Source organism: Sminthopsis crassicaudata, chromosome 4, assembly GCF_048593235.1.
Source record: "Sminthopsis crassicaudata isolate SCR6 chromosome 4, ASM4859323v1, whole genome shotgun sequence".
Classification (NCBI taxonomy): Eukaryota; Metazoa; Chordata; class Mammalia; order Dasyuromorphia; family Dasyuridae; genus Sminthopsis; species Sminthopsis crassicaudata.
In genome coordinates, this window is record NC_133620.1 from 373,311,445 (window position 1) to 373,587,015 (window position 275,571).

General features: G+C 47.2%; 20 protein-coding genes and 2 long non-coding RNA genes across 54 annotated transcripts in view; 12 read left to right on the plus strand and 10 right to left on the minus strand.

Moving 5' to 3' along the window:
* PMVK (phosphomevalonate kinase) overlaps positions 1-7,692 on the minus strand; it is a 21,421-nt gene extending 13,729 nt beyond the window's left edge. Inside the window, exons 1-2 of one of the 7 annotated variants that reach the window (XM_074262179.1) lie at positions 7,236-7,692; positions 6,046-6,366 (exon numbers count right to left, since the gene is read on the minus strand). Coding sequence is in view for 6 of the 7 variants with exons in the window: in XM_074262173.1 (XP_074118274.1) it covers positions 745-808; positions 5,486-5,601 (180 nt within the window). In the remaining variant the exon portion in view is untranslated. Of the gene's footprint in view, positions 1-744; positions 809-4,984; positions 5,315-5,337; positions 5,720-6,045; positions 6,367-7,235 lie in introns of those variants that run through there. The other 6 variants (XM_074262173.1, XM_074262174.1, XM_074262176.1 and 3 more) reach the window with 6 other exon arrangements.
* Positions 7,693-22,653: 14,961 nt separating this feature from the next.
* Positions 22,654-36,979, minus strand: PBXIP1 (PBX homeobox interacting protein 1). Of its 4 annotated transcripts, none has more exons than XM_074265269.1 (11): positions 36,644-36,979; positions 30,182-30,261; positions 27,686-27,776; positions 27,347-27,417; positions 27,005-27,161; positions 26,397-26,624; positions 26,199-26,222; positions 25,784-25,851; positions 25,555-25,671; positions 23,849-25,176; positions 22,654-23,397 (listed from the first exon to the last, which is right to left on the minus strand). In XM_074265269.1, exons 2-11 carry the CDS (start codon positions 30,233-30,235, stop codon positions 23,343-23,345), a joined length of 2,193 nt encoding a protein of 730 aa, XP_074121370.1. In that variant the 5' UTR covers positions 30,236-30,261; positions 36,644-36,979; the 3' UTR covers positions 22,654-23,342. The 4 variants fall into 4 exon arrangements, with proteins under 4 accessions (XP_074121370.1, XP_074121371.1, XP_074121372.1 ...); XM_074265270.1 differs by having other exon boundaries at positions 30,182-30,264; XM_074265271.1 differs by lacking the exon at positions 26,199-26,222.
* A 446-nt stretch (positions 36,980-37,425) lies between these two features.
* PYGO2 (pygopus family PHD finger 2) lies at positions 37,426-43,019 on the minus strand. Its single transcript, XM_074265286.1, has 3 exons — positions 42,699-43,019; positions 40,731-40,780; positions 37,426-40,239 (listed from the first exon to the last, which is right to left on the minus strand). The coding sequence occupies exons 1-3, from the start codon at positions 42,799-42,801 to the stop codon at positions 39,169-39,171; spliced, it is 1,224 nt and encodes a 407-aa protein (XP_074121387.1). The 5' UTR covers positions 42,802-43,019; the 3' UTR covers positions 37,426-39,168.
* Positions 43,020-44,072: 1,053 nt separating this feature from the next.
* Positions 44,073-55,879, minus strand: SHC1 (SHC adaptor protein 1). Of its 3 annotated transcripts, XM_074265278.1 has the most exons (14): positions 55,723-55,879; positions 54,335-54,408; positions 51,333-51,494; positions 50,696-50,766; positions 50,100-50,163; positions 49,801-49,920; positions 49,478-49,531; positions 49,259-49,310; positions 48,908-49,034; positions 47,675-47,849; positions 47,512-47,575; positions 47,296-47,421; positions 46,781-47,019; positions 44,073-45,585 (listed from the first exon to the last, which is right to left on the minus strand). In XM_074265278.1, the coding sequence occupies exons 2-14, from the start codon at positions 54,344-54,346 to the stop codon at positions 45,457-45,459; spliced, it is 1,395 nt and encodes a 464-aa protein (XP_074121379.1). In that variant the 5' UTR covers positions 54,347-54,408; positions 55,723-55,879; the 3' UTR covers positions 44,073-45,456. The 3 variants fall into 3 exon arrangements, with proteins under 3 accessions (XP_074121379.1, XP_074121380.1, XP_074121378.1); XM_074265279.1 differs by lacking the exon at positions 54,335-54,408 and having other exon boundaries at positions 55,723-55,876; XM_074265277.1 differs by lacking the exons at positions 54,335-54,408; positions 55,723-55,879 and having other exon boundaries at positions 51,333-51,992.
* On the plus strand, positions 47,203-53,104 carry LOC141541135 (uncharacterized). Its single transcript, XR_012481662.1, has 2 exons — positions 47,203-48,046; positions 52,778-53,104. It is a non-coding gene; the product is annotated as an uncharacterized LOC141541135 (long non-coding RNA).
* A 270-nt stretch (positions 55,880-56,149) lies between the features above and the next one.
* CKS1B (CDC28 protein kinase regulatory subunit 1B) lies at positions 56,150-60,225 on the plus strand. The gene is made up of 3 exons (XM_074265290.1): positions 56,150-56,306; positions 58,178-58,305; positions 59,691-60,225. Exons 1-3 carry the CDS (start codon positions 56,248-56,250, stop codon positions 59,741-59,743), a joined length of 240 nt encoding a protein of 79 aa, XP_074121391.1. The 5' UTR covers positions 56,150-56,247; the 3' UTR covers positions 59,744-60,225.
* A 2,355-nt stretch (positions 60,226-62,580) lies between these two features.
* FLAD1 (flavin adenine dinucleotide synthetase 1) lies at positions 62,581-67,604 on the plus strand. Of its 2 annotated transcripts, none has more exons than XM_074265284.1 (7): positions 62,581-62,714; positions 64,657-65,401; positions 65,806-65,953; positions 66,481-66,579; positions 66,689-66,878; positions 67,224-67,297; positions 67,387-67,604. In XM_074265284.1, exons 1-7 carry the CDS (start codon positions 62,652-62,654, stop codon positions 67,520-67,522), a joined length of 1,455 nt encoding a protein of 484 aa, XP_074121385.1. In that variant the 5' UTR covers positions 62,581-62,651; the 3' UTR covers positions 67,523-67,604. The 2 variants fall into 2 exon arrangements, with proteins under 2 accessions (XP_074121385.1, XP_074121386.1); XM_074265285.1 differs by lacking the exon at positions 62,581-62,714 and adding an exon at positions 62,878-63,102.
* A 391-nt stretch (positions 67,605-67,995) lies between these two features.
* On the plus strand, positions 67,996-68,545 carry LENEP (lens epithelial protein). The gene is made up of 2 exons (XM_074265292.1): positions 67,996-68,337; positions 68,445-68,545. Exon 1 carries the CDS (start codon positions 68,147-68,149, stop codon positions 68,330-68,332), a length of 186 nt encoding a protein of 61 aa, XP_074121393.1. The 5' UTR covers positions 67,996-68,146; the 3' UTR covers positions 68,333-68,337; positions 68,445-68,545.
* A 1,163-nt stretch (positions 68,546-69,708) lies between these two features.
* On the minus strand, positions 69,709-72,512 carry LOC141541134 (uncharacterized). 2 transcript variants are annotated; one of them, XR_012481661.1, is made up of 2 exons: positions 71,091-72,512; positions 69,709-70,423 (listed from the first exon to the last, which is right to left on the minus strand). It is a non-coding gene; the product is annotated as an uncharacterized LOC141541134 (long non-coding RNA). The 2 variants fall into 2 exon arrangements; XR_012481660.1 differs by having other exon boundaries at positions 70,868-72,512.
* Positions 72,513-74,722: 2,210 nt separating this feature from the next.
* On the plus strand, positions 74,723-90,550 carry ZBTB7B (zinc finger and BTB domain containing 7B). Of its 3 annotated transcripts, none has more exons than XM_074265281.1 (3): positions 74,723-74,739; positions 86,317-87,443; positions 88,173-90,550. In XM_074265281.1, the coding sequence occupies exons 2-3, from the start codon at positions 86,323-86,325 to the stop codon at positions 88,636-88,638; spliced, it is 1,587 nt and encodes a 528-aa protein (XP_074121382.1). In that variant the 5' UTR covers positions 74,723-74,739; positions 86,317-86,322; the 3' UTR covers positions 88,639-90,550. The 3 variants fall into 3 exon arrangements, with proteins under 3 accessions (XP_074121382.1, XP_074121381.1, XP_074121383.1); XM_074265280.1 differs by having other exon boundaries at positions 74,733-74,756; XM_074265282.1 differs by lacking the exon at positions 74,723-74,739 and adding an exon at positions 74,835-75,054.
* Positions 90,551-90,554: 4 nt separating this feature from the next.
* On the minus strand, positions 90,555-102,060 carry DCST2 (DC-STAMP domain containing 2). The gene is made up of 15 exons (XM_074265268.1): positions 101,699-102,060; positions 100,532-100,702; positions 99,469-99,570; positions 98,420-98,617; positions 98,064-98,129; positions 97,405-97,618; positions 96,093-96,250; positions 95,323-95,487; positions 94,132-94,299; positions 92,776-92,876; positions 92,260-92,390; positions 91,803-91,930; positions 91,131-91,224; positions 90,873-91,031; positions 90,555-90,798 (listed from the first exon to the last, which is right to left on the minus strand). Exons 1-15 carry the CDS (start codon positions 101,952-101,954, stop codon positions 90,636-90,638), a joined length of 2,274 nt encoding a protein of 757 aa, XP_074121369.1. The 5' UTR covers positions 101,955-102,060; the 3' UTR covers positions 90,555-90,635.
* DCST1 (DC-STAMP domain containing 1) lies at positions 101,960-115,350 on the plus strand. Of its 3 annotated transcripts, XM_074265274.1 has the most exons (16): positions 101,960-102,427; positions 102,685-102,810; positions 103,356-103,430; positions 104,592-104,720; positions 105,326-105,465; positions 106,569-106,776; positions 107,004-107,147; positions 107,544-107,665; positions 108,301-108,458; positions 109,860-109,959; positions 110,124-110,219; positions 110,459-110,585; positions 110,986-111,102; positions 112,257-112,399; positions 112,616-112,729; positions 114,976-115,350. In XM_074265274.1, exons 1-16 carry the CDS (start codon positions 102,358-102,360, stop codon positions 115,225-115,227), a joined length of 2,121 nt encoding a protein of 706 aa, XP_074121375.1. In that variant the 5' UTR covers positions 101,960-102,357; the 3' UTR covers positions 115,228-115,350. The 3 variants fall into 3 exon arrangements, with proteins under 3 accessions (XP_074121375.1, XP_074121376.1, XP_074121377.1); XM_074265275.1 differs by lacking the exon at positions 103,356-103,430; XM_074265276.1 differs by lacking the exon at positions 103,356-103,430 and having other exon boundaries at positions 108,301-108,443.
* A 516-nt stretch (positions 115,351-115,866) lies between these two features.
* Positions 115,867-126,218, plus strand: ADAM15 (ADAM metallopeptidase domain 15). Of its 7 annotated transcripts, none has more exons than XM_074265260.1 (23): positions 115,867-116,086; positions 117,249-117,355; positions 118,216-118,292; positions 118,469-118,547; positions 118,694-118,770; positions 118,855-119,038; positions 119,146-119,280; positions 119,375-119,544; positions 119,649-119,733; positions 120,928-121,076; positions 121,187-121,361; positions 121,577-121,669; positions 121,811-122,115; positions 122,256-122,451; positions 122,561-122,638; positions 123,093-123,207; positions 123,468-123,606; positions 123,758-123,817; positions 123,928-124,087; positions 124,759-124,830; positions 125,324-125,395; positions 125,631-125,752; positions 125,859-126,218. In XM_074265260.1, exons 1-23 carry the CDS (start codon positions 116,008-116,010, stop codon positions 125,905-125,907), a joined length of 2,778 nt encoding a protein of 925 aa, XP_074121361.1. In that variant the 5' UTR covers positions 115,867-116,007; the 3' UTR covers positions 125,908-126,218. The 7 variants fall into 7 exon arrangements, with proteins under 7 accessions (XP_074121361.1, XP_074121362.1, XP_074121363.1 ...); XM_074265264.1 differs by having other exon boundaries at positions 115,869-116,086; positions 124,003-124,087; XM_074265261.1 differs by lacking the exon at positions 125,324-125,395.
* Positions 126,219-126,357: 139 nt separating this feature from the next.
* On the plus strand, positions 126,358-131,311 carry EFNA4 (ephrin A4). Its single transcript, XM_074265289.1, has 5 exons — positions 126,358-127,583; positions 128,901-129,196; positions 129,735-129,803; positions 129,984-130,043; positions 130,500-131,311. The coding sequence occupies exons 1-5, from the start codon at positions 127,471-127,473 to the stop codon at positions 130,616-130,618; spliced, it is 657 nt and encodes a 218-aa protein (XP_074121390.1). The 5' UTR covers positions 126,358-127,470; the 3' UTR covers positions 130,619-131,311.
* A 9,433-nt stretch (positions 131,312-140,744) lies between these two features.
* On the plus strand, positions 140,745-150,928 carry EFNA3 (ephrin A3). 2 transcript variants are annotated; one of them, XM_074265287.1, is made up of 5 exons: positions 140,745-140,966; positions 148,418-148,731; positions 149,211-149,276; positions 149,473-149,550; positions 149,786-150,928. In XM_074265287.1, exons 1-5 carry the CDS (start codon positions 140,839-140,841, stop codon positions 149,914-149,916), a joined length of 717 nt encoding a protein of 238 aa, XP_074121388.1. In that variant the 5' UTR covers positions 140,745-140,838; the 3' UTR covers positions 149,917-150,928. The 2 variants fall into 2 exon arrangements, with proteins under 2 accessions (XP_074121388.1, XP_074121389.1); XM_074265288.1 differs by lacking the exon at positions 149,473-149,550.
* A 7,023-nt stretch (positions 150,929-157,951) lies between these two features.
* LOC141540830 (uncharacterized) lies at positions 157,952-204,385 on the minus strand. Its single transcript, XM_074264773.1, has 7 exons — positions 204,326-204,385; positions 201,604-204,090; positions 198,168-198,352; positions 195,828-195,975; positions 190,008-190,160; positions 189,849-189,907; positions 157,952-159,309 (listed from the first exon to the last, which is right to left on the minus strand). Exons 1-3 carry the CDS (start codon positions 204,383-204,385, stop codon positions 198,329-198,331), a joined length of 2,571 nt encoding a protein of 856 aa, XP_074120874.1. The 3' UTR covers positions 157,952-159,309; positions 189,849-189,907; positions 190,008-190,160; positions 195,828-195,975; positions 198,168-198,328.
* A 120-nt stretch (positions 204,386-204,505) lies between these two features.
* Positions 204,506-211,301, plus strand: EFNA1 (ephrin A1). The gene is made up of 5 exons (XM_074262185.1): positions 204,506-204,759; positions 208,602-208,897; positions 209,701-209,766; positions 210,120-210,173; positions 210,504-211,301. Exons 1-5 carry the CDS (start codon positions 204,668-204,670, stop codon positions 210,614-210,616), a joined length of 621 nt encoding a protein of 206 aa, XP_074118286.1. The 5' UTR covers positions 204,506-204,667; the 3' UTR covers positions 210,617-211,301.
* A 2,918-nt stretch (positions 211,302-214,219) lies between these two features.
* SLC50A1 (solute carrier family 50 member 1) lies at positions 214,220-217,335 on the plus strand. 4 transcript variants are annotated; one of them, XM_074262183.1, is made up of 6 exons: positions 214,220-214,351; positions 214,980-215,057; positions 215,194-215,317; positions 216,035-216,196; positions 216,758-216,877; positions 216,961-217,335. In XM_074262183.1, exons 2-6 carry the CDS (start codon positions 214,996-214,998, stop codon positions 217,060-217,062), a joined length of 570 nt encoding a protein of 189 aa, XP_074118284.1. In that variant the 5' UTR covers positions 214,220-214,351; positions 214,980-214,995; the 3' UTR covers positions 217,063-217,335. The 4 variants fall into 4 exon arrangements, with proteins under 4 accessions (XP_074118284.1, XP_074118282.1, XP_074118283.1 ...); XM_074262181.1 differs by lacking the exon at positions 214,220-214,351 and adding an exon at positions 214,482-214,639; XM_074262182.1 differs by lacking the exon at positions 214,220-214,351 and adding an exon at positions 214,583-214,716.
* Positions 217,336-218,264: 929 nt separating this feature from the next.
* Positions 218,265-218,859, minus strand: DPM3 (dolichyl-phosphate mannosyltransferase subunit 3, regulatory). The gene is made up of 2 exons (XM_074262186.1): positions 218,750-218,859; positions 218,265-218,607 (listed from the first exon to the last, which is right to left on the minus strand). The coding sequence occupies exon 2, from the start codon at positions 218,600-218,602 to the stop codon at positions 218,324-218,326; it is 279 nt and encodes a 92-aa protein (XP_074118287.1). The 5' UTR covers positions 218,603-218,607; positions 218,750-218,859; the 3' UTR covers positions 218,265-218,323.
* Positions 218,860-243,379: 24,520 nt separating this feature from the next.
* On the minus strand, positions 243,380-248,190 carry KRTCAP2 (keratinocyte associated protein 2). 3 transcript variants are annotated; one of them, XM_074262192.1, is made up of 6 exons: positions 247,928-248,040; positions 247,649-247,724; positions 246,993-247,147; positions 246,465-246,528; positions 244,005-244,071; positions 243,380-243,535 (listed from the first exon to the last, which is right to left on the minus strand). In XM_074262192.1, exons 3-6 carry the CDS (start codon positions 247,083-247,085, stop codon positions 243,415-243,417), a joined length of 345 nt encoding a protein of 114 aa, XP_074118293.1. In that variant the 5' UTR covers positions 247,086-247,147; positions 247,649-247,724; positions 247,928-248,040; the 3' UTR covers positions 243,380-243,414. The 3 variants fall into 3 exon arrangements, with proteins under 3 accessions (XP_074118293.1, XP_074118294.1, XP_074118292.1); XM_074262193.1 differs by lacking the exons at positions 247,649-247,724; positions 247,928-248,040 and adding an exon at positions 248,050-248,190; XM_074262191.1 differs by lacking the exon at positions 247,649-247,724 and having other exon boundaries at positions 247,928-248,078.
* Positions 248,191-248,292: 102 nt separating this feature from the next.
* Positions 248,293-258,830, plus strand: TRIM46 (tripartite motif containing 46). 3 transcript variants are annotated; one of them, XM_074262188.1, is made up of 10 exons: positions 248,293-248,967; positions 250,607-250,868; positions 251,210-251,553; positions 252,093-252,236; positions 252,386-252,481; positions 253,088-253,341; positions 253,734-253,855; positions 254,995-255,297; positions 256,781-257,078; positions 257,477-258,830. In XM_074262188.1, the coding sequence occupies exons 1-10, from the start codon at positions 248,905-248,907 to the stop codon at positions 257,868-257,870; spliced, it is 2,280 nt and encodes a 759-aa protein (XP_074118289.1). In that variant the 5' UTR covers positions 248,293-248,904; the 3' UTR covers positions 257,871-258,830. The 3 variants fall into 3 exon arrangements, with proteins under 3 accessions (XP_074118289.1, XP_074118291.1, XP_074118288.1); XM_074262190.1 differs by lacking the exon at positions 248,293-248,967 and adding an exon at positions 249,222-249,731; XM_074262187.1 differs by lacking the exon at positions 248,293-248,967 and adding an exon at positions 249,869-249,989.
* Positions 258,831-260,692: 1,862 nt separating this feature from the next.
* Positions 260,693-266,278, minus strand: MUC1 (mucin 1, cell surface associated). 2 transcript variants are annotated; one of them, XM_074262202.1, is made up of 7 exons: positions 266,102-266,278; positions 263,524-265,532; positions 263,352-263,407; positions 263,063-263,202; positions 262,481-262,599; positions 262,202-262,381; positions 260,693-261,054 (listed from the first exon to the last, which is right to left on the minus strand). In XM_074262202.1, the coding sequence occupies exons 1-7, from the start codon at positions 266,154-266,156 to the stop codon at positions 260,986-260,988; spliced, it is 2,628 nt and encodes an 875-aa protein (XP_074118303.1). In that variant the 5' UTR covers positions 266,157-266,278; the 3' UTR covers positions 260,693-260,985. The 2 variants fall into 2 exon arrangements, with proteins under 2 accessions (XP_074118303.1, XP_074118304.1); XM_074262203.1 differs by having other exon boundaries at positions 262,232-262,381; positions 266,102-266,276.
* Between the last annotated feature and the right edge of the window lie 9,293 nt (positions 266,279-275,571).

Below are 275,571 nucleotides of genomic sequence, written 5' to 3' on the forward strand. Positions count from 1 at the left end.
TGTGACCTCATTTAGGATATTCCTGGCAAAGATTCTGGGATGATTTGACATTTCCTTCAGAGGCTGGATTTGAATTCAGGTGTTCCTGACTCCAGGCCCAGTACACCAGCCTCAGTTTGCCCATTTGTAAAATAAGAGTCCTGGAGGAGGGCAATGGAACAAGCAAAGTTATGGGAGCAGGAAAATAACAGGTACATTTAGGGAACTCTGAATAATCTAGCAGAGCAGAGAGAGAGTTCAGTTCACAGAGTATTTATTAGGTGCCTATTATATGTCAGGTACTATGCAAGATACAAAGACAACAGTGAAATAGTCTCTGCTCCCAAGAAGTTTACATCCATTTGGGGAGTGGGGAAGGGAAGCCACTGGAGTTTTGTGAGTAGGAGTGTGAGGTTTCATTCCTCTCTCTGCACTTTGAATTTTCCAGGCTTTCTCCGTCCTGTGCCCCTTTCCAGCTACCTTATAAACATTGTCTTCTCACCATTAGAATGGAAGTTCTTCAAGAACAGGGACCTTCTTTCTGCTGGTATCAGTATTCCCAGTTCTTAGCATAGTGCCTGGCACACAGAAAGTGCTTACTAAATGCTTGCTGAGTTGACTTAAAAGCCTGTTTTACCAAAAGTAGCACCCACAAGTGGGCTAGGGCAGGCAGAAGCCAGTCTGAGACGTAAGACAAGTTTGAGCTTACCTGTAAATAAGCATTAATTACCAAGGGGGCACAGATCCAGCTGCTTCATGACATACCTGGGCATATTGCTCCTTGAGGGGTCCAGAGAGCCGAAGCACAGCACACACATCCACCCCCAGCCTGTGGGATGGGAAGATACCCCCCAGGCCAGAACTCAGTTAGCTCAGAGACCTGCATCTCCCCACCCAGTGTTCTGCTCCACCTTCAAGCCAACACTTGTACAATGAGGACAGCCCAGCACCTACCACTCCCCTCTGGCAGCCTAGTTACTCTGGCAAGAGCCACTCAATAGACTTCCCACAAGCTGGAGAGCCCATGACTCCCCCAGCCACCTCGTCAGCATGATGGAATCGGGCTGGAGAAAAATAAAATTGTCCTGTTCGAGAGAGTCGTTCGAAATGGTGACAAGTCACTGTGGGAAGCCATGAATGCATGGGTTTCCTGCTTCAAAAACACAACCTTTCTGAACCTAATGCACTAGACAGGAAAGGAGGAAACCAGACTCTGATTTAAGTCGATACCACCATCCTGGGGGCAGGACCCCACTGCCTCATGTCTGGATTACCACAATAGCCCGCCTGCTGGTGGGCCTGCCTGCCTCAACTCTTTCCCCATCCTATCCTCCAAACAATCAACAAAGTAATTTTCCTAAAGTGAGGTCAGATCATGTTACATCCTCTTACTCAATAAACTTCAGTGGCTCCCTAGTCCCACCTCCAAGATCAAATCTACAATCCTCTTTTTGGTGTTCAAACTCTTCTTAACTTATTCCTCCCTCACTCCCACCTTTCTAGTCTTCTGGCATCATTGGCCGCCTCTTCCAAGTACTCTATGATTCAGTGACATAGGCCTCCTGGCTGCTCCAGGAACAATCTCTCTCTCTCTGCTCTGGGTGGCTTCTTTGGTGGTCCTCCTACTTAGAAAGTGCTCCTTCCTCATCTCAGCCCCCTGAGTTCCTTCAAAATGCCAACTAAAATCCTACCGTCTATTGTACTCCTGTCCCAAATCTCCTTAATTCTCTGTTAACTAATTCCAGTTTATCCCATAATTTGTCTTCTCCCTCATTAAACTGTGAGCTTCTCCAGGGCACTATCCTTTGCCTTTCTTTGACTCTTCAGCATTTAGCACAGTGCCTGGCACACAGAAGGCACTTAATAAATACTGATTTATTGAGAAACCTACTTCCCCTTTCATTTCATCCTCTAAAATAGGAATTAAACTTTTTCTACTTGGGATTCCTTATACTGAGAAATTGTTTATGTGACTCCAGTTATATTTATAAAAACTTAAAAGAGTTGGAAGAGATGGCAGAATCCACTTAGTCCAATTTCTATTGAACTGTTTCAGTGTATCCATCCAACTCTTCATGACCCCTTTGGGGTTTTCTTGGCAAAGATAGTGAAATAGTTTGGTCATTTCCTTCACCAGCTCATTTGACAGATGAGGAAACTAAGGCAAACCGGGTAAATGACTTGCCCAGGGTCACACAGTTAGAATGTGTCTGAGGCCAGCTTTGAACCCAGGTCCTTCTGATTGCTGGGCCCTAATACCTCCAACCACTAACCCTAAATCTGACACCTCTTCTACCCTCCCCTGCTGACTACCTGCTCTACACTTTAGTCAGAAGTCCTTCCCGGGCTACTAAACGGGAGCATCAGACTTGGAGCCATGAACTGCCCCCAGTTTCCAACCTGGCCCAGGTAAACCCCACTATCCCACTTAACTGCTCTAGTCCACTTCTACACAAAGTATGAACACCTGCTTCAAGATCTTCAACAGGAATCAAGAAATATATATATATTTTTTTAATATCTAAGACATGAAGAATGAGTGATCCATGGCATCCTTCAACATCACCAGGAGTCAAAAAACATTTTTAAAAATAACTAAGAGGGGCAGCTAGGTGACGCTGTGGATAGAGGATTAGTCCTAAAGTCAGAAGACCTGAGTTCAAAAGTGACCTCAGACACTTAACTCGTCCTAGCTGTGTGACCCTGGGCAAGTCACTTAACCTCAATTGCCTCAGCAAAGCAAACTAATTAATTAAAATAAGGAAGACATGAAGAATGAAAGCCCATAGCACTGTGGATCTAAAGGACTTCTAAAGGAGTCAGGCAGTGAATTCTACCAAACATTTAAAGAACAACTAATTCCAATGCTATGTAAACTATTTGAAAAAATAGGGATTGAAGGAGTCCTACCAAATTCCTTCTTTGACACAGACATGGTACTGATACCTAAACCAGGTAGATCGAAAACTGAGAAAGAAAACTATAGACCAATTTCCTTAATGAATATTGATGCTAAAATCTTAAATAAGATATTAGCAAATAGACTTCAGAAAATCATCCCCAGGATAATACACTATGACCAAGTGGGATTTATACCAGGAATGCAGGGCTGGTTTAATATTAGGAAAACTATTAGTATAATTGACCATATTAATAATCAAATTAATAAAAACCATATGATCATCTCAATAGATGCAGAAAAGGCATTTGATAAAATCCAACATCCATTCCTACTAAAAACGCTTGAGAGTATAGGAATAAATGGACTATTCCTTAAAATAATAAGGAGCATATATTTAAAACCTTCAGTAAACATCATATGTAATGGTGATAAACTAGAACCTTTCCCTGTAAGATCAGGAGTGAAACAAGGTTGCCCACTATCACCATTACTATTCAATATAGTACTAGAAACTCTAACCTTGGCAATAAGAGCCGAGAAAGAGATTTAAGGAATTAGAGTAGGAAATGAGGAAATCAAACTATCACTCTTTGCAGATGACATGATGGTATACTTAGAGAACCCCAAAGACTCTGCTAAAAAGCTATTAGAAATAATTCAGAATTTTAAAGGAGTCAGGCAGATCTAGTCCAAGTCCCATCAGTGAAACATACTCCCTATGTGACCAAGGGTAAATCCCTCAATGTCTCAGTGCCCCAGGCAATTCACTAATAAGATTTTAAGTTATAAGGAGTTATAAATGTCTGAGTGAAAGAAGTTTCTATTTTAGCCCAGAAGTTTCCACAGGAAGATGATAGTCACAGATTCAGTTCATTCTCTACACTGATGGAGATTATAGTTATATTTATATAATTGTATTTTAAATGTATGCAAATATGTATATCTAAATATTTATACATAAGTATGCACATATAGAGATGTGAGATATATATATATATATATATATATATATATATATATATATATATATATATATATATATATATATATATATATATATATCGTTTCAAATTATGGAGCATTTATTATTATAGTTCTATAGACACAAGACTACTAGGTCTCTCTCCAACAAGGAGAACCCTTGTGAAGCTCCGTCATTTTTTGGCTGAGATTGCTCTGGCTGGAGAAGTTGAGAGTACTCTGGAATATGGAAAGGACAGAACATTGAACTGTAGAGCCCTACCCATGACTCTCCCCAAAACCCATCTTCTTTCAAGATTAAGCAACCAGCCTAAGGCATTTCCATCAATCCTGCCAATCAAAAAAATCACCTGTCTCTCCCTTCTCTGTTGTCCCCACCTACTCCACAGGTTCCTATTCCCCACCCCCAACAGGCAAGCCCTTCTTAAAAGCGAATCAAAATGTTTAAAATTATAAAGTATTCATTTTCCATTTCTAATTTTGCAAGGTAATTACCTATGTTAAGGAATTTGATGCTCACAACAACTTAAGTTTTTACAGATGAGGAAACTGAGGTAGAAATGGAATGACTTGCCCGGGATCATCATAGAGCCAATAAGTGTGGGCAGGATTTGAACACAGATCTTCTAGATATAGCACTCTATTCACTTGCACCACTCAGCAGCATCAAGCAAAAGGAAGTGGGGAAATACATTAATATTCTGTAGATGATGAGATGCCAAACTTGATGGCTGCCCCAACCAAATTAAATAGGCCACAAAATAAATAAAAATACAACATGGATAATATGGCATTTTAAACCTAAGCCAATACGCGATTCACAGGGATCCCTGTGGACAGATCGGTGTTGCCCGACACAGCTGGTGTGGAGCACCAGCTCTGCCCCTCAACTCCTGTGTGATACTAGCCAAGTCACCCCCGAGTTCCTTCACTGGTTACAATAAGGAAGACAGATGAGGCACTGATCCATCCCTCCCTCCCGGCTCTAAATTCTACGATCCTAAAGAGCCTAACCCCCTTGTTCGGTTAGGTAGCACCATTCCTTTGGTTTCATTCAATTTCATAAGCATAGATTAACAAAGATTCCAAAGACTAGTTCCGGGTGCCAATAATGTACCCTACCTTCCGATCTGCCGAAAGGTGGTGGACGACATGTGCAGAACGCCACATGTACTGTCAGATACTATGGCAGTAGTATTTGTTTCACTTCACTGTCTACTTTGGGGGAGGTTTCTCGGGTACGCAAGTAGAGGGGCGATGGGCATTAGGAACTGATGGTGGCAGTAATATACCTTCTCTCGGAGTACTTAAATTCCGGGGGAGAAGGTCCGAGCCAAACAATGCATCACTTAAGCCAAGACCCCTCGGCCCTCTCCACCCACCCAGCAGGAGACGTGGAACACCGGGCTCCTCCCCAGATGGACCCTACACCAGTCCTAAATCTGACCTCTCCTCCACCCTCTCCTGCTGACTACCTGCTCCGCAATTCATCCGTCACGAAGTCCTTTCCGGACTTCCTCTTGCCGCTAAACAGGAGCACCAGCCGCGGAGACCCAGCCCTCGGCGCCATCTGACGCCCCCAATCCTCAACCTGGACCAGGTAAACTGTCCAGACCGGCCTACCTCACGTTAGGGACACGTGGGGAGAGACTCAACCAAGCGGGGGGGGGAGAAAGAATAAAGGCGCGATTTCCGCCCCTTCTTGTCCGAAACCTAGGACCCAAGGCTCCCAAATCCATATAGTTATCAAACAGAAGGACGAGAATGAGTTCACGAGTAAGCAAAAGATATCATCCTAGCGGAAAGCCTCTTCAAAAAATTCCCCCATCCTTTCTCCCTTGAGCCAACCCAAGCCCGCCCTGGAACACTCCACTTCTCTGACTCCGCCTCCCTTGTCGGAAGAGAGAGAGCATGAACATTCTCATTTCGTCCGAAGGAGAAGTATGTAAAAACTTCCCGGATTAACTTTTTAATTACTCCTCTTTAGCGTTCTATATACATTTAAAATATTGAATTAAAATTTATATGTTTATAATTGTTTTTTAGAAACTTTGTAATTATTGATGTTTTGTCCCAATATACTGAAACAAAATTCAATTCCTCCTATATCATACAAATGGTTCATTCCACAGATGATCTTCATTTACCGAACTGGCGGGTAGAAGGAGGAGCGTAATACTCACGACTTCAGGCTTGGGGAGGGATTTTGTCTCTCCAATGCTATTGGATGATAAACAGACTTTCCAAAATTATAGGTCCTTAGGAAAGAGCTGGGGTTTGGTTTGAAAAGTGCTTTTCTGCACTCAGTGCATCCAGGTCCATCTCCAGTCACCTTGATCTCTGTCAGGCCACGGACCCAGATGACGCTGGAGGGGAAAGAGGCCGATGACCTTGCACAGCCCTCCCTCACTTAAACCCAATTCACTTGGGTATGTCAGGGCATCACCTCCCTGATAGCATGGTCCTCTTCCAGAACGAAGGACAAACAGTGCAAATATTATTGTCTGTTGGACAAAGGAGGAAATTGAGGTTCAGTGACTTGTCCGTGCTCACACTGCTGGCCACTGGATTAGCCAAAGAGCCTTTTTTGAACCTCATAGACCTGACCCATTTCCTGGACATAAAAAATCAATCAAAATCAAGTCAACCTTTCTGTGAAGAAGGAAAAAAAATTATCATAGGGATCTCAATTAAACTGGAGCAATTATTCTCAAAGCATTTGAAATGGAATAAAAGGAAGATCTACCAGGGGTTCTCAAACTAGGGCTGGTGGGCCAGATATGGCCGCTGAGGACGTTTATGGGGCCCGCCGGGTTATGGCAAATGGGCTGAAGGGAGGAGACAAAGTGTGAGCTTTTGTTTTTACTATAGTCAGGCCCTCCCACAGTCTGAGGGACAGTGAACTGGCCCCCTATTTTAAAAGTTTGAGGACCTCTGGTAAAGGCATGAGGAGACTTTATTCTGGTGTCTCAAATTGCTCAATCCAAACTTAAAAAAAAAACCGATGCCCCTATTCAGGAGCTGTTTTAGCTTCCATCCATGCGGAGCATCTCCAGGAGTCCGACAAGATCTAACTCCCAGGAAACTAGTCTTCCCGAATAAGTTTGAGAGCCCTTTTCTTGGGTTCTAGCGAGGCCATTGTCTCCTATCTTAAAATAAATTGGAGTATAAGGACTCTCTTTAACTCTCCAGCAGCCTGTGGTTTAGAAGATGATGACAATCAAAGGACTAGGTTTAACCAGTTTCCCATCCCCCTGCCCCAACCTCTATCTTTCTGGCTCCCCTGCTATATTTGAAAGAAGGCACTGGAAGGGTTTGTTAAGGGCATAGAACATGCCCTCTCCCCCCTCTCCCCATACAGCTTTTCACTCACCTGTACTGATATCCACATGTATCCTCTCCCATGTCCCAGTTCCATCCTAGAGAACTGTCCTGATACTGGTCTGTGGCTGCTGTCTGCCTTTTCTTCCCAAAACACCACTACCCATCCTCCTGCCTTTCCAAGGACTCCTCCTTCAGCAGATTCTGGCCATTTCTGAACTTTGTGCCTCCCATTAGAAACCCAGGGAAAACCTGTGCTAAGGGAATGAATATGATCAGAAAAAAAAAAAATCAACAAGTATTAAGTACTAATAAAAAAAAAAAAATCCCCAAGCCTCAAAGAGTGTACATTCTATGCAAAATTTTTTCCTACTGTCTTCCTATTCATAGGAAGAAAATGGGGAACAGATAGGATAGTTGTATAGATCCTCTTCATTTTTACTCCAAATGTCACTCCTACTTCTTCCTTTGGGAGTCATGTCAGATCCCTCTTAAGAGGATGGTGCAATGGAAGGAAATCCCTAGGTTCAATTTCTGTTTTCACTCTTTGCCAGTTGTGAGATCATGAATCAGTCACTTATCTAAACCTCAGTTTCCTTATCAGTAAAATGGGTATGATACTGGCTTTAGGCTGAAGATGCACTTGGTAGTTATCTCAGATAACAAGAGATGCTGCTCCAGCAGCCCACACAAACTCACAAGAAAATGATATTATTTTATTATTCATTTGCCCACAAAGGGGTATATAATAAGACAGCTCAGTGATGAAATACAATGCTGGGTCTGCATTCAGGAAAACCTGAATTCAAATCCAACCTGATACTCCTTGGTTGCATGATGTTGGGCAAGTCACAAATTCTGTTTATATTTTTTCAATGGCAGCTAACTACCTCACAGGCTTTGTGAAGATCCAATGAGATAGTATTTGTAAAGTGCTTCACACAATGCCTAGCATATAGTAGATACTATACAAATGCTTATTCTCTTCCTCTAATTAATAGAAATTATGTATATGTATGTATATGAATATGTATATGTGTGTGTGCATATAAGTCCCTTCTTAGCACTATATACAAACAGACCAGTAATTCTGTCTCACTGAGTTTCCAGCTCTGTCAGGGAAAAAAAAAAAAAATGTACTTTTTTTTTTTTTTTTTTTTAATAATTCCAGCCTATTGCTCAGGATGATAAAAATAGCAATATCTATAGATCCATCACCCCCATTCTGGGAAATGTCTTAGCTCAGCCTTGACCTTGATATTGATAACATATAGGCAATCAACAGGCTACAGATACACAGTATATTTAACAGGAAAATTACAAAGATATATTGTGTTTCTCCTCACTAACACTTCATCAACTATGTTTCCAAACTTCCCAGAATTCCCTCTCAGTGTCAAGGGCATGATCCTGAAGCATTTGCTAATCTTTACCCCCACCCCAAAGGTCACTAATACTTCATCAACTATGTTTCCAAATCTCCCAGAATTCCCTCTCAGTGTCAAGGGCATGATCCTGAAGCATTTGCTAATCTTTACCCCCACCCCAAAGATCAAGGAAAGGGACTGTGTGTCTACTGATACACAAGGGGAAGAAAAAGGAAAGGTATCCTAGGATCAGCTCCCATCACAGGGGGTCACATTCCTTGAAGCTTCTTCCTTCCAATAATTGTATCGACTGTATCTTTTTAGTTATGTCAATGTATCTCTGCTCCTTGCTTGGATGCAATGTCTCCTATTGCTCTGAGACTGACTATGGGGTGGAGGTAGGGAAAAGGAAGGGACACAAAGTCCCCTTCTCCTGCTTCACCTTTGTAGAAGCCAAGGAATCCATCATACCAAGAGCTTCCAAGCCTGAAATGTTGAATTCCCATACTGCTTACTGAATTGCTTTTTGTGGGTTTTGTTATAAAATCTAAACCCAGGGGATTTGACCGATTCTCTCAATTACACTGCTTCCTTCTTGACACAATTGGAAGGGAATTTTTACCTGATAGAGTGGTGAGACATAGATTAACTTTTACACATTAAAACACAATTTAGACATAAAAAGGACATATACAATTAGTATGTCCTTGTTGGAAACTTCGAGAGTTTATTTGGGACAATATTCTGGGCTTCCTGTGATTACATTAATTAAAGTGGGAATGGAATCTCCTTCTTTATACATGCAGTCAGTGCAGGCCCCAATGAGAGAAACAACTGGAATAGAATGTGTGAAATGGCCACCACCAAAACCAAAACTTCCCTTGATATTCTACAGAACACAAAAGAGAGGACAAGGAAGCTGGGTGATCACTGGCAATAAGCCTCAAGAGAAGACAGGGAAGTGGAAAGGTATGTATTCATGCAATAGGTGAGCTGTTTGCCCCCAGAGATTTGGGATATCCCAGCAGAGCTGAGACATTGAGATTGGAAATGGGAAGTTTTGTCAGTCTGAGAGTCCCTCTGACATTTTTAAAGACTGGAGGAGAAATGAGTCAAGATTTAGTCATAAATCAAAAGAATGTAGAGCCCCATCTGGAAGCAGAAACAAGGTGTGGGGCAGCATTTATTGAAAATTCCATATAGTAAAATGGAGGGTCTGACTGCTCTTTCCCATATGGCTTCTCTTCCTTATGGTCCCCAATCCAGAGATAGAGTCCCAGACACGAAACCCCTTTCTTCAATCTTTCCCATGACCTGTGGATTTAACACTTTCTTCCTAAACCCCCAAAATCTTAGCATTGTTAGCAGAAGAAATGGATGGTGGCAAATAACTCCATGTAGGAAACTGTTTAAACTTTGGGTTTGGCTTTTTTTGTTTTTTTGTTTTTTCTCATTTCCAATATGTTCAGGAAACTCTGTGGCCACAGTATGTTAAGTAACTGGGTCCAGTGATTATGGGTTTCGATGACACAGGAAATTCCAGAAGCAGGGTAGGGGTTCTAGAATCATGTATAAACTGTAGATTTCACATTGTTCTTATTTTAAGTAAAATCCCATAGTTTCCTCTTCCAAACCTTTTTATTTGAAGACAGGTGAAGTTAGTTGGAGTTGGGAGGATGAGGAAGAAGGTCTAAGTATGTGTAAGCACAGTACCTATTAATTCACCAGTGGATATATGGAAATCTTTTAAAAGGGCTATACTTAAAGTACTGGGGGAGACAGAGAAAAATTGAGATAGCTAATGGACTGATGGTTCCTAGAGAGTATTACCTTGTAGATAATTTAGGCTTACACTCTCTTGCTAGATAATTAATTCAGGGATATAATACCTTTCTACAGAGAGCACACAAGTAAATTTGTATTATTGCCACTCTTTTAGTGGGGCACACTTGTCTTACCTGCCTTGTTGAGTTATTATGAGGAAAGTATTTTGTAAAACTTAAAATGTTATGTAAATGAGAGCCATTATTCTAAAATTAGTGGAAAAGTGTGGAGGCAATTTTTTATGTTGATAACTGAGAGCTGGGCCTGGGTTAGGCAACTTTGTCCTCAAATCAGCTACCTGAGGCAAAGAGAAGGGAAATATACAAAAGGTCAGGGATGAAGGACCTAGGATTAGGGGCAAGGTAAAATTCAAAGGGGATTTTGAAAAGCTGTGAGAGTTCTCCATTATACTGATCATCTTCCTTACAGTTATCCCGGTTTTTACCCTCACCCAACCACCATCCTAGCTCAGGCCCTTATCACCTTTCACCTGGTCATTGGAATAATCTCTTAGGTGGTCTCCCTGCTTCAATGTCTCTACTCAATCTAACAAGCATTTATTAAGATTAAAAATCACTAGTGCTAGGGCCTAAGGGTACAAAGACCAAACAAACAAAAAAGTCCCTGACCTAACAGAAATGATGTTCATTTACAACAACCATTCTTGACACAGCTGACCCAAAATAATTTTTCTAAAATCTAATCATATCACTCAAAAGCCTGTTCAAAAACAAAAACAAACAAACAAACAAACAAAAAAACCTCCACTGCTACTAGTCTGGCATTCAATACCTTCCACAGTCTAGATCCAATCTGCCTTTTCAGCCTTATTTCACATTATTCCTATTGGAATTTATTTATTGCTGGGACTTCAAAAAAATAAGAATTAGATAATTCTTTTATTAGGGTACTTCTATTAGACACGTTTAAAGGAAGGCAGAGGTGGCTTAAGTAGAGACAATCAAGAAAAGGTTAGAGCAGGTAAGAGAACAAAGGAAGTTCATTATTCCCTCTACTGGGATTAAGTTTAGAATTTACTAGGTACCAGTCTCCTGTATATGGTCAAAGTTGACACCTCTAAAGCTGTCCTCCCTCAGGAAAAATAATCAGAAATGTTATTAGGGAGCCTAGAGCCCGATGGTCTCTGGGCTGTGGCAGAAGGAAGGAGTCTTGGTATGGTATTGGAGTGGCTGCCTCCAGGATTTCTTATACCCTTCAAAGGACTCCTGCTTTCATTTTCACTCCATTTATCAGGGCAACTGGAAGTCCTATTTGGATAGGTCTGATTGGTTTTTCAATTCTGGGACAACAGCAGGAGGATTGCCAATCAACCAGGATATTGTCAGTTTCTATCCTAGAAGCTCCCAGACCTAGATAATACAAATACAGAAGGAGGAAGATGCATTCCAGAAAAGGGGCCAAGGGATGCTAACTAGGAAGAAATAGTTAAACTGTTAGCTCCTATTTAGTTGTTGTTATTAGTTTTTGCCTTTTTTTATATATTTACAATGCATATAGTAGCCACTTAAAAATGCTTGCTGAGATAACTGTATAAATATGTATACATATATTAACTATATTAATATATACTTTAACATATTTAACATGTATTGGTCTACCCGCCTTCTAGGGGAGGGATTGGAGGGAAGGAGGGGAAAAGTTGGAAAAGAAGGCTTTGCAAGGGTCAGTGCTGAAAAATTACCCATGCATATGTTTTGTCAATGAAAAACTTAGGGCAGCTGGGAGGTGAAGTGGATAGAACACCAGCCCTGAAGTCAGGAGGATCTGAGTTCAAATCTAGTCTCAGACACTTAACACTTCCTAGCTGTGTGACCCTGGGCAAGTCACTTAACCTAATTGCCTCAGCAGAAAGAAAAGAAAGAAAATTTAAAAAAAAAAAAGAAAGAAAATAAAAAGTTTTAATTAAAAAAAAAAAGCTTCCCTGTTAAAAGGGAAAAGATTAAGTCTGAAAAAAAGCAAGGTTTTTCATATTATGCTTTAATTTATATAGTGTTCATTCTAGTCAAACTAAACCTCTAGGCAGCTTGAAGGCACAGTGGATAGAATACGGGGCTTGAAGTCAGGAAGCCATGGGTTCAAATGTAGCCTCAGACAATTGCTATGTGACACTAGACAAGTCACTTAAAAAAATAAAAAAAACTCAGTTTGCCTCATTTTCCTCAACTGTACAATAGGGATAATAATGGCACCTATCTCCCAGAATTGTTACCTTCAAATGAGATAAAATTGTATTTACTTAGCACAGTGGCCTAGAACAGAGTATGTACTATATGAATGTTAGCTATTATTATTATTATTATCTTTACTATTTGGATTTGCTGTCTCACTCCCCTGGGCAATCAAATAGGGCATTCCCAATTCCTGTGATATGATGGCTGGCCATCCCACAGAGCATGCTCAGAGTTGCCATTCCTAGTTCCCAAAAACCATATGAAAACTAGATGCCTTTTTCCAGCTATGTGTGACTCATCACTGAACAACTTGAATGGCTGCAGAGCCAAAGAACCTAATGATTCAGTAGTTCTGAAAAAAGAAAAAAAAAGAAAAAAGCTCTTAATCCGCCCCCCCACACTCCCACCCCAACTTCTCTCTTCTTTTCCAGAAGTAAATGTTTCTCAGAACTGTCTTAAGCTGTTTCCTGAGATTCTGGTTGGGGAGAGAGGTAATTAGAACCCCATTTCTCACCCCAAGCCCCATGGGGCCACAACTAAAGGCTATATCCTGCTTGGGCAAGTCTAAACCTAAGTTTGATGTGTCTCTGAGTTTACTATGTCTTTATCTTGGGTAAACCCAAGATCCTGACTCTCATTTGGTCATGATTGCGGGGAAGATTCTCCAGAAACGACTTCAACGTTCTTGAAGGGAGTTGCTACAAGAGAATCAGGGCAAACCTGGCTACTTTAGCAGCAGAAATTAACTCAGAAATGAATTGTGTGGATGTTGCAGAGCTATAGTGAAATGCAAAATGCCTAATTAGAAGTCCTGCAAATTGGTTTATAGTCAATGAGGTATAAGTCTCTCTGTAGATTGTAATAATAGTTACAAGATAGATTACCACTGGTTTGGGTTTTTTTTGTTTGTTTGTTTGTTTGTTTTTTTAGCTTGTTTTTGTTAAATGTCCCCTAGCATTCCTTTTGTGTATAGGAATAAATTATCTGTCCCATGCCAGAATGATATTGCACATTGAATACTTTTTTTTTTACTCTCTCCTTTTAGGGAAGTTCTTGATATAAGCCATAAATAAAACCATCTTCCATTTCCTGATAGAAGCAGCTAAATGGTACAGTGGATAGAATAGATCATGTATATAGTGTAATAGTGTAGAATAGATCATGTATATATGTAATAGTGGATAGAATGAGATATTTGTAAAGTGCTCAGCACAGTTCCCAGCACATAGTAGGCTTATTCCTCCTTTCCTCTCCTTTTCCATCTCTACTAGATAATTTCCTTCCCTTCTTTCAAAGCCCAGCTCAGATGCCGTGTTCCCTAATGAAACCTTAATAGGGCCAAACATGAGTGATAGTTTGCTTTATGGGCCATAACAAAGAATAAGCTCCTTTGATGACAATAATTAGTCATCCTGGGAACAGTCCCAGTCACTAAAAACTAACCAGGAATTATTGGGGACTCTTCAACAGAGTGTCCATGGGTATATTTATTATCTTTTTAGGATAGTGCCTATCAGATATCCCCAAAGCTAATTAAATTGATCAGGAAATTTTCTTGCTCAATGTTATCACCTCTGCGAGAATTAATAATACTTGAAAGGATTTTATGTGAAAAGAAGTACCCTGAAAACATTCAAACTATAGAAATGGGAGTTCTTATCTTGTGGAAGAGTCTAGAATGGCTGTCTTTTTGGAAACTGGGACAAGGAGGTAAATTCTTCTTGGATAGGGACTAAAAAGAATAGAATCTCCCCCCAAAAAAAAATCTTCAAAGATACTATTGCCAACAGCCAGATATACAAGGCTTTGGCATAATCTGGAATTGTGAGAATGCCCAGTCCAGCTCAGAGGGTGTCTGGTGTCTCTGTGCTTACAGCTGTCTGAGTCTGTGTCCCTCGGGGGACAATCACCAACCCAGGGCAGAGGACCAGAGTTCTTTATCCAGCAGATATATCAAAAACATGGTGACTGACTTTTGAATAGGAAAATGATTTTCCTCTTCCTAGCAGCCTCCAATGTGGGGTTCGGGAAAGGATTTCAGGTTTCCAGGAGGTGTAGTCTACTCCGTGCTGAGGCTGTCTGAACCCACGGAAGGTTTGGATTTTTTTTTTTTTCATTCTGAAGCCCTCAGTTTCTTCTCTTGGTAGTATTTGTTGTCCATTCTGGAAGAGGACCAAATTGACATACAACTGTGAATCAGACCAATCTGAGCTTAGAATACTCTACCACAGTCCGTATGAACATTTGGAATGGAGAAGTCTCTACATCTGTCTATCTCATGTTTCCTGTGAGCTACTCCAGTTCTGTTTTGCTCAAAGTATAGAGCCTTCTTTGATATAGGCATGGCAAACTGGACGATCTTGTGCCAGGGTCTCCCATGTCTCACAATTGAATCCAGTGTTCTTCAGAGAGATCTTAAGACTGTCCCTGTACCTCTTCTTCTGGCCTCCATGTGAGCCTTTGCCTTCTGTGAGCTCTCCATGAAATTATCTTTTAGGCAAACATACATTTGGCATTCAAACAATCAGAGTTGTGCTCTCTGCATTAGTGTTTGAATGCTTGGCAGTTCATCTAGAGAAAAGACGTCAGTGTCCCATCCCTTATCTTGCCAGGTGATCTTTAGAATCTTCCCAAGACAATCCAAATGGGTAGGGATTCAGTTTCCTGGCACGGGTTGGTGGACTGTCCAAGCTTCACAGACATATAACAATGAGCTCAGCACAATGGCTCTGTATATGGCTCTTTAGTTTGGAAGACAATCTAATATCTCTCCTTTCCCCCACTTACCTTCAGAGCCACCCAAATCCTGAACTAGCACTTCTGCTAGGGATACTTCCTCACTCCCATTCACAGTGTCAGACTGGCTCTACCATCTTCTCTCAAGGTTCTAGAGGTAATCCAAAGGCTAGGGGGCAGTTTTCTGGGGCTCATAAGCCACATATAGTAGGCAGTTATCATAGACAGTTGTAGTAGGAACAATTAGTACAAATACATTTCTCCCCACAAAATAAGTCTGAGATATTTTCTCCCAAAAAGAATCTGGAGGAAAGTGAACTTGATCTTAGAGAACATCAGTTGGGGAGTGGCTGAATAAATTATGGTGTATAGGGCAGGATGGTGGGGGAAAGAAAGGACAAAGAGAATCCAACTAGAATGGAACACAGGGAATTAAGGATAGATGGACAAACTATAAGTATTGCTTTCAAGTTCAAAGTCAGTTCTTCGATGAGGAGCTCTTCATCTAGCAATGTAAGAACCTTGAGGAGCAGTGAGAGGAAGGAGCAGACTGGAGCTTTGAGGAGAACCCAAACTGCTGTATAATAACCAGCAGAATGAGAACTCCAGGTCAAAGGCTGGATTCAGGATAATTGATATCTGCATTTTTTTTTTTAGTGCCCCCACCAGGCCCCTGAATATGGCAACAGAGTGAAGATGGAAACATGAGGTTCTGAAAGTCCTCCCAAATCTGAATGGAGGTTGTGTCATCAAGGATATCAGATCAGTCCCAGAGAGATTTGACAGGTTCCCATGGCAATAGCTGGATCTGATATAGCTTCTGTGCTTAGGGGCCACAGCAGGTAGCAGGGTGAAAAGAGGAGCTAACCAAAAATAACAACTTTATGTCCATAAGTGTTGATGAAGGAGGGTCATGTTACCACAAGGAAGATAGAAACTGTGGAGTCCCAAGTGGAGAATGAATGCCAGTCCCTGGGCCTGAGAAGAAAAGGAGCGGAGAATTCCTTCTTCTCACCCTGTCCTAGAAGTGGCGCTAGCCTCTGCTTTGGACATAAACACCAACTTCACAAAACACCGTCTAAGCACAAAAAAAGCTAAAACTTGGTCCCTATCGTCAAGGAGCTTACCAGTTATAGAAGGATAAGATGTGCAATGGATGCCAAATGAATAAGTAAAATAGAGGGAGAGTGTATGAGTGCTTAGGAGAGAGAGGTCATTCAGAAAGGAGTTTCCAGGAGAGGGTTTAATGGAGGTGGCCCTTGAAGGAGAAGGAAGAGTTCACTAGGCACTAGGCTCACCCATGCGTTCTTACAGGAGTACCACACAACCTTACACACAGTAACGTGTTACTCTGAAGTTGCTGAGATACCTTCTCCACAACAAACCTTTGAAGCATATAAGGTAAGTATCATCATCTTTATATTATGGATGAGTTAAGGCTGAGACAAGCTGGCCACACAGATAATGAGGGTCAGAACCTAAATTCAAACCCAAACCTTTTTACCCCAAATGAATCATCATTTGCACCTTACTATGGAGTGAAAGCTTTGAAGGTATATTCTCCTGGCAAGAGCCTAGTGCTGTGAGGTCTTGTCCTTGGGGCCAGACCCTGTCCAGTCCCATTAGGAGCCTGTTGGAGAGGGAATGAGGCTATTAGAGTCCTTCATATTCTCTTTTCCTTCTAACTTAGCTCCTCCATTCCCCAGGCTCTGTGAGACTTTTGTCCAATAATGGGTTGGGACACCAAAGTTGGTCAGAATCATAAGCAGGCAGTTGGCTCTGGGAGCAAATTGACCATTTCATGTTTTACCCAGTTTCTCTCATTGATTGGCTACCAATAAGTCCCAGGCCAAGCACAGTGTGGTCATTGTTTGGGTCCTGATTGACTCAGATTGAATGTAAACAGCAATCTTTTCTGCTTTGGCCAGAAATCCTAAGAGTCTTCCCCTCCCAGATTTATTTATTTAGATTTTTTTTTTTTCTTTTGGACTAGGTGAAAGTGGAGATTCTTTGCCTCAATTGCTACCTCATCTTTAATGACTGAATGACCACTCCCTTAGTCAGACTGAGACCTGTTGAAAACCTTGGCTTAAAAAGACTCCGAGATCTCCCACTGCATCCAGGGCCATCTCCAGTTCTCCTGAGCTGTATCTGGCCACTGGACCCAGATAGTTCTGGAGGGGAAAATGAGGCAGGGGACCTTGCCCAGCCTTCCCTCACTTCAATCCAACTTACTTGCATGTCATGGCATTCCCTCCCTGATGTCATGGTCTTATTTGAGAATAAGGAAAACAACCTCTATTCTCTTACACCTCTTACCTCCAGAGTCTACTACAAGCAATAACTCACATATTCCAGTGCCCCACCCAACCCAGTGTTTCCTAGAAGGAAGGGTGGGGAGGGAGGAAAGCAAGCCTACTCATCCATGGCAGCATGAAAGAAACAATCCTGGGATCTCAAAGCATCTTTCTATCTCCTGAAGTAGCAGGAGAAAAGATGGAATACTTAATCTACTCAAGTGAGGTAAGTAATCAAGAAGCCTAGTTGAAGCCCTTTTCAGAATCATGTTTTTAAAGGCATGAAAAAATACAAAGGATTGCAAAAGAAACCAATTCTACTGAAATAATGTTTTCTATGATATTAAAAGATAACACCCAACTCAACCCTTTGCAGAGATGGGACGTCCATAAATGTTGCACATTACATATCATTTACAGTTGTTTTTTTTTATATATATATTGATTTGTTTTGCTGATTTTTCCCTTTCTTTTTCTTTTTCCTTCTTTCTTTCTTTCTTTCTTTTTTTTTTTTTAGAGGCAATTGGGGTTAAGTGACTTACCCACGGTCACACAGCTAGGAGTAAGTGTCCAAGACCAGGTTTGAACTCAGTCCTCCTAACTCCAGAGCTGGTATTCTATCCACTGCACATCTAGCTGCCCCCATCTTTTATTTTTCTTTAAAAAATACTGTTAGGAGGACCTGAGTTCAAATGTGGCCTCAGACACTTAACATGCCCTACCTATGTGACCTGGGCAAATTACTTAACCCCAATTGCCTCTGCAGAAAACAAATAAATAAATAAATGAATACTGTTAGAGAACCTGCCCAGGAGTCAGGAAGACCAGAGTATAATCCCAGTCTCATTCACTTAACCCTTACTACTACTCCTGGATAAATCACTTAATCCCAATTACACACACACACACACACACACACTGTTTTGTTATATTAGCTTTTCTAGGAGAGGTATGGAAAAACATATTGGGGAAAACTATGGTGATATAAAAAAGAAGAGACATCCATAAAACTCATTAAAAATAATTATCAAAATACTAATACTATTAATAATAATAATTAACAGACTCTAGACAAAGAATGCCTGGATAGAGTAAAGAACACTGGATTCATCCTGGTGATACATTCCTGTAATCCTGGTGGGTAGTCCAAATGGATAGAATATATCAGGAAGCCTTGAGTTCAAATCCAGCCTCAGAAATACACTAGCTGTGTAATGCCAGACAAATCACTTAACCCTCAGTTTTCCTAACTATAAAATGGGGATAATAATAGCACCTTAAAAGATTGTTTTGAGGATCACATGAGTTGATATTTGTAATGCTTATAATGTAGTACCTGGCACATAGTAAAGTCTTTTAAAAAAATAATAATAGCATTTTATTTTTCAAAATATGTACAAAGATAATTTTCAACAGTCATCCTTGCAAAACCTTGTGTTCCAAATTTTTCAACCTTTCTCCCCTAGATAGCAAGTAATCCAATATAGATTAAACTTTTTTTTAGCTTTTTGTTTGTTTTTAAATAATAACTTTTTATTTTAAAAATACATTCAAAGATAGTTTTCAACATTCACCCTTGCAAATTTTTCTCCCTCCCTTCCTCCACCCCCTTCCCTAGACAGCAAGTCTGCACAAGAAAAATCAGATCAAAAAAAAAAAAGAGAGAGAGAAAGAGAGAAAAAAAAAAAAAAAAAAAAAAAAAACAAGCAAAGAACAACAACCAAAAAAATGGAAAAACTACATTGTGATCCACATTTAATTCCCACAGTCCTCTCTGGACGCAGATGGCTCTCTCCATCACAACTCTATTGGAACTGGTCTGAATCACCTCATTGTTGAAGAGAGCCATGTCCATCAGAATTGATCATCATATAGCCTTGTTGTTGAAGTATATAATGATCTCCCGGTGCTGCTCATTTCACTCAGCATCAGTTCTTGTCAGGCTCTCCAGGCCTCTCGGGAATCATCCTGCTGGTCGTTTCCTACACAACAATCATGTTCCGTCCCATTCATAGACCACGGTTTATTCAGCCATTCCCCACCTGATGAACATCCCCTCAGTTTCCAGTGTCTTGTCATCATCTTAAACTCCTAATGAAATGCTTGTCCTTTTCCCTGGGAGGCTAAGGCTGTCGAGCTCAGGAGTTGGAGATTTCACAGTAGGGATAGGCTGACTAGGAGCCTGCACTAAGTCTGGCACCAAGATGGTGCTAGTGGGGGTACCACGTGGCTGCCTAAAAAAGCCCAATTGGAAACAGTGCAGGTCAAAGCTCAGCCACGGTGGAACTAGCCTGTGAGTGGCCATTGCACTTCCATCCTGGAAGAGTTAGGGAGACCCAGTCTCTCCCCGCCAAAAATTGGGGAAAGAGCAGCATTGGGGAGGACCCAAGTTCAAAGTCAGCCTCAGATATGACTAGGTATCTGACCCTGGGCAAGCCATTTAACCCCCATTGCCAATAAAAAAAATGTTTAAGTTAAATTTTTAGAAAAATTAATGTACTTTAGGTTAAGAGCTCCTGGATGAGACAGATGCTAAGATATAATTCTCCATCTTTACATCCTATGATTCCCCAGAACAGAGAAGGGAAACTGAAGCCTACAGAGACACATGGATTGGGGGTCAGGGTACCCAAGTTTGTCTCATTTTTTTCTGACTCAGCTGCTTGAAAAATCTCTAGCTCCTCATGTCTGTTTCCTGAGGGGGTAGAGGAACTGGGGGAACCTCCTAGCCACCCCCAGAGCTCATTATGCAAATGAAAGAAGCCTGAGAATGGAAACGGTTTGAAAGGCAGGTCCAAGCCTATAATCAGCATCTCCAGAGCCCAGGAGGGAGGGCAGCCTTCTTTCCCTCTGTCCCCAGGCCTATCCTGGGCTCCTGAGCACTATGTAGCTCAGAGGCCCCTCCAGGACAACCTGGACTTCTCTCCTCGGCAGGGTCCTGAATTCTGGGATTCATTCTGCTGCTATCATTTTTTTTTTTTTTTTGGTAGTAGTTCTTCCCCTTTCTAGGCCTGTTTCCTTTATTCAGCAAACAATTCTTAACCACAAGCTTTGTGCAAGGGGCTGCTCTTGATGTTAGAAACACAGACAAGAAATAAAATCATTCCTACCCTCAGGGAGTGTAATGATGTTTACCAGTAAAATGACGTTGATTCAGGAGATGGCAGATTCTTGTCAGCTGTCAAAATCCTAGAGTCTTACATGCTATAAAGTTCAAATATAGTCAGTTAACTACTCTTCCCCTGGAGATGGTCCAGAAGTTGCATAAGTTACAGCCTCTGCCTGGATAAGGCAAGACTAAAGGCCATTCTGTTGGGCCTCCCTTCATGTTCTCATCTCTTCCATAGCAGTAGCTGGCCCAGTGGACAGAGCGTTTTATCTAGAGTCTGGATAGACGTAAGCTCAAAATCAGCTTCAGCCATCAACTGTAAGACTCTGGCAAAGTTACTTGCCCTCTTGTCCTAGTTCTTCAACTATAAAATGGGGATAACAGCTACTTTGCAAGATTTTGAGTACCCAGCACATAGCAGGCACCTCTATACTTCCTCTGTGGACTCAGTCATTTTTACTTCCCTTTAAATTCCTCCTCCATTCCTGGATATGCTGATCTACACTTAGTAAATACACAAACTCTGCACTTAGTAAATCCTCAGTTTCCTCAGCTGTAAAAATGAGGGGATAAATCTAGTTAACCTCAAAGGTCCCTTTCAATTCTAAATCCTTTGATTTATGAAGCCAAAAAAAGTTCCCAGCATTTCCTTCCTGTTCCTGACATGATTCTGGAAAGAACATTAAATAGGGAACCCGAAGAACCAGCTAGCTTCCAGACCTGCATCTGCTACTAAGAGATTCAGTAATATTAGGCAAGCCCCCTTTCTGAGCCTCAGGGGTCAAATCTGTAAAATGGAGAGGAGTTGGACTAGAGGAACTCTAAGATTCTAACTCTTCTGTCCTGATTCATCCCAGTAGCCAAACTAGAAAATTGAAATCCCAGGAATAGGGCACAGTTAGGAAGCTCCTGCCTCTAGTGCACTGAAATCTTCAAGACTGTTCAAAGGAATCTAGGGTACAAAGAAATTCAAAAAAGTGAGGGGAGACAAAGGGCTAAGGAAAAAAGGGGCGCTGTGTGCAGCTCCTGCTTCAGGGGGCCCTGCCACCTTCAACTCCTCCTTAAAGTCCTTTCTCTCTCTAAAGTTTCTCCCTCACCTGCCCTCCTTCAGTTCCATTTTTTAACATCCTTCATGGCTGAGTTCTCCTGAGTTCGAATCCTGATGCCCCTTTATGCTAACCTGCATGACCCACAGCCTTCTCCACTCCCAGCAGCATAGTTGACTCAATTTCTTCGGCTCCCCCACCTCTCGCGTCTCCCTGGGCTGAGTTTAACCCCAAATCTCCCCTCCTCTGATCCTCCACCTTGTGCCCAGGTAATAGCATCAATCTCCTTTGGACCTTTAGGCTCTTCTCTCCCCACCCCCATTCCAAGGAGCCAGGTCCGGCTACCCAGAAATACCGTTCTGCCTGTACATCTCATTTGCAAGGTTTCCTAAGGGGGAAGAGTTAGATGCCCCAAAAGTAGCAAAGCTCTGATTGGGATCAGAGCTCAGGAAGGACTCTGTGAGGTCACCAACGAAAACTCTCCTTCCCTAAAGAGATTCAGAAACAGGACAGCCAGCTAGTTTTGGTGGAGAGACAGAGGATCATGGGACTTTTGGGTTCTTTGTCCATTACAAAAATGACAAAATTGACAAAAATGTGAAGCCAGTGCGCCGCCTAGTGCCCCCCTTTGCCCCCACCCCAATATCCAGAGATGGCGGGGAGCCTGAGGAACAAGTTCTGGGGCTGGGCCAAGGAAGCTGCGGCGTTGGGTGGAAGGGAACTGTCAGGGAGTAAGTGCTGGGCTTCAAGCCTGAATGCTGGAGATGAAGTATTTGGGATCGGGGCTGGGACAGCCAATTTCCACAGCTTCTCCAAGGGTCCCAGGGGATGGCGGACCCAGTGAGAGAGCTCCCCCATCCCGTCCCCATTCCCCTGCCATTTAAACAGCCACAGCCACATTACCAACAAAGGCACTTTATTGAATTCAGTGTTGACCGAGTGTCCAAGTCAAAAGCCTGGAAGCAAGGGAGTGGACCTCCCAACTCTACACCTACAGACAAATCTAAGTGGGTCCCAGGCCCCACAAGCTGCATCCCACACTGAGCAAACCAAGCGTGGCTGGAGCATGGAGAGTGTTCCCAAGAAGCCCCGGCACCTCTCATACATATACAGAAGGCAGCGAGGGGAGGGCTGATGTATCAAACTTCACCACAGGATTGGCTCCCCCTTTGGGGCCCACACCCTGCCCCCGCGCCCCGAGGAGCAGCCCCCTTTGGCACACATTGCTTGGGCCCGGAGCCAACCATGTGTCCATCCAGGAACCTGAGGGGAAGAGGGCCCAACTGTATCCACACACATAAATAAGCAAAAGCAGCATCAGAGCACTTTCAAGCTAAAGTGGCGACTCCTGAGCAAGCTGGGGTTTGAGCTTTCAACCTACTTCCTCCTGGCAGTGAAGCCATGCCAGTGCCAGGGGGAGGCGCTACATTAATGCCCCCCCCAACTGGGGTCACAGACCTCCCCAAAAATACACCACACCCATGCAGTGATCGATGAAAATTGAAGGAGGCCAGGCCCCCCCAATTTCTCTGATGGCTGGCAGAGCAATGGGCAAATGCCGGGCACTGAGCCCCCGCAGCTGTCTTCCTCAGCCTTCCCGGTAGTTTCTGGGCCCCTTCTGATACTTGTCCTTCTTCCCAGACCTGCAGGAAGACATGGTGGGACACAGACAGGTTAACATGAGTGCTGACCCAAGGATGCAGACCAGAGAAACAAGTCCAAGGTTAAGTGACAGAAAAGGGGCTCCTGAAGGTGCCTCACACATGCATACAAAAAGGCCCAGGCCTGCTGAAGGACTGCTGCCCATCCCCAATTTTGGTCTCCGGTTGGAAAGGCGGCAGTAACAGGGATGGGGAAGATGAAGACGGGCCCTCCCACAGGCCAGGGAGGAGAGCTAGAGGCCCACTTCCCAACTTCCACTCCAATTTTCAGCGGAAGTTTGCTGTTGCTGGAGCCAAACCTCACCCTAAGCCTTGAACCTCTAACTCCTTAGTTCTTTAGTGGATCAAGAATTTCCTGGGCCAGCTCCAGTGTACCCCACCCAACCCCGCCCCTCCCCGGGCCCCGAATTTCTTCCCCCCAGGGCTCCCAGACCTCTTCCTCAGCGCCTTGTCCCCCAAGAAATGGCCAAAGATGAAGTCCTCAAAGTCATCAACTTCATCGTCATCGCCCGTCTCTCTGACTGCAGCCTCCTCCAGGCTGTCCTCCATGGCCTCCACAAAGTCTGAGAAATGAAGGCGGTCATGGCGAAAGAGGCCATCCTCACCAAAGTAGGTGGACAGGGCAGAGAGAGGCTCAGGAAGCCGCTGGCCCCAGGGCAGCCGGGCCAGGTACTTCTGCAGCAGCGACACAAGCTCCTGTTTCCGAACTGGGGGCAGCTCCACCCCAAAGGTGGTGAGCCCTTCCTGGCGGGCACACTCAGTGACGTCGGAGCAGCCCTGCGGCAGGCGGTACTTGTGGCTCAGCACCTTCCTCCAGGTCAGCTGGGGATCCTGGGGGCTGGGGCCGCTGCCCTTGGCCCCTTCCCTCTGTGCCGGGTGCTTCTGCCCCTCACTGCCTCTGGAGCCTCCCCAGCTCTTGTTGGGAGCCTCCTTCACCCCTTTCCACTCCCTAGCATCCTTGCCCCTGAACTCTGCAGGCCCTTGCTTCTCTTCCTTCCACTTCTTCTCATCCTTCCACTTCTCGTCCTTCCACTTCTTCTCATCCTTCCACTTCTCGTCCTTCCACTTCTTCTCATTCTTCCACTTCTCGTCCTTCCATTTCTCATCCTTCCACTTCTCTGACTGCCCACCTTCTTTGCCCTTGAAGCTCTTCTTCCTTTCTCCAACATATTCCTCCTTGTGCTTCCACTTCTCTGCCTTGTGGTCCCCCTGGCCATCCTTCCACTTCTTCTGACCAGGCTCCCGGGGGCTCCTGAAGTGGGCTCCTCCTTGCCCCCAGGCCTCAGATGTATTGGCCAGACCCCTGGAGGCCCGGCCCTCCCTGGGGCTCCAGCTCTCTGCCCTCTGCAGCTCTACAGCCAGCCTCCGCCCCAACTCTGCCAGATCTGCTCGGTCCCCATCCCCCAGCCCCGACTCATGCAGGCTCCTCTCCAGCTCCCTCTGCACTGAGCTCAGTAGCAGCCTTTGCTTCTCTAGTTCCTTGCACAGCATCTGGGCCTCGGCCTCCAATTGCTCCTTCTGCTCCAGGAAACCCTGGGGCTCCACCACCTCGGGGGTCTTCCCTGCACTCTGGCAGGTCCCATCCATTGTCTGTGAATAGGTCTCTTCCAGCTCCCCCAGGCGGCTCCGGAGCTCCTGCATCTCCGATTCCAGCACCTGCTGGGAGGCTTCTCGCTGCTGCAGGGCTCCCCGGAGTCTCTCGTTCTCTTCCTCCAGGCCCGGGCGTCTGTGCAGCAAGTTCTGGAGCTCTTCCTTCTGAGCCTGGCAGGGAGGAAGAAGATGGGGAGAGAGCTGAATGGTCTAAGAACCCACAAGGAGACAGGAACGTGGGGCAGTAACCATGCCCAAAAAATAGTTGTTCTTTCACCTCCAATTCCATCTAGAGAGAGAACTCTGCCATCACCAAAGCCCCAAAGTCCACCCAGGGAAGCTCTCCTCTCAACTCGGAATCAGAGAGGATCAGAACTGGAAGGGATCTCAGAGATAAATTAACCACCCAGCCCACCAGATGAAATACTGAGGGCCACAGCAGGGGATGGGGGACTTACCCAAACTTTCAAGGACACCCCAAGGCCAATGTTTTTTCCCACATCATTAACAGGAGTATCCTGCCAGCTTACAAGCAGTCTGCTCCCCTACCTGCAACTGGGCCTGAAGGAGCCGGATGTCCTGATTCTCTTTGGCCAGCTTGTCCAGCAGGAGGCTCATGGACTGGAGGTTTGGGAGACTTTCAGCCTGTTGCTGCCTCAGACCGCCCTTGGGGACAGGAAGGTTGGGGGTCACACACACATAACTAGAACCAGCCCCCTCTGCACAGATACATACACGTGGGAGTGAGCACCCAGACACATGGAAACACAAACACCACCTGGATATCCTCAATGCCTTGAGACTCAGATTCTGGAGTCGCTTCTGGTTCCAAGTTCTCGGCTGGCCCTGGCAAAGAAAGAGAGGCAGTCTGGGAAGCTGGGCACTCACCAGCTACCCAAATCCTACAAGACAATGAAGAATCCAAAACTGTCTCAGTGCAATGTTATAGTATAGTGAGAGGCGCGCGCACACACATATACACATACTTCTTCCTCCCCTCCCTCCTTCCTCTCAGATCTCTGAGATCCTGTAGCCTAGGAACTCTGATTAGGGTTACCCTTAAACTTATTTTACATGTTGGAAAAGACAGACTTAATCATTCATCCTCCCTTCAACCCCCAGCTCCCAGACATTCAGTCTGAGAACTAAAATATCAGACACATAGGCCTGAGCCAGGCCCCCTTCTCACTCACCAGCCTCAAGGTCAGAGAAACCACCTGGAGACAGATGGAGGAGTCTGGGTGAGTCCCCTCCGGCATCAGAGTGGGGGAGAGGGGCAGGGAGAGGAAAAGCAGAATCAGGACACTGGTCAGAAAAAGGAGCAAGGTTTGGACAGAAGGGGAGCAGGGGCCAGAGAGAAGGACAGGGCAGTAAGGGCCACAGGCGCTCACCAGAGAAGAAGAGGAAGCCGAACCCCACGAGGACCAGAGCGCCGAGGAGACAAGTGTTCAGGGTGAGCCCGAGCTCTCCACTTCCTCCCTCGCTGCTGGCCTGGTCATGCACCCCCAAGGAGGCTTGAGGATGGAGCGGGTTGGATGCCCGGCCCCGACGCCTCCTCAGGCCCTCCACATCGACATCGTCCTCACTGCTCGAACAGCTGAATTCCTCGCCAACCACACCTGGAGTGGGGGAAAGGCAGAAGTGGAGACTTAGCTAAAATCGCAAAAACACCACGGAGGCGGACACAGAGGGGGAGAGGGAGTGGTGGTTGCAGTCCCTTGCGGTCCCCCACTGGCCGGTGTCGGCCCGATGCTCACTAGCCATGCAATTCTAAGCTGCAGCATGAACCTAAGAACACTGCCCATCAAACAGGATTGGAGTGAGGATCAAATATGAGAACTGGAAGATTCCCATGGGGAGCCTGGGGCCCATGTGCAGGGCTCAAAAGCTATCCAGCAAGGAGGAATGGTGACCCAGTACTCTGGGAGGGGCCGGTGGGAGAGATTGAAGCATCAGGCAGGACAGGGTAGACAAAGGAGAGAGGGAGGTGGCTCCTCACCTGCTTTAGAGGGCTGCAGGACAGTCTTTGGGCCCTTCTGATCCAGGATGTCTGACTCCAGCTCTGCCCCTTCTGTGGCCTCTGGCAGCTTCCCCTTTGTCTCTTCTTCGTCTGGACTTGGAAGGTCCAAGCTCTTCCCGCTGCTTTCCAGGGAAACCTGACACACAGTAAGAGCCCTGAGCATGGCTTCTGCTCCTCCGCCCCCAGCTTGCCACCCCCATTTTACAGGAGAGGAGACAGTCTAATGGTCACAATGAATCAATTCAAAATTGGAGACTTAAAAGCAGGCCTGCCAATCCCCAATGCTTTTAGCCGCCATCTCTTCCCTGGGGAGGGACCCACCTTGACATCTGTGACATCCTCTGGGAGGCCGGCATCAGGCTGGACAGGAGGCTTCTGGGGAACAGCAGGGGCTGGGGGGGAGGGAGAGTCGAGAAGAAGGCTCAGAGAAACTGCTACTCAGCCTCCTTCGGAAGAACTGGCCCCTGTATGCCAACAAGTCTCTCTGGCCCCAGGTTAGAGTGAGGAAAAGGCAAGAACCAGGTGAGCATGGGAATCAACTGATATGGAGGGTGGGGAGAGTAGAAGGCTGAGGTGACGGGCAGTAAAAGGAGGCGAGGGAACTCTCTTCCAAGGGAATGCAGAAGCATGTCTGCTCCCCTCCCTCCCAGGGCTGTTTACCCTCTCCATCCACGGCTCCTGCATGTCCACTTGTTGAGATCTGTGGAGCTGTATCAGATTCTGGGCCCAGAGTCTCTACTGGCAAACAGCCCTGGAGGAAGAAGGGTACCATTTACTGCTGGTGGAAGCTGCTGCACCCGCTCTCCAGTGCCCCATCTGGGTACTTTGGGCTGAGCTTTAGCAGATCCATGACACGGTCTGTGACCCTCATCTCTCTCTGCATCCTTTCCTTCGGCAAGCCCTATCCCTTCCCTCTCTGTAAGACCACTGCGACTCCCTCTTCTTCCCCAGTGTGGTGGTGGTGTGACAAGGACACCTGTGGCTCTCACATCGGCTCTGTCACACTCGCTTGTACGACATGAGGGGAGTTACTTCACAAGCTCTTTGGGATTTAGTTTCTTTAGCTGTAAAATGAGATGTCTAGACCAGATGACTTCTAAGGCCATCTCTGCACCTGACACATTCAAATTCACACTCATTATTTCTGTAGAGAACTGGTCCCAGAGCCAAGGAGGCCTTGGTTCATGGCCCACCACTGACAAGGACTGCAGCTGTCACCTGAAGCAAGTCACTGCCTCTCACTCAGACCAATACCTCTCTTAATCTGGAAGTTAAGAGAACAGGCCTCCTTCAGAGGCCAAGGGAATTTCCTTATGGGGAGTTCCCTATGCTAATTAAACCATAAATAAATAATTAAAGCATTAGTCCCTCTCCCTCTCTCTGTATTTGTGCACATCCTCAGTTAGGTTTGAGATTCTTAAAGGTCAGAACTAAGTTTTTGTTCACTTCAGGAGCTCCACTGCCTTGTGAATAATCAATGTTAATTGAATTAAATGAAAACTTAGGTCCTCCACAGTCTGTTTCCAAATTACCATTGCAGTCTGATCTCTTACTCCTCCCAGGTGAACCCTCCACTCCAAACCCGGACCAATTCATCCCTCTGAGATCCTTTAAGACCCAGCTCAAGCCCCACCTCCTACCAGAACAGTCACCAACCAGCCAGCTCAGCCCACTGTGTTCTCCAGAGCCAAGGGGCAGTGTCTTAGAGCAAAGATCTTGCTGGATTTGGAATTCCAAAGAGTGGTTAAAAATACCACTTTGCCGTGTGACCTCTCTGAGCCTTCATTTCTACAAACAGGATAATAATAATAACACTCTGGGGTCTGTCCCACAGCTGTTATCTGGCTCAAGTGAGCTCATGGATAAAGTGCTTTAAAAACTTTTAAGATATCACATGAATGTCAATCACCGGTCTTTCCCTAAAATCTCGCAGCCACTAACTGTTTATACCCGTCATTTAGCCTTTATCACATAAGTGGCAGGCAGGATAGACTGCTTGTGACATGTCACCAAAAGGCACGTTACCCAGTTAGTTACACCATCCATATAGTGCGGAGCTGATCCTCACCCATCCTACCCCTGCTGTTGGGTGACCAAGTCTCACAGAAGACACATTAAAGAATCACAGATTCTCCAAACTGATGCAGGGGTCCTCTACTGGGAAATGACAGGAATCCTTCTGCAACATCCCTAAAGAGCTCCAGCAATTGTCACTGAAACCAGGGCCTATACCGTTTCTGAGGTGCCCTTTAGCCTCTGGCTCACTGCTTTAGCTGGAGCACAGGTATTTAGGAGATGCTACAACCACTGATGTTTCCTCCATACATCTGCCCCTTTTACTTTTGCATTTCTGATGCAGTGCCTTGCAGACTACTAAGTGTTTATAGTGCTGGTACGATTCCCCTCTCCTCAATGAGTCTGCTCCTTCTTCTAACTCCCCTTATTTGATAATTCAGAAGTATAGAGTCATTCCAGCCCTTTCTCTTTGCTACCTCTATCTGTGGACCTCCTGCTTCCCACTCATTCTCCCAGCCATTCAAATCTACACCAAGGTATCAGGGGAAAGAAGGGGTTCAGCACTCTGGACATCAGCTGCCTCCTTAACACTGAGAGCTCTTTCCTGCTTCCCCCCAAGGACTTCAGATTTCTTAAGGCTCCTCTCCCTTTTCCCTTCCACCATTCTTATTTTATTATTCTATCTGGGCAAACCTGTCCCATTATTTCCACCTAGGCCTCCCTCGTTCTCCACAGAAGGGGTCATTCCAACCCTCCAGGATCACCTTGTAACCTGTTCTCCTGACCCTATTTTGTACTAGACTTCTCAAGGAGCCTTCCTAGACTAATGCCTCTGGCTCCACTCACCCTATTCTCTTCCCAGTCTCGAGTACTAGTAACTAAACCTTCTGCCTGGATACCTTTATCTCTGTCTGGGGCCTGGGTCTGCATCCTTGGGGGGGCTGGGGACCTCTCCCCCTATATTGTCTCCATCAAACTGAAGCCTTGGTGGATAAGGACTCTTCCGGCTTCCCCTACCCCTCCACTGTAGCAGCCAGTGAGGATACTGAGAACCCAAGAGGGAATGGACTGGGAATCCCCACCCCCCACCCAGACACATTCTGGCTCTCCCCTGACATTCCCAGTCTCTCCCTGCCTTACCTCTGAGCCAGCAATCACCCAGCTATTATCCGACTCTGGGCTGGAAGACTCCATTCCTGGAGGACCTCAATAGACACCGCCTGCTGAGAAGAGGGATTAGAAAGGGAAGCACCCTTAGAGATCACCTTGGGATGTAGGGAAGACCTAGGGTGGGGGGAGGGAGGGCCACAGAGGGCACTGTCCAGCATCAGGACCCTGCCCTACTTTGGGTCCTTCTAAGGCCAAAGCTACCAACTTGTGGGCAATATTTGACTTGCAAATGAGTATTTGCAAATGTCCACAAAAGAATATGCCTCTCCTGGGGATTGGCTGGCTGGCAAGAATGAGGAATGACCTTGAAAGGACACAGAACTTCAGGGCTGGAAGAGATCTCAGGGACCATTTAGTTCAATTCTCCTTCATTTTTACAGCTGAAACTGTATCCCAGGGAGCCTGGGGGAGTGAGTCACTGAAGGTCCAGATCAGGGATAAGAAGCCAGGTTTCCTTGGGCAGTACTTTTCTCAATAAACCATTTTTCTCTCCTTATCTGTGCTCCCAGCCTCTCCCTCACCAGAGTAACACAATTAGAAGGCAACACGGTGCAGCTGAGGGCCCTGAGTGTGAATCCTAATTCAGCTACTTAGTATCCTGTGGCCTTGACCTACCCATTTGTAAAAGGGTGTGTGTGTGTGACCTAAGGGACCTTCAAGGTCCCTCCCTGCTCGATATCTTCTCTGCAGCTGGTCCCCCCTGCTTTCAGGCAGACTCCCCCAGCAGGGAAAGCTCTCTGGCCCTTACAACGCTGCTCCCTCCTCCCATGCCCCCACTTTCCATCCTCCCCCCCCAAAATCAGTAAGAACCACAGCCACTCCATCTTGTGACTCAGTTCTGGAGTTAGCCCAGTTCTCTTCCTATTCAATTATGGACTAGTTCAACTTCTGTCTTGTGAAAAAACTTTATTTAATTGTGGAGATAGTGAGAAAATCTCACTGCATTGTTTAAACCAACCCTGCCTAGCTCTCTCTGCCTGCTCCTTGGAGATCTTTAACTAAGGACCAGAAGCCAGATCAGATCCAAAGACTGATGGGAGGAATTTTCTCACAATTATACATCTCAAGAAACCCATGTGCCTTATCTGAAAACCAACCCCTTGCTGGTTGATCAGTTACTGGTTCTCAATGGAATACAGACACCTGGGGGGAGGGGACATCTCTTTTTTTCTGATACCAGGGGGTTGCCCCTTTTGGCCTTCCTCTTCCCAATTCAGAAAGCCCCCAACTCTTCCTCCAGTTAGAATCAGATGATCTAATTAAATATCCTACTTTGTATCCTGCATTGTTATCTTTGTTATCTTTGAATGCATAAAACCATCTTCCTCGGTATAGGAGGTCCCAGCTGAGGAGGTCTGCTGCTGGTTAGGCAAATGGCAAGCACTACTAAAAAATAGATCTGGGAAGTTCCAACCTATTCCTCAGTTATTTCATCTTTAACCTTCCTCAGCCATCACAGACCTAAACTTCATCCAGATTCCTCTGGCTAGTCACTTCCTCAGTCCTCAATCTTGAGGCCTGGGGGGGGGGGGGGATGTCTTTCCTGGATCTCTCACTCTTCCAAGATCCAGCTTTCTAATTTCATAGCATTCCCCTCCCCCCAAAGGGCTGGATTTGTAGGCAAGAGGGGAGAATTCAAGTCCCAGCTTGGCACAAACTGAGTGGACTTGGGGCAAATGACTTTATCTCTATGAACTTCAGCTCCCTTAACTGGTAAAGTGGGCATCATGAGAAAAGTGCTCTAAAAACCATAAGATTCTAAATAAGTGGGGGCTAATATTCAGTGGCTCCTTATTACTCATTACTTTTTTTGGCAGAGATAATGAAGTAGCTGGCCATTTCCTTCTCTAGTTCATTTTACAAATGAGGAACTGAGGCAATGACAGGCTAAGGGACCTCCCCACTGTGACTGAGGCTGCCTTAGAGCTCAGCTCTTCCTAAGACACTTAGCTGCCCACTGAGCTAACACTGGGGAGAAGGCAAATTATGGACAAAGTAGTTTTGTGTCTTAAGCAAGATTTGAAAACTGTACTCCTTTTAGGCTATTATTTACCAGAAAATTTGAACTTTTACTATAAAACATGCAGCTTGGAGTCACTTGTCACCCAAATGGAAAAGATCTTAAACATCACCTAAGCCAGGCCCCTCTTTTTTACAAATAAGGAAACTGAGGACCTGGGGCAATCTGCCTAAGATCTTAGAGAAAGAAAAGACCAGACAAGGATCCTACAACTTCTTATCTCAAAATAAGTACCTGCAGGGAAAGGCAGGGACACAGGGCAGTGGCTGTTCTATTAAAGATTCCACAAACTATAATAGGAGAGGCTAAAACTAGCCACCACCATCCACCCACTCACCCCCAAGAATGACTTCACTAAGAAGAAACTTCAGACTAAATGGAACAAAGGAACAGCAATTTCACCTTTAAAAGCAATAAATGATTTCAACCCCACTGCCCCATGTCTAAGCAAGTTTAGGGCCTTCATGGAGACAGAATTGCTAGAATTACTCAAAATTCAATCCAGATTTTCTAAACCCCCTCAGATTTGTCTTCAGCTTGGGTGCTCAGCTTTCTCTTCCCTTCTCACTCCTTCTCAGTCCTTGCTTAGCCAATTATACCCTTTTTCATGCATTTTCAATCTCTCCCCTACCACTGGCTCTTTCCCATGTGCCTACTAGATCCCCCCAATCCTACAAAAGGCTTTGTTCAGTCTTTCAAATCCATCTAGCTACTATCATTTCTTTCTGGCATACCACCCTTTCTCTGCCAGAATTCTTGAAAAACCTCATGTTTCTACTGCCTCACCATATGCCCTCCACTTAAAACTCCTCTCTCAGGTTACCAGGTACCTTATCACCAAGTCCAATGAACTTTTCAGGCTGCATCTTTCTTGACCTCTCTGCAAACTGACTCCTGCCTTGCTTCTGCTTCAGACATTGCTTCCCAACTTCCTCACTCCTCCAATTCCACAGAATTCCAGTCTTCATACCTACTCTTCATGGGGGGGTGATCACTAACCTTCAGTCCCCAGCCCTCTATCCTTTTTTCTCTATGGAGACTTCTAATCTCACTTGTAACCATGATTTTGGCTATTATCCATGTACACACTCCCATATCTCTCCTCTGCTATCCCCAAGTTCCTTTCTAAGCTCCAGACTACTGCCTATTGGACCTAGCTGATCAACACACCCATCAATCAACTAGTATTTAAGTGCTCCTCTGTTCAAGGCACAGTCTTCCTCTGGTCCTGTACTCTCATCATCCTGGTCACCCTGTCTTGGACATCCACACTCTAATGTGTCATGGTCCTTCTTCAATGCAGCACCAGAAAGAAATACTGTGGTTCCATGAGGCAGAGCACCCCACGACTATCACTTCCCTTATCTGAACACCACTGTTTCCATTAATTCAGTCTAAATTCAAGATGGGAAGCCATGTGGCACAGTGGATAGAGCACTGCGCCCAGAGTCAGGAAGACCATTTAACCTTGCTTGCCTCAGTTTCCTCCTCTGTAAAATGAGCTGAAGAAAGAAATGACAAACAGCTCCAGTATCTTTGCCAAGAAAATCCCAAACGGGGTCACAAAGAGTAGGACACAATTGAATAAGAACCACAAATTCAGGTCAGATTTTTTTTTCCTGACATATTATACTGTTGACTCATGTTGAGTTAATAATAGTCTTGTACAATAATATTTGTAAAGTGCTTAGGATAGAGCCTGGCACTGGGATGGGGGCTATACGGATGCTTATTCCTTTTCTTTCCTCTTAATTTTCCCCTAAAATTCCCAGTTCATTTTCATACTAATTGTTGGTTAGGCCAAATTCTGTCATGATATACCTGTGTAGCTGATTTTTTCTTTTTAATGCAGGTGAGACTTAATATTTATTTACAAATTCTACTATCATAGATTTTGCCTACCTAGTCTGTCCCAAATCATTTGGATACCGATTCCATCGTCTGTATACTATTGACATCTTTAGGGTTCAGCACAAAGGTTGAGACTGATGTTCAGGCACCAAATATTGGGGTTCGTTCATGTGAAGAATTCACAATGGCCATTCTTTTTGGCAAAAGGTAGGCTTATTTAGGAGGAAACATGACAGACCAAATGAAGGGATACAACAGTCAGAAGGAGTGGTAAATACAAAATGGAATCGGGAGAGCAATGGGGTTACCAGAGAAAGAAGTTCCTTCCTTCCTTCCTGGCAATTGGGGTTAAATGACTTGCCCAGGGTCACACAACTAGGCAGGGTTAAGTGTTAGTCCATTCCTTTTCATGTCATGGCATCACCTCCCCGGTGTCATGGTCCTCTTTGGGAGAAGGACAAACCAACTACAACGACTGACTGGCGGGCTAGCCCATAAGGCGTTAGCACCCTAAAAGAGCTAGTTAGTTATAAGGAGAAAGACATCATGAGACATGGGGGAGGGCGGGCTAACCCCAAAAGGCATTCAGCAAAGATGGTCTGGACCACAGGGGAAATTTAACCCCAGGGCTTTGATATAACTTGGATTTCTGACAGGACAGAGCAAAATGGGGCTACTCACCACAAAGAGTGGGACTATAAAACTGAACTAATCTACATCAATGCCCTTTCCTGCCCATTTCAAGGAGCAATTTTATCAGTACTTCAGTTTTTCTCTGCCAGCCCCCGCCCCCAGATCTCATCACTATCACTTCTCAACTCTTCATCTGGAAGCTTGATGGAACATTCATTTATGCTATTGTTCAAGTCACTGTTAAAAATGTTAAAAAGCATCTGGACAAGGACGGATTGCTGGGGTACTGCGCTGGGGGTGTAACTTTGCCTCTTCTCTTCCCTCCCATAAATCCTGCTGACCCTTCCCCCCCCAAACCTGGGCAGTAAGTAGTACAAGTTCTAACTTGAACTCTTTAGTCCTTTTCTTTCCTTCTACCATGAAGATGCTAATGGATGCTCTGTGTGCGCCCTCACCCTTTTCCATCTCTGCCCACCTCCTGAAATCCTACTCATCCTTTAAGCCCAGCTCCCATCCCTTGCACCGTGGTCTCTAATTCCTCCTTCCTCTCTCCCTCCTCCCCGGATTTCACACCGCACTTTACACAAGTACCACAATATGAAATAATACAAGTCATATGTCCTATTGAAAGCTGGGCCTTCATCTGAACTTTCTCTCTCTCCAAAGCCAGTGTTTTGCTCACATGGGGGAGTGCCGTGGTAAACATCTTGCAAACCCCTAATCTCTTCCTTCCACCACCCAGCTCTCTCTTTTATATCTGCTCACCAGCTGCCGAAGGCCTCTTAGTTACTAGGTAAGATTGTTGACAGGCAGTAACAGGAAGTGAAAGCCACTGGTAAAGTCTCTGTTTACCCCTCATTCTGGTACAGCATGCTCAAGTCCCCCAGCGATGACTACCATGGCAACCAAGGTGCTGTCAGGCCCACTGTCACCATGGGGATGAGGACTAGTATTTAGGTCATCAAAACATTCTTTCCCACCCTGGGGAAACCCAGCCAAGGAAAGGGCTCCTACCCAAGCATCCTGGGTTCCCAGGCCCCGGCATCTCTTGCATCAGCCTTCTGGGATCCCTAGGGTGTGCCAGCATCCTCAGAAAAATCCCACCCCCATTTTGGGTCTATTTCTTCATCTGTAAAATTCCTAAGATCTCCAAGAATTCAACAATCTAAGTTCCTTCCACAGTCTAAGTTCTGAGGCAGCACGATAACACGCCAAGAGCCCCCAGTGTGACGTTGGAAAGTTTGTATCCAAATGCCACACTTAATAGCTATGGAAAAATCACTTCCAAGACTCAGTTTTTCCATCTGTAAAATGGGGATAAATACTTTGTTGTGCCTTTCCGCTGGGTTAGGGGGAGGAAGGGCGAGCGCAGCGACCGTTAAAGTGCTGAGTGTCCACAGTAAGCATAACTAAGGCTCCTTCCTCCCTAACTGACAGGAGCACCTATTTTCTTCCTCCCCTCGGACTCCGACAACCGCGGAGCGCGCGCTCTCCCCACCCCCACCCCTTTAAAGATCTGCAGTGTTCTACAATACTGTCTGTGAGGGACGGGCTGACAGCCGCTTTACAAGCGAGGGCACTGAGGCAGAGAGCCCAGGCGGCGTCACGCGCCCCTCCGGCCCCCGGCCCAGAGCGCCTCTGTGGGATGGGGGGTGGGGAAGCCACGGGCCCTGCCTGCATCTATAACCGCCCCCTCTGTGCAAACAGACCGCTTCCGGACGAAGGGAGAGACGGGGGCGGACGGCTTCTCCAGCAGCCTCGGTCAGTCTCTCCGTCCCAGGCCGGCCGCACTCTCCGCTCCGCCCGCGGGGAAGACCACCGCTGCCAGGGTGGTGGACACTGAGGAGAGCCCGCCCTCCCGACCTGCCAGCGGATGCCCCGAGCTCCCCGTCCTTTCCCACCCCTCGCCCCCAGTCTGGGGACATTACCTGAGCCAGCTGGGGGGGGGGCTCGATCTTCAACTAAACCTGCTCCCGGGTCCCCGAGTTTCCGACCTCTCGTGGAGGAAGGGACACGTGACACCCCAAAGACCAATAGGGAAACGGCTCCTTCGCCAGGGGAAAAAACTTTGCACCAATGGGAAAGGGGGTGAGGCGGCTGGGCCATAGAGACTCAGGCTGCGGCGGGAAGGAAGGTGGCGAGCGGACCTCGCGCACCTCTCCCAGGCCCGCCCCACCCCCACCCGCGCCGGCTAGCTAGGACTGGGACCTCGGGGCTTGCAGATGACAGCCGCTTCCGGGCCCAAGCCCGAGTCAGATGAGTCCGGGATGGACGGGGACAGCTGTGGCCCGATAGGTGGAGGAGCGTGCGCTCCGCCCCTCCCTCCCCCCTCCCTTCGCCTCCGGGCCCTCGACGTTCCAGCCTTGGCTCGAGACCCAGCCCCGGAGCTAGCCCAGAAAGGAAACTCAGTCCATTTCTCACGACCTGGCCGGGCGGAGGGGGGGGGGGGGGCCAGGCTTCTGGCGGCTCCCCTGCCCCGTGGGAGCCCCCTCCAACCAGGCTTTCCTCGCTCAGCCGGGCCGGTGCAGGCCGTTCCCAGCTCTCCGGACAGACCTCCCCAGGCGGTGTGAAAAATCTGCCCATTCCCGGCACGTTACCCCATAAGAGGTGGAGCGAGCGCGTGGAGCCCGCAGCAAGCTTCGAGGCCGCCTCCGAGAAGTTCGCATTACCAGAGGCTGCCGCCCCCCAAACACAAGTCGGGGACCCAACGTGGCTTTTCAAGTCACTTTATAAATCCAACCGTACAAAAAGACCAAAGGCCCCCACCAATGCCAATCCACCCCGGCCCCTTTGCCCCGATCTTAGTGGATAGAGGGGGTGGCTCTTTACAAAACGGGGAAAGAAGAAAACAGGGCAGAGGAGGAATGCACAAAAATAGCAACAGATAATGGGAAGGGACGTCAGAGGCAAACCAAAACAACACAAAATTTAAGTGTGGTTTTCCATCCGTGGTCAGTTCCTTTTCATGTTTTGTTCTTTCCCCCCCACCCAGGGAAAAAGGGACAGGAACACTGGTCCACTCTGTTCTGGAATTAAGGAAGAGCTTTGAGCATTAGCAAAAAACAGACAAGAAACCGAGATGCCCAGTCCCCTTGCCTTGGAGTTATCTCATCCAAGTGCTCTGGAACAGGGAAAGCTGCCTGGGGTGCAGAGGAAAAAATATACCTTGGCCCTTTTCCATTACTCCCTCCTCAGCTAAAGGAGTACTGACAGCTAGAGGCTGCTGATTCCTTCCAGATGACTAAGCCTCACCCCCAATCACCAAGGGGGAGCTGAGCTGCAAGCTGAGGGTTTCATCAGGGTGGGAAAGGGGGCAAGTAGAGTACCCACATAACTCAGAACCAGCAGGGGCTAAGCAGAGAGGCCCCATGCTGAGCAGCCAACCATCTCCTTCAGCCAAGTGGTTTTATCAGAAGAGAAAATACACTGTAAAGGGATGATAAAAATCAGATTTTCAACTGCTGGATCACTTAAGCCTTGGGAAATTCTGGGGAAAAGTATGAAAATATCCAATTCTTTCCTAACCTCCCATAAGGATCCCAGGGAATAACCCTGCCCCATCCAAAGGGGGAAGATGTAACCTTCACTTTTATCCTTTATTTATAAGAACATCTGAAATAAATGATTGAGAAAATTATTGGGATTTCTACTCTTTTCTTCGGTTCTCAGTATAGCAGACACAGGTGCTATAGATAAAAGGGCAGATTTGGAAAAACAGTTATTGTCTATGAGATGTACAAAATGTCAGGGGTGAGGGAAGCAGATGAAGAGACTGGAACTGGGGAGGGAGGGACCTGTGACTTTGGTATGAGGGAACAAGCTCAAGAACACCATCTCTCACCCATTCTGATCTTGCTGTCACCAAAATCTCCAGAAATCTGCTGTGGTTCAGACCTTCATCTAGTTTCCTCAAAGCCTTTTGGTTCCAGAGGAGGGAAGCCAGTGGAAAGAGAATTGCTAGAAAAAAATGGATGACCCCTACCAACTGGTTCCACTCATTGATTAATACTGTCTTCTGCACTGGGCTGCATGGGAGACCACTGAAGGAATGGGGGAAAAAACATTCAGGAGTTTATCCCTCAGAGTGAGACTGGGTAGGAGTATTAGGCAGATACTATAAGGCATCTGGCACCAGTAAGGAAATGCAGCCCCAAACCAATAATGTCCACTCAATATCCTACCCCTCTATCCTTTCCTCTTTAAGACACCCTGGACAATCAGAGAATGGCACTGCTCAACAAGGCTCCCAGGGGACTCTTTCTTAGCCCTTCAGGTGCAGGTTCCAAAGAGAGAAAGATCCAGGCATTCCCTTGCCCAGTAAATCCCTTCTCTCAGCCCCAGGAATCACTATGCTTCCTCCCAGCCTGAGTGGAGAGCTGGGACCAAGAGCCACGAGAGGAAAGGTCCATGGTCCTCCAGGAGATCGCCTGGTCCCACGCTGCCTCTGTCCACATCACCCATCATTGGCAGCCACTAGTTGTCCCATGCCTTCTCGGATGTAGACGGACTGGATCTCCTTGGTCTTGAGGCAGAAATCACAGGCCCAGACGGCCGAAGCTTCGGTGGTCAGCAGCCCATAGGCATTCTCTGTCATGCCAGTACATTCTCGATGGAACCACTTCTGACAAGACGCCTCACACAAAATGGCGTCCTGGTCGTCATTCACTTCGCTCCGGCATGCCCCACATGGGTACACCAAGCCTGGAGGGGGCTGGTGCCCTGATGCCCCGCCTGTCTTACTGGGAGGTGCCGCCAGGCTGTTGGCATCTGGGGTGCCCCCACCCCGACCACCACTGTTCTGGGGAAAACTGGGCTGGTTGCCATTGACAGCAGCAGCAGGTGAGCCCGAATGAGGCTCCTGGGGGAAGGCAGTTGCTGCAGGAGGATTTAGGGGCTTCCCTCCATCCTCTCCTCCAGGACCAGGGAAACCAGGATCAGGACCAGGGAAGGGGCTCGTGTTAGGGGGCAGACTCGGGAGTCCTTGGCCAGGCCGCTGAAGAGGTGAGGGCCCAAAGGGAGCACCTGGCTGGGCAAATCGTTGGGGAAGGGAGGGAGGGCCCAGCTCCCCTCTGGGTGGCTGCCCCATAGTAGGTGAAATCATGGGTCCAAACCCCCCCACAGGGCCTGGCATCATTTGTCCCCCAGGAGGACTAAAGTTCTGGCCCAAGGGCTGGTTAAAGGGCTGGCTGGAGAAGTTCATGTTACCTGGGGGTGGGTACCCAGGGCCCTGAGGGGGCATATTGAAGGCAGGACCCATTGGATTGGGGGGAAAAGGAGGAGGCTGTCGTCGCAGTGGTTGAGGCCCTCCTCCACCTCCACCACCATAGCCTGGGGGCACCTGGCCTGCCATGCCCCCCTGCACACGAAATCCACCAAAGGGCACGGGGCTGCCAAGGAAAGGAGGTGCTGCCCCCCCAACTTTGGGGGCCCCAAAGTCATCCTCAAATGGGTTGGATGCCACCAGATGATCCACCATGGGGGTTGGGGGTGGTGCAAACTCCGTCAGGTGTGAGTATGCAGGGCCCTGGGAAGGGGAAGGACAAAGAGGGGAAAGGGAGGCGTTACAGGTGAAAGAACACAGGAAAGCAAAGACCCGGAGAACAGGGAGGGAGATCCAAAATATAGTTCCCTTACAAGAGATTGTGGGAACAATAAAGGAAATTGGGTAGCTAGGGAATGATTGTGGATGTTGATAGCGCCTGACCAAAAAGAAACTTCTGTCAAACCCAGTCTCTTGGCTTACTCATACCACGGGATTTAGAGCAGGAAGGGGGTCTCTGATAAAATCAAACTCAACCTGTCTCAGAGCAGGCCTGAAGGGGTATGAATAGATCAAGAAGAGATCTACAAAACGGCACCAACAGGAACTCCTCCACTTCCTCTCTTCCTATACCCACTCCAAGGAATAGATGGGAAGACTAAGGCTTTCAAGTAGGATAGGCAAGAAGCAGGATCGTGGTGTCCCTAAGGCTAATGAAAAAAGACCCCACCCCACCTAATATAGACCCCACTCACCTGAGTATTTGACTTGCGCCGTTTCTTTTCTGGGCTCTTCATTTGCAGACCTGGAAAGAAAGAATGGTTGAGGAGGATGTCTCCAAGAAATGGGCAGCCTAGGCTCTCCAAGCCCCATTCCCCACAGCCATGCCCCAGACAAATCTCCAAGCCTCTTCCCTCAGTGCTGTCAGGTCTCTACATTGTTTCCAACCCAAGGCTTGCTCTGCTCCCAACTCCCATTAACCTGGAATCCCAGGCTGAAGAATGCAAGGGGGAAGGAGAATGAGGAGCCACATTCCAGGCTAAGTCTGGGATTTAGAGGAGTGTTTCATAGCGTCAGTCTAGGACTCCCTCAACTGCTCATTCCTTCCCCCCAGATGCCCAGCAAATAGTCCGGGCCTAAGTCTCTATAATGTAAGGTAGAACTAGCGCTCTCTAGGAGTCTGGTGAGCACTTCAAATTGGCCCCAATCACGGCCCCCTTCAATTTTAGGTTGTCTCCAATGACCTCAGAAGCCCTGCTGAATCCTCTCAACCCCCCCATGCAGAGTAGAATCTCCTATAAATCCAGATGTCTTTGTCCCCACTGACTGTCTCGTCCCCCTGAAATATTCTGCACCCTCACCGCTCCCTTCTATTTTCGTGGTCAAAGAATACGAACAGGCAATTTTCAGAAGAAATCCAAGCTACCCATGGTCATATAAAAAAGGCTTTAAACAACTATTGATTAGAGAAATACAAGCTGAAAACTCCAGAGGGACCTCCTCACACCTGGCTAACACAAGGGAAAAGGAGCTCGGCAAATGCTGGAGGCGGTGTGGAAAACGGGCCACTGGGAACCACTGGGGAGAACAATCCAGACATGCCCAGGGCTCGGGAGCCCAGCCCACCACACTGGGTCTGTCCCAAGGAGACGGAAGGAGGAGGCTCTATCTGCCCCAAAATGCGGATGGCTGCTCTCTTCGCCATGGGCCGTGGCCTGTGATGTGCCACAGTGAGGCTGAGAGCCAAAAGGGCCGTTTCAGAAAACCCTGGGAAGACTTGCACAAACTGATACAAAGAGAAGGGAACAGAACCAGGGGATACCGTAAGGATGACCAGGCGGGAAAGGTTTGGCTTCTAGAACCGAGGCGGTGAAAACCACAGCCCCCCGGAGCCGATTAACTCTGAGGGGGATGGAAATACCCGGTTTTCACCTTATTTTCCTCACTTTTTTTTCTCCCCTCAACATAGCTGATGTGGAAATATGTTTTGCATGACTTCATATGGGTATCGAATTTCCTGCCTTCTCTGGTGGGGGAGGGACTGGAGGGAGAAGCAGAAGCGAACATTTAGAAAAAGTTCAAGGACGAGCTCGAGCCTCCGGCGCTGGGGAGGCCTCTGCGCTCCTCACCCCTAAATGCCCCCCCCCCCGTGTGTACAGTGTTGTTCTCCCACAGAACGCGGGTCCTGGTTTCCCCTTTTGTACCCGGGCAGACAGCAAGCTCCCTGCCGGCCGCCCCCCTTCCAGGGACCGCTGCTCCCGGACTTCAGAGGCTCCCAGAGTGAGAGCCCCAAGAGGCAGGAACCACTGCAACTCCTCTCCGTCCGGGAGCCCCCCTAACGTGAAAGCCTCCTCCCTCCCTAAGGCCCCAGCCCAGGCGCCGATACCCCCCATCCTTAGACCCAAATCCCAACTCTCCCAGCGCTGCCCAGAGAAACTTCCCGGCCGGAGACCTCCGGGGCCGTCCTCCGGCACTCCAACCCTCAGCTCGGGAGCACAACCCAGGAGTCCGGGAACTCGGGCCGGAGCCCCCGCCCCCCGGCTCCGAGCCTCGCCACCCCCGCGCCCAGCTCCCTCCCCGGGACCCCTAGGAGCCCTTCAAACGCTCTGCCTAAGACCCCAACCACCCCCTACCTCAGACTGCTCTCCCTGAAATCCTAACTCCCCTAAGCCTCTGCTAACACCCCGGACTCGTCCGCTGAGCCCCCCCGCCCCCGCTCTCACCGGCTTTGCCCTGCTTTCTCCCGGTGCTGGGCGGCGCTGGCGGCGCGGCGGGGCCGCCTCCTCCCTCCAGCTTGTCAGGGGGGGGCGGCGCCGCGGTGGCCATGGGGCGGGGGCGCGGGTCAGCGGCGGCGGCGGCGGCGGCCGCCCGGACGGCGGCGGGGGGGCGCAGAGCCCCCGGCCTGCACCATCTCCCAGAGGGGGGGATCAGGGCCAGCGCAGGCCCCTGGGCGGTACCATCCTGGGCAGCACGGAGGAGGGAGCGAGCGCCAGAGCGGATGGGGAGCTCCCTCCCGACTCACCCGCCCGCCCGCCGCCAGAACCGGAACCGGAACTCGACTGGGGCTCCACCACTTCAACTCCGTGGGGAGGGGAGAGAGAGACTTACAAGCGGAAACAAGGACTCTACCATCAGCGCGGAGGCCCGGGAGACGGGGACTCCAGGGGGAAGGTCCAGCCAAGCCTGAGCGTATCACAGCGCACCCGTTCTCCAGCAGACTCCTGTCCGGGAGGGGGCAGGGCCAGCTACCTTGGTGCCCAGGGCGTGCGCCCTCGAACACCCATCTGCCCCTCCTAGTGATGCCACCGCCAGACACACAGGCCTCACTCACACTCAGCCCCATCCCGCCCCTAGCTGTCATTCACAACCCCCCCTCCTACCCTAGTCTGCACAGCTCCAGGCCTCCCCACAGTGATGCCCCAGCACGCGTACAGCCCCGTTACTCATACACCCTCCCTGCAGTGATACTGTGCCCAAACACACATCCGACCCAGTCAGTCATGCTGGCCCACCACTGTCGGATACACATGCTCAGATACATGTCACTCATCCCCATCTACCCTTCTATAGTGACATTACAGTCAAGCCAGTGTCAACGATGGTTCCCCACTTAGTAATCCTTCCTACACACAAATTATACGGAGACTTCCACATTGGTCCTTTCCTTGGATTTAGCCATATCACAATCTAGATATAGTTAATTCCACACCCATACTACTTTAATGGTATATCCCACCTTGACATCACTCTCACAGTAATAAACCTAAACACAATCAAATCTAAACCACAAACCACCCAGACACCCCTCCTATATATCCCTACCACCAAAGACATGTTCACAGCTTATCAATCACACCCCAACAATCATCCCTCCAAGTAACAAGATACAAAGTAACACCTATATATCCCTCCCACAGTGCTATCACACTACCACAACCATCTAGCACAAGTCTATCAGCCAGCTACACACAAGCCCAAACACAACACGCACATTCGCTTCATTCATAGGTGGGACCAGAGCTTGCTTGCTCTTTCCCAAATCCCAAGCAGGTCCCAAAAGAATAAAAGAGGTTCTGAATTGAAAGGGAGACATATGATAAAAGAAATAATGATCTTTAATGACATTTCCCTTTGGTATAAGTGAGACCCGTGAATTGATTCAAACAAAACAAGGGTAGGAGAAAGAAATAGGAGATTAAGATACAGTCAACTCTCCATTAACCACAACTCCTTAGAAGGATTATCTTCTATCTCTTCTGTATTCCTCCCACTGTCCAGCAACAGGTACTCAATAAATACATTGATTTAAATGCTCCTCTCTGAGGCTTATCTGCAGCAAAGTTAAATTCCAGCCTTTTCCTAGGCTAAGATGAGGTCTGGTTTTCAGTCTTGGCCATTTACTGTCTATGTGGCTTTCAACAATCACCTAACCTCTATGCATTGGTTTTCTCAATTGTAAAATGGAGATAATAATGCCTATGCTACTTATCTCACAGGCTTGTCATGATGGTAAAATGATATAATAGATGAAGTCTTTGAAAAAATAAAAAAGGTGCTATATGTATAAAGATAACTTTTGTGCTCAAGCAAGACAAAATTAGGAAATAATTCAGTTGCAAAAACTATAACTTCCCAAACTAAATTAAAAAAATATATATGGGAATTATCCACAGTTAGATTAACCATTACCCCTCAAATTAACGCAGAAAATTGAGAGTTGACTGTATAGAAGAACCAAACACTGGATTCACTGTCCAACTCAAAGGAGTTGAGAGGCTACAAGGGGCTACACTTTGGCTGTAAAAGAGGACAATGTGCATGCAATGATGGGGGGAGGGGAGATGGATATTTACGAAATGTATATACAGACCCCTGGAGTAAGGGGGCCTGGCCAGGAGGCACTCTGTGTATGTGGCAAAGGGGAGAATTGGGGACTGGACATTCACCTCCCCTGGCCAGGAAGTTCTGGGCTAGACTCTGAGGACTAAACATCTTCTTTGATGAAGGATGAGCAACCAAATCTGCCCCTTGTCTTCCAAATCCAGTCTGGTGGAAACAGGCTAAAGGAGGGCTGGGGGAACATGATTCTAGAGGCAGAGTATCAAACATTTCTAGCCCACAGATAAACTTTGCATAAAACTTATTTGGACCTGGCGCATGGTCAAAGGCACAAGGTTTAAACACTGGAGAAGGGATAGAATTTTGTCCCTTTGAAGAAAAATCCCATTCCACTGCAATTGTCCCTAAGATTCCTCTTTCTCGTTAGGGGGTCTTGCCAAAGTCCATGAGGCTGGTATGGGCACTAATACTCTTGTAGAAGAGAAGGATTAATCCCTCCTCCAGGACCTGAACCCAAGGATTCAGGCCAGTTACAGATATCACAGAGTGCTGCAACCATAACATTTCCCCCCAGATGGGATAAGAAAAGTGAAAGGGAGCGTCCTGGAGACTGAAAGAAGGTTGAAAACAGGATCAGGTCAGTTATAGCTTCCGTTCTACTGGTTGCTGAAGACACAGCTCGCTCCCTGCAGAGATGATTGGTAGGTGATTGTCCATGTGGTAGCTGATGAGGTGACTGACACTTTCGAATCGGTGATCCTTTGTCCGAACCTAGTGGCAGGTGGCAGAGGAAATTTAGACATTGAACATTTCTAGGGGTTTTTTTGTTAGGAGGAGGGGAAGAGGAAGGTGATTAGATGGATGGTTGAATTAAGATGAAGCATTCAGCTCTCAAAGACTGAAGAATCTAAGTCATTTAGGAAAAGAGGGAGAATTGTTAGGAAGAGAAGAGTGAAGAAATTGGGATGTTAAGTAGGAAAGGACAAAAAGAATGAAGAAAATACTTAAGACTAAGGAAGTCCTGGGTATCAAGCCATTATTATTGAGGAATCCTGGTTCTTCTTAAAAGAAAGATTACTTTAGAACAGAAGTAAAGAGGAGGGACATATCTATAGGGCAAACAAAGGCCTGAAATCATTATCTATGAAATAAATTGATAAGCGAGGGTAAAGATAAAGATAATTATTGGCAGAATGGAGGGATTTACTTTACTCTCCAAAGAGAGTAGAGAAGGAAAAGAAGAGGGAATAGGTAAATATGGGAGTAAAATGATTAACAGTTCTAGAGGAGAATAGCTTAAAGGCATATTTGTACTTCTGCCTGGTCTAAGGATTGTGTAGAATTGTGCCAGGTGAATTTCTGGCAAAGAGAGTTTACATGGGAAGAGATGCATGGGATGCAAGAAGAACCATGAAGAAAAAAACATTGGATTTGAAAGTTAAGAGACTTTGCCTCTGTCGCTAACTAGCTACATGACCTTTATTTTATTTAGCCTCTTGCCCTTTCCAGTACCAGTTCCTTTATCTGTAGTAATAAGAATAACAATTGCTAATTTAATAACATGTGACATGCATTTTTTTTTTCTTGTTTTTCGAATTGGGGAAAAGGGGAATATGGAAGAGGAGTGAATGAAAAACTAAAACCAAAATAAAATTGAATGTAAAAAATAAAAGTTTCTCTCAATTTCAACATTCTAATATTCTTTGGCTTTTAAGTGGATATAAACTAGAGGAACAGATTTGTGTGTTAGGCCTAGGAGTCTTGTTGGGTTTGGACCAAAAAACACCTCCTAGTTGATAGAGCTGATAGAGCTGGTCTTAGAAATAAATAGTGGGAAGAAGTAGGAATTAGGCCACCTGCAAGGGGAAAGGTGATAGAAGAAACAATTGCAAAGAGAAAAAAGGTTTCAGGATGGTGACAGAAGGCCAGACCTCATCCACACCCATACACACATCCAGGAGCTTACCACGCCTTCAGGATCAACAAGCAGCAAATGTTTAGGCTGGCCACTCTGTAGGCCAGTAAGGACATACTGGCCTGGGGTGGTCGTACTCTCTCGAACCAGAAAATCCCCATTGAGCCTCAGCTGCCCTTCAGCCTCCCGCCTACTCAACTTCCCATGGAACCAAGGCTCCCCTCGGAGCTGCTCCGCCATTGCTGTTGTAGGGGCAGGTGGGGGGACCCGAAGCGCATCTTCAAATGGCTCTGAGGGAGTAAAGGCAAGTCAGGGTAAAGACAAGAGGCAATATGTGCTTTTTTTCACCAGTGGGACTCAGAGTAGACACAAAACAGACCTACCCCAAAGCCCACTACTATGAGGTGACAAAAGAAGGTAACTGTGAAGCAAAGCAGCAGCCAAGATGGAAAAGATGGGAAAAGAGAAACTGAGGGGAGGGGTAGGGTGGGTTGGGTAAGAGAGAGGAAGACAAGCAGGAAAAACATAAAAAATAAAGCAAGGGGGAAAAAAAGAGTACTACTTACTCATGTCAAAGAGGTCACGTGGAGCACTACCATTGGTAGTAGGGTTGGAAGAAATACCAGCCCCTTGCCGGACTTTTTCCAGGTTCTGAACATTGACATAGGAGGGATCATCAAATAGTTCTCTACCTGCCAAAGGAAGAGGAGTTTGCCAGAATCCCAGAGTCTGTAACCTTGTAAACTCCCCCCCCCCCCCCCGGACCTTCCCTTTCTGCAGACCTGGCCCAGGAGTAGGGAGCTGTTTCCGGCCCTCATAGTCACCGCCAGCGATCTGTCCAACGGGCTAGGTGGGGGCAAACACAGCATGAGAATTGCAGACACTTTTGGGCTAGTCCAGCCTACAGGCCCAAGCTGACCTTCCTGCTCAGTCTTAGCAACATACCAAAGTGGCTCCAAGGTGGCTGGCAGCCTGAGAGCTAGGGGGGGCTGGAAGAGGAAGTCTCATGTCTACCACTCCCCCGAGAGGGGGCTCCTTCCCTGGGAAGTCATTGTAGTACTGATGGTCAGGGGGCTCTTCTTCCTCCTCATCCCAAGCCGAGCCATCGAAGCCAGCCATCCTGGGAGAAAAGAAAGAAAAAGAAGGCTCCTTCACTTCCCAGTCCTGGCCCAGACTGGTCTGCAGACAGTACATATCAGCCAGAAGAGATTCTGCTTTTTAGCTGGTCAAAGTGGGGCAGCAGCCAGAAGTGTCGCAGCTTTAGCTCTCTCAGGGATCCAGGAGACCACCAGAAGAGGAGACTAAAGCACAGAGAAGGTATTTGTTCTCACTCTAGTCAGTCTCAGAGGCAGATTTTGGACTAGAGCCTTTCTGACTCCAAGTCCAGCACTCTACCCATTTTCTCCTGCTAATCTGGTCTAAAGGAAGTGAGGTGACCCTATAGACAGAACACTGGTCCTAGAATCAAGACCACTTTATTACTAGCCAAGTGACACTGGACAAGTCACAACTTCTGTCTGCAAAGCACTTAACTCAAAGGGCTGTTGTGTAAGGATTCAATGAGACATTCATGTAAAAGGTTTTGCAAACCTTAAAAAGAGTTTTATACTAGCAAAATAGCTAGCTACTGACTGACCAGAAGTTAGGGGCACAGGATCTGGGAAAAAAGGGGGACAGCCTAGACTAAAGTGACCCATCTTTCCAAAGAAGGAACACTGTAGTATCAGGGCTAGAGATTAGACTCCAGGAAAGAATTCTCAGGAGGGCAGTAGAAAACAAGGCAGTGAGGACACGGGGCTACAGAAGGGACACCTCTACTGCACGGAAACACTGACTTTCTTACAATGTACCACTTCTCACCATTTGATTCACTAGCTCCTCTTCATCCCCTACCCAACTGTTAATGATTTCTCCTCCAATTTAATTAATAGTCATTGAATTGTTGAAATATTGTATTCTCCCAAATAGAATGGAAGCTATCACAATCAGGATGAGGAACTATTGATTTTGGGGGTCTTTTTATCCCCATTCATTAGCATCGTATTTTGCAGAGTAGGAGCTTCAAAAAGGCTTGCAGCACTGGATGAGATAATTTGGGTTTTGAAGAAATTTCTGAAGTTTTCTTTCCTCTAGGGAATATTTCCACCCCAATGCCCACATCCCTAGCCTTCATCCTACCTGTCGTGGGGAGTGACAAGCTTCGGTGGGTTCCTGAGGTATTGTTTGAAGCGCAGCTCAAAAGCCTGGCCAATGGTGCTGATGACATCCTGTGCTAGTCCTTCTGGACACTCCAGGATGTGGCAGGCTATGGGCACAGCAGGCATTGTCCTTATAAGCAACAAGTATGGGGCTGGGGATGTTCAGGCACTAGCCCGGCCATCCCAGGCCCCTTGGAAAAAGCCACCCACTGGGCAAGAGAAGCTCAAAATTCCCTCAAGGGCCACAGAAAACTAATAACCAGGGATCCATTCTTCATTCTTATCAATGGATAGGTGTTTCCCTGACCCATCCCATGATATTCCTTCTTACCTCTCTGGTTGACAGGATCTTTGGCAACATAGGCAACATACTCTGCAGTGTCCTAGGGGATCAGTCGGGCAAAATCAGCCAGCTTAGCTTTGTCATCTCCCCCACCAACCCCTGAAAATCTCTTAATCCGCCTACATACTTCCATCCAAACATTATAGGCCATCCCAATTCAGTCACTCTACTTTTCCCTACCCACCATCCCTTTTTACCACAACTTACTGGATCTCCACCGGATGCAAATGAGATTGACTGCATGTGGTGATTGGCAATGATCTGAGGGTTCAGGGTGGTGGGACACAGTGTTAGCAAGTCCACTTTGACCCATGTTCTTCACCCCTTAGGATTCTCTTCCTTCCTACCTCCCTTATTCCCTCCCATTCCAATTCTTGGTCCCTTCCACCAGGACCCCTTAACTACCTCCATCCAGATACTCAGTTTTCCCCTCATTTCTTCCCCCTGTGTTTCAATCATTTTCCTTCATTGGCCAAACTGTTTCCCTTTCCGTAAGGATCACCCCTCCCCACTTCCCAGTCCCAACCAACCTGTTTACAATCTGCAGCCATGAGGTTGAGACTGCTGGTAGAAACAGTTAGGGTAATGGGCATGCCAGCAAACTTTAGATTACTCCTCCCCAGTATGGAGCCGAGTGGGCGGCTACAGGGCTAAGAGAGGATCCACAGAAAATTGGGGGGTTAAGGGTCACAGGCCTAGGACTGAAGACCCAGTTTCTATAACCAGAAAACCATTTCCCTCCTTCCCCCTCTGCCCTTTCAATCCTTCCAACATCCCTTACCTCTCTCCTCCCATCTACTACTCTCCCATGATAATGCTCCCCAGGTACCTTTCTCCTCCGTGCAGCCCCCTTGGCCCCGGGCACAGCCTCACACACCAGACTGATGGCTTCCCTAAGAAGACAAAGACTTACTCAGAAGCAAAGATTTCCCGGGGCCCCAACATAAGTCTAAGGGAGGGAAAGCCAGGGACAGACTCCAGGGGCACTCTGAGCTCTTTGTAGTGGCTGATTGAATTAAGGGCCTTTAATATTTGATGATACTAAGGAGCTGCTTGCTGGCTGATTGGATTAGGGCCTCTGGGCCCAGTGATGGACCCAGTCACTTCCCCTTAACCTCAATCCTTCTAGTCACCAAATACTAATTTTCCCTGAAACCATGCCCCCACCCTTCGGTATCTTTGTATTTCTAAGGCTTGGCACACGGGAAGCCATGACCAACACTAATTGATTCAGGAACTGCTCCTGCTCCATTCCAAGGCTAGATAGGTGAAGAGGAACCCAGATCTTTGAATGGGCTGCCCTGAGTACTCCATTCCTCAGTAATTATGCTCCTTCTGTGCTATCATGACCACATGTCCCCACATGTCCCCATCTGGTCCCAATGCTGAATTCCATCACCCATAACCCAGACAAACCCAACTCACCTGGTGACCTGGGTACGAGTACTGAAATCCAAAGCCCGCATTGACTGGAGGACCTCCACACAACCCATGTACTGAGGGAGGAGAAAAGTGGAGTATTTGACCACTGCCAACTACTACCAGCAATACAGTCAACACCCATACACACAAAAGATATGCTGCCTCCCCCCACCCAAACCTTTCAGGATTTTCTCTTATATTAATTACAGAATATAAATGCCTACCCAATGACCCTGCTTGGTACCTGAGTATGGAACACCCCTATGTCCCAGTGTAGAAGAGAACAGGTTAGGAAAACAATCTATGTAAAGTAATAGGGAAAGACAATCTTTAGGTACTGGGAAGAGAAGACTAGAATGATATGAAGAGGAAGAAAATAGGAAATAGGAATGTTTGCAGAAGAATTAGGAGAAAAAAAAAAAAAAAAAAAAGGGAACCAGAAAGGAATGGTGAAAGCATCTGGGGCAGGAGATAGGATGAAAAATAAACTATGGAGGGCTAATGTACCTGGAGAGACAATCTGATAGAGGAAGAAAACACAAAATCTAGTTCAATAAAGAACTTGAAAGGATCTCAGGTAAAAGAGGGCTGGGTAGGGGTAAGGGAAGGAGTATTTAGAAGTACAGATATACTCACTCACCCGAACAAGGTAGGAAACCCCAGGTCCCATGACCTTTTCGTTGGGATGCAACCAACCCCGAGTTGGCTTGTTGACAAAGCTTCCGTGACGAGTCCACTCCTCACCCCCCAGCTGGCCCCCTTCCACCCGAGTCCTCCGCCCGCCGCTCAGTTTGTTCATGTCCTGGAGAAGAGGTGAAGGACCTGAGTCTGGCCCAGCCCCCCCTGCATTTCTTTCCCTCTCCTCAAGTCCCTGACCTGACTCTTCAGAGGGCCCCAGTCGCCCCCCAGTTGGATTGGCTAGCTTCAAATTGCTCATCCGAGGGAAAAAAGAGCAAAGGGTTGTAGGACTATCATCTCCTAGCACAGGGGACAAAATGGGTCCCAGGGAAGAGGCAGATGGAGAGGACAGCTCCCCAGGGGATAAGGGTCCCAGAGTCCCCTCTTCCAGTGATGATAGAGATTCATTCCGAAGAGGGTTGTACTTGGGTTTGGGGGGCAGGAGATCCATGGCTGAAGAGGGAAGGAAGTTGCTGTCCAGCCCGGCCCTCCCCCCAGTCAGGGTAAGGGGGCCGGGCCGGGGGCATTCCCAGGCCCTTAGTTTGCTCCGAAAGATACAGACAGGTAGTCACAGAGTCCTTGCAGGGAAGACCTCCATTCCCCCCAGCTCAGACCCAGACAAGCCCTGGCTCCAACCCCGCCTAGCATGAAGCCTCTTCTCTGACTGTAGAAGACAGAGCTAGACCAGGAGCAGTTGGGCTCCTCCCCAGAGGAGGAGAGCTGCTAAGTGAAGGCCAATCAGGAAGTCAGTGCTGACTCACAGGCACAGAAGAGGCAGAGCCCCCCACTTCTACCCCACCCAAGGCCTCAAATCCGAAGGGAGGGAATCTCTATGGCCCTCCCACTTCCACATACCCAACCCCTCCTCCCAACTGGGCACAATCGGGAATGGGGAAAAGGGAAGAGATGATGAGAAGGGAGAATAGATCTCAAAGTCTAATGCCTGACACTGGGAAGGGAGGAGGGGAAGGCAGGAAGTCAGGGCACAGTGGGGAGGGAAACAGAGAGATAGGAAAAGGGGACAATCCTGACCGACTTCCCTTTCCCACCCCAGTTTAACGTCCTGGCCACCTTGTCTTCAAGCCCCTTGCCTCCGCTTGGCCTGGGGAGAAGATCCCCAGGGAACCTCAAGGCCATTAGCTAAAATGGCCACAACAGCTGGTGACAGAGTAGAAAGGAAATCTCTCTTCTCTGCCTGGAAGGAAAGATAGATATTGCACAGCGTTGCTAAGCGAAAGGGCAGGATGAGCAGAGCCCAGAGGGCTACAAGAATGAGGGAGCCAGGCCAAAACGGGGCCTCGGGACAGCCAGCCCCACAAGGCTCCAGAAGGGGAGCGTGGGAATGTAGGAGAGGAAGGCGGCTGAGACGTGTCTCATTCCTCTTTTTAACCTTTCAACCTGACACAGGGGAACTGAGCCAGCCCGAGTTCTAACCCACCTGTACTACACCGTGCATGATGGGGAAACACAAGTGATGGTGAAACCAAGGGGACAACACTTGGAAAGTGGGAAGATTCTGCTACTCCCTCTTCCAGGTTATTAACCTAATAACTCAAAGCCCCAAGTCAGAAGACTAGATACTGAACTACCCAACAATTCTCCTGAGTAAATTTCAACTAACCTACAGGACTGCTTTACCTCTACATTGGGGCACTTACCCATTCCATGAGGATCACAGGGAAGAAAAATTACTGGTCATCAGATCCTAATCATGCTAATAGAGCTCTAAGCTATGACCCCATCGTTAAAGAGTCTTTTATACTCCTCCCCATAGCCACTAGGTACTGGGAGTAAGAGCAGATTTAAAAGCAAAAGGGATTCGTGGCACACAGAGGGGGTGTGTGCATACCTATGTGTGAGTGCGAAGTTGCTGGTTCCCTCCCAGTGATCCTTAAGTCTAGCCCCGTTCTGAAAAAAGACTCTTCTCCAACCCCCACAATCATGTTCTAACCATACAGAAAAGGGGAGTTTGGGGGGGAGTCAGGTTTGAATCTGGACACAGGAAACGGTCCAAGACCCATTTCCTCCACCCACAAGTTCCTGACTTCCTGCCAAATCAAATGGAGGAGAGGGCAGAAATTCCTATAAAAGTAGACAACAAAAAAGATTAGAGGGACTAAATTCAAAATTGAGCCTCAGGTACATTCCTTGCCTAGGGAGAGAAAAGCTTTCTTTCATCTCTTAGCCAAAATTTGTATGGTTGAGTACCAGGGCTTAAATTCCTCTTCTACTTGGCATCTGTGACTTTAGGCAACCTCACTAGGTCTCAGACCTGACATCTATAAAATAAGTAGAGGGGAGAAGGGTTGGCCTAGCTGACCTCCCCCAGCTAATCTATCAAATCTATGATCTGATTAAATGGGGGAAGGGAGAGTAGATGGAAGTGTCTGTTTCAACCCATCGTTCCTAAAACACTGGGAAAAATGTATCATCCCCATCTCTTCCCTTTTGCCAAGCTCAGTTCACAGAAAAAGGAAGACCCAAAAGATCATTAGCCATGTATCTTACAGACCATGCCACGATTGCTGTACTACCTACAAGATACTCATTTTCTCATAGCTTTCTCAATAAGAAAATAGTGAGCTACTTGAAAGGGTTTATTTGGAAAAGAATGTGGAAGAAATTCAGTTCCAGAGAGCTAAAAATTAGATGACTTTCAGTGGTTTGGGGTGGGGGTGGGAAACGTTTGCTTTCTCTGCCCAGGGGGAGGAGGGAAAGGAGGAGAGTACTGTGGCAGGAAGCAGCCGGAAACAGCAAAAGCCTCAGGAATGTTTCCTGGACTGAAGGTTAGGCAGGCAGTGAAAAGATGGGGAATACCCAGACAAGAAAGCGGGAGTGGGGGTTGGGGTAAAGTCTCTAAAGCCAGAGGGACAAAACAACCCCCCACCTCCCAACTCCAAAATGCACTACATCTATGGGGAAGGTGGGGGGCAGTTACCCATTTCACAACCCCATTCTACACACCAGGGAGTCCATGGCCCAGCCCAGCTCCTGAGGTACAGGTACGACATGCAGCTGTTTCTGGGGTGGAGCCGGTCCTGGGAAGGGAAACTCAGGGAGTAGATCCGGGAACTTAGGAGGGATTTCCCAGCCCATTTCAGGTCACCCCACACCCAAGAATAAAATTAAGGCCCCAGGGGGAGGCAGAGGGCAGCCAGCCTTCCGTCCCCCAGATCGAAGTCAGGGATAGACAACTAGAGCGGGCCTTTGGTTTAGGTTGGGAAACTTAAGATAACTCCTGTAATACTCAATGCTAATGCAATCCTGTCACTGAACTCTGACTGCTTCCTCAGGTGCAGAATGAACTGAGAAAACTTGCACTGCTTTTCTCACGGGAGTTTTCGGGGACCTCAGTCTATTTAAATGACGACCTACACATGGGCTGGAGGTGGAGGGACCGGGACGGTTAGAAAGCCTGGGCCCACGGAGGGACTGTGTGTGACTGGGGAGGGAGGCTGGCCTGTCGGTCACCGTGGACATTCTCGGAACTCTCTATCTCTTGGAAGGCGCTGCTGCAGGGCAGGGACCGGCCGTGCGAAATACTTCCCGGTCCGCACTTCCAAGCTCAGTGTTTCTCCGCTTCTCGTCCGTTCTTATCTTACAGCCAAATGAACCAGCTGGGTCTTCTGGCCCCAACACCCCCTCTCCCGCTCTGCATCCATAAAATGCCTGCTGCCCTTTAAATCTCGCCCAAGAGCCCCGACCTCGGGGAAGTCTGTCCCGACCCCGCTGCCCGCGGAAACTCCCCTCGCGAGAGTCACTTGATACACAATTTTAACTTCTGTCTGCGAGTTGTCTCCTCCGCGAGAAGCAAGCTCCCGGGAGGCTCACAAGCGCTGTGGCGGGCACACAGGAGATGCTTCACATACATTTATTGACTTAAATGGAAAAGGGGCCAGGGGAAAGATAGAGATGAGGTGTAAAGAGGGGTTATGGCCAAATGAAGGGCAGAGCTCCCCAGAATTCTAAGGAGAGGCAGCTGAGGAAATGGGCTGGGGGCCCCCTAGGCCAGAGCCGTTACAAGGCCCAGTCCTAAAGAACTCCTGGAGGGCCTGCTTGGGGGGCGGGCGGCCCAGGGAAGATTCAGATTAAAGAGGGCGTGGTTTCTGGGTTGGGGGATGCGGGAGGCAGAGCTCTCCAGAAATGCGGGCGGGAAGAAAATCCAGGGAGGGGGGAAGATTTAGGAAAGTGATCACTTTTGAGGGGTTCGGGGAGCCCCTGAATCAGGGGCTGGACTTCCGGGGATGGGGTCCCAGAAGGCGGGACTTATGCATGGTTGGCCGGAAGTGGGATTCCAGGGGATTGGGGGTGAGGGGAAAGAATATTAAAGATTACTAAAATTCCATACTCACCAGGGCCGCATGGGGTCTCCGCTCCGCGCCGCGGGCCGGTCTCACTCCGGTTCTAGCGGACGCAGCTTCTTCAAGTAGACGCTCCAACTTTCTTCCCCCCAAGCCCAGGCTCCCCAGAGAAACTTTATTGCACTCACTTCCGGTCTGGCTAACCTTTGACCTTTACGCATTACGTGTCTCTTACCCCCATTTCATTGCCCCTCCCTTCCCTCCTGTGAAACTGAGGGGGTAGGGCCTTAAAGCAATGATAGCCAATAAGAATTTGTGTATAGCCTCATGGGCGTATATAAAGACATGCCGTCTGGCGCTATGGACCAATAAAACCTCTAAATAGTATTGAGTGAAAAATATAGAAGCCAATAAGAGTCTCGAAGATGGGCTTTTTCCCCGCCTCCGCTCGAATGAGCCAATCGGTTGAAGGAGCGGCAGGTTTGAAAGCGAGGCCCCGTAGAATTGTGGTGCGCGCGCTTAGCTGTTGTTAGGCGGTTGGTGGCGCGGGGTTGGGGTCCCCGGGGAGGAGCGGACATGTCGCATAAACAAATTTACTATTCGGACAAATACGACGATGAGGAGTTCGAGTACCGGTCAGTGCGGGCGCGAAGGGGGTGGCCATGCTAGGTGCAGTAGGCATCGGCGGGTGAGGGCCCGAGGACCAACTTAGCCGTAGCTATTGAGGGGAGAAAGAGATTGAGGCGCATGCGCGAGGACTGAGGGAGTGGGCTTTAGGTAAAAGGAAAGTTAGACGCATGCGCAGGAGAGGTTTATGGGGGAATTTGTAGATAGAACGCATGCGTGGAATTCCTGGTTAAACTGGATAAGGACGAAGTGAAGGTTTGTTACCTTTATCTCAATCACCTCAATGGGTCTCCTCGCCATCATTCACTTTTCAGACAGATTAGTGTCTTTCATGTCAACAGTAATGCTGAAGGAACTCCAGGTGGCTATAGAACTGAGAGGGGGACAGATCCTCCAGTTGGTATTCGTTCATCCCCAAAGAAAAAGGGGGTAATCGAGGGCCCCTTGTCTGGTAGAACTGAGTGGAAAGGATGTCGAAAGTGCTAGATGTGCTAGTAAATAATCGATTGAGGGGAGGAGGGACATGACAGATGTTCGAATACATTTGAAGGATTGGACTTATTCTGAATGGCTCCAGAAAACAGAACCAGAATCTATGTAGGTGGCTCTGATTGAGGAAGCTGACTTTAACTATTAGTAATATCTGAAGTAGTGCCCGAATGACCATGTTAACTAGGTGTTGAAGAGGGATTCTTCTTGTGGGATCTAATGGCAGTGTCGGCTGGAGAAATGTTTAAGATATTTTCGAATTCTAAGATTGTGTTTTGGAAAACACAGATAATTTACTGATCACCTGTCAGTACATTTTAATTTGTTATTGTTATAATATAAACGTTCTTTCCAACTAGATTTTAAGTTCTTTAAGCACAAGGAAAAGACATGGATTTTACTTGCATATCCCACAAGATCTAGTTATCATGTTCTCCACACTCTAAGTGCCTGACACCAGTCAGCATTTATCGGGTGCTTACCTTTATGCAAGATGTACAGATCATCTCTTTTTAGATCTGGAAAGACTTGCTCTATCCTTAGCTGTTCATTTAAATAAACCAATATTGAAACTCACTTATCAGTCTTCCTATTATTGAAACAAAATAGGGAAAGGCCACTTGTTTGGTCTAGTGGAAGATGCCAGTTTGGTAATTCAGCTGAAATGCTTTATAGTGAATATTGGCTTAAAATAGGCTGTGCTGCTGTATTAAGCCAAAATTATTTGGTTTGGTTGATGGCTTTTAACTCTTGATCTGTGAGAATATCAGCTCCTAATCCAGGATTTAGGCAAGAAAGATTTATTTGCCTTCAGAGGCACCTTTGTAAACAAGGGACATTCCGCAAATAATTATTGACATTAATGAAGCTAAAATTGGGTCAGGAGGACTCAGATTCCAAATAATCAAATCGCTCATCTGCCTCCCTTGGTGACTTAAGCCTAGGTCAGAACCTTTGCTAAAAAGTAATTCAAGTTTTCCCAAAAAGGATGAGAAAAGTAAAACATTTAATTTTCTGTGCTTTGGCTTTTCAGAACCACTGTCTATACTTCCCCAAAGTCATCCTCTTTCCCAGATACTGGTTAAGGTCTATATCAACAAGTCATAAATGTCCTAATCATACCATTATTCTCACTATGAATAAACAAATAGTTTTAAGGCACTTAATAATATATTGCTGATCTGTGAAAGTGTTTCTATGATAAGCTTGGCTGAAGATTCCCCCATTAGATTGTAAGCTCCTTGAGAGCAGGAATTGTTATTGTTCCTTTGTGTGTCCCTTTTGATCCATGATAATATTTTTTTGTACAGTGTGAGAGGCATAATACATAATGTTGATTGCCTAACTGCACCATCCTTGGATGCAAATCATCCTCACATTTCTGTTACAGACACGTCATGTTGCCCAAGGACATAGCCAAACTGGTCCCTAAGACCCATTTGATGTCTGAGTCTGAGTGGAGGAACCTTGGTGTCCAGCAGAGTCAGGGATGGGTCCATTACATGATCCATGAACCAGGTTAGTGGAAAATCTGAATGCAGCCCTGTAGGATAGCACAGGAAGAGGAATAAGATCATAGATCAAGCCAAGAAGATGGAATGGGAAGGGGGAGGAGGGGTGTAAGGGTTAATAATTGTCTTAATTCTTAAGTCCCTGTTCTCAACCACGTCACAGTCTAATGGGGGACATAAGCAAGCAAACCGTACAAACAGGCTTTGTATGGGTTAAATAGGAAACAACAGAAAGGATGCTAGAATTAAGAAGGATTGGAAAAATTTTCTTGTAGAATATGGGATTTTACTAGAACTTAAGCAAAGTATAGTCTTTCCAAGAATGGGATATAGCCCGAGAAAATAATTGGAGCCAAAAGATGCGTGTCTTATAGAATAGCACAGAGGCCAGTATCACTGGATTAAAGTATGTGGAGGTGGTATAAGACCCAAGAAATCATAAAAGGTGGGAGGACAGCTTCTAATACTATAGGATTTAGTATTTAATCAGAGAGGCAGTAGGAAGACACTGAAATTGATTAAATAGAGAAATCACATAGTCTAACCTGTTCTGTAAAAAAAGAACTTTGGCAGCTGAATGGAAGATGGATTGGAGTAGGGAACAGTTAGTGGCAAAGTGACCTTTAGGTACCAAGCACCTATTATAATCCAACCCTGAGGTGATGAGAGACTGTACTAGAAGGGGATGTATTCAAGAAATATTGAAAAGGTGAAGTTGTCAGGTTTAGGAAACAGATTGGCATGGGGTGATAAGAGGTGGGGAGGCATTGAGGATGACGCCTAGATTTTATACTTGAGGGTGTGAGAAGATGGGATGCTGCCCACTATGGTAATAAGGAAGAGGGGGAAAGGTGAGTTTAGTTTTGGACATAATAAATTTGTCTACAGAACATCCTATTCAAAATAACCTGAAAAGCAATTGGAGCTTGTTGATAGGTATATTCCATTTAAATCGTGTACTTTCTGTTTACAGGCTAGTTATAAACTGAGGTCAAATATATCCTATTACCACTTCCTCCCTACTTTCCTGCCTCTTAGAGACCCAATTTCTGTGCTTGAACATAATTGAAGTCTAGCCAAGAAGATGATTTTTTTTTTTTTAATAAATCACCAAATAAAGCACCAGAAATTCAGCTTCAGAGCAACTATAATAAAAAGAATACTCCTACATCTAAGCAAACCTAGTAGAGAGGGAATTGATGTTAGCATTACTGTATTTGCTGGCAGACCAGGCTGATGGATCTTTTTCTAATGCTAAATGGCAAAATAAAACTTAATTAAAGTCTAATTATTGGAGTGCACATATTAGCACATAGATGATGACTTAAGGGGAAAGCTAGCTCATGAGAATGGGGCAAGCTTGTCTCATCCAAATATCTCCCTCTCTTCCAGAGCCTCACATCTTGCTGTTCCGGCGGCCACTGCCCAAGAAGCCTAAGAAGTGAAAGAACATACCACTTCTTTTCCAAGCTGTACATAGCTGTCCTTATCTGCTAACATCTTTCTGCTAATAGTGTTGCCTTCTTGTTTCTCACTTGGGATATTTAAGGGATGTTTAATACACTGTTTAAAAGTGCTGGTGACTCTCTTGTTTCTTGAGCAAAGCTGACATCACCACCACCACCAACCCCCCCATCGGGTGCTCTGATGAATGTAACTTCAGCTGATCTTTGCCTCCAAAAGGCAAGCTCTGTATCAAGCTGAACACATTGGGTATATGGACAAAGTATCAAGAGTGACTGAAGACTCATCACTGCTTAGTTGTGGGCCTTGTATAATTGTTGCTATTTGTGTTTGTTTTTTCTCTGCCAAGTTGTGTGCAAAGTGACTTAATGGATTTATATTTTCATTTGTTGGAAACTTTCCATTTTATTCAAGAAATGTCTGTTCTGTTTAAATCCCTTGAATAAAGAGGAAGTTTTTGTAATTCATTCTTAAATTCCTTCTACCTGTGATCAGGATAAGTATCACTCATGGGATACCAGAGACCTAATTATCTGATTTCAGTACTTTACTACTAATGAGGCTCAGAGAGTTGATTTTTAAAATAGATTAAACTGATTGTTCTCTGCTGAAAATTTTTATTTTAAACTTTCACCGACCTAGGGCAGCTCTCCACAAAATGCATTAGTTTGTCATTTTTTATATTTGTATGTTTCCAGCCGATTGCTTTACTAATTTAGGGATAAAGGGGAAAATTCCATTCATAACAGTTCCCTGTATAATGTATGACAAGAACTTTTTTCATCAAACTGAAGTCTTCTGAGTTAGAGACCCCTCAGAGAAACTGCTTTTCTATTTCTTCGGACATTAATGGAGCTCCCTACCAATTATTTGACCTGAATGGAACATTGCACAGATCAGAAGCAGCCAGTTTGAGATATTGTTCAGGCTTCCACTGATAAGAATTGCAGGCATGACACAATGAGCAGTGATGGGAAGCAACTAAGGATGGTAGAAATTCTCCAAAGAAAAAAGTCCAGGGGGTAGCTAAGTGGCGCAGTGGATGAAGCACCCGCCCTGAATTCGGGAGCACCCGAGTTCAAATCTGGTCTCAGAAACTTAACACTTCCTAGCTGTGTGACCCTGGGCAAGTCACTTAACCCCAGCCTCAGAAAAAGAAAAAATGAAACTACTTCATGATTGTCCTATCAGAGTTGGGATTTTTAGTAGCAGGTGAAATAGCTCACATTTCTATGGTAGTTTCAGCTATGGAAAATGTAGTTTCTTAGTGATTTGCCCAAAACCATGAAGTAATGTGTAAGTCCAGCCAGTTGGCCTGCTTCCAAGTTTAATATTCTACTGTGTCCACACAACTAACTTCTTAACTTGGGGTCCAACTTCAACAATTTTCCTCAAGTTGTTCCCTTAAGGATGTAAGCTCCACTTACTGGTGTTGCTTAAGCATAAGGCCTCTCTCAGCAAGCCCTCAAACACTGGAGGGGAAGGCTTGGGAGGAGGCCCACGTTCTCACCTCGAAGTGGCCCAAAAAATAAAAGGCCAGAGAAGTGAACTACGGACTTGACACAGCAGGGAAAGTTCCTGGCCTCCTAAGTTGGGTGGGGCTAGGGAGTTTTCTGATAATTCCAACTCCTAATGACCTGGCGCCCAGGGCAGAATCTCCTCCCCCTGCAAGATAAAAATTGGCCTTTTTTAGGTCCCTCATCCCGTTAAAACACCCGCACAAAAGCGCTAGCCCCTCACCGTGGGGACTTGGTGTCTAACCCCAAACCCGTCTCTCCCACTGACCCGCGATTTGTCCACTGCGCCTTCTTCCTGGCTCTACAGTGGCCCTACGGGGGTCCACAGACTTGTAGACCCGCTGGGGCAGAGGTTCGAGAAAGGAGACAGTGCCCCACCCCTCACCGGAGCACTTCCGGCCCTGATGGCCTCGTGCTCTACCGACAACAAGCCTCCCTCTCGAGAGCCTACCAGAGGGACGGCGGACTCTACCAATGAAGCCTTGGGGGAAGGGAGGGGGCGGTGAAAGTCCAGGCCAATGGGCGTAGAGCGGTTGTGTAGCTGGGGAGAAACGCTGCGTACGGAAGCCGAAACGGGACAGCTCCGAGGGACTCAGAGGAAACCTTGACTGGTGAGGGGGCAAAAGGGCAGGTGAGAGCGGAAAAATCCAGGCTGGAGAGCTGCAGCGCGGCTCCGGCGGGGTTGGGGGCCCAGCCTGGGAAAGCGCGCTATCGGGCCGGGAGGAGGGGCATCGCGTGTGCACGCAGGGTCCCGGGACCGGCGAGGAAGGACGCCGGGACTGAACGCCGAAGCGGGGTTTAAAGGGGCGGCGGCTGGCGCGCCTGGGGCTTGGGAAAGGGGCAGGTGGTGTGGAGAAAGGAGCAAAGGACCGCCATCCCACGGACGGCCCGAGCTCGCCGGAAGAGAGGGTAGGCCTGAGAGTTCGTCCCGTCCACACCCGCTTTATTTTGCAGATGGGGAAGCGGAGGCCGGGAGAGTTCAATGATCTGCCCAGGGTCACCCAGTAAGTAAGTAGCGGACCCGAGGCCCGCCCCCCGGCCGTCAGACTTCCCTCCCGTGGGTTTTGTCTCCTCCGCGCTCCCTCCGCTTCCAGAAGTGCAGCGGCGCCCGGCGCGGTGGGCACGGAGCAGCGGTCCCGGGTCAGCCCTGGGTCAGCCCTTGGGCCGGCCCGTGCAGTCACCCGGGAGCTCCCGGCCCCTCGCCTCCTCCGGGCGCCCTCCATTCTGGTCTTGTCTCCCACCAGGCTGGCCGTCTCTCTGGGGCCCTAGCTGCTGATTTTCAGTAGAACTGGCGGGACCCTCATGTTTCCGAGCGCTGTCCCGGGGCCTGGGTGGCTACCGCAGGGCCCTGCGAGATCGGAAAGCCTGGACCATGGCCACCCCCAGGAAAACCGTGACGGCCGGCATCATCATGATCGGAGATGAGATCCTCAAGGTGTGTGTGAGCCCGCGGCCTCCGCGGGTCCTGGGCGCGCCCGACGGGCAGGGGCGTGGCCCCGCTCCCGGCCGCTCCCCTTGGGAATCCGGGGGAGAGGTTCAGGTTGGTCCGGCTGGGAAAGAGGAGGCGAACTTCCCCTAGTGCCACCCAGTCCCAACTTGCAGGTTCCGTGACACAGACCTCCCGCTGCCGCACTCCTGCACAACGTGACCGAGCCTTGTGCCAAACGGGTTACCTAACTGGCTCCTGCGCTCCGCTGCGGTTCTGGCTTCTGTGAAACTCCCAGGGCTGGGGGGAGGGGGGCGTTATTCAGCAGACACTGATCCAGCACCGACTCTATGTCCAGGACTGTAGAAGTGCCTTGGAGAATGCAAAGCCGCTCACGGTACATGTGGAGGACACTTAAGAAGGAGGGGAAGAAAGGAGGATTTAAGCGTTGGCTATGTGGCGGGCGTTTTGCTGAATGCTAGGGGTACAGGCAAAAGCGAAAACAAAGGTAGTGCCGCCTTCAGAGAGCTCACATTCCAGTGGCAGCGAGTGCCCAGTGAAAGGCCCAAGGTCAAACTGGCCTCAGACACTAACGGTGTCACCCTGGGCAAGTCTCTGGGTGCTTTTGCCCCAGCATCTTCAACTGTAAAACAGAAATAGTAATAGCAAACTACCTCCCAAAATATGTGTAAAACTGCTTAGCACGGGGCCAGGCCCGTAGAAAGGGATAATGTAAATGCTAGTTATTGTTCCCCGGGGGAAACAGCCCACAAAAGGTCGCTAAAGGGACTGAAGATAAAAAGTGAAAGGGGAGTGAGACTCCTCAAAATAACTGAAGGACAAGACCCTCAGAAGCATCGGGTGAATGAGTGATGCCGTGTAGATGGAGCTACAAGGGGTCCGGCTATTAAGTAAAGCCGCGCAGAGAAGGCCTTTGAGCTGAGCATTAAATGTCAGAAGCAGAAATGGTGCAGAGGACATTACGGGGGCGGGGACAGCCTGACCGAGGTTGAATTTGACTTGTGCCTTCTTATTTTCATCAAGCAGTAAGTGGGCTGATTTGGCTGGAATACAGGGTATGTGTAGGCAGCTGGTGTGTAGCAAGGTAGTCAGGGCACCAAAGGCCACGGTGAGTTTGGATTGCAGGCAGCAGGAAGCCGGGATGGTGATGATCAAAGGGGAGTCCTAGGAGGGCTGGTGTGAGTGTCTGATGTGAGACAGGCAGAGGAGAACAGAAGGAAAAAGGCGAGATAAATCCCAGTATATGATAGTACAGGCCAGAGCAAAGGAAATGGCCTGACCCACAATGTTGGCAGCAGGGACGGAAGAGCATTGTATTAATTGGATTCAGATGTCAGATTTGCCACTAAAAGCTGAGCAACTCAGAATGGACAGGACGTGGCAGCTGTTTAGAGGTGAAGTATAAGAGAAAGGAAAGTTAGATTTATTCTGAAATAGAAAAATCAGGAGGATAGTCAGGTTCTGGAAGAAATAGAACTTTATTTTGGACCTAATGTGTTTGTAGCAGTAATTTCAAGTGGAAATGTCTGGAGGGGAATTGAACATATGAAACAAGTTCAAAGGAGTAGTTAGTGGTGGAGATTTAAAAAAAAAAAAAAAAAGTGAGTCATCTGCTTGGGGGGGGGATAGTTGAAACTATGGGACTAGACAGTCTCACCAAAACAGAGGAGTAAGGGCTAAGTATAGCAGCCCAGAGCTGGCCGGGTGAGTGACTGACTCTTCCAAATCTTAACCCTAAATGAGTTTCCATTCATTGCCCAGTGTTTGGTCCTTATCTCTCCCTCCAGTCCTCCTTCCGTCACTCCTCCCTTCTGCCCACCTACCTCTATGGTACTTCCAGAAAGAGGCTCTCTCTCCACAGACGGAGATAGGAAGCCTTCCACATAACTAAAGATCAGATCTCTTCAACTTCCCTCCCTTGCTTTCCCAGGGCTACACTCAGGACACCAACACCTATTTTCTGTGCCGGACCCTTCGCTCCTTGGGTGTCCGGGTGTCCCGGATCTCTGTGGTGCCAGACGAAGTGATGACCATTGCAGAAGAGGTGGCTTCCTTCTCCACCCGCTTCAATCTTGTCCTCACTTCTGGCGGCATTGGACCCACTCATGACGATATCACCTTTGAAGCTGTAGCTCAGGCTTTTGGAGATAAACTCCAGCCCCACCCTGAGTTGGAAGAAGCTGTGAGAGCCCTGGGGGGCACTGGGCAAGAGAAGCTGGTTCAGGTGCCCTCCACTGCCCGGCTCCACTATGGTACTGACCCTGAGACCGGGGTCCCCTTTCGATTCCCCCTGGTTTCTGTCCGGAATGTCTACCTCTTCCCGGGCATTCCAGAACTGCAGCAGCGAGTGCTCGGGGGGCTGTCGGATCTGTTCCGGAATGAAGGGATGCAATTCCACCTTCGTGAATTATATCTGACGGCAGAGGAATCATCGATTGCTCCCATCCTCACAGAAGCACAAGCCCATTTTGGACGCCGACTTGGCATTGGCTCTTATCCAGACTGGAGTAGCAACTACTATCGTGTTAAAGTGACGCTGGACTCTGACGAGGAGGCGGCAGTTGAGGAAGCCCAGGCTTACCTGAATGCCCACCTACCCCCCGGATCCCTAGTGCCATTTGTGCCCAATGCAGTGGAGCACGCTAGGGAGGCTGTGTACAGACTAGCCCAGTCAGGTAGGAAGAAGGCTGCTGGAAGAAAGGAAGTGGCCATCCTTTTCCTTTGGCCATCTCCTGTCTCAGGGGGCAGGGGGAGTGAGAAAAGGAGCCAGTAGATCTTGTGAGAAGAAGGATGGTTTGTTCCATCCAAATGATGCTAGTGTGCAGGTGGTGAGGCTGCTACACTGCTCCTGGATACTGCCTCTGGGTTCTAGAAGGCAGCCTCTTGTCAGGGAACTAGAGAAGAAATGCATGCTTCAAGGTCTGGATTTTGGTTTTCTCTCAGCTCTCAGATTCTGTGTATTCTGCCTAGCCCCTGGGTGGGACCCACTGGAAGAGGTGTTAAGCTATAGAGAGGCTGGGAAAGTTCTGAGCCCTCCCATTCCCTTCTGATTGTCCTGTGCTCCCGACCCTCCTGGCAGGGACTCCTCTGGGCAACAAGGTGGAGGGGGCCTTGAAGATTATGGAGGAGGCCCTCTCGAGGTACAAACTGAACCAGCTTTGTGTGGGATTCAACGGAGGCAAGGATTGCACTGCCCTCCTACACCTTTTCTATGCTGCTGTACAGAGGTACCCCAACCCTGGGCTGGGCAGTGGCTGGGATGCTCCCCCAGACTCCTGCTTGTGCTCCCTCCTCCCAAGCTCCACTCATGCTGTTTCTCCGTCTTGGGTGGGTGTCAGTGTGGCCTAGGGGGACCGTTCCTATCAATTCACCCAGGGTTAGGTGCATCCCATGTATGTTCAAGGCCCTACACTAGACACTAGGGAGGCTACCTAAGCTTCATCTGCCCTAACCCTACCCTCCAGGAGCTTATAATCTTGTTGGGGTGATATCCATGACAATCAGAGAGGGCAAAATACACTCCTTAATCAAGTGTTAGATCACATTCTGTAGATTAAGATAAATGTTTTACAAGTTGGGAGAAATCCAACTAGGGCCAGCTTCCTTGAGGAAGTGAACCTTAAGCTGGTCTGTGAGATGTGGGTGTGCAGGATTTGGATAAGAAGACAAAGGAGGGCATTCCAGAATGGGGTGGGGGACTGCCTCCACAAATGGAGAAACCTGTGGGCTCTGATCCCTCTCAATCTACTTAAAGGAAGTTCCCAGAGACCAGGGTCCCCCTGCAGATTCTCTACATCCGTAGCATCTCCCCCTTCCCAGAGCTGGAGCAGTTCCTGAAGGAGACAGTTAAGAGGTACTGGGAATCAGGAATTTGGGGCTTGGAGAGCTGTGGGTTATGGGAGTTAAGAGGACGGTAAAGTCTGTTAATTATGGGCTCAAGCAATTTATGGGGCTCTCTCCAGGTATAAGTTGCAGGTTCTACAGGCTGAGGGCGATATGAAGCAGGCATTGAGTGACATTCGAGCACAGAACCCTCAGCTGGAGGCTGTGCTGATGGGCACAAGGAGGACGGATCCTTCATCCCGAAGCCTCAGTCCCCTCAGTCCCACTGACCCAGACTGGCCTCAGTATATGCGCATCAACCCACTACTGGTGAGAGAGGATTCGGACTCACCGCCACCTTCTAACTCTTCAGATTCCCATCCTTTTTCCATATAGAGTGAGACAAGTGGAGTTTCGGGAAAACTCTGGAAGGGTTAAGATAGAAACTAGAGCTAGTATCCTGTCCTTTTTTTTAAAACTAGGGGGAGGGAGCACTCCTGAAGTCTAGGATAATCAGAGGCAGAACACCCCCTCCCTCTAGGGATCGAGATATGGTATAGAGTGAGTAGAAGTGCTTGGGTCTGCCCATCCTCCCAGAGGCAGAAAGAGGAGTGGGGCAGGGTCTGTGATCCAAACCCAGTGGTCCCTGCTCGTGAACTGACTCTTGTTTCTCAGGACTGGACGTATAAAGACATCTGGGATTTCCTCCGTCAACTGTTTGTTCCTTACTGCATCCTATATGACTGGGGGTAAGAGCTAGCATGGGAAAGAATAAGAAGGGAGCGCTGAAATGGGGATCCAGGCATTCACAGGTACGGTGCCTCCCTTCTGTCCCCAGCTACACGTCCCTTGGCGGCAGGGAGAATACAAAGAAAAACGAGGCCTTGATGTACCCAGGCCCTGGGGGATGCCCTGCCTATCGACCGGCCTACCAGTTGGAGAACGAAGATGAAGAACGGAATTCACGAGTCTGACTGGGGATTTTTGTCCCCACCTGTTGCTCTCTGCCCCCCTCAATCCCAGCAGCCCTGACAATAAATGGTGCCTGCTACTGTGTCCATTGCTTCTGCTCCTTCATCTGAGATCTCTTGTAGTCAAAGCTACCATGGGTTTGACGGGACCCCCTCTTCTCCCCTAAAGCTGTGACAGGGCCCCACCACAAGACCCAGGGCTGGGCCAGAACCCACAAGTAGAGGGTTGGGCCGTTTTCTCCTGGGCACTCGAGTTAGGGACATAGAGGAGGGGGGGGGAGGGAAAGGGCCTTGATAGGCTTGAACTGACCGATGCTTCTCGATGCCAGCATCAGCAGGGCTCCACGTGAGGATATATGACCTGGGGAGAAGGGAGGAGGGAGCTGGGCCAATGGGCAGCTTGGCAGGATGCCCAGGTTTCTCCTACACAGCAAGGGGTCAGACACTCCCTTCCCAACTCCCACCCAGCCCAGGCTGACACAGCCTATTGCCCATTCCAGAATCTCCTCTCGCCTCACCCAGGCGCTTTGTCTCTGTTAGTCATGCGGGCACTCGGTCCCAGGGCAGGAGAATGCTTATAAAGGCCAAGGGAGCCAGCCCCCCTTTCTCTCACCGAGAACTATCCTCATGCAACCGAGGGCCATCCCCATAGCCCAAGCCTTGCCCTTTTCCCTCAGCCAGGCCCTTCATGATGCTGGGCTCCGATTGCCTCTCACCAAGATGGGCACAAGCTGGGGAGTACTCCAGCGATTCCTGAAGGAGGCGGCTTATATCCTTCTCTGCTGCTGGTGTATTAAGGAGCTGCTAGACTAGCCCAGGTATCCACAGCACCATACTCAGCACCCTCAAGTGGGCACCTTGGGGGCAGGACTTGTGCTTTCTTGGCAATGTTCCTTCTTCTGAGCCTACTCTTTTCTCCTTCTAGTGCCTCCTTCATCTCCAAGATTCCTTGTGTCCTTTGTGCTTACCTGAGGGTACCAATAAATGAATGAAGTTCTGTGCCTGCTATGAGCTGTGGGCTTCCAGTCTCTCACCTCTGGAGCCATTTCCTTTCTAGCGCCTCTGGAAATCAGAGCCATTTCCCTGCAGAAGCAGGATCTCAGTGAGCTGCTATGGGGGAGGGCAAGGTAGGAGTTCAGGGGAACAAGGAGGTAGGAAATATACTGTCCGTGCCTTTTGTTTGTTTGGGGTTTTGGGGGGTTTCTGTTGAGGAAACATGATAAAATGGGAGGGCACCAGTGGTGTATTAGGGGCTCCTCTTCTATCATTGCTACTGTATTCAAAAATTTCTCTATCTCACATATAGCACATACCACCTTCCTGTACAAAAACTGCCAGGGATAGATTTCTCCCTCAGGACTTTGGATTCCATTATCCTCTCTTTCAAGATGTAGAGAAAGGGATAGAAGCCCGATCCTGATCCTGGGTGTGGTGTAGGAAATGAGAACAGGAGGGTAGGAGAAGAGAGAAGCAGCTTCCACAATCCAATCTACCCCTTCCATTCCTGTCACAAGGACCTGGCCCCCGTTTTGCTCTAACCTACCCTGTGACTCAGGCCCTGGCCTCCTGCCTCTACCAGGCCCTTTCCTGTCTCCCGACCCATGACCAACCCTACTCCACCCAGCTGGAGCTGGTACCTTGCCCAAAGGACGAGGGGGAGAGGGTGCAGCTTTAGTACAGGGGCTAGGAACCCATGCCAGGGGTATGGAGTGGGCAATGGGACGCTTGGCAAAAGGGACTTTAGGGAAGTGGTGGGTGGAGATGGGCAAAACTGTGGTCTGTGAGAGAGAGGAAAAAAGAAAGAGAAACAGTGACAGACAAATTCAATGTGCAACTTGAGCTAGGGAGAGGGTAGACATTCCTGGCAGTTTGAGGGGATACTGTTAACAATCAGAAGCGTCTTTCTTCCCCCCACTTGCCTTCACACCACGTGTTCTCTTTTCTTTTTCCTTGATGAACCTGGTATTGAGGACAAGAGAACCTACCTGACTCCCCGCTGAGTAGGGAAGTGAGTTGATTTTCTCTCCACTCACAACTCCCCCTTTCTGCCACTTACTGGTGGAAAGAAGGCAAGCCTGCACCCCTTCTTCCTGTACCCTCCAAGATTCTAGCATAATGGTATCAAACTTGAAAAAAAATGGGGCTGCTAATTCTTCCCTAAACACACCGAGGGTCGCAAACTGACTTAGTTTTACAATATTATGTCATCAGCTATGTTTATTAAATGTATTTTTTCGTTAACTATTTCTCCTTTTTATCTGGTTCTCCCACTTTGGGGGGTGGAGGCAGGGAAGTGTTTTACATAAGCACCTTTCATCCACTCCCAACCAATAGTGCTTCCTTTCTCCTTGGGGAGAGGTTTCGGCCCCAGCTGTCCGAGGTAGCTCCTCAGGGTGGAGAAAGGCAGTTTGGGGGGCAGGGTTAGGGCCACCAGGGTACCGGTAGACAAGGTTTCCGCCCGCCTAGGAAGCGCTGAAGGATTCTTTTAATATAACGTCAGGGTGCGAAGTCTCCGCGGGTGACGGCCGGCTGTTTTATGAAGCCGGGTCTCGTCACCAGGAAGGTTCAAAGCCTCCAGTGACAGCAGGAATAAACCGCCCGTCCGCGGTAGGGCAGTGACCTGGGTGCTTTGGAGGCGGGGTGATCGGTACCCTCGTGGGCAGTGCTAAATTTCCTACTCTGTGTGACTGAAGGGGAAGGGGATGCTTTTTGAGCAGGGGTCCTGGGGACCCGAAGGGGCTTCCCGGGAGACAGAGGGGGCTTTCCCACTCAGCATTTGGAGCAGCGCGGACATCTAGTGGTTTCTAGGGGAACTGAAGCAAACCCGGAAATTGAAGCTAGACGTGGAGTGAACAGGGACCACGGGTGCAGAACTCCGACCCAAACGGAACCTCTAGGAATCCCCTGGGAAGAGGAAAAACGGCGGCACTAAGCGTTTTTTGGACCGCTGGATTGGGAGGAAAGGTATTGTTTTACCGCGTGAATAAACTGAAAATCAGAGTTTTTTTAAAAAAGGAACAAAAAACAAAAAACAGATCCTTGGTATGCAGAATCTTCCCGAATGCAAAGACCCGCAGAGGTCACTAGTAGCTGTAGAGCGGTGGACCCTCAGCACGTTTTTTTTTTTGGTTCTTTTTTTTGCATATATTTGCATCTTAGTTGCATCTGAGTCATTTCCTTTCTGTGCGAACCCTCCACATATACCCTTCCCCACAGGGTCCTTCTTGTTTGTGGTTGTCCCCCAACTCAAGCCCCATTGTCCTCAAAATGTCCCAGATTTCTTCCCTTTCCTTCCCTGGCCAGCCCCTCAGACCCTTGCCTTTCCCCCTAGGCTCTCGACCTCGGTACCTTCGTCTCTCCAACCTCAGTTCCCATCTCCGAGTCCGGTACTCCCGGAGTAACTACCCCAAACTCCTCCTTCCAAAGCAGCGACCTCTGCAGGCCAGCGGAGAGGGATAGGGCTGAGGGTGAGGAGGGGGCGGGACCTGTTTTCATCCCCCGCCTCCCCCATCCCCCAAGCAGTTTTGGAAACTTGCTCCCCTGAGCTTCCTGGGGCTAAATTTAAATTTACCTGCCTAGGCCCTGGGGGGCGCAAAGATCCCCGCGGAGATAGCGCGCCGAGCCGACGACTCGGAGTTCGGAGCTCGGAATAGGCACCGGAGTTATAAAAAGAGCCGCCCGCAGAAGCTGGTGGGGGGAGACTGAGGAAAGGGGAGGGTGCCCCCCCCGGCAGCCGCGGCCCCTTCAGGTGGGTTGGGCGGTCGCAGTGGGAGCGTCGGGTGGCGGCGGCTGGGGGGGCTGCGGTCTGGGCGCCCCCAGCGGTTTCCTGGGCGGCTGTACTTCGAGGGAAGCGGTGCAGGCAGCGGGGGGCCTAAAGTCAAGAGGTGGGCGCACAGCAGCTATACTAACTTGGGATTCCAGTTTTCCTACTAGGAAGTGACTGCCCCCCCATCCCAAAACGCAGGCCCTCCAGAATCTCTTCCCTCCACATCCTAAAATATGTTTCCCCAGTTCTCGTGGCGTTTATCCCCCAACCATGAGCTCCTTCCTGGCTGTTCCTTCTCCCGATCTCCCATCCCAAAGGACGGGTGCCAGCCCCCAGTGCCAGCGCCATTCTCTAAGACAAACTTCCTTACTTTTCGGGTTACTTACCCCGTGCCTCAACAGCCCCGCCCCCTCCATCTCCCGAACGTTACCTCTCTGGTTGGGTATTTATTTTATGGGAGAGGGGAGAATCTAGCTCAGGCCCGAGGAGTGTGGAACTTTTCCACTTGCCCCTGGAGGCACCTGCAGGCCTCACCCGGTTCCGACCCAGTCCGCCCGGACTGGACCCAGATGGGAAGGGGAATGAAGGGACAGGGGTTTGAGAGAGAGGGATAGCAAGAAGTCCACGTTTTTCTGTTCAGTTCTCCACCTTTTGGTTCTGGATGGCCAGAAGCTGGGACGGTTATGTCCGGATTGCCTGCCTCACCTTCCGAGTGGGGATCCGAGGGGAACCGGAGGACAGGGACTGGACACTGAAAGGAGACTTCCTGGGAAGGTGGAAGGGGTTTGGATGGATTGGGGGTGGGGAGGGGCTGCGGGGAATGGGAAGGTGAAGAATAAGTGAAGATAAGCGAAGCTAAGTGAAAGGAGAGAACCGGAATGATTCGGATTCTTAAGGAAATGAAGAATTGAAATTCCTCCACCTAGAAGCTACCCACCCCCATACGTCAGATTGGAGGTGGGGGGAGGTCACTGGACTCTCTCAGGCGCCGCTTCCCACACCAACTAGGAGGTCACTGCAACCTTTTCTGTCCCTTAGTAGTGTGACCTTAGACAAGGCAAGTAACTCGAGTCTTTTCTCATCTGTAAAATGGGGATACTGATATACGTAATGCCTACCTCACAGGGTTGTTGTGAGGCCCAGTGAGATAATGTTGGTAAGGCGCTTTTCAAAGTGCTACATAAATACCAGCTATTACTTATATCGATATTTCTTGTGCCAATTTGTCCTTGGCGCTCCCTCAGTCCCCCCGCCCACTTTATGCGTGCCCTCTCTCTGCTCTGTTCAACTCTATCCCTGGCATAGTCCCTTCTTGATTTCGAATGTGCCCCTGGCACTGCCCCCTCTCGCCTGGCACCGGCCCTTCCCCAGGCCAGCCGGTCCCAGGAGGTAGGGAAGAAAGGAAGAAACTCCGGCCTGGACTCTACTCCTTCCAAACCCTTACAAACCGGACTCTGTCCGCCGAGGCCAGCAAGAAAACCCGGAGAAACTGTGACCATCTACAGAGGGACTGGGGGGGGGGTGGCAAAGGGGGAGGGAGAACGGGTGGGAACGGATGGAAAACCCGGAGCGGATCTCCCGAATCAAAGTTCCCACCTCTTCATATACACACCCCCTTAAATGCCCCAGAACCTCACCCCCCTAATTCTCCAGTGAGATAATGTCTGGGGGTGGGGGGCTGTTTGCCTTGGCCTGGGCCCTCTGGGGCGCCTCACACTTTCCGCCCCTGGCTGGGGCGCAGGGCAGCGGCCCCGAGGCTGAGTCACGGCCGGCTAGGGAGGGAGTGAGTGTGGATGAGGGAGGGGCCCGGACCCGAGCTCCTCCCCTCCCCCTAGCCAGGGGATCCCGGGTCAGCCCGGGTGAGGGACTGGGCCCCCGCGACGCCGCCCATTGTGGTCCAACAGGTTCAGCTAGTGTCCCACGAAGCCACCTGCTTTGGGGGGGGAGCCCCCGGGCCGAGGAAGGAAAGAAAAGGGAAGGAAGGGAGCGAATCTGACCCGGTTCGGCCTGGCCAGAATGGGAAGAGAAGCTGGCCAGCTTAGCTGAGGTGGGAGGGGTCCGTCAGGGACCGGGAGGCGCCAGACTCCTAACGGAGCCTCCCAGTCCGCTCCTGTACCTTTGGTTGGGGACAGGGTGAAGTACAAAGTGCCCTCTCCACCTCAGGTGGCTGTCCTGCCACAAACTCACTAGCTCCTATCGTGACTCTCCTCCCGCCTCCCAAGGCTTTAATCTCTGAATGGCACTCCGACCAGGACACAGGCCCTCGATTAACGGCCTCAGTTTCCCCAGTTATCAAAAAGTGAAAGGAATTCCAGGCTCTCGAACCGGAGAGGAGGGGCGGAGAGAAGAAGCAACGTGCCATCCCTATTCCCCCGCCCCCTTCCATGAACTCAGCCCCTCCCCGCTGGCAGTGCCAAGGCCGCAGCCGGGCACAGGGCTGGGACTCAGAGAGCGAATTCTGCCTTTGGGCTTAGCCGAGGCGTGTGTCCCCATTCCGTGGGATGCTGTCACGCGTGTGGGAGGGACTCGTAACGAAACCTCTAAAACCAGACCCCTTCCCTCCAGTCTAAGGGGGTTGGGAGTTGGAGGGGGGTGAGGGACATGGCTCTCAAGCCTTGGCCATTGGTGACTCCACCCTCCTCTTCCCTCCCTCCTTCTGCTGTGACCTGATTATTTCCCCTGCTCTGGTTTACCACCCTTCCTTCGCCCAACACTGAGTCCCTGATTCCGCCCCCAATCAATCTCCCCCCTTTTATTAACTCCTTCACAAGCCACTTCCCTTCCTTCTGCTGTCCCACCCTTTGGGGAGCCCTTTGGGACTAAATGGGAGTAATAGGGGGAGGGGGAGGGGCTGTGCCCAGACTGCTGCAGACAAGGTCTCCACCCCCCCCTTCTCCCAGTACCATTCCAGTCCAGAAGCCCCGCCTCTCTCCCCAAGGGCCAAGTTGGGACGGGCCTAAGATTTCGATTGACGGGTATTCCAATCAATAGAAGAGCTGGGCGGTGGAGCTAAGGGGCGGGGGCGGGGCATCCCCCTCGGGTTGGATGGGGGTAGAAGGCGGGGTTTGGGTTAAGGTGGACTGGGGGTGATAGCTGCAGGAGGAGGGAGAGGGGAAGAGGTATCGCGGCAGGTGAAGGGGAAAAAGAGGGAGAGAAGAAAAGAAGAGAAAGGAGGAGAGAAAGGGACGGAAGAAGGCAAAAGAGGAGGGGAAGAGAGACAAGAGGGGAAAAAGAGAAGGGAAGGACAGGCCGGGTAGTTCTGAAGGGACTGGCTGGACTAAAGGGCTGAAGTTTATGTCCTTATTGGGCGGAGGGGGGGCCTGAGGGGGGGTGGTGGTGGAAAACCAGGAAGTGACAGAGGGTGTTGCTAGGGCTGGGGAGGGGAGTGGGGGGGGCTTCAGGAGGGGGCGGGGGGAGGGAGGGAGGGATGGGGGGAAAGGAGGCTGGAGGACAGGTGAGACAGCAGGACAGGTGAGGCGGGCCCGGGGGGGTGGGGGCGGGGGGTGGGGTGGGTGGGAGCCAGGTGGATGAGCGGCTCCCAGCAGCCAAGGGGGGGCGGGAGGCAGGAGGAGGCAAAGGGAGGCGGAGGAGGAGCCCCCCAGGAGCAAGCAGCCAGCGGACTGCCCGCGGCCTTCTGACCAATATTGGAGCAGAGCCCCGAGGCTCCGGCCCCCTACGTCCCCCCGAGCCCACAGGGCCTGGAGGGGGACAGCGCGTTCCCTACAGCCTCATCTCACAGCCCTCTGCGGACAGACCCGACGGCGGAGAGGTAAGTGCGCCCCTGCTCCTCCCTCCCGGCTCGGGCACCCCTCTCAGTCCGACACTGCTGCAGTGTCCTTCGGCCGCCCTGGGAGGGGGACCCCCGCGCAACCGTGCAGCTGAGACGAGGACTCCCGCCCTCCGCTCTCTCCGGCGCCTCGGAACTGGTTTGGGCCGGGGAGGAGGGTGCGGAGCGATCGCGAGGTTCCCGGGAACTTTCTCGGCACTTCTCCGGGGCCCAGGTGGCTTTTTTTTTTTTTTTTTCCTGAGATGAGTTGGAGTCACTGGGCGCCGAGCGCTCCCCCGGCCGCTTCTCGGGACGTTGGGGGACCCTCCGCGGGGGCAGGGTTGAGGGAATGGAAACGCTGACTCTAACTAGGACATCGCCCCCCCCCCGCTCCGGCGCGGTGAACTGGACCCCCGCCAGAAGTCCGGGGGGGCGCAGGAGGAGACAGGCGGGGAAAGTTACCGGCTGCACTATTCGGTTTCTAGACCTTCCAGGACCGCGCTCGCTCGTGCCGCTCTCCCTGTTTCTGCTGCTGGGGCTCCAGCCGCCCGCTCCCCTCTGCCCGGTCCCTTCCTCCTCCCCTCTCATAGCGGCTGCCCCGCGCCTCGGACCCGAGCTGGGGGCGCGCTGCCTGGAAGCGCTTCCCTACGCCCCCTAATTCCCTGGCGCTGGAGCACCTGCCCCCACCCATGGGTGTGTGCGCGCGCGTGTGAGGAGGGGTCGCGCCGGGGCTGCCGAGTCGGACCGCCCGCATGCTAGGGCAGATTTTGAAGGGGGGTTTTGGGGGGTTGTTTCGTGGAGTCTCCAGCCCTTTTCCTCTTCCCACCCCCTACCCCACCCCGAATCGGAGAGCGACGTGTCCCGGCCGGGGCGGGGGGGGGGGGGGGGGGACTCTGGGAGTCCGGGGGCCGGCGTGGGCAGCGGGCTGTGCCCGGACACGTGCCAGCTCCTGCGCCCCTGCCCGGCCGGTGTTTGGAGAGAGGGCGGGGTCCCTTGCTCCCCCAGCCCCCCCACTACGTATCAAAGGGCGGCTGAGACGTGGTGAGACCTCGGGGCGCCCTGGGGGGCGGGGAGCTTAGGTCCGGAGTAGGGGAGGGGCAGAGGCGCCGGGGCTAGCTGACCCACAGGAAACGAGCGCCGCTGACCTAGTTTGGGACACCGGAAGTGGGTGCTCGGAGGAGAGGGGGAGACAGGGAGCAGGCAGGCGGTCCTGGCTTCCGGGCCAGGTGGAGGGCTTTCCGGAATTAGCGCTGTCCCCTCATGCCTCGGACCCTTCTGCTCTGCTGCTGGGAATGGGGATGAGTCAGCGTTGCCCCTCCCCCCGGCGCTTCCCTTAGGGGAGTCAGAGGGATTGTGGGGGGAGAGACCCTGTAGGGCAGGGAGGGGTTAAACTAGGACAGGAACTCTTTGTTGGGGGGAGGAGAGGAGGGGAGTGAAGCCTGGAGGATTATGGGGCTGGCTCCTTCTCCCCCCCCCCAACTGGTTTGGTCACCCCTCTACCTGCCTGGCACTGCCAAAGGGGGAACGTGCATGGGTGTAATGAGGCAGGGGGCACGGGGACAGGGGCTTATTTGTGACTTGGCCTAGGTGGTGGCAGCAGGAGAGAGTGGAATGGGGGAAGCTCCCCCTGGAGCAGCTGATGAAACCTCGGAGAAATCTCCGCTCCCGCCTCCCATTCTGGCCCCGGGGACCCCAGACTCCCCCAGTGACACCTGTGTGTTAGATGGTTACCGTGGGCACCGTGCAGCCCTTGGGCACCCCTGGGCACTGCCCCCTCCCTTGGGCACCTCCTAGGCACCGCCCTGCCACTCTTGCCCTGGGGTTTCAGGAAGGGGTTAATGCCATTAGGGAAGGGGGCTCTGGGAAAGGAAGAAGGCAGACTCCACTGGATTGATGTGCCAGGAAGAGAGGCCGCACCGAAATCTAGCAGAGTCACATCTAGGCCCTGGTGAACTGGACCCTGGTTTCCAGGAGATAGGATTTGCCCCCTCCCCCTTGCCATGGTGCCCCCTGGTACTCAAGGGCCCCCAGCTTCTCCTTGGCTTGGCGCCTGCCCTGGGAGGGCGCGGCGGGCAGCGGGGGCTGGGCTAACAATGCACCATCGGGCCCTTTGTGTGCTTATACTTGGCACCCTGGGGAAGGGTGGGGGAGGGGTGCCCCCCCTGGTAGGCATGGGGGGGCGGGGCGCTTCTGGGGTGGGGACAGTGGAGATTTGGGGAAAGCTGAAAAGAATAAAGGCAGGTGGGAAGAAAAGGGAAGTAGGTCAGATAAGGGGGCTAGCCCCCACCCTCATTCCAAGCCAGGCTAATGCACCAGCAGCACCCCTTGGCTCCCAGATGGTATAAGACTGGCAAACAGGGAGCTGTATGTGGTTGGGAGTTGGAGGTCATAGGTCACTGTCACAGAGAACTGCCCAGATGGAGGGAGGAGGGCCTAGTGCTCCCCCTCCCCTCTGGTGGGCATAAAGCCCAGTTCCCCTGGCCCTCTGCCCCCGAGAGGCCTAAGAAGTAGGGAGCAAGAGTCAGAGGCCCCACCCAGGTGGGTAAGTAGGTGGGCATTCTGCCAGGTTACTGGCCTCAGGACTAAGGCCTCTACTTCTGCCAGGCTCAGCCTCCCCACAGGCTTCTAAGTCAGGGCCCACCTGGCGAGGAGCCTTTCCCTACATTGAAGACTTCCTGGCCTCTGCTAGGCTGTAATAATGAGGGAGTGAGCGAACCTGTGCCTGCCTTGTACTTAGGCTGGGCAGAGGGGCGGGGAAGGAAGGTAGGGATGGGCAGATGGATAAGACCCTGGCATGGGTGTGTCTGGCCTGGCCTCTTCCCCCTCCTGCTGAGTAAACTTGTGAGTAAACTTGACGTTGTGCCCGGACAGTTTGAAACTATCTTCGCCACCCCAGCTCCCTAACCCCCATCCCCACCCTACGCCACCTCCTCTCAGCACCCGATGAAACCAGGAACCAAGACAGGCCCCGGCGGGATGGAGAAGGCACTTGCCGCCCGCCGCCCACCCGCCCTCGGAGGCCTTGGAGGAACAAGAAAAGTCCCTCTCGCCCGTGCCGGGCAACGTGCTTTAGTGGGAATCCCAGCTGAGCAGAGGAGGCTTCTGGAGGTCAGAGATTTCTCTGAAAACAGGCTGGGATCTTGCAGTCAGTCCATCACCCCAGGCCTGGCCCCCCAGACTCGTCCGCCCTTCACACTAAGAGGGCTCCATTGGATGTTCCCCCAGCTTGTCCTGGAGAAAGACGCTCGTCATCCCCTCCCCCACTCCACCAACCAACCCTCTTTCTGCAAAATAGGTCAAGGGGGCACTGAGGAGGCAGCCGAGTTAGCAGGGCCTCTGCATGGGGTGGGGGCGGGGAGGGCTATGGAGAGCATGGCCACCGTGTGCCAGCATCCTTGTCTTCTCTCCTCCTGGCCTCCACCCCAAGGACTAACTCGGCAAAGCCACGCGCTCCTGGGCCTCCCCGGCAGCCTCCTCAGAACTGTGGGCCCCTAAAGGTCAGAGGCTGGCCCAGCGGGCAGGGCAGGTGGCAGAGATCAGCCAGGCAGGCTCCTCCCGTGCTGCTGCAGTGGACATGGCCCACGCGGGGCACCCTCGTCCCCGCAGCCTCCGAGTGGGGGCTCCCCGGGCCTTTGTTCCAGGGGCCTCATGTCTCTGGCTTTAGTTTCCTTCCTGTTTCCCCTCCTATACCCCCACCCCACCCATATGCCCCTTTCAACAGACATCCTCTCCTCCTTCCTTCCTCCTCGCCTCCCCTCTGCTTGGGCTCTGGAGTGGGGGGCAGCTTGCCCCCCCATGACTCCTTCTCCATCCATGTTTTCCTAAACCAAGGCTCCTTGCCATCTTCCACTTCTCCTCCATTCTGTACACCACTCTGGGCCCTAGCTCAAGGCAGGAGGGGGGACCTAGATTGGCAAGAGTAGGTCAAGTGAACTACAACTCCCATGGTGCACTAGGGTGCTTCATGAAGTACCCTGGGAACTGTAGTCAGTCATACTGGAAATGTTGGGAGTGGGTAAGAAGGGAGGCAGAGCGAGGTGTGGTGCATCTCCTCCATGTTTGTCCTGCCTTGGCCACCTCAAGCTCCTGTGGCCTTCTCCATGATTCCGTGACACCCACAGTTGCCCTGAACCTGATGCCAGTGTCACATGCCCTCTGGGGAGAGAGTCCACCCACCCTTCTCTTGTGGCCCCACCCCAGAGTGCCCACGCCCTGCCCAACTACCCCCGGGGGAAATGAAATTGGGGGGCGCCTTGTGAACCCCTCACCTGCCCCAGGCTCTGCTCACTCCCTTTATGGGGATCAAAGGGCAGAGTGCTGCCCCACCCACCCCCTCCCAGGCACAGGGGCTCCAGGGAACCCAGCAAGAATTGCAGGGACTTTGGTGTCCAAGCAGATGCTGGGGGGGGGGGGTCCTGCAGCCTGGCATCTGGTGCCTGGGAACTCGTGCCCCCTCCCCCACCCTGGCGGCGCGGGGCCTCCACTGTTGTGCTACAGATAACACCCATCACTGACTACAGGTTCTCCGTGAGGGTGCTTAGGGAGACCTGGAAATAACTGCTGCCTTCAGAAGGAGGGATCTGGGAACCAGGGCCTCCAGGCTTGTCTGTCTATGGGACCCGGGGGTCCAGGGCTGCACCAGGCTGGCAGCAAGGGTAACATAACCCTCCCCCATCCCTACCCCAGAGTTGGCATGAGAATCCTGAGAGCAGGAGGATTGGTTGGGGGGAGGGCAGTACTGCCAGCATCCTGGTGGGTAGGTGCCAACCGGGCAGGGAGCTGGTGAGGGGCAGCTGGCCAGGGGCACAGTGCCAACTGCCAGCAGGAGAGAAGGGGAGGGGGCATTTCAGGGGACATTACTGAGAGTCTCCCCACCCTGTTCCCTTCCCGGGCTCCAGCAGAAACTAATTCAACCAGTGCCTAGTCAGCCGTGCCTGGATTCAGGGGACGCCCCCCAATATCAGCACCTCCTGCCTCGAGGTCCCTGGTCCCTGGCAGCCAAGGAAAGGAGCCTCTTTGTTCCTGCCCGAACTTTAAGCAGGGACCAGAGTCCTGGGTGCCCCTCCTCAGGCCCAGGCAGGTCCCACCCAACCCAACTGGCCAGGATGGCAGCAGGCTTGCGCAAGAGGTGGGGCCAGGCCCTTCCCAGCAGATGCCCCCTCCTGGCTCCTTCCTCTTTCAGTGCTCGTTGCTCCCCTCTCTCACCCCCAAAGGAGACACCGTACCCATGTCCCCCCAGCCTTGGGGTTGGCGCGATTGCTGCCCCCTGGCCTGGTTGGCAGGGGCAGGCGCCCAGGCCAGGAGCTGTGGTATGTGAGTGGGTTTGGGGTGAGGCTATGGGGAGGGCGGGGTGCTGCCCCGCCTGGCCCCTGAGGGCCCGAGCCTGTCACCAGGGTGGGAGGGTCTGGCCAGCTCCCATGGGGTGGGGGGCCTGCTCCTTAACGAGGCTCCTAAGGGTCTGAACCCTGGGCCTCAGAGACACCCAGGTTGCAGGCTTCCCACTCCTCCCTGCTTCTCCCCTTCCTTTCTAAGACTTCTGCCCCTCAGCCCCGGAGCTCTCTGGCTCTCCCAGCCCATTAAACACGTTTTCATGTCCTTTGTCCGTCCTAGCCCTCCGCTATCCCCAGCTCCTCGTCCTCCTTGCCCCCTCACCTGCTTCCAGAGTGGGGGGAAGGAGGGAGGGGACCAGGAGTTCTAGTAATGGTGCCAGGGGCAGAGTTCTGCCAGATTCTTGGGTCCTTCTCCCACAGTGCTGGCTCTCCCAGTGGCCCCTCCCTCCAAGCCTGAAGTGGGGGGGGAGGGAGGGCCAGCACCCAGAGGGTTAAGGCTGCTGGGGGAGGGGTTGGGCCAGGCCGTGGGCGGCCCCTTTGAAGAAGGGAGCTGGATTGGGGAACGGGCTCCCCCCATCCCGCCCCCAACCCGCCCATCAACACCCCCCCAAGCCCTGCCTCCCCCCTGCCTGCTCCCCCCAGGGGCCCAGGAGGAGTTGCAGCCACCGCCCCTCAGCGTGCAGGTGAGTGGGGCCCGCTCCCCAGGGACTAGGAGACCGAGGCCCTAGGGAGTCTTGGAAGAAATGGGGGCGATAGAGCCTTGAAAGCAGTCTAGGGGAGACGAAGAGAAGCCACTCCAGGGGAGATGGGTAAATGAAGGGACTGCGGGCACCGGGATGTCCGGGAAACGTTTGAAAGATTGAGGGGACCAGAGAAGCGGAAGAGAACAGAAACCTTGACCCTCGGGGAGTTGGACTAGGAGATTGCCAGGGTGGGAAGATAGGGTTGGCAGGCCGACCGGGCCAAGGAGCTGGGCTCAGGGGACCAGGCTGGGGTGTCTTCTGGGGCTGGGGGGCTCAGGTTTCTGCCGGCAGCATGGCGGGTGTGGGGTTACCAGGCGGCTCGGTTACCCGCCCCACAGACGCCGAGCCTCAAGGGGTGGGGGTGGGCAGCAGGGCAGACCCTGGTACCTTTGGGCACACCTGCCAAACCTCCGTGGAGAGAGCTGGGAGCTGGCTGGCGTACCCCCTATAGCTAGACATGACCTCTTGAATCCTGGGGTCTTCCTGAGGGGATAACAGGCAGAGTGGGGCGCCCCCCGGGGAAGTCCGGTGGTTCCAGGGTTGGAAAATCTGACGGTCTAAGCCTGTCCCCAACCCCCACACACATCCGCTCTCACTGTTCCCCACCCTACCCCACCCCCTCGATCCTTCTTTCTTTTCCCCTCCTCTATCCCTTCCTCAATCCTAGAGGCCGTCGTGAGGACTTTGGACAAGGGCATCGGCTCCTATGGCACTGCCGGGGTTTGAACAAAGTGGGCTTCTGGCTCTGATTTGATTCTGTGCTCCGTTCTTCTCTTGCCTTCTACCCTCTAGTAGAGAGATTGAATGGGTCTGGGAGAGATACCGCGGAGGATTCAGTGGGAAAGATGGGGACGGGTCGCAGGAAGGGCCTGAGGGGGATGAGAGTGGACAGAAGGAGGGAGAGGAAGAGCTGAGAACAGGGATCTTCCAGAGAACCAAAGGGAGAAAATGGAATGGGGAGGAGTGTGGTGAGGAGAGACAGAAGGAAGGGGAAGAGAGGGTAGGGGGACACTCCATGAGGGCCATTGCAGAGAAGTGAGGGCTTTCTTAACCTAGGCACCCCCTGCCCTCCCACCACCATCCTCTTCCCTCCTATCTCCCCTGCTGGGAACCTGGGCTGCCGGGGGCTCGCGGCATGATGAGACTAAGGTGGGTGCACCAAGGTCTTTCCCTTTTGGATGCCTGGGATGAGAGGCTTAGGGGGAGGTGGACTCCCCCCCCCCCCAGCACCGGGAAGCAGCCAGCTCCTCTCACCTCCTTCCCCCTTCGTGGCTTGCGGTCTCTCCCCTCCCTGTCTTGGCCCCCAGGAAGTGTGAGTTCTGGGGGTGGTGAGGTTAGGAGGGGGAAGGGATGGGGGGAAGCAGCAGAAGCTGGAGGGGCTAGGGCTGGAGGGCACCACTCCTTTGTGCACCTTGGGATAAAAGGCCTTCTCTGAAGCGGCCATGGCAAGCAGAGCAGCAGATGAGATTTCTATCCCCTCTTCTCCTCAGGCTTCTCCATCTTACCGAGCGGCCTTGAGATGCAAGGTTTGAGAATGGGTCAGAAAGTCTCGTGGAGGCAGCGGCCCGAGGTCTTTGGGGAAACCAGTCTGGCTCTTTGGTCATCCCTCCCCCACCCCCACCCCTATCCCCTGGTCCAGCCGCAGGCCAAAGCCTGGGCTTCGTGCAAGTAACTCCACAAAAACAGGAAGAAAACCTGAAGCTGGAGATGGGTGGGGGTGGGGGAAGCATGGGGGAAGAGGTGCTCAGGGAGGCAGTGCTCAGTCTGCCCCATCTCTAATCTTTCTAGCTCGCTTTGAGGGTCTGTTTTTATTCCAAATCTGTGGAATCTTAAACACTTCTCTCGGAAAAACCGGGCAACTCTAGCAGCTTCTCTAGAACTAAACCTGGCGGCCCTGCCTCCACGCCATCCTCCGTGCCCAGCCTTCCCAACACCAGAATCTGACAATATTGGGGGGTGGGGAAAAACGAGGGAGGGAATGGACTCTTGTGTCTTAGTCCAGTATCTATTTTCTCCCTCACCCCGTAATCCTGGCTCCACCCCGCTAAGCTGTTTCCCCTAATCCCAGAGGTGGGGGAGGTGGTGGTCAGCTTGCTTTATTCAACTGTCCACCCAGAGCTTCCTAAACCTGCCCGTCAGCTGGCACCGACCAGCATCATTGGCCCTGCCGTTTATTATAACCCGCAAGTCCCTTGCTGCCTGGTATTGGCACCTGGGGCAGGGCACGAAACTTTGCTTTATCCAAATCCTGGGGCCGACGGCCTCTGCCCTTTTGGCTCCAGAGAAGTCGGCATGCCCTGGTTAGTGCCCACTGGCACCAAGGAGGCTAGCTGGCGATATTGGTCTCCCCCTCTTCATCTCTTTATTGCACCCCCCCCAAACCAAGATGGGGCAGATTTGACTCAGGGCCCAGTTTCAAGAGAGCTGCCCACCTGCCCGGCCGGTCGAGCAGGCCTGACAGTGAGGGGAGCCTGGGGGGGTGGGGGTGGGGGGTGGCTGGCAAGGGGGGAAGATTGGGGCGGGGCCCCCAGCTTCCCGTCCCCCCCCAAGGCAAACAGACCAAACAGACCTCGCCTGGTTCCCTGGCACCCCCAGCACAGCTGCCCTCCCCACCCCCCAACTACCACCACACCCGTCCATGCCCACGAGGTCTTAGCAAGAGGGGGCATGCCAGGCAGGGTGGGGATGGGGCCGCCCTCATGGGGCGTTGGGGGCTGGGCGCTCTGGGATGGAGAGGTGGGCAGGTTGCCCGAGGGGGAGTGGGCACACCGGCACCAACACCCTGCCCCAGGAGAAAGAAAGGTCTCCAGTGGCCATATACACTCCCAGAAGCTGGGACTGTGCCCCCTTCCCTGGTTGGCACCAGCCTAGCACCAGGTATTATTCAGATTGGTGTAGGTGCCAGGATTCTGGGGGAATCTCCCTAGGGAGGGAAGGTGGGCTGGCCTTATTCCTCATCGGGCTCTCACCCGCTCTTGCTTTGCCCCTCACTCCCATGACCAGTATCCCCTTGGAATGGGCAGTGGTGTGGCTCTAAGGAGTTAAACACCCACTCCTGCCTGAGCCTGTGAGAGCTGCGTGGTGAACCAAGCTGCGCCCGTGACCTGAGAGTGGGGTCAGCCAATCAGCACCCCCGCCACACCAGGTTGCCAAGGAGATCGCCCCTGGGGTGGGAGAAGGAGGGAGGGCTCAGCAGAGAAAACTAGGGGGGGGTGGCAGGAGTAAGGGAATGGAAAGAGCCGAGTGCCCTCCGGTGCCCGGCTCACAGCCAGTGCACCTCCAGGACAGCCCCATCCCCCCTCGAGGGTAAGCCTGGGGTCCCCTGGCTGCCCACCTCAGGCTCTGTGTATGTTCTGCTTCTGCTAAGCCTCAGGGAGAGCCCTGAGAGCCTTTTACAAAGGGCCACAGCCAGGCAGGAGAGGCTCCCCTCCTGGGGAAGGGGATACCTGCAGATGGTAGGGCACGCCGGCTCCCTTACCCCCCAGAAACCCATGTGGGCAGCTGCTTGCTTAAGGCTTGGGGGCGGGAGAGCCTCCTCTGGGCTCTGCAATCAGGGAGGTGCACAGGAGAGCAGCGCACAGACACAATGCTGCTCTTGTATCTTAAGGAGGAAACTCGGGGCCCCGCCTCATCCCCCCTCCCCCAAATAGCGAGTCCCCACTGCTGGCCAGGGCTGGGCAGCTGCTGTGGGCGTGGCGGAGGTAACAGACACATAAAACGTGGAGCTGGAAGGGACCTTGGCCATGGCCGCCTTCAAGGCCTTCACTGGCAGAGAGGAGTCGACAGGCCCAAGGTCACACTGCCAGCAGCTCTCAGGGCTGGAACTTGGATCCAAGGCCTGGCTTGGTGGAGAGAACTGGGGGCGGTGTCCATAGCCCACACTAGGAGATGGGGAAATCTGGCCTCCACAAAGGCAGGGGCCTCTCCATTAGAGAGGGGAAAGTTTGGAGTCAAAGGGGCTTGGATCCGGGCTCTGCTGAGTGACTTTGAGCAAGCCAGGTTGCCTCTCTGAGGCCCAGTTTCAAAATGAGGAGAGTAACCCTTATGCAACCTGCCTCGCAGGGTCACTGTGGGGAAAGCACCTTGGAAACTGTAAATATCTTGTAATAGGAGACCCGGCCTGCCTTCCTACCTGCTCTCCTGGGCACGACCTGCGGGACGCTGTGCCCACCCCACACCCCCGTGGGTGCCCTCCTCAGTGCAGTGTGGGAAGGCGTCTTGGGTCCCCAGTTAATCCTCACCCTACCTAGGCTAACCAGAGCAGTGGCTTCAGAGGTGAAGAGGATATATTGGTGCTTGTGTGGCCACTTCCAGGGCCTGCCTGGGAATGGGGGAGGGGAAGATGGAATCTGTGAGGAGGGGGTAGGAGCAGGGAGCCTAGTGCATTGTCAGTGGGGGAGGGGTCGGGCAAGATGCTTATCTTCTGGGCAGGAAGCACCAGAGACACCCCAGCGCCCTTGGTGGCTGTTCCCCGGGCCCCATTGTTGGAGGGGGGAGAGGATGTAGGGGGGCCCCTGGGAGCTGCACATTTCCCGTCCACTAGATAGGGAGGGGCGCTCCAGATGGAGAGAACCTGATGGAGGGAAAAATTTAGGGTAAAACTGCATTCGATTTGTGATTCCTTTTGTGGTCTTTCTTCTGTGTCCATCACCTCATTTGAGCTGCCCCAACCTATGGGAGAAGTGAGGTAGTCTGAAAGGAGGCTGGGAGAGCAGAGATCACACTATGATAGCACATTTGAAACAGCTTAGAGATCACTTAGAAGCGCAGCAAGAGGTAAAAGTCCTGAGCTCTGGAGTCGGGGCGCACACCCAGAGCTGGGCTGCTTGTTATCTGTGTGACGTTGAACGGGTCACCTTTGTACCTCAGTTTCTACATTTGTAAAGGGTTGGACTATTAACCTCCTCTAAAGCTGTAATCCCATGATGGCTCACAGACGAGCAAACTTGAGTTTTGGTGACCTGGGCAAAAATCACACGGTAAATTTAGTGGCAGAGCTGGGGTTAGATTCCAACTCTTCTTTTTGGCCAGTATTTTTTCCCTAGGGATTCCCAAGAGATGGCTTCTTAGAGGGAGAGGGAATGAATGGAGCTGCTGAAGCTGGGGCTTTGGTTAAACAAACTCCCCTACACTCCTTCCCTAAAAAACCCCAAGCTTCCCCTCTTAACCCTGTCTTTTCCCCCTCCCTGCAGGTGAGGATGGGGAGCCCTGAAGATGATCTCATTGGGATTCCCTTCCCAGATCACAGCAGTGAGCTCCTCAGCTGTCTGAATGAGCAGCGCCAGCTGGGCCAGCTGTGCGATCTCACCATCCGAACCCAAGGCCTAGAGTACCGAACCCATCGGGCAGTGCTGGCTGCCTGCAGCCACTATTTTAAGAAACTCTTCACTGAGGGAGGCGGGGGCACAGGTACCAGTGGTGGAATGGCCGCCTCCGCGGGTGCTGGCGTCTGTGAACTGGACTTTGTGGGGCCTGAAGCACTGGGGGCCTTGCTTGAGTTTGCCTACACAGCCACCCTCACCACCAGCAGCGCCAACATGCCTGCTGTCCTCCAGGCGGCGAGACTGCTGGAGATCCCCTGTGTCATTGCTGCCTGTGTGGAAATCCTGCAGGGGAGTGGGCTGGAAGCCCCTGGTCCTGATGAAGATGACTGTGAGAGAGCCCGCCAGTACCTGGAGGCCTTTGCAACTGTGGGCACTCGGGTGCCCAATGGGGATGACAGTCCCCTCCCAGCCCCTCTTCCACCACCACCGCCCCCGACACGGCCTGTTCCTCGACGAAGCCGAAAGCCCCGAAAAGCCTTTTTGCAGACAAAGAGGCCTCAAACCAACCATCTGGCAACTGATGTGGCTGCCATTCACCCCCACCCCTTTACCTACCCAGATGAGGAAGAGGCAACAAGTGGCATTGGGCTAGGTGATGGCTATAGCCCCCCTGGTGGGGCCAGGTCACCCCCTGAGGGGCACCCGGGCTATGAAGGATATGAGGGGGAGGAAGAAGAGGAAGACCTGGTGTATCCGCCAACATATGGTCTGGCTCAGAGCGGAGCGCCCCCCCTATCCCCTGAAGAGCTGGGCTCAGATGAAGATGCCATTGACCCCGACCTGATGGCCTATCTGAGTTCCCTGAACCACGAAGCCCTCACACCGGGGATAGATGGCCAGGACAAACTGGTACGCAAGCGTCGTTCCCAGATGCCCCAAGAATGTCCTGTTTGCCACAAGATCATTCACGGGGCGGGCAAGTTACCCCGACACATGCGGACCCACACTGGTGAGAAGCCTTTTGCCTGCGAAGTCTGTGGAGTCAGATTCACCAGGTGAATTTCCGCGGGGGTAAAGAGGGGCAAGAGGGTACAGGAGAGTGCCATACTCACTGAGGACCCAGGAAGGGGAGGAGCCCCGGGTGGAATCCCCAGCCTAGGGAGGACTATACAGGGATGTAGAGGAAGTGGAGAGAGGGACAGAGGAAGGGGGCAAAAAGGCCAAAATGAACAGTTTGGATACTGCAATAGGGCAGATGGGGACCAGGCAGATGAAGAACAGAATGAAGCTAAAATGGATTGTTGTTTATCCTTTCTCATAGTGGGGCAGGACACCAGGGAGGCAATCCCATGAAATGCTAGGGAGGTGGCTTAAGTCACCGGCCTCACTTCCCCCTCCAGAGCCATTCGGGTCCAGGAGGCCAGATGAAGATCAGGACAATGCACGTGGCTCTGGATGCAGTGGGAGACCTTGGCCTTTTAAACTGAGGTCCCCCCAGATCTCACTTTGAGGCAATGCCTTTCAGTGATTAAGGCTAGGTACAAATGAGGCCAAAATGGGAGGGAAATCAGGAAGCCCAGTGCCTGAGGACAGAGCTACAGGGAGGAGGAGGAGGAGGATGGTGGTGATGATGGAGCAGAAGTGAGAGCAGGGCTGAGGGGAAAGGTAAACATGTACAGAAATCAGGTTAGTGGGGCGTCTGCGAGGCCACAAGGACTTTTCCAGGCCTTATTCTCACCTGCAGATGCTTACCCTATCTCTTCTACCCCCCCACCCCTCTCTAGGAACGACAAGCTGAAGATCCACATGAGGAAGCATACTGGTGAACGGCCATACTCGTGCCCACACTGCCCGGCGCGCTTCCTCCACAGCTATGACCTCAAGAACCACATGCACCTGCACACAGGCGACCGGCCCTTCGAATGCCACCTGTGCCACAAGGCCTTCGCCAAGGAGGACCACCTGCAGCGCCACTTGAAGGGCCAAAACTGCTTGGAGGTCCGGACCCGCCGACGAAGAAAAGATGATGCACCTCCCCACTACCCCCCACCCCAGGCACCCACCCCAGCCGGCCCTGGCCTTGACCTTTCCAACGGGCATCTGGATGACTTCCGCCTCTCTCTGGCACGTTTCTGGGAGCAGCCAGCCAGGGCCGTGCCTCCTCCTCCTCCCCCAGGGCCTCCCGAAGAAGATGAGGAGGAGGGGGCACCAACCACCCCCCAGGCCGAGGGTGCCATGGAATCCTCTTAAATGGGAAAAGGAGCTGGACTAGGGCGGAGTCCCAGGGTGGGCACCGATGCCAAGGAATGGGAGGGCTCTGGAGCAGACTGTCCTGGGTGGGTCAGGGGAACTTTGCCAGACTCGGCTCCTCTGTAACTTGGCAGCTCCCAGTTTGTTCCCCCCACCAAGGGGCGATAAATATATATATATATATATATGTATATATACATATAGAATATTTTGTATATATAATATATATATATACACACACACAGCTCTATTGTAAAAGGCGGGGTCTCCCTCCCCAGCCCTGGGCCTTCCCAGGGATTAGAAGCAATAATATATTTCTGATTTGTGGGGGTTCCCTCTTCGGCTATGCGGGTTTTTAGGGGGGTGCGGGCTGTGGGACCAAATCCCTGCCCCACCCGCCCGAGGGGCGGGGCTGTGTGCTTGGGCGGACGCTGCCCCTCCTCTCCCGACCCTCTTCCTGCTTTCTGTTCCCCTTTTCCTGGCAGTGGATTATGCAAAAGTCGGGGTGGGGGTCGCGGGGAGGACCGGCCTGGGAGCGGAGGGGGGACTGCAGGGAGGGAAGGCCGGGGGCTGGGGGCGCCGGAGGGAGAGTGGGGCAGGCGGCTCCCGGCGCTGAGTCACGGGGTCCGAGCCGAGAGCGGAGGGGGCGGGGTGCCCAGATGCTCTCGCCCGCCCCCGGGGGCAGCAGGAGGAGCCCCACCCGCTCCCCTCCCTCCCGCTTCCCCAGGCAGGGAATGTCTTGTTCCCGCCGCTCCCCGCCCGCGGCCAGAGGGCTGGGCGGGCCGGGCTCCGTCCCATCCTAGCCCTGCCCTCCCTCCCCGGGCCCTCTCCCTTCCCCGCCCAGGTGCGGGCCGCCGCCGCCGCCGCTGCCCCTGGTGCGGCCGCCGCCGCGCCCCTGACTCACGCCGCCCCCGGGCTGGCGCTGCAGCTGCTACTGCCGCCGCCGCCGCTGCCGGCCGGGGGGGGGGGGAGGGGGGGGCGAGGGACGGGGGCCGGGAAGGGGAGGGGGAGGCCGGGCTGGTGGGCGAGCGCCCCCTCGCGGCCGCTTTGGGCGAGTAGATTCCACCCCCCCAACCCCCGCTGCCTGTGGGCGGGCGCCCCCTCGCGGCGGCGCCGTAATGGCTTGAATGTGCTGCAGGTCCCTGGAGGGGCTGCACAAATACTTGTCCCTGTTCTGCCCCATTTCTCGGGGGCTTCTCCTGTGTTAGGTAGGGGGTCTCTTCCCGCCCTCTCCCCACCCCCTTCTCCTTTAGGATCCAATCCACCCATCCTTCTGTACATAGTATCTTCTGTTGGTCTTGTTGAAATCTAGTTTGAAAATTTTAATTCCCTCTTGATTTCTGGGGTGACGGGAGGGCGCTGGGGACTCTCTCCAGCCCTCTTCCTCGCTGGGTGCTGGACCCCCACTGTGGCCTGGGCTCTGCTGATTGGGCTGGTGAGGGGGGTCCCTCCCTCCCCCACCCCAACTCTGCCTTGCACTATTCCCCTCCCTGGCCTGGTGGCCCCTCCCCCTCCCGGGGGGCAGGTTCAGGGGCCGGTGCTGTCTTCCCTTCCTCCCCCTCCCACTGTGCCCCATGCCCATTTGCACAGCTGCTCAGGCCTCTCCCCCCGGGCTAGGGGGGTCGGGGAGAGGGTAGCGGGACCAGTCCCTGTATCTATTTAAGGCGTGATGATGTAATATATTGGGGGGTTGGGTGCCCCGGGCCTCATCTTAGCATTTCAGGTGGTGGGGGGCCCAGGGCTGGGGGGGAGGGAGACTGGGGACACCTTGGCCTCCCCTCCCCCTTCCCTTGGCTTTTCCAGTCAGTGCCTTAGGGTTGGGGGGGGCAGTTCCCCCTCTCCTGCCCCGTTCCCTTTCCCTCCCCTCGGGTGTAAGCAACAGAAAGAAAATAATAATAATTTAAGATTCGCAGTTGTCTTGGTGGTCTCTTCCTTCTTTAATGGGGGTGGGAGACTGAGAGCAGGCTGGGTGGGAGGGGAAGCCGAGGAGAGCGCGGCTATTTCTGGGGAAGGGGCGGAGGAGGGGGGATGGGAATGTGGACCGAAGGAGATCGAGGAGGGGCAGACGGAGGGGACGGGTTAAGGTGGTCTGCGGCTTCGTCCCCTCCGACCTCGCCCTCAGTCTCCCGTTGGTCACCGCCAGAATCGGTTTCCTCATCCCTGGGAAGTCGAGGAAATGTAGTGAGGGGGGGGAGCCGGCTCCGCCCCCCTCAGGTGCCCCGGTCCTCACTCACCGGGAGCTGCCGGCCGCATCCGGCTTAGAGAAGAGCTTCCTGAACCTGGCCTTGCCCAGGAGACTCTTGAGCTGCTTCTCAACCCCGCTCCGCTTCTCCTGGCTCAGCTTCCGGGCAGAAGCCAGCCACAGGCGGGGGCGCTCGTCGTCGCTGGAGTCCCTGGGAGATCTCAGAATGTCGGGATCTTCCCAGAGAAGGGATTCCCGGCCGGCCCCCTCTGTGTCCTCCCCCTGGAGCCCCCTGCCCTCTAGCACTCACAGCTCCAGATCCAGGTCCCCCTCGGGAGTCAGGGGCGCTGCGCACACGGAGCAGGTGTTGGCCAGGAGCCGGAAGCAGGACCTGCAGAAGAGGCCTGGGGGGGAAGCCCAGGGAGTCAGGTCTGGGGAGCGTTGGCCTGACCTCCCATCCCTTTTTCTCTCCTCCCACAAATTTCCTGGAGCGCTTCCTGGCCCCCCCCCCCAACCTCACTGGGCCACAAATGTTGAAATATCATGCAATAATAGAACTATATGTAAATTGCAGAAAAGGCGCCATGCAAATTAGGCCAAAAATCACAAATTTGTGTCTGCTTTATGCAAATCACAAAATTCATATGCAAGTCTCCATGCCCATATGCAAACGAATCCATGCATAGCAATAACATGGGATCCAAATGTAAAACCAATGTAAAGCTTATGTAAATTATGGATCACAATTGATTGTGTCTATGCAAATGATATCAAATTATAGATTTAAAATTGGAAAGGACCTTAGATGCCAGTCTGTCCACTTCCATTTTACAGAGAAAGGAAACTGAGGTATAGGGAAGCAAAATGATTCCCTGGGTTTCTGAGTGACAGAAATGGGACTGGAACCTAACCTTTCAGCTGCCAAATCCAGAGCTCTTCCCATGGTACCATGCAAGACTCCAGTGATTCCTGGCAGACCCACCTTTGCAACCTGGGGTGCTGCAGGACACAAAGTCTTCCATGTCCCGTTCATTGTGAGGCCTCCCACAGCCCAGACAGTAGGTTTCGTGTATTCCCAGCCGACGGATCAGCGATGCTAGGCAGGGGCACCTGCAGGAGGGTTTGGGGTGTTACAGCTGCTCGATGGAGCAACCCTCCTCCAACCCATAAGGGGAATCCATCCTTTTTTCTCAGTATTTTTCTCCCTTTGATGACCCTTAGGAAGGCCTGCCTACAGTTTTACCCCCACTGAGCCAGCTGTTCTTTCTCTGGTCCCATTCCCCCTTTCTATCCTGCTACAGAATCCTTCATCAGAGTATCCTAGAAATCCTGAGGTTCCCCTCACTTTGCATCTTCAATTTAGAAACAAATTTTCACTCTGACCCTGGATCATCTACAGGTGAACTTTCCCTGCAGGGAATGGGGGGGGGGGAACCTACTTGGCAGCCAGTATGAGGAGGATGCTGGTGTGCCCCTGGTCAGCTGCCCGGCGCCTCACTGCCCCCAGCAGAGAAGTGGACAAGTTGGATCGGCGGGTCAACAGTTTGTTGTACAAGAAAGAGATCCGTTCCTGGATGGGGTTTAGTGGGAGTGCTTAATCTTTTGGGGTCCAACAGTAGACAGATTTTTACCCAAATTAAAAGGGAAAGGTTTCCCTGGCCTCCAGTTAGGCAAAGGCACTTGGGAGGGAGGGGACAGAAAGAGAATAACCAACCCCTAATAAGCTGTAAACCTGATTATGTGGAAGGCCCCACCAAGGCATTCCCAATCAGGAACACTATGCACTCCCTGAGACACTTCTGTCCTTGTTTGTCCTGGAGGGGCTCTACCAAAACCTGGGCTCTCAGAAATGAAGTTTCCCAAACTTCCCATCACTTCCACCACTAACCAACTGTTGTTTGGGATAAGATGGCTCCCCTCCCTTCACCCACCCACTGGAACCCCAGCCCCTTCACCTGCTCCCGGAAGGGGTAGTAATAAGCACAGATGATCCGACTCGTCCGTCCAACATAAGTGCCAAAGAGGGTAACAAAGAAACACAGCCCGTACATGAGGCCTGTGGACAGGGCGGGTGTCACTGAGGAGGAATGCAGGCCCGTACCGGGCAGGCCGCCCTGCACCCTCCACTGTGCGGTCCTGATGAGGCAGGCTGGAACCCCCTAGTCTGATGTTGTAACTCCCCAAACAGGTTCCATTTTCTGGAACTTCCCTTCCTTCCATCCACTTCATATTCTTGATAGTCATTATTAGAAGAACTAACATTTATTTTCTTTTTTTAGATCAGACTTGAGATTTCATAGGTATTAGGAATTCTGAATGAGGGAATTTCCTCCATCAAAGCAGATAAAACCCCACTCAGAAACTTATAATCTCAGAGTTAAGAGGTTTAATGACTTGAGCATGCATCTGAGTCAGAACTTGAACTCAGGCCTTCCTGACTCTGGGCCTGATACTTTATCCTCTGTGCCACCTAGCTGCCCTGGTACCCCATATAATGCTCTCTCATTATAAAGCATTTCATCTTCATTATCTCATTTCATCCTTACAACAGTTGTGAAGTAGGGAGGACAGGTGGTGTCATTACTAAGATTAAGTGATTTGCCCATGATCACACATTATATGTCAGAACCAGGATTTAAATCCAAGTCTTTCTAACTTTTAAGGCCAGGCCAGTGCCCCCTGATTAGAACATATGGCCTCTCAAATCACTATCAACGTTGCCTAAAATTGGCGTGTTTTTTCTCACTTCAATATCCCTAACATCATTGACTTGTACTTGAACTTGCATTCCACTAAAACCTTTCTTTTACATGAAATTAAATCTATTCATGTCTCCACTAACCTGTCCTTGTGCAATTGACTTTTTGAACACAAGTGAAGTACTTTACATTTGCCCTTACTATCTTGCATCTTCATAGGTTTGGTCTACCACACCATCTGTAGAGATCTTTTCATATGGTTGCATCTGGGGTGCTACAATTATCCTCTTCCATTTTGTATTATCTATAATTTTTATCATTATGCTACTAATGTAGCAGCCAAATCAATAATTTTAAAAATAAGAAAAAAAAAACCATTAAATAGCAGACCAGGGACAAATCATTAAGTACTTCACCAGAGACCTCCCTCCTGTTTGATACACACTATCAGCCACTTCTGTTATTTGGGTCTTCATATTCAACTAATTCGCATTCACTTTGTGTTTTTGTCCTTTAATCCACTTTTTAAAAATCTCAACTTTCCAAGACTGATTACACCTTCTAGCATCATCTAGATCTGTAAGTCCCTCTCAATGCCCCATGAATAGTTACCAATGAGTAAATAGTTTCTTTTGTCTGGTTTTGATGGACGAAGAAGGCAGCGCCGGGATAGAATGGTGATATTTCCTCGCTGAAGGATGTCAAACACAGACACTAGATCACGGTAGATCTGTCCAACATAGCCTGTCCCTTGTACAGTGACGGACACCAAGACAGGGTCTGGAAACACAAGCGATAGTACAGGTAGTGAAATTCTCCTGTCTCAGTTCTCCCTTTTTGAGAGGGTCACTATTAGAGTCCGGAAATATATCCATTAAAGATAGGAAGAGGTGCAGATCCTCACTTTACACACACCTATACACACACATACATATACTCATACACATGCATACACACATACACATACACATTTGCCCAGAGCCATTCAAAATGACATAGAACCATCCTAGCTCAAGGTAGGCAGACAGTAGAATCTATATTCAACTCTTGTCGGTCAAAATAATCAAATCAAAAGGCAACTGGGTGATGTGGTAGTTAGAGCACTGGACTGGACCTGGACTTGTAGTGGATCTAGAGCACCAGCCCTGGAATCAGGAGGTCTTTGGTCTCAGATACTTACTTTGTAACCCTAGGGATTAACCCCATTGCCTCACCAAACAAACAATCAAACAAAAAAGAAGACCCAAGTCCAAATCCTGCCTCATTCACTTAACTATTTGTATGATTCTGGGCAAGCCATTCAATATCCATCTCTCAGTTTTCTCATCTATAAAATGGGGATTATAATAGTACTACCTCCCAGAGTGATTGTGAGGATCAAATGAGATATTCTCAAGGGCTTTTGCAAAGCTTAAAGAATGATATAAATGCTATTATTATTATTATTATTAAAGTGGGAATTGAATTTGGAGTTGGACAATCTGGATTCGAAATCCTACTTTGATGAATCTGTTTCTTCAAATGCATATAAAAACCTTACTGGCCCAAAAGATTGAAGGGATGATCACTATTCCATAGGAGATAGTGGGGATGGACTCAAAGATAAATTACATCCTTTCCAGTTCTAAATTTCACTCTCTTTTGATTCAGGACAAGAGGTAAAATTTGGTTGGAAGTTGAAAGAAAGGGAATGGAGATTAAAAATTAGAGAAAGATTAAGGGAGTGGGTCTCAGGAGTTCAAAGGAGGGCAAATGGAGAAGGGGTAGGGTGAAGAGGTAGGGTGACAGGAAGGGTGCTCCTACTTCGAGCCACGATCTCCCCCTGCAGCCAATAGCGAGCCAGATCTAGCAGCCAGAAGATGGCATAATCCAGTAGCACTAGTATCAACACCACTAGCAGATGTCGGATTAGGGTGAAGGCTGCCAAAGTGTAATGTATCCGCTCCATCCTAGATAGGTATAAGGAACCTGAAAAGAAGAAGAGTCTGGGGAGAGGAAGGCTGGTACCTGAGACTCAGCACATACAGCTGGAACTATGTGGAAGTGTTGCCCATAAAATGACAGGGTGGTAAGGAAAGGAGTTCTTTCCATTATGGGATTTCCCTACCTCTACTCTATACCATGACCCTGTCCACCAAGAAATATAGTGTCCCAGCTGGTCAAGAACAGCTAGGTAGCACAGTGGATAGGGCTCTGAATCTGGAATTAGGAGGATCTGAGTTCAAAATTGGCCACAGATACTAGCTGTGTGACCCTGGGCAAGTCACTTAGCCCTGTTTTCCTTAGTTTCCTCATCTGTAAAATGAGCTGCAGAAGGAAATGGCAAAACCACTTCAGTATTTTTGCCAAGAAAACTCCAAATGGGTTCTGAAAAGTCAGATACAACTCAATAATAATAACAACATTTGTTGAAACAATCCAACCAATGGTATGACTGGTATTGATAGTAACTAGACCTCTGTGACATGGGATCCTAACATTCCTATCCTTTGTCAGCCACCTTTTGACCCTTCCTCAGGCATCTCTTAATACTGTCCTTGGGAAACTTGTGTCCTTTGGAACAACAAAATCACCTGGCTGGATATATCGGGTGCGCTCCCTGGAGCTCAGGGGCAGGACTGAAGGCAGACCAGCCTTGATCCGGATGGCATCCATACGCATGAAGCGGTTAGTTATATAGATGTTGTCAAAGTTGTCCCTAGTCAGGTAATAATAGCGGTAGAAGAGGGCTCTGGAGGAGGAAGAGATGAGGGAGATCTCAAAACCCTAAGACACATTCGAAGCTGAGCCCACCCACCCTAGGAATTTGCACACTAGGCAAGTTTGAAAGCTGGGCCCTCTGCAACCCCCACAACTGTCCTTTTGAAAGTATGAACCTTCATTCTCCCAAAGGCAACTTAATTTAAAAATCTGAGTCATGGAGAAAGGGATTTTCTAGTCTTAACACAAACACACACACACATATATATATATATATAATAAACAAACAAATGTACTTATAAAAAGGAAGATAAACCATGATGTAAATAATCAATTTTAATCCAAGAGAACAGATGATGAAACATACTTCCCTCCATTCCATAAAGAGGTGGAGTACTACTGACACAGAATAGGATATATATTGTCAGAAGTCCTGCAGGAGGCGGCTTATTAGTGTTAAGGGGAGAGGCTTAGTGTCAGGAAAAGCTGAGTTCAAATACAGCCTGAAACATATCTTAGCTGGGCGATCTTGGCCAAGTTATTTAGCCCTCTTCACCTCAGTTTCCCCATCTGTAAAATGAAGGAATGGCAAACCATGCCAGTATCTTTGCCAAGAAAACCCCAAATGGATTCATGAAGAGTTGGATACAACTCACTTGTTGAAATAACAAATGGTGCGGTTGGTACTAGACCTTGTAACCACAATTCTCTTGTTTCCTTAACTGTAAAATTGGGATAATAATAGTACCTACTTCCCAGATATATTGTGAGGATCGAATGAATTAATATTTATAAGGCATTTAGGACAATGTCTGGCAAGTAGTTGTTGCTACATAATTGCTAGTTATTAGTATTATTGTTGTTACTATCGCACATAGTTCTTGGGTTAATTAGTTTCCATAAACATTTTTTGTTGTTGTTATAGGAGAGTTTCACTGGGAGAGATAATAGAAAAAGTCTTTTAAAAAAGCATTAATGAAACTAAAAAAAAAAAAGCAACCAATCTGCACCCCCACTGGGACATGTTCATACCTTCCTACCCCTAGTCTTAGGTTTGGGATTGGTCACTATCAACCTGGAAATCCCTTTTAAGAAAAAGTGCTCCTCACTCCAAGATCTTTGAGACATTGAAATCCCCAGTCCCTCCTCCCAGATCCCTCCCTTCCACGTTCCCCCACCCCTTACTGGAGATAGAGGAAAATAAACAGTAGTGGAGTGGTGTGACCAAGCAGGGCCAGGGTCTCTCTGATTGGATGTAGCTTCAGGTTGACAGCCTCTTGAAGGTCAAAGGCTACCTGAGCCAGGCTTCGGGAAGAATTGAGATTCACTTTGAAGTGATGGGAGGCTGTGACGTTGAATTCAAACTCACCACGCACTCGGTTAATCAATCGAATCACCGCTGGAGGAGGAGGTAGGAATAAGCGAGCAGAATCAGAGTAAGGGTACAACCCCATGGAAGAGGAAGGATCAAGTATGAAAGAGCAAAAAAACACTGGGCTGGGCATGAGGAGGTATTCACTTATTCCAATCTTGAGTGCTTGCTAGGTGCCAGGCACTGTAATGGGGTAGAGGATACCAGTGAACACGGCAAACTGCAAAGATCGATAAACCAAAATGTTTTGCCTTTGAGGAGTTTTTGCCCTCGAGGGGAGAAAAAGCACATAAAAGTATTTTTGTGTTAGAATATGTCCCATGTGGCTCTGGACCCATGGGGTAGTGTTCTATGTAATGTGAATGAAAAGAGCCTCTCGAATTGAGAAGCAGAATATTGCCCAACCTGAGAAGATTAGCTTATTGGGAATTGGGGAGCACCTCCAGGTAGGAAATAGGTCAGGATGACTCACGGGTACCAATGGTGGAACGCAAGAATGGCTGTATGTAGTGGGGGATGACGCAGAACAGCTGAGCCACTGGGAAGGGCAGAAGTGAGAGAATGGCAAAATCAGGAGGGACAGACCGATGGGGTCACTTCTCTCCCATTGTCAACTGTGTCCCCCCGAGACCCTGCCATTTCTTACTTTTCCCCTCCATTGGTCTTCCTTTGGTTTTATGCCATTCCCATTGAACCCAAGTCCCCACCAGCCCCATCCCTCCTCCCTTCCTCACTGCCTCCTCCCCACTCTGACCACCCCTTCCCATTACCCAGCCCCACTGTACCCAGTGATTTCCCCAACCACTTCCATCATGGGTCCATCCTCACCACTGGCCAGACCACAAAGTAGCAGCTTGAAAGGCATGAGGACGTAGCAGAGGTGGTAGAAGAAGGGCACTGCCTTCATGCAGTGATTCTTGGCGTCATCAAAGATTCTGGCACATTTCCCATAGGGTGAGCCTAGCTCAGAATTGCAGACATCACCGATGTGCAAAAGCCAGTACCACACATTCCGCAGGGCCCTGACTGGGGAGGCAGTAGTGGGGGCAGAGTGAGCATCCAATGAATACTAACTTGGACACAGCAACGTATGGATGGATAGATGAATAGATGGATGGGCTGACATCCTTTCACACATTTCCTTTCTATTACCCAAAACCCACTTCTACTATAACTGATCCTCTTTCTTTTGTGACACGGTGTGTCCAGAAAAACAAGGGGAGACAGAGGAGAAAATGGGGAGTTAGGGGGCAAAAGAGTACACAACTTGGGTCAAGAAAATGTGAATTCAAATCCAAACTCAGATACTAAGTCACTTAACCTCTGTGTGCCCTCAGTTTCCTCATCTGTAAAATGGGGATAATAATAGCTTCTACCTCCCAGAGTTGTTGTAAGAATCAAATGTGGTAATATTTGCAAAATACTTAGCACAGTGTCTACACTTCTCCCCTTCCCTGTTCTTCCTTTCTCATTCTTTCTTCCTGGAGGCAGCAAGTATAGCCAGGGCCTCCGTGCTGCCTCCTAGAAGTTCTGGCTTCGCAAGAATGGAATTAGGGTGGGGGTAGGGAAGTAGGGGGTGTTGGTATGGATATGGTTGATAGTCTTCTCCCTCAAAGTAGGGCAACCCATTTGGGACTAAGGAAAAATCTGGATCTCATTTCTCATCCAAGTGCTAGGTCTGGAGGACAGGATCATTAGAGTTTTGTTTTTGTTTTTTGCTTGTTTTAGATTGGGTCAGTCAAAGGATATAGAAGACGGACTGATGGGAGAATAGCCCAAACTAAAGATGATCACATGAGTTAGGAGGTGAGAGGAGGAGGGAGTTTCACTCTGCTATTTTGCAATGAAGAGAGTACAATGTTGACAAATGAACTGACCCACATGCTTCACACCATCCATGATGGCACGGAAGAATTTCCGGATCCGGTCAGCCACTTCCTTGGCCTTCCCTGCAATGGCCTTGATCTTTTTCAGGGCACCTAGTAAGAAAGAGCAGGGGATAAAGAGACCAGGGTAGGGGGGATCCTTCCCAGAGGTCTGAACTCTGACCCCTGAGGTAGAGAGGAGATTGGCCCAGAACCTGGGAATATGGTACTCTTGGTATTTGAGAGGGAACACAAGATTCATGTTCAAAAGGCAGATTTTGCCACTTACTAAGTGTGCACTTAACTTCCCCAAACTGCTTTTAAAATGTATATTAGAAGAATTCTTTCCAGACACCAAACTAGATTTTTTTTCCCCCAGTGGCAGTGGTGACAGAGGGTATTCCAATCTGAGGTCATTTGGGGAGCAGAGGCAGTCTATTTATAGCTTAGTTGACCCTTGCCCTAATAGGTTAGGGAGGAAGGAAGGACCTGGGGCAATGGAACAGAAAGGATTGTGACTCAAGGTGTTTCATGGCCACAGGATTAGCCAACAGAGAAAATTCTGTAAGAGAAGTGAGTTCAGATACTGTGGGAGGAAGCAGGCCCCTGCCCATCTTCCCAAACTAGCTATAACTGATTTTTGCACTAGCTCCTTTTCAAGGCAAATGTGAAGAAAGTACTTTGTCAACCTAAAGTTATTGCAGGAATGGGAAGGGTTTCATCTGGGAAGATAGGAGAGGATGCAGGGATTCCATAGATTCATAGGAAGAGGACTAAGACTTTGAAGGCCTTATTTTAGTGATAAGGATGATGAAACCCAGAGAGAAATGATTTGTGCCAGATCATAGAGGCTATAAAATGAGCATTCAAATAAATATCTGGTTCCAAATCTCTTCATGAGACTAGACCACCCTCCTTTCTAAGACCCTTCACTATAAAGTGGAAACCATGATGTCATATATTCAGGATACTAGGATATTGAAATGAGGGGGGAGAGGGAGGGAGAGGCAGGAAAAAGGCAATAACCCATGCAGGAAGAGGAGAAGAGGGTGGCAGGAAGGGAGGGAACTCTTACTGAGGAGGGGCTGTCGGGCCCTCTGAAGCACTTCGGCACTCTGGTTAAGGGCCAGCTCTGCCCCACAAGCCACAGAGTCACTTGCCCTATTGAAGTTTCTGATAATGTTGGCACAGGGGCCCTGAATAACCAGCCCAAAGGCTGCAATCAACAGCAGTGTCCGGCCTTGTCCTGGTGGAGATAACAATGTCTCAGCATCTTCACTGCCCCTTCTCAGATCCCAGCCACAAGTTTTTCATTTCTTCAAGAGCTTACTGCAATGGGAGCTAGATCGGTATTTGGCTATTTTTCTACTCTTACCCTCTAGCTACTGATGCTGTTTCACTCCCCTTTCCATCAGAGACCACTCCTGGAAGCACAATGCTCTACATATTCTAGAGCCAGCCTTCCTCATTTTCATCCCAGGAGCCAATCTTTCTCATCTTCACACTCAAATCCAACTTTCACCTCAAAATACTGCTTTCATCATCTTCACCCCCAAGCCTAACCTTTCTTATCTTCACCCCAAATCTCACTCTCGTAGTCTTCAGCCCAAAATCCAGTCTTAATCCAACCTTCATCATCTTCACTTCTAAATCCAGTGTTCCTCATCTTCCCCAAATCTAAACTTTCTCATCTTCACTCCAGGATCCAACCTTTCTTTCAACCTTCTTCATCCTTACCGCAGCCATTCTCTTTCCCTAGGGGTTCAGAGCTCCCCTTGCCATCACCTTTCTGCCTTTTTTCTTCAGAACTCAAACTAATCCTTCCTGCCTTTGTATCTGGAAAAGGTTTGGTGATGGATTGCTCTACTTCTTGATTTGTTTGTGACTTTCCCTCCTCATAGCATTACTCCCTTACATGTGTTGTTTCCCTGATTAACACATAAGCTTCTTGAGGTTAGGAACTACCATCTCTAATTTCTATTTGTATCCCCAGCAGTTAATCACAATTATACTTTGCCTCTAGCCCTTCATTGTTCCTATAGCTGCCCCCTTGATGTCCAGTGTCCTTCTACATCTGGCCCTCTTTATGGTGATTCTTTCTCCCCTATCTTCTAGGTTTCTCTCAATCTTAACACCTTATTAGTCCATTTGTCTTTATCCCAGCCCTTTTTTCTGTTCTCTGCAGTGACAACCCAGCCTCTCTCTGTCCTCCCCCCCTCCAACCTGATGTCATTGGACTCACTAGAGAAGGCCTGAGGCAGCAGCAGCAGGACAGTGATTCGAACGGAGCTGGAAAAGCCCATACCTAGGCCCAAGAAGATAGCTAGAGAGAGAGTGATCACTAGGCAGGTCCAAGGACTACGCCCCTGCACCAACAGACCCAGAAGCCCATAGCTGGTAGCCAGGGCAAGGCCCAGGACAAAGCCACCCACACTCTGAGCCACTTCTTGTCTCTTGCTTTTCTCCCTTGCCCACAAAGGTATCTCTTTGTCAGCCATGAATTTAAGGTACAGCTTCTATACCCATCTGTTTGCTGGTCTCCTAGAGATGCCCACTGGGCTCTGTGCAAAGGCACTACTTTCTTAAAGGAGCCACAAGCTTCTCTCCATCAGTATTCTAAGGTTCTAGAATGTCACTTAAAGAAGAATTCCCTTTGCCACTTTACCTAGTTTCCAAGATCAGGGGCTAAGGAGGAGAGTTATATTCTTTAATTCTTTCTCCCTGGATCCTATTGAGAATCAAGAAGAAAAAGGGGACACACACATACTTTACTATAAAAGGAAAGAAGGTCAAAGAGGTAGAATGATTTCCCCCCTTCCCCAAAAGAACTCAAAATGAGGTCACAGAAGAGGCAGTTAGGCATGAGAAGGGATTTTCAAAGCATTTAGTGTAAGTATCATCATGGGAGGTAAACTGAGTCAAGCCAAGGAAACTGGCCTGAAAGAACAGAAAAAGAAACCACCCAATACCAGTAAGTCACCTTCTCAATTACACTTTCCCCTTCTTCCTCTCCTGATACTGTCTATTAATGTCCCCTCAGTCCCTGCCCCTTTTCCTTGGATGTTCTCTCAGCCCCTGTGTCTGGGTGCTTACACTTTTACCTATAGTATCTCTACCTATTTTATATCCAGTTGAACACATCCAACCAAAGAAAAGTCACTGGTTGTGTACTTTAGCTGACATGCCCATGTCAGTGAGGGGGCATTTTAGCAAAACATTCCTCCATAGCTCTGAATCGATTCCTGAGATGGATGCTGCCCGTTCCCTGTGCCCGGTTTGTATGGAGAAAGCCGGGAGAGTTTCCTGTCACTTCATTCCTACTGGGAGCTGGCACTGGAGGGCTCCTAGCTGTGGGTAAGTAGGTCACAGAACCACAGAATCCAAGAATCTGGGAGCTGGAAGTGACCTAGGTTTCCTTCTAGTCCAGCACATAACAAAAGACCTTCCTACTATAATGTATCTGATAAATGATCATCCACTTCAAGGCCTCAAATGAGGGAGAAACTCACCACTTCAATCAATTCTACTTTTCACTGATTGTTAGGAAGTTCTTTCCTGACATCAAGCTTAAATTGAACACTTTGCAACTGCTACCCTTTATTTCTATTTATGCCCTCTGCCATTCACACAGCAGCCTTTCAAATATTTAGAGACAGCTAGAGTCTCTGGGTCTTCCGTTCTCCAAATGCCTTCAGTCCAGTTGTTTCAGCCTATCCTTTTATATCATGAACTAAAGACTCTTCATCTTGGATGTCCTCTAAACACTCTGCAAGTTCTCAATTTCCTTCTTAAAACATCTCTTCCTCATCCCACTAGGGGTTATTTATAAGCAGAGAAGAAGGATTAAGTAAATAGCAGACAGGGCTGGTTTCCTTTGAATGTTGACCTCTGATTCTCAGGTCTCACCCATATTTTGCTGACCCCCATAAACCTCTATGAAGAGCAGAAGATAATGTTGACATACGGCATAGTGGGTAAGTGAAAAAAAAAAAAGGGTCTGCAAGGGCCCATGTCATGGCAACAGTGTCCAAAGCAGTAAGTCTGCACTTAGCCATGAAGATGCTTCCTGAGTCAAAACCTCCTCTAATGTGTGCTATGGGGAATCCAGATGTCCAAAGACAGAAGGCGTAGGGAAGCTCCCAATCTGATAGAAGTGACAGAATACTTCTGCCTAAAACACAGTGGAACACTGGAAGTAGGGCAGAATCATGGGCGGACAAGTGATTGAGTTGGATAAGTGATGCCGATGGTGGTGGTGTAGTAGTAGTAGTAGGGACAACATTTAAGGTTAACATTTAAGTGCTTTCACTTTACACATATTATCTTATTTGATCCTCAAAATGATTTTGCTAGGCTCTTGTTCACTTGTGTCTGCCTCTTCATTTGGGATTTTCTTGGGAAAAATACTGGAGTGGTTTGCTGATTCCCTCTGCACCTCATTTAATAGATGAGGAAACAGGATTAAGTGACTTGCCCAAGATCATACAGCTGGTAAATTTCTGAAGTAGGATTTGAAATCAGGTGGTCTTGTCTGAAATCCACCCCGAGACACCTCTGGGGTGGGAGAAAGCAATAATGAGGGAAATGTTCTTAGGAAATGGGAATGGAGAACAGTTTTGTGAACAAGGAATCAGGCAGGGAAGAGAGGAGGAAGAGTGCCTTGGGGAAGACAGATTACAGAAATGAGTGTATGAGGTCTAGCTTCTCCTGCCTGAGATAGAGAATTAAATTGGAGCTCCTAATGGAGTAGAATTTCATGGATCAGAGAAATGTGTAGCCAGAAGAAGCAGCAGCCTTCCAGCACTTGGGGTGGATTCCATGTGGAAAAATTAATCAGAGAGAGAGAGGATGGAAGTGATCTGTACTGTAGGAGAGAATGTCCATATCCATGAGTCTGTGGATCTATTGATTATGTTTCTTTGTGCCTAGAAGTGTGCTTGACATTAAAGGAGGTATAGAAAACACCTCCCCTACTTCAGTGCTAGGGCAGGTAAGGGAGAGCTCTTAGCAGGTTGAAATAGCCAAGGAACAAGACCAGCTGCAGGGTGGCAAAGCTCAGGAGGAATCTTGTAGATGGTCCAATAGATATTTGTCACCCCCCCCCAACTCTATTCTCTTATCTACTCTCTGGACAGGCTTGGGAGCCCTGGGCTGGAGCATTTCCCCCTATATTCGTTGTGCCAGCATTCTGCTGGTCCCCAAAATGCTGGGCAAAGAGGGAAGGCTACTGATGCTCGGCTATGTACTGGCTGCTCTCTATGAAGGTGAGTATCTGCCAGAAATTCAGCTGGGACGTGCTCTCAGGCAGTGGGCAGTCACTGGGAGGGCATTCAGTGGGAGAAGATGGAATGATAATAGAGCTAGCATCCCTTAATTTTCTAAAATTTACAAATAAAAAATAAAATTTTACAAATATTATTTCATTTTATCTTTACAACAACTTGTTGTTATTACCCCCATCTTACAGATGAAGAAACCAGACAGCCAGAAATTATTGACTTACCCAGAGTGACTTAGCTAGCATGCTTCTGAGGCAGGATTTGGGCATCCAGATCCCAAGTCATGGGCGCTCTCTACTGTATCTCCTAGCTGTGTAAAGAACTCATCAGGATCATAGGATCTTAGATATTAGATCTTCAAGACATATTACAGATCTTTGAATCCAAACCGCTCCTTTCACAAGGGAGAAAAATGAAAGCATGAGAGATTTGGCCAGGGTCACATTTCTGACAAGATTTGAAGAAATGCAAAGTATATTATACCCCAGGGTCACATATCCCGGGGTGCTGAGACAGGGATCAAGGTCAAAGTTGTAGCTAGTTAAAGGAAGAATTTTGGCCCCTCTCCCTCTGCCCCTTTCCTCTTTCAGGGCCTGTGGCCAATCTGCGGCACAATTTGAATGAAGTGGTGTTATCTCTGGGCTGTACGGTAGAACTTCAGATCAACCATACTCGAATGGCCTGGAGAGTCTCTACTTCTCCTCTGAGGACTGTGTTCAAGGACCTTCTGGTCAGGGGACAAAGCTGGGAAGAGGGGGATAGAGGAGGGCTGGGAGTCCTGGGAGGGAGGGCATTTATAAGCCTAAGGGGTTATAAAGTTTAGTTGCTGGGGGAGCTGGAGGATTTAAGATGGGGCTGAGGAATTAAAGCAATATAGACCTGGATAGTGATGTGGTGCAGTGGATAGAGGGTGGGTCTGGTATCCAGAAGACTGGAGCTCAAATCCACTTTCACTCTGGATTACCCTACCAGATGTGTTATCCCAGACAAATTGTCGCTTAATCCTATTTGCCTCGGTTATCTCATCTGTAAAATGAACAGGAGAAGGAAATGGAAAACCACTCCCATAGATCTGCAAATATATATATACACAAAGAGAGAGAGAGAGAGGCAAGTTGTGTCAGTTAGATACAACTGGAAAAAAAAAAAAAAACCTCAACAATAAGAGTTGAGATCCTGGGAATCTGGAAACCTGAGCAAATAGGAAGTTAGGACTTTAGAAATAGAGGGATTTCGGAATTGGAAGGAGTTGGGAGAATAGTATAGAAAAGATACAAGGAAATAAACCCCTTGAAGGTAAGGGCTGTTTGGTTTTCTGTCCCTAATACTTAGTACTACAGATGGCACAGAATAGTTATTTAATATGTAAATGCTTGCTGAATTGTCCTAATTGACGGTTGAGGAATTGGAAGGCTGAAGGTATCTCCTGAAGTGGGAAGGGTCAGGGGAGGTTAGGAGGACTGGGAACTCTGCAGCTGGAGATTGGAGATAGAAAAAACAAGAGAGGCTTTTTTTTGGAGGGCGGTGATGGTGGAATTAGGGGGAAAGAATGATGGAATCCCATCAATGGAACTTGGGACTGGAACTTTCTTTGTTAAGATGGGGAGACTGGAGGTCAGGACAGAGATTTAACTCTTAGAACTCTTAGAGGGTTGAGGGCTAGAGGGACAAGTTGCTGAGTCAGGCCCCCTAGGGATCTGGGGAAGGAGATGGAGATTCTCTGTGTAGAGGTTAGGAGAGGGAGGTGTTTGGAGGCAAGGGGAGCAGGAGTGGGGAACTTAAAATTCTGAATATTCCCTTCTTCAGCCTCACCTCCATTTTCCCCTCTCCCAGAGTAAAAAAGAAGAGCTGAAATTAGATGCAAAAAATATCTCAAACTCTTTTAAAGAACTGGATGCCCAAATAAAGAGTACTGAGGGCTACGACCCAGATGCATCTGGGGGACTAAAGAACGAGGACACTGAGGTGCGAGGAGTACTTAAAGGAATGAAGTTCTCCACTCAGAAGCTCTATGAAATCAAGACCAAGCTCCGTTGCCATTGTGAGTGGGGAGGCCAGAAGGGCTCCTGGTTGGGGCCTCCAGTGCTGGTCTCCAATTGTACATGGAAGGAGATAATGAGCAGGTCTTCTGAGCTTTGGATGGTTTGGGGGTATCAGTCCATCCTGGAGGAAGCTGTAGATTTGAGAGAGGAGATGAGGGTGGGGATGGGGACCTGGATTTATATTAGAGACCCAGACAATCTCTGAAATACGCCTTCCCTCCTCCAGATATCGTGGGTGCAGCCGTTCGAAGTTGCCATCAATGGTTGGATCATAAGCATACCCAATGCATGCAGACGATCAAAGTCCCACTCCTTAACCATCTCCTGTGTCTCCCCATGACATTCAAGTTCTTGTGCAGCATTGCTAGGGGTTAGGACGTGGGGCAATCAGTGCAAAGGAGGGAGTCACCAGGGCATGGGGTCAGAAGGGTAACAGCCAGGAATGGATTTGTGTGGCCCCTGGAACCTCTGTATGTGTGTGAGTGGGGGGTGATAATGGTGGTAGTGATGCTGAGGGTGAAAAGGGAAGGGGGGAAGAATCTCATCTATTCCAACCTCCTTCCTAAAGCATGCTTGCCAATTATATAATCCTCCCTAACTGATCATGCAGATCCTTATATTTGTCTGAAGGCTAGAAAGGAGGGCGAGAGGGCTGGGGGCAGAGAATGAGGGGTCCTGGCAAGGAGCGTTGCAGCAGCAGAGCCCTAGGGTGGAAGGTAGCTCTCCTGACTTATTTTTCCCATGCATTGCTTCCTCTCCTCATTAGTAATGGAACCCTGGTGCCGGAATAGAATCCCAGTGGAAGGCAACTTTGGCCAGACCTATGATTCACTCAACCAGTCCATGCAAGGGATGAAAGGGGAGTTCTCTGCCCAGATAGAAATCAAGGTAGTTGTTGAAGAGTGAAAAGAGATCAGCCCGGTGATAGATGTGAGGGGTAATGGAGGAGGAAAAGGGAGGTAGGGTAAGTGGCAGCCTAGTGGATAAAGTACCTAGTCTGGAATCTGGAAGGCTCATGTTCCCGAGTTCAAATCCAACCTCAGACACTTATAGATTGTATGACCATGGGCAAGTCACTTAACCCTGTTTGTCTCAGTTTCTTCATCTGTAAAATGATCTGAAGAAGGAAATGGTAAGCTGTCAAGAAAACCCCAAATAGAGTCTTGAAGAATTAGACATAGCTGAACAATGACAAAAGCATTTATATAGTGCTTTAAGGTTTACAACACACTTTATCAATATATAATTTAATCCTCACAAGAATCCTAGGAGGTAAATGCTGCTAATATCCCCATTTTATAGATGAGGAAATTGAGAGAGGTTTAGTGAATCGCCAGAGTTACACAGCTGGCAAGTGTCTGGGGTTGGATTTGAACTCAGGCCTTCCTGAATCCAGACCTATCACCATGCCCAGCTGTTCCAAGGAATAACATTTACAGGAATTGAGGGACCAGGGGTCATCTCAAGCTGGACCAATTTGTCTTTTATTCCTCACCCTCTTTAAACCTCCCTTTTTATTCTAGAAAGAGAAGCAAACAGCCCTGTTGGGCATCAATGTGAGCAAGGCCCAGCTGAGGGAGGAAGTGCGGGACTATGTTGAGTATCAAGTGTCCCAGCTGGATGGAGCCTTGGGGCTGCTTCGGATCCTGCTTTCCTGCACATTCCTGTTGGTTTTCCAGGCGTGAGACAATCATCATCTATAGTATAACCATCACATGCACCAGAACCCCTCACTTGTGCACGATCTTCTCTCTCCTCCTAGTCCCATCACACCCACAACCTCGTGGGTACAGAGGGGCAGTCCTGGGACCTCAGGGAGGGAAAGAGGGAAGTACATGAATGCTTATGCATGTTGGGAGACCTACATTAGACAATCCAAAGCCCAATGGACTGTCTCAGCGCCCCCCACCCCACCCCACAGAGGGTTATAGAACTATTACATCTTGCAGCTGAGAGAAATCTCAGGAACCATTAAGTCTCATTCTCTCATTTTAACACAACAGAGATCAGAAACCTAGAGAGGGGGATCCATAATTTGCTATGGGTCACACAGCTCCTGAGCAACAGATCAGGAAGGGAGAATCCAGATCTTCTGAATTCTATTCTAGCAGTCATGGAATCATTTAATCATTGATCTTTAGAGCTCAAGGGGAAATTGAAATCATCTACTGACCAATCTCATTTTATTGAGGCTTATAAAGGCTCCTTGGCTTGTTCAAGGTCATGAATCTAACTCAGAAGTCAACTCCTGCTCTTCTAAGTCTGAATTCCAATCCTTGTCCTACTATGGCAAACTGCCTCTACTTGACTGCATCTAAAGCCACCTTTATCCCTTATTTTGGATTTTGGCCACTTTTCCATTTACTTAAAAAAAGTAATAATCCTTGGAATCTTCTTTTGTCTTGATTGTTGTTTCATCTGTAAAGTCCAAAGCCTGCTTTCATTTCCTCTTGAATGATGACTGGTCAGCAATTTTCCCTCCATTTGGACCAAAGTCCTGGGCTCTTCACCAAGGCACCACACCCACCTGGGAGCAAGCTATTCCTGGGAGATTGCTTTGGGCTTCTCCCTCCACCCACCTCACTCCTCTCAAAGACTTTTGGAATCTCTGACCTTCAACTCTCACTGTTCTCCTCTTGGACACTACTCTTTACCCTTAAGTGCTGTGTGGGGGTGTTTGGGATATTAGTTCTTAGTGTTAGCTCCCTAACCATAGGAATGGTTCCTTTAGAGAAAATTTTGGAACACACGATTTTGCAAAGGTGAAAAATATCTTTGCATGCATTTGGAAAAATAAAATACTATGAAAATTTAGGAAAAAAAAGTTGGTAGTGCAGGTGGAATAGTTCTATGGATATGTTTAGCTAGAATCTAGGAAGGTAAGCAATCTAGAGAAAGATTAGAATGAGGAGCATAGCTTTGGAATCCAATTGCCTAAAAGAGATAACTAAAAAATGAGAGCAAATGAGATCCCCCAAGGAGAACGAGAGAGAAGGGAGAGAAGGGCTTCCCTGTGGAAAAAGTTAGGAAACAGCTGGGAAAAGGAAGCAAGGAAGGAGACGAGTTATTCTCTGAACTTCAGGGCCTTCTCCTACACGGACAGCTATTGCCAAGACATCCGTTTTGACAACATCTACATCAGTACCTACTTCTACCAGATTGATCATAGAAGAAAGAAGCTGGTGAGCAGATATTGCCCAATGGTCAGCTGTAGGGCTTAAACATGATCCAGGACCCTAGAAACCTCCAGAAATCTTTCTGTGTGCCCCAGGATGGTTTCTATGTGGGTGGGGATGGGTTCAGAGGGCTAAAATGACACCTGATACTCCTTGGTGTTGCTCTATAGGGCAGAAGGAGTCTCTTGCCTCTCCGGAAAGCTGAGAAGGCCACCGTCATTTTCCCCTGCAAGCTGACTGTTCAGGCAACTGAGATTAAAAATGTGGTGAGGAGGGCACTGCCAGATCTAGGCAGGCCTAGGCAGAGAAGGGGGGATCTTGTCTCTAGCTGGTAGGTGCCATAGGCCTCCAAAGGGATAGGAGGGATGGAGGAGCAACTTGAAGGTTCTGTCCTTCAGCCACTGTTCTCCAAGGCTAAGTGGGGGTCAAAGTCTTGGGTTCTGATTGGTGCTCCTCCAGACCTGGCAAGTCCTCTGGCGGTCTTCACAGCCATGTAATCTTGTAGTTTCGGGAGTTGCTGGAATCCTTGCCAGTGCTGATGCTGTTGCTGATTCTGTGTGTGTTGGACTGGACCTTCTATACCATCTTTGACACCATCCGCAGACACTCCTTCCTACAATACACCTTCAGCAGTAAGCCCTCTTCCCCCTCTGCCACTCCTTGCACCTCTAGCCCAATAACCCTAAGGTGTCTTTACTGGCTTCTCACTCTTTTTTTCCCTTCCCCCCTGAGGCAATTGGGGTTAAGTGACTTTCCCAGGGTCATACAGCCAGGACGGGTTAAGTGTCTGAGGCCAGATTTGAACTCAAGTCCTCCTGACTTCAGGGCTAAACCACCTAGCTGTCCTGCTCCTCACTTTTTTGACCAAGATATTCCTACTCTAGGAAACGCAGGAACCTTCTCTTGCCCTATCCCCACTTCTCTCCACCCTGCAGTGATAAGCAGCACAGCTCCCAGCAGATAACTTTGCCCTCATCACAGGGACTCTCAAACACTGATTCTTTTCTCCCTTTACCCTAATCCTACTCCCAGGTAGTCACCATCTGGAAGTGAAGGTAGGGGGAGATACTATGTTGGCCAAGCTCCTAAGAAAAACGATTGGGGCCTTAAACACATCCTCTGACATTCTGATAGAATCAAGCAACACAGGTGAGTAGGTAGAGGAGTGCTCAGGTCAAAGTTAGCCAGGCTGGAAAATATTGTGGGGGATGGAATCTGAAATAACTGAGGAAACAAAGGCTGGAGCTTTTGAGCATATCGATTTACTACCATTGCATACCAATTGCATAACAAATCAGGACCAAGTTTCTCAACTTTGGCACTAGAACACGAATACAGAAGAGAGAGAATTTATTGCATTAAAAACAATAAATCAAAAGGACCAATTAATTAAATAAAAAGGGTTAACCCGGCTACAAAATTAGGTAATCTGATTTCTAATTGAAGGAAAAATGATGGGCTTTCTGAATCAGGGAAAAGAGCAAACAGGTGCAATTTCCTGAAACTAGAAAACAGACGTGTACCACAACCCCCAAGTATCTGTATTCAATCAAAGGGAAACAGAACTAATTGATCAGTTCAGGCCATTTTTCAGATAAGACACTTGGGTTGCTTGAGATACATAATTATAAGAAAATTCTTTGCCTCAATCTTCAGATCTAACTGAGTTTCTAATCAGCATAATTTAGGTCCTTATCTAAGCATCTCTTAGCAACTGGTAGAGATGGTCCAGCTTTCTAGTCACGCAGGGCTAGGTTCAAACAATGCACAGTTTTTTCACAATTCCCATAATTGAATAAGGTTTTCTCACAAGATAGAAATTGGACTAGACTCATAATTGAATAGAGAGCTTAGCTAGTTCCAAATCTGAGTCACAAGATTGGAGTCAATGTGATTCATTAAATTTCCACACTTCCTTTACTATACTGAGTTTAAAGAGCAACAACTGAGTAGTTTACAGGAAAGGAATAGGATATCAACGGGACGAGCTCTTAGTAAGTAGGGGATCAAGATCCCTCTCTCCTTCCTCAAATTGTGGTGAAGTAGGAAGAAGACTACAGAGCGGGTGGAATCCTATCTGTATTCTAGGGAAAGCCTTCTCTGTGGGGCTGCGTTTTCTCCTCCAAAAGAGTGAGGAGACTGAACTCTATGGCCTCTGAGGTGCTCCTAGGTCTAAGCCTACCGTTCTCTTTTTCTTCTGGGAAAAGGTGTAAATACTGTTTCAAAAGCTGTTCTTTTGGCAGGGCTTTTGGAAGGACTAATTCTTCTGGGTAAACTTATATCCTGCGCTCCTGCTCCTACAGCTTGCTTACCCAAGCCGATAGGCATGAGCTCCCAGGACTACATGAAGGTCTTTTTGCCTGCCGGCCTGCTGGTGCTACTCTGCCTGACACAGGCCTACAGTTATCGACTCCGAAGGGTCATTGCAGCCTTCTACTTCCCCAAGGTGACCAGGGCTCCCGACCCTCACTTCCCTGGCTGTCACAGACTTGAACCCCTTTCCTTGAAGGCCTCAAAATGTATCTCTCCAGTCCTAAGCATGCCCAAGATGGTGGGAAGCAGGATCGCTCCGTACCCTAAGACAGAGGCTAAGAATGATCTTGGCGTCCTGAAACTGTGAGTTGTGGGGGAGGCCCAAGCTACTCTCATCTCTCCTTCCCAGAGAGAGAAGAAGCGAATCCTGTTTTTCTATAATGAGCTCCTGAAGAAAAGACTGGTCTTCACCAAACTTCGGAGGACTATCATCATGCAGAGGGCTCAAAGGCAGGGGAAGCCTGTGAGTCCAGAACTTCCATTTTCTTCCCTCCTCCCCGGGTGGGGCTGGAAGGACCGGGATTGGATAAGAGAGGTTCTTACTTTCCATGTTTCAGCGAGCACCAGCAAGTAAACCCCGGGATTTAGGGCTAGGAGAGACCCTTAGAAATCACCTACTCCAGTCTCACCTTGTACAGGAGAGGAAAGAGGAAGTCATTTATCCACGTTCATAAAAGAACCCAAATCTGAATCCAGGGCTTCTGACTCCCCATGGAATACTTGTTCTGGTTCATTAGCACTGAAAATAAGATACGAAAGGAGCCTGGCGGTCCAAACTTCCTCTTTCTTCCCACACTCCCTACTGTCTTCTGGGAGTCTGCAGTCAGTTAGGACGCGGGGTAGCTTGGCAGAAAAGATCCGAGTGCTGAACTGGAGTCAGCAAAACCCGAGTTCGAACTCTGCTTCAGACCCAACAGCCCCGGACAGATCACTTGACTCAGTTTCCTCATCTGTAAAATGAGAACACCTGTGGCAAAAGACTTGTGAGAATCAAAGGAGATGATATAGGGTAACCTTTCAGCCACTTTAATCTCCATAGGAAAGTTGATGTGATTCAAGAGACCTTTACTCTGGACTTGTTAAACTCAACTCCCTAAGTATTAAGTGCTGTGCTAGTGCTGAGGAAACAGTCCCCGCCCTGCAGGAGTGCACATTCTAACGCGGAAAACATGGAAATAATTAGGCACATGGCAGAGTAGCTGGGAGGTTATCTCGGGGGCAGCTAGGTGGCGCCATAGTGCACAGGAAGCCGCCTGAAGTCAGGAAGGCCTCAGACACCTGTGATCTTGGGCAAGTCACCTAGCTGTTTGCCTCAGTTTCCTCATCTGTAAAATGGGCAACAGAAGGAAATGACAACCCCCCCCCCCAGGATCTTTGCCAAGAAAACTCCAGCTGGACATGATTGAAACAACAAAACAAAAGAAGTTGAGATTTGAACTTCATCCCTAAGGAAGCCAGAAAAAGTAAGAGGTAAAAGCAGGCCTGGCGGACACAGTTCAAAGGCTCGAAGACAGGATATGGAGGACGCCAAACAGAAGACTCTATGTGTGATTCCTGGAGAAGTGGGGAGAAAAGAGGAACTGAAACGGGGTCGGCCTACGTTTTAGGAAATTCATTTTGGCAGCGAAGCAAGGGATGGATTAGGGAGGGGGGGGAAGAGCCGAAGCGAGGGGCTAATTAGAACGCTCCTGCCACTGTGCGCCCACACTGGAGTAGCGACTGCGGGAATAAGCATGCATGCGTACGTGCGTGTCTCTGTGCACACGGCGCACATTTGTGTGCTTGCACTGCACCCGTTAGAGCCGTCATAATGACAAGATTTGGCTACGTGTGGAAGATGGGAGTCAAGCTAACGTTAGAATGACAGAGGCCTTGCCTCCGAGCCTTGAGCACACTCATGGTTAACTGATGACATGGAGACAGGGGGCAGTCGGAGAGACAGAGACTCGAGACCCTGGAGAGAAGAGTCACGAAAACTTAGAGAAGGATAAGCATGTAGTAGGCACCCCCCAGTGCCAAGCGCTGTGCTATTAGTGTGGGCATACAAAGAAAGGGCAAAAAAGTCCCTAAACTCACAATGGAACAGGGGAAACCACATGAAAATAACTACATACAAATGACGTATTCAGGACCACAGAGAGGTCAAGGATGCAGAGGATTTTATTTTGTTTTATTTGGTTTTTTTAAATACATATTAAAACACATTATAATACACTGAAAAATCAGAAGAAAAGAGGAAAAGCCAAGAGAGAGAAAAATTCAGAAAAAAGAAGTGAACGTAGCATGTGTTCTACTTAACAATTAGAGATCCTTGGTTCCTTTGGAGAGGGCTGGATAGATAAAACGTTTTACAGATATCTTCCCATTCTATCCCACAACCACCTGAGAGTAAGGTGCTATTAATATTCCCATGCTACAGATGAGGAAACTGAGGCTGCCTGAGGTCATACAGAAAGTATTTGGGGCAGGATTTTAATTTGACCCTAAGGAAATGTGTAGGGTGAGGAATGGAGATGGACGCTAGACTTGCAAGTGTGTCTCCAGGAGAGGAAAGAGGCCGAGAGACCGGAAAACATTAGCGCGTGTTCACAGCCGGAAAATGTGAGGAGCAGAATTTAAACCCAGATCTCAGTGATTCCTTTCTGCCCCTTTCCGGTGAGAGTTCGCCATGGCAGGACAATGAGGAGCCGCTCTTTCTCTCCCTCACAGCGCCACCGTCTGGTGGACTTGTGTTACCGCCGCTGCCCTCTCTTGCGGTACCTCCTGCGCAGGCGCTGCGTGGTCTGCCAGGCCTCCGAGACGTCTGAGTCCTACGTGTGCCCGACCCCGGACTGCGGGGCTGTGTACTGCGCCTCGTGCTGGATAGACATGGGGAAGACGTGCCCGGCGTGCACTCCTCGCGACGAGCTCTCCTCCTCGGCCTACAGCAATAGCTCAGACGACGCCACCTATGCGGAGTGAGGGGGGATCGGGCAGGAACAGAGCAGTCGCCCTCGTGTGTCACGCTCATTCCCCACGTGCCCGGGTCGGCCCGGCCCGGCCTTCTCTCCCAAACCCCGCTCAATAAAACTGCCTAATTGCAAAGCGGGCCTGGTCAAACCGAGAACGGGGAGGGGCTCCCCAAGGCGCGGCCTGACCGCTCCCGATCCTTGGGGCTCTCTGGCTGACCCCGCCCGCGCTGGAGCGGGCCGGGCCGGGGAGCCACCGCGGTGAGGGGGGACGCTGTGGGGAGCCGTCACACGGGATTAGGGGCACCTGGGCCGGGCGAAAGGAGCGGCTGCCTCCTGAGCCGGTCCGACCGGGAAGCAACTTTGGGTCACGCCCCGGGATCGCCCACTGCGGGGGTTGGCCGGGAAGCTGGGGCCTGCAACCTGGCATAGGAGGTGGGGCTAAGGCGGCATCTAAGGCTGGGGGCGGGGCCTTAGCGGGAATCAGAGCAGGGAGCCTTGCTCCAGGAGGCAGGACCTAGTTTGGGGGGCGGGGTCTTGGTTGAGTTTAAGAGCTGGACCCGTCCTGATGGGTGGGGCTAGATTCATGGGCGTGGTCTGGGCTGGGGTCAGAGCTGGGAGCGCGGCCGACGGGGTGGGGCCAAATCCGGGGGCGGGGCCGGGCCTGGGAGAGGCGCTGGGCGGCCTCGGCCGCGGAGATCTCTGCGGAGCCGGCGCCTCGGCTGCCACAGCCGCCGCCGCAGCTTCACTGCCCAGCACCTGCTGCCCTCGCCCGGCCCCGGGCACCGCTGCCATGCGGCTGGCGCTGCTCTGGGCACTAGGGCTCCTGGGCGCCGGGAGTCCCATGCCCTCGGGGCCCCTCTTGGACACAGGTGAGCTCCGGCCCGGGGAAACTTGGGGCGAAGGATCCCGGAGGGATGGGGTGCGTCAGGAGAAGGGGGAGTCATCTCCCAGAGGGAGTCTAGCCTGTCCTGCACCCCCTGCCCTGGAGGGCCGGGACACTGACGCGCAGCCGGGAGCTCGGCGGTGGGAGAGCCAGGGTGACAGCAGCCTCCGAAGGCCGGTTCTGATGGATGGAGCTCCGGATTCCGGCTCCACCCCCACCCCTGACTGGGCCACCGAGATATGGCCCTGGTGCCAGGCACAGATGCCGTCCATCCCAGTTCTTTCCTGCCTGGGGTCGCAAGCCATCAGTGCCCCCTCTACAAGACAAACGTCCCGCCCTTCTCACTGGGGACAAGGAGGCCAGGGTCACTTGTCATCCACGGGGCCAAGAGCGTTAGCGGGCCGGGCCGGGGGGCGCTGGAGCTCTGGGGCCCGGGCAGGGGGTGTCCAGGGTCAGAACGCTTATGCCACCAAAGTTTGGGGATCCGGGAGGGGGAGCCACTAGAGGGAGGACTCACTGGCTCTCAGAACTTTCACTTCCTACTCAGTGTCTTGGACTGGGGTTGGGTGGGGGGAGACGGCCGAGGGGGTGGAGTGTCCGGAGGAGAGAGGTCCATTGTGTATGGGGGTGTGTGAGGAGGAAACCGAGCCCGAAGCTTCTTCGGGTGTGCCTGCTGCGGGTATGGGGGGGTGTTTGTTCTGCCGCCTAGAGATGGGTGTTCCCTTCCAAGATGCCACGGCGGGGGGGAGGGAGGGAGGGAGGGGAGGTGGGCACCCGGCCACCCTGGTGGCTGAGGACCATTGCCTGGGAGAAGGGGGAGGGGCCTGCTTGACTCAATGAGAGTGTTCCTTCTAAGGAAGGGGGATGGGACTATGGAAATAAGGAGGGGAAGGTGCCGGGAAGGGGGAGACTAGGCGAATGAGAGAGGAACTTTTTGAGGAGGTAACCGAGAGGAAGAGACCATGGAGGGACGTCCAGCCTACTTTCTCTACGCCCCAACATGCGATGGAAGCCCCCTTCCCTAAGCAAGCACGGTCCTCAGAAAGAAGCAAGTTCGGAATCCAGCGATAGGGACTAGAACCGCAGTCCCCCGAACCTTGGGATGTAGAACTTTGCTTCACACTTTGGGGGACTATTTGTTGTTTCAGGTCAAATGAGGGAGCACCTGCCCCTGTCAGAGGCACTTCCTCAAGGACACCCAGAGCCCCAGGTCCTTCGGGGCAACCTCACCGTCAGTCTCTCTGAAGCGCTGCGGGTAAATGTGCCTCTGTTCCCCTCTTTTCCTCCCTGACCTTGGACTTAGGCTGTGCTATGCCTGGACTCCTTCTCTGGGCAGATGGCATAATGGAGTTTTCCTATTAGGTTTACATCAGGAGAGTTTTGCATGAGAATCCCTAATTTGACTCTGAACAGCTGTGTGATCCTAGACAATTCACTTAACCTCTCTGAGCCTCCGTTTCCCCATGGGGAAAGATAAAATTACAGACTTACCTCATTGCTGTTCTAAGGAAGACGCTTTGTGAAGCTGAAACTGATTATTTTTGCCTGTCCCCTCCGAACTTTCCTGACTGAATCCTTTATACCTTCCCTGGTGACCAATTTCATTTAAGGATACTTTTATGCATCGCCCTCCTCCACTAATGAAACATCTGTTTGCTTGCTCCCCCCCCACACCCCAACCCTAACACTTTGTGTCTATTAGAAGAATTCTAACTCATCCACTCGGAACCCCCACCCTCATGTTCTCATCCTAGAAAGAGTTGTTCAAGACCCTGAAGGAAACTTAGAGAGGAGGGGCTTCTCATTGCATCCCCCACCCCAAAGCTGAGTCAGAGGAAGGGCTGGGGCCGGGAGTGGGTCCTCCTTACCATTTCCTCTTTGGGCAGGAAGCCGAGAAGGGGGCGGCTGAGATACCTCCTTTGACCCCCATGTGCCCCCCCTAAACAATGATCTCGGCCAGGTGGAGCTTCCTGATCTTTCCCTTGAGACTTCCCTACCCCCATCCTCATGATCTAACCTTCAGGATTCCCCGGAGAGCCCGAGTCTGTCTGGCTTTTGGAGGGTTGGTAAGCATAGCAAGGAGTGCTAGGTGGGTGATGGTATCTTCCCCTACAGGACAGGCTCCCCCAGAAATTACAGATCAGACTCGAACTGGAGGGTAAGAACCATATCTTGGAGCTGCAACAGAATGGGTGAGTGCATCAGAGGCTCACATAAAGGCAGCGCTCCTGGGGCTTAGCACTGCAAAGGGCGATAGCTCTCTGACCCACAGTTGTCTTTACATCATTATAGCCTTTAGCAGCTGAGCCAGTCCCTCCTGCCCACAAGATGCCGCTGACTCTGTCTCTTTTCTTACTTTGGTCTCTAGAGAGCTGGTCCCAGACACCCCGACTCTTGTGTGGTACCAGCCTGATGGCACCCAGGTGGTAAATGAGGGGAACACTCTGGTGAGTTAGGCACTAATGGACCAGGATTCACTGACTATTCAGGGAGCAGTGGATCTCTTTGGTTAAATTTCCCTTCTCTGGGTTGAAAGGTTATGTTATGTACTGTTATGATCCTTCTCTCAGATAAATTTGGTTCTCTATTGCAGGAAAATTGTTGCTACCAGGGGACTGTACAGGATCACCCAGACTCCTGGGTCTCTGTTTGCACTTGCTCTGGACTCAGGTAGAGAGCAGCAGATGTGGGGAAATAGGGCAAGAGGGCTTGAGGAGCTGCTGTCCCATCCTGAATTCCTACTTCTCTCCCTAGAGGGCTGGTTGTCCTCTCTCCAGAGAAAACATATACCTTAGATCCCAGGCCATGGGGAGTCACCCATGTCTCCAAAATAGAAGATATTCACCTGACAGGAGGCACTTGTGCCCTGAACCCAAGGCCCCATTCGTTCATCCAAGCACAGTCAGAGTTCAAACTGGGCCTGCATAGTCTTTATCGGGTAAGATTTAAATAGAAATGTCTTCCTCACCCATTGAGTATTCAAGTACTTATCAAATTGAAGTGGTTTCTTGGCCATCAGTGACCCTTCTTTTGGTCTCCTCCCAGAGTAAACGGGATGTAGTGTCAGAGACAAAGTTTGTGGAGTTGGTGATTGTAGCAGACCACAAGGAGGCACAGAGATACCCAGACCTCCACCAGCTACAGACACGAATGCTAGAAGTGGCTAACCAGGTGGACGCGGTGAGTTTCCAAGGAGGGTGGGCAGGGAGAGCAGGGCATCTGCTGTGCCCAAGCACAGGATATCAGACAAGGCCTGACTCTTCTTCCCAACTAGTTTTTTAGGTTCCTAAATGTGCGTGTAGCACTGGTGGGCGTGGAGGTCTGGAACCAGGGAGACCTGATCACAGTGGATGGAGATGCGGGCGTCACGCTGGAAAACTTCCTCCGCTGGCGACAGACCGAGCTGCTACCTCGACTGCCACATGACAGTGCCCAGCTGGTCACGTAAGAGCCCTTCTCCTTTGGCTGTTCTGACCACACCCTTATCAGGATGTGGCTACTTGAAGCCCTTGGAGGGTCCCAACCTTTGGCTGCCTTACTCCCCATAGGACCAGCCTATTCCTCAACTCTGCAGTGGGCATGGCAGTACAGAATTCCATCTGCTCCCCAGCCCTTTCAGGGGGTGTGAATGTGGTAAGTTTTCCTGAATCGCTTCTCTGTCTTTTGTACCCCCACCTATACCCCCGACTATTCAATTCAGTCAATTTAGTGCCTTTTACTGAAAGTAAGATAGTGTACAAAGAGAACTGTTTTATCATCACAGAACCTGTATTCAAATAACCCCTCTGTTATTCACCAGACTACCCTTGGACAAATGATCTCATTTTGGGGGCCCTTAATTTCCTTATCCACAAAACGAAAAAGTTGGCAAACTACAATCCATCTATTTTTGTACAGAAGTAGGTTTTAATTTTCATTTTTAAATAAAGTTTTATTATATTAAAAAATGTAATATCCCTGGCTCATGCTTTTACAATAACAGCACGTAGGCACAGGTCATAATGATAAAAAAATAGTAATAGCTAACATTGATGTAGTGCTCCCTATATGTCAAGCACTATGCTTATCTGTGTTGAGCCTCACAACAACCCTGGAGGTAGGTACTATTATTAATTGGTTCCCCCCCCCATTTTACAAATAAGGAAACTGAGGCACATAGGTTAAATGACTTGCCCAGGGTCACACAACTACTCCCTGAGGTCATATTTGAATTTGGGCTGCTGCACCAGTAGTTTGCTGAAGCTTGGACTAAATAGCTTCTTAGATCCCTTTTAGCTCTGGATGTATGTATATCCTCTGTGCCCTCTGATGTGGGCCCAGTTTGGATATAAGGGAAGTATAAGATAATGGATCCTGTCTTTGTGACATTTTGGAGAACCAGAAAGAAAATAGAAAGATGTAGGGGACAAATCACAGTATCAAGTCAGAAGTCCTGACTTAAGGGGAGCTAATATGACTTTGGGCCAGAGTTTCCCTTTGTGGGGCACCATTTCCCTCATTTTTAAAGAGATCTGGCTTTGACCAGCTGATCTCTGATGCCTTCCAACTTTAATTATTATTATATATTATTTTTAATATAAGCAGATGTTAACTGTGAAATACCAGTACTGATATTCTGTGGTCCAAGGTCCCTTCCAGCCCAAACGCACAATGAACTAGTTAGGCAGTAAAGGGAAAATGAGAACACCCTGTATAGGATGGCTTCAAGAAGGAGCTATTTTCTCTCCCAAAGTGGACAATGAATCAAAGTTCCAGAGTGGTCCCCTCTTTCCTCCTTCCCTTGAGTTTGTGCATTCATCTGTCTACCCTGACTCTCTCTTCCCCTAGGACCACTCAGTGAGCATCCTGGGTGTGGCGTCCACCATGGCCCATGAGCTGGGACACAGCCTGGGTCTGGCACATGATCCCCCAGGAGGCAACTGCCCATGCCCAGGCCAGCCTCCCACCAAGAGCTGTATCATGGAGGCTGCCACAGCGTGAGTGACACCCTGCTCTCCAAATCGGGGAGTGAGGAAGGGCCCTGGATGGAGGGGACTAGAGGAAAGGGCTCCCTTTCACCTTGGTCCCCTTTTCCCTTCATCCTCAGGTTCCTGCCGGGTCTGAGTTTTAGCAGCTGCAGCAGAGAAGCTTTGGAGAAGGCACTTTTGAGGGGAGCAGGGGGCTGCCTCTTTTCTCGGCCTGCTCAGCTGGCCCCTCGCCCCCCTCGATGTGGGAATTTATTTGTAGAGCCTGGCGAACAGTGTGACTGTGGCTTCTGGGAGGTGAGGGGCTCCCGCCTTTCCTTCTCTCCCTTGGACTCCCCCATTGCCACTCCTTGGCCCCAGCCTCTTGGAGAGTTATCTTTCAACGCTCTGGAGCTTGTCTCCCCTGAACCCTGAGTCTTCTCCCCAACAATATCAAGTTTACTTCTCCATCTTTCTCATCTGTGCTCTCTTTCCCGCCCCCCACCTTGCCTCTCTTTCTGTTCCACACCCAGGAATGTTCTGATCCCTGCTGTAATGCCTCCAGCTGCCAGCTGATGCCTGGGGCTCAATGTGCTTCCGATGGTCTCTGCTGTCAAGATTGCCAGGTTTGGGCCTAGGGTTGGCATAGAGGAGCGCTGGGAGCGTAACTGGGGTGGGGGTGGTAGTGAGGGTCCTAGTGACGTGACAGAGAAATGGCATCAGGACAGAAGGGTCTGCCCTCTGACTGGCGCCCTCTTTCCCCGCAGCTGCGCCCAGCGGGATGGCTATGCCGGCCAGCGCGGGGGGACTGTGACCTGCCTGAATTTTGCTCAGGGGATAATGCCCAGTGTCCCTCAGATGTCAGCCTAGGGGATGGTGAGCCCTGTGCAGGGGGCAAAGCTGTCTGTGCTGCTGGGCACTGTGCCTCTTATGTTGCTCAGTGCCAGGCACTCTGGGGTCCTGGTGCTCGCTCTGCAACCCCTGCCTGTCTCCAAGCTGCCAACACACGAGGAGATGGCTTTGGGAACTGCGGGAAACAGTACAATGGCACTTATGTGCCATGTGCTGCTCGGTGAGTGAGTACCTCCTGCCCCAACCCCAGCCCTTGCTCCCTCATCTTTCTGACCCTTTGCCTTTCAGCCATCCCTTCCCCCTCCCCCCTATGATTCCAGTTCCTTCCCTTCCCCTGACTCTCTAGCCCATCCCTCATAGAGATGCCAACTGTGGGCAACTCCAGTGCCAAGGTGGTAGTGTCCACCCTCTATTGGGCACTGCTCAGGAGACACTCACAGAGACCATTGAGGCCAATGGAACACAGCAGACCTGCCGATGGACACACCTAGACCTGGGCAGTGATGTGGCCCAGCCCTTTCTGGCTTTGACCGGCACTGCTTGTGCCCCTGGCCGGGTGAGTGAGCCAGACATCCCTGTGGGCATCAGACCCGATGACCTTAGAAACCCATTCGATGCTGAGATTCTGTGAGATGTTAAAGGGTTGCCTCCTCCATCCGTTGCAGGTCTGCATTGACCAGCGGTGCCAGCCAGTGGCACTTCTGGGGGCAGAGGAGTGTCGAAGCAAATGCCATGGGCATGGGGTGAGCAGAGGGGAAGGCAGCAGCTTCCAAGAGCAGACTGGGGAAACTGAAGGGGACTGGGGAGGTGCTAGAGCTGGTTCTCTGTGCACTCTTGTTCTTGCAAATCCCTCTTTTCTTGACCTCCACAAAACTCCTGATGCTTGGACATTTTTATATTTGCTAAATTAGCTGGAATAACATTGGGGGAAATGCTTCCTAAGGGCCCCTCCTCCCTGAAGCACTTTTAGAGGCACCCAGGAAGAGCTGAGTTCAAATCCTATCTCAGACACCTATTAGCTGTGTAACCCTGGATACTGTCTTTCAGTTTCTTCTACTCTAAAATGGGGACAATAATAGCACCTGCTTCTTGGGGTTCTGGTGTGAGGAACAAGTGACCTAAAATTTATAAAGTACTCGACACATGGAGGGGCTTAATACGTGCTTAATTTCTTCCTCCCTTTGCTTTCCTCTTCAGGTTTGCAACAGCAATGGACACTGCCACTGTGACCATGGCTGGGCACCTCCAGATTGCTCCAAGGAAGGCTTTGGGGGCAGTGTGGACAGTGGGGCCCTGGGCCAGCAGCCCAAAGGTAATTCGGTGGGAATGAGGGTGCAGAAGGGTAAAGGAGGAGCAACATCACTAAAAGAGACTGATCCCCGGACCTAGATTTTAGATCTCCAGGATATCAGAGCAAGGAGGGACCTTAGAGAGCTTCTGGAGAGAGACCTAGGAAAATTCAGGGGGCCCCTGGCTAGTTAGTAGTGGCCACTCCTACCACCATCCCCTTTTTTCTGACCTATTGACCTCTACCTCCATTCCTCTTCCTGGCTCTGGCTTTATGTCCGACAGCAAATAGTGGCCTGACTACAGGACTGCTCCTCAGCCTCCTCCTCCTGGCACTGCTGATGCTTCTCGGAACTTGCTATTGGCACCGTACTCATCTCCGCCGGAGACTCTGCCAGTTTAAGGGGACCAGTTCCCAGTATAGGTATTGGACCCATAGATCTCCTAAGGCCTCTGGCTCTGAGCCTTCACCCTTGCTCCTGACTCCCTGTGCCACCAAAACCTTTTGTCCTTCCCCCTCCCACACTGACCCAACTCCCATCCTCCTCAAACCCCTCCCCCTTTGTCCCCTCCAGGGATACGGCAGAGGCCCAGGTTCGATTTCTCCATGGGGGTGTCTGTGCCAATGGGTACAGGTAAGCAGGGCCCTTTGCTCCCATTCAGCCTGTCGGCCCTGTCTCAGACAGCTCCTCTCCATCCTGCCATGATGGGATGTTGCCTCCACACCCCTCCTTGATCTCTACAGATTTCACAAAGGGCGGACCTTCTCCAGAGATTGTTTCTGGGTAGATAATACTTGCTTCCCCTTCAACTACCCCAGGACATCGCCATCTGGCCCCCCTGAACGTCCAGGTCCCCCTCAGAGGACTCAGGCCACAGAACTCCAGCTGCTGTCCAGCACCAAGGTGGGTTCCAGGTCCTTTGTGGGGGAAAGGGGCAGGGAGACTAGCCCACTGAGCCCCAAGTCCAGCTGAGCTACCCTCCCCTATGTGGCGCCAGCGGGATTCTTAGTGCCTATTTCAGCAGGTTCTGGATGGTCTGAGAGTGGCTGACACTGTCCCGATGCCCATTGCCGGCTCCAAGGAGGTTGAGGAGTCATATCCTACCTGGGGTGGGAAACCTAAGATGGGTGACCAATGGAAGTGTTGTTTAGCACAACTCATTAATTGAGATGAGGGTGTTGTGCGTGGCACTTCAGGGATGCCATCCTGGATCTGGAGGCCCAGATGCCCTCTGACTACAAGATTGGGTAAAAGAAATTGGCACCACTCGGGGGCCCCCAACCTCAGAGGGACTGACAAGTGCTCCCGGATCCAGGGTGCACTGGAAGCGACACTTTAGTGGCTGTATGCAGTGGGGGATGGGTTTGCATGCCCACAGCCTGGCACGCCCCACTCTTGAATGTGGCTGAGTAATTGCATGATGCCCCTGCTCTCCTAAGGCCCTGGCTGCCCCCCCACCTTCAATATCTCCGACTGTAACTCTGATCCATCCTCCCCCACCACTGTTCTCTCCTCCCACCCCTCTTCTTTGTCTTCTCTCTGTGCTCCTTCTGCTTCTCCTGATCTTTCTGCAGTCTGGCGCTCTTGGTCACCCTGACCCCCCCTCCCGGCCGCTCCCGCCGGACCCTGTGCCCAAGAGACTACAGGTAAATCTAAGCAAAAGGCAAGGCCCAGCACAGGGTGGGCAGAGGGATAGAGGGATTTAGTGAGCCCAACTTCTGCCCACCCACATGAGGAACATGACTGAGCAAAAAAGCGCCTATCCCTGTCCCTCCCAGCTGTGCTTTTGGGTGGGCAAGGGCACTCTTCTGTGCCCCGTTAGGCAGTGGAGAGTAGCTTCTAATTTGGTATGTATCTCCACCTGGTGGTATGTTGTGGTACTACAGCCTACCTGCCGTCAAATTACTTAATTACACCCCCCCTCCCTTCTCCTCCCACGACTCTGGCACCTGAAATCGCTAGAGCAAAACTGTGCCCCGCATGTATTCTCACCCCTGCGCATGTACCCAAACTAGCCGAAAGCTGCACGTTGGCACAGAACCCTATCGAAGGCAATCTCTGAATGTCACTCCCCCCCACAACCCGGCATGCCCACTTCCCCATGGCTTCCTCCTCACTGGCACTGCTCTCTCTGTCCAGGCTGCACTGACCGATCGACCCAACCCCCCCACCCGTCCGCTACCCGCCGACCCGGTGGTGAGGAGCCCACAGGTAACGGTGTGGGGGCGGGCATAGCCCCTCCCCCCTCCTGGGCGGCAGCACTGATGGCCTGTAGCACTGGTTGCTGGAGCATGGTGCTCCTGGTGCCCCTTGGGCACAGTTCCAGGCCCTTTCCTAGCGGAGGTATCCCCTCAGGAGGTACCGTTGGCAGAAGTAGGTTTGTTAGGGGATGGTGGGTGACCTCTTGGGGTCATTCCCCTGATAAATTCTGCCTTCTCTCTGTCAGTCTCAGGGGCCTGCTAAACCCCCACCTCCAAGGAAGCCGCTGCCCTCCTACCCCCAGGGACGGCACCTCTCAGGGGAAGGGCCGGCTGAAGATAGCTCGGTGCCCCTGGTCGTCCCCTCTAGGTAGGTGAGGGGAGGGGTTGAGGATGAGGATGAAGAAAAAGTCCCTTTGGTGGCGAGATGTACACATTTCCCCCTTTTTCTTCTGCCCTGTCTCCTTTATCTCAAGACCTGCACCCCCGCCCCCTGCGGCCTCTGGGGCAGCTCTACGCGTCTGACTTCATCCTGGGACAGCAATCTCACATTGGAGAAGTCACTGTGGGCGCCCATTTCCCCAACATCGGACCTGAGAAGCCTGTGAAAGGGAAGCCTGCCCACCCTCTGCTAGGACTCAGAAGGTTCGAGTCCAGAAGCGGAGGTGCAGCCTTCTTATGGCACTATTGGGGTTCCCGAAGGCGAAGCACGAGATGGAACCCCGCATTGTTGACTCTGGGATGGGGGAGGCGGGGAGAGGGTCCAGGTGTGGAGGGGTGGGAGTGGGCCCGGTGCCGCTTGGGCTCAGCCGCAATAAACTGAGACCTGCCTCCGAGCCTCCGTCTGCTCTGAGAAGCTTGGGCCCAGCCCCTCTGCTGTCCTGCGAGGGAGGGGAACTTGGAGGTTCCCGTTCCGACCGCCAGAGGACGATGCTGCCCCGGCCGGAGAGTGGCTCCGAGAGAAGGCGGGGGAAGGGGGAAGAAAGTAGTTGGGTTTCTCCGCTTGCCTCCACCTGTCTGAGGTGGAATTCGGACGCCACGGACGGCGATCTGCGATCTGCCTCAACACAGCCTGTGTGGGCTTGAAGGCTTGGACTGATGCTTCAGCCTTTCCCTGACCCTCCCCACTGCATGTTGGAAATTAGATCGCAATAGAACTTCTGGTTATTATTGCTCTGAGGATCGCCCCGGGGGCAGTCAAGATGCCCTGCTGATGGTCGAAAGTGCCCTCCCTGTTCCTCTCCTTCCGCGAGCCCCTACCCAAGTAGAGGTCTGCAGAGGGACAAGGGGGAGAGTACCGGGTTCTCAGAAGCCTGGAGGCGGGGCGGGACGGGGTGAGGCGGCTCCCACGGTCCCGGGGCTGCGCACCTGCCTCCCCTTTCCTCCCGCCCCTTCCCGAGGGCTCGCGAACAAAGGTGCTTTGTACCGTGCCGCAGACACCTCATTACACCAAAGTCCGGACTGGGGCAACTTCCCCCTCCCTCTCCCTCTCCCCCTCCCCCCACCTTCCTGCCCTAGGTAAGGGCGGTGGTGGAGGAGAGCTGATGCTACCTCGGGTCTCACTGACTCTGGCCGGAGCCCAGCAAAAAGGGGTGTGAGTGAGGAGGAAGGGCGCGAGCTGGGACCCAGATGGAGCTGAAAGCCTTGATTCTCGTTCCATCCTTCTTTTCTCTCTCCCGGGCAATGAACTTATGTCAAGGCCCCTAAAAGCAACCCTACCCGGTGTGCCTCTCCAGGGAGCTGTAGCTGCCCCAAGACACAGACAGACAGACACACACACACACACACACACACACACACACACACACACGGAATTGTGCTCAACCTTAGTTGGGGGTGTGTCGGGGAAAGCCTGTGGTCAGTGAAGAGTTAACTCGGAGTTGGTCGGATTAGGTGGAGTCGCCTCCCAATTGGTGGAAAGTTACCCGGGGCGTGGCCTCTCATTCTGTTCTGCCCCCCCCCCTCCGTCATACCCCCCCTCCCCCTGTATCCTCCCCCCACCCCCCAGCCCGGGTCTACTTTGTACCTTCCTCGCCCTGACTCCGGAGCCCGGCCAAGCCGAGCCGGGCCAGACCAGACCCAGGGGCGATGCGGCTTCTGCCTCTGCTGCGGACAGTCCTCTGGGCCTCGCTCCTTGGGTCCCCGCTCCGGGGGGGGTCCGGCCTCCGCCACGCCGTCTATTGGAACTCCAGTAACCCCAGGTAGCCGGAACAAACCGGGCTTAGCCAAGCCGGGCCAGCTAGTCTCTGGGACAGGGCGTGCACTCTCCATTCCCTCCTCTCGAGTCCCCGCCAGGGCCGGACAGCCGCGCGCTAGGGCTCCTTTGTTTGAGCTGGTTGTGGGGGGGAGGGGCGAAGCTCGCCCCCATCACTGCTAGTACCCCCGCCCAGGTACACCCTGGCCCCCACGTGGGGAGGGGGCGGGAGGAGGTGAAGCCCCAGGGTGGGATACAGACATAAGTTCTGGGGAGGGGGGCCCCCATCTCCTAGATTTCAGGTCCCGCCCCCTTAGCTAGCCCCTTAATTCCACATCCCCCCAACCTCTAGCTGGCCCCAGAGGGTTCGATGTATGGAGAAAAGGGAAGGAGATCTAGGGTGTTCAGACTATAATATTTTGTGTGTGTGTGTGTGTGTATGTGAAAGAATGTGTCGGACCGAGTCTTTTAAGTTTCTTTCTCTGCCTCCTTGTCCAACTTGGTCTGTCTCGAGTTTTCCCTCTCTTCAGTTTATTCTGTCTCTGTATTTGTTTCACTGTCTGTCTCTCTTCCTATACCTCTCCTACCACACCGCTCTAGCCTTTTCAGTCTCTCTGCTCTCTTTGTTTCTCTAGGAGACTATCTTGCTTTTCCCTATCCCTATATCTGTCAATATCTAGAATTCCAACAGGTCAATCTGCCTAACCTAAATTCTAGTATATAAGATCTTGTGAGTTCCCACCTTTTTAAGGTCTAGGGGGCTCCAGAATAATTTAAATGGCTCAGAGGGAAGGGCAATGGGACGTCTAGAGTGGGGGTGGGGTACTGGCTTACCAGATGGAGCCAGACCGACAGGAAGGACAAACATCCTTGGTGGTATCTACTAGATGACACCCCCTCCCTCATGTCAGTCACTATTCCAATCTGTCTCACTGTTTTCCTATGTTACTGTTTCAGGTCAAGGTCCAAAAGTCTGCGTCTGTCGGTCTCTATTTTCATACCATCTCTGTCTCTCCATACTTCAATCGTTGTGTAGTTTTAGGAATGTCTTTATTTCCTTTTCTGTTTCTTGCTCTGCCTTTTTTCCTTTTTTTTTTTTTTTTTTTTTTTTTTCTTCCCTTTGTCTGCCAAGGAGAAGCAGCCTGATGATTGATCAGAGAGCCTTTAGACTGTAAGTGTATGTTCAGGCATAGATGGTGGATAGTTATATACAAAAGGGAGATTGAGCCCTTTGGAAAAGGGAAGCCTGGTCATTTAGGGGTACCCTAGCTGCCATCCCCTGAGACTTTCCTTAAAATCCTAATGCATGATCTATGCCCCACAGGTTGCTTCGAGGAGACGCAGCAGTAGAGCTGGGCCTCAACGATTATCTGGACATCTTCTGTCCACATTATGATGGCCCAGGGCCACCTGAGGGTCCTGAAACTTTTGCTCTTTTCATGGTGGACTTGGATGGGTATAAGACATGCAAAGCTGGGGGCACAAAAGCTTTCAAACGGTGGGAGTGTGCCCGCCCCTTTGCTCCTTTTGGCCCAGTCCGATTTTCAGAGAAAATCCAGCGCTTCACACCTTTCTCATTGGGTTTTGAGTTCCTGCCAGGGGAAACCTACTACTATATATGTAAGTAAAATAGAAGGGCCATGATGAGAAGACTGTAGGAGTTAGGGGTGGGAAAAACCAGACCTAGTAAAGATGATATGTAAGTAAAATGGAGGGGCCATGGTGAAAAGACTGGGAATTAGGGGGTGGAAAAAACCAGACCTAGTAGAGATGTCTTTCCACCTCAAAGCCTGACACAATCCAGGTCCAAGAAAAGAAGCCAAGAAAGGAGAAAAGGGACCTAGATTTCATGTACTGAAGGATAAGTATCAAGAATTTGGGAACAAACAGCCCCTAAAGAAACGATAATGAATGGCCATAGGCAAGTTGGAGTAAAAGGAGAGAGATCTAAAAGTGAAATAAAAGAAGCAAAAAGGAAGGTTTCTGGGTAATTTGTGGCCAGAAGAAAAGGAGAAATTAGAGAGCTCCATATCTTGGGAAGGAGACTGATAAATAGAAAGTTAAGAAAAGTGAAGGACAAAAGTGTGGGAGTCTGAAGCAATGTCAAAAAGCATGAACAAATCTTTGTTTCTCCTGCCCACCTGCTTACCTACCATAGCTGTCCCAACCCAGGAAAGTTCTGACCGGTGTCTGAGGCTGCAAGTGTCAGTGTGTTGCAAAGAAACCAGTAAGTGTTTGGATGGGTCTTTTCTTCGGTGAATGGGAATTAACTTCTTATAGGGTAGCAGGGTGTCTGAAAGTTGGGACTGCGGGAGCTTTGTGGAATGAATGATTCCCCAGGAATGAAGTTTTCTGGGGAACTGGAATATTGGGAATCTGTCGCTAACTCTGGCTTCTTTGTCTGTAGCTGAGAAGCCGACCACTGCATCTCCTTTTGTGCTTCCACAAGGCAATGGGGTTTCCAAGGGTAAGTCAAAGGCATGACATGCACTAATTCAGACTCTGGGTAGACTAAAGGGTTGGGGTAAAGGCAAAGAAGATGTGTGTTCTACTGATGATTGGCTTTGAAGGATCTGCTGAATTGAATAGGAAGTTGAAGAGATAGCAGGATGAAAATAAGTAAATGGAGGTGGAATGCATGAAGAACTTTAGAGATACAGAGTGAAATGGACTTCAGAGTTAGAGACCAGAGTTCAAAATCTGACCACATTCTCTCTAGCTGTGTGACCTGGGGGTTCATCAGATTTTTCATTTGTAAAATAGAGATAATACTATACCTTCATTATGTGAATAAGAAAACTGAGATAGATCCATGCTCTTAAACTAGGGGCAGAATTATGAGTGGGAGGAATAGGAAGGGGAGATGGGATTAAGTATGGTAGAATCACCCCTCCAACCCTCTCCCACTGCCTGTGTGTTACAGAGTCCTTGGGTCCAGGTGGGGGCAGCATGCCCGCATGGCAAGGAGGCCGGGCCCCAAGTCCCCTCTGCCTCCTCCTCTTGCTGCTGTTGCCACTTCTTCGCCTCCTTCGGGGACTCTGAGGCTGGCTTTGATCTCATCACACTCTTGGCTGTCAACCCCAAATCTAGCCTCTCTGTGTATGCCCCTGACCTGGCTTCAGCCTGGAGGCTCCAGCTGCTGGAAAAGGGGTGCAAGGATCAGTGCTTGGGGGGGCAGGGAAGTATTGAAGGGTTGAAAGACTCCAGGACTGTAATGCATTGCTCTTGGTGTGGAGCCTCGCAGGAGTTTCCCCTCTGATCTTTGGAGGAGAGGATCAGAGTTAGCTGGGGTTATCCCTACAATTTTTGAGTGCATGGGCGGAAACCTGGACAAATACTGAGACTGGACCAATTCTTGGATTTACACTAAAGTGAATACCATCACTTCCAACTGCCAGCAACTGGCCTTGGTCCCCTTTCTCTCTTCAGACTGAATTTTTTTCTGGAAAATAAACCAAACCTCAATCCTGGAGAAGGGGGATGAAACACTTAGTTCTCCTGGGAGCTTCAAGATTTCTACTAATCTGGGAGCAAGGCGATTTCTCCCTCAATCTGATCAACCAGCCCACCGATCCTCCAGGTGCTCCCAGGACTGTACCTTGTTCTCCAGCTGAGAACTCTTTTGTGTCTTCTGGGAAGACGGACTTCATATGAGATTGATTTTCATTTATTTGTATTTTTATAAGTATCTGGACTCAACCTTCAATAAACCACCTTCCCCCTTCTAATACACCACACCCTTTTGCCCTCTGGCTTCTTCCCTACTGCCAGAACCCTAGTGTCGTGGACTCCCACCTTGGCACTGGCTGACCTCCATGCCAGCTGTGCTCAGTGATCTGTGCCAGCCCTTGGTGGGCACCCCACTGGGCCTGGATGGGATGGATGCCAATAGCAGCTGTGGAGGTTGGCACCTCTCTCCCCACTTGCCCCCTCCCCAGCTTCCTGTGTGTATGAAGCAGGTGGAAGGGACCACAGATGCTCTGGTATTGCTGGAGCTGTTTGGGGCACAATCTAGGCACTAGTGAATCACTGAGGCCTGACCTTCCATTTAGGAAAGGAGCAGGGGGCCAAAAGAAAGCTGCATTTCTCAAAGCTTAGGCCTAGAAAAACTAAAGTATCTCTCCTCCTTTCCCTGAGGGCACTTGGGGCGTAGGTCTGGTCTGGAATTGTGGAGGGTAGGGTCAAATCAAAGCCTTCGACTGGCTCGGTCCCCTTTGTTCTAAGCTTTTATAGAAACAAGGGGATGGAGCCGGTGGTGGGAGGACCCCGGAACTCCCCGCCCCCCAACCTGTCAGTGCCCTCCCTCGTAGGGGAAGATTCTGCCCTTTCTCCACTTCCCTCCCACCCCCTTCTATCTTCCACCTGTCCGGGTCTCCCAGGCCCAAGGCTCTCCACCCTGGGCCTCCCCATCCCTCTTCCCCAGCCTCTCCTGGCAAATTGCCAGGATGCTTGGCGTGGAACGCGAGATCGATAAGTGGATGTTGTGCTGATTAGCTCGGGCCTGGCTGCTGCAGCTCGAGAAAGCGTGTGAACACGGGGCGGGGCTCAAGAAGGGGGTGGGGGGGCGCCTACCCGTGACTGACAAACAGGCAAAGTCGGAAAATTTCATATCTCCCCTCCCCCCTCCCCTTTTCCCCACCCCCGCCGTCTCACCCCTCCTCACCACATCTCGGCTGCCCCCCCAGGTCAGACACCTGGGGCTAGTCCCCTGAAGTCAAGATGGGAGGGGGGGGAGCACCGAAGGAAGGAACAGCTGCCTCCCGCCTCCTCCCGGCAAGACCACTCGGCGCTCACGCCGCCGCTGTAGCTCCGTGTTAATTCGATTGCTCTGTCCTGAGGCCGGGAGAATGGCACCGTCAGTTGCAGACGCACACAGACACAGCCGGCCCGGCCTCCTGCCCCACGCACCTAGGCCTCGTTCGGTGTGTCTGTGTGCATATCCCCGCACGCCTGCGCGTGTCTGGAGTCGTCCCTGCTGCCTGTAAGCGGCTGGGGCTTCTTTGCGTTAGTGTATGAGTGTATGTGTGCACCCCATCACTCCCCCCCAAAATTCCATCCCTTTCTCAGTTCGCTTTTTTGCTGGACAAGAAGGGTCCCCTTAGAGTGGGTGGAGGGGAAAGGCCGAGGATAAGGAATAGGAAACATAGAATGAACTTCTTGAAGCTTCAGTGCTGGGTTCGAGTCCCTTCCCTCCTGCAGCTAAGAGGAGGAGCTGGGGAGGATCTCTAGGCATTGCCATGGAAACCTCCCCCTCCGTCCGTCCGTCCCTTCCTCCCTCCCTCCTCCTCCTCCTTCCCTCCCTCCCTTCCTCCCTTCCTCCTTCCCTCCCTCTCTCTCTCTCTTCCCCCAGCGCTTTCTCTGCTGCACCCCTCCCCCCACTACATTTCTCAGGCCGAGGTTGTGGGGGAAAGGGTCGAGGACTGGATCACAGCCTTCTTGGTCCCTGGCAAACTCCGGGAATTAATGATTGTCCTATTCTCTGGCAAACTCGCCGCGGGGGAGGGGTGAGAGGTGGAGGCACCGAGACCCTGAGATCCAGGCTACCCAGGCCAACCAGCAACCCTCGTCGTCTTCCTAGGTCTTTCCTTCAAGGTCCGGGGCCGATGCATGTGCCGACATCACATAGGAACGGGGCCGGATAAACACACCTGGCCGCTTCACAATCACAAATTCGGCCACACACTGACACGTAGGAAAGCACGCATCCACAAACCCAGGCACACTTAACCCGCAGAAATACAAGGCAGGCCCACACACTACTGTTCCTTCCTCCAGACAACAGTCAGGGTTTGAATTTGACCTAGGGGTGGGAATGGGAGGATGGGGAGAGAGATTCTTTAAAGTCTCCGTGCATGGGAAAGTGGAGGGAGAGGATTGTAAACAGTAGCACCAGCCGGCTCCTAGCTTTCCCTTTCCTCCACTCATTCAGTCCCCCCACTTTCCTTGATCCCTTGGGCTGACGCGCCGCCGAGGAAAGTCGAGTGGGGCGTCCCGGAGAGAGATTGTAGGGAGGGCCTCAAGCTAAAGGTCCCAGCCCCAGACAGAGGTCAGGGTCAGCTAGGAGAGCTAGAAGGTACTTCAGCACTGGGCCCAAGAGAAGACTTCGAGGGGTGTTCCCCAAATGCGGTTCCGGGAGGCTGGAAAACAGATTCGGGGGAGTCGTCAAGTTCCCCCAAATTTCTGCTCTCGAAGTCTCATGATATCAGAGCCTCCATACCTTGCTCCATATTCTTTCCCAGTTCTCGGATAAAGTCCCGCCCAGCTCCCCATTTCCTTGGTTTCCAGAGTTAGAACGTGCCCCCATCGTGAAGTCTCCGGTTCTGCATTGTACGGGTTCATGCAAATTAGACCCTTTCTTTCAGGGCTGAATTCCGACACGTTTTGCCAATTTCCTTTCATTCATTCATTCATTCCTCGATTCATTCAACAGATATTCATTGAGAGCCTACTAGGTGCTAGGAGACCCTTTTTTCCAGTCCATCTCAGTGAGGTAGTCGGGAGATCCCCAATTGTGACGCTGTTGGAGCGGGTGTCCCTGCACCAAACAGCCAATGGAATCCTGGGGCCTGGGGCATGAGGTCATCGGTGGAGACTCCCATTGGTGGAGATGTGGAGGAAGGGAAGCCCCCCCTCCCCACTTTTCCCTTTCGGGGCCCTCTCTCCTAGCTGCTAGTAACTTCAGGGTATACTGGAATGGTACCGTGAATGGAGGAGGAAGGCTTCCCAGGGGTACTCCCATCTTTTCCAAGTTTTCTCCCTTACCCTACTTCCAGAGCAGAAGTTCAAAGACCTAGTTAATCCAAGAAGTGAATCTTCTTGTAGTCCTGAAGTGACAGGAGGAGAAGCTGGCATTGCCATCCCCACAGAATTGGTTCTTAGATCTAAGTGTTCACGTATCTATAGCTGATTTTCGTTTTATTTGCATATCAAAATGGACAAATCAACCCCATTTTCTTAGCCTTTTCTTCTTTACTCCTAATCTTTTCTTTTCACTTCCCAAGTATTTTCCCTCTCTCCCCAGTATCCTCTCCATTCTAACTAATGGCCTTTTAAGTATTTTATCTTTATAATATTATATTGTATTTGAGAAATCAGCTGCACTTTCCCAGTCCTTTCTACCATTAGCCACAAGCCACATCTATTTCCTAGAATCTCTACCCCCCAACTTTCCCCTCAACCCCTGTCCCCCAATCACCTCCCCTCTAGTATTCATCCACCTACTGCCTTTCTTACCAATGCATGCCCTGCCTGTGTCCCCTAGTTTCCTCCTCTCTCTTCAGTATATCCCAGCCCTTCTCTCTTTCACTGTTCCCCATTTAGCCTTTTCTAGACCAAATTGTTCATGCCTGAAAAAGTAACTGGCAACTTCTAGATGGACTAGAACTGCAAAATGAAAGGCATATTTTATTACCTAACCAACGTGTTGATTTTGGTTTCCTTGTCCATTTGTTGTTACAAGGGAAGGTGGGTGAATCACAACAGTGATGCAAAAAGAACAAGAAAAGAAATTCATGTCAATAAAACATTTTTAAAATTCACAAAAGTATGCAAGAGAGTAAAAGGACAATCAGAAGGGGAAACAGACAAGCAGAATAGTTTTGTTACTACCATGGGAAATTTAATGTGCCCTTAAAAAACCGATGAAGTAGAAGTTTTAAGTTTTTCATGATCCTCTCATCAGTTTTTTTTTATATATTTAAAAACGTTTGTGTTTCTTAATGTTTGTTAAGTTTGTAATTGTTTACAATTAAAAAAACTTTTTTTAAAAAAGAAAAATCACAAACTTTCAGATCAATCAGTTTGGAGAAGAGGGTTCAGGGGCTGGGAAAAGGGAAAAGGACTTATCTTGGCCCTTTTCTTCTTTGGGCATGGATTGGGGGAGGAGCCTGAAATCAGAGAGACCTGAAGTTTTAATTGGCAAAACAAATGATCTTGGGAATAAGAGGACATAGTTGGAGAAGACAGAGTCAGAGAATATTCCCAAAAGTCAACTCCCAGTGCCATACACATTACCATCCTAGATGCCCCACACTGGTAGGGGTCAGTCCCCACCCTTCTATATGGTGCCAAGGCTGTTTCCTTTCCCCCCTCCCCCTCAATTAAGCACTAATGAGCTGTCATTAACTCAAAGCATTAGCCCTCAGGTGGAACTGGAATCTGTGGTCCAGACTGGGGTGGGAGGAGGGGGGTGGAGTACGCCTAAGGGTGTCTAGAAGCAGACAAGGCACCTAAGGGATCCTGACTGGGAGCCAGAGAGAGGCCTTTGGGGAGGGAATGGGGGGAGGTATAGGAAACTAGACCCAGTTAGCATAAATCCACCAGGCCCTGTGTATTTATCACTCTGTGTATCTCTAGATGTGACTGTGTATGTGATTGTATGTTCCAGAGTAATTGTGTATCTGGAACTGTTTTGTCTATCCTAATGCAACAATGTCTCTGTCAGTGTCTGTATCCTCATCAGGACTACCTGGCCTCTGAGTCTCTGGAAACTCTTCTGCTGACTCTGATACATGACGTTGGTTTTTATTACAAATCAATTCTTTACTGTGAGGATTTTGCATGGATTGGTCTGAACCTGCCTAATATAAGGGAGGGGAAATCAGGAAAGACCCAGGGGATGGGAGGTGAGAGAAGCCCTGTTGTCAGACCCTGGGCTGGGACTTGAAGAAGAGAGGGAGGTAGAAGGGAGGTGGCTCTAGTCCTCATATGTGACCTTGGACTCCAAAATATTCTGAGGTCACTTCGTGGGTAGAGAATAATGGGGATCCAAACTGATGTTTCCTTTAGGATTTCCTTATTCCGGAGTCATGTAATATCTGCTTAAACCTTACCACTAACATAGAGTTGGAGGAGAAGAGGGCATAGAGGATCCAATTTCCTCAGGAAAAAATTGGGGGGCCCTTCCCCCCACTCTGCTACTTGTCTGTCTGCTGAGGAGCTGGGACCTGTACAAACTAGTCCTCATTTGGCTTCCTCCCCAGGGGAACAGATCCTTTCCAAGTGAGACTGGGGAATGCTGGGGCAGTCTGGGAAGGAGCCTGAGGAGCAATCCAATGTCCCAATCTCCCCCTCCCCCCTCTCTATACCTACTTCACAGACCTGGATTCTCCCCACCCACCCCTAGCTGCCACTCCCAGGCTTCACTCTGAAAGCTCTGCCAGTGGACCCTTAGCCAGAATTCTTGTGGGGAGCTGAGTTGGTGCTACTACAGAGATTCCTCTTCGTTCTCTTTGATTCCTCATCTTCATTTTTCCTTTAACCATTTCCTATGATGACTTTGGGCAGGGAGAGGAAGTATCAAAGAAGATATATAAAGGGCCTTGCTAGTGAGGGAAGTGTCCTGAAAAGAGAGTTAGGAGGAAGAGTAATTTTAGAAGGAGATGGGACAGTCTGGGATTTGATGGAGACAGGGGATCCAAACAAATGGGGTCTTTTGCAATGTCTCTCTGGATCCATTCCATCTACTATATATCACCTTACTTCCTGACCATTAGGAAAATTTATAAAGAGTAAAGGGGAAATTCAGTTGAAGTAATATTAGAATCCTAAAAGAAGGGATCATAGAAAAATTAGTTAGGTATTCAGAATAATTTTGGGTAATGTTAGTAGTCCCCTGATTATAACATCAGTGGTTAATTCCCTACTCTCAAACTTTATCCCTCCTCTCTATCTTTCAATCTCCAACTTCCCAGAACTAGAAGAGACATGAGTTAAAATCCTGGCCATAGAAGCAACTAGTGTGTCCCTGTACAAATAACTTACCTTTTCTGTACCTTAGTTTTCTCATCTGCAAAATAGGGACAATAAAATCTTTATCCATTCCTCATGTGGTTATTGTGAGGAAGGTGCTTTGTTAACCTTTAATCTCTATTATTGCAAATGATCTTACTGTTCTTCACCTATCCTTACCACCTTGTAAATGCCATCTTCCATAATTTCTTAGCACTTTCCAAATATACTGTACTTTTCTTCTCTCTAGATTTCTAGGTGCTCGTCTTCCAGGAATTGTAATACTGCCCAGGAAGGGTAGTAATGACTAGAAACAAAAGATCCTAATCTGTCTCTCAGTCTCTGTCTTCTCTCTCTCTCTCTCTCTCTCTCTCACACACACACACACACACACACACACACACATTTACCCACTTCTCAGTAACCCATTTTTGCATGAAAATTCTTCTATTCCTAAATTTGGACACATACATGTTATGTACATATGATCTTCATGCTGATGTTTGTATGTATATAGATCCAAGTCAAATGCATATCTCCTTATTAGGACTTACACACTTCTGAATATACATCTTAGTGTCAGGAGATAGTTGTGCTTCTCTTCTTGTTGGAACACATGTCTCCATATTATGACACACATGTGATTGTGTATTGGTAAGCATGTGTGGGTCCTGTGATAGAGGTGCAGAGCCTGTGAATATTTCATGCCCAGAGCTGGCGGCTGCCTCTCCTGCTTACACTCTTGCCTGCTCTTCTCTGTCTCCAGCGCCTGTGTTTATTTGTTTAATGAATTATTTATCCATAGCCCCCCCTTCCCCCTAACCTCCCCCTCCCCCAGGCCCCAGCCTCTATGATTTATTGAACACGGCTCAGCTCTGCGGTTGCCACCCGCTGTCCCAGGAGCTGCCTCTGGCCATGCCAGCCAGAGAGCTTCTCTTTCCCATAGACCTGCTCACCTCCTTGTGACTCTAGGCACAAGCTGGGAGATCACTACAAGCAGAATCTCACTATTCTAGGTAGGAAGTCAGGAAAATGGGAGAATGCCTTGAAGGTTTTGGAGTCAGGAAGGGTGGAAAGAATACCTGAGGATTGTTGAGGGAGATGCTCTAATAGCTAGATGCCCAGACCTTATAGAGAAAGTCTTAGATCTTGGAGAAGGCTGAAACTACAAAGAAGGACCTAACTTAGTTAATCATGGGACCAGGCCCAAGGAAATCTCCAATCTCACAGAGAGATATTAAACTCCATGGCAATGAGCCCAATCCCTAGAGAGAATTCAACCCCTATAGAAAAAGGCCTTCTTCCTCTCCTCTCTATCATTGGAAGAGATGAAATTAGGAGTAAGGAGAGAAGTGAAGCTCCATTGCTGAAGGTCTTGGACTCCTGAGAGGTAAGCTATATAACAGCTGGCAGCTGTTAACAAAAAAAGAAGAAAAAAAAAAAGACAATGTCTTATTGCCACAATATTTTAGTATTTACAAAATGGTCTCCCCCTAACAATCCTTCAAGGGAGGTCATGTAAGCATTATTACCATTTTTATTTTTATTATTTATTATCACTATGCAGAAAGAAACTGAGGGCCAGAGAAATACCTAGTCCATGGCACCCAGCTAGTAAGTATAACTGACAAAACTTGAATTCAGGTCTAATTCCTGGTCCAGTTCTCCTTCCATTATAGCCATCTGTCTTGGGAAAAACTATAAGAAGTTCTCAGGAGAGGGAAGGGGAGGCTGTTTGTGAAGTTCCCTCCAAATCACCCCAAGGGGCCTAATTTATCTTCTGATTTCTTAGGAGGGAGAGGAGATCCCCTAGAGGTAAGGGAGAGTCCAGGGACAACACTGTCAGCTCTTGCCTGCTTGCTGGGCAGCAACTGGGCACAGTGCCCATTCTGGTTGGCACTGCCTACCAGGCACTTATGGAAGGCACGTGATTCACACACCCTGATCCTGACGCTTTTTAATTGTGGGCATCAGGGTCAGGAGTATCCATGTGTGCCTATTTCTTGGGATAGCTGGGAATAGTGCCAGCTCCTGTGTGCACAGGGGTATGCCTAGGTTTCTAAGAACCATATCACCTCACCCACTAGCCCGAGTCTCCCCATAAGGGGAGTGGGGCATATCCTTATTCCACATTCTTCATTCTTCTTCCTGACTTTAGGGTTAAAGAAAGGGAGAGAAGAGGAAAAGGAAGAAAAGGGGGAGAAATGGAAGAGCAGGGTAAACAGAAGTGTGTGCCAGCTGTGGGCATGTGTTTCTGTTTTTTGTGTTAGAGGAACTGTATGTCTCAGCATAATTGCGTGTACAGGGACTGTGTTAAAAAACCTGATTTGTGGCCTATGCTCTGCCCTTTGTGCGTCTGCATTTGGGTGCCTGTGAGTGTGTGTGTGTGGAAAGTCCAGGTACCACTGGAGGGGGGAGCCCAAGGGGCCTGTGTCAGAGTAAGACTAACTACTTGGGTGTCCCTTCTTAATGACGCCTTCTGCATGTTTTAGGAATTGCCCCTGGACTCTGACTCAGAATGGGTCCTGTTGAGCTTAGAGCTCCCTCCTCCTTTCCCATCACTACTGTACCCCTTTGCCTAGTCAGAGGGGTCTCCTCTCCTCAATCCTAGCATTCCTGGGACCCCAGTGACCCTTAGCTTACTGGCCTCCCCTATCCCACCCCTGCACCTCCTGCCCATCTGTCTGAGAAAGGCCACCAGCTCACCAGCCCTTCGGCCCCTGGGGCCAGCCAATGGCATGTAGCAACTTCTCCTGGGCCAGGGTGTCTGCCCACCGTCCTCCCTATATTTTGCCTCTCCCCTCTAAGGATAGGCAAGGGGAGAAAACAGAAAGGGGAGGATTGTAGATATGTAAAGCGCCTTGCAAAGCTTAAAACTCTATAAAGGAGTAAGCTATCATTGCTGTGGTGGCCGATTTTGTTGCTCTGCTTCTCTACGTCCTCAAAAGACATCCGTCTCCCATTCCCAGTCATTTCCTAGGTTAGAGACCTTGGGGTTTTCTCCGGCCCTCCCCACCCCCCCCCCACCCCCCCCCCCCGCACTCAGATCTTCCAATTTAGCAGAGGGACAAACTGCTCAGTCTTAGGGCTGAAGCTTGAATTAGCTCAGACCCACCCAGTCCCGGAGGGGAGGAGAGAGTCCTGGCTTCTAGCCTCCCAATCTCTTCCCTTGGGGAATTCCTTTTTGGAAGCGGAGGTCTGTAAACCCTTTTGGTAGCATCTCAAATCGAGGTAGGGGAAGAGGAGGAGGAGCATGAGCGCGTTCCCGAGAGGGGAGGGAAGCCCGGGTCTCCATCTCCCACGCGCCGCGCGAGCCCGGGCGGGGAAGGAGAGGGGCGGGGCCTTTGGGTGGGTGGGCGCGCGCCGGGGGCGGGGCGTCGGGGGCGCGCCGGGCGAGCGGAGGGGGAAGGGTGGGGGCGTGGCCTAGGGCTCGGGGGCCGGCGGCGGCGGCGGCGGCAGCAGCAGGGAGCTGGGAAACGGAGAAGCGGGGAGCGGAGCTCAGTCGGGGGGCGGCGGCGGCGGCGGCTCCGGGGATGGCGGCGGCTCCGCTGCTGCTGCTGCTGCTGCTGGTGCCCGTGCCGCTGCTGCCGCTGCTGGCCCAGGGGCCCGGGGGGGCGCTGGGGAACCGGCATGCGGTGTACTGGAACAGCTCCAACCAGCAGTGAGTCCGAGGGAACCCGGGGACCCCGGGGAGGGCGGGGGTTCGGAAGAAGCTAGGGCCCGGAGAAGGGCAGATCGGGAGGCGCCGGGGGCAATCTTGGAAGATGGGGGTGAGGGGCATCAGGAGTCTAGGAGGGATGCAAAGAGAGGCCTGGGAGGGGGGGTCGGAGTAGGTCGGAAAGAAGGGGGCGCTGGAGACATTGGGGGGCGCGCGGGGTGGAGAAGCCTGGAGAGCAGGGCATCGGGTTCTTGGGATGCGAGCGCTGGAGAAATCGGGGCCGGTTCGTAGGGAGGGAGGGAGAGGGCGCTGGGGGCGTCTGGGAAGACTCAAGGGGAGTATCTGAGGGCGCTGATTTAGGAGGTTGGGGAGCAGTAGCGTAGGGGGATGTGCTAAGGAAGCTGTTCAGATCCCGGAACCCCTTTCCCTCTCCATTTCTCCCGGCACCACACAGCGGGAGTCGCACGCCCCCGTCCTACATCCCCACCCTCCTTCCCCGCCCCCGCGCTTGGTCAAGGGGCCCGGATTTGGGGGTGTCTGGGAAGCCCTGGAAGGAGAGACCAACTTAGGGAAGGCAGATTTCAGAAGGCCATTGACCTGTTTTTATTTAGGAGGATGTTTCAGAGCCATGTTTGGGGTTCTTTCTGTCTCATCTCTTCAAAGTGGGGGGCGAGGGACGGGGGGGGGGGTTGAGTTGTCTCTATCTTTGAATCTTCCCGAGAGGACAGGAAAAATGTGTGTTATGGTGTCTATGTGAATGTCAGCTTCTGAGTGTGTGGGTTGTGTCGCTGACTTGGGGTACCTTGCCTGGACTCGCTGTTCGCTCTAGAATGAGAGCTGTGGGGCAATGGAAAGATAGAGAGATATGGAGGATGAAGCGTTGGGGAGGGGGGGCTGTCATGTCACAAACACACTCAGCTTGGAGATGGTGTGTGTGTGTGTGTGTGTGTGCCTCTAAGTGTGAGCGGGCGTGCGCCGCTGTCAATGTGCGTGTGTCTGAGTGTGTGATTTGTGTGTCTGCGTCGACGATGGTGTCTGGGGGTAGGGTGGGGGTGATGGCAGGAGGGGGCTGTCAGCCTGTTGGGGAAGGGGCGGTCAGGGTCCATTTAGGGATGTGTGTGGAGAATGGAAGTGTGTGGTTATGCCTGAGTTCGTGCGGTTGTCAGTGTCTCGGTCTCCGGGATACGTGTGTGGTACGTCTGGGTCAGGTTGTGTATGTTTTCCTCGGGTGTGTATGCTGGGCGTTTGTGGTTGTGTGTTTCGGCTGGGCTTGTCACTGTGTCTGCTGTGCCCTGGCTATTCATCTTCGTGTGGTTGTGTGGCCCGGTTCTGTATGTCAGTCCTTGCTTCTCCCTCACTCTTCGCTGCCCTTGTTTCCTCCTCCCCACGGAGCTACTGTGTGTATCGCCCTCCCTTCTTCTGAGTGTTGAGTGTGTATGTGGGGGTGGGGGGTCTGTCCCTAGGGGCGCGAGGGGGGGGAGAAAGTATAAGGGGAGCTCACTGTCACACCTGCCTGGGCGGCGACGCGAGAAGCTCTGGATATTACCCCCCCCCCGCCCAAGGGAAGAGGATGGCTTGGGGAGCAAACCGTAATGCCCTAGAGGGAGGGGGCCCTGGAGAGCAGAGCAGTCCCGACCCCCAACCTCCCAGGGGAGGGGCTGCCTCGCGCGGCTTCGTTCTTTGTTGTTTTGGGCTCAGCGGCTCCCCCTCCTCCTAGCGCCCGGAGTGTCAGACTGGGGGGTGGGGTGGGGATGAGCCAACACCCCCCCCCACAATCTTGGAAATCTGAAGTGGTGGAGCATTTGTCTAGGCGTGCCCCCTCCCCCAGCGAGAAAGGGAGCGCTCCTAAGGGCTAGAGGAAATGATGGGGGGATAAGATGGCTCCCCCTCCCCACTTTTCTCTTCTCTCCCCCACCCCTGGGCACGCACGCCTCTCCGCCCCTCTAGAGTCTGGTGGAGAGTCGGGAGCGCGTTGGTAAGGGGGCTCTCGGGTCTTCCAGCTGCCCTTAAGGGCCCGCCCGCTTTGAAAGGAGATGGTAATGGTGGGGGGACGCAGGATGTGATCCTAAAGGGTTGGTGGTGGGAAGGTCAGGGCCTCCCCCACCTGAGTACAGGTAATAATTCCAGGAAGGGAGTGGGGGCGATTTGGGCTGAGGTGGGGAGCTCTCCCCTTGGCTGCTCTGAATTGAAGAGTGTCGGGTGAGGAGGGGAACGTGTCCTAGGGGCGAGGAGGGCACCGCCCCCCCCTCCTTGCTTCCCTCGGCCTTTGTTGCCGCTGCGCCCGGGCTCCCCGGCTCCCTCACTGCGGCAGCCGCGGCCCCATAAATCGTGAGAGCGACGTGCTCCGGAGCCGGGAGAAGAGAGGGCCGGGGAGCTGGGGGCGGGGAGCAGGAGAGCTTGGGGGCGGGGCCCTACTGAGCCACAGGCTTCCACCCCCCCCACCCCCACCCCCACTCACACCCCCCCACCTCCACCCGGGGTCACGTGGGGAGGGGCTTCATTTGCCACCCCCGGATCACGTGGGAAGGGTCTCTGGCCCCCTTGGGGGTCACGTGGGGAGGGCCCTTGCTATCCCGCCCCCTAGAGGTCACGTGGGAAGGGTCTTTATATCCACCCCCTCTTCAGTTTCCCCCCCCTTCAGTTAAGTTAAGAGGGTCTGTCACCTAATGAGGTCACGTTGGGGGTGGGCAGCCAGGGGGCAAAGAGGCACACGTTTCTAGGTCCAAAAGCCTTTTATATATGTGCCCCATAGTGGGGGCACAGTCTGGCCAGAGGCTGCACCTGCTGGGCAGACTGGCCAAAGTGAAGAGGGCTATGTGTAAAGGGTATGGAAGTGGAGGGCGGTAAGAGGAGATGGAAGGGACCTAGATTGTGGGCTAGCCCACAATTGTGGGTTGTTGGTAGCCCACAATCCCAGGAATTGAGGAGTTTGGCAGAGGACAAGGCTGGGGTTCTCTGGGTCTCCTATCCTTGTGCGTGTGTAGCTCCGGTCTCTTGGCTTTCCAACCCTGCCAATTTCTTGGTCTGTGTCTATTAGTATCTCACACCGAGCTTGTCTCTTTCTCTGCCTTGGTTTCGGTCTCTCCACCTTTGCCTACGCTTCGGTTCCGATTTCTGCCTCTGTTCTCTGCTTGCGAACCTCTGCCTCGCTCGGGCTCTTCTCCTATGTCCCTGGCAGCTTCCCTCGCTGTGCCACTGTCTTTGCTTCTGTTCCTGTCTCTCCTGTCTCTGACTCTCTGCTTCAGTCTCTGTGTGTCTCTCCGCTCCTCTCCGCCGCTGCAGATCAATAAACCTTCGCCGCCGCCGCTGCTGTCGCAGGGAGGAGGGGGCGGTGGGGGGCGGGCGGTGCTAATTCTCCGCCCCCAGTCGGGGTAGGGGGAAGTCCGGGGCATAGACCCGGCGCTGTGAGGATGGGAGGGAGGCGAGCCTTTGCAGGGAAGAGGTTCTTCACGGTCTCCCGGGGATCTGGGGCCTTTCTATTGGGATGCTCCCGCGGGGATGTTGGGACGACCCAGGGTGGGGTGGGTTGGATAGGAGGGCGCCTAAACGTGCACGCGCGCCCAAGGGAGCGTTCTCGCCCCCTCTCTTCTCCCACCCGGGAGAACGCGCAGACCCCCACGTCGCGCGCACGTGGCCCAAGCCTCTACCTGCTGTATGGAAAAACTGAAAGCGCTGCTGCGGGAGCGCGCAACGGAGCCGGCGCTCCAATGCCTAACGCCGGAGTAGGCAGATGAGAGAGCGACGTTTTGGTATTCCTTCTCTCTTTCTTTAGTCGCCCTATTTCTCAGCTCCTCCCCTCTGCACCCCAGAGTTCTTCTTTGCTATTATGGTGGGGGCGTGTAGGGAATTTAACAAGTCCCCAGGCATCCTCTTGGCCCCCTCTCGCCTCGCGCAGCCCAGCCTGGCCTCGTTAGATGCCCTGTTTGTGCATCCCTAATTGCCCCGAGGGGAGAGACCCAAGCCTCTCCCATCCCGCCACTTCCCTCTGGGGGCATCTTAGTGTTTTAGTGTGAGGGCGGGGCCACAGCTTGAAAGTCAGAATGCTTGAGTCTCTCAGTCCCTAATCTGATGAGGGGACGGTCAGTACTCTAGAGGTGGCCATGGAGTTGGGCAGGCGATAGAGGGAGTGGTCCGCAAGCTGGTTTATAGCTCTAAGTAAAGGGATAGAAGGTGATGCTGGAGTAGTGATGGAGAGGTGGAAAGTAGAAAGAAAAAAAGTATTCTCTGGATATGACCAGAGACCTGCGTGGTTGAAATAATGGGGTGAGAGGTAGTATAGCAAGAGGGGACTGTGCCTAGCCTTGATCTGAGAGGGGGAGGTGAGAGGTACCGGGCTAGGAGAACCCAATGTTGGGGCTCTCGGTGTTCATGGAGGAAAGAGAAGAGGAAAAAGTGGAATAAAAACAATTGGTTTTAAGGCGCTCGGGTCTGGGTCCCTCTTCCCCGCCTACACACCAGGCTCCCTTGAGGGCTTAGTTTAGCTTCTTTGGGAACTGGAAGGGGGTAGTCAAGGCAGTTCCCCTCCCCACAACCCTGGGAAGGGAGTAGGACTGACAGTTTCAATTAAAGTGCTGAATTAAATCCTACGCCTCCCTGGCGTAGCGGCTGGGGAAGCCTGGCACCCGCCCCTCCCCCACCAGATGCCAATTGGACACAAATCTTTGACAGGGAGACTGTGATGGGCCCACTGCCCACTTGGTGGGGATGGGGGGGAGGAAATTTAGGGAATATTTTGAACGAGATTTACATTCTATCCCATTCTGTATAAGGGGAGCTAACTGCTGCTGCTTAGGTCCCCTTTTATAAGGCTCTCATTGCCAGCTCCACTAATTAAGATGAGGCACCTGAAGAGTGATACTTGCTGGAATGAGGTGGGGGTGGGGGTGGAGTACAGGGGTGGTGTAACTGGGTGGAGCTGATTCGGGGTGGGCATGAAGGTACTGGGTGGGGCCAGAAGACAGAGGCCCCAGTGTAGTGATGAGGATGAAATTGGCAGGAGACATGGTGAGGGGGCAGTGCTGGCACACCACCCCCCAAATTCTCAATGTCTCTTCAACCCTGAGAGAGAAGAGGGAATCTCTGGGGTTGGGGGTGGAGAGGGCCCTTGGGCGGAGGCTGAAAGCCCTGCCCAGTCAAACCCGTTTTCCTGCTCCCAGTGCCCCAGGCCAGAGCTCCTGCCCACCCAAGTACCTGGGCCAGGGAGGGGCCTGAGTGACCCATCACCCCCGTGGGAACCAAGGGGAGAGGGTGGCATAGTTGATGACTCAATGGGGGTAGTGGCTTTTCTCACAAGGGGTGCCCCTAATGTTGTATAGATTTTAACTGGCAGGGAACCTCACCTCTAGAAAAAGGGTGCTCAGAGGTAGGATGGGAAGGCTAGAGAAGTAGGGCAAGGGAGGAGCACCCTCCGGACCACCTAATGCTGAGGCCTCCAAACTTGTAACCCTAATGACTGCTAATTATTTGTGGAACCAGGAATTGCTTTGTGATGTTTGGGGGATCTCTTAGGAACTGGGGTCCCCAACTGAGTAGGTACTTTCCTTAACCTCTTTGCTAGAAAGAGAATATTCCCTATCCCTAAGGGGTAAAGTAACCTTGGGCAAGTAACTTCATTTCTATAGTCCTTAGTTTCCTTATCTGTAAAATCAGGGATTTGGACCACATGACTTTAGAGATGTCCTACAGTCCTAATCTGTCATCTTACAACTCCTACTTTTTAAAGGGACCAAGCCTCTTCAAGTGGGTGCTGAGCCCCTCACATATTTTTCTGTTTGGAACTATTAGTGGAGGGGCAACTATGCTCAGTTTGGGACGAGGAATAGAGTGTGAAACAGGAGCTTTGATAGTTAAGGATGAAGCTAAGTCAAGTCCATCCCTTGGACTGTTTGGTCCTCAGTCAGGGTAATAAATCCCTTTGTGGGACAAAAGGGTGTGAGAGGAAACACCAGAAGAAGGAGCTGAGGGAAAATAGGGCAGGAGCTCCTTGAGAGTGTGTATCAACTAGCAAGAGGTAGGAGGTGGAGAGGGCCAGTGCAGGAGAGCTAGGGCTGTCAGCATATCAGGCACATCTCACAGAAGATTTAGCTTCCATGCAGCTTCTGGTGGGGCAAACACTGGATGCTGAACATATTTGTGTATCTGCCCTAGGACTAATACATGTGCATACATGAGGCTTATGCGTGTATGTTGGAGGCAGGCTCAATCTGATACCAGAAAGTGGCAAGTGTGAAAGGTGTGCTGGGTAAGAAAGGTGTCCTTCAGAGGGACATGGTGGGGAACCTCACCCTCCCGCCCCAAAGCCTCCTGGGTCCCCCAGGTGTACTATGGGGGATGGGTATGCCTGGGAGTCGCCTGGGCCTGCTTCGTTGCCATGGTAACCAACGCACATGTTTTCCCCCTTGCACATACTCCCTTTAGTGGGCAGGGCTTAGATTGTTTAAGCCTCTGCTGCCCCCAGGTGGTGTCTGCAGGCTGGAAGTGAATGAATGAACCTAGAAAGCAGGGGGGGCAGAGATGTGCTCCTCTTTCTTGAGGAAAGAGGCTTGTGTCCCGCTGAAGGGAGAGAAGAGAAATTGGAGCTGAGGAAAAGCTGGGGCTGGAGGAGAGGGAAGAGAGTTGCAGGGATCCTGGGGAAAGAAAGTAGAAAAACATTGTTTAAGTGTAGAATATGGGGCTAGGCAGATACGGGAAGGTGGGGTGAGAGACAATGGGGAGAGGCGCAGGGACAGAGGGGAAAAGTTGGATGATGAAGAGGGGAAGAAGAGTGGGAAGGACGGAGGGGGACGGAGCCGGGAAGGGACAGAGGAAAGAAGGTCTGAGGGACTCTGAGGGAGGGGCAGAGAAGACCCGGACTGAGGCCGCCAGAGTTGGGGGACATTAAGGGCAGAGGAGCAGGGAGTGGGGGACTCCGGAAGAAGGGAAGGGACTAGAACAATGCTGCGCTGATGGGCAGGCCTGGGGGCAGACCCGGATTAGCCGAAGAAAGGGGAGAGGCTGGGTCAGCAGGGGAAAGACCGAGCGGAGAAGACTCTGGGGAGATGGGCAGGTGCTGGGTTAACTTTAGGGGAGGGGAAGATTCTGGGGGACACCGAGGGGAAGGGAAGAAGGGTTATGAGAAGGAGACACTAGTTGAAGAGTACTGGAAGGGAGGGATGAGGAATATCGGTGAAAGGGAGGGTTACAGAGCGGTTAGGCCGGGCGACTGAGAAGCATTGGAAAAGGATAGCGAGGCCATTGGAGGACTGCGAGGGTGCTAGCATTGGGGAGGGTGGGCGATCGTGGGGGGAGGGAGGAAGAAGAGAATACTGTGAGAAAAGGGGGGGATGGTGAGAAATACGGAGAAAGGATGGATGGACGGAAAGGTCCCGGGAGCCGGAGTGTGACCGGGGGGGGGGGGGGGAGGGGGAGATGGGGGAATGGGGCTTAGATTCTGACCACTTCCCTTCGCCCTGCAGCCTGCGGCGAGACGGTTACACGGTGCAGGTGAATGTGAACGATTACCTGGACATCTACTGCCCGCACTACAACAGCTCGGGCTCCGGCCCGGGAGCAGGCCCGGGCCCCGGGGGCGGGGCGGAGCAGTACGTGCTGTACATGGTGAGCCGAAGCGGCTACCGGACCTGCAACGCCAGCCAGGGTTTTAAGCGCTGGGAATGCAACCGACCCCACGCTCCCCACAGCCCCATCAAGTTCTCGGAGAAGTTCCAGCGCTACAGCGCCTTCTCACTGGGCTACGAGTTCCACGCAGGCCACGAGTACTACTACATCTGTGAGTGACAGCTCCTGCATGGGACGGGCGGGGCATGGGAAGAGGGAGAAAGCAGGTCCTCCAAGTGGCAATTTCTAAAAGTTGAGTTTGAGGGCGGGGCCTCGAGGCTGTGAGTGACAGCGCAAGGGCCAGGTGTAGGAAAAGTCAGGGTCCGCGTTCGGGACTGCCCCCAGCGCGCGGAGAAGCTGCGCCTTGGGGCGAGGCTGTCGCCGTCGGGGCACTTACTCCGGGATGGGAGGTAGGGGAGGGGCAGCTGTGAGTGACAAGGCCGGAGCTGGGGGGGAGGGGGCCAGGGGCATAAGTGAGAACAGAACAGAGGGTGAAGCTGCTCCCGCTGAGGTTTCGTGGGGGACGGCGTGTCCAGCGCCACCGAGGGAACTGCACAGATGCCGGCCTGGTTCGGCCAGAGGGAGGGGAGGAGGGGGCTTTTCCAGCCCGGGAGTGGCGGGGAGTCCAGCTGGGTCTGTCTCCTCCCTCAGCAACGCCCACCCACAACCTGCACTGGAAGTGTCTGAAGATGAAGGTGTTCGTGTGCTGCGCCTCCAGTGAGTATTCCTCCTCCGGCGTCAGCCGGCTCCCGCTCCCCGGCTCCCCCGCTTTGGGGCACCCCCAGCTTCCTGGGGGCGGGGGCAGAGGCAGCCCTGGGGAGGAGCTTATCCCCCAGCTGTAGCGGAGGGGAAGGGGGTCCTGGCCCTGACGCGCTCCCCTCCTCTCTTCCCCATCCCCCACCCCACCCCGCAGCGTCGCACTCCGGGGAGAAGCCGATCCCCACCCTCCCCCAGTTCACCATGGGCCCCAATGTGAAGATCAACGTGCTGGGTGAGTCTGCGCAGCGCCCTCTGGTGGCCACTGCTGGAACTGCAGCCCCACCCTCACTGGTGCCTTCCCCGCCGGCTCACCTTTGCATGCGCCCCCCTCCCCCCGCCCTCCGAGGGTTTAGCGCCCCTCCCCCCATCACCCGCGGGTGGGCGTTTCCCTTGCTCTGCTGCTACCCCGCTGCCGCGTCCCGCTGCTCTCCCCCAGGCCCGGCCCTCACCCGCGTGTTTATCCACAGAGGACTTTGAGGGAGAAAACCCCCAGGTGCCCAAGCTGGAGAAGAGCATCAGCGGGACGAGCCCCAAGCGGGAACACCTGCCCCTGGCCGTGGCCATCGCCTTTTTCCTCATGACGCTCTTGGCCTCCTAGCTCCGCTCCCGAGCAGGGAGAGGCGGAGGGCGGGGCTGGTGGGAGGAGCAGCCGAACCACCGCCACCTTTCTGGAGGGAACTTTCTTCCCCGGCTGGATGTGGGGGAGCCCCTTGGCTGGCGGTGCCCACCCCTCCCCTGCGCCACGCTAAGGGCCGGGCACTCCAGGCGTCCTGTTAGCGAGACCCCCAGGTCGGCCTGGGGCCTGCCTTGTGGCTCTGGAGATATTCGGTACCAAATTGGGGGGGAGAAGGGGGTTTGGGCAGTGCCCGGCTTCCTGCCTCCTCCCGGTGCCCTCCTCCCTGCCCCCTGGTGCCCTGTCCTTCCTTCCTCCAAGAGAGACCCCAGCTAAATTCCAGAAAGAGCAATTCGGAGTCTGGGAGACAAATTTGTTCCTCCCCTCCAGGGGCAGAGCCAGGCCCCCTATGGGGGAGGGGACTAGTGGGTGAGGGGGTGGGCACTGCCTGCTGCCCCCTCCCCCTGTTTACAGCAATAAGCACGTTCCCCTCCCCTGCCCCCACCCTATCCCACCTCATCCCAGGATCGTGGTTTGGATGGAGATCAAGTTTACAAGTAGTCACCCTGGGGGGTGGGGGCGGGTGAGGGCAAATGAACAAGGGTGGCTCGGGTGGCAGGTGGGCATGTACAGTCTCTATATCTCTATATATAATGTACAGACAGACAGAGTCCCTTTCCCTTCCTAACCCCCCGGTCCCTTCTTGAACCTTCCCCTCCAGCTTTGGACCCCTTCCCTACCAGGCCCGGCCCCTACCCTGGGAGCCACCCCTGGCCCCTCGTTTGTCTTCTGTGAAGACACGACCTATGCAACGCACAGACACTTTTGGAGACCGTGAGACAACAACAACCCCCCCAGAGACCGGGACCCAACCCTTAAATTTCCCCTCCCCCGGCCCCGCCCCTCTCCTCCGGGACCTTTTTCAAGTGCTTTGGCTGTGACTTTCATACTCTGCTCTTAGTCTAAAAAAAATAAACTCCAGATAAAAACAACATAATTTCTGTGTGTGTGTGTGTGTGTGTGTGTGTGTGTGTGTGCGTGCGTGCGCGCGCGCGCACGCACTTCCTTGAATATCAGTGTATGAGAGAGCGGGAAAAGAAATTAAGGGAAGGGTAGAAAGCCCTTTGGGCAATTACCCTCCTTTTCTGATTAAGCATCTCTGAAGGAGGAGGTTTCGGGGTCTTCCGTTGGCCACTGGGAGGGAGATGCAGATATGATCAACTGACAACTCATTGCGGAAGACAAGGAGTATATAGAAAGCATGAAGACTGGGTGGGAGGTCTCATGCAGATTCCGTGGGTCAACTTTGGTTTGGATTCCTAGAGGGAAGGCACAGTAGGCATTCTAGGTGAAAAGCAAGCGTGAAATAGTAAATATGATATATGGATTTAGAGAGCTGGCTGGAACTCTAGAGCACTTACCCACTTTTTTTTTCCCCCAAAGCACTGAAAGAGGGAGGGAGGAAGCAGGAGCAGGAAAAAAAAAAAGTCTTAAAACCCAGAACCTCTGATTCCAAATTTAGTACTTTCAAATGTAAAAAGAAATTATATTTTGTACTAGGTCTGGGGCAGGGGGAAATAAGCCTGATTTGGAGACTTCATATTAGAGAAATGAGGGGAAGGGGGGGAAATCAGCATCTATATTAGTGCCTGATACAGGGGCTGAGCACAGATTTGCCAATGTCTCTTGATTCTCACTATAACCCACACAGGTGGGTACAGTTACCCCCATTTTACAGTTGATAAAACAGGCAGTCAAGATTTAAATGATTTGCCGTGGTCACACAGAAGATGTGAATTCACTTCTTCCTGACTACAGGTCCAGCACTCTATCCACTGGACATGGAAGTAAGAAGAGTCAGTTTGGTGAAGGAATAGGACATATTGGATATGAAGTATTTACTACATGCCTAAGAAGCAAGCAGTTGTTTGTTACTGTGGGGAACACTAGAAATTAGAAGAGGGTTCCTGCCTTTGGTCTAAAAAATTAGAAGGCATGTATAACTCCTACAATAAATGACTACAAGCAGGGTAGTAAGTATTGGAGGTACAGTGGATAGAACTCCAGGCCCTGGAGTCAGCAAAACTGTAAGTCAAATTTGGCCTCAGATGCTTTCTGGGATTAATTTTGTCTCTGACTGCCTTAGTTTCCTCATCTGTAAAAATGGGAATAATAGCACCTATTTGCAGGTTTGTTGTGAAGATCAAATGAAGGGACATCTAGGTGGTGCAGTGGTCTATCCACTAGCCCTAGAGTCAAGAGGACCTGACTTGAAATCTAGCTAAATGACCTTGGCTAAGATCCTGATTATCTAAGAAAAAGATCAAATGAAATAATGTTTATAAAGTGCTCTATAAATACTAGTTATTATTGTCTTTTTTTTTTTTTTTTAATTTTTCCCTAAGTTTATAGATCTATTAAGATCATGGATCCTATGTTCAACACCCCTGGCTTCTGATCTCGAAAACCAAGTTCTAGATTCAATGTTTAACAATAATAACTTCAGTATTTCCTTAAATTATGAATTTTACTTGTTTGTTTTTCTGAAGCTGGGGTTAAGTGACTTGCCCAGGGTCACACAGATGGAATTTGAACTCGGGTCCTCCTGAATTCAGGGCTGGTGCTGTATCCACTGCGCCACCTAGCTGCGCCTGTCTCAATTTTGAATTTTAAAAAGCTTGTCATTCTGAGAAGGGGTTCACCAGACTGCCAATGAGGTACATACAACTAATAGGTTAAACACACCCAACTTAGGCTAATGCTCTCATTAAACAGAAGAGAAAAGTAAACCCCAGGGAGGTTAAATAAATGGTAGATTTACAAGGCAAGTTAGTGACCAAGCTGGGAAGGGAAGCCAAGTCTTCTAATTCTACATTCTGTGTTTACATAGTTCACACCACACTGTTAGCTAAATGAAGGACAAGAGAGCTGATGCTAGAGGAGTTCCAGGAAAGGGACAAATAAGCACTCAGGAAAAAAAAAAAAAAGAAAGAAAGAAAAAAAAAAAAGGTTCAATGGAAAGAGCACTGGCTCTGAAGGATCTGGATTCAAATCCTGCCTTACAGGATTACTTATCTATTTGAGTCTAGTTAAATCATAACCTCTCCTTATTTATGAAATAAGCCTATAGCACAAAATATAAATAGTAGCTAGGTGGTGGAGAGCACTGGCTCTCCAGTCAGGGGCACTGGAGAGCTGATATTAGCTAAGGTGGGCAAGGCACTGAGCATGTTCAAGACAGTGAGCTAAATTCACTATGGCTTCCTTTAAGTCCCGAATAAAATCCTGTCTCCTATAGAAAACCTTCCCCAACTCTTCTAAATTGTAGCACCTTCCGCTATCTATTTCTTTTTTTATCATGTGCATAGCTCTTATTGAATATATTTGCTTATTTGTTGACTCCTCCTTCAGACTGTAAGCTCTTTGAGGGCAGGCACCTTTGCTTCTCTTCATATCTGTAGCATTTAGCACAATGCCTGGCACCTAGTAGGTGCTTAATAAATGTTGATTGACTGATAGGAGAGATCACAAAGTAAAAGCAGCAGGAGATAAATCTAGAAGGATAAGTTGGTGATAGGCCTTGAATAGCCTTGAATGCTAGGGTTAGAAGTTGGGACACTATGATTGACTCTAAAGGAAAATGAAGAAAGATGGGTAAAAATTAAAAATAGGGAATTATGGGATTAAGTTAAGGTTGTTGTTATTTTGTTTTTCATTCCTGCCTAATTTTTATCAGACTCCATTTGGAGTTTTCTTGGCAGAGTGATTTGCCATTTCCTTCTCCAGTTCATTTTCCAGATGGGGAAACTGAGGCAAACAGGGTTAAGTGACTTGCCCATGGTCATACAGCTAGCTAGCATCTGAGGCTGGATTTAACTCATGAAGATGAGTCTTTCTGGCTCCAAAACCAGTGTTCTAACCTGTGAACCACCTAGCTGCCATTAAGTTAAAGTAGCAAGGAATCTATATTCAAATTCACATCTTCTGACTCCAAATACAGTGGATTTGCTTATACACTACTCAAGCAATATTCTATTCTATTTTATTATACTTAAGTAATATCCAAATATCCCTTCCACATCCCAGGGTATTAGGGCCATAGCACCCTCTTGATCTGGAATATCTTTGTAAAATATTTTGACCCTCATTTCATACTAGGGAAGTCTGAATTATCATGGTATTAAAAGATAAACTATGTTAATGTTACACAAAACATATACATATACATTTCTGTATAGTCTGTTAGTCTTGAAGTATCACCTGTGGCTTCTTTAAAATTCCCCCAAAATTCCCATTTAATTTCTTATGTCAACCTGCAATATATCAAAACCTCCATGAGGCAAGTCCAGATGTGGAAGGGCCATCCACTGTATTTAGAGTCAGAAGACTTGAGTTGGAATTCAGATTCCTATTTTCTATGTGATTTCAGGCAGGCAAATTACTTCATCTTTTAGGGTGCTCAGATTTTTTCCATCTGTGAAGAAAGTTGGATGAAATGATCTTTGTAGTCCCTTCCAACTGTAAACTTTTCTTTCTTTTTTTTTTTTTTATTATTAAAGCTTTTTATTTACAAAGCATATGCATGGGTAATTTTTACAATGTTGACTTTTGCAAAGCCTTTTGTTCCAAATTTTCCCCTCTTCCCTATTCTCTCCCCTAGCTGGCAGGTAGTCTCATAATGCTAAATATCCAACTTATCAAAATCATTTATGACAGAGATTCGTGGAGAGAGACAAAGAAAGGAAAATAACCGTTGGAAGTGCCTGAGGGAGATATGGCAAAAGTGATGGGATGTCCTACCCCTAATATCCTGCTTCTTCAGACACAGACTACTCTAGAAGCTTTCTTTGATCTGAGCAAGAAGAATCTGAGGAAAGCGAAGAATGATAAAGGGACTTAGTCCATCTTCATTTTAAAGATGAGCACACGGGCTAGAGACAGGAAGTGACTTGCCCATGGTCTTGAAACAGGCCAATTAGTAGCAGACTTGGACCTAGAATCTAACTCTGCTCTATACTTTTTAAACTACATATTTCTCACTCAAGAAAAAGAGTTAGCACTCCTTCAGAACTCGGAGCTCACACCCCTTGAATTACTTTTGCTTTGAGCAGGGATCAAGAATGGAATAATTCTTATCTCCACCTCTTTCCCCATTCTAGTTTTCTGTCCATTTATTTCCTGGTACGGAGATCTCTAGAGCTCCTAGTCCCTGCAGGGGTTCCCCACCCACCTACCCAGGGTGTGGCCAAAGGGAGGAATGGAGGTTAAGGAGGTCAGTTCCATCAGAGACAAAGCAGCTATTGATTCTTGGTGCTGACACCCTGGCACCTTCCTGGCATTTTGCCCTTGGTCTTCCAGGGGCTTGATCTGCCTAGTTCCAAGTGTGACTTAAGCAAGGGGAAATTCAGTGAGAGAATACCTGGGGTAGGGATGGGGCAGAGACCCTGTAGAAAAGGGAAGAGAAGGAAATTAGATAAGGTTTGTGTGGTTTGGCAGGGAAAAAAAGATGAGTACTCCAGAGTTAGGCATGAAGTAGGTGGCAGATTTGCTGGATTGAATTATCTTTAAGATTTCTTCCAACTGTAAGATTTTATAACTTAAGAGCAGATTAAGACACTGGGAGAGAAGGTTAACAGAGGTAAATGGCTCTCAGAGGCAAAAATGTACTCACTTTTAAATTTAATCTGCATTATTTATTAATAAAGTATTTTCCCATAAAAAATCTTGAGTCTAGAAAGCAAAAAACAATAAAACAAGCCCTGATTTGTAACATGTGCTGGTATCAGTGGTCACACTAAAAAAAATAGCCATTGGTTTGGGAGAGCCATTTTGAGCCAGAATTGCTAGTTCAACCCTGGAGGAGAGAGAATCTTAGATACAGAATTTAAGAGAATTTAGGGGTCATTTTAATCCAACCTTTTCATTTTGGGTAGCTAGATGGCGCCATAGTGCACAAAGTGCTGGACCTGAAGTCCAAAAGATTCATTTTCCTGAGTTCAAATCCGACTTCAGAAGCTCACTTGCTGTATGACTCCAGGGAAATCACTTTACCCTACTTACCTCAGTTTCCTCATCTGTAAAAATCAGTTGGAGAAGGAAATGATAAACCACTCAATATCTTTGCCAAGAAAACTCCCAATGGGGTCACAAAAAGTCAGACAGGACTAAACCTCATTTTATAGATAAGGAAACTGAGGAACAGAGAATTTAAATGACTTGCTCAAAATCACATGAGTAATAAGCGAAGGGGAGGTCACATCAACAAACATTTGTTAAGTGCTTGCCATATGCCAAGCACTGTACCAAACACTGGAGATATATAGAAAGGTAAAATTACTAAGGTTTGTAAAGTGCTCCACAAATATTATCTCATTTCATCCTCACAATTGCCCTCCGTGCTTCTTTCCCTGGGTGTTGTTATTATCTCCATTTTGCAGATGAGAAAAAGAAGGCAAATAAGTTAAGTGACATGTCCAGGCTCCCACAGCTAATAAGGATCTGAGGCCAAGTTGGGACTCCATTCTTCCTGATTCCAGATCCTGTACTCTATCTACTATTCTACCTAGGCACTTAAGAAATAGTCCCGGCCCTCGAGGATCAAATAAGATAACATTCCTACAATGCTTAGCATCCTTTCCTAAACACTTGATAAAAGTTTATTGATTGACAAAAAGAAAAAGGAAACGAAATCTTTTGTTATCTGCTAAGGAAAGCATAAAAAGAGCACTTTTTATTGGATGCCTTAGGCAATAGGAGTCACTGTAATTTAAAGACTAGGGGAGTGAAATGGTCAGATCTGCATTTTAGGAAGATCACTTTGATAGCTGAATTGAGAAAGAACTGGAGTGGGGGGAGGTTTGAGAGATCTCAAGGTTATTTAAATCCAGCATTCTTTCCCTAGTGCCAAGATGTCTCAGATCCTAGACTGAAAGGACTAGTACTCGTGGGGCTTTGGGATGTGGGACCTGAGAATACCCTATACCTAACTCCCAGAGAACGCCAATATCCCCCGCCGCTTGTCCCTCCCCTAGTGGTTCCCTAGGGATGCTGAGCTGTTTGAGATGGTGACCCAAGGACAGTGGGGGGGGGGGGGAGAGTCTTGTCCTTCCCACTCGGAAACAAGCTTATCCTCCGGGCTGGCAGCCAGCCACCCATCTACCTTCATCTCTTTCTGACTGCCCCTTCCAGGCACTGAAAAGTTTGCCCCTTTCCAAACACCTTAAGCAGGAATTTTGCACTGACAGGGCTTCAGAAACAATTGGGGGACACAGAAAAGCTCGAGGGTTCGACTCCTGAGAGAGGGAGATTTGAAAAAGTTGTTTGGCAAACCCAACCCATGGACGACTCGGTGGAGTCGTCCCTCCCGCGGCTCCCTCTCCCCCTGCCCCCCGCCCCGCGCTCAGCTCCCCGGAAAAGACTCTTAGAAAGGGAGTCCGCACAGACAGCAACGGAGACTCCCCCAGTGGACCCAAATCTTAGCCCCAAGGGAAGGGGAGGCTACGGGTTGGGGCAGCTCTGCTTAGTTACAGGCAGCTGGCTGGGAAGGGGGGGAGGTGTTGGGATAGCCCGGGGCTGAGGCGAGGCTACGCCCGGTGTGCCCCATTACTCCAGCTGTCGGTCTGTCTCCGTCTCAGTGTCTCTGCTGCTCTTAGTTCTTTCTCTGCCGGCCCTGTCTGTACATCTCCCACGTGTCGTGTGTTTGTCCGCCAGGAGTCGCCGAAGTTCCAGCAAGGACAGGACGGACTGAGGGAAGATTCGGGACAGTGTGTGTGTGTGTGTGTGTGTGTGTGTGTGTGTGAGAGAGAGAGACCATGAGTGTGTACACGTGTGAGACCAGCTTGACTCACCCCGCGCCTGGCCCAGACTACTCGTGTCCCCAAATTTTCAGCTCTGCCCTTTCCCACCCCCACCTTCGGCCATAAGCGCTGACGAGGCTGGCCCAACCGAGACAGGACAAGCCCAAACCGGTGCCGGGCACTGAGCGGCGGAGATTCCCGCTTCCCCTCTAGGCCCTCGTACTCCAGACATCCCGAGCCAGGGTAGGACTGCAGGGAGCGGGAAGAGAGCTTAGAAGGCCGTGGAGAGGGAACCTTAGCCCGCTCGGCCCGCCCGCGTGCGTGCCCGGCCCCATGGGCCCACAGCTCGCGTCATCCGAGGGGACTTTGGCCCCAAACACCTGGAAGGGCAGGGTCACTGCCCTACACTCTCCAGAAGTAAACACGAGAGGCGGAGCTGGAGCCCGAGGAAAGGGAAGGCTTGGGGAGAGGGGGGAGGGAGTGGGTAGTTGGGAATGGGATCCAGCTGCACTTTGGGGTTCCCGATCTCTGCTCCTCCTGCTCGGATGGGGAGAAGAGTCGAGGCTCCTCCCTCCCTCCGAGAGGCCGCCGAGACCGGCCCCAAGCGAGTAATTACAGGGGCAGTGGCCCGCTTGGCCGTAAAAGGGGGAGCTTGAGATTGCAAGGTTGCTGGAGCCGAGTGGCCAAGGGAGAAGGGGAGGACGGGATGGGGTTACAGCTTGGACGCCCCGGCGTCTAGTCTCTCCCCGCAGGACGCGCAGACAGGCAGGCCCACGTGCGGGCCCCACGCTGACTGTCCCTGCGGGGACCGGGGAGCGAGACGGCCCGGCCCCGTGACTGTGACTGAGGCGTAAACAAGCACACCGCCTCCTTTCCTCCCAGATACTGATACCATGGGGTTGGTTTAAAGCCACAGGGGGAGGTAGACGCCAGACCCCAAGAAAGGCTCTGATAAGGGACCACACAGAGATACCCACCCGTCTTCACACAAACACGGGCCTCCGACATATATATGATATTTAGTATGTGTGCAGACTTATACATTTGTGTGTGTATATACATATACACATACACATACAATTCATTTCAACGGAGCATTTCTTAAGCACCTACTATGTGCCTTCCTGTTATTTGCCGGCAACCATGAGGAGACAGATATAAAAAAGTTCGTGTCCTGGAATACTCTAGATAAGGAATGAATTCTGAGGTTTGTGTTTATGTTTTTCTGTTGTGTGTTTATACTTTCACATAGGGTGTTCCCAAAATCTTGGTCCCGCGTTTAGGCTTTTGTACCTTAAAAGATTTTTGGAGCCGGATACGTCCCATCGCCTCCCGCTAGAGTGTGTGGATGTAGGTGATTCTGGCAGGCAGGAACAAAATATTTTATATCCTCAGGGCCTGGCTGTAGAAGCTGTTTGTTGATAAGTTGATAATATCATTGGTAGGGGAATACCATAAAGAGAAAGGAGAAGTTTGGATGAAATGCTTGAAGAAAACGGGAGGATGGAGAGAAGCTTCACTTTTCATTGCAGAGATCTGGAAAGGCTTCCTGGAGAAGTATCTTCATATCCCACATAGGCACCTAAACATATAAAGGAGACATTTTCACATATGTGGCCAATGCAAGCATGTCCTTTTAAAAAGGGCTTCTTAAACTTTTTTCGTTCATGACCCCTTCTCACCTAAGAAATGTTGATATTTCCCTGGATCTATAGACATATAAAATAGGTATACAACTCCATCATTTACTGATAACAAATCCTAGTTTCACAGCTCCCACATTCGGTTACTCAACGCCATGTGGGGTTTTGACTCGCAGTTTAAGAACCTTTGCTATACACAATGTACACACAGAGATGAGCATAGTTTCTTAGGGATATTGGTACCAGAGTTTGCTGGAGCCAATGGGAATTGAACAGGAGAGCTGATTGTTAAATTTTCCATATGAACTTTTTTATATCTCAGAAATCAGCAAACTCTACAAATTTATTGCTTTATTGTCCAGTCTTAATAAATGATGGAAAAATCGCTGATAATACAGGTAAATTTAAAAGCAGGTAATTTGTATCTTCTCCCAACCCAGAGTTGATAGTTAAATATTTACTAGCACACCCCCAATTAGCAAACACTATCACACAAAAGCATATGCTCATATACATAATCTCATGTGTCTAATTTCTGCCATCTGAATAGTGACACAATCTTTTACACAAAGCCAACATTGACAAACAGTGCAAACAATTCAGGTGAGGGAATCTGGGAGGGGCAGTCAAGCAGGCAGAGTCCAGACTGGAGGTGTGGGGACAAGGGGGAATGAGAGAATAAACGCCCAACAGAGGTGTGAGCACTCAGAAAAAGTCACGTATCACTGATCATGTCAACAGCCACAGGAAACACACATACACACACAATATTCCAGAACCTCAAAAATTGCCCCATATAAAGACCTACCCAGGATTAGATTTCTCTGTCTCTCTCTGTTTTTCTCTGTGTGTCTCTGTGTCTGTCTCTCTATTTGTCTTTCTGTCTTTCTGTGTCACTGTCTCCATCACACACACACATTCTCCCTGAAGACCTTTCATCCAAGCTGAGCAAAGGGCACCTGAGCAAAAAGAGCAACCCAGTGAAAGTCATGAGCTATTATGAGAAGTTTCTGCCAGCCTTATTCCTTAGATTGTCATCCCATGTCACTTGGCTAAAATGTCCTCCAGTCTTCTGGAATAACTCAAAACAAACAAATCACTACTACCCCTACTACACGCACTCTCAGCTTTTTCTAGGTTATGGCACTTGGGCAACTTGACTAGCAGAGAAGATTTTGAACTTCTGTCTGAGTTTTGTGACAGGGAAGAGAGTCTAGAAGTGATGTTCTCTTCCTCACATCCCTTTTCCTCCACTAAAGGAATAGCCACCAACCCCAGGACAAGATGCCGGGGCTTTTTCTGCCAGCATTGGAGATTTTCTCTGTTCTCCCTAGAGAGAAGCAACTGGCATCTATGTGTTCTGAAGCTGAAGTTTTTGGGATGTTCCTGTCAGTTAAACAGACTTGAAATTAAATTATGGCATTCATGTCAGCTTCATTGTCTTCCCCGTGTCTTGCCAACGAATCCCTATATCCTGTGACCCCAAATTCCCTTCTTGCCAATGATTTTAGATGTTCTTCCCAGATCCTGACACAGAATGCTAGATTGGCTTTTGATTCAGCTCAGTAAAAGGATTAAAATAAGACAAATCCCACTATTTATCCTGTTCTGAATCAATTACATTGGCTTGGGCAAGAAGGAGCAGCAATATGGCACAGCAAAGAGCTAGTCTTTGAGTGAGAAGCATCTAGGTTTGAGTCTCTGACACATACTGGCTGAGTGATCCTGTTATTATGTTCTGCTCTTCATGACCTCATTTGGAATTCTCTTGGCAAAGATCCTAGAGTGATTTGCCATTTACTTCTTCAGATAGTTCAATAGATGAAGAAACTGAGGCAAAGAGGGTGAAGTCACTTGCCCAGGGTCATAACAGTTAATAAGTGTGTGAAGCCAGATTTGAACTCAGGAAGATGAGTCTCCAGGCCTGGCACTTTCTCTGCTGTAGGTACCTTCTCTGCCTTTCTTCTCCCCTTTCACAGCTCTGACTTAAATGACAGACCTGGGGCTGATTGGCCTTGGGAGATGAAATTTCTTCTTTGAAAATTCTCTCTATTCATGAAAACACATATTCTTTTTTTTTTTTTTTTTTTCCTTTTTAAAGAAAAGAGTTAAAGGGAAAAGTTTAAAAGGGTCTGGGATTGGGAGGGAGGGACAGGAGCAAGAACTACCCATGGCTTCTTTGTTCTTGACCTGGAGTTCTTAGAAGTTGTAGGAGCTCCCAGTACAAAAAGCACTAGAGCATAGGTTTGAATTAAAAATAGGATTAGAAGGGATCTCTCCCCTTTCTGAACTCTGAATAAACTTTGTTTGTACCACTCTTATGCACTTACCTCAGTCTAGCTTGTTAGCCTTGTTATCAGTGCACAGGTCTTATCTCCCCAGCTAGATTGTAAACTCCCTAGGGTCGGGGAGCAAGGACTGACTTTTATTCATCTCTGTATTTCCCCCAGGGAGTGGTAGCCTGGGCCACTATGGAGGTGGGGGCGAAGAGGAAAGGGGAGAGAGAATGAAAAGGGAGGGGAAAGAGAGGGAAGAAGTGGAGGAGGAAAGAGGGGAAACAGAGACTTAGAAAGAGAGAGAGAGAGAGAGAGAGAGAGAGAGAGAGAGAGAGAGAGAGAGAGAGAGAGAGAGAGAGAGAGAGAGAGAGAGAGAGAGAGAGAGAAAGAGGAAAGGAGTCAGAGACAGAGAGAATGAGAGGGAGAAAGACACATACAGAGAGAGAGGGACAGAGAAACAGGGGAAGTGGAGGGAGAAGGAGGAAGAGGAAGACAGATAGGTAGAGAAGAGAAAGACAGAGGCAGAAAAGAGAGACAGAGATAGAGACAGAAAGAGAAATTTCTTCACGAACAGTTTTATCTTAAGGTGATAACAGTGGTTAGAGTACTAGCCTGGAGTCAGGAAGACCTGAGTTCAAATGTGGCCACACTAGCTGAGCAAGTGGCTTAGTTTTATTTGCCTGTAAAATGACCTGGAGCAGAAAATGGCAAACCATTCCAGTATCTTTACCCAGAAAACCCCAAATGGGTCCAGAGCCTGGACACCCCCAAAATGACTGAACAAGATTTTAGCTTCATACACAAATACCCCACCTGGAGTGAGGGTGGGGTGATTTTGTCAAATACTCTGGGAAGGCTCCTCATGTCTAGTGAGGAGAGTTTCCTCTTATCCATCTACAATATCAAGGTCTTAATCATTTTTTAGATCTAGTTTTGTTCAGAGACAACCTCCTGCTGGTTTTACTTTCTGCTGCCCAGCCCTCTAGGCTGGCTTATCGATGAATTTCTCTCGATTGGAATACTAACTATCTTTGAACCTATTCCCCAAGCTCTGTCCCAAATTATCATGGAATATTTTACCTCAGCACATAGTTTTTTTTCCTCTAATAAATCAATCTTTTCTCCGTCTTCTTCAGCTTTTTCTTTTTAACCCTTTCATACCAGCTCCAAAATCTGAACCATCCCAAGCAGAGAGGTTGGATGATCCTTTGTACCTGAGCTTGTTGAGATTCCTGAGTCTAGAGAGGGGGTTGGGTCAGTGGGCATCAGAGGTCTCTTGCCAATTTTGGGAACCTTTTATCTTATTTATTTAGCAATTATACCAGGTAGGTATACCAGTCCCCCAGCTCTCTCCTACACCAGGTATGGAATCCCCTGGATGAGGGGAACTCATTGAGTTGATATGTAAACCCATTGAGTACTTGTGGTTGTAGCCTTTTGTCCTGGGCTTCAAGAACAAAGTTCTAGTTGCTATATAGAACCAGTGAAGCTGTGGTTAGTTGACACCTGAGCTACATCCTTTTATTTGGTCTTTAGAAAGGGGTCACATTGAGAGGAGTCACAAGAGATTGGGCAGAAAGGACACATAGACCCCCATGTGGCCCCATCTAAAGAAGCAATGAAGAAGACTCAGAGTTCAGAGCTGTCTCAGAGATACAGGAACATACTTACTAGCAACAGGGTAACAGATTAATTGCTGATCTAAACCAAGGACCTGATTCAAGCCAGGAACTGGTAGTGCTGGAAGAGAGGAGCAAAGGAGGTACAGAGACATAAGGTGGCCTTGCCTTGTATGGGTACTGTGAGTCATGTGGGCTTTGTAGGTCAGGGAAGGAAGGGGTCAGTTCCCTGGTGGCTGCAATTTCTTTGCAGGTTATCTGCAGGGTGTTACTCCAACATATAGGTCCCTAGGGAAGGTGGGATCACTATAGGAGTAGACTACTTTAGACCTTAGTATCCCTGTGTTCTTTTCCTGTATGTGTTGGAGGGCTATGGAGGGAACCACTACAATTTCTGAAGATTATATAAGTTTCTGGAATGCAAACCTCTACCAGAGCGGGAAGGATGTTTGGCTCTCTAGAAACTCTGAGTTTTTGTTTGTTTGTTTTTTTCCTGGGGAAAAAAAGTGCTAAGAAGGCAGGGAAATGATAATGAAAGGCAGTCTAGAGTAGCATTACAAATCTGGAGAACAACATAGGTTTCCAGAGAAGGCAGAAGCATTCAGATAGAAAGGATAATTTGGTTTAACTATATATGAACTCAGGTACAAGTCTTTTGAATTTTCTTTTCAGGTGCAACAAAATCTGTCCTATATTCTCCATATTTATCTGAATACTTACTTAGGAATGAAGGATCCTTTCTCTTTTGTCTTGGAGAAATAGAGAGAAACCAAATGAATTGTTCTAGAGGAAATGGTAGATAGAGCATGAGCCATTGAATTGTCATTTTTAAGACCATGAAAAGTGAATCTAGTCCACATTTGTTCAAACACTGGTTTTGAACCATAGTTATTATATAAGCAGTGTACTACATGAAATTCAAAGGTGAATATGGCATGATCTTTGCCCTACAAAAACTACAGAACAATAACAGTGATGGGGACAAACAGAATCAGCAGTGTGATCTTGCGTCAGTCATTTAACTTCTATTCAGTTTTTTCAACTGTAAAATGGAAATCATAATAGTATCTATTTCTACGATTGTTATGAGGATGAAATGAAAGAATATCTGTAAAGCATAGTGCCTGACACCTAATGGGTATTATATAAATGTTATTCCTTTTCCTTGTATGTATGCATGCATGTATGTGCACCTGCATGTGTGTGTGTGTGTGTGTGTGTGTGTGTGTGTGTATTGAGGACACAAGGATATAGGACACACAGCTCTCTAATCTCTCTCCTATAATCCACACTCTGCTTTTTGATCACCTTTCATCTTATATCCATATATAACTCAAACTTAGCATCCAAAAAAACCTCATTAACTGCCCCTTTAAGCTGTCCCTTACACCAAACTTCCTGATTTTTGTTGAGAAACACCATGGTCCTTTTTCTACTCTCCAATCTATCTTCCACACAGTTGCCAAATTTTAGTATGTCCCTCTATCACTACTCTGCTCAAGATCCTTTAATAACTCCCTGTATCTTCTAGAATATGATACAAACTCTTCAACTTAACATTTTTAAGCCCTTCACAATCTGGCCCCAGACTGCCTTTTCAGCTTTTTCATATTATTCTACTTCATTCTACATCTATAGTCAAATGCTTGCTATGCCTCCTACAGATTAGTTCTTCGTCCTTGTTTCAGATAGATTGCTCTGACTCTTGAAATGCACACTCCTTCCCAAAGTCCTGAGGTTTGTGGATTTATTTTTAATATTTTGATAACCATATTACAACATATGCATTTAAAAGGATAATTCTGAAAAGTGGTCCAAAGGTATCAAAGGCATCCATGATGGAAAACAGATTAAGTATCCCTGTGCTTTGAGCTAAATTTAACCTAGACCAATTCCCCAGAAGCTTAGCTTCCATATTGAAACAAATTTAGACAGTCACAGGATATTTGACAGTTAAGAAAATAATTGACTTGGCCATAGCAGGAATAGGATAGTCAGCAAGGAAGACACCTGAGATTAATTCAGGTGAGCAAAACTCCATTGTCCTGTTACCCATAGTAACTGACTAATCACTTCTAGAACTTCTAGGAAATGCTGTCAATAGTCTTTCAGCTTAGTCCCCTGAGCCAATCAAACAAACCTTTTAAGAAAAACCTGGTCTAAGCTGCATGGAGATAGAGGTCAAGCAGTTGCTCCTACTCCTTGGTGGTAAGGTCCCTAAGAACTTTCAGAGGACCTTCCCTTACTTAAACAACTTCAGAGCAGTTCCTAGGGCAGCAGGTGACCCACTGGATAAAGTACCAGTTCCCACATCTAAATGATCAGCTTCATGTGGGTATTTCCAAATTTTTGCAGTTCACACTAAGGTAAAAAGGTAACCAATAGAAGCAACATCAAAAATATCAGGGCTACAGTACAAATGAAAATACTTCCTGCAGAGTGACCAATTCTCATCACAGGCCAGGGAGAATTACTCTGTACTGATACCCACTCGGTGTTCTCTGACCCATCGGCCAGCCCATCCCCTCTGTAGGACCCCCAAGTAGCCTAGAAAACCCCAAATGGCATCATAAAGAATCAGACTAAACAACAACCGCAGAAACAACAACAGCAAGGATCCATTAATAGGGCAACTGGTAAGAACAAGGGGTCATAAGGGTAGAAAGTAAGGCCAGGTATTTGGAATCTTCCATTAGGGTAGATGGTAAGGTCCAGTGGTTTACTAACTTACTAGATTCTATGCTCTGGTATATGAGTGGTTTACTAACTTATTAGATTCTGTACTCATGGCATGGGTGGTTTACTAACTTACTAGATTCTGTGCTGGGAAGAAGGATGTTTTGAGTTCCCTCCCACAAGGGTGGCAATGGGGGGGGGAGCTTTTAGTGTCCAGACTGGAGGGGGAAAGGAGAAACCCTGGTGAAATCTGGGAAAGAGCTAAGTGGGGGAGGAAAGAGATCACTTCCTGTTGAGAGTGCCAGAAAAGGCTAAATGGAGCTTGTGGCATTTGACTCAAAGTTTTGGGAATGGGTAGGAACTGAACACTCAGAAATGGGGTGAAACTTTTCCAGGCATACATAATCTCAGGAGAAAAGGTGATGAGTTCAAAGAATGGAGAATAATCCAATTCACCTGGGACATAGGAAGGAATTAGAGTATGGGAAATAAGTCTAAAAATAAATACACAGATTAAAACGGAATTGTTGAGGCTAAGAAGTTTGAACAATATTCAGTAGGCATTGAGGAGTCACTGGAAGTTTTTGAACAGATTGATGAGCTATTTAAAACTTTGTAATAGGAAGATTACACAGAGCAGAATGTGGAATAGTCTGGTTAAGGTTAAGGTTAAGACAAGTCAGAAGATCAAATTCAAAGTAATTTTAATTTGTAAATCTGGTTAATTAAAGTAGCCTCTAGTTCAGGTAAAAGGTAGTGATCTTAACTAGTATAGTAACAAAGGAAATGGTTAGGAAGGAATAGATATGGAAGACATTTCTGAGATAAAACTGGCAACTAGGGAGGAGGGCATCAGAGGGAGGAGTCAAAGATGGCTCCCAGACTAGGTGACTGGAAAAATAGAATTATCATTGACCGAAATAGAGAAGTTGGGAATCCTAGCTCCCATCTCTGAGAATGGAGAAGCTACAATATGTAACTACTTCTGAGAATCTATAATTTTGTGGGCGTGGGTGCTTCCTCTGCCTACACAGATCATAACCTCTCCATAACTTGGTCCCAAGAGTTACTGTGGCTGAAAAAGGCATCCCCTTCACCCCAAACTGGAAGTGTGCCATCTCCTGAAAACCTCTCCTGATCTCCTTCACTGTTCTCTCTTCCTAAATGAGTATGTATACTTATTTGGGAATAGAATATAATATAACTACCTTGAGGAAGTGTATATGTATGCATATATATATACATATAAATATAATGTGTATATATGTACACATATACATATGTATGTATATTGCCTTCTGTGCTTCTTCCTTTCCTCCTTTGTAACACACACAAATATGTTATATATACACACATATATACATACACTCATACACACACACACACATATTCCATAGGAGGCAACATCAGTTCATCTGCTCTCTTCAAAACCCAGACCTCCTTTTCACCTCTGCTGCAACATCCTTTTTCTCACAGACAACACCTCCATCCATAGGCCTCTTCCTCCAGTTGATGAATTCCTCTTCAAAGCTCCATCTGGGGAATTATTATATTCTTTTCAAAAATTGACGAAGATATGACTTCCTAGTACACCTCTGCCTTACTTCCCCAGTAGGTACCTTCCCCCCATCTCCTCAAGTTGCCTTATTCCTTCCTTCTTCCCTTTTATAATGTATAGTTTTTCTTTTCTCAGAATATAGGCTTCTTGAAGACATCCTTTTTTAAATGCTCTATCTATATATCCATCCATCCATCTATCTATGCATCTGTCTGTTTAGCTATTTATCCATCCATCTATCTATCTGTCACTCAAGTCCCAAAGCTCATTGTCTTGGGATTCTTTCCTCTTTGTTTGAGATCAGTGCCTAGGCTTTCATGAATTTGGTGGATATGTGTGGAATTGTTATGATAAAGAGGGAAGAGAGATCCAAATTCTTTTGTCTCTTTGGCTCTGTAAGTTACTAGGGTGATTCTGGCTTCCAGCTTTAACAGAAAAGATGAGGGAGGTTACCCTTACTTTAGATTGCTGAAGAATGAATAAAACTCTGGGAAGAATCTGACATAAGAGGAGCTAGCAGTGTCCATTATGTCTTTAATCCCTAACTTGCCACAGTAGAGATTTGTGGGAATTTCCCTTAGGGTGATATCTGGAATTCTTATTTCTTGGTTGAACTGAGTTACCTTATTCCTGAGGGGAGGGCTCCTTCGCTCTGAATTGTCTGGGATACATTTTCCTATGTATAGTTTCTCTGATTTATGTTTTGCTATCAATGAATAAGTAGATGGTTTTGCTATTTATGTGTGTTTACTCTAGCCTGAGCATTTGATGGGAAGGGAGTTCTTGGGATCCTCCTTTTCTTATTAATGAATAACAATCAGGAATTTAGTTTGAACCTAAAAAATACTTCCTCTAAACTAATAATGTTTAGCCTGGTACCCCTTCTCTCTCCAAAGAGAATAGAGTGATTAAGCTTCTGGTCCCAACTTCCTGTTTTCTTTCCTGAAAGGAAATAAACGTTCTCTGGGAGAAGGGTGGAGGGAAAAGAAGCTAGAGTTGTCTATACTGGCTCTTCTCAAGCCACAAAAAAGACCCCTATGCTACTTATGGGGAAATACATTTCAATGAGGACTAAATCCATCAGAATACAATTGCTGGTCTTTTTTTTTTTTTTTTTTTTTTTTTTTTTTGCAAAAAAAAGGGTGGAGGAGGGATTTCTGCTAGTTTTTATAAAAGTTGGGACAATTTTCTTTGTTTCTCCAATATTTTATTTCTCAAAAGCAGTCTACAATTTTCCAAACGGGGCTACATGAGAAAACCTTTTTAACCTAAATCACCTCAGGTACCTGAAGCTGATGAGGGCAAACAACTCAATAGAAACAAATACTCCTATTTCTTGGAGCTAGAGTAAAAAAGGGAAGAGGGAAAGGAAGCCTTTACCTCTCCTATTTTCCTTCCCATATTCATGTGATGGCTTCCATTTTAGGCAACTTGGATAATCCAGGGCATCTTGCATTCATGACATGGTATATTTAATCCCTTTGTTTAGAAATTTGGTAATCAAGATGCATCTATATCTTTCCATATTTCTTATGTACCATCATTATGAGTGATGTGTAAGGGCTACTGGATTCTGTAATGACGTCAATCAGCACTTCTTTGAGAGAGTTTCTGAGGATTTCCATCATAGTCAAAGGAATCCTTCTTGATATTTCTCTGAATATTCAGGAATCACTGAGCTGGATTTTATGGGTTGCACCTCTGGTATATCCCACATCCTACTCAGGCAAGGAGAACATACCTATCCTGGTACTGGGGAGTTCCCACAGTCAGAACAGTCAGGGCTCCCATGGTCCCTATATCCTCTTGTCTCTATCCTGTTGTAAGACTGCACACTTGGCATAGATGGTCAGCTTTGCAGCTATTTGTTCTCTGCTTCTTGTTTGCAATATCCTGCTAGAATTTTGAAAAGACTGGAATTGTTCCAATCAATGCTGATGCTCCAGCATTGGAGGACTTGGACATATCAGAACCACAATGTTCATATTTCTGTCGACATCAACAACTTCTTTGGGAAATCTGAAGCTCATCTGAATATAAAGGCACAAGCAAACAATCAAAGGAGGCTGGATCCACTCATGTGAGGGGGATACCTCCATGTTTGGCAACTTAGACATGTTCCAAAGGCCCCTCAAAGTGCCTCCATGTTAGGTAACTAGACATGCCCAGATAAACTTGTTATAGTATTAATTTATTTTTCTATCTCTCATCTATGTACCTTTCTATCTACTCATCTATCTAAATAGCCTCCTTTGTGGGAAAATGTCATTGTTAACACAATTCTGAGAAGAAAGAATATCCTTATTGATATAATAAGATGGTTCGTGGAAAAACAAAGCAGACAAGATCAGAATAATAGGAGTTGCAGTTGAATATACTCCTTTCTACCATGAGGGGGTAAGATGTTAGGAAGTCACAATAAATAAATAAATAAATAAATAAATAAATAAATAAATAAATAAATAAATAAATAAATAAATAAATAAATAAATAAATAAAAATAGCCACTAAAAGATTTTTAAAATATTATCTAGCTTAAATTTCATAACATTTACCAAGTTTGATCATAATAGATAACTAGATATAGATAGATGGGGGAGAGAGAGAGAAAGAAAAAAAGAAAGCTGAGGGAGGGAGGGAGAGAAAAGAGAAAGGAGAATAAGAGTATTTATTAAGCACTCATTATGTGCCAGGCATTATGGCAAGTGCTGAGAATACAAATATAAGCAAAAAGAAAGATAGTCCAATAAGGAAAGACAACACATAAAAGAGGTAGATTATATCTAGCGCTTCAAATGATTTATTTCTGAATCAATATTTTCACAGATAATGGAGTTTGACTAATCAGAAACATAAAACATTCAAATACTCCAATGGATCTGTGAGCTCATTGAGGTGGTCCCTCCATTTACAGTGACTGCCATCAACTAGGCTTGCTCCTCCTATGTGACTCTAGTCCATGTTCCTAAATCCATCATGATTATAAGTTTAAAGCAAGGAATCCATTCCACATACTTAGAGGAGCTTTCTTCCTCTTGTTATCTCAAGGATACCAGTGGGACACAAGAGCTACCACATTTATTATCCTTTGTTCTGGCTTTGTAATTAGCCAAATTTTATTTAATCATATATTTCTCTGATACCATATTTTGCTCTGATTCTTCTTTATATTTCCTTATTGGTTATGTGTTGTAAACAGTTCACACCTACATGTGCCTTTCTGTTGACCTCTGAGTAACCCTCACTGTTTAAATTCCACAGATTCTAGTGTTCTATGTTCACAGTCAAAAATCCACACAAAAGATAGAAAAAATATTAGTATTAAAAAGAGTAAACCTTGGTTTCAGAGAAAAATATGTAATTCTTAAAACTCCAGTTTTCTCAAGTCATTTCAACCTGTTTTCCTCCTCCTGTTTAATGTTGGCCCCAACACAATGTCCATTTTCACTCTTTGCCAGAGATATACTGATGGATGAGCGCTTCGGGTTGTCCATCTGATTTAATGTCATAATCTGGACAATAGGCATTCTTCACCTACTCATTCTTTGTATGTATAGTTAATGATTATGTTCAGCAGATTCCTCAGTGTTAACAGATTTTTCACACAAGCATCACAAGTGTTTTGAGGCACTTTGTGATTATATTTTTTTTTTTGTCTCTGTATCAAGAATGTAACTAAGAATATGATTAGAGAGCAGGCAGCCATTTACAATTTTGCTATAATGTGATTGATCGAAACAGGTAGAGCATATAAAATCCCACAGTGCTTATTGTTTATTGACAATTTTTTGAAAAAATTCTTTGATTCTGACAAGGGGCTTCCCATGCATTCATCAGAATTACTTAAGATTGTTTGAAAGACAAGTAAAGAAGATATAAAAGAAATGTGAAGTTGTGAAAAACTTCCTCAATCAGTTGGGATAAAATTGATAAGCAAGCCCCTGTTGGAGTGGCTGGCTCAGCCTCACCCCAGTGAATTTTAGAAAGTGAGAGTCAGCCTGTGTTATCAGACACTGAGAGGGAATTATCTTTGGTAGTCTAGAAGAGCCAGATATGGAAGAACTCGATTCTTGGGAAATTTTTTTCTTCCTTCTATAGATTGAAGCAAGCAGGAAGGAGAAGTTTTTCTTCTTCCCACCCCCACCCCCACCATTCATCCTGCCAACAATAACATTTTATAGTAGAACAACAAGTCTCTTAGAAGGAGATTTTATGCCCAGTGGAGCACATGCTTAGTAGTGTACTTAAACAAAAAGTGAAAGGTGAAATGGAAAACTTACAAGGGAAGAGCAAAAAATGGAATCTTGAAGAGGAGGATAATATACTAGCTCTAGTCCATGAAAGAAGAGAGAAAAAATTTAATGTTAAAAAAAAAAAACAAAAAAAGAAGAGAGAACCATATTAACAATAATAATTATAGCAAACATCACAGAACCATCTAAGGTTTGCAAATGATTTATTTATATATTACCCCTCTGGGGTCACTTCCTCATTTCCTACAGTTAAGTCCCTGAAAAGTACCTAACTACTACTTCCTTCAGATCTTAGGAGTAACTCTGAGAGGCTGGGCTTTTTATTACTACAGCTCTTGAGCCCCCACAAGTGTGTTTTCCCTTAATAAAGAGCCAATCAGTTTGCTTTTAGAAATGGGATTTACAAAGATAGAGCATCAAGAATAGGGGTAACATTTTCCCCCAAACAGGGCCATATTGTCCTTATGAAAACATAAGGTTTCTGCAAAAAGTAGGCTCAAATTTAAAAGTGATGTTAGTGAAGCAATATAGATAACTGATATGGCAAATGGTTATCTACCAAATTTTGGCCCTGAAAGTCCTTTTCTCCCTTTCTAGAATATTCATGAAGTTCATCACAGGATATAATAGCAGTGAGGAGTTATTCCATTGTTCTTCTGGGTCTTCTTCATAGGGCATGATATCTCTACTGGTTATATAGTTTTTGCTCCTTCTAGAAAATATGTACTATTATTATCACCATTTTATACATGAGAAAACTGAGGCAAATTAAATGACTTGCTGAGGCTGTACAGCTCATGTCTCAGACAGATTTTAAATCAGGTCTTCCTGGCTTCAGGATCCATATTCTATCTACATTGATACCTAGTATTATCTTTCACCAAACACACAGCTATATTCCCATTCTTTTTTATTTATTTATTTTTTTTTTTTTGCTGAGGTAATGGGGGTTAAGTGACTTGCCCAGGGTCACACAGTTAGGGTGTGTTAAGTGTCTGAGATCAGATTTGAAATCAAGTTCTCCTGATATCAGGACTGGTACTCTCATGCTTCCTGAAAATAAAAAGCTCACATAATGTATCAACATAATAAATTATGATTTACATTTACCAAAATGTCTATTGCCTTATCCTAATTAGTTTACAGAACTGAACATGATAGCACTTTTTCTGATCAAATGATGTTCCAGCTTGTATTCTTCCCCAAAAAATAATTTAACCACCAATCCCCCCTTATACAATTAGACAACAAGCCAGTTGCCCAGACCAACTTATCCTCTAAGGGACTGGTGAACTGCTTTCAAACCTTAGGCAATAACAGATGTTGACAAATGAGTTTCTTTCCTTCTTTTCAGCCCCCATTCACTTTTATTCTTAAGCTTCTGAGGACCTAGACTCAAACACTGAACTTACATGTCTGCATGCATACTTAGTTTAATACAATGTATATTAAGTGCCTATTATGTGCAAAGTATATAGTCCCTGCTCTCAAGAAGCTCATAGTCTATTGTGACAAATAACACATGGGGGGCAGCTAGGTGGCACAGTGGATAGAGCACCAGCCTTGAATTCAGGAGGACCTGAGTTCAAATCTCATCTCAGATACTTAACACTTCCTAGCTGTGTGACCCTGGGCAAGTCACTTAACCCCAGCCTCAGGAAAAAACAAAAAAAAAAAAAACAAAAAAAAAACCCCTTTATTTACAAAGCATATGCATGGGTAATTTTTCCAACATTGACCCTTGCAAAACCTTTTGTTCCAAATTTTCCCCTTCTTCCCCCCATCTTCCTCCCTAGATGGCAGGTAGTCCCATACATATTAAATATGTTGAAATACATGTTAGATCCCATATATGTATATATATTTATATAGTTATCTTGCTTCACAAGAAAAATCAGATCAAGAAGGAAGAAAAAGAAAAACTGAGAAAGAAAACAAAATGCAAACCAACAACAGAAAGAGAGAGAGTGCTGTGTTGTGGTCCACACTCACTTGCCATGGTCCTTTCTTGGGGTGTAGATGGCTCTCAGCATCACTGTACAACTAGAACTGGTTTGAATCATTTCTTTGTTGAAGAGAGCCACGTCTGTCAGAATTAATTGTCGTATAGGCTTCTTGTTGTTGTGTATAATGCTGGTTCTGCTCATTTCACTCAGCATCATTCATGTAAGTCTCTCCAGGCCTCTCTGGAATCATCCTGCTGGTCATTTCTTACAGAACAATAATATTCCATAACATTCATGCACCACAATTTATTTAGCCATTCTCCAATTGATGGGCAACCCCTCAGTTTCTAGTTTTTTGCCACTACAAAGAGGGCTGCCACAAACATTTTGGCACACGTGGGTCCCTTTTCCTCCTTTAAGATCTCTTTGGGATATAAGCCCAGTAGAAACATTGCTGGATCAAAGGGTATGCACAGTTTGATGACTTTTGAGCATAGTTCCAAGTTGCTCTCCAGAATGGTGGGATCCGTTCACAGTTCCACCTACAGTGTCTCAGTGTCCCATTTGTCCCACATCCCCTCCAACATTCTGCATTATCTTTTTCTGTCATTTTAGCCAATCTGACAGGTGTGTCCACTCCAGTATCTTTGCCAAGAAAACCCCAAACAGGATCACAAAGAGTCTGACATGACTGAACCACATTAACAATGTACATACTCTTGGACTCTCTCCTATCTTTATGCTCTCTTTGCACTCTCAAAAAGGCCTTTTGGACATATCCAATTAGATATCTTGTGAACATTTCAGTTTGTTCAAAAAATAAACCTCATTATCTACCACCAAACCTTCCTCTACCACCAAACCTTCCCTTCTGCATATGTATTCCTCTAGTCACGCAATCAGTTGTCAGATCTTATGATTCTGCCTTCAAAAGGTATCTCACTAAATGTTGGAGGGGATGTGGGAAACTAATGCATTGTTGGTGGAATTGTGAACTGATCTAGCCACTCTGGTGAGCAATTTGAAACTATGACCAAAGGGCTATTAACCTGTGTACACTCTTTGATCCAGCAAAATCATTACTGGATCTGTGTCTCAAAGAGATCATAAAAGAGAGGAAAGGACCCACATGTATAAAAATATATCTAGCAGCTTTTTGTAGTGGCAAGGAACTAGAATTTGAGTGAATAGTCAGCAATTGGGAAGTGTCTGAATAGTATATGAACTTAATGGAATGTTATTGTTGTATAAGAAATGATAAGGAGGCTAAATTCAGAAAAGCTTAGAAAGACTTACATGAATTGATGTTGAGTGAAATGAGCAAAAGCAGGAGAACATCGTACACAATAACAGGAAGACTATGTGATGACTGACTATGATAGTCTTAGCTCTTCTCAGCAATACAGTACAATACAATTCCAATACATGTGGAATGGAAAATGCCAGTTTACATCCAGAGATAGAACTATGGAAACTGAGTGCAGATAGAAACATATTATCTTCATCTTTTTTTGTTGTTTGTTTGCCTTTCCTTTCTCATGGTTTTCCATTTTTGTTCTGATTTTCCTTTCACAAAATGACAAATATGGATATATATATTTAAAATAGTTGTACATGTATAACCTATATCAAATTGCTTGCTGTTTTGAAGACAAGGGAAGGAAGGGAGCAAGAGAAAAAAATGGAACTCAAAATCTTACAAAAGTGAATGTTGAAAACTATCTTTACATGTAATTAGAAAAATAAAATACTCCTATTTTTATGCTTTCTTAATGCTCTCAAAAAGGCCCTTTATACATCCCCAACTAGATATCCTATAAAGATCTCAGTATGTCCAAAACAAAACTCACTATCTTCGCCACCAAATCCTCCTGTCTTCCTAATTCACCTCTTTTTGTTAAGGGCACCTTAGTTCCTCTGGTCACCTAATCAGTTGTCAGACGTTATGATTCAGCTTTCAAAAGGTATCACTAAATGTTAGAGAGAATGTGAGAAAACTGGGACACTGTATCGCCTATTTAACTATTATTCTTATTAGGCAATGCAGATGAAAGTTTTTCTCTCACCTCAAATGTTCTTTGGGCATTTTGCCTGGATTTCTCCTTTGCCTCAATCACATTCTTTCAGGTATTATTTGTCACCAGAGACTGTGAGCTCCTTGAGAGCAGGGACTATGTGACTTTGGGTCTCCAGAAGTTAGCTCAGTACTTTGCACATAGTAGTCACTCAATATGTGTTATATTTAAACCAAGAATGCATGCAAACATATGTAAATTCAGTGTTTGATTCTAGGTCCGCAGAAACTTAAGAATAAAAGTGAATGGGAATTGAGAGGGAGATAAAAAGTTATCTCACATCTATCCATTCATATAGTCACTAATTGCCTCTTGCCTGGACTACTACAATAGTCATTTAGTGATCTCCTTGCATTCATCCTTCACATGGATGACAAATTGATATTCCTAAAGCACATGTCTGACCATGTCACTACCCTGTTCAGAAAGCTCCAGTGGCCCCCCTGTGCCTCTAGCAAGCAAACAAACAAAAAGCTCTGTTTGGTTTTTAGAGGCTCTCACAATCTGGCTTTATGAGACTTTTCTAGGCTTATTGAATTAATGAAAAACCATTTATTGAATGTCTGCTAGGTGCCAGGTACTGCCCTAGTCAGTGGGAATACAAATACAGAAGTGAAATAATCCCTTAAGAAGCTTACATTCTAATATGGGCATCGTGGCCAGGGATGGGAATTTTGGACAAGGTCATCACAAGTGATGGTGACAGGAGTCCAGCTCGTTCATTGTCATGCCCTTTTCATAAGCAATGGTTGTGATGATTTGATTTTTTTCCAGAGCTAGAATGGAAAGCAAAGAATACTAAAACCATGCCCAGAATAGAAAGCATTGTGCTATGTCCCTTCTGGAGTCACTGTCCTAACCCAGACTGGACTTAGAGATTAGGTTCTCAAAAGACTTTGCCCATTATAGTTCAAAGGGCAGTCATAAAGATCTGGGGTTTGTAGAACTATCAACTGAAAGTCACCATCTATATGCTTCCCATTGATTATTAATAAGTTGCCACAATTAATCTTTAGAAATGGGATATTTGCTAAGGTAATAAATCGTATTCAAAAACCAGAGGTATACAAACAGTCAGGGGAAGAGTGGACTTAAATTAAGTGGATAATGGTAGTGAGGCAAATGTGTGTTCAAAGTGTAAATTTCCAGTTTCTGGTTACGGAAAACCTTTCTGAGTTCATAACTGGCATTCTTTTCTTGTGCAAAGAGGCCATACGCCTTGAAGCTGGGAGTTTTCTCCTTCAAGTGCCAATGGTTTGCATATGTGTGTGTGTTTTTCTCCATAGTGTCTCTCATGGGTCTCTTCTCTCCAATGAGAACTAAAAGGAAAGCCGACTGAAGTCAATTGCAAGAAAAAAAGGCAGAAAAAGAGAAATTCCTTCTCATCCCAAAAGCGGTTCCTTCTTTTTGAACCCTTCTGGACTAACTGAACAATTGAGATGACTGATCTTAGCCAATATCATTCACTTTCCTTCTCCTTGCAATTAGAGATTCACACATCATAAAGTTAGCCAATCTACAAGCATTTTTTAAGCTATATGCCAGACTTTCTACAATGTATTGGGAATACAAATACAAAAAAAAAAAAAAAAAAAAAAAAAAAAAAAAAAAAAAAAAAGGCTGTCATAGCCATCAAGCAACTTACTTTGTAATGGGAAAATAACATAAAAGGGAGAGGAAAAAGAGGATGAGAGGAGATGGTACCCATGACAAAGTTACTTCAGGATGTAAGTTCCAAGGTTGAAATGATTTTCCAGAGTGAAGATATGATTGAAATGAAAAAAACCACCTTTGAAATGATCTTCCCTATGCTGGCACATGATGGAGAAATGCAAATAAATGCACTTTTATGGGGGGAATAAAGAGGAAGAAAGGGAACACTGGATACAAACTATCTCATTTATATATCAAACTGCGTTTCCTGTTGACTGTTTGATCCACTAATTGTGGTGAGGGAAGAACTCCATCCTTTCCGTGGTTTAAGGCCAATTAGATAGAGTGGGTTGGGTGAATTTGTATTTATTCACATTCAGTGCAGTCCCAGGATGGAGTATCAGAAAAAGTTAACTCCTCTAAGAAAGGCAGATGGTTTCTGGAGGACCTTGACAAGAAAGACTTTGAGTTGCTCATGATACATGGACTGCAAGTTATTCCCCATCAAGCAATCTGTGTTCCAGCCTAACTGGACTATTTACTGTGCCCTGTTTACCTTCTCTCTCCAAACCTTCTAGCTGGAAGACTCTACTCACAACTCTGCCTCATGGACTCTCCCATTTCCTTCAAGCTCATGTGTCACTGCTACCAAAACCCAGATCCCCCAGGTGCTGGTACCTTGCTCTCAGACATTGCTTTGCAGCCACATTGTATATATTTTATATTTAATTTTCTATGTATGTGCTATTTCCCAACATGATGTGAGCTCCTTGGGAATAGAAATTATTTTATTTCTTGAATTCATATCTCCCAAACCCTAAAACAATGTTTGGCATAGAAGAGCTTAATAGATGCTGGAATGAATGCCTATGACACATTCCCTTTGTGTCTTTTCAGCCCTCTGTTAGTAGGTCTTTAATCTTTTCCTGCCATTCTTACCATTACACACAATTGCCTTAGCCCAATATCTTATAAAAACAATATTGGAATGGTGCAGGAGGAAAATTGGCCAGAAAAAAGGGAGGTAAGTATTTAAGAGTTCACTCCCTTTGAACATCTCATCCTCAGCTCATCCTTCCCTCTCATAACTCCCTCCCTTTGGCTCAGGCTCCCACACATATCTGTACCAAGTCAAATCAAAAAGCCTTTATTAAGTGCCTACTTTGTTTCAGGCACTGTGCTAATTCCTGAAGGGGAGAGCTTGGATGCCAGCTTCCTCTGACTCTGTGACATTAGCCTAGTGACATCTTTGAATTCAGAGTGGGTTTGTGAAGGGGAAGGGTATTTCCCAGATTGTTGTCAACTCGAGGGCAGTACCCCCTTCCTGGAAGGAGGGAAAGCCAGCCTGCCCTTCTCTTTCCTCCTTTCCCAGGATTTACTCTCCTGATCCCATCTTGCCACATGGAGAGAGTTCAAAGTCCTTGTTTATTATACTCAGACCCAGGTGCTGACTGGGGCTGGGGCAGAGGAGGGAGAAGGAGCAGGAAACTGAACATTCTTTTAGACAAAGCCCAGGAGACAAACTTAAGAGCCAATGAAAGCACATATTAGATTGCAACTACTCTGCATGTTCTCTTGCCTGACTTCTAAGTGTTTTTCATTTGAATCAGGGTCCACGGTAGTTACTGTTCTGAGAATTTCCAAGTTAGTAGAATATGGGAATTCACCAATTCAAGCAACTAACTTTCCCCTTTGAAAATCTATCCCTGGTTTTGCTGCCAGCTCATTGTCAGAACTTGACTAACAAAACCCTCAGGATTTAAATGCCTCCATTTGCAGCCAGTTCACTCCATAGACATTAAGACACAAAGAGGCAGTAGGTAGATGTAGAAGAAAGAACATTGACCCAGGAGACCTAGAATCATAGATGATGTAAACCTAAAAGAGACCTTGGAGATCATCCAACTACCTCATTTTACAAACAAGGCTCTAAGAAGTTTAGTGACTTGCCCAGCATCAAGGTAACACATAGGTAGATCACTGTCTCTCCCTTTAGATCCTTTGCTGCCTTGGGATCTATAGAAGGCCCATTTAAAGCTCTTTTTGTTAATGTTTGCTTGCATTTTTGTTTTTTCTTCTTAGGTTATTTTTACCTTCTTTCTAAATCCGATCTTTCTTGTGCAACAAGATAACTGTATAAATATGTACTTAACACATACTTTAACATATTTAACATGTATGGGTCTAGCTGCCATCCAGGGGAGGGGGTGGAGGGAAGGAGGGGAAAAGTTGGAACAGAGGTTTTCCAATTGTCAATGGTGAAAAATTACCCATACATATGTTTTGTATATAAAAAGCTATAATAAAAAAATAATAATAAAGCTTAAAACAAGAGGGCCCCTTAAGGAAAAGGAAGAATACTATAATGGAAAAAGAAGCACTGGCATTTAAGGATGTGAATTCAAATCCTATTGCAGAAACTTACTATCTTTCATGTCTTAATTTCACTTTCCTAATTTATAAAACTAAGGAGATTGGTTTGATCAATTAATCAATAAGCTAGCAAAGACAGCTAGGGGGTACAGTGGCACACTGGGCTTAGAACATCAAAACCATTTGAGTCCAAATCTAACCTCAGACACTGTGACTCTGGACCAGTCACTTCAATCTGTTTGCTTCAGTTTCCTCACCTATAAAATTAACTGGAGAAGAAAATGGCATACCGTTCCAGCATCTTTGTCAAGAAAATACCAAATGGAATCAAGAAGAGTCTCACATTAAATAAGCAACAAAAACAAAAAGCATCTACTGTGTTCTAGTAAAAACTGAGAATTCACAAATTACACCAAATTTCTCAGGAAGTTGATAATGATAATTATGGTTCCTTCTAGAGATAAGATATATAAAATGCTTTGAATATTTTAAAGTTAGTGTTAGCTATTGTTATTGTTATGTTCTTAAGGCAATTTGGTCTATCCTCCTATCTTCAGGAAAGGGAAGTATTTGCTAGTCTCCATTTCAAGCATTTAGCAATTTGCATTGTTAAAGGACCTGCCCAAGGTCATGCAGCTAGTAAATAGTAGAAAGGAAACTTCTGGATTCTCAATACTGTACACATCCAACTCTCTCCTTCCCCCACCTAACCTCCAGATAAGCTTTTCTTTCTTAATACCTGCTTCTTTGGTTAGCACACAAAGTCAATTAGCAGAGTAACCCTCAGCTCACCAATCTTGTAGAAAAAATCATTCCTACATTTGCAGAAGAGCTAAAACAGTGGGCCAGTTTGAAGCAATAATTCTGTCTAACAAGTTGAGCTAACTGTTTGTTTGGAAAGGGCACCATCTCTCCAAACAAAGGCCTTGCCAAGATAAATAACCAGGCCCCCTCTTTTCCAGCTGTTATTTTGGTTTCAGCTCCTGAGAAGTCTCTTTTCAGTTGTTAAAATAATCCCATCACCAGCAATCACGTTCCCACTATAGTTTTGCAAAATACATCACAGAATTATAGGTCTATAGAATTGTAGATTTGAGTGCTGGGAAGGACCTCCGAGGTCATAGATTCCATTTTACAAATGAGGAAACTAACATCCCTGGAGCTCTTATGGAACCAATTTTCCTTCCAATTTTCAGGTGTTGATTTATGTATTAAATGTGTGTTCTCCTTTCCTATAGGATAATGATATAGTTTAACTTAGTGTTTTTTTTGTTTTTTTTGGTTTTTTTTTTTGAGTTGTATCCAACTTCTCATGATCTCATCTGGAATTTTCTTGGCCAAGATACAGGAGTGGTTTGCCATTTCCTTCTCCAGCTCATTTTACAGATGAAGAAATTGAGGCAAATGGGATCAAGTGACTTGCCCAGGGTCACACAACTTCTAAATGTCTGAAGCAGATCTGAACTCTGGAAGATAAGTCTTCTTGACTCTAGGCCTGTCATTTTATCCACTGAGCCACGTGGCAAATAGGTTCTGTGTTCTAACCTAGAGTGGGCTTGCTGTATGTCTTTTAAAAAAGCATTTCCTTTCTCTGGATTTTGGTCTGTTTACATGTAAAATTAGAGAACTAGAGGAAATAATTACAAGACCTAACATTCCATGAGGGAGTCTATGAGATAGGAATACACTATTGGTTAGAGATTTAAATTCATCCAATATGCTAGAAAGCAGTTGAGATTTGCTCTTTAAAAATGACTAAAATGTCCATAACTTTTGACCCAAAAGCTCCTCCTCTTAGGTGGTCAAAGACAGAAGCAAAGCTTTCATATACACTAAAATATTCATAGCATGGTAAAAAAAGAAAAAAAAAAAAAGAATTGGAAACAAAGCAGATGCCTATCAGCTGGGGGATGGTTAAAGAAAGGAGGGTAGGTGAATTTAAAGGACTATTACATTAAATTATTCTTATTGCCCTAATAATGACGAATATGAAGATTTCAGAGAAGCATAGGAAGACTTTTTTTTTCTTTTTTTGGTGGAGACAATTGAGATTAAATCACTTGTCCAGGGTCATATAGCTAGAAAGTGTTGGTTGTCTGAGGCTGGATTAGAATTCAGGTCCTCCTGATTCTAGGGTCAGTACTCTACCTACTGTGTCATCTATTGCCCCATAGGAAGACTTTATGAACTAATTAATAATGAAGTAAGAAGACCCAGGTAAACAATATATACAAGGACTATAATACAAATAGAAAAAAATAAAAAATGAAAATAAAAATTATAAAGATACACTCTGTCCCATTCCTTGCAAAGATGAGGAACTATAGCTACACTAAATGTCACATGTTGTCACATACATCTGATTTATTGGTTGGTTTTGCTGAATTGCTCTTTTCCTCCTTTTTTTATTTGTTGTTTCAAGGCATGGTTTACAAGGGAAAATATATTCAAGTCAAGTCAAGTCCACAAGCATTTTTTAAGTGCTTACTATGTGCCAGGTACCCTGTTAAGTTCTGAGCAAACAGAGAGGGAAAAAAAAAAACCAACAAATTCTCAAACTGTTCTCAATGAACTAACAGATTAAAATACAAACAAGATATAATACAGGATAAATTTGTGATAATATCAGAGGGAAGACACTAGAATTAAGGGCATTATAGCATAGTATGAAAGACTTCTCCTTTTTCTTTTTTAAAAAAGTTATTTATTAGTTTTCAACATTTACTTTAATAAGATTATGATTTCCATTTTTTTCTCTTTCTCTCTGTTCCCCACTCCCCAATATGACAATAAATATAGTTATATCTATTAGGAAAGGCTTCCTGCAGAAATGAGGATGATGTAAAACTTTTAAAATTATTATGGCTGATAATGAATTATCCTCATAAAGCATATATAACTGGTAAGTGGGTCTCTTCCTCGGGAGACCAAATCATAGCTTAGAAAGCTGCTTGATGAAGCCAGGCTTAGAGGGATCTTATTGCAGGGCATTTCTATTAAGCTGCTGTGGAATGATGACTTGCTCTTTTCACTCTCAGGGTATTCTAGCTAGATAACTGAAACCTGTCCTTAGAACCTGAGCATCCTATGTGGACCTTTGCAGTTCAGGAGATTGAGAAATTCTGAATTCTGTGACTCTGCTTTTCAACAAATTCTGGGCAGACCACAAACCTTTTCACTTCTGTTTTCATCTGTCATTAGCCTGTTTCGGTTTCCAAGGCTACAATTCCTCTTTTGACAATTACACTTGCATTGCTTGATGGCTCCCTAATGGAATCTGAGGAGTTAGCTTAATCTCACCAGTATTATATCTATACAATATCTCCTTGGAAGAGGCTCCTTAATTCTGATGGACATGGCTCTTTTCAACAATGAGGTGATTCAGGCCAATTCCAATAGACTTGTGTTGGAGAAAGCCATCTGCATCCAGAGAGAGGACTGTGAGGACCAAATGTGGATCACAACATAGTATTTTCACCTTTTTTTTGTTGTTGTTGTTTGCTTTTTGTTTTCTTATTATTTTTCCTTTTTGATCTGATTTTTCTTATGCAACATAATTGTGGAAATTTGTATACATGGATTATACATATTTAATATATATTGGATTACTTTTTGAATAAGGCAGGGGATGGGAGAAAGGAGGGAAAAAAATTTGGAACACAAGGTTTTACAAAGAAGAATGTTGAATACTATCTATGCATGTATATATTTGGGGGGCTTCAAAATAATCCTATGTATTATTAGTACTATCTTTTTAAAATTATTATTATTTATTAAAGCTTTTTATTTTCAAAACATGCATAATTTTTAACATTTACCCTTGTAAAACCTTATGTTCCAAAATTATTTTCCCTTCCTTCCCTCACCCCTTGCCCTAGATGGCAAAAATCTAATATAGTTAAACATATGCAATTCTTTTATATATATTTCCACGATTATCATATACATATATTTTAAAAACAAAAGGCTAAAAATGTTTTTTTAATTAAAAAAATAAAAAAAGAAGAGGATTCTTGTCAATTTTATGTCAATTGTGTTTTCTAGAGGATTGCCATCTTCTGACATTGTCCTCAAATTCAGGGAGACAAGTTTTATTTGGGATCAACAATCTGCAGGGCCATGTGTTCCTATTGTGTGCCATCTATTTTTCTCTCCAGGTATAAGACATTGTACTTTTAAGATAGGAAGGTTATAGGAAAATATATAGAATTCAGGAATACCTGCATCTGAATCCTGTCTCTAAGGGTTTTTAGTTCTGTGATTATGAGTTCACTGAACCACTCTGAACCTCAGTTTCTTTATTTGTAAAATGAGAATAATCATACCTATAGAACCCACCTCATAACATTATAATGGCAGGCAGCTGGATGGTGCAGTGGGTAGAGTACCTATCCTGGAACCAGGAAAATCTGAGCTCAAATTTAGCCTCAGACATTTATTAGCTATGTGAGCCTGTACAAATCACTTAACTGCCTGGGTGAAAAAATAAGATTATAATGATCTTCAAATGAGATGATGAATGCATTCATTTCAAAGCACTTTAAAAGTGCTCTGCAAATTTTAATAGAGAACGTGTCAGTGTTTTGTTTCTGTTTTTGTTTTTTTGTTAACCTGGGATAGGGTGGAGGTGGGAGTCGCAGCAAAAAACCTGGGTTTGAATCCAGACTCTAATACTTGTTAGCTCTATTAACTATGAGTGTCATTCCACTTCTTTGAGAATCATTTTCCTCACATAAAAATACAAATTATTAATACATCACCTCTTTCATAGGTATTTTGTAACAAAAGATTAAATTTCAATATATTTTTAAAAGCTAAGCCTTTCAGTGTTCTTTCTCCATTTACATATCTTTCCATAGTTGACCTCATTCAGTATCCATAATCCAAGAAATGAGTAGAGGAAATATATCCTCATATTGATTGTGACAACTGTGTTGTCATCAAACTGTGATGTTTGAACAAATTTAGAAATGAAAGAGCTGTGGATGGATGCAGGGGTTTCCAGGATACTTTTGTTTTTTTAATCTATGGATACATTGTCTATTTTCTTAATTACAAGTTGCTCTACAAAGTTTGTTCCTGTTACAAAGTCTTATCAGAACTGCATTTTCTTTTCTTGAAATTGGAACTATCTAGGAAAATTTAGGATGTCTGGTCATTGCAACTAAGAAAAGGGAATAAAAGAAAAAAATTCTCCCCTGCCATATTTGTTTCACCTATTGATTTGCCTGTTGTATGTAAGCACTACCCAGCCTGGAAAGGTCCTAAGGGAATTAAAAAAGAAGGGTTTTTCGGGTTGGCTTGATGCCTTTAAAAGTCCTTGCACTATGTCCCTTAGTGTTCAGTTACCCATAGATTCTATAGAATCAGGGTAAAAAGAGCTTTCATTTTCAATTGAGATTTATAAGGTGCTGAAGAAAAAATAAGAGTATCCTCTGTTTTAGGGGAAAATCTGCCAGACACAACTTTTATCCTCCTAATCCAAGTTTCGTAGTTTACAGGATTTTCTCCCAATTACATGTAAAGACAATTTTTAACATTCATTTTTTTTTTAAGTTCCAAATTTTCACCCTCCTTCAATAAAATGGTAAGCAATTTGAAATGGGTTATATATGTGCAATGCAAGTAATTCTAGTTTAGAGATTGACATCCAGATTGACCTAAATTTCCTCTTATTGATTTAAAACATTCTGAAGTAACACTTCTAGGAATCTTGACCAAGGAAAGAGTCAGATTATTACTTCCCATTTACAGTACATACATCTTTTATGAACACAGTTATTTATATGTTGTCTCCCCCATTAGAACACCTAAAGGCAGGAGACAGATTTTTGCCTATCTTTTGATGGCCAGTACTAACCACAACACCTGGCATATAATACATTTTAATAAATAATAATAGTAATAAATAGCACTTACAAAGGGAAAGTTAGGTGGTACAATGGATAGAGCACCAGGGCTAAAGTCAGGAAGACCTGAGTTCAAATCTAGACTCTTACTAGCTGGGTGACCCTGTTTGCCTTAGTTTCTTCATCTGTCAAAAGAGCTGGAGAAAGAAATGGCAAATTGCTCCAGTATCTTTGACAAGGAAACCCCAAATGGTGTCATGAAGAGTTTCACATGACTGAAACTACACAACAACGATAACAAAAAACCTTATTAGCACTTCAAGGTTTGCAAAATTTACAAATTTTTACTTTACAAATATTACCACAGGATCAAATGAGATTAAAATTGTAAAACATTTTAGCAGAGTCCCTGGCATATAGAAATACTATAGAAATATCACCAACATCATCACCTTCATCTCATTTGATCTTTACACCTTGGGAGATAGGTTCTATTATTTACTCATTTTACAGATGAGAAATCTGAAGCAGACTGGGGTCAAATGACTTTCTTCAGGGTCACACAGGTAATTAAGTGTCCTAGGTAGGATTTGACCCCTGGTCTTCCTTACCCCATATCCAGCTCTCTATCCATATTCACCTAGCTACAAATAAATGCAGGTTAACAGAAGGAATATGATAAAATGCTGTATTTACATTTGATCTAATCTAATAGAACTAATAATCACTTAATCTTTCCAGAATGCTCCTAGGGGAATCTAGCTCCAAAAATCACACACCCAGCTAAGACCATTTTCTTCAAGGACACTCCTTTAGGAAGTCCCCTGAGACTAGAAATAATCTAAGGAACCTCCTCTCTCACACCAACACTGAAATTCCTTCCTAGAAATGCAGAAAGTAAAGATTTGGCCTTAAATGGGGCACAACCCTAATCCCTTCCGGGGATAGGAGAAAGCTATGACTGAATCAAAGGTAGTTCTAATTGCTCTTTTGATTATCACCCTTAATTCATTTTCCTGGTCCTTAGTTTTTGTTTTTAAGAGGAAAGAGGAGTGGGCAGGAAATTAGGTCTAAGAAAAGCAGGAAGTAGTGGAAGGCATTGTTTCTTACATTGTTGTTATTGTTGTTTTTAAGTACTTATAAACTTTCCTTCCTCCAAGCTAGGCTAGAACTTAGATCAGAGAAATATTAATTTCTTAAAATTTTCACTTGAACCAAAACGTTTTTAATAGGTATGGTGGAAGTACACTCTAGAGATGAAATCTGTGGAACACTATATGTATGGAAGGGGAAAGATACCCATTAGAGCTGAAATCTAGAGGGCTGCAGAGACCATTCAACAATTGTTTATTAAGGGTCTACTGTGCTCCAGGCACTAGTCTAGGCTCAGAGTATACAAAGACAAAAATTAAGTAGTCCAAGCCTTCAAGGAACTTAATCACACTGGCCCCCAATTAGTAAAAGTAGAAAGGAAATCTTTGGAAGAGAAAGACTCTAGTTCCTGGGAGAAAGTTCACATAGTAAAGTCTAAAAGAATTCATTAAACCCTTGTTTATTTTGTTTTATAATTGTTATTTGTGTCCAACTCCCTAAGACCCTATCTAGAATTTTCTTCACAAAGATATTGGAGTGGTTTGCCATTTCCTTCTCCAGTTCACTTTTACAAATGAGGAAACTGAGTAAAATAAGATTAAGTGACTTCTTCAGGATCAAACAGCTAGTAAGTGTCTCAGGCCATATTTGAACTTCAGTCTTCCTGACTCTAGGCCCACGAATCTATTCACTGTGCTATTTAACTATTCTACTAACTTCTACTAAAAGCTGGGGAAACAAAGTAAAAGACAAAGGGCAGTCCTTGTCTTCGAAGACCTCATTTTTGAATGGGAAAATTGCATGGGAGTAAATAACTCTTGCTCTGAGTCTTGAAGGAAAGAAGGGATTCTAAGAGGGCTGGAGGTGAGGAAGAACTACATCATGGGATTGGGGGATCAGTACGATAGCAGAGAGGGAACATTTTGTGTGAAGAATGGCAAGTAGGGGCCAAATCTGGCTTTATCACAGATTCCAGGAAGGGGTGCTATGTGAAGTAAGCCTGGCAGGGTAATCTGGCACCAGATTGAAAGAGGCTGTAAAAATCTTATGGAGAAGTTCATATTTCATTCTAGAGCCTTTATCAAGAGGAAGCAGTTGGAGGTTTTGGAGCCAGGGAGTGATGTGATCACTTTTGCTTTAGGAATATCACTTTGGCTACTCTATGGGAAAAGGATTGTAGAGAGCAGAGGCTGGAACCGAGACAACAATCAGGAGATTATTTCCAAAGCGCTAGTGAAAATGAACTAAAGTCATACTATAGGAATGGAGACTGATGGGAGATATTTTGTGGCAGTAGAAGCACAAGACATGGTGACTGGTTGAGTGTGATGGAAGAAAGATTGGAAAGCATAAATCAGTCGGTTAAGTCAAATAGCACTTATTAAAGTATTTATTCTGTGCCAGGCAAAGGCAGTTTTTCTCAATGCTTACTTTCTCCTTTCTTTTTTAGTCTATTACAAGGAACTGCCAACAGGGAAAGAGACAGACAGACAGACACGGAGAGACAAAGACACAGATCCCGAGAAAAAAGGCAGAGACAGAGAAAAAGACTCAACAAATATTTATTAAGCACTTATTATGTGTCATGCCCTATGTTTAGTTAGGTCTGGGGACACAAAATTAGTGATACTGGCCTTCTTGTTATTCTAGAAACAAGGCATTTTGGTCCCTTCTTCCCCCCTTTATCTCCCCAAAAACTCTCCCTTATTTATACTTCCTAGATTTCCTGGTTCCCCAGCCCTTTTTAATTTTAGTGCCTTTCCTCATTTAATTTTTTTCCTTTTTTATTCAATATATGGCTTATTTGTACATATTTGTTTGCTTGCCTCCCTCTTTAAACTGTAAACTTCTCTAAGGCAGGGACCATTTTTTGCTTCTTTTTGTATCCTCAGAATTTAGCACAATACCTGGCACATTGTAAGCACATGATATTTATTGATTAAAAAAACAACACCACAGTACCTATTCTTTCTCTCTCTCTCTCTTTTTTTTTTCTGAGGCTGGGGTTAAGTGACTTGCCCAGGGTCACACAGCTAAGAAGTGTTAAGTGTCTGAGACCAGATTTGAACTCTGATCACCACCTAGCTGCCCCACCACAGTACCTATTCTCAAGAACTTCACTATTTAATGGGGGGGAGAAGGAACTACATGTACACAACAAATGAGTTATAGAAAAGATAAATTTAAGAAAAAGGAAGGCATTAAGATTAAAACTGAAAAAAGATTTCTTGCAGAGGGTGGGACTTTAGATAAATCTTAGAGAGAGAGCTGATGGGACCAATGAAAATGCTGATAATTGCTTTAATGCAGCAGAGGCACTCTACACTCTATCCAACCCAGGTGATTTGAAGAATGGTGGGCCTGTGACAGAAACAGGACATCAAAGAGGGGACAGTGGGGGAGGGGAGAGATAAGAAGCAATTTAGGGCTTAGAATAGAAGATTTAGACCTGGAAGGAGATTTTAAAATTCAAGTTTACATCCCACATTTTACAGATAAGGAAATAGAAATCCAGAAAGGTTTCTGTGATTGCCCAGAGTCACACATTTAGTCAACTATGTCCAAAGGACAATGGGTGATGGAGAATAGAACTCAGGACAGAGACTAGTCCTGGATTTATAAATCTTGGAGTCCTGAGCATAGAGATTGATTCATGGGAGTTGAGAAATCACCAAGGGAGCATGAAAACAGGAGAGAAGCTAGACCCATGATAGACCCCCAGTGTATACCCATGCATTTGTTCTGGTCCCTTTTGTTTTTATTTTTCTCTTTCTCGATAATTGACTCCAATTAAATTTAAATAGCAGTCATTTCTGCTTTGACCAAAAATCCTGAGGGTCTTACTCTCCCAGATTCATTTATTTATTTAAGAAAAAAAACTGGGGGGCTAGGTGAAGGGAGAGATTCTTTGCCTCAATTGCTACCTCACCTGAAACATTGAATGGGTGCAACCTCAGTCAAACTGAGACCTATTAAAGACTTAATTTTAAAAGGCTAAGGTGTCCCATTGCACCTAGGGCCATCTCCAGTAATCTAGACTGTATCTGGCCACTGGACCCAGGTGGTTCCTGAGTGGAAAGTGAGGCAAATGACTTTGCACAATCCTACCTTGCTTCAATCCAATTCACTTGCACATAATGGAATCACCTCCCAGATGTCATGGAACTCTTCAAGAATAAAGGACAAACAACAATAGTGAAGACAGATTGTTTCAGACAAAGAGATTGAAAAAAATTGATCAAGTCAGGCAGTAAACATTTATCTTACCTATTACTATGGGTTGATAGAAAACAAAGCAGAATAGAAGTCAGTAAGACTCATCTTCCTCAATTCAAATCTGATCTCAGACATTTACAAGGGATGTGACCGAAGCAAGTCAATTATTCTTGTTTACTTCATTTTCTTTATCTGTCAAATGATCTGAAGAAGGAAATGGTAAACCATTTCAGTATCGTAGCCAAGAAAACCCCAAGGAGGATCACAAAGAATTGGATATGACTGAAAAACAAAATTATGTGCCACATGTTTAACTTCTATCTGATTGCTTACTATCTTGGGAAGGGGAGGAGGGAGGGAGAAACATTTAGAACACACGATTTTTCAAAAGTGAATATTGAAAACCATATTTGCATGTATTGGAAAAATAAAATATTATCATAATTTTTAAAAGTTACTAATAATCTCAAAAAAATTCTGTGCCAGATACTGTGCTAGCCTTTCTTATAATTCTATTGAGTGGAAATAAAACATAACAATTGTACAGACATAGTTAAGCAGGCTTTTTATTTTTAATATCATGAAATGTTGTAGAAGTTATTTATTGTCCTTTGATTAGAGATATCTGCAGCTTTTTCTAAATGGTTGCTTTAACCCTGCTGCTTTAAAGTAGATAAAGATACAAAAAAGATACAAAAGGGGAACTAGGTGTTACAAGTGGAAGATAAGAATATGGAGCCTAGGGATGCAAAAAAATAAAAAACTGTGCCTGCCTTCAATGAGTTTACAATCTAAAGAGAGGATAATTTACATCTTGAATTGAACTATCCCAGAGAGTAAAATAAAATGGTGGAATTCCAGAGAGAAGTTGAGTTAGACTGGATCCTCCAGATTGGGCTATTGGGCCCCTCCTAGAAATCCTTTCTAGCATGGGTTCAATAATCTCCCCTAATCACTAAGGTCTCTTTCAACTTGCAAATCCTCTGATCCTGACTGTGATACAGGCAATTCAATGTTTGCCACACAATGACTGAAAGTATAACTGATGACGCCCTGTTCATTTTATAGGCTCAAGTGAGAGGACACATAAAGCATTTTGCAAATCTTAAAGTGCTATAGAAATGCTAGCTATTATTGTTGTTGCTGAGTCATGTCTGACTCTCCATGATCCCATTTGGGACTTTCTTGGCAAAGATACTGTAGTGATTTGCCATTTCCTTCACCAGATTATTTTACAGGGGAGGAAACTGAGGCAAACAAGATTAAGCAACTTGCTTAGATGAACAGACAACTGTGAGTTTAGTGTTTGAGTCTTGGGAATAAAGAAGGGTAATAAAAAACTCACTTGTCAACATGTTTTAGACTAAATGTCATTGTCCAGTGACTTCAGTCTTGTGCAGTTAACTCTTTGTGACCCTGTTTGGGATATTCTTTTATATAATTATTATTATTCCTTTTTTTTTTTTTTCCTGAGGCTGGGGTTAAGTGACTTGCTCAGGGTCACACAGCTAGGAAGTGTTAAGTGTCTGAGATCAAATTTGAACTCGGGTCCTCCTGAATTCAAGGCTGGTGCTCTATCCACTGCGCTACCTAGCTGCCCTTTATAAAATTATTTTTTAAAACTATTATACATATACATTAATTTTTTGCAGATTTCCATATGATTCATGTTGAGGGGAAACAATCAGGACTGTTAGGATTACTAAGTGAGAACTCAGGTTGTCTGGATGGTGACAAGGTGAGAATTCAGGTTTTCTGGACAATTACAAGGTGAGAACTCAGGTTGACTTGATAGAGGGGGCAAGCTCATTGGCTGGGGTGGTTCTTCCCAGAAGCCCTTGCATTATCCCACGCCCATTCTCTGGGAGGATAAAAGAGACATGCAGATCGGCCTGGAGAAGGATAAGAGCTGGAGGAGATTCAGAGCCAGGATTCAAGAAGAAAGACTCTGCATTGCATCAGGCTTGACGGGGCTCTCTGCAGGAAGGGAAGTCACTTCTAAGGACAAGAGTTAACAGAAACTGCCTGGAGACAACAGTTCACTACAAGAAGAAGAATCTGTCTGAGAGATTTGAGTAGACACAGCAGATCTCTTCCCAGAGATATGAGCAAATTGCTAAGGCTGCAATAAAAGCTTGGGGTGTCCTTCCTGGACAGAAAGATCGTGGAGAGGCTTTCACTAAAATACAGCAAGGTCCCAATGAACCTTTTGCAGATTTTGTGGGACGTTTGCAAACTGCTGTCAAAAGAACTATTGGAGAAAATTCAGCTACAGAAATAATGACCAGACATCTGGCTAAGGAAAATGCCAACGAGATTTGCAAAAGAATTATATGGGGATTAGACAAAGATGCTCCTTTAGAGGAGATCATAAGACGCTGTGCTACAGTGGGAACAAATGCTTTTTACACCCGGACAATGATGAATGTGGAAAGACAGGGTCCCTCATGGCAAGGGCCTTCTAGAGAAACTCGGCGATGTTTTCAATGTGGAAAAATTGGGCATCTAAGAGCTCAGTGTAGATATGGAGATACAGTGAGAAGACTGGGTGAGAGAAGAAGAGAATGGGCGTGGGATAATGCAAGGGCTTCTGGGAAGAACCACCCCAGCCAATGAGCTTGCCCCCTCTATCAAGTCAACCTGAGTTCTCACCTTGTAATTGTCCAGAAAACCTGAATTCTCACCTTGTCACTGTCCAGACAACCTGAGTTCTCACTTAGTAATCCTAACACAGGACAAAAGAGAAAAACCACAAGAAAAAAAGTGAAATAGCATGTTTCAATCTGCATTGAGTCTCCATAGCTCTCTGTCTGCATGTGGATGGAATTTTCCAATCAAACTTTATTGGAATTGCCTTGGATCACTGAATTGCTGAGAAGAGCTAAGTCTATTATAGTTGAACATCATACAATCTTGTTGCTATGTACAATGTTTTCATGGTTCTATTTGCTTCACTCAGCATCAGTTCATGTAAATATTTCCAGACTTTTCTAAAATCAATTATTCATCAATTTGTATAGAACAATATTCCATAACATTCACATACCACAACTTATTCAGCCATTCCCCAACTGATGGGCATCCACTCAGTTTCTAGTTCTTTTTACACTTAATCCCCTCAAGTACCTTACAGTCTATTAACACTGACCTCTTTGCCATTGTTCCTCACGAAAATAATTCCAGAATTTTTATTGGCTATCTTTCATACCTGCAATTCTCTCCATAATCTGCATCTCCTGTTTTTCTTGGCTCCTTTCAAGTCTCAGCTAAAGTTTAACTTCTGTAAAAAGTCTTTCCCGGTGCTTCTTAATCTTCATGCTTTATCTCCTAGATTACCATCTCTTAGATTATATTACTTTGTAAATATCTTTCTGGAAATGATTGTTTTCATGTTCTTCCCCATTAACCTGTGAACTCCTAGACATCAGGGATTATTTTAGGCCTTTGCCTCTCCAGGTCTAACTCCATGATTGGCAAATAGTAGGCACTTAATCAATCATTATTGACTTGATCAGATGTTTAAGTCCCACAAATTGGATGTATGGTATGGTATAAAGAATACTGGATTTAGAGTCAGGCACTGTGGGTCTGGGTCATGGATCATAGACTTTCTGACTGATCTAGGTTCTATCTTCACATTGCTAGGATCATTTCTCATCTGTAAAATGAGGGGATTAATTTATGTGATCTCTCAATCTATAATGTTAAATCTATATATTAGAGAACAGAGGTAATAACCATCCCTCTGGCATCTGGATGAGGCCTGTGAGTCCATACTAAGAATAATGTTTTTAAATGCTTAAAATAAAATCCATAAGATTATAAAGGAAACCAATTATATTGAAATATAGTTATAGGGGTAGCCAGATGGTACAGTGGATAGGGTACTGGTTCTGAAGGCAGGAGGAATCTGAATTTCAATCTGGCCTCAAATATTTACTACTTATGTAATCCTGGCAAGTCACTTAACTCTGATTGCCTCCCCCTTCCCCCTAAAGAAAACCTAACCAAACAAAAATACAATTATAATTTGTCTAAGTTTATGGATCCCAGGTTAATAAGTATTTCTGCTATAGTGCTTGCTTCTAAGAGTATGATCTTAAGTAATTTGCCTAAGGTCACAAAAAGCTATGATAAACCTATATTTATTCATTTCCTATCTTGTGCTAGACAGTTGGAATAGAAAGAGAAAAAATTTATTTGATGTTAAGAAACCTCTCTCTGGGAAAATAGACAGACAGGAAAGAAATGGAGAAACTGAGAAAGAAGGAAACAAAGAGAATAAATGCAAAATAAATACAAGTATAGCCCCATCCCCCGGCTACTTTACCAATTTAACAATTATGAATTTTTAGGTTGGGTTCCCATAGTCAAACTACCCTGAAGTTTCAAGGTATCTTGAGTATGAGAGACTCCTACTATAGCTGTGGACTATCATAGCTCTCAAAGGTGTGGCCAGTTTTCAATTTGCCAATGGTAGTTGTCCATTCTAATTCAATCAAGGACATTTTTCACTTTTTATAGAGATGTAGGGCTTACACAAATCCTCCTTAATATGCTTCTTACTTCCTGGGATTACATCCTAGACTGGAAGATTGGTCAGAGATTTCCCTACATAGGGTAATTTAAGGAGAAAGAGCATAAAGAATGGTTTTGTGTAAAAAATGAACTTAATTCTGAAGGAAGCAAGTTGTTCTACTGCTCTGAGATGAGAAGGAAGTGAATCACAGACACAGGGGACAGCCTATGCCAATGTAGAGTGATGAGAGATGTACAAGGTGATGATATTCATGTGATGAGAAGAAGCATTTGAAAGCACATAATGTAACCCTAAAACACATATATCAGTGTAAGGTTTTTTTCATTATTCTCAGGATCCTCATTGTCTCGTCTCAAAGACATTTAGAGTGCCCTAAGAACTGGGAATGTTTGTGTCTTTCTTTGAGCATCATCTCTCAAGTGTACTTCCTTACAAGGGCTCTGTAGAATCTTCCGGTGTCTGCCCAGGGATGCCTGTAAAGGTCTTTTAAGAAATTTTTTCAAACCTTCTCCTGGTTGTGCAATGGAAATGAACATGTACGATGCTAACAAAACCAGCTCCACTTAGATGGCAGTTTAATAAAAAATCCTTCTGCACAATAGCCCAATGACACAAATATTGCAGTCAATATTATCCCCACCTTACACATTGAGGAAACAGGCTTAAAGGGGGAAAAGGATGTGCCCAACCTAGAGAGCCAGTAAAAAGAGGCACTGGAATTTGAATGCAGTTTTCTGTTTCTAAATCTAGAGTTCTTTCCACTACACCAAACATATTCATTAGCCTTAAGGACACCCCTTTAAGGAGCTCAAAGACAGCTGAGTGTAGATCCAAACCCTTCCCTGGTCTAGATCATTTCTCTACTAAAGCTATTTGCTCACCCAACCTTCTCCCTGGGAGTAGTGATATAGAGCTCAGAAATATCTTATTTTAAGCTAAAATTTTTTAGAGATTTTTTAGACTTTTAGAGATCATCTAATTTAACCCCTCAATTTGTAGCCAAGGAAATTCTGTTCCAAAGAGGAGAAAAGGTTTATCTAAAAGAAATGATTTATCACAAGAAGTCAGTTAGCAATCCTAAGACTAAGAGACATGACAGAAGTTCTCAATTTCTCTTTCACATCTCTGTCTGTCTCTGTTTCTTCTCTCTCTCTCTCTCTCTCTCTCTCTCTCTCTCTCTCTCTCTCTCTCTCTCTCATCTCTCTCTGTCTCTCACATACACACACACACACACACACACACACACACACACACACACACATCCTAGAAACAGTCCTAGGCATCACATAGTTCCCAAGGTAGATAATCAAACTAATCTCTAATAATCATACCTAGTTACCATAAGTGGAGCTGTCAAGTGGCTCAGTAGATAGAGTGCTGTTCTTGAAGTCAGGAACACTCATCTTCAAATTTGGCCTTATTAGCTGTTAACCCTGGACAAGTCACTTGTTTGTCTCAGTTCCTCATTTGTAAAATGAGCTGGAGAAGGAAATGGTGGATCACTTCAATATTTTTGTTAAGAACACTTCAACTGGGGTCATGAAAAGTTGCAGATAACTGAAATAACCGAACAATAGCAAAAGTAACCTAATAAGGCATAATTATAATTATCACAGTGATATGAGGGAACATGATTTGTGGTGCCAGTGACTTTAAAAACATTTAGATCATCTTCAAGTGTCTTTCCCATTGCCAGTGAACAATGAGAAATTGCCCTTGTAACAATGAATAAAAAAGAAAGAGGGGGAGAAAACCAATTCAACAAAACTGAGTCTGACAGTATGTGTAATGTTCTGTATGCACAGTCCCCTGCCACTGCAAAGAGGGCTTTGATGATATTTGATACCAAATTCAGACTGAGGTGGTGGGCAGTACCCAGGGCCTCTCACTCCTGTTATCTGACTCCAAGCCTCCTTCTCTCTTTCCTTCCCAGAGATACCCCCAACCAGTCCCAGGAAGAACTAAGAGTTTGATTGGGTGGCTTGTGCTCTTTCTTTGGCATGAGGAAGAAACTGGCTGTGTGAGGAGGAGGCATCACATTGCCTGCTGCTCCCCCCTTATGTTTCAGCAATAGTTAACTCCTGCCCCTCCTTTCCCCTCCTTCCTCCCACTACCTGCTCTCCATAAGACTGTAGTTTCTATAGAGATCAGATTTTTAAGTAGTGGGGGAAAGGGGAAGGATGCAAAAGAAATAAGGGTGACCAAGTGCAACAAACTGCAGGGTAAACATGAAGAACTCTTTATCCTTCTACATTTTTCTCTCTACATGTATCATATTCTTTACATCTCTTCTTTCCATATGATCCTCTATCTCTTTAACTCCCTAGTTCTTTCTATAGCATACTTTTTATATCTCTACATCAGAAACATCATATACATATATCATATACATCAGAAATGCAGACATATTCATTCTTCCTCCCTCTCTGACTTAAAAAATTCCCTCAATTTCCCTAAAGCAGAGTGTCCTTCCTGGAAAACTCTTATGCTATTCATTCATATACAGCTAATTCAGATATTCTGAGAGAACAGGAGATTAGCCAAAAAATGGAACCCAATCCCTAAGACCTTTCTGGTCATTCAACTTTTTTTCTGTGTTGACGTCATCCTTTCTTTGGCTTCCTGCTTTTTTTTTTTTAAACTATTATTTCAAACTTTTTAGTTTAAAAAAGAAACTCAAGATAAAAGAAAATCTGTGTCTCTGTGTGTGTATGTGAGAGAGAGAGAGAGACAGACAGACAGACACAGACAGAGACACAGAGAGAGGGAGAGAGGGAGGAAGGGAGGGAGGGAGGAAGGGAAGAAGGTTGGGGCCCTGGAAAGGAAGACTCAGACATAGGAACTGAGTTTTAGAACATTTACAAAGTAGACCCAAGGAATCTACAGCCTAGATAAATCTAGGCCTAGATAAATACATCACAAAGTACAAAAGTCACTTGACCTAAATCTCTTTCTTCTGGGCAAGATGGAGAGATATGAGCTATATAAAAGTATAGTTAGATGATTCCATAGTTGACTGAATGACCACACTCAGAGTATTGCCTAGTGAATAGATAACTTGAAGGGAGTTTTCTATGGTATGATTCTAGTTCTGACTTCAGCCCCATATAATCAACATTTTTTTTTTAACCAATGTTTTACCAATTTAGAGATGATATAAAATTGGACAGAATCAGTATTTCAGAAAAAAAAAATGTCACTACAAACTAGAAAAATAAGGCAAATGTGATGAGATGAAATGTATTAGGATAAAGCAAAGTCTTGAACTGAGGGTTCAAAATATCAACTTCATTGAGTACAAGACCACAAGACTTTTGGGGGTGGGTAGATGGGGACAAGAGAAGGGAAAAGCACACTGTGAGAAAGAAATTTCTTCAGAAAGAACTCAATGTGTGAATCAACATTGTTACAGGTAGTTGGAAACAAATGTAATCTTAAATTTCATAATAGAGATTTGGTGTTCAGAATATTACCTTCCAAGTCACACCATTGCACTGCTGGGCAGTTCTAATTGTTAGAAAGTTCTTCCTCACTCTGAGCAAAAATCCGCTTTCTTCCAACTTTTATCTACTTAACCTAGCTTTCCCTTGCTGAGACAGATAAAAAATACATCTAATTCCAATTCCATTTGACAGCTCTTTGAATACTTGAAGTCAGCTATCATATCTCACCTGTCTTTTCTTCTCCAGGCTAAACTTTAACAAATCCTTATATTTATTGAAGTTTCAATTTCTCTCAACATCTTGATCTTTTCCTCTAGTGAAATTTCATCTGTAGGGGAGGAGCAGGAGACAATGGACTGATCATTTCTCCTGATGAAGGAATGACTCTTCTATTTATCAATGGTAGGTTCTCTCTGAAAGACAGAACACAGAACTGAGTTGGGAGTCCCAAATTTTGCTTATAACTTGCTAATAACTTGCTCTGTGGACCCTGAATGATTATTTCACTTCTCTGCCTTTTGTTCTGAGCAATAAAGGAATTGGTTTTTATGGTCTCTGAGGATTTCTACTTAAAATTTTGTCCTGGTAAAAGCACTTCACTGGTATAAGGGTGTCATCAGAAAGTGGTCTTTCATGTTCCCACATCCCATGATTCTACGACTACAGTGGGGATAAGAACTCTGACTTTCAATTTTGTTTTCTTTCCCCTGGATCACACTGCATTAGGAGAAGCTGAGAGTGATAAATTCTCAAGTATTAGGGGTTGGATTTAGCTCCCTCTCCTTGGTTTCTCCTCCCCCAAGCAGTGAGTAGGTAGATAGGTAGGAAGAAAAGCCATTGTTTACATCCCTTAGATAAAGTAAAGTGATTTCTCATCAATATTTTTCTATTTCAAAAACTTCTAGGAATTCATGGGCTTCTATAAAGGGTCCCCTCCCCTTCCCAGCTGGGATATGACCTGTGAATAGAAATGAGGGTGAAAGAGGTCCACAACTCAGAGAGACAAAGGAGCGATTGATACTGGGTTCTGGCACCCCCTATTGCCTGGCACCATGCCCTTGGTAGTAGCAGGTGTCACCTTAGCAGGGGGAAAACTTGATGATAGGGCAGCATGGATAGTATATCAGGGGGCAAGGGAAGGCAAGACAAGGAAAGCTCCAGAGAAGAAGAAGCCAAAGAGACAGAGTAGCAAAATCAGGGGACATAACAGGGAGGGATTTTTCATCCTAATATTAGGCATACAGTAGGAACTAGATAAGGACTTGTTGAATGGAAAGTAACATCCTGTTCAACTCTAAAATTCCAAAAGTTGAAGGTGGATCTGGTAAACCACTGCAGGAGGTTGGATACCAGTCTGGAGGCTCTGAGCACTTGAGCATTGGTGCATGGCAAGGGGGCACACTTCCCCTCACCTCCTTCTCATTGGCATGCAATTGGTACACTGCACTGCTCCAGCCCAGTGACCAGTGCTGGTCAGGTGGGTGTGCCGGGGGGGGGGGGGGGGGGGGGGGGGGGGGCCTTCAACTCGTGCCTTCACCACCCCAAAAGGCAACCTTTCATTCAGGTCTGGCTGTCCCGGTTCGGTGGGAAAATCAAGAAACTGGACTTTTTTTCCTGGTATCCTGGGCCCTCTTCTAAAGCCCTGAGAGAAGATGAAGCTGGTGTACCTGGCTGATAAGTTCCAGCCTCCCTTTCTCCCAGGATTTCTCCTGGGAAATCCTGAGTCAGACTCAGACAGACTGACAACTCAGACAGTTGCTTGTCTCCCCCTTCACCCCCCCAAACAAAACAAAACAAAACAAAAAACTGACACACACACACAAAACCACTAAGCATAAACCTTAGCCCGGGGGGAGGGGGAGGCAGCTTATAGGAGCTGCCCACGTCATTGCGGTGAGAGGTCACTGCGGTGAAAGACGGCGGGCTGGGTGGCGGCAGCTAGGGTGATGGCCAGGGGCGCAGGGAGGGAGGCTCCGCCCATGTCTCCATCTGTCTTGCTCTCAGATTCTCACTTGGCTGGTCTCCCTGCTGTGTTTCTCTAGCTGCCAATCTTCCCATCAAAGTGCCTCTCTGTCCACCAGGAATAGCCTGGGCTCAGGCATGGGGGTGGGGATTAGGTTGTAGGACGGGCAGTGGGCGGGGGTGATTAGGTGAAGACCCCCCAGTTCAGACTAGGCTTTCTTGTGAACTGTACCTCTGCATAATTCTATCAGGTTCTCTTCCAGCCTCCGTGGGGAGCAGAAAAGGGGTGCACCCCAGATTCTCTGAATGTTCCGTTTTTGCCCCTACCCCAACCCTTTCGGCCACTCGCACTGGCTAGGCGAGCAGCCGGTTTGGCCCACAGAGCCAAGACCAGTCCTAACCGTGCCAGGCGTGGAGCAGCGGAGCCCGAGACCTCCCACATCACCCCCACTCCCATCCCAACTTCGCTCTTCTGCCCCTCCTCGAAATCAGAACATCCCGAGTCGAAAAGAATAGAAGTGCAAGGAGTGGGAAGAGAGCAGAAGACCGTGGAGGGGGAACGGGTCCACTTGCCCCCGCCGCGTGCGTGCTCAGTCCCACGGACCGAGAGCCCGCATCGCTCCAGGAGACTTTGGCCTCGGACCGGCGGGGTCGCTGCCCCAGACTCGCCACGAGGTAAACAAGAAGGCGGAGCTGGAGCCCGAGAAAAGAGGAAGGCCCGGGGTGGAGTATGCAAGGGTGTGTGGGTGGGGGTGTTCGGTGTCTCTAGGAGTGGGCGTGGGTAGTTTAGGGTCAGACTCAGCTTCAGTTTCTGGATGCCGATTCTTGCATCTCCGGCCCCAACCAGGAATAGGGTCCTGGCCCCTCCCCCCTCCTCAGCGTCCGGCCCCTAGAGCGTAATTACAGGGGTAGTGGCCAGCCTGGCCGTAAAAGGGGGGATGAGATGGCGAGGGCGCTGGGGCCGAGTGGCAAAGGGAGCGGATCAGGATGGGGTTACAGCCTCCGACGCCCCGGCGTCTCGCCTTTCCCCGCAGGACACGCAGACGGGCAGGCCCACGTGCGGGCCCCACGCTGACACGCCGGGAGCGCTCTGTCCCTTCAGGGAGCAGGGAGCGAGACGGACCCGGCCCCGTGACTGTGACTGAGGCGTAAACAACCCCCCCCTTTCCTCCCAGATACTGATACGATGGGGTTGGTTTAAAGCCACAGGGGGAGGTAGACGCCAGACACCAAGAGAAACACTGACGTGAGACCACACACAGAGAGCTCTGTGCAGTCACCCCGTTAGGTGCACACATGTATGTGTACATATGTGTGTGACATCCCCCAGGAAGAGGACGCACAAACGACATTGCACCTTCGAAACTGCCATTAACTTTTCTGTTCTAATCTCAGCTATTCTCACTCATTCTCTTGTACATGCGCTCACAAGCTCACCTTTACATTCATAAGCCATATGCATACACATTCCCGAGCAAACACAAAATTAACACAACTGCAAGTCAAACATTTGCACATAAATACACAAAACCACATGCCAGAGGGACAGGCTTACACAAGCGCTCTCGTCTAGTTAACAATCACTATTGTGGTGAAACGACCGTACACATTCACACAGGAATATGCACATCCCGTTCCTAGCCCCGTGGCGCACAATAGGTGCTTAATAAATGCTTATAAATGACATCGAAAATGAACACACCTTCTCGTTCCTGATTGTAAGGCGGGCTACACGTACATACGATTCCTGGCATTTTAGGGATGACACAATCCCTTTCACAAAGCCAACATTGACAAACCTAAGAAAAACAAACAACTTCGTGTGAGAGAAGCCAGGAGGAGCAGTGACCCGGGCAGAGTCCGGGCTGGGGGGAGGGAAAGGAAAGGGAAAGGGAGAAAAAGAGGTAAGGAGGGATGTGGAAAGGAGGGAAAGGAGAAAAAGAGGTAAGGAGGGATGTGGAAAGGAGGGAAAGGAGAAAAAGAAGTAAGGAGGGATGTGGAAAGGAGGGGAAGGGAGAAAAAGGTAAGGGGGGAATGTGAAAGGAGGGAAAGGGAGAAAAAGGTAAGGGGGAATGTGGAAAGGAGGGGAAGGAGAAAAAGAAGTAAGGAGGGATGTGGAAAGGAGGGGAAGGAGAAAAAGAAGTAAGGAGGGATGTGGAAAGGAGGGAAAGGGAGAAAAAAGTAAGGGGGGAATGTGGAAAGGAGGGAAAGGGAGAAAAAGGTAAGGGGGGAATGTGGAAAGGAGTGAAAGGAGAAAAAGAAGTAAGGAGGGATGTGGAAAGGAGGGAAAGGGAGAAAAAGGTAAGGAGGGATGTGGAAAGGAGAAGGAAAAAAAGAAGTAAGGAGGGATGTGGAAAGGAGGGAAAGGGAGAAAAAGGTAAGGGGGGAATGTGGAAAGGAGGGAAAGGAGAAAAAGAAGTAAGGAGGGATGTGGAAAGGAGGGAAAGGAGAAAAAGAAGTAAGGAGGGATGTGGAAAGGAGGGAAAGGAGAAAAAGAAGTAAGGAGGGATGTGGAAAGGAGGGAAAGGAGAAAAAGAAGTAAGGAGGGATGTGGAAAGGAGGGAAAGGGAGAAAAAGGTAAGGGGGGAATGTGGAAAGGAGGGGAAGGAGAAAAAGAAGTAAGGAGGGATGTGGAAAGGAGGGGAAGGAGAAAAAGAAGTAAGGAGGGATGTGGAAAGGAGGGAAAGGAGAAAAAGAAGTAAGGAGGGATGTGGAAAGGAGGGGAAGGGAGAAAAAGGTAAGGGGGGAATGTGGAAAGGAGGGAAAGGAGAAAAAGAAGTAAGGAGGGATGTGGAAAGGAGGGGAAGGGAGAAAAAGAAGTAAGGAGGGATGTGGAAAGGAGGGAAAGGAGAAAAAGAAGTAAGGAGGGATGTGGAAAGGAGGGGAAGGGAGAAAAAGGTAAGGAGGGAATGTGGAAAGGAGGGAAAGGAGAAAAAGAAGTAAGGAGGGATGTGGAAAGGAGGGGAAGGGAGAAAAAGAAGTAAGGAGGGATGTGGAAAGGAGGGGAAGGGAGAAAAAGGTAAGGGGGGAATGTGGAAAGGAGGGAAAGGAGAAAAAGAAGTAAGGAGGGATGTGGAAAGGAGGGAAAGGAGAAAAAGAAGTAAGGAGGGATGTGGAAAGGAGGGGAAGGGAGAAAAAGGTAAGGGGGGAATGTGGAAAGGAGGGAAAGGAGAAAAAGAAGTAAGGAGGGATGTGGAAAGGAGGGGAAGGGAGAAAAAGAAGTAAGGAGGGATGTGGAAAGGAGGGGAAGGGAGAAAAAGAAGTAAGGAGGGATGTGGAAAGGAGGGGAAGGGAGAAAAAGAAGTAAGGAGGGATGTGGAAAGGAGGGAAAGGAGAAAAAGAAGTAAGGAGGGATGTGGAAAGGAGGGGAAGGGAGAAAAAGGTAAGGAGGGAATGTGGAAAGGAGGGAAAGGAGAAAAAGAAGTAAGGAGGGATGTGGAAAGGAGGGGAAGGGAGAAAAAGAAGTAAGGAGGGATGTGGAAAGGAGGGGAAGGGAGAAAAAGGTAAGGGGGGAATGTGGAAAGGAGGGAAAGGAGAAAAAGAAGTAAGGAGGGATGTGGAAAGGAGGGAAAGGAGAAAAAGAAGTAAGGAGGGATGTGGAAAGGAGGGGAAGGGAGAAAAAGGTAAGGGGGGAATGTGGAAAGGAGGGAAAGGAGAAAAAGAAGTAAGGAGGGATGTGGAAAGGAGGGGAAGGGAGAAAAAGAAGTAAGGAGGGATGTGGAAAGGAGGGGAAGGGAGAAAAAGAAGTAAGGAGGGATGTGGAAAGGAGGGGAAGGGAGAAAAAGAAGTAAGGAGGGATGTGGAAAGGAGGGGAAGGGAGAAAAAGAAGTAAGGAGGGATGTGGAAAGGAGGGGAAGGGAGAAAAAGAAGTAAGGAGGGATGTGGAAAGGAGGGGAAGGGAGAAAAAGAAGTAAGGAGGGATGTGGAAAGGAGGAGAAGGAGAAAAAGAAGTAAGGAGGGATGTGGAAAGGAGGGGAAGGGAGAAAAAGAAGTAAGGAGGGATGTGGAAAGGAGGGGAAGGGAGAAAAAGAAGTAAGGAGGGATGTGGAAAGGAGGGGAAGGGAGAAAAAGAAGTAAGGAGGGATGTGGAAAGGAGGAGAAGGAGAAAAAGAAGTAAGGAGGGATGTGGAAAGGAGGAGAAGGAGAAGAAGAAGTAAGGAGGGATGTGGAAAGGAGCATTTAACCCAGCCTAAAAGTCCTGGAGTTGTCATGTATTACACATCACATCTATGGCCAATCACAAAACAAAGGTGCCCAGAGACCCCGGCTTAGACAAAGCCTCCGTTTGCAGACACAAGCGAGCACACAGATGTGTTCACGCTCACACACACACACACACACACACACACACATTTGCCTCCGAGATAGTCACACACACACCAAGATTTGCCAGACACAGAAACGCAGACACACAAGATACCCACAAAGACATAAACAAACACGGAGACATGCGGAGATTCAGAGGCACACTGTGACCCCCGCATTCCCCAGCACACCCAAGCGCGCGCGCGCCAGCTCCTCAGGTTTCTCTCTTCTCCCCTGGGCCCGGAGCGCGGGGCGGGGCGGGGCGGGGCGGGGCGGGGCGGGGCTGGCCCCCAAAAGGCGGAGCCGTGGGGCTACAAGGCCAGAGTAGTTAGCGCGTTCCTGGACTGCCGCCACAGGAAAGCACCCGAGCTCCGGACTCTTAAGAGATTTCCCCCACTCTCTCCATACCCAGCCCGCCCTGGCCCAGTGTGGCCCGGCCCGGCCCGGCTAGGCGCCACGTTATGGAGTTACTGTGGGTTCCCCTGTTGGGCTTGTGTTGCAGTTTGGCCTCCGCTGACCGACACACCGTCTTCTGGAACAGCTCAAACCCCAAGTAAGCTTCCCCAGCCTTCCGCCGCCTTCCGCCGCCCAGCCCTGGGCGCGCTCAGTGCCCCGGCGGATGCCACCGCAGAGAGCTCCCCGCCGCTCTTCCCGGCTCTGGAGTCCGGGGAGAGGGAGGCGAGAGGGCATGCTGTCGGCATTCCCTCCCCGTCTCCTGTGCCCCTGCGGGGAGCGTCCCCTCCCCGCTCCCGCCCCCTTCGCCTTACTTTTCCTGCGCTTTCCTATGGCCTTTGAGTGCGCCTTTATAAACCGGGGAGTCTGGGGTCCTTGTCGCCTTCCCTCCCCGCTCCAGTCACTCCTCGTGAAATGGTAACCGTCACCCCGGGTCCTTGCTCCGGACTTTGGACCTTCCACCCAAATGCCCCCCGGGTGCTTCCTTACTCGTACTTTAGATGCTCCCCTTGAAACCCGGCCCGGATCAGTTTGTTGTCCGAGGAAAGTGTTCTGTGCTCGAGATGGGCTGGGAACGTGGCCAAAGTGGGGCACATATCACCTCTGAGGCCTGGGACGGGCTGGGAGTGACATACGCTGCCTGCGGCCGGGCCGAGCTTGCGGCGATGGCTTTGCAGAGCTGGAATTAGGGAGGACTCCTGGGGAGAGAGCTTGCTGAAGGGTACCCAGGGGTTAGGGAGGGCAGGACTCAGGCACTACTCTCCGGAGAGTTAAGTGGGTGGGAAGGGGTTAACTCTTGGGACTGGTTTGAAGCTAGGAGGCAAATGGCACTGGGAGGGACCGGAGATATTGTCGGCTCCTTTGTTCCTGTCGAGAGTCCTTACAAATTGTGGGAACTGTTTTGAGGGAAAAGTGGAAGGCAGGGAACAGAGAAGCGGGCATGAGCTGGGGCTGCTGTCCCTAGAATCTGGTCGGTGCTTTTAAGTTCCATGCATTTCAACACAGCCTGTTTCCTCCAATCCTGTATTATGGGGAGGTCCCCAGCCTGTTGTCATCCCAGAAGGGCAATGCCCTGTTGCTCAGGGCCACCAGCTCGGGCTGCCCTTTACCTCCTTCCTTTCCCAGGATTTACTCTGCTGACCTGGTCTTGCCACAGTGGGAGAGTACAGAATCTTTGTTTATGCCCAGTGCCAGGTGCTGGGGGGAGGGGGCGCAGGAAACCATTAGCTGGGAGGGGGAGAGCCCTGGCCTTTTCCGTTCCCAAGTTCCCAGGTTTCCTCTCTTTCAGGAAGGAGCCTCTTCCTTGCCAACCTCCCCCCCTTTCTCCTCCTCCCATTTCCCAGAAGGAGAGTAATAGTGAAATCAAAGAATTTCCCAATCCAGGGAGAGTGAATGAGGGGTGCCAAAGTCAAGCTGAGCTTTTGCCCCTGTCCATCTCACCCAGAAGATCAAACATATTTTGAATCGACATGATTCTAGATTCCAGATTCTAGGCCAGAAGGTGGGCCCCCAAGAAGCAAGGGCAGGTTGGTGTTGAGGCAGGCCCGACCTGGAACAAGTTGAGATAGTTATGAGAGATGGACAATCGAGAAGCTTATATTGGAAATTATTGGCAGTGGGCAGCATTCTCCAGCAGTTTGGGAAGGAAACAGCCTTGATCTGAAGGAGCACATGCTTCTTTGGCCTTGAGCAGGAGTCTGAGGCCCTGCGGTGCAATGGTCACACAGGCTTTTCCCCCTGCCCTTTGGGGTGCCCAGCGATGGATGGACAAGTTGCCCCCCACCAGGAATGTTAAGAAGAGAACAGCCACCTTGGCACATCTCACAGGCTCTGGGGGGCGCTGGGGCTGGGGCTCGTGGTGGAGGCGGTGAGGGAGTGAGTCAGTGCTTGTCATGGGGAGAGGGAGAGAGACGCCAGCCCCAGAGCTGAAATACCTGTTCTGAAATGGCTTCTATGTTTATCTCTCCAGAGAGGAATTTTAAAAGCCTCTCTCTCTTTTCTTCCCCGAGGTGGGGGAAGGGCCTGGGAATGCCCAGTCTGGTTGTAGGCAAGGCCCTGCTGGACAGGTTCATGGCTGGTCTTGGGTGGCTCTGGGCACCCTTGCCCACTTCAGTCTCTTTGATATGTCCTGCCCCACTTCCCCATGCTCCCCGGGCACTGATATGTTCTAGTAGGCAAGAAAGGTTACTGCCCTTCCTCCAGTTCTGGTGGTAGCTGAAAACATTTTGGAAAGCTGACCAGTTTGAGATGGCTACTCTTCCCGACGGGACCCCACCTGGCTTGGAGCCAGGTGTCTGGATTTGTGGGAGGAGGGGCAAGTGGGCAGTCAGGCTGGAGCCTGTAAAGCCTGGGGGCAAATGTGGGGAGGGGGAGAAAGGAGGCAGGGAGACCTGCTCCTCCTTGGAAGGAAGCAGAGGGGAGCTACAGCTAATCAGAAAACTCCAGCATTTCTGGAATTCTCCTCAGGGAACAAAAGTATGGATTTCAGGGACCAGGATATAAAGGAATAAGAAAACATGGAGAGTTTTTGGTGGGAAGGCCTGGTTGGAAGGGATTTTGGAAAAGCGCAAGAGAAGGGAAAGAGGAGAGAGGTATTAGATTTAAATGGCTTTAAAGAGCTTTTGAGATTGCAAGGTGAGCTGTGGAGGTGATTTTGAGAGATAGTGTAGATAAAAAAGATCTGAGCCAGAGTTGGGAGGATATATAGGATATGGGTAAAAGCGCTTTATTTGATGGATCAGATATACATTTGTGGGAAGTAGTACTGAACTGGAGACAGGGCTGCAATCACACTAGTGCTTGGAGAGGTTCAGGGGCAACAGGAAGAAACTATTCTTGCAGTTATTTTTATATGTGCCGTAATGATTTTAGAGTTCTTTCTCTCTACATCTCTCTCCCTTCTTCACTTCCTGTGTCCCTCTTTTTCTCTCCTATCTATCTAGCTATGTATGTCTGTCAGAGGAATAGAAGTAATGGATGTCTCAATAAAATAAGGATACAAATGTTAGTGTAGATTTGGGGGAAATTTTGAAAGAGAGAAGGGAAGACAGGGAGAAATCAGAAATGAAAATTGTATGCTTTTGACCATTTTGGTGGCCTGGACTTCTTTATCAGGATGGTAAACTTTATGAATCCCTTCTCAGGGATGCTCAAGAGAGAATATATAATATTGTAAAGGAAATGAGTTATACTGGTTATCAGAATATTAAAAATAGAATTTATGGAACCTAGGTTAAGAATCCCTATACTGGGGGCTATTGAGGGAGGAGCTAGAGTCTGGGCAGTGGATAGAGTGTGGGACCTGAAGTCAAAAAGACTCATCTAATTGAATTCAAATCTAGCCTCAAATACTTAATAGCTGTGTGATCCTGGGCAAGTCATTTAATCCTATTTGCATCGATTTCCTCATCTATAAAATGAACTGGAGAAGGAAATAGCAAATCACGCTAGTATCTTTACAAGAAAATCCCAAGTATGATTACAAAGAAATGGATACAATTGAACAAGCACAACAACATTGAGAGATTGATATTTGGGAATTTAGTGGAGAGTTATTCAGGGGAGGAAAATAGCTTTTAAGATTTTCATAGTGAGATTTAGGGGACGAAAGCAACTTTTAGAGCTTTCTTGGTGACATTTTTCAGGGCATGGTATAAAACTAGAAAGGGAACATTTAACATAGATAATAGAGCTATAAAATAATAGATAAAATTAAAAAGCTCAATATCAATGAAATATTACATAAAATCAGAATGCTTTCCCTCTCACTGAAGGTCTCGAGACTGAGGTTAGATGTCCACTTATTGGGTGTGTTATAGAAGGAATTCTTTGAGGAATGATCTTAGATTGCATTATGTGGCTAAAAAGGAACCTTTTTTGAATTCTACAATTTTGCAATTGGATTCAAGCTGACCGTCTTTTTTTCCTCTGCTCTATGTACAGATTTCAGAATGAAGACTATACAGTCTATGTCCAACTAAACGATTACTTGGACATCATCTGTCCACATTACGAGGATGAGTCTGTGACCCCAGATGCCATGGAGCGTTACACACTGTATCTGGTGGAGCAGGAGGAGTATCAAGAGTGCCTGCCTCGGTCCAAGGAACAAGTTCGATGGCAATGTAACCAGCCCAATGCCCGGCATGGTCCTGAGAAGTTATCTGAGAAGTTCCAACGTTTTACCCCCTTTACCCTGGGAAAGGAATTCAAAGAAGGACACAGCTACTACTATATTTGTGAGTCAGTGGACAGACATATTGGCATGTGGGGAACACAGTGTGGAAAGCAATAAACGTGAGGCAGGAGAACATCTCTAGGGAGGGAGGATGGGTTTGGCTAGAGCACATGAGTATTCTGACCGGGATGAGAATGGAGTGGGCAGCCAGGAATCTGCCTCTAGATCCACTTCCTGGGACTACATTTGTCAAAAGTCGCTCAGATTCTACTCTTCAGGCATCAGAGGTCAGGGGTTCCCTGGCAATACCAAACACCTGTACCAGAGGAGCTCAGCCCGCCCACCTTAGATTAGCTGGATCAAAGGAACGTTTTATGAGGTGTCAGGTACACATTAAGCAGGAAAACAATATCACCAACAGAACAAAGCAAAGTACATATTCTAATCTCAGGTAGAACTGATCACAACACTTCCATTAACTTGTATTAGGGATCATTTTCTTATTTCTTTACACCCTCCCCTTTCCAGATAAGACAGCACTTTTTATTGCTATGGCCCTTCTCATTAAAGCTTTACAACAGGTTATGTTTTTCATGTCCCTACTCTTCCTTATTTGGGGAATTGGTTTCCAGGATATGAGCCTGAAGACTCAAGAGAACATATACAGATCATTAATACCCAGGCACTTTCATCCATTAAGGAAACTATTAATATCCAAGTATCATCAACAGTCTTAGAGATGCATTTCCTTAGAAGCATTAAGAAAGCCAGGAGCTAGGAAAAACAAGGGACAAATGGGTGGAACCAGGATTTTTCTTTGAAGGGGGGCCCCCCTCCTCACCACAATATGGGTGTCTTTTGCAGCCAAACCCCTCCATCACCATGGCGACCAGTGTCTAAGATTGAAAGTGACTGTCGGTGGCAAAATCAGTGAGTATATGGGCTGTTTGTGTTAGTTCTGCTGCCCACCCTCTATATATCAATATCATAGGTGGAAAAGAGGAAAGAGGCATTAAATCTGAAGTAAAGGGACTTGGATTTTAATCCTGACTTGTTTACTTGGTTGCCTCTGAGACACTGGATGTGTACAACAACCTCCCTGAGCCTCCAGTTACTTAATTGAGAAATAAAGGTTGAATCATGTGATTCTCCAAATGCAGGACTATTGGTATGGATAGAAGTTGCGGGGGGCTTCCCAGTTCAGAATAGGGGGTCCCTCCTCTCCCTCCCCTTGCCAAATTGCTGTGTCTGCCCTCTCAATCCCCTCTCTTCATGTCTTCCAGCTCACAGCCCCCAGGTGGATGCCAATTCACAGAATGAGAATCGACTTTCAGCAGGTGGGTAGAAAGGGGTGGGATGAGGCAGAAGAGGGAGGCTCTCACTTGATATGTGCTGGTGGTCTTGACTGCACAGGGATTGGTGATAGAGATGGCCAGAGCAATGTGACAGGCACCCCTACAGCAGCTGTGTGCTTTCTCACTAAAGGGGTGCCTCTAGCGTGCTCTCTGAGACAATTTGGTCTAGTGGAAAAATGGATTCAGAGTGAAAGGCATTTCCCTTCTCTCATGCTTCAGTTTTCCTCATCCTTAAAGTAAGATGATGGGGTTAGATTATTTCTAGTATATGTACCCTCTCTGAATATATGATTTTTCTCTCCCTCCTTCCAGATGATGCATATGTCCAGGTCCTGCATAGTATTGGACACAGTGCTGCCCCTCGGACCTTTCCAATTGCCTGGGTTGTGCTGCTTCTGCCCCTCATACTGCTTCATACCCCCTGAGGGTGAGCATCAATCCCAGCTTTTGAGGACTAGAATTGGGCTGGGGAAAGAGGGGGTAACAGCCCCTTTCCAAGGGAGAAAACTGGAATTCTCTGCCCAAGGAACTCTGGCGTAGTACAAACCTGCCACCCTGGTGGCGTGGGTCAGTATTAGGGTGCCAGGAAAGATTGGCAGTGCCAACTTGTCCTGCCCCCATGGTTGAGAGGACACAGATCTCTTCATTTCTCCTGTTTTGCCAAAGATCAAGAATCTGAAATTAACCAAAGGCAGCTTCTCTTAGAAGTAGGAAGCTTATGGATGGACCTAGGGGATGAAGAACCGGGAGTGCCCAAGATGGAACTCTAAAGGAAGAGAAAGAGAAACTGAGCTTTTCATGTGGGAGGGGGAAGATGGGGAGAAGGAAGCATTTTGTGTGCGCCTAGTCTGCCTTCCCTACACACTCACATACAATTCCATCTGTAATGCCATATTGGCAAAAGGTTACAGCTTGGGCTCTCCCAATTCAGAGTCACCGCTCTGGGGGCTATCTCAGAGCAATGCCAGGCAGTCCAGGAGGGGCAGTGCCCCAACATGTGCTGTGTAGAAGGGCAGTGCCCATTGTGTGTGTATGTATATGTATATATATTTGTGTATAAAATCTCTCCTTGGAGAGATTTCTACAATTAAAGTTGTTGTTTTTACATAAGTGATCTTTGTCAGAATGAAATTATGTGTTGTATTCTTTGGATGCCCTCCGCCCCCTCAGTGAACAGGTTGAAGACCTTTGTCAGGCTACTTCTCTGTCTGTGTGGGACCACCTCTCCCCTAGCCTGAATGTTTAAGAACTTCTCCTTTTGAAGCAATAGGGTGTATGTAGGGAGAAGGACACTAGATTGGGATTGGGTGATTGGAATCCCAAGGGCTGGTTTGTCATTTATTAGCTGAGGGTCTTAGGAAAGTCACTGGAAAGTCATAGCTACTCTGGGCCTTGGTCTCATCTGTAAAAGGAGGCAATTGGGTTATCTGATCATTTCTATAAACTTTATTTGTTTTGTTGCTATATTTTAAGTTCTGAATTGTCTTCCTCTCTCTGCACCCCATATTAGAGAAGGCTATTATTTGACACAGATATTGTGTGTGTGTGTGTGTGTGTGTGTGTGTGTGTGTGTGTGTGTGTGTGTAATGTTAAATATACATATTTCTCTATCAGTTGTTTCTCTGGAGGTGGGTAGCATATTCCTTCAAAGGTCCTCTCTTTGATTTGAATATTTATAATACTCAGAATAATTTAGTTGTTTACAGTTCTTTGGACAATATTGCTGTTACTCTATCCAACATTCTCTCAGTTCTGCTCATTTCATTCTTCATTATTTCATGCAAGACTTCCCATGTTTTTCTAAAATTAGCCAGCTCATTTCTTCCAGTACAAGAGTATTCTATCCCAGTGACATACCACAACTGTGTAACCATTCCCCAGTTGGTGGCCATCCCCTCAATTTCTAGTTCTGTCACTTGGGTCATCTGTTTTTTAAGAAGGCCCCTTCAGTTTTATGTCTATGATTGATTCACTTATGAATGTTTAGAAGTCAGTGTTTCTCATCATTTGCCATCATCTTTAAAATTTTCTCCTCTGCAAAATGAGGACCCAGATACTTCCAGCTCCAGCCTATGCTCCTTCCATAGTCAAGAAGCTTTTGTTGTCCAACCTCCTGTTCCTTCTACCTCCAAGCCCTTATTTCGTTCTCCCGGAGAGTGGGAGTCCAGTCCATTCCCTGAATCATTCTTCCTGCATTCCCAGATTTTCGGAGGCAATTTTCTCTCTTGCCCCTCAGAAACATAAGAGACTTTTCCCGGGCTCTTCTCCTTTCCCTTTAGATACTAGAGTTGGTCAGAAGCCTTGGGTTTATATCTCTGAGGTGCTCAAAATGCCTGGGGTCTTGATCTGGGCAGGGAAAGGGTGAATCAGCTGTGGCACAGGGTAACGCCGGTACTATGTATGGTATGTGGGTGGAAACATCTCAGGTCCCAAGACCATGTGGGAGGTGGAAAGAGAATTCCAAGCTCAGCAAACTCGCACACTGTAGGTACTTCATCCACAAGCTTTCCAATTGATCAGGTTATACCATTATGGTGAGGTGTGTCAGCTTTAGGGAGGACCCTCCACCTGTGCAGATCATACATCAGCCACCGAGGTGAAGTTTCTGTTCCCAATTGCCTCAGAAGCAGAAATGGTTAAGTGACTTGACAACAATCATAAGGCCAGGTTTCCCTGATTCCTCCATAATTGGGCCCCCACCTATTACCTAATATTCCTCCCCTTCCAGCTCTCCAAACTGTTCTTAATATCCCTGCCTCTTCACAATCTTACCTCTACTCAAAGTCTTTAGTCATGGCTGCCCCGGGTCTGGAATGCACATACTCTTCCTCTGCATAGTTTAGATTCCTTTATAAGGGGTTTGGTAAATGCCCCCTCCTGCATGAGGCTTAGTCCCCACAGCCGCTAGGACCTTCCCCTCACCTCCCTCCATCTCCTGCCCCCAAAGTTAACAGATGTTTAAAGTGCCTCTAAAACAGAAGGGGCTTAATAAATGCTTGTTCCTTTTCCACATCCCTATGTGTTCCTGGAGAGAATATAAGCTCCTGAGGTGTCAGAATTTCATTTTTGCCTAGCACAGTGCTCAGCATGTTGTCTGCTCAGTGGTCCCTCATGTCCTCCTGACTTTTTTTTTTTTTAATAGTTTTTATTTACAAGATATGCATGTGTAATTTTCCAGCATTGACAATTGCAAAACTTTATTTTTCCCCTCGTTCCCCCACCCCTCCCCCAGATGCATGTTGAATATGTTTAAGTATAAATTAAGTACAATATATGTATACATGTCCAAACCGTTGTTTTGCTGAACAAAAAGAATCCATGTCCCGACTCTCCGTGACCCTGGGCCCCCCAGTACCATCCATGGGATTTTCTTGTCAGAGGTCCTGGGATGCTCTGCCAAGCCCTTCCCCAGGGGAGGGAGACATGGGGTAAGTGACCGGTCACTTACCGGCCCAGGCTCACTCAGCTGCGATTTGAACCCGGGACACTCCCCGCTCCAGGCCGGTACGAGGTGAGGAGACTGGCCCAGGCTCACACCACCAGTGCGTGTCTGGGCCACTCCTGAACTCGGGTTTTCCTGCCTCCGTCACTGAACCACGCAACTGCCTCTCACGCCTGGGCCTGGCACACAGTAGGAATCCAATAAATGCTGATTGATTAGTTGGCGCAAAGCCCTCCCCTCTGTCTCTTACTGCCTCCGGTTGGAGCAGGAGAAGAGACCCTGACTGCAATATTATCCCGGACCGTAGCTAGCCGTGGGAACTCGGACAAATTACATCACCTCTCTCAGATTCTCTTACTCTATCTGTAAAATGGGCACGATTCTTGGAGGACACACCTCCCAGGGTCGGGGCGAGAAATCGGACCAGATAACGTCTGCAAACTACTTTGGGGCCCTCCAGTCGCCGGCAACGTCTGCCATTACTGCTGCACACCTGCCACGTGGGAAGCTCTGTGCCACTTCCTGGTCCGGGCTGCCCGGAGGGAGGGGGCAGTACAGAGTGTTCAGGGAATGATTCCGCGAGTGGGTGGGGGAAGGCGAGGTCTCTCGAGCTGGGTGTCAAATCGATCAACAAACATTTAAGGAACTCTTGTTATGCCCGTGCACGGCGGCGTGGGAAGCCCGTCTCCCCGAGTTCTAGCAGCTGGGGAGGCGGCTGGTAAGGGCTGGCAAGGGCTGCCAAAGTGCTGCCGGCCGGGGCACGTCCGGGATGCGCAGGGTGGGGAGCGGGTCGGTCTCGGTATTCGGAAAGGGGGCGGGGCCAGGTTCCGTAGATTGCTGCGGGGGCGGAGCTCGAGGCGGGGCCGGGGCTCCGAGGATCAGGGAGCCACGCCTGAGAGTTCAGGCCTCTGGCTGGGGCCGAGATGATGGAGGCTGCAGCGGCTCCGGACACGCTCCTCTCCGGGGCTTGCGTGCTTTTCACCCTCTGCATGTTTTCTACCGGCCTGTGAGAACCGAACCGGGGCTGGGGGCTGGAGCCTAAAAGGCCCCGAGGGGGAAATGAAACCAGGGAAGAGGTCCCAGGTCTGGGAACTTGGAGCCCCAAGTTCAAATTCAAGTTCAAGTCCACGATCCCCCCCCCACCACGACCGCGACGTGGTGGGCTCCGTTGCTTCCGGTGTAGGAGGGGGTGGAGCTAAGGGATTGGGGTGGGGCTTAGGGAAGAAGTGAGCGGCCTGGAAGGTGAGGATTTGAGTTCGACCCCAGGAGGTCCCAGCAGGGGAGGGTCTCCCCCTGGTCCCAGCCCCAGGCCCAGCATCCTTCCTAACCCTCCCATTCCGTTACAGCTCGGACCTCCGGCACATGCAGACCACCCGGAGTGTGAACAATATCCAGTTCCTGCCCTTTCTCACCACGGATGTCAAGTGAGGCTGGGAAAGGGATTTTGCAAGATGAGAGGGAGGAGAGGGAGAAAACAGGGAGGGGAGGCTTCCAGCTTCTGGCCTTTGGGTGCCGGGGCTAAAGCAGCCTCTCTCTTTCTATCATCTGCCTCACCTGCAGCAACCTAAGCTGGCTGAGCTACGGGCTTCTCAAGGGAGACAAGACGCTCATCGTGGTGAACTCAGTGGGAGCCTTGCTCCAGACTCTCTATATTCTGACCTATCTCCGCTACTGTCCCCGAAAGGTAGAGGCTAATCCCATCCCTCAGCCTCTAAAGCCCTTTGGAGTACTGCCACGTTGGCCAAGCAATGTCCACATTTCCTAGAATTCTCCTCGGGCTCCATATTACCGCCTTTTCCTGGAGGGCTATCTTAGCTGGGCTCCCTACTCCCAGGAAGCCTTCCTGTATTATATTCTTTTCTCCCTCAGGGTCTGATCCCTAACAGTATTCCACAATTGTTGAATTGAATTGCTTCATGCTTCCTTAGCACCGATCCAATTCAATTTAGCATCTATTAACCCTAAGTATCTGCAGAACCATCTGGCTGTGGTAATATAGATGAGAAATGTGGAAGAGGGGATGTCTAGGTGCTAATTACCTGGAGGTCATTTCTTTAACAGGTATACACATACATATACAAATATGTGTGCTGCCTATCCATCAGATTAGGGGGCTTCCTAGTTGGCTTTTAATATGTGTATTTCTTGTTTTAAATATATATATATGTGCATGTGTGTATGGGCTCCCTATCCATCAGATTTAAGCATATTCCCTATTTTAAATATATATATGTAATATATATTATAAATATGTGTGTGTGCTCCCTATCCATCAGATTTAGGAGTTTCCTGAATGATTCCTTCTTCAGTTTACATCCCCTCAAGTGGCTAGGACAGAAATAGAGATTTGGGCATTGCTGAGGTTTGGGGTAACTGACCCCATTTTTCCTTCCCCCCACAGCGCACTGTCCTCCTGCAAACTGCTGCCCTGCTAGGTCTTCTCCTCTTGGGTTATACCTACTTTCAGCTCCTGGTGCCTGACTGGACTTCCAGGCTGAGGCAGCTGGGCCTCTTCTGTAGCATCTTCACCATCAGCATGTACCTGTCACCCTTGGCTGACCTGGTGGGTTCACTGTGGAGGGAGAGTTAGGAAGGAGTCATGGATGCAGAGGTGCTAGTTTTCCTGTCTGAAAAGGAGTAGATACTAAAGAGAAGGGAGTGAAGGTGGAGAAGGACACTGTTTCTTTCAGCAGCACAGAAGTAGGGACCCTGGATTGGAATGGGAGGAATACAAAAATAAAAGAAAGTGTCCTTCAAGTAGGGGAGGGGGAATAAACTAATAATAATAATAATAAAAAAAATAAAAGATTGTAGAATAAACTCTGAATTTGGAGTGAGAACATTGAGGTTTAAATTCTGAATCTGCTGATTTCAGCCCCTGTGATGTGGAACAAGGTTCTTTCTTTTATCAGACTTTCAGTTTTCTCATCTCTAAATTGAAGTCAGGCTCTTAAATTCTCAAATCCTTTGGCTCCTGTGAACTTTACTGCCTGGAGGTTATGGAGAGAGATTCCATTACCTAGGTTAGAGAAGAGAAGGTGCTGCATTGAACAGAGGCAGGGGAAAGGATATGATGACCTTCTTGGGAGGACGTGAAGAGCATTAATGACATCCTTCCCCACAGGCCAAGATCATTCAGACCAAGTCCACTCAATGCCTGTCCTTCTCTCTCACTGTGGCTACCCTCCTTGCCTCTGCTTCCTGGACTCTCTATGGCCTCCACCTCAGAGACCTCTATATTATGGTGAGCCAGGACAGAAACAGTATGGAGTATACAGCGTGGGAAATCAGCCCCTCACTTTATTTCAACTTCTTGTTTCTTTCCAGGTGCCCAACATACCAGGAATTCTTACTAGCCTGGTACGCCTGGGGCTTTTCTGGCAATACCCCCAGGTTCAAGAAAAGAACTACAGTCTTCTTCAAACCTAAGGATGGCCGAGGGCATATCATACCTATCTTTTCACCTGTCACCTTGGTGCCAACCTGTTGCCAAAGACTCTTCAGCTAGGCCTCCTTGGTTAACCTCTTAAGTCACGGTGGGGTGGAGTGGAAGAACAGCCTTCTTTGGAAGCAGAGGGACCAAAATTAGAGCTTTTATTTGGGAGGGATTTTCATGTTTATTTTTGAGAGATTATTTTTTTAATGTGAGGTTGGGATAGTATTTAGTTCCATTCTGTGCCTTATAATAAACTATTACATACGTAGCCTTTCTCTGTACTCCTCGGTCTGTTCTCTGTGATTCCACCAAATTGAGAAATCAAGGAAAAGAGGTGACCAGTGGAAATATCAGAATTTGGGTTAGGGGAAAGATTTTGAAAATGAGAGGTGAAGAGGAAGCATTTAAGAGGAAAGTAGAGATTAGAGAAGTTAATTTTGAAGCTAGACTTCAGGACTTCCTAGAAGAATGAGGAAATATATCTGAAGGAGCAGGAGAGACTGCAGGGGGTGATTTAACAGTTCTATCCTGGAAAATAATGAAAAGAATCTTATTCCTCTTGGACTATGCTGTGGGGCCTTCTGGTGATTGATAGAATGAACTCGGGAAGGCCCATGCCATACTCAGTGCTGCAAAGGACGCACAGTATTATTGCCTTTGGTAAAGAAAGCGAGCCCTCCATCTCTGCTCATGGCCGGTGCTCCCCAGAGGATTTGCACAAGGGTTGGAGTCCTTGCTCTGGGCCTCTGAGCTTTTAATGGGCACAGCCGGGAGCTGCACGTCAGCAGCAGATTGGAGCAGATTAGAGTCCTTGAGGTCCTTCCTAACGCTCCATCTGACGGCCTGAGGAAAGCTTTGTGAACTCCGATGGGGGAAAGCTACATTTCCAGCAGCCTTCGGTTTCCTGCTAAATCTTACGCGTTTTGCTTTATGTATTTAGAAAACTTTGCTTTGAAGGGTCCCTAGGCTTCCCCAGGCTGCCAAACACACCCATAACTCAGAAAAACTTTAACGCGGGAAGCAAGCTCTCACAGGGAGCCAGTTTCCCGGTTCTGCCCCTCCAGCGGCCTCTCCATCCCCCACTTTCTCCCCGTTTCTTTCTCCTGTTTCTCCATCTTCTGCCCAGGTCTCCGCAGGCGTGGCCCCCTCCCCCCATTTCTCTGCCCCGGAAGAGTTCCAAAGCAATGAGAAAAGCCACATTTACTCTTTTAATTTGGCGGAGGAGGGCCCGGGGGGCCGGCCCGGGGCGGGTGGTCACAGTTTGAGGCCCTTGCTAGCCAGGTCAGCCTGCGCTTCCTGGATCTGCAGGAACAGTTCTTGGGCCGCCTCCTCGCAGTCATTGAAACTGGCCAAGCGCAGCCCCAGCGTGGCCAGGCTGTAGCTACCCGCCGTGACCAGGAGGTAGACGGGCAAGGGCACCAGCACGTCGTGGAACTGTTTGCTGTACCCCAGGTGGAGCAGGTCCTGCACCAGACACAGCCAGATGAGCGTCAGCGCCAGCAGCGTGGAGACCCACTGCTCCAGCTTGGTCATGGTCACTAGTGGGGAGGAAGGAAGCGCGGCTGCAGTGAGCAATGCAGCCCGGGGGCTGCGGGACGCCCCTTCCCCGCCCCCCCCCCCGCCGCTCCCCCCCCCAGCTCCGCTCCCCAGCCCTTCCCCCACAAACCCCTTTCCCCTCACCTCGCAACTCCTATCGCGGGTAAGAAAGGAAATGCCCTTCCACAATTCTCTAGCGAGGCTGTAAATCTAACCAGGAAAGCCGAGCCCTCCGCGCATGCGCCGCTATCTGTGAGGCTTCATGGGACTTGTAGTTTTTTCGCGGGGTTTCCAGGAGGCCTGCTGAGATGCCCTTCGGAGAGCCCTCCTTCATCTCTGCCATTTTTTCTTCACGTCGCTTCATTTCCCCAGTTTGGGTAAAGGGGAAAGAGTACTGTTAGGTAGGAGTGAGAGGACAGTGAGAAGCCATAGCCTCCCTCTTTCCCAGAGCCACTGCAAAAGTCTGATTCCCGTTGCCCCAAAGGAAGGAAGGAAGGACACTCGGGCCTCTGGGACAAAGCCCCCTGCCCCTCCCTACAACCCCCATCCCCCTCCCGCAGTGAGATGGCCGGGGCCGGAGACCACCTGGCCCCAAGATGGCAGCTTCCCGGGGAGAAACCCAGCTCAGATAGAACGTCCCTGCTTGCCTTGTGGGGCCGATCCTGGCAGGCCATTTCTGTTCTATATTTCTAATTTATAAATGTTGGTGAGTGCGTAGGTGCACCTACGTAACCTTATATATACATAACCTTAGCTCCTCTGAGGAAGACAGCATGCACTACCTACGCACATGCACATATACATAAACATACCTAACTTGCACAAACACCATAGGGAATATATACCGGCCTTCTCCTTTGCCAGATGCTCTTTCAAATTATGCCCCCGAAGTGTTCCTCAGGGCCCTTCTCTCTTCCCTTGCTAATCTCACTAGTCCCTGTGGATTTAATTATCCGCCATCTCTATGCTGAGGATTCTCAGGGCTCCCTTTCCCGTCCCAATCTCTCTTCTGAGCTCCAATCTGACGGTTCTGTAGGTCCAAACAGGCCCAAAACAGAACTAATCGGCCTTTCCCCTAATCACTCCCTTCTTCCTTTGTTACTGTAGAGGTTAACATCACCCTCCAGGCCCTCGGGTTTCTGCCTAGGAGTTCCATCCTGGATTCCTCCCAGTCTCCATCCCACCACATCCAAGCCGTTGCCAAGACTTACGGAGTCCATCTTTCAAACCTCTGCTCCATGGGGGCCAGCTCACTGTCCCTGACTGTGGAGGGCCGGACTACAGTAAAAACAAAAGCTCACGCTCTGTCTCCGCCCCTCCGCCCATTTGCCCTAACCGGGCAGGCGAACTAGTTTGAGAACCCCTGAGATAAAGTATCATAGTTTGAGAAGATGGTAGGATCAAGGAAGAATTTTTCTTCAAAGATAAGATGTAGGATTATTTATAGGCATCAAGGTAGGATAGAACAGAGAATGATTGGAATGATTGATGGGAGAAAGTGGTTCTGGAAGCAATTTACTTTTGGGACACAATGAAATCAAGAGTACAAATCTACTCTCAGATTGGCTAACATGACAAGAAAAGATAACGTGGAATGTTGGAGGGGATGTGGGAAAACTGGGACTTTTTTTGTTGTTGTTTTTTAATTTTATAATTATAAAAAAATTTTAACAGTACATATGCATGAGTAATTTTTTTTATAACATTATCCCTTGTGTTCATTTTTCCAAATTTTCCCCTCCCTCCCTCTAGTCCCTCCCCCCGATAACAGGCAATCTCATACATTTTACATGTGTTACAGTATAACCTAGATACAATACATGTGTGTAAATACCATTTTCTTGTTGCACATTAAGAATTGGATTCCAAAGGTATAAGTAACCTGGGTAGATAGACAGTAGTGCTAACAATTTACATTCACTTCCCAGTGTTCCTTCTCTGGGTGTAGTTGTTTCTGTCCTTCATTGATCAACTGGAAGTGAGTTGGATCTTCTCTATGTTGAAGATTTCCACTTCCATCAGAATACATCCTCATACAGTATTGTTGTTGAAGTGTACAGCGATCTTCTGGTTCTGTTCATTTCACTCAGCATCAGTTGATGTAAGTCTCTCCAAGCCTCTCTGTATTCCTCCTGCTGGTCATTTCTTACAGAGCAATAATATTCCATAACTTTCATATACCATAATTTACCCAACCATTCTCCAACTGATGGACATCCATTCATCTTCCAGTTTCTAGCCACTATGAAAAGAGCTGCCACAAACATTTTGGCACATACAGGTCCCTTTCCCCTCTTTAGTATTTCTTTGGGATATAAGCAAACTGGGACATTGTTGAAGTTGTGAACGGATCCCACCCTTCTGGAGAGCAGCTTGGAACTATGGTCAAAAAGTTATCCAACTGAGCATAGCCTTTGACCCAGCAATGTTTCTACTGGGATCATATGCCAAAGAGATAGATCTTAATGGAGGAAAAATGTGCAAAAATGTTTGTGGCGGCCCTTCTTGTAGTGAAAAGAAACTGGAAACTGAGGGGTTTCCCATCAATTGGAGAATGGCTGAATAAGTTATGGTCTATGAATGTTATGGAATATTATTGTTCTGTAAGAAACAACCATCAGGATGATTCCAGAGAGTCCTGGAGAGACTGACAAGAACTGATGCTGAGTGAAATGAGCAGCACTGGGAGATCAGTATACAAGGAAAAAAAAAGATTATATAATGACCAATTCTGATGGACGTGGCTCTCTTCAACAATGAGATCATTCAAACCAATTCCAGTTATTCAGTGATGAAAAGAGCCATCTACACCCAGAGAGAGAATTGTGGGAACTGAGTGTGAATTACAACATAGCATTCTCACTCTTTCTGTTATTGTTTGTTTGCATTTTTTGTTTTCCTTCTTAGGTTTTTTTCGTTCTTTCTAGATCCGATTTTTCTTGTGCAGCAAGACAATTGTATAAATACATATACATATATTGGATTTAACATATGTTTTAACATATTTAACATGTATTGGACTACCTGCCCTCTAGGGGAGGGGGTGGGGGGAAGGAAGGGAGAATTTGAAACAAAAGGTTTTGCAAGGGTCAATGTTGAAAAATTACCTATGCATATGTTTTGTAAACAAAAAGCTATAATAATAATTTTTTAAAAAGAGTATAAGTCTAGATGCTGGTCTTGGTGAGGAAAAAGACAATCTCTTCAACAAAAACAAGAGTAATGGTAAAGGGAACACTTCCTGATGACTAGGGCCTTTAAAATGAGGAGAAAAGAGAGTACTCATAGAAAATGCTCTCTATTTTCTGATTCAAGGTTCTGATTGAGGTTCTCTGCTGAGAGATATAGCAGAGGGATGATGTTGGAACTATATAAATGTCAGATATTATTATTAGGAAATATGAAATATACAAGTGTAACTAATCAAAAACCATATATTCTAACAATGTGAGATTATGAATCCTATGAGGTCTAAGTCATTACCAACCGAGAAGGAAATAGCTAAAACCAGGATTCTATTCCGATAAATAAATATCTGTTGATTAAAGGTAAGCTGAGTACCTACTCTGTGTCCAACACTATGCCAAGAACTCTACAAACCATTGTCCTACTTACAGTTGTTCATGCCTGAGAGTTCAGATTCTCAATTCCTATTGTATGTGTGTGTGCATATGTATGTATATGTGTACATCTCTGTATAGAGAGAGCATATCTATGTGTATGTATATATGCATACATGAAAATATGGATATATATCTACACACTATGAAAACTACTGGCTAGGAAGTTCCCTGGATTCCCCTTCCAAAATCCTAAAAACTACATTAATATTCTTCTTGATCAAAAGGTCTCCAGGTGGGTGTCAAATCCATCCACCTTATGGTCCAGTCAACTCGAATTGCTCCAGAACTGCACCATAGCTTTTGTGTTCACAATAATTCTGGCTGCTGTTGTGGGAGAGTAGTAGTTAATTCTGGTTCCCTAAATCCAAAAGTATCTTGGCCCACAACAGGTACACAGAGAAGTGAGGCAGAGTCTCTGCCCTCAAGGAGTTTACAACCTAATTAAGGAGACAAGGAGTCAAGACAAAGACACATGAAAGACAAATAATAATAATAATATTTTATTATTAATAGTTTATGTTTGTACACACTTATGTAACATACTTATGAATTACTTTACTGTTTTAAAGTATATCTCATTTTATTTTCACAACAACTTTGTGAAATAAGACAGTGTAACAGATAATTATATTTGATGGGCAGTCAATACGCATTTATATTCTTCTCAAATATTTTTTTCTGGTTACATATAGAATTTGTTCAAAGTCTTCAGTATTTTAATTATATGTAAAAACTGTTTTTAACCATCATTTTTTACATTTTTGAGTTCTAAATTCTTTCCCTCCTTCTCCCCTCACCCTCCTCATTGAGAAGGAAAGCAATTTGATATGATTGTGCATGTGCAATCATGCAAAACATATTTCCATATTGTAAAAAAACAGATAAAAAAATCCCAAGAAAAATAAAGTAAAAAAAAAAAAAATGTTTCAAAATCCATTCAGACTCCATCAGTTCTTTCTCTTTAGGTAGACTGTCTTAAATCCTTCAGTATTGTCTTAGTTATTATATTGCTGAGAATAGCTAAATCATTCACAGTTGATCATCATACAATGTTGCTGTAACTGTTTACAATGTTCTTTCTTCTAGTTCTGTTATTTTCACTTTATATCAATTTGTTTAAGTTTTACCAGTTTTTTCCTGAAAGCATCCTGCTCTTTAGTAAGCTCTTACTATGTCAGGCATTGGAAATGCAAAGAAAAGCAAAATTATGGTCCCTTCCTCCAAAGAATTTACCTTCTAATGGTGGAGACAATCTGTAAATAACTAGGTACTAATAGAAGATAATCTCAGAAAACTATAATAGAGGGTTGGGAGGGGATAAGTGGCAGAGATTAGAAAAAACTTTCAGGAGATGAAATTTGAATTCTTAAAGGAAACTAGTAGATGGGTAAAAATAAAGCCAAAGAGTATTGTAGGCATAAAGCATGGCCAGTGACAAGGGATAAAAAATTGCATGTTTACACTCCCCAATCTGTAACTGAAATTTAGTATTCAGTTATTCAAAAATTTTCTGACAAATGTCATACATTAGACATATTTCCTGAAATTTTCAATATATTAATCAGTTTTGCTGATGTTTCCCTTTTTTACTTTTACTGTTGTTTTTCCAGTTTTTAAGACATTTTCATTTAAAGTTTTGAGTTCCAAATTCCCTTTCTTCTCTCCTTCTCTTTACCCCTCCCTAAAACAGCAAGCATTGGATATGTTATATTATGTGTAATCATGTAAAACATTTTCATATTAGTCATTTTACACAAGAGAACTAGAATAAAGAAAAAATGAAAGAAAGTGAAAAAATAGCATGCTCAGTCAGCATACTCAGTCGATATCAGTTTTTGGTTTTTTTTTTTTTTTCTGGAGGCAGATGGTATACTTTATCATTCATCTTGGATCATTATGTTATTGAAAATAGCTAAGTCACTCACAATTCTTCATCAAACAATATTGCTATTATTGTGTTCTATGTACTCCTGGTTCTGTTCATTTCACCATGATTCAGTTCATGTGAGTCTTTCCAGGTTTTCTGGAAATCATCTTGCTTGTCATTTCTTAAAGCAAAAAAAATTCCATTATAATTATATATCACATAAATGGTCAAAGGATATGAACAGACAATTTTCAAATAATGAAATTGAAACTATCTCCACTCATATGAAAGAGTGTTCCAAATCACTATTGATCAGAGAAATGCAAATTAAAACAACTCTGAGATACCACTACACACCTGTCAGATTGGCTAAGATGACAGGAAAAAATAATGATGAAAGTTAGAGGGGATGTAGAAAAACTGGGACACTGATACATTGTTGGTGGAGTTGTGAATGAATCCAACCATTCTGGAGAGCAATCTGGAATTATGCCCAAAAAGTTATCAAATTATGCATACCCTTTGATCCAGAAGTGTTATCACTGGGTTATGTCCCAAAGAGATACTAAAGCTTCCTGTATGTGCCAAAATGTTTGTGGCAGCCCTTTGTGTAGTGACTAGAAACTGGAAAATGAATGGATGCTCATCAAGTGGAGAATGGTTGGGTAAATTGTGGTATATGAATGTTATGGAATATTATTGTTCTGTAAGAAATGACCAGCAGGATGAATACAGAGAGGCTTGGAGAAACTTATATGAACTGATGCTGAGTGAAATGAGCAGAACTAAGAGATCATTATTCACTTCAACAACAATACTGTATGAGGAGGTATTCTGGTGGAAGTGAATTTCTTCGACAAAGAAAAGATCTAATTCAGTTCCAATTGACCAATGATGGACAGAATCAGCTACACCCAGAGAAGGAACACTGGGAAATGAGTGTGAACTGTTTGCATTTTTGTTTTTCTTTCCAGGTTATTTTTACCTTCTGAATCCAATTCTTCCTGTGCAACAAGAAATTTGGTTCTGCACACATATAGTGTATCTAGGATATACTATAATATATTTAACATGCATAAGACTGCCTGCCATCTAGGGGAAGGAGTGAAGGGAAGGAAGGGAAAAATCAGAACAGAAGTGGATATAAGGGATAATGTAAACAATTACCCATGCATATGTACTATAAAAAAAAAAAAGTTATAATTATCAAATAAAAAATAAAATTTAAAAAAAAATATATATATATATCATAGCTTGTTTAGCTACTCTTCAATTAATGGATGTCCCTTTTATTTTCAATTATTAGCTGCCACAAAAAGAACTTACTACAAATAGATCTTTTTCCCTTTTGTGGGTGTGTCTTTGGATAGAGATCTAGCAGTGGTATTGGCAGATCAAAGAATATTCAGGGTTTTGTTTTTTTTTCTTTTTGTCATTTTAATTTTTAGTGAGGCAATTAGGTTTAAGTGATTTGTCCAGGGTTACCCAGGTAGTAAATGTTAAGTGTCTGTGGCAATATTTGAATTCAGGTCATTCTAATTTCAGGGCCTGTCTTCTATCTACTTTCCCATCTAGCTGCCTCCTAGAGTGTACACAGTTTTACAGCCTTTTGGTCATTGTTCTCCAGAATAGTTGGATCATTTCACTACTCTAGCAACAATGCATTAGTGTCCCCGGTTTTTTTCACATCCCCTCCAACATGCAACATTTCCTTTTTCTTTGGTCATATTTTGTCACACTCTGATACATGTGAAGTGGTACCTCCGAGTTGTTTTAATTTGTGCAAAAACTTTTAATTTTATATAATCAACGTTGTCCATTTTTCCCTGTGATTTTCTATTTTTTGGTCATAAATTTCTCATTTGCTAGTCATAAATTCTTCCCCTACTCATACTTATGAAAGGTAATTTTTTCCCCCTTGCTCCTCTAATTTGTTTATGCTGTCATCTTTTATATCTTACACCATATTTATTTGGAACTTATTTTGGCATAACTTATCTTGTGGTATAAATCTAATTTTTGCCAGATTTTTTTTCTAGTTTTCCGAATAGTTTTTATGAAATAGTGAGTCCTTACGCCAAGTGGCTAAGATATTTGAGTTTCATGAAAGCTATGCTACTAGCTTCTCTATGCTGTATAAGCAATTTTCTTCATCTTTAAAACAAAGGGCCTAGACTAGGTGATCTCTAAAGTTCTTTCCAGATCTAAATCCTATGATCCCTAGATTTTCTAACTCTCAAGTACATCACTCAATTCAAGAGTTAGGTAACTCCAAAGTAATTCCAGTAGATTGGATAGAAAATGCCATCTGCATCCAGGAAAAGTATTATGGAGATTGAATGTAAATCAACACATGTTATATAGGTTCACTTTTTTCTATTTTTTTTCCCCTCTCTCATGGCTTTTCTCTTTTGTTCTGATTTTTATCTCCCAACATGATTCATAAAGCAATGTTTTAAAAATAAAGAAAAAAAAGTTAGATAACAATCCAGGAGTAGCAATGAATGATCATTGAACAATATGGAAAGGGTTAGGAGAAGTAAATTCTATATGGTCTGTGTTCTGTAGTATTCCTATCAGAGCCTAGCATTATGTAGCTGTCATGATTAGTCAAGGTTCATGGAGGAGCTAAGATTAAAAGTTAGATTTGAAAGGATAAATTGGAATGGAAGAGGTAGGGTGAGGGAGGCTATTTCAGCTTTATTTTGGAAAGGAAGAGTAACCCAACTTGATTGGAGTATTATTGTGAAAAGTCTTGAACACCACACTGAGAAATATGAATTTTATACTTAAGTGAGGGGAAACCTCAAAGATTTTTTAAGCAGGGAAGGGATATAACCAAAGCAATGTTTCAGTACAATTCATCCAAAGGAGATAAGCAATACTTACCAGCAGTGGGAGTCTTTTTTGGAGGCTGAAATCTCATAATCCTAGCACTTCAGAGCCAGAAAGGACATTTAAAACTGTTTCTCTTCATTTTCTTTTGTAGGTTTCAAGTAGACACATACTTGGGCTTCATCTTGTCTTTTTTTTTTTTTTTTTTTTTTTTTGCTTCTGTTTCAATCACTTTTTTTCTCTGCCTCCCTTTCACATATGTATCTCTTTCCCCGTCATTTTTACCTTTTTATACTTCTGGATCACAAGGAGACTGGGCACGGGACGCTATCATTTGGAGAATAAAATTAGGCTCCAATTCCTCTATATTAAACTGCATCCTTTGTTTTGTCTTACTCAGGCAGGCTCAGGGAGTGCTTGAACCTCTGAGTCAGGTGGAGATCAGCTCAGGGATTTGGGGAGGAGGCGTGAGAAGAGGGGGGGACCTTTGACTCAGAATCTTATCCAGTTCAGGTTTCCCAGGCTAATGCTGTTTTCTACCATGCCTTCTAGATGGCAGTAGTATTCATTCACAACAACATTTGTTCAGCATTTATTAAATACTGGCTATGTATAAAAGTCTGTTCACCAGGGGAGATACAGGAAATTAAGAATAGGCTTTGTCTTCATGGACAATCTATCCTCTGTGCCCTCTTACAATCCATCTTCCATGCATGTAATGTACTCCACCCTCATTACCCCCATTAAAACTCTTTTCTTCTTTCAAGGCTAAGTTCAGGTGTCAGCTCCTCCATAAAGCCTAACAATTCACATAGGAAAAGCCAAATGGATGAGGAAAGTTTTTTGTCTAGACTGTGATGTGAAGTTGAGTAGAAAGATGATTCATATAAAAAAATGGAATAAAAGTTCACATCTAGAAAATGTACAATTGGAAAAGGAGATGAGCTGGTCATGTATTAAGAGTAAAGAATAACATTCAGATAATCTAAGTGCTGTATTGGTATGTAGCTGTGGTAAGACAAATCTGTACTTTAATCTAGGCTAATTATATTTTCTCTAAAAGGAATGGAAAATGTCCCTGAGACTTAATGACCTGGGGCAGATAAGGCTCATGGCTTTGGCTTAGCTGTCTGGTGCCCTAGGGTCATCAAAGAGGCAAACCCACATGAAATCAGTATTCTCCAGACTTGGTAAATGTTCCACAGGCAAAGGAATCAACATATTCTAACTGCCCTGACAACTAGACTCATTTCTGTGTGTGAAAGGGCATGTCTACCTGAGTCAATTGCTATTTCTCTATTAAATGTCCCTTCCAGGCCATGGCTTAATAACACTTTTTTAGTTTTCTGTGAAATATTTTATGTGTGAACTACTAAAGCAGGTCTGAGTAACAACTCCCCAACAATACTGATAATGTTAAAAGACCTAGAGGAAAGTTTCTAGCATGATGTGCCTATTTTTTCTTTTCTTTTTTTAAATTAGTGAGGCAGTTGGGATTAAGTGACTTGCCCAAGATCACACAGCTAGTCCGATTTAAGGACAGATTGTGCTGTAACTACTACAGCATCTAGTTGCCCCTTTTCTTTTTATAAAAAATAAATTTTTATTGATATTTTCTATTTCTTATATCACCATAGCTGTTTCTAGTATCCCTCTACCTCTCCCTTCCATATGACCAGTTGTTTTTTAAGAAAAGAAAAAAAGTCAGCATTTCTAATAAATTGAAAAAGGCTGAAAACATGTATAATGTGGAACTCCTACCTCCACAAAGGGGTAGGTGGGAGATGTATTCTCATCTCTCTTAATTTTATTCCTACTTGATTCTTTATAATTTTCTTAAATTTAATTTTTGTTAAATTTAATTTTGATTTTTTGTGTATATGTGGTTGTTTTTTATTTACATAGTTATAGTTATTGCTTATATTGTTTATTTGATCCTGCTTTTTTTTTTAATTAAATCTATTTTCAAAACATATGCGTGGATAATTTTTCAACATTGACCCTTGAAAAACTTTGTGTTCCAAATCCGTCCCCTTCTCTAGATGGCAAGTAATCCAATATATGTTAAACATGTTAAAATACATATATTAAATCCAATATATGTATACATATTTACACAATATCTTGCTGTACATGAAAAATCAGATCAAAAAGGAAAAAAAATTAGAAAGAAAAAAATGCACTCAAACAACAACAAAAAGAGTGAAAATGCAACGTTATGATCAAACTCAGTTTCCACAGTCCTGTCTCTGGGTGACGATAGCTCTCTTCATTACAAGACTATTGAACTGTTGGCCATGCTTATTTCACTCTGCATCAATTTGTGTAAATCTTCCCATGCTTCTCTGTATTCATCACATACATAATTTTTAAATTAATTTTATAATTATAATTTTTTGACAGTACAAATGCATGGGTAAATTTTTTTTTACAACATTATCCCTTGTATTCACTTTTCCAAATTTCCCCCTCCTTCCCTCTACTCCCTCCCCTAGATGACAGGCAATCCCATACATATTAAATGGGTTACAGTATATCCTAGATACAATATATATGTGTAAAATCAAATTTCTTGTTGCACAGTAAGAATTGGATTCCGAAGGTATAAGTAACCTGGGTAGAAAGACAATAATGCAAACATTTTACACTCATTTTCCAATGTTCCTTCTCTGGGTGTAGTTGTTTCTGTCCATCATTAATCAATTGGAACTGAATTGGATCTTCTTTATGTTGAAGATAGCCACTTCAATTAGAATATATCTTTATAGAATATCATTGTTGAAGTGTATAGTGATCTCCTGGTTCTGCTCATTTCACTCTGCATCAGTCTCTCCAAGCCTCTCTGTATTCATCCTCATTTCTTACAGAGCAATAGTATTCCATAACATTCATATATCATAATTTACCCAACCATTCTCCAATTGATGGGCATCTATTCATTTTCCAGTTTCTAGCTACTACAAAAAGAACTGCCACAAACATTTTGGCACATACAGGTCCCTTTCCCCTCTTTAGTATTTCCTTGGGATATAAGCCCAGTAGTAACACTGCTGGATCAAAGGGTATGCACATTTTGATAACTTTTGGGGCATAATTCCAGATTGCTTTCCAGAATGGTTGGATTCTTTCACAACTCCACCAACAATGCATCAATGTCTCAGTTTTCCCACATCCCCTCTAACATTCATCATTATTTGTTCCTGTCATCTTAGCCAATCTAACAGGTGTGTAGTGGTATCTCAGAGTTGTCTTAATTTGCATTTCTCTAATCAGTAATGATTTGGAACACTCATATGAGTGGATATAGTTTCAATTTCATCATCTGAAAATTGTCTGTTCATATCCTTTGATCATTTATCAATTGGAGAATGGTTTGATTTCTTATAAATTAGATTAGTTCTCTGTATATTTTGGAAATGAGGCCTTTATCAGAACTTTTAACTGTAAAAATATTTTCACAATTTGTTACTTCCCTTCTAATCTTGTTTGCATTAGTGTTGTTTGTACAGAAACTTTTTAGTTTGATGTAATCAAAATCTTCTATTTTGTGATCAATAATGATCTCTAGTTCTCCTTTGGTCATAAATTCCTTCCTCCTCCACAGGTCTGAGAGGTAAACTATCCTATATTCCTCTAATCTATTTATGATCTCATTCTTTATGCCCAAATCATGGACCCATTTTGATCTTATCTTAGTATATGGTGGTGTTAAGTGTGGGTCCATATCTAATTTCTGCCATACTAATTTCCAGTTTTCCCAACAGTTTTTTTTTTTCAAATAAAGAATTCTTATCCCAAAAGTTGGTATCTTTGGGTTTGTCAAACACTAACATACATCATTTTTTCTGCCTTTTTTTTTTTTCTCTTGAGGTTGGGGTTAAGTGACTTGCCCAGGGTCACACAGCTAGGAATTGTCTGAGTCACATTTGAACTCGGGTCCCTCGTGAATTCAGGGCTGGTGCTCTATCCACTGCGTCACCTAGCTGCCCCTAACATACATCATTTTTAATAGTCCAGTAATACTCTTTTCATTCATGTACCACAATTGGTTTAACCATTTACCATGATGGGACAATCTACTTTGTGTCCAAATCTTAGCTATCATAAAAAAAGTGCTATTTTAAATATTTTGGAGCATTGGGGGCTTTTTCTTAATCTTTGGGATAAAAGCCCAGTAATAGAATTTCTGACTCAAAAGGTATAGACATATTAGTTGCTTTATTTGCATAATTCCAAATTACTTTACAAAATGATTTTTTTTTTAACAGCCCTCTGAACAATATATTAATGTGGCTATTCCTCCACAACCTCGCCAACATTTACTGTTGTCATTTTGTCAATTTACAGGGTATAAAATGAAACCTTTGAGTTATTTTGATTTGTATTTCTGTTACTGTTAGTGATTTGGAACATTTTTCATATGATAGCATATCCTTTCTTTAGGATTTATAGCAGAGCATGGACAAGAATGGAATATATAGATGAAATGTATCTATGATGGGGGGAGCCTCCACATCAATGAGATGACAGATCCCTTAAAATGGTTAATAACTATGGAACAGAACATATCCTATTCTGGTGAAAAATAAGCAATATTTTTTGAGCATCCATGACTCCATTATGGAGACTACAAGGAAAATCAAAGATCTAGGACTTGACCTCAAAGAGTTTGCATTTCATTTGGGAAGATAGAGTCATTACACATGAATCAGTCATGAGCAATAAAAGACTGGGCAATCTATAATTAGAGACTAATTGTGAGCCACACTATGGTGAGTGTTGAGTCCTGAATACTGAATCTAAGATCATCTAGGGCTAGAGCATTCAGAGAAGGCGTCATGGAAAGACTTGAACTAGGTCTTGAAGGATGATTAGGATTTAGAAAAACATAACAGCAAAGAGTGGAGGGCATCCCAGGTGATGGGAACAATATAAATGAAGCACAAATCAATCATGTTGTGTTCAAGGTCCACAGGGGAGACCAGGCTGATAAGATCAAAGAGTGCATTTGAGGAGTGGTGGGAAATCCTAGAAAGTCAAGCAGAGGATTTTAAACTTGTTTCGGTAGAAAAATGGGGCTCTTGGAGCCAGGGAGTGGCAGGGTAAAAGTAAAAAAAAAAAAATTTTTTTTTTCAATTTTTATTGAGAATTTTTATTTAATATCACCATAATTTCCTCTAGGACCTTTCCTCTTCCTTCTCTAGAGAACCAACCATTAATACAAATAGTATACATGGTAGCTTAAAAAAAAAAAAAAAAAAAAAAAAGGAAGAAAGAAAGAAAGAAAATCAGCATAATTGATTAATTTATTGAAAAAGTCTCAAAATAGGTGTAATTTGCAACCCTTGTAGATATTCTTCCTCTGCCAAGGGGTAAAGCAGGAATTTCTTCTTATTTTTCTTCTTTTTAGACACAGAAAGCAATGTTTATTGGTTATTCTGGAGATTTGTGCAGATAGGTGTGAGTGAGAGATAAGAAGGATGGCCAGTAAGGATGCTAATGAACAAATTTGAACAAGATGTGATGAGAGCCATTATGCCAATGGTTCCAGGAGAAATGAAGAGGAAGAGATATATAACAAAATTCATTCTTTCATCCAATTATTCAACAAATATACATGAAGTGCCTCAAGTGTGCAGTTCACTGTGCAAAGTAATGGAGGACACCACAAAGGTTTAAATAAGTCATAGCCCCTGCCCTCATGGAGGTGTATAATTACTTATGTTTTCAAAGGAAAATATCAAGAGGATTTGATGATCCTATGGCTGATTAGGCATGGGAGTAGAGTGAGGAGGAGAAAAAGGAAGAATTAAAGATGACTTAATTTTTCCAACTTAATAATGACTAGATGCTGATGGTACTATTGACAGACAGGGAGGTATGTCAGGAGGGCTGACTCAGGGAGTAAGACAGTCACTTTGATTTTGGACATATTGAATCTGAGGTCATGTTGGGACATCCACTTGAAAACGCCAACTAAGTAATTTGAGATGCAGGCCTGGATACTCACATAGACATAGTAGTCAAAGCCATGGGAATGAGTATAATCTTTGAAGGAAAGTATAATGAAAGGGCAGGAAAAGCTTTTTTAAAAAGGGTTTAAAAAAAAAAAAAGGTATGAAAAGAACAGGGGGTAAAGAATTGAATCTTGGCAAACTCCCAGCGTTATCAGGTTCAGATGCCTATGAAGTATAGTAGTTTAGATATATTATTGGGAATTTCCAGGGATTTCTGAAGGACTCTCTTACTAGGATCTTATGAAATAAGTCCCAGTGCTATCTTGAATTGGCTTTTAAAAATGTATTGTTACAATGGTAATTTCCCAACAACACCTAAATAAACTCCACTACAAAGTACATATGGGCAAATAGGTGATGTCATACTGGTTAGAGCATTAGGCCTGGAATCACAAAGACTCAGCTTCCTGCATTCACATCTGGTCTCAAATACTTCCTAGCTGTATGATCCAGGACAAGTCACTTAACTCTGTTCGCCTCAGTTTTCTTATCTGTAAAATGAACCAGAAAATGAGGAAATGGTAAACCACTGTTGCATCTCTGCCAAGAAAATCCCAAATGGGGTCATGAAGAGTCAGACAAGACTATAAAATGACTGAACAACAACACAAAGTACAGCCATGAAAAGTTTATTAACCGTTAACAGAAATGAGGAATTTGTCCTTTAACTTTTACAATATTGTACTAACACTGATACTAACCCAGACTGTTGTAATTGGCCAAAATTTTATTGCCTATCTGTTGATTCTTTTTCTTGTTACTCTGAGCTATATTGGGATTTTTATTCTGCTTTTTTGAACCACATCATCAAGTTTTCTCCTGTTTCTCATATTTGTCATTCTGTCGAGAATAAGATTCCATTGCATTCATTTACCACAGTTTGTTAAAGCAGTCCCCCATTGTGAGCAAATATTTTGCTCCTATCTTTTTGTTATCGCAAATGAAGCTGCTATGATATTTCTATAAGTACGACTCTTCTATTGCTGCCAATAACTTCAGTACCAGTAGTAGAATCTCTGAATTTATTTAGTAATTTATTTTTTATCAAAGGCATCTTTAAAGTACATGGGTTTAAAGGAGAGGGGTGAGCAGGCAGGGAAGTTCTATGCACTTTCTCCCTTCCTAAAGCACCTACCTACCAGGATTCTAGTGAAGATCAAAAGAGATAATATTTATAAAGTGCTTAGCATAATATCTGGCACATTCTAGGTGCTATATAAATGCTTATTTCTTTTCTTCCACTTCTGATCCAGGTAAGGGGACCTTCCTCTTCCCTCTACTATATCTGTTCATATTCTTGTATGACCATATGTCACTTCTATTCTTTTTTAAGGGCACCTAGTTGCATGGCAGTTTACTGGGAACCTGGGGGGGGGGTACCAGATAATGAATTGTACCTATCCCTGGCCAAGGGGATACAGTGGAAAAAGAAAAAAAAAAAAAACAAGCACTCATATAATCAACAAAAATACGTAATTGTAACACTACAGAAGTGCTGTGAGGAAAAAAAGGTAGTTCAGAGATCACTTGTTGAAAAGATGATTAGCGTGATTTAGGGAAGATTTCCTAAAAAGAGCATGCCTTACTCTTAGATGGAAAGAGAAAAAGGATGAGATGCAACAAAAAGGTTAAGTAAGGAAGGACACAAAAATAAGTTTTGTGTACTTGAAAAAATCATTTGATGCTTTTGGAGATATTTTCAAAGTCTTGGAGGGATATATAAAGGGAAGGGAGTGCCAGCAACAGGAGGACCAGGGTAGGCTTTAGGAAAGAAACACAATAAACCAAGTCTATTGTTAATAAAGTTAAAGTCATAAAGTGGTTAGAGATGAAAGGGACCTTGGAGATCAGCTACTCTTAGAATGATAGATTTGCAGGCAATGTGGTGCAAGGAAAAGTCCTTGCTTAAGGAGAGAATTCAGAACAGAAAATAAAAGAACATTTTATTTTTTTTTTTAAAAGAGTACTTACTAGACTCAATCAGAATTCTGGATTTGATGCCCAACTGCATACTTAGCCACTGTGTGATTACTCACTTAACTTCTTCAGATGTTCATTTCATCACCTGTAGAATGGGGTTTATAAGGGCCACAGTACCCACCTCACAGGGATAGTGTGTGTCTCAAATGAAACAATGTATATAACATGCTTTGCGGGCCTTGAATCTCCATATAAATGTCAGCTATTGCTATAATATTTATTTTATATTATTATATACTTATTATGATCTCATTTTTCTTGTATCTTTGGAAGAGGTTCAGGCTGAAATTGTCCTGGAACAATCACCATCACGCTAATTTAATGTCTTCATCATTCTCTCCTCATGTCTTTCAAGTGTCTTTCCAAAGATAATAACTTCATTGAGGTACTATAATGCTTTCAGGTAGTTTTCTTCTTTGACTACTTTTTCATCACCATTAGGAAATGCCAGGTGTCCCCACATACTCTGGGGGCATACACTGGAAAAGTAAACTCAAGCTGGGCAGTTGAAAATAGTCTTTTTGTTGTCCATCATTTCAGCCATAGGAATCTAGTGTCATTCACCACACAAATCCAAGACTGAGCACCACAGACTACCTAAGAAAGGGTCCGAGGCAACCCCAAGCAGGCCATTCTGTTCTATTACAGTTGTTCTGTTCAAAGCCCTATCCATAGTCTACACCCATTCCTTTCTTCCCATTCTTTGGTCTTTCTACCACTGGTGAAGCATAAGATTACTGGACTCTGAGGTGATGTACTGACCACTAGCAGTCCTTCAAGATGGTTTTGAAGGCCTTCTGTCACAGGGGAACCAATTTCCTAGATTTTTCCCAGAATGGTACTGAGTTAGTGAGGTGGATTCTCTGAGTTGTACCTCACTCAGGAACATCCCTCATCCCATCCAATGCATTTAGGACGCACCTACCTTCTTGCTAAGCTTATTCTGCCCTAACTGATTCTTCCATTGTTTTTTGTTTGTTTGTTTGTTTGTTTTTAATTTCCTTCCATAAATCAACACCAACCTCTCTTAGGGATCCCAGTTCCAAAATGTTACTAACTGGTGAATTTGTGGGATAGCATCTACTTGAGGATCTCTCAATTCTATAGCAACATAGGGATATATTTAGATAGTCAAGCAAAACAAATTCACATATAAACTATGTCTAAAAGTGTCAGTGGGCAGTGTATAGGACTTGGTGGATGAAGACCTGAGTTCCAATACTGATTTAAACACATCTTACCTATTTAGCCCTGAGCAAATCATTTAACTTTTCACCCTCATTTTCCTCTTTATTTTCCCTGGCTGTCCCTCATGTCTGTAATTCTCTCCCTCCTTATTTCTGCTACCTGACTTCCCATACAGCTCAGCTAAAACTCTACCTTCTGCAAGAAGCTTTTCCTAATCCTTTTTACTGTTAGCATCTAGGTGACAAAAGATAGAATGGAAGCTCTGAATCCGACCTGGGACACTTGCATAGATGTATAACCTTAAGCAAGTCTCTTAATTACTGTTTGCCTCAGTTTCCCCGACTGTATAAAAAAGATAATAATAGTACTTTACCTCACAGAGTTGTTGTGGGGCTCCAATGATTTAGTATTTGCAAAGCTCTTGGCGCACTGCCTAGAATAAAATAGGTATTTAATAGATGCTTCCTTCCTTTTTTCCTTCCTCTAAAATTATCTTCAATTTATCCTGCAACTATCTTGTTCATACAGAGGTGTTCCCATGTTGTCTTTCATCATTAGAATGTGGGCTTCTTGGCTTCGGGTATTATTTTTTGTCTTTCTTTATATCTGTAGGGTTTAGTGTAATATTTGGTACATACTTGGTGCTTAATAAATGCTTGTTGATTTGACTTGCTTGTAAAATGAAGATAATAATAGTACCTCCCTCAAAGAGTTGTTATGAGGATCAAATCAGATAACATTTGTAAAATGCTTTGCAAACCTTAAAGACTTATAAAGCAATGATAGCAATTATGTAATGTCTCACTATGAACCTTTGATCCATTACCTCTCTGTTAAGAGATGGGAGGTATGTTTTGTCATTAACCATTACATGATCAGAGTTTTTAAATCTTTCAAAGTTTTTTTTTTTCCCCTAAAGCTGGATAACTTTATGAGTTGTGATAGTAATTGTTCGCCTATATTCTGTATCAGTTTGTACAAATCTGCCCAAGTTTCTCTAAATCTGTCCCTTTCGTCATTGCCTACAATGATTTAATATTCCATTCATTTCATGTACCACAATTTGCTCAGTCATTTCCTAAATGATGTTGTTCAGTTATTTCAATTATATTCAGCCTTTCAAGACCCCATTTGGGATTTTCTTAGCAAAGGTATTGGAGTAGTCTGACATTTCCTTCTCCAGTTCATTTTACTGATAAGGAAACTGAGGCAAACATGGTTAAGTGATTTGCCCAGGGTCACATAGTTAGTAAGTGATAGGTACTCACTTTGTTTTCAGTTCTTAGTCCTATCTACCAAGATACATTACTTGTTAGAGTCCAACCAGGTTTCCAGGAACCCCTTACTCTAATATACCCAGGAAAAGCTGACTACTTTGGAACTAGGCCACTGATTTTTGGAGAGTAGAGAATAGATTTCATAGCAAAAGTCCAAAGGGAAGAGAACACTTCTTGAGAAGAGGGGAATTCTGTAAAGGAAATTGAACTAGTGAATAAGACCCATACCTGGGGGAATCCTGAACTATGTCTTCTCTCACTGCAGATTTTCCCTAGGCAGAGTGATGTCCTTCAGACAGCCCAGGAACCAGGACTGAAGATTTTTGTGTGTGTGGCAAACTTCATTGTTGTCATTTCTTTTCAATAGTATTTTATTTTTCCACATGCAAAGATAGTTTTCAACATTTACCTTTGCAAAACTTTATGTTTCAATTTTTTCTCCCTCCCTCCTCCACAACAGCAAGCAATCCAATATAGATTAAACATGAAGATTTCTTCTAAATATATTTCTATATTCATCATGTTGTGCAACAAAAATCAGATCAAAAGGGGGAAAAAAAAACTATGAGAAAGAAAAACAACAAGGGCAGCAAAAAAAAAAGTGAGAGAGAATGCTATGTTTTGATCCACACTCAGTCTCCATACTCCTCTATGGAGTATGGGAGTGGTTCTCTTCATCACAAATCTATTGGAATTGCCTTGAATTACCACATTGTTGAAAAGAGTCAAAGTCCACCACAGATGATCATCACCTAATCTTGTTACTGTGTACAATGTTTTGTTGGTTCTGGTTACTTCATTCAACATCTATTCATTTAAGTCTCTCCAGGTCTTTCTAATATCATCCTCTGATTGTTTCTTACACAACAATAATATTCCATAACATTCATATATCATAACTTATTCAGCCATTCTCCAATTGATGGGCATCCATTCAGTTTCCAGTTTCTTGACACTACAAAGAGGGCTGCCACAAACATTTTTGCACATGTGGGTCCCTTTCCCTCCTTTAAGATCTCTTTGGGATATAAGCCCAGTAGAAACACCGCTAGGTCAAAGGGTATACACAGTTTGACAGTCCTTTGGGCATAATTCCAAATTGCTCTCCAGAATGATTGGATCATTTCACAATTCCACCAATAACACATTAGTGTAAAACTTACAATCTTTCTTGGATGTCAGCCCCTCCTTAACTGTAGAATTAGGGCAAGAGTTATAAACTAGAAATTCAAAGAGATTTTGGGGGCAGGAAGGTGTCACTAAGCTTGGATAGGAAAAAACAACAACTTTATTTCAATAAAATCAGTTTCTTCTGAAATCCTATATATTTTATTTTGTGCATTTAAAAACATTATTCTGAATAGTCTAGTTCCTGCTTATTCCTCTATTTTTCTCTATATCTTCACAAGATTTAGAATTGGAAGTAAATTTTGAAAGATCATTTAGTCTAAATTTCATATTTTACAGAGTAGGAAATAAATTCAGAGATTAAGTGACTTATCCAAAGTCACAACTTAGAATTTGAATCCAGATCTTCTAGATTCCAAAGGCAATGCTTGATTCATTTCCCCATGCTGCTGTTAGTCAATCGATAATCATTTGCTGAGCAGGTACCTGCCCTCAAGTTGCTTATGTTCCAGATGGGAACTGACTGGAGAAAACACAATTCAAGGCTCCTGACAATTGCAGTCATAGATCTAGTCTGTACCAAATTCATTAGTAATAAGGTTGCTTTGTAGGGGCTCTGCAATCCCTGCATGTGTGTGCCTTGCCTCCCAAACCATGCCAGAGTTTGCAGAGGGGAGGGACCCCAGCTTCTTTTTCAGTAGTTCTTTCCCACAGTGCCGAGTACAGAGCTATGCTGAGTAGGTCTCAATGAGTGTTTTTGACTGAATGTTTCTCTCTTTGTTTCCGCCCTTGAGTCTCTCTGTGTCTCTGTCTCTCCATGTCTCTGGCTCTCTCTTGTTTCCCCACATCCTTCCCGAGCCCCTGGGGAGCCTGGCTGGGGGTGGGCAGGCAGTGAGAACAGGACGCTCTCCTGTTCTCACCAAGGACAATAAGGGCCGGAAAGGGCTGGAGCCAAGGGCTGGCGCTAAGCCCCCCTCCTCCTTCTCCCCTCTCCAGCCACTGTTTCCCCAGTCCTGACCCTTTGGCATTCCTTCCCTTCGCCCTGATGCTTGGCCGGCTGCCTGGCCCTTCAAGCCCTCTGTCCAGCCTCTGACCCACAAGCCCAAGGATCACCATGGGCCCTAGAGGCCTGTGTCCCCTGCTGGGGTTCCCAGCCCCTGGCTCCAAGACTGCCAAGGGGCACAATGCCTCTGACCTCATGGGGTATCACACGGAGTCCCTCCTTCTGCCCTTCCCAGCCAGATCTGACTAAATGAGAGGTCCTTCTCCCTCCCACCCCCATCACTCTCCCGCCACCTCTCCAGAGTATTATTTACTCCTGTTTCCTGTGGCGGCGGTGGGTGTCGGAGCCTCGTGTGAGGGAGGCAGGGAGGAAACATCTGGTTTCCCTCCGTACTCTGAGGCAGAGGACCTCCCCCCCCTTCTCCTTCCCCTCCTCCAGCCACAAACTTGCAGATTCTTTGGGGAAAACAGGGACAAAATTGGTGAAATAGGGCAGTAGAGGTCAGGGCTGTGACCCTTCTCACCTTTCCCCAGGCTGTGGAAATGATCCTAGTTTAATGATAGTGATTGAGCTGTTTGTGAGTACCCCCTGCCAGTGCTAATTGACGGGTCAGAAGCTGGCACCCTGAAGCCAGGCACACGAAATGCCGGGTGGAGGGCAGAGGCTGGCGCCAAACTGCCTTGTAAATGCTCCCATGCCCTAGGAGGGGGTCATTATCCCTGGCCATGAGGTGCCCCTCTGCCCACGCAGCCAGATGGCAGGTGCTTAGGCCTTCACCTGCTCTAGGGCCCTTCTCTCCGCCCTATCCCCGAGATACCATAGGTAAGGACATCTTGCTTTATCTAGGTGCCAGCTTATCTCTGTGGCAGGCACGATGCCCCCGGGGAGACACATCTTGCTGCCTATGTGGGGAGCCCTAGATCTTATCTCTTCACCATCACCCTCACCACAGGCATCGAGAAAAAGGTAAGGGTTAAGTGGGACTGAGACCAGGCAACACACCCAACAGCCTCGCCCAAGGATGAAGAGAAAGAAAGGGACTCGAGCCCTTTGATCTCCTCTTAGGATAATTACAAAATTCACCTCTCAGAATGTCATGGGCAATGCCGGGCAGGTCCTCCCGTCTCATCAGACCCAGAGAAGGAAGGATAATGAGAAGTTTTTCCTCCCTTTAGGCTGAGCCATGGAGGGGTCCCCACTAAGCCCCCTCCTCCTCCTCCTCCTCCCTGCTTTCTTAGGAAATGACACATTGATGTTGCAAACATCTTATTTTCCAACTTCTATTTATAGACTTTTGGCTGAGGTGAGGACTGGGGGAAGTGACAGTGTCTAGATTTTAGAAAGGTGTGTTGGGGGCTGAGGGCTGGGGGCTGAAAGTAGCTGGGAGCTATTACTTCCCTCCTGAGGGTCTCAGTAGTGCCACCTAGTGGTCAAATGGTATACAAGCGACAACTTCAAGCTGAACATGAGTTCTAGGCACCCTCTGCAGGCAGTCCTTGGAAATAGCAGAATTCCCACAGCCACAATCCATGAGACCCCAGGATTTGGAAATGGAGGCAAGTGGGCTGGGATGTGTGCTCGACACACTTTAAAGTTTAATCTGCAAAACGAACATTTTCTCCTTCACTTTCTTAAGTCTGAATAATGCGAAAAACAATAAATCAACTCCTGATTTGTAATGTTTGCTGATTTCCAACATGCAAATGTTCATGTTCAAAACTTATAGCAACAAATTCTCTCTGGCAGACAAGAGCTGGTTCCAGCATACCATTAGCTGGAAGGGATTTTTAGAGAATGTCCAGGCCATTTCAACAATTTATAAACTGAAGGACAGAGGGGCTAGGTAATTCGACAAAGGTCATTTGGGTTGTGCATAGCCAAGATTAAAATCCAAGCCCTCTTGATCAAAACATTGTTCCCCCCAACCCTTCCCTATAAAACATGTTCTCTTCTGAATGTAAACTAGGGCATTTTTTTTTTTTTTGGCTCTCATCTTCTCCTGACTCCACAATTTAAGTAAACTGCTGAGTGCACTGGGGAGGGGAAGAACAGAATGATTCAGAAGAAATCATTTCTTATCTGAAGGAATGCCCCATTTCTTGGTTGGGAGACAAGGACCATGTACCACAGATAGAAGACAGGTAAGGAGTGATTTGATGGAAGTAGGGATGGGTATCATAAAACTTTCTAAACCTATGAGCATACACAGCCAGATTTTCATGTTTTCTTTTATGAAGTCTTTATTTACAAATTTTTCCAAAGCTCAGGGATATTTTAGTTTACCTTCAATGAGAAACTGAAATCTAGAGAAGTGACTTGCTCTAGTTTACATGCTAGCAAAGGGCTGAAATCAGGAATCAAATGCAAATCAAAATCAAAATCACATTTTTGCCAAACATTTTTTACTGTCCATATAAGTTTTTTTTAATTTGTTTTCCCCAGTTACGTATAAAAATTGTTATACATATACTTAATTTTTTTTGCATATTTCCTTATGAATCATGTTGGAAAAGAAAAGTAAAAACAAAAGACAAAAATCATAAGAGAAAAAAAACACTAGAAGAAACAGGAGGGAAAAAAAGTGAATATATGTCAATTCACATTCAGTCTCCATAGGTTTTTCTCTGGATGCAGATGGTATTTTCCATCCAAAGTTTATTGGGATTGCATTACTGTCCATATAAATAATTAAAATTTACACTTTGCTTTAAAGTTCCTAAAGCATTTGCACTTATCATGTGTGGTAAGTGTTGTAGGCATTATTATGCCCATCTTACAGAGGAAATAGCTTAGGTGAATTGTTCCTGGTATCAAAGCTATTGTCAGAAGTGGTTTGTTAGCAGGTCTTTCTCATTCCAAAGCTTGCACTCCATCCAATAGGACAAAATGCTTCTCAAGGAGGGATAGCGCTGTCAAGTTGGCTAAACATTGGGGGAGTAGGTTGTAAAGGCCTTAAAGATGGAGTTAGGAGAGAATGGGGCAAAAAAGGCTCAAAGGTACAGGATGATGAAGCATTAATGAGACTATTTCCTCAGAGTGGGAGGTGGGAACAAATTAGAAGTCAGGAAGGGCTGATTTGTGGAAGGAGTCTCAATCAAGGAGAAAATCTTATTGACGCTCCTTTTACTGTCCCATCCCAATGCCTCTTTCTTGGTCAGAACTGTGTTCTAGCTTCTCTTCTAAGATCTATAACATTCTCATCCTTCTGAGGTGAAGATTGCCAATCATTGCTTGAGTTAAAGAAAGGTCAAAAACAGGCAAATGGTGGAACAATTGTTAGAGCATGGAGAAATGCAGGCACTAGAGTCACAAAGCCATGTCTGAATTCAGATTTGGATTAAAATCCAGCTCTGTTGCTCACTACATGAGTTTGGGGAAACCTTTTAAATTGAAGGCACCTCATTTCCATTATCATCTACAGAATGAGGGTGTTGGGCTAGATGATCTTCCTTTCAAGTCATCCAAAATCCAAACATAGGAAAGCAACTAAAATCTGCCACAATAAAAAACAAACAAACAAAGAAAAAAACATGAATCCTCTGTTCATCTTGGATACAGATTATCCACTAACAGGCATGCTGGAACCAGCTCATACCTGCTCAAGAGAATTGATTGTTAAATGTTCCTTGTGAGCATTTATATCTCAAAAATCAGCAAACAATACAAATCATGGTTTAAATTATTGTTTTGTTGGCTATCTAGACTAGATTTAATTTAGTGATGAAGAAAATGTTAATAATGTGGATTAAGTTTAGAAGTATATCATGCATGTGGTTTCTTTCCTCCAGACAGACAGTTGTTGTTAACAGCACACCGCTGTTAACACGACCCAAAATAGACCACCACACACACTGGGTTACAAAATAGTCCACTTTATTGGTCACTGAAGGGTCAGTTCCTCTTCTTGCTTTTGCCTGTAACCTTGGCAGGGACAATGACTGGTGCAGTTGCCTGATACAAAGCAGAGGAGATCTTGTTGATGTAGTAAAGACCAACCATGGAGAAGATGAAGCTGCCCAAGGAAGGAAGCAAAGAAGGTGTGTCAGTAACCCAAACACCAGGCCCAGCAACTGAGTCCTTCAGGGATATCACCCCGGGGGCATTTGTCCTGAAATATGGGAATGGGGATGAGGGATGGAGGCAGAGAGGAGGTGGCCTTTATGACCTTCTCTGCTGCTCCATTTTGGGGGGTGAGTGTCTCGGGGATCTCAAAGGCTGGTCAGAGCCCCCGGCACGGCCACCCTAGGAAGGCCTTTGGGCCTGGCGATGATGGGCAGCAGCCTGCCAGCTGAAGGGAGATGCTCGTCACCACACTGGCTGTAAGATGACTACAGGGACCCATGGGGATTGTCTAATTCATGACTAGAAGGAACATCCATGCCAGGGAATCATGGATCCTTAAAAAACTGAAGTTAGACAAAAGAGCATTAGGCAGTAAGGAAGGCAAGCGAGCATGGAAGCAGCACAATGCCCGGACTTACCAAGTGGTCACACAGACGCGGTGGATGAGGCCAGAGGCAAAGAGAGCCAGTAAGAGGCAGATGAGAACTAGAAGGGAGGAAGCAGAGGGCAGAACTCAGACTGAGGGCTCAGGAGGAACTTAGGGCCACACTGGGAGAGAATACAACTTGGGGCAATTCATCATGTCTTGACCCTACAGGAATAACTGGAACATGCAACATGGCGGAGGGCAGTCATCCTCCCCAGCATGAGACAGGGATTCAAGTCACAGCTTAGCCCCCAACGAGTTACTTATCTCTCTTAATCATTCAATCAGAAGGAACAAAGGCCCAGACTTAGAGTCAGAAGATTTAAATTCACATCTGTTTTGGATCCTGACTGGCTGTGTGGTCGTATCAAGCTACTTACCCATTGTCTGTCTCAATTTCCTCACCTGTAACATGGGGATAATAAAAGCACCTGGCTCACAGGGTATCGTGAGGACCAAAAAAGATACTGTTTGTAAAAAGAGCTTAGCATTGGGCCTGGCACATAAGCAATAAATGCTTATTCTTTTCTTTCCCATCCCCTTCCTTTGTCCTAAACCTATTTCCTCATATATAAAATGATAATACCACTTATAGCAGCACTAATCTCAAAGGGCTACTGTGAAGCTTAGATGAACCCTGAATATTTTAAAGTGCTGTATATGTCCTTTGTCATAATTATTAAACTCTCAGGGCTCTAGCCTCTTCTGGAGAATCAGTCAACTACTTCTCTTTGCTAGCCTCCAACTCTGGGTCTGGATAGAAGGAATCCCAAAGGCCTGCAGCAGGACCAATTAAGACTTAAGAGAAAGGATCATCTGAGGAACATGAATGGGTTTCAATTTTATGGACTAGAAGTTTAATGGAGGCATATTTCTAGGAGTTAGGGGCACAGCTTCACTAAAATTTACTGTGTATATTTAACATATATTAGGATCATTTGCTATCCTGGGGAGGCAGAAGGTGAGAGGAGAAAAAATTGGAATGAAAAGTTTTACAAAAATGAATGTAGAAAACTATATATGTATTTGGAAAAAATAAAAAACTATTGGGAAAAAAGAAAAAAAAATGTACTGTGTACAGATGCCATTTGTCCTGTCCAGAGAGGAAACTTAGTACAGTGGATATATCATTGGGCTTAGAAATTGGAAAAACTTCACATTGTGTCTCAGACTTTCACAAGCTGGGTAAGTACTGAAGCTCACTGGGCTTTGGTCTCCTCATTTATGATATGAAGGGATTGCATCCAATCTACTCTGAAGCTTGCATTAAATAACAAAATCCAATCAACTTTCTACCACCTAAATAGTCAAGGAGAGAATTTAAAAATCTGCTCTATTTGGCTTTGGGATAGGTAATTTTTAGAATGTGTTCAATATTCCAATACAAAGCTCGGTGGTGAGTGTCTGCTTCAGAAGCTAGAAAGCAGTCTGGCTCTGACTCACTGTTTCTGGGGAGGAAACTGTTGTTGTCAGAGATGGAGAGGTAGGATCCTGGCCCTGTCATTAAATCACTAATTACCTTTGTGACTGGGGAGAAGTCACTTTACCACTATGCACCTCAGTTACTTCATCTGTAAAGGGAGAGAGTTGGACTGTGACCTCTCAAGTTCTACCTGAATCTATGGTCCCTTTTCCTTGCCAGAAAAAAAAAAAAGAAAAAAGAAAGAAAGCAAAACCTGGAATAAAACTGTCCATCTGTCTAGCTCACACCTTCTCTGAAAAATAGGTGATGAATTATTTTGGCTTCAAGGGCCTTCTTTACTAGCAGACACAATATAATTATAATAATGATGATGATTATAGTTATATGTAGTACTTTAGAGTCTGTAAAATGCTTTACAAATTTTAAGTCATTTTATCCTCATAATGATCTTGAGATATAAGTTCTATTATCCCCATTTTACAAATGAAGAAACAGAGTCTGAGACCAGTTAAGTGGCTGGATTGTCCAGTTTATATGTATCTGAGGATGACTTTGAACTCAGATCTTCCTGACGCCAGGCCCAGAACTATGTCCACTATAGTGCCACCTAGCTGCTTTCCTAATGCCCCTAATTTTTAGTGTTCTCTCTTCAAATTATCATATATCTACTTACCTGTTTACAAATTGTATCCCCTGGTAAACATAAAATCATTCAGGGCAAGGCCTGTTTTTTTTTTTTAATTTGTTTGTTTGTTTTGTCTTTTAACTTTAGCACCCAGCACAGGACAGTTCCTGGCAAATAGAAGATACTTAGTAAATCCTTTTTGTACTGGGGTAGATGTTTGACCGTTAATGGAGAAGGGAAGGAAAAGTGTATCTGTAAGCCAAGTCCTACATAACATGTCATTCCCTTCCCCTGATTGTCTCCTATGTATTCTCTACAGTTCCCCTTCCCCAATCAATCCAGTTCTACAGGAGGAAGGGCTCCAATATCCCAGTGCCCACCAGCCGCCCCAGATCCTCACTTACTCTCAGGGAAGATCTTGGCCTGGAACCCTTTACCAAAGACCAGGTTCTCCAAATTGTTGAAGGCCTGAGGCGATGAGGTTGAGGAGGAGGAAATGACACATTTCATTGACTCTTTGAAGGTTACTGAATATCGTCCTTAAAACAACTGTTATGTCGGTGTTATCGCTCTCTTTGCCTATTATTTCTCTCCCTATATTATCTCCCTATTTATCTATAGATATTTACATATCTGTCTCCATCTATATCTCTATTCTCTCTCTATATATATCTCATCCACATATTTCTCTCCTTTTATCATATATTCATATATATGATCTCTCTATATATGTATAATCTGTACTCATTCATGTCCAATTGATATCTCTCCATTTATCTCTACCTCTTTCTACATATACACATATATAGCGCTCCGTATGTATAACCTGCATTCGTTCAAACGTCTGCATCTAGCGCTACCTCTATCCATCTCTCTAGTCTAGCCTCGCTCCTGGGTATCCGGCCTCCATCCCCGCCCCCCCGAAAGGATACGGTGAGGGAGAACACAAAGAGCGCCGAGCCCAGCAGGCCCCCCTGGATGGTGAGCCACTCGGTGGAGGCGAGCTGCCGGCTGTACATCTGCATCCCGGCAAAGAGCAGCAGGGACAGCAGCGAGGAGAGGGCCAGAGAAGTGCCCGTGCCCACCACTGAAAGGGAAAACGAGGGGAGAAGGCACAATTTACGAGAGGCCGGCACCCCCGCCATGGCTCCTGACAGCCCTCCCCACTGAGGCCCGGCCCCCCGCGGCCCCCCGGAACCGGGCCCGAGTGAGTGCCTGGCCAGTGCCCTAGTAGTACCGACGAAGGGGGTGACGGCCCTTCTCTGCGGTCACAGCCGCCCGGGCCCCTGAAGCCTGTGGACGCCCCCTTTCTGAGTGTTTCTCGGTGCACTAAAGGCAAGGTTACAGAGGAAGCTCCCGGCGGCGGGCCAGGTTACTGAAGGCCCTGTAAAACCAGGGATCCCTGCGCTTGGTGGGTCTGCGGGATGCCATTTTACAGAGGAGGAAACCCATACGCCCACCGGTGTTCTCCAAAGCACATGACCTCCTCCATAACGGCCGGTAATGGCAGGACCTCCCACTAACACTTCTCAGATAATGCCCATTCAGGCAGGCAGTCTGGGGAGGGCGCACAGAGCAGAACGCTGACCCTGGGTTCGAATCCCGAATGCCTCTAGGTAGCCTCGGGACGGTCATTTCGGCTCTCTGAACCTCAGTTTCCTCATCTGTAAAATGGGAATTAGAGGTGTACAGGGTCCTCCCAGGGCTCAGCCTCTCCTGGAGCCCGGCCCGTGGAAGCTGGCCGGCCACGTCAGCACTGCCGAGGCCTCGGGCTCCGCTCCAGCAACGCTCCCACTCCCCCCCCGCCGGCGGTACCCGAGCCAACCCTCCCAGGGGATCCCAGCCAGATTCCGCCCGGTCCCGTTACCCATGATGCTCCACGTGCGGGTCGGCTCGGCACCCCCTGCCCAGAGAAAGGAAGAAACCGAACCGGACTCGGAGAGTTGTGCGCCTGCGCCAAGATTCGGCCTTTTTTTTTTTTCCTCCCACCTTTCGACTCCTCCTCCTTGCTCCTGAAAACGTCGCCCTCTGCCGGAGAGGAGGAGGAAGTGCGAGGAAGGCGAGCTCTAGCCACCGCCCCTGGCTGCGCTGTCACTCGGCGGGTGCACCGAACACGCTACCCGGTCCCGGAGCATCCCAGCACACATTCGGGGCCTGTTGTGCTCGGGGCAGTGCCGGATCCACACCTCACTTCCCTCCACACCATTCCGGACGTGTGTGTGCCCAGTCCCCCCCGCCCCCGCCCCACAAGTCCGCTCCTCCCCGGCGCTTGTGGCGCGGCTGGCTCCCGCCCTCGGGCCGCCTCCCCTGCAGACCCCACGGCCCCGAGCCCGCGCCCTCCGCGGACGGGCCGCCTCCCTCCGGTCTCGAAGGGCGGGGCCGGGGCCGGCGGACCCCCGCCCACTGCCCGGCTGTGTGACAGGAGTGAAGGTGCTGCGGGGAGCGGGACGGCCGACAGCATAGGAAGAGCAGTCTCCCCAAACCTCCGCCTCCCCACTTTCTAGGTTATCCCCCCCCTCGCGGGGAACCACGTGGGGGAGAGTCCCCTTCCTCCATCCCGCCCCCTCCGCCACCCCCGGCACCACCTTCCGCACCCTCTCTGCTCTCCGCGCCCCCCCCCGCCCAACCACCCTCGCCGTTAGAAGCCGGTCCCTGGAGCATGCGCAGTGGTGCCCCACCCCAAGCCCCCCCCAGCCAAAGTTCCCTCCCCCACCCCCTACCCCACCCCGACTCCTGCATTAAGCTAGGGGGGCTCATAGGCGAAGCCTGGATCGGACACCTCAGGCACTGGAGGAGGGGGGGGACCTTGGGGGGTGGGGGTGGGCAGGGAGCACCCAGAGAGCCATGGCTGAGGGTGAGGATTTGCAGACCTTTACCTCCATCATGGATGCGCTGGTCCGCATCAGCGTGAGTTGGGGATGGAGGGGGGAAAGTGGGGACCTGGTGGGAAGCTGGGGTGAGGTGGTCATGGGCGGGGGGCCGGGCCCGAGTCAGGGACCTGGAGCTGGCCACAGCCACGGAACAGGTGGCGGGGAGGGCTGGGGGTGCGGATGCCGGCTGCAGCCCGGAGGGAACCGGAGAGGGACGCTGGGGCGGGGAGCGGGGGCAGGTGCGAGGAAGGTGGGGAAGAGAAGATGCGAGGGGACGCGGTGAGGAGGGAGGCTGCTAACCGGGCTGCAAGGGAGCAAAGCGTCTAGGCGCTGGACCTGGGGCGCTGTGGACGGCTGCTGGGGAGGCTGGCCAGACGTGGAGTCGGGGACAGGGGCGGCTTAAGGCATCGGTCCGGAGGCTCTGCCTGGGGCTTTCGGGCTTGGGGTGACTAAGAAGGGGGCTTGACAGGAGGGACGGAGGGATGTCAGAGGGGACCATGATGCTCTGGAGGGGAGTGTGTGCTTGGAGAACCGATGAGAGGGCATCACTGGAAGTGATTCCCCTCGAGGGGTAAAGCTCCCCTTCTACTCTCCCCTGACCCCACCCCATGTCACCCCCGCTGCCCCTCACCCCTACTCTCACCCCCACCCCCGTGCGCCTCCGAGCCCTGGGTTGTCATAGCAACCCCGTGCCCGGCGCTCCCAGGGGCGGTGCCAACCCGACTCCCCCCCACCTCCTTCCCTTCCTCCTTTGTGTCAGCTGCGCCCCTGGCCGGGATGGCTGCTAGGAGAGGGAACAAGGTGAGGTTGGGAAGGAGAACGTGAGGGAGGGGACAGCTGGGGGGCCCCCACTACCACTGAAAATGGGAGAGGCTACTTCCGGTGGGGAGGGGGAGGGGGCGGGGCCCTCGTTACCCCCAGTTCCCTTGGGGGGCAGCTAGGGATGCTGTGCTGTTGGAGGATGGGAGGCGGGGCAGAAAGCGGTACAGTGGGATGGCGACGGTGGGAGGTGAATCGTACGGAGGGGCGATCGAAGCTAGCAGACGGATTGGTTCGGAGGTCTGAAAACGCTGCAGGGTCAGGGAGGAGGAGGAGGGCAGGGAATGGAGCCTTTAGGAAGGACAGTGACGGGAGAGGGAGCAGCCGCTGGCGGAGCGCTAGAGAGAATTGGGCCTGGGATCCATGCAGTCTAAGGGACTGTGTCCTTGAGCAAAACGTCCGTGCTTGAGAGAGGGGAGTGGGGGCGGCGGGCCAGGTGAGGAAGGGGGGGGGTGCGGAGAAATGCGGCCCGGTTGCTGCAGAGCTAGGAAAGAGGAGGGGGTGGGAATGGGGAAAACCGTGGCCCCGCCCACAGATCTCCCAATGCCGACCCTTTGCTGAGGGAAACTGAGGCAAGAGGGCCGTTGTATCTCGGGTGCGGAAGGCAGGTCAGATCAGTTACTAGCTTGAAACTGGGCTTGGGAGCGCAGAAGTGGGTGGTTGGATGAGAAGAGTGGGCCCTTTCCTTTCTGGCCCTTTTCTCTGGAGATCCTGACCCAGCCATTCCAACCTCATACAAAAATCCAAATATCCAGGCCTTCGGTTTTATCCAAAGGGTCCAAAATGAGGAGAGAGAAAATGCCAGGCCCCTTACAATCCTTTCTCCCTTTCTTCCCCCTTCTCCTCCATCCCTTCAGACAAGCATGAAGAACATGGAGAGGGAACTGCTGTGCCCCGTCTGCCAAGAGATGTACAAGCAGCCACTGGTGCTGCCCTGTGCCCACAATGTGTGCCAGGCCTGTGCCAGGGAAGTTCTGGGGCAGCAGGGTTATGGGAGCCACACTGGGGATCCCAGCTCTGAGCCCACCTCACCTGCCTCCACCCCTTCCACACGAAGTCCCCGCCTTGGCCGTAGGACTCTGCCCAAAGCAGACCGCCTGGACAGGCTGCTCAAGTCAGGTGGGGATGCTGAATTCAGGTGGGAAAGGTTGGGGGGGCAGCTGATAATCAAAAAAAACCAAAAACAAACAAACAAAAAAAACCCCATAAACTAGGAATTGTCAGAGTGAAGGTACACAGAAAAGCTAAAGGCAGACATGCCTGGGAAATGAGGGGAAAAGGGGTGAGGGACAAATGTCTCCTTGTCTAGTGATATTTCGGTTTCTGCTGATGAAAAGGCACCTGTTTAGGGGATAATTCTGTTTGTGTCCCAGCTGTGGCACCAGCTGTGGTTTGAGGATTGGAATTAACACATACCCCCTTTCCCCTCTCTCCATCTCCCTCCTCATGCTCTCCTTCAGGTTTTGGAACATACCCTGGCCGGAAACGGGGAGCCTTGCACCCCCAGATTGTGATGTTCCCATGCCCAGCATGCCAGGGTGATGTGGAGCTGGGCGAGCGGGGCCTGAATGGCCTCTTCCGTAACTTGACTCTAGAGCGGGTTGTGGAGCGGTACCGTCAGAGTGTGAGTGTGGGTGGTGCCATCTTGTGCCAGCTTTGTAAACCCCCACCTCTGGAGGCCACCAAGGGCTGTACCGAGTGCCGTGCCACCTTCTGCAACGAGTGCTTCAAGCTCTACCATCCCTGGGGCACTCAGAAGGCCCAGCATGAACCCACCTTGCCCACCCTCACTTTTCGCCCAAAGGTGAGCAGGTCTTGCCAGTCAACCCTCTGGGTACCTCTGCAGATGCCTAAAGAGCTAGAGGAGAGGGAAGTTCTGTACAGCATTATGTCAGCAACAGTATGGTGCTTCCTTGCTACCAAGGGCCCTGGATATGTGGACACCCAGATCTTTCAATACCCAAAGAATCATAGAGCAATCTGCAAAATGATTATCTAAAAACGCAGTGTGTGCGCCTGTGTGCCCACACAGAAACACACCAAATTGACATCTTTGCCACTGACAAAGTATTGGTGACAAACTCAAACAAGGAACTGGATAAGCAGTCTGGTACTAAGTACTACCCAGAATACCGTCCTGTATTTGAAGGGCACCCATTACTACTTAGAATGATGCTCTTAATTTTGGATTCCTCCTGGCACCTAAAAAAAAACCCTCTTACTGTAGTGCTCCCTAAGGCTGTTACAGTCCAACTGTTCCCAGGAAAAGTGCTGCCTCTGCCTAAATGCAGGCATCTGGGAGACTAAGAAGGATTTCTTAATACCATTGCCTTCTCTCTACAGGGTCTGATGTGCCCAGACCACAAAGAAGAAGTCTCTCACTACTGCAAGACATGCCAGCGGCTAGTGTGCCAGCTCTGCCGGGTTCGGCGAACTCACAGTGGGCACAAGATTACACCCGTGCTCAGTGCCTATCAGGCTCTGAAAGTGAGTAGTCTTCTTTCTTTAGCCCCCACCTCTTCCCCTCTCCCCACCACATAATCACTCTGTGCCACACTGATCTGATCTTTCTCACCATGGGGGCAAAAACTCCTCCTGTGCCCGGGCATAATGCCCACTTCTCTCTTCCTTCACAGGAGAAACTGACAAAGAGCCTGACATATATTTTGGGAAATCAGGACACTGTACAAACCCAGATCTGTGAGCTGGAGGAGACAGTGAGGCATACAGAGGTGAGGGAGGGCACAGGGGCAGGCACGGTGCCAGGGCAGGGTGGGTAGGGCTGGCTAAAGTGTCAGAGAGATCTGATAGTTCTGAAAGGAGATAACTTTGGGTGCCTTGGAATTGTCTGAGGTGATAAGTAAGTAAAAGTTGTCGGGTACTTTGGGGCATGTGGCAAGGTTGACATGGATTCTAGTGACTAGAAAGATGCAAATAGGGACAGGTAGTATAGGGAAAGTCCCAAAGGGAAGTAGCATAAATTCCCTAAGAATTAATATTCAGCCCCCAGAGGTTGGCACAGATGCCCAGAAAGTTGGCGTAGCTGTGGGGTAGCTGTAGCATTGATGTTTTCTACCAAATTGTTGATTTTGGATGCCTAGGGGAATGGCCAATGATGTAGGCAAGGTTTACACAGATGCAAAGTGCCTGGCTTGAGTGATCAAGGGCCCACTAAGGGGCCGCGCATCTTGTCCCTTTACCTCTCAAGGTGAAGAGAATGTTAATTCATATACTTAAGGGACTAGCAGTGATGCTGGATACCCAAAAAGATGGTAAAGGGCCCAGTGGAAGAAAGATGGAAAATGATGTTCCTTGTGCCCTTTTCTTCCCTTGGGCAGGTGAGTGGTCAGCAAGCAAAGGAGGAAGTGGCTCAGCTGGTGCGGGGGCTGGGTGCAGTGCTGGAGGAGAAACGGGCAACTCTGCTGCAGGCCATTGATGAATGCCAGCAGGAACGGCTAGCGCGGCTCGGGGCCCAGCTCCAGGAGCACCGGAGCTTGCTGGATGGCTCAGGCCTAGTGGGCTATGCTCAGGAGGTTCTCAAAGAGACTGACCAGCCTTGTTTTGTACAGGCTGCCAAGCAGCTACACCACAGGTACTCGCTGGGCACCGTACTAGGAAGCCCTTCCCCAGAATCGGGTAGGGCTGAGAACAAGGCAGTAACATGGAGGGAACGGGAAAGGAGGAGGAAGGAAAAATACTCTAAATGAGTGAAGTTCATGTGCAGACAAGTGACAGCAGAGGCCTGTAGTAATGCCAAAGGGTGGGGTTGGTTCTTGAGCTTCCAGGGATTATTTGGACGCTCTGAGAAATATTATAGAACAGGACTGAGGCTTAAGGGGTGGGATGGGCTCCCAAATCCAGAGCTGGGGCCAAAGCCCTATATGAGATGATAGGGAGTATAAGATGCCAGGGAGCCAGGTCCAGTGGCAGGGTGCAAGAGGTGTGATGTCTCTGCTGACCACCGTCACCTACCTACTTCTCTAGGATCGCCAGAGCCACAGAGGCTCTTCAGAATTTCCGTCCGGCTACCAGCTCCTCCTTTCGCCATTGTCAGCTGGATGTGGGGCGTGAGATGAAGCTGTTGACTGAGCTCAGCTTCCTAAGAGGTAATGAGGTGGCCAAACCCTGTCCCCTCTCCCATCTCCCCTCACTTCTCCTCCCTCTTCCTGGCAGCGGGCCCGGGGGGCAGTGTCCACTTCAGAGAGCTTCCTCCCTGCCCTGCCCTCAGCCTCCCCAGCGCCCAGCCCCTGCTCAGCCCCCGACCCTGGCTCCATTGAGCTCCGCTCAGCGCTGCTTCTCCCTCTCTTTGTTTATAGGCTGTGGCCACGGCGGAGTCTGCTCCGGAGCACCCCAGGCAAGTCACTGGCCCCTGCCCCGGGGGCCCTGCCCTCCCGCTGGGCCCTCTGTCCTACTCTGCCCTGCTCCCCCACCCCCAGAGCTCTCCTCATCTCGCTACCTCTCTGATTTTCCTACCATGGGACCTTTTGATGTCCCTCTTGACTTGTGACCATTGACTTCCTTCACTCTCTCCTCTGCCAGAGATTCTGCTTCCTTTCTCCTAACCTTTTCCCTTTCCCTCACCTCACCTTTGTCTTCCATCTGATTCTCACTCTCCTGATTTTCACTTTCCTTTTTCTGCTTTTGTTCCCTGCTCTCTCCCTTCCACCATCTCTTTGCTTCCTCTCCTTATTCCTTTGCTGATTTATGTACTAGGGATCTTTGCCTTTCTCTTTCCTTTCTTGTTTTCTTTCCTTGTTCCCATTCATCACTTAGGGTTAAAAGGGACCTTAAAGGTCAGTTATAGGCTCAGGATCTCCCCCCATTTTACTGATGAGGAATCCAAAGCCCATTAAGATCCAAGTGACTTGCTCTAGTTATCCTGCTTAAGTAGCAGCAAAGCTAGGAAGTGTCCATCCTGCCTCTGGCTCCCAGGCTAGTTTAGTGTTCTCCCTGTTATATTGTGCTTCCTCTATCAACCTTTACTTTCCACTTGTCTATCTCTCCCTGTCTTCTTCCTCTTCCTCCTTAGATTTTGTACACCTCTATTCCTACGTCCTAGATGCCTGCTCCCTGCTTGTCCCAGCCTGGTACCAGTGTCTCCATTTCCCAGCTTCCTTTTTCAGGAATCCCCCACCCCTCACTTCCACTCACCCTCCGGGCTCCCGCTGCCCGCCCTTCTCCTTTCCCCTTTCCCCCATCCCATCACTGGCCCTTCTATGTCCTGACCTGCTCTTTCTTCCTGCAGTACCTGAGGCTCCTGTCATCGATACCCAGCGCACCTTTGCCTATGACCAGATTTTCCTCTGCTGGCGGCTGCCCCCACACTCCCCACCTGCTTGGCACTACACTGTGGAGTTCCGGCGCACAGATGTCCCTAATCCATCAGGCCCTGCCCGCTGGCAGCGGCGAGAAGAGGTGAGAGGGACCAGTGCTCTGCTGGAGAATCCAGACCCAGGCTCAGTCTATGTGCTTCGGGTCAGAGGCTGCAATAAGGCGGGCTATGGAGAATACAGTGAGGATGTCCACTTGCACACCCCTCCTGCACCAGGTAAGCTGCTGGGCAAGGGGTGGGGACTGGGACAGGTATGGATGCTAAGAAAATGAGTGCTTAGGGATTATAGGGCATACCCTGGTGGGGAGAAATGCCATGTAGTCATCCAACATTTGGTCCTAAAGGAGCTTTGGACTTGGAGACAGCAGAAATCTAGATTTTTAATCCTTCTTCTGACAATAGCTGCATAATCTTAGGCAAATCACTTAAACTCTCTGTGCCTCAGTTTCCTTATTTGTTAATGCTCTGTCCTGCCTGTCTCATGGAACGTGTTTTGCAAATCTTAAAACACTCTGTGAATGTGAGATTTTTTTTTTATAGGAAGCAATAAATAGCTACTCTAAAACTTTTTTCAATCAATGGCCCATGGACAAGTCACTGAAACTATTCAAATCTCAGTTTTCCCATCTCCAAATTGGGGACAATGGCAGTAAGGACAAAATGGAGAGAGAGCTGGTCTGTGACTTGGGAAGAGCTTGATCCCAGTTTCACCTCTAAAGCCTACTTGGCCATGTGATCCATTTTCACCCCTAAAGTCTACTGGCCATGTGATGCTGGGTAATTCACCATTCAGTGCCCCAAGAAATTCTCAGACTATATGGGTCCGAACAGTCGGTAATCTGGGTTAGTGGGAGTTCTTATATATCATTGAAATGAGAGATCCAGTCCCCACATGACCATCAAAACCACAACAAATTCCTGTCTTACTATAAGACATCTAATCTATTCTATTAATTCTATTAATAAGTAAAGGTCATAAAAGGATTTTGTAAATCTCAGATGATTTAAATCTAAAGCACTAGGAAATGAGCTTGTTGGCTTTGTTGTCACAAAGAAAAGAGATAGAGGTGAAAATGAAAGAGAAACTAAAGGATGGACACAGGGATTCTAACCATGGAAAAATATGTGCAATGGGATAGAGGCAGAACGTCCCAACTATTGGGCTCAGGAGAGTATTCATTGCTAGAGACAGCAGAGGAGTGGTTGGGATCTGGGGCTCAGGGTGGGAGGATGACTTGTACTCTTCCATAAAAATTCTTCCTGGGGTCCCACACCCATCCTTTGCCTTCTACCTTCATACTCACTCCCCCTTCCTATTTCCCCTCATGGCCCATTGTCTGTGTTAGGAATTCATTCAACCGCTCCTTAAATCTCCAGGTTTCCTCTCTCTTTTTACCCTGCTTGAGCATCTCACCCAAACCATCCAGCTCAGACATTGTACCCAGTAGAACCTTGCCTGCCCCTCCATTATGGTCCCTTCCCTCCTCCCCTCCCATCAGTCTGGCTTAAAATGAGGAGACATACTGGGGACATTCCCCCAGAGGATGCTCCTCTTCCTTCCGCTCCCTTTGAATTTGGACTGATGCCTTGCTAAAACCCTGAACTCCCTGGGCACTGACAATTCCCCGAGTCCCCTCCCCTGCTTTCCTCCTGCTTTCCCCATCCTCCTGTTCTTCCGATCTTGCCCACTCTCCCCCAGTTCTGCACTTCTTCCTGGATGGGCGCTGGGGTTCTAGCAGAGAGCGGCTGGCCATCAGCAAGGACCAACGGGCAGTTCGCAGCATACCGGGAGTGCCTCTGCTCCTGGCAGCCGAGCGACTGCTGACAGGCTGCCATCTGAGCGTGGACATCGTGCTGGGTGATGTGGCCGTGACCCAGGGCCGCAGCTACTGGGCCTGTGCTGTGGATCCAGCCTCCTACCTGGTCAAAGTGGGTGTTGGGCTAGAGAGCAAACTGCAAGAGAATTTCCAGGGTGCCCCAGACGTGGTCAGCCCCAGGTCAGGCCACAACACGGGACTGGTGGGGGGGGGGGAGCACGGGGCCCAGAAGGGCTACAGAGGAGCAGACAAGGGGATGAGCAATTTGTCTCCATGGCACGTGGAAACCCAGGCCTTGGGGGTGGGAGAGGCGACAAGGCTGAGGCAGCAGGCTAAGGATTAAAGGGAAGGGGCCCAAGGCTCAGATCTTGACTCCCCTACACAGAGAATTTGGGGAACTTTCTTCAACTATAAAAGGAGGGGCTTGGGCTGGATTCTAAGGCCCCAGTTATTATATGTACATATAATGATCCTTTTTGGGGGAGGGATGTAGAAAGGGAACATAGGAGGAGAACAGGATGATCCTGTCCCTGATCCTGTCATCAATCATCAGCCCTTTGCTTTGGACCCTCCCCTAGGTATGACCCAGACAGTGGCCATGACAGTGGAGCAGAAGACGCTACCGTGGAAGCGTCTCCCCCCTTTGCCTTCCTGACCATCGGCATGGGCAAGATCCTTCTGGGAGCCGGCGGCAGTGGCGGAGCAGGGCTGACAGGCCGAGATGGGCCTGGGGCTGGCTGCACCGTCCCTCTGCCTCCCCGCCTGGGCATCTGCCTGGACTATGAGCGGGGTCGGGTCTCCTTCCTTGATGCTGTGTCTTTCCGCGGGCTACTCGAGTGCCCGCTGGACTGCTCAGGGCCTGTATGTCCGGCCTTTTGCTTTATTGGGGGTGGTGCGGTCCAGCTGCAAGAGCCAGTGGGTATGAAGCCAGAGAGGAAAGTCACAATTGGGGGCTTCTCCAAGCTGGATTGAGCCCCACAGACATGGTGGGTGCTATGGGTCCTATTCTCCTGGATTCCTGTTCTACGCCACACCATGAGCCCTAAGCCCCAGCTCCCAGAGCCTTGGGGGCACCCCCTCTGCCCCCGGCTCCCTCCCCTTAGGATCTTTTCTTCCACATCTCCTCTTAGTTGACCCCTTGTCCCTTGGCCAGTTTCTGTCAGTTCCTCCCCGGTACTGCCTCCTATAACCCTTCCATAGGGGCTCCATCTTACTCCCCCTCTGTCTCCTTGGCTCGGGTACGTCCTCTATCATGGGCTGCCCGCTACCTTTTTCCACTCTCTCCTGGCCTAGGCATAGGATCTACTGAGTTTACACATCCCAGGAAAAAACTCAAATTTCCTCGCCCATCCTGCCTGGGCATCTTAATCAAGTCACCCAGAATGGGCACTGTGCCTACTATATGCCCCATGATCTCACTACTGTACCTTGATTCTTTCAGTCTGGCTTAGAGTAAGGGATATAGGTCTGGGGGAAACTTCCCAGAGAGGACTACCCCCCCAAATTTCTCACTGATGCCCTGCTAACTTCCCTGCTCCATGGACCTCCCCCCCAGAGGTTGGTAAGCCCTTTTCTAGCCTGGCAGAGCCCAGGCACTCTGACCCAGGCGGCCACAGGAAGGTGCCTGCTGGGAGAGAGGAGCTGGGGCCCCTTTCTGTCATGCTTGCTTTATTGGGGCTACCCCAGTTTCTCCAGCTGCATGTCCTCTTTTCTCCTTTTCCCCTGCATGTTTGGCCCTCCCCCTTCCCCCAAGCCAGTGTGCCCAGTCTTTCGAGGGGCCCTGATGGGCAGGGCCCGTACCCCATGGCAGGTTAGGCTGGGCAGTATCTCTGGCGCCCATCCTTTATTCCCTGTGGGTGGGCAATGCTCCGGTCTGTGCCAACGGCTGTTATTTTCACAGTTTCTACCAATAAAGGAAGATGCCAGACACAACTCTGGTCTAGCCATTCCTTTCGGAACTCCTTTGCCACCGTTTACAGAAAGGATTCTCATTTCAGTCAGGAGAAGCTAGCCGGTGACAGGGAACTAGAGTTCACTGGGAGAGGGGGGGGAGACCTCTCCTCTACACCCTGGTCCTGTGCTTTCCCAGGAACTAGGCAGTGGGAAACACAACCCAGCCCCCACCCCACCTACCACCCAGGCAGGTGCACACAGCATGCCCAGGGCGGGCACGTCGGGGGCCCACCATGCTCAGCAAGGCAGACCGGCGCCCCTCCTACACACACCCTTCCAAGAATCCACACTTACAGTGCCATGCAACTGACGAACCGCCAGAGGGCACTGCTACCTCTCTGGGATGGCCAGGATGCCCCCTCCCCCGGGCCACGGGCATCCAGGCCTTAGCCATCCATCAGTCAGGTAACATACCTAAGGAGGCAAGGCGTGGCTCCTCAGCCAAGAAGGCTCTTCTCCATTCCCAGAGTGCCTGGGAGAAAAGGACCCCAAAAAACCACAAACGGAGGGAGGGACCCTGACAAAGCAAGAGGGAATTAGGGAGCTGTCAGGGCAGCCTTGAAAATGGAGGGAGCTGGGCCTGTGCCAGGGCCCGGATCTAACACAGCCCTTCTTATCGAAGCTCTGTTGACTCTGCGACTGTTATCATTGCTCTGGGATTTACTTAACACCAAGTCAACTAAGAATAGAGCTGCCCCCCTGGCACTGAGCCAGGGGCCAAGGAGGGAACCAAGGGCTCCACCTGCTTTGGTGTGAGAAGAAACCCCCATCTGGGTTGAGCCAGCACAACCAAGCACGTCTGGGGCTGGGGGAGGGGGGAGGGTTGGGCAAGATCGCTCCTTCTGACACTGAGCTCTCCTCTCGGTTTCGTTTCCTCCTTCCTTCTGGGAATCATCAAAAATGGAGTGACAGGCAAGGTTTCTGACAAACTGAGGCCTTTCACACTCCCAGGCAGTCCCAGATATTGAAGCCAATCTTAGAAGGCTCCCCATCACTCAGCTCTTTACATCTCCCCCCTTCTTGCCAAGACTAGATGTCCCCTAGGGACACAGCACACAGGAGGCTGCAAATGGAATGGACCTTTAGGAGGAGGAGGGAGAAAAATCTGGAACTTCGCTAAAAACTAGAAAGGAAGTGAATGACTCAATGAGATGTCAAGAATCAGTCAAAACTAAAAAAAAAAAAAATTGGAACTCAAAATTTCATAAAAGTGGAAAAAAAAAGTGGGGGGAGAAATGGCCCTTAAGAGATTGTCTAGCCCAATTTGCTTATTTTTACAGATGAGGTAATTAAGGCACAAAGGAGGGTGTCATCAATACCCAAGGTCAAACAGCTAATCTAGGGCAGACCAAGAAGCCACCACCTCACATGCTTTGCTAATGCACTCACCTACGGCAAACATCTCCTTTCCCCTATTTCAAAATCCCTGACTCATTCCCACAACATCCCCTCTACATTCATTCCTCTCCTATGGTCTCTTCAGCTTTTCCCTCAATTCCTTATTGACCTTTAAGCCCAAGTCCCAAGACATAAACTGCTCCCAAATTCCTCATCAGGATCCTCCTCCCTCCCCTCCAACACCCTTACCACTATCAATGGGTCCCACTGTTACACCTATAACCTAGGACAGATCCATTTAAACTTTCTTACCTTCACTCCCTCTGTAAAATCTGGAGACATTGCCCACCTCTAGTCCCAACTTCACGCCATCCTCCCTCCCTTCCCAATTCTTGCCCAATCCCCCCATAGCAGCTCTACCCCAAGCCCACTGGGACCTTTGAGGTGGTTAGAAGGTGGGCTGGGTCAGACGAAGAAAGAACGAGAGATCTGGAGATGTCCTCTGTGTGGGGGGGTCATCAGTTTTATTCAGTCACATACCATTCCCCTTCCCCCATCCCTACCCACCAGGGCTCCTTCCCCTCAGGATCCGGCGTGAGGGTGGGATAGCAGCAGGCAATCTCTGACAACATCTGGAGATGGATTATGGGGATGGGGGAGGAGGGTCTAATGCGCCTTCCAGGAAGGGGCCCTCAAGACACCTCCCACCCAGAACTTCTCACTTTCCCTTCCAGGGAGAGGAGGGGAAGTGCTCCCGGCAATGCTTGGCCCCAGGCACAAGGCTGGCACTATTCCTTTACAGGTTAGCAGAAGTGGCCACTGGATTCACGTAAGAGAGGCTGTTGCCACCATTTCCAGGAGAGATCTGAGTAGGGAGGAAGGAACATGTGTGTGTTACATTTTTAAGGGGTACTGGAAAGAGGTGCTGGGGAAGGGCATGGTGCCCCCAGTATCCCCCTTGGTGGAGAAGTGCTGGGATGAGGGTAGCAGGGTCCCTACACACTCCCCTACAGGGTTAACACAGACGGAGCACCTGCCTGGGGCCCCACCAACAGCCCCAAGCGACTGTAAACATCGTCTTTCCCTCCCTCTTCCCTCTGCTCAGCTCTTAGCCTTAGTCTTCCCACCCCCACCCTCTTATCTCGAGCTCCTTTAATTCCCTCCTCCCCCAAGAGGGGGACCAGACAAAGAGCTGAAAGGCCGGAGGAGTGGGCCACATAACTAGGAGAGAGTAGGGAAGAGTCTCCCTTCCCCCATCCTAAGTTTTAGCCCAAGGTGGAGAATGGTAATTATTTACCAAGTGGCCTGAGCCTGATGGAGGGAGGGAGAGGAAAGGGGAGCATGTGGGGAAAATAGAAAAATCTGCCTCTGGCCCTTCTGGGAATTGCCGCCACCCCCCCCTTCATCTAACCCCGATTGGGTTTTCCTGTCTTCCCACCAAAAACAAACCAAAAACTAAAACCAAACATAAAACCAAAATGTTTGCCCCTCTCCCCTAAGCATTTGCAAATTTACCATTCACGGTACCATCCTTGTAGCCCTGGAGGGACTAGTTCCTCCCCCCACCCCTCAGGTGCAGAAACCACCATTCTGCCCTCTGGGCACCCGGTCAGTTGCCTAGATAAATGCCAAGTCTGTTGAGCCATGAAGTGCTTGGTGCAAGCACCATGGGCACCCAGTGTCCCTGGCACCCTCCCGAGGGAATGAAGGGGAAGGGAGGTGGTCACTGACTCCCTGAACTCCCTTCTTCCTTACTTCCTGGACCGTCCACTCCCAGGCCCTCCAGGCCCCTTTTCAATCCTTCTCCCCGGTGCCCGCCCTCTCCATCCAGCAGTGACTATGCTCCTGTGTTCCACAGTGCCCACTTCTCTTTGGTGTCTGTTTGAAATCCTTCAGATTCTCTCAGTACACTGTGATGTCTATGCTCTGGCAAGCCCACTTCTCTGTGCCCATTGGGCACTGAATATATCCTGAGTCCCTTTACTCCATTCTTAGGTCCCAATCACACTTGCCTTCCCAGTGCCCACTGAGTATAAATTCACCTCTTCGTAGGGACTGCGCTTGGTGTTGCCTGGGGGCACATATCGTCCATGGGTATGATAAGGGGGGTACTCGTTCATGGGATGATAAGAATCTTGAGATGGGAAGATATCCAGCTGTCCACAATGTTTCCGGCGGAAGTGAGATACCCCCTGGAGTGGTGGAGATAAAGGCAAAGGGGAACAGTGACTCATGGCTAGGGAACCAAGATGGGGGAGGACCCAAATATCTGAGCTGGACAAAGCACTTACCAGAGCAGCAAAGTGGAAAATTGCCAAAGCGAGCAGGATACAGACTATCACAAGCAAAGCAATGGCATAGCCAGGCACAGCAGAGTCAGTAGATGAGGCTTCAGAATTCCACTCACGGACTAGATGGGAAGAGTTGGAGTGTAAAGGAATCTCCCAGAATGCTGTGTCCCCATCTTTTTTTAAGACCCCTGCTTCCCTCCCATCGAAGGGAAAGGTATTCTGGAAAACTGTACTTAGGTCCAAGGAGACCCAAAATTGTGGGGCAATTAACCAAACCTGGAAATATGCATTTTTGGCTTTGAAACAGAATTGGAGTAAAGGAAAATCCCAGGGTGTTGTGTCCCCATCTTCTATAAGGCCCCTGCTTCCTTCCCACAAAAGGGAAAGGAGATCTGGGAGAGTGTGCACTTAGATTGAAGGAGAGACCCAAAAGTATGGGACAATAACCAAACCTGGAAATATGGATTCCTGGCTTAGGAGCAGACTATTTGGGGGAAGACTCCAAGTTCTCAGAGAGTGCCTGAGTAATGACCCTGGCAGAGATGGGGCAGGGGGAGGCAGTAGGAAAGACACCTTACTTACCAATTATATGTGATGGTGAAATAGTCAGGTTGTAGAGGTAACTTTTCTTCAGATTTTCAGCAAACAGTTCCTGTACTTGATTGGATGTGATGCTGCCCTCTTGGAAGACCACAGTACAGTCTGTAATCACAGAGCCCTTTCTGGGCACAGGGAGATTTGCACCTAAGTCCTGTAGGTTCTAGCTCCTGGTTCAGAATACTTTTCCCTCCTTCTGGAATTGGTACTCTTTCCCATATCTAAGCTGGTGTCCCATCCACCCTCAACACCACCCACATCTGTAAACTGGTACCTGAATCGGAGCAGGTAAAAAGTCACAAATGCCTTGTCTTTGTAGATCTGCTGCAACTGGGAAAAGAGAAGGAGAAAGAAGGATAGCCAGGATGTCAGAGGATTAAATGGCTATTTAGAGGTGAGGAAAATAGTCTGATTTCCCCACCCAAAGGGGAGAGGGTGGTACCTACCAGACCCTTGATAGAATTCTTCAATTCTTGATAGTAGAAAGAGCTGGGATTTTCCAGAGAAGAATTAAACTGCCGATTGGTGATGAAGAATGAGAGGAAAAACATGGAACTCTCATCAATGACAACTGGGCGGTAATGGGTACTTTGGCTGATTGTAATGGGTTGGGATGTGGAGCTGTGATTATTCTCAGGGGCAGGTGTGACTTTCTGATGAAGGGTTGAAGAAATACTCTTCTGAGTACCAGTTGTTGCTGTAATGATTTGGGTGTTTTTTGTAGCTATGGTGACATGATGATTAGTGGGTATAATGGAAGTGTGATAGTTAGGGGGTGCAGATGTATTGCTATAGTGAACAAGGGTTGTGGTGGAGGTGTGATGGTCAGGAGGTGCAGATGTGTTGCTATGGTGACCAGGGGTTATGGGGGAGGTGTGATGGTCAGGGGCTACTACTGATGTGGGACTATACTGCCTGTAGGTTGTTGAGGAGCTGTGACTGTCAGTTGTGATGCTAGGGTGACCAGAGGGTGTGTTGGAGCTGTGACTCTCAGGACGTTCAGTTGTGATGCTAGGGGGACCAGAGGATGTGGAGGAGCTGTGACTCTCAGGACGTTCGGTTGTGATGCTAGGGGGACCAGAGGATGTGGAGGAGCTGTGACTCTCAGGACGTTCGGTTGTGATGCTAGGGTGACCAGAGGGTGTGTTGGAGCTGTGACTCTCAGGACGTTCAGTTGTGATGCTAGGGTGACCAGAGGATGTGGAGGAGCTGTGACTCTCAGGACGTTCGGTTGTGATGCTAGGGTGACCAGAGGATGTGGAGGAGCTGTGACTCTCAGGACGTTCGGTTGTGATGCTAGGGTGACCAGAGGATGTGGAGGAGCTGTGACTCTCAGGACGTTCGGTTGTGATGCTAGGGTGACCAGAGGGTGTGTTGGAGCTGTGACTCTCAGGACGTTCGGTTGTGATGCTAGGGGGACCAGAGGATGTGGAGGAGCTGTGACTCTCAGGACGTTCGGTTGTGATGCTAGGGGGACCAGAGGATGTGGAGGAGCTGTGGCTCTCAGGACGTTCGGTTGTGATGCTAGGGTGACCAGAGGATGTGGAGGAGCTGTGACTCTCAGGACGTTCGGTTGTGATGCTAGGGTGACCAGAGGATGTGGAGGAGCTGTGACTCTCAGGACGTTCGGTTGTGATGCTAGGGTGACCAGAGGATGTGGAGGAGCTGTGGCTCTCAGGACGTTCGGTTGTGATGCTAGGGTGACCAGAGGATGTGGAGGAGCTGTGGCTCTCAGGACGTTCGGTTGTGATGCTAGGGTGACCAGAGGATGTGGAGGAGCTGTGACTCTCAGGATGTTCGGTTGTGATGCTAGGGTGACCAGAGGATGTGGAGGAGCTGTGACTCTCAGGACGTTCGGTTGTGATGCTAGGGGGACCAGAGAATGTAGAGGAGCTGTGACTCTCAGGACGTTCGGTTGTGATGCTAGGGGGACCAGAGGATGTGGAGGAGCTGTGACTCTCAGGGGGACCAGAGGATGTGGAGGAGCTGTGACTCTCAGGACGTTCGGTTGTGATGCTAGGGTGACCAGAGGGTGTGTTGAAGCTGTGACTCTCAGGACGTTCGGTTGTGATGCTAGGGGGACCAGAGGATGTGGAGGAGCTGTGACTCTCAGGACGTTCGGTTGTGATGCTAGGGTGACCAGAGGATGTGGAGGAGCTGTGACTCTCAGGACGTTCGGTTGTGATGCTAGGGTGACCAGAGGGTGTGTTGAAGCTGTGACTCTCAGGACGTTCGGTTGTGATGCTAGGGGGACCAGAGGATGTGGAGGAGCTGTGACTCTCAGGACGTTCGGTTGTGATGCTAGGGTGACCAGAGGATGTGGAGGAGCTGTGACTCTCAGGACGTTCGGTTGTGATGCTAGGGGGACCAGAGGGTGTGTTGCTGCTTCTGTTGCTGCTGGTTCTGTCTGCAGCTGTAGTTGTAATTGCTGTGCCAGAGATGTTGTGGAGGATAGCTATAAGAAGTTAGAGACACTAGGTTAAGCTGGAGTCCAAACTAATCAGGGAGAAACAACAGACCCAGAGAGATTTGGGCAGAAAGTAAAAGGAAGAAATTTTAGGAAGGGTGTGGGTGTGAGTGGAGAAAGCCCAAAGACACCAGATACTACTTCACCTTCCTTGGCTCCATTGCTGGCCCATAACTTCCCTCTCTGGTTTCTGCTTCTAGTTTTCTTCCATTATTGCTGTTCCTCCTCTCCAACTTCCATATTTGCCACACCTCTCCTGCCTGGTCCCCCAAAAAATATTCTAGGTAAATCAACCAGGATTCCTCACTGCCCACTGCCTAGTCTTTCCAGCAAGGCCCCTTCTCAGTCTCTGGTCTCTGTGACCCTTTCTTTTCCTTCCTGTGCTTTTGCCCCAACTTAGGGGCCCCCAGATCACCCTCACACCAGGATTCCTCCTTCTTTAGCTCCTTCGGCAGAGATAAAAGAAAAACAAAACCCTAGCCCAGAGGCAAAAAACAAAAACAAAAACGGTCCGAGCCCAGCCACCCCTTCCCCGTCTGATTTTCCTCTGCCCTCACCTGTAGGTAACACGAACAGAACAAGGACCAGGGTGGGTTGGATGCCCGGGGTCATGGTGGTAACCAACGGAGAAGAGTACGGAGCAGGCAGAGCCGGGTTCTGCCCCAAAGGCTGGGTCGGGCTCTGGAGCCCGCTGCTTTATACCGGTCCTCTGCCAGAGGCCCCGACAGCCCCAACAGGTGACAGGTGACACAACCCCGCCCCCCCTTCGCAATCCCTCCTCCCCTTCTACCTTTCCTCCTCCTCCCCACACATTCCTGACCCCTCGGGTGCACTGGGCTCCAGGTCGCTCAACTCTCTGAGTCTGTTCTCCACCTGGCGTCATCTCTCATCTCCTTTCCCTCCCTCCACATAGAGGGGAGCCTGGCTACTTGGAACCCAGATCTTCTTTTTGGAGCCCGGGGCAATGTCTGGGCTGAGGAAAATGGAACGGAGATGAAATAGGTTCGGTTAGTAGCTCTGGAACCACAAGGGTTCAGGACTGCAGACACCAGAGCATCTTCCAGCCCCTAGAGTCCCTGATTGCCTGGGATACAGGCCTTTCCCAGGATCCCCCCCCTCCTTGTTGGGCCCTCAGCAGAAATGAAAGTTGAGTTTGGAATAGCTATCCTCCGTTTCCCGAAACAGCCTCACCCATTGCCAGCCCCTCCCAGTTCGTTCTGCACGGTAGATCGGGCCCGAAACTCGACAGTCCCCGCCCCAGGGTGGGTTTTTCTGTATGCCTGGGTGCTTTCTGGATTTTCTCATGGGTGTGTGCGTGCATGGAGGGGGGGAGGAAAGTTGAGAGGGGGGTAGGAAGGAGGAAGTAATAAACAGGGTAAGATCTTTGGGGTCTCTCTACGCCCATCCTCCAACTGCGCGCACCTGAAGTCTATTCTGCCCCCTAGTGGTCACCTGTAGCCCTTCAAGGATTAGGGAAGGAGCTTGTTGGTAGCTAGGTGGAGAGAGGAGCCGGCGAGTGGAGGGCGAAGGTCTGCTGAGGAAAGTGGGGAACTGGAGACACAGTAGAAGGGCAACCCGGGGCATGGGAGAAGTACCTAACGGTGCATACACCACCACCAGAGTGAGAGGCTAGAGAGACCTGAGGGCAGATCTGTACATAGTCACTAACTTCATCTCTGAGATTCTATTTCCTCTTTTATAACATGGGGGTTATATTTTCACTTCTTTGTTGTTGGCGTTTGCTTGCTTTTTGTTTTATTTCTCATTTTTTTCTTTTTTGATCTGATTTTTCTTGTGCAGTAAGAAATATATAGAAGAATTGCACATGTTTAACATATATTGGATTACTGGCCATCTAGAGAAGGGGGTGGAGGGAAGAGAGGGAGAAAAAAAATTGGGAGCACAAGGTTTTACAAGGTTGAATGTTAAAAACTATTTATGCATGTGTTTTGAAAATAAAAAAGCTTTATAAGAAAAAATATATAATGTGGGGAATAACAATCCCTGTTATCCAGTTTGTGGGTTTGTTTTGAAAAGCAAATCAGATAATGTGTATGTATAAAAGGTTTATTAGAGAAAGCCTATAAATTGTGATATCAGTGTCAGCTATTATTATAATTATTTTAGTATTCCATTTTTATCCTTGTAAAAGAGGAAGGAAAAAAAAACACCAAATTTAGAGCAAAAAAAGGATTTCAGAAGCTATGTAGCCGGAAGGCAAGGGGAGGACTTAATCATTTTTATAGTATCCACAATGTGCCAGGCACTGTGCTAAGCATTTTTTAAAAACAAATATCTCATTTGATACAATCCTGCTAGGTAGATGCTATTTTTATCTAATGCAAATGCTCATTTTTTTCAGGAACTGATACCCAGAAAAGTGAAATGAATTGTTCACATAGGTAATGAGGAACAGAGTCAGCATCAGTGTTATGTTTTGCCATATTCCCTTTACACATATTTTGATAAGATTTACATCAAACATCAAGCAATGATAAAAGATCAACTCTGTGTCAAGTATTGTGCTAGGTGCTGGAAATACTATGAAAAAAGTAAAATAGTCCTTGACCTCAAAGAACTTCCGTTCATATTAAAAAAGCAACATAGAGAATCACAGAATTCAAGAACTGGAAAAGTTCTTGGCAGTCATCAATCCTACCAATGCTGGAACAAAATCTTCTCTATAACACACAAACAGTAGCTGTCCAGCTTCTCTACTCACAACTGTCTAATGGGGAACAACCCACTGTCTCTTTAGGTTGTTCATTTCCCTTTTGGACAGTTCTACTTATGGGAAGATTTCCTGACATGTAGCCTAAATTGTCTTATTTATACATTCCATTCATTAGTGGGTCTTCACATTCTCTGAGGCCAACAATTAATAAATCTAATCTTTTCAGGTTAGGGATGACATTTTAAATACTACAAATATATTCCAGTAGATAAGTGGCCAAACTAGAGACACAGACAGTTCTCAAGGAAAAAAATGATAGCTGTCAAACATCATAAGAGAAATGCAAATTAAAATAACTCAGAGGTTTTACCTCATACCCATCAGATCAATAAAGATGATAAATAAGAAAAATGATGATTATTTGAAGAAATACACCTGAAAACATGCGTATACTAATTCACTATGAGTGGAGATGTAAGTTGGTCCAATCATTTTGGAAAACAATCTGGAACTATAACCCCAAAGTCACTAAACTGTATATATTCTTCAGCCCACAATACCACTATTGGGATTATACCCCAAAGAAATCTAAGAAAACTAATCCTATATACAAACATATTTATAGCAATACTTTTCTGTTACAGGCAAGAAGAATTGGAAAGAAAGAGGATGTTAATCAATTGGGAAGTGGCTACACAAATGTAATAGGTTCTGTATCCCAAGGAAATCATAAAGGAGGGAAAAGAACCCACATGTGCAAAAATGTTTGTAGTAGCTCTTTTTGGGAGAGCAAAAAAAAAAACAGGAAAATGAGTAGATACCCATCAATTGGAGAATGGTTGAACAAGTTAAGGTATATAAAGGTAATGAGATACTATTGTTCTATAAGAAATGATGAACAAGCTAACTTTAGATAGTGTTGGAAAGATTTACACGAACTGATGCTGCTCAAAAAAAGCAGAATCAGGTATACATTGTATACAACAACAGCAAGAATGTATCATGATCGGCTATGAAAGATTTGGTTCTTATCAGTGATTCACTGATCCAAAGCAATCCCAATAAACTTTAGACAAAATATTACCTGCATCCAGAAAAAGAACTAAGGAGACTAATGTAAACCAACACATACTATGTTTACTTCTTTTTTGTTGTTTTGTTTGTTTTTTAATCTCTCCCATGCTTTTTCTGTTTTGGTCTGATTTTTCTCTCCCAACATGATTCATAAAGCAATATGTGTTTAAAAATAATTAAATAAATAAAGGGAAGAGGAAGAACATGAAAAAAAAAATGTAATGGAATATTACTGTGCTGTAAGAATTGGGGAAAAAAGGGATTCAAGGAAATCCAGGAACAACTTTTATAGACTTCTGTAGTATAGAATATTGGATAGATTGCCAGACCTGTTAGCAAGATCTGAATTCAAATACCACCTCAGACATTTTCAGCTATTTGACTGTGGACATATTATTTAACCTATTTGTGCCTTGATTTCCTCATCTGTTAATATGAATATATTACACTGGATGACTTTTATTTAAGAGCCCTTCTAGCTCTAAACCTATGATTGTGAGCAGAACTAAGAGAACCATTTAAATACAACATTATAAAGAATAGTAATTTTGCAAGACTTGCAATTATGATAGCTAGGTGGTATAGTGGATAGAGTGCCAGGCCTGAAGTTAAGAAAAACTGAGTTCAAATCCTACCTCAGATACTTCCTAGCTGTGTGATCCTAGGTAAGTTCTTTAACTTTTGCCTCAAATTCCTGAACAAATAAAATATAGATAATAATAGCACCTACCACCCAGTGTTGTGAGGATTAAATGAGGTATTTGTAAAGTGCTTAACACTATAAGAACATTATATCTGTAATGAGGGCCAGGTTCACAATCAGCCTCAAATATTTACTAGCTATATGGTGCTGAGCAAATCACTTAACCCAGAATGCCTTCAATAAAGGAAATGGCCTGATTATTCTAGCTGAAGCCATCCTGGCTTTATAATCATTGTTTTACTTTCCACATGCTCACCAGCTCCCTTTATTTTAATAAGCTATACCCACGGTCCAATCATAGGGTACATCTTAGATGTGTGTTTGTAAATATTTAACAACCAGAAGGATGCATGTTTAAATTTAATTTACATTATTCATATTTCTCTATCACTTTTTTTTAATCTAGACAATCAATTAAAAAAAAAATAAACCAAGACTTAATATGAAGTATTGTCTTATTTTTTAGGGGTAAATGTTTCCACTGAAAGTTGACTAAGTTTGGGATATTTCTAGCATACCCACTGGGTTCATTCCACCAAGAATGTAACATCAGTGGTGATATCTGAAGAAGCTAGGAATTCTAAGAAGGGAGAAGATGAGGAAGTGTGTCATGTCTTTATGTAGAAAGTTTGTATACAAAGACACAGAGAATAGGAGTGGAATGTTCTAGAAGAAGAGCAAGCATGGAGGAAAATAATGACATACAAGCCAGGAATGTTAGATTAAAGTTGTATAGAGCTTTCTTTTTTTTTCCCACTTAGTTTATTTATTTTCAACACACATTGCTTTATGAATCATGCTGTGAGAAATCAGAACATAAGGGAAAAACCATGGGAGAGGGGAAAAAAGAAAAAAAAAAAAAACAGGAAAAAAAAAAGTGATCATAGCATATGTTGATTTACATTCAGTCTCTTTAGCTCTTTTTTTGTATGTAGATGGCATTTTCTGTCCAAAGCCCATTGGGATTGCTTTGGATCACTGAACCAGTGAGAAGAACCAAGTCTTTCATAGTTCATCACACAATCTTGCTATTATGTGTACAATGCATTCCTGGTTCTGCTTGTTTCGATCAGCATCAGTTCATGTGAATTTTTTCAAGCCTTTCTGAAATCAGCTTGTTCATCAATTTTTTGTAGAACAATAATATTTCATTATCTTCATATACCACAAATTATTCAGCCATTCCCCAATTGATGGACATCTACTCATTTTCCAGTTCTTTATTGATGCAAAAAAGAGCATTTGAAGGGTCCTTTTCCCTTCTTTATGATTTCCTTGGCTTGTATAGAGCTTTCAATGTCAAATGAGATGTGTATATTTTATCCAGAGGTAATAGAGGGCAATTATATCTTTTTGAGCTGGGATCATAGGATCTTAAAAGGGCAACTAGGTAGTTCAGTGAATAGAGCTTCAGATCAAGCCTGGAGTCAAGAAGACTCATTTTGGTATCAGGTCAAATCTGTCCTTAGACATTTACTAGTTATGTGACCTTGGGCAAATTTGCCTCCGTTTTCTCATCAGTAAAATGAGCTGAAGGAGGAAATGACAAACTACTCCAGTATCTTTGCCAAGAAAACTCCAAATGGAATTATAAATAGCTGAATATTACTGAAATGAATGAACAATAACAACATAGGATCATAGATTTGGAATGCAAAGGGATCTTATTTTTTTCCCCCTTATTATGATGCTTCCTTTAAAAAAACTTTTTAATCATTTTTAATAACTGCTTTTTATTTTTCAAAATACATGCAAAGATAATTTTCAATATTCACCCCTGCAAAAACTTGCATTCCAACTTTTTCTCCCTCTCCTCCTCTCCCCCCTCTTCTGGAAAGCAAGTAATCCAATATAGGTTAAACATGTGCAGTTCTCCTAAACAAATTTCCACATTTGTTGTGCTGCACAAGAAAAATCAGATCAAAAGGGAAAAAAACAAGCAAGCAAACAAACAAACAAAAAAAGATTAAAAATACTATGTTGTGATCCACATTCAATCTCCACGATTCTCTTTTCTGGATGCAGATGGCTTTCTCCATCACAAGTCTATTGAAATTGTTTTGAATCACCTCATTGTTGAAAAGACCCAAATCCATCACAATTGATCATCACCTAATCTTATTGTTGTGTACAATGTTCTCTTGGTTCTACTCATCTCACTCAGCATCAGTTCATGTAAATCTTTCCAGGCTTTTCTGAATTCTGAATTCATCATTTTTACATAATATTAATATTCCATTACATTCATATGCCATAACTTATTTAGCCATTCCTCAAATGATGGGCATCCACTCATGGAAAAGGATCTTAAAACTCATTTAATCCAATTCCTTCAAACAATTAACAAGCATTTTTTGAGAGTTTACTATGAGCCAGGTACTGTGTTAATGGGCTGAGCAAACAATGACAAAAATGAAAGTCCCTGTTCTCAGGGAGTTTACATTTTATGGGAGAGATGATTTATATAGCCTTATGAAAATACAAATTAGGGGCAGCTAGGTGGTACCATAATGCCCAAAGCACTTGCCCTGAAGTCAGGAGAACCTGAATTCAAACCCAGCCTCAGCAGCTTTTTAGCTGTTTGACCTTGGATATGTCACTTAAGCCTGATTGCCTCCAAAGACAAGAACATAAATACAAAATAGATAGAAGGGGTTTGGGAGTGTTAGTCATGTTTTATTTTATTTTGGAGTGAAGAGGAAGGCACTAGTACCTGGAGGTGGAGATCAGAAAAGACTTCAAGAGTTGAATCTTTTATAGAAACTAGATTTGTCAGAAATGGAGGTTGTGGGAAATGAATTCCAGGAGTGAAGGATGTTTAGTGCAAAGGCATGGTAATGGGAAATAGAGTATCTCGGGAGGGACAGTAAGAGAGCCAGATTAAATTGTAAAGTGCATGAAAGGGAAACATGTATGGAATAAGGCTATTTATCCTAGAGTTAATAGGGAACCACTAGTATTTACTGTGTAGGAGTGACATTTGTCAGACCTGCATTTAAAGAAAATCATTTTGAGAGGAATATGTAGGAGGGATTGGAATAGGTTGAGACTTTTTAAAAGTTTATTTATTTTTAATACACATTACTTTATGAATCATAATGGGAAGAGAAAAATCAGAACGAGAAAAATCAGAACAAAAAGGTTGGGAGAGAAAAAAAAAAAAAACAGAAAAAAAGAAGTGAACATAGAATGTGTTGATTTATAGTCTAACTCTGTAGTTCTTTTTTTGGATGCAGATGGCATTTTCTATCCAAAGTCTATTGGTATTGCCTTGGAGGAATAGGTTGAGACCCAAAGCAGGATGATCAATTAGGGGCTATTGCAATAATTCAGATGAGAGGTGATAAGAAAGTGAACTAGAGTGATACTTATATAGTGAAGAAAAGAGGATAGTTGTTGAATGTTAATGGAGACAGGAACAATAAGATTTGGCAACTGAATGGGTATGTTGGGTAAAGATTATGAAGTTGAAGATGATACCGAGATTACAAATGTGGGTCCTTGGGCACTTGATAGTAATAATAGTTAAGTTTAGAAGAGAAGTAGAGTGAGTTTAGGGGTGAGGGACAGAATGAGTTTTGTTTTGGACACATTGGGCTTGAGGGGCATATGAGACAACCAATTCAAAATGTCCAGAGAAAGAAGAAAAGGTGTCTAGAAACAGTCCTAAGATATATCAAAAGTTAGGAGGCATATGTATGACAATTCAGAAAAAGAAACTGAAGGAGCAGTTAGGACAGGTAGACTCTCTCCTCCTGCCCCATCCTCCTCAAAAAAAAAAAAAGAGTAGTCATGGAAATCCAGAATCCAGAAAGGTGAGATTGTCCAAGACTGATGAACAATTGTTGCAGAATTCAGGAAAGATGATGACCAATAAAAACCCATCAAATTCGGCAATTTAGAAAACCTTGGTAATTTGTATTAATCAGTTAGTACTCAGCACAATGCATGGTATTGTGCTCAATAAATGTTGACTTAGTGAGTTAAAGAGGCGGCAAGGTGTTGATAATTTTGCTTTGTTCCTCCTTCCTAGTCCCTCCCTCCCACCTCCAATTTAGCTTAGAAAGGGAGAAGAGATATAGGAAATTGAAGGAAAAGTAAAATCTAATTGGTGCTTTTTAAGATTTTGGGTAAATTTGAATATGTTTGTAGGGAGCCAGAAAGGAATCATAGCAGAAAGCCCGAAGACTAGGATGAGAGAGGGGATGGTGTTAGGGCAATCTACTGGAGAAAAAAAGATTGAGTCTATGAAGAATTAACCATGTTAAGTTTGGAGGTTTGTTTTATTTTGGGTTGAGGGAAAAGATATGACCTCATCATTAGAGACTAGAGTAGAAGAGAGAACAGAATGTTACTGTGAGATACAGAACAAATGTAGGCAAGGAAGCTCATAGGAAATAATCTCTCTTCATTGAAGAAGTGAAATTATATACTGAAAGGATGAGAAGATTGACGTGGGAGATTTAAGAGGTTTGGAAAAAACACTATGAGGAATAAGATAAGAGACTCATTTAGGAAGGAGTTAAAGAATCAAATGCCTTGCAGCAGCAAGAGCCCAGTTGACATTGGATAATACAAATTTGTAGGGGGGATCCATTCCGCGTGGTTATGTGTTGTTCTGTTAACAGGCTTGTAAGTTAGAAAATAAGTTGATGGTAAGCATAATTTCACTGTCTATATTTGGTGAGGTATGAGCAGCAACAGGACAAAAGATTCAACAGTAGAGAATAATAAACTGTTGGGCTGAATAATTAATTAGAAGTTCAAGATTGGGAAGGGAGGAAAGTAAAGCTAGATCAGGAAAGATTCAAGGAGGGAGGGATAAGAGGTGGCTATGAGAAGGAGCAGTTAAGTTTAGGAGAAGGAAAGCACAGAGATGAAATGATCGGATAACAGAAATTGGTCTCTTACACATGCTCATGATGGTGAATGCCTGAAATGGAGGGGAGGAATACAGCACAGCAGACTGGTGGGGTTGGGGTATTTGAAGGACCATCAACACATATTGGTCTATTCATATAAGGGCATGAAGAGGGAGAAGAGCAGTCGCTAACAGTAAATAGATGCTAGAAAAAATTGGGTGATTTTTGTGAATCTCAAAGGAAAGTGTCCTCTTTGAACACATAGGTTAATCAGATGGTGATCACTGAGACTGAGTGGAGATCTGGGAGTTAAACAGATTGAGAAATTGGGGGTTAAGGTGTTCAATGAAGGACTATTCACATGCGTGTTAAAGTCCCCTCATGTAAAGGCAGGAGAGAAAGATTGTGAGACCGGTGCGGAATCCTTAAGATCACTTGGAGAAGGAGGGAGGGGAGCAGTAGATAAAAACAGGAGATAATATACACCAACACGGATTGGGTAATAAACGTGGATCTTGTGAAGCTCAAACAGAACAGACGGCTTAAATAATTTGCCCAAGCTCACAGAGTAGTTGAGTAGCAGAGGCAGGATTTGAACTAAGGATTCAAGAAATTCAGAGTTCTTAAAAACTTTAAAAAAAAAAGTTTTAAAAAACTTTTTGCCTTTTTAATCAGCAAAACACTATCTTTTCTCCCCCCCTCTCCATCCTACTC

Bases quoted from the DNA above. Each gene is read 5' to 3' on its own strand.
- DCST2 (XM_074265268.1), bottom strand. From the start codon at position 101,954: ATGGCTGACAAAGAGATACCTTTGTGGGCAAGGGAGAAAAGCAAGAGA. The intron at 91,931-92,259 runs GTAGGTTCCCCC...ACCCTCCTGCAG, and splicing joins CTCCTCATACTGGCTGCCAA to GTGCCCCTGCCTAGCATCGC. The intron at 91,032-91,130 runs GTGAGTGCTAGA...GAGATCTCCCAG, and splicing joins GGGGACCTGGATCTGGAGCT to GGACTCCAGCGACGACGAGC.
- SHC1 (XM_074265277.1), bottom strand. From the start codon at position 51,821: ATGGATCTCCTGCCCCCCAAACCCAAGTACAACCCTCTTCGGAATGAA. The intron at 50,767-51,332 runs GTGAGTGAGTAT...CTCCTCCCTCAG, and splicing joins GGGTTTCCTACCTTGTTCGG to TACATGGGTTGTGTGGAGGT. The intron at 47,576-47,674 runs GTATGTTGCTAA...GCCCCCACCTAG, and splicing joins GCCACCTTGGAGCCACTTTG to CCCGTTGGACAGATCGCTGG.
- PBXIP1 (XM_074265269.1), bottom strand. From the start codon at position 30,235: ATGGAGTCTTCCAGCCCAGAGTCGGATAATAGCTGGGTGATTGCTGGC. The intron at 26,625-27,004 runs GTGAGGAGCCAC...CCCCCACTCCAG, and splicing joins CCTGCAGCCCTCTAAAGCAG to GTGTGGTTGGCGAGGAATTC. The intron at 26,223-26,396 runs GTGAGCGCCTGT...ATCTGTCTCCAG, and splicing joins CGGCTTCCTCTTCTTCTCTG to GTGGTTTCTCTGACCTTGAG.
- CKS1B (XM_074265290.1), top strand. From the start codon at position 56,248: ATGTCGCATAAACAAATTTACTATTCGGACAAATACGACGATGAGGAG. The intron at 56,307-58,177 runs GTCAGTGCGGGC...TTTCTGTTACAG, and splicing joins GATGAGGAGTTCGAGTACCG to ACACGTCATGTTGCCCAAGG. The intron at 58,306-59,690 runs GTTAGTGGAAAA...CCTCTCTTCCAG, and splicing joins TTACATGATCCATGAACCAG to AGCCTCACATCTTGCTGTTC.
- DCST1 (XM_074265274.1), top strand. From the start codon at position 102,358: ATGGGAGGTAAACTGAGTCAAGCCAAGGAAACTGGCCTGAAAGAACAG. The intron at 103,431-104,591 runs GTAAGTGAAAAA...CTCTCTGGACAG, and splicing joins GTTGACATACGGCATAGTGG to GCTTGGGAGCCCTGGGCTGG. The intron at 112,730-114,975 runs GTGAGTCCAGAA...TCTCCCTCACAG, and splicing joins CTCAAAGGCAGGGGAAGCCT to CGCCACCGTCTGGTGGACTT.
- EFNA1 (XM_074262185.1), top strand. From the start codon at position 204,668: ATGGAGTTACTGTGGGTTCCCCTGTTGGGCTTGTGTTGCAGTTTGGCC. The intron at 204,760-208,601 runs GTAAGCTTCCCC...CTCTATGTACAG, and splicing joins TGGAACAGCTCAAACCCCAA to ATTTCAGAATGAAGACTATA. The intron at 209,767-210,119 runs GTGAGTATATGG...CATGTCTTCCAG, and splicing joins GACTGTCGGTGGCAAAATCA to CTCACAGCCCCCAGGTGGAT.
- LENEP (XM_074265292.1), top strand. From the start codon at position 68,147: ATGCAACCGAGGGCCATCCCCATAGCCCAAGCCTTGCCCTTTTCCCTC.
- EFNA3 (XM_074265287.1), top strand. From the start codon at position 140,839: ATGGCGGCGGCTCCGCTGCTGCTGCTGCTGCTGCTGGTGCCCGTGCCG. The intron at 148,732-149,210 runs GTGAGTGACAGC...CTCCTCCCTCAG, and splicing joins CCACGAGTACTACTACATCT to CAACGCCCACCCACAACCTG. The intron at 149,551-149,785 runs GTGAGTCTGCGC...GTTTATCCACAG, and splicing joins TGTGAAGATCAACGTGCTGG to AGGACTTTGAGGGAGAAAAC.
- LOC141540830 (XM_074264773.1), bottom strand. From the start codon at position 204,385: ATGCGGGGGTCACAGTGTGCCTCTGAATCTCCGCATGTCTCCGTGTTT. The intron at 204,091-204,325 runs GTGGGTATCTTG...CAGGACTTTTAG, and splicing joins CCGTGTTTGTTTATGTCTTT to GCTGGGTTAAATGCTCCTTT. The intron at 198,353-201,603 runs GTGTGTTCATTT...TCTGTCTTTCAG, and splicing joins TTACAATCAGGAACGAGAAG to AGAGAACCTACCATTGATAA.
- KRTCAP2 (XM_074262191.1), bottom strand. The intron at 246,529-246,992 runs GTATCCTTTCGG...TCATCGCCTCAG, and splicing joins TCTTTGTGTTCTCCCTCACC to GCCTTCAACAATTTGGAGAA. The intron at 243,536-244,004 runs GTAAGTCCGGGC...TTCCTTGGGCAG, and splicing joins CGCGTCTGTGTGACCACTTG to CTTCATCTTCTCCATGGTTG.
- SLC50A1 (XM_074262181.1), top strand. From the start codon at position 214,557: ATGATGGAGGCTGCAGCGGCTCCGGACACGCTCCTCTCCGGGGCTTGC. The intron at 215,058-215,193 runs GTGAGGCTGGGA...CCTCACCTGCAG, and splicing joins TTTCTCACCACGGATGTCAA to CAACCTAAGCTGGCTGAGCT. The intron at 216,878-216,960 runs GTGAGCCAGGAC...GTTTCTTTCCAG, and splicing joins TCAGAGACCTCTATATTATG to GTGCCCAACATACCAGGAAT.
- FLAD1 (XM_074265284.1), top strand. From the start codon at position 62,652: ATGGCCACCCCCAGGAAAACCGTGACGGCCGGCATCATCATGATCGGA. The intron at 65,954-66,480 runs GTACCCCAACCC...ATCTACTTAAAG, and splicing joins TTCTATGCTGCTGTACAGAG to GAAGTTCCCAGAGACCAGGG. The intron at 66,580-66,688 runs GTACTGGGAATC...GGCTCTCTCCAG, and splicing joins CTGAAGGAGACAGTTAAGAG to GTATAAGTTGCAGGTTCTAC.
- TRIM46 (XM_074262187.1), top strand. From the start codon at position 249,924: ATGGCGACGGTGGGAGGTGAATCGTACGGAGGGGCGATCGAAGCTAGC. The intron at 252,482-253,087 runs GTGAGGGAGGGC...TCCCTTGGGCAG, and splicing joins AGACAGTGAGGCATACAGAG to GTGAGTGGTCAGCAAGCAAA. The intron at 253,342-253,733 runs GTACTCGCTGGG...CTACTTCTCTAG, and splicing joins GCCAAGCAGCTACACCACAG to GATCGCCAGAGCCACAGAGG.
- ADAM15 (XM_074265260.1), top strand. From the start codon at position 116,008: ATGCGGCTGGCGCTGCTCTGGGCACTAGGGCTCCTGGGCGCCGGGAGT. The intron at 117,356-118,215 runs GTAAATGTGCCT...CTTCCCCTACAG, and splicing joins GTCTCTCTGAAGCGCTGCGG to GACAGGCTCCCCCAGAAATT. The intron at 118,293-118,468 runs GTGAGTGCATCA...TTTGGTCTCTAG, and splicing joins TTGGAGCTGCAACAGAATGG to AGAGCTGGTCCCAGACACCC.
- PYGO2 (XM_074265286.1), bottom strand. From the start codon at position 42,801: ATGGCCACCGCGGCGCCGCCCCCCCCTGACAAGCTGGAGGGAGGAGGC. The intron at 40,781-42,698 runs GTGAGAGCGGGG...CTTTCTTTCCAG, and splicing joins GAGAAAGCAGGGCAAAGCCG to GTCTGCAAATGAAGAGCCCA. The intron at 40,240-40,730 runs GTGAGTGGGGTC...TCCCCTTCCCAG, and splicing joins GGCGCAAGTCAAATACTCAG to GGCCCTGCATACTCACACCT.
- EFNA4 (XM_074265289.1), top strand. From the start codon at position 127,471: ATGCGGCTTCTGCCTCTGCTGCGGACAGTCCTCTGGGCCTCGCTCCTT. The intron at 127,584-128,900 runs GTAGCCGGAACA...TATGCCCCACAG, and splicing joins TGGAACTCCAGTAACCCCAG to GTTGCTTCGAGGAGACGCAG. The intron at 129,804-129,983 runs GTAAGTGTTTGG...CTTTGTCTGTAG, and splicing joins AGTGTGTTGCAAAGAAACCA to CTGAGAAGCCGACCACTGCA.
- ZBTB7B (XM_074265281.1), top strand. From the start codon at position 86,323: ATGGGGAGCCCTGAAGATGATCTCATTGGGATTCCCTTCCCAGATCAC. The intron at 87,444-88,172 runs GTGAATTTCCGC...ACCCCTCTCTAG, and splicing joins TGTGGAGTCAGATTCACCAG to GAACGACAAGCTGAAGATCC.
- MUC1 (XM_074262202.1), bottom strand. From the start codon at position 266,156: ATGACCCCGGGCATCCAACCCACCCTGGTCCTTGTTCTGTTCGTGTTA. The intron at 265,533-266,101 runs GTGAGGGCAGAG...AACTTCTTATAG, and splicing joins TCTGTTCGTGTTACCTACAG to CTATCCTCCACAACATCTCT. The intron at 262,600-263,062 runs GTAAGTAAGGTG...CTTCCCATCTAG, and splicing joins TTCACCATCACATATAATTG to TCCGTGAGTGGAATTCTGAA.
- DPM3 (XM_074262186.1), bottom strand. From the start codon at position 218,602: ATGACCAAGCTGGAGCAGTGGGTCTCCACGCTGCTGGCGCTGACGCTC.